The 218,086-nt window shown below is 44.2% G+C and overlaps 2 protein-coding genes across 6 annotated transcripts; one reads left to right on the top strand and one right to left on the bottom strand.

Moving 5' to 3' along the window:
• Positions 1-11,870: 11,870 nt before the first annotated feature.
• FAABTP (fatty acid amide binding transmembrane protein) lies at positions 11,871-30,154 on the bottom strand. 5 transcript variants are annotated; one of them, XM_088452532.1, is made up of 8 exons: positions 29,940-30,154; positions 28,849-28,949; positions 26,980-27,130; positions 25,033-25,146; positions 21,314-21,451; positions 20,842-21,096; positions 17,254-17,463; positions 11,871-13,953 (listed from the first exon to the last, which is right to left on the bottom strand). In XM_088452532.1, the coding sequence occupies exons 3-8, from the start codon at positions 27,107-27,109 to the stop codon at positions 13,790-13,792; spliced, it is 1,011 nt and encodes a 336-aa protein (XP_088308658.1). In that variant the 5' UTR covers positions 27,110-27,130; positions 28,849-28,949; positions 29,940-30,154; the 3' UTR covers positions 11,871-13,789. The 5 variants fall into 5 exon arrangements, with proteins under 5 accessions (XP_088308658.1, XP_088308657.1, XP_088308659.1 ...); XM_088452531.1 differs by having other exon boundaries at positions 29,949-30,154; XM_088452533.1 differs by having other exon boundaries at positions 28,879-28,949; positions 29,949-30,154.
• Positions 30,155-48,497: 18,343 nt separating this feature from the next.
• Positions 48,498-182,948, top strand: ZFC3H1 (zinc finger C3H1-type containing). The gene is made up of 35 exons (XM_088452529.1): positions 48,498-49,029; positions 56,422-56,826; positions 65,507-65,574; positions 67,132-67,417; positions 67,518-67,738; positions 89,890-90,010; positions 96,261-96,358; positions 96,957-97,160; positions 103,320-103,478; positions 103,815-103,952; positions 104,411-104,529; positions 104,614-104,754; positions 105,786-105,960; positions 106,235-106,366; positions 106,756-107,304; positions 109,130-109,239; positions 117,674-117,805; positions 117,916-118,037; positions 126,348-126,449; positions 139,009-139,125; positions 142,447-142,630; positions 147,010-147,196; positions 154,987-155,178; positions 156,151-156,385; positions 158,280-158,385; positions 158,467-158,665; positions 158,986-159,080; positions 161,652-161,762; positions 176,805-176,909; positions 176,997-177,162; positions 177,938-178,038; positions 179,460-179,561; positions 180,788-180,830; positions 181,777-181,839; positions 181,958-182,948. The coding sequence occupies exons 1-35, from the start codon at positions 48,606-48,608 to the stop codon at positions 182,084-182,086; spliced, it is 5,841 nt and encodes a 1,946-aa protein (XP_088308655.1). The 5' UTR covers positions 48,498-48,605; the 3' UTR covers positions 182,087-182,948.
• Positions 182,949-218,086: the final 35,138 nt, after the last annotated feature.

Below are 218,086 nucleotides of genomic sequence, written 5' to 3'. Positions count from 1 at the left end.
ACGACCGCAAATAGCGAGCGGCTCTGAATGAGGTCCCGAATTAGTTACTTCCCATTACACCTACTGTATACATTAGACCATAGTCACTGTGCTGGCTACTGCTGCTACACTGCTCGCTGTCTCCCAGCTCCTTATCATCCTCTCTGACTGGGAGGTCAGAGGGTCACGCTGGGAAGAAGCAGGGACAGTGTACAAACTACTTGTCAGTATTCAAGTGTAATCAACAGTATTTGACTACACTTGTAAACTGGCAAATGTTTTGTAGACTGTCCCTGCCTGCTCCCAGCGTGACGATCTGTCAGACAGGGAGGGAGCTGACTCACTGAAGAGAGGAGGAGCAAGAGCTCAGCTGCCATGATCCACCCCGGCGGCTTCAGTCAGGCTGATCGTCTTTACACTGACAGTAGGTAATCAGCCCCGTGCCTCTAGCGCTCCTCCCCCCCCACATGAAGGGGACTGTATGAAGAGCACAGCCGCACTTGCCACTTACTGTACAGGAGGCTGCCGCTGGCTGTCTCAGTGTGACAGGCGCAGCGGCAGCCGGCAGAAGTAAAAGCTGTCTCAGCAGCTGCTGCAGGGAGAGCGCCTCTCCAGCCTGGCGTCTCCCTGCAGTGCAGGCTCTGCTGAGCAGGGGGGCGGGGATGAGTCGGATTTTGGTGTCACTCCCTTGGAGGGTGACACTTGGTGCGGCCCGCACCCACCGCACCCCCCTTGTGACGCCACTGGGGTTAGGGTTAGGCACCCTAAAGGAGGGTTAGGGTTAGGGGGTAGAATTAGGTTAGTTTATACTTACCTTTAGGACGATCAGGATTTCCTCCTCTGTCAGGCTGCCGCTGCTGGGATTTGTACCGAATGCCTGCAGTGGTACCCATCCAGCATACCTTATAATATAGGAATACAGTTACCTAAAAACATTCACAATTTATGTTCTTTAAACAATTTCTATATTAGATACATTTTTGCAGAAATGGAATGTTAGCAACATTTTTAACTTTCTCATGCAGCAATTTGCAGATATAGTGAACATTGGGTTTTGTACAGAAACCATTACACAAATGACACCTTAGAGACACAATTTCTCCCTACTCTGAATCTAGTTAGTATTTTGCACAAGCCCAAGAGTGACATACACTGACCTTTGCTTGACAACCCCCTCCTTATGTCAGCGTGGTCAACATGGCAAATTTGCAGTCCATGCTTCCTATTCCTTACATTTCCCTTTGCTGGGTAACAATAACTTTCAAAATGGCTCTGCCGCACATCCATGTAGAATGTGGGAATCTCATTGTTTATGTACGATCAGACATCTTTCCAACATTTCACTAAAGCGTCCCCTGACATTCGCACAAGCTCATACCTGTTATAATTTTCTTCAGACTTGAGATTTAGCCTTTTTATAGGCACAACATTATGCTAGTAAAGTGATATCTTTCCAGTCTCCCCTGAATTCGGACTACCAATTGGATGATGCTTTTCTGTTCATTGGGTATTCTAGTAAAACTATATCAAATTTTTACCATATATTGAGAATTCCTTATTTTACAGTAATGTTCAATACAGGTATTACTAAATGGCACACACTTTACGACTTTAACAGAGACAGATATCCTGCGCACTCTTCAATACTCTCTCCGTACCATTTCTGCTACTACTTATGGAAAGATGTTCTATAGGTTGTTTTATAGAGGCTCTTTTTCCCCTAATCGATGGCACCTGATTGGCATTCCTAATTCTAGCATGACTAATTTATCCAACGTGTGCCCAGGAGCAACACTATACAATTGCCTATGGGATTGCATTGTTACTCAGAAATTTTGGATCGCTATTAAACGTTTTGCATTGGCCGATTTAGTCAACTACCTTCCATTGACCCTGGAGTGGCCAATATTTGGACATCTCAAAGGCTGCAGCGAGCTGGCTAGCTAAACTAAGCAACAGAGCAGCAGCACAAACGCACAGCAGTTTAAAAGAATGTAGGACATCTATGAGGGTTAGTGTTAGGCACCACCAGTGGGGGTTAGGGTTATGCACCCCCCCGGGAGGGTTAGGCACCACCAGGGGGAAGTTAGGGTTAGGCACCACTAAGGGAGGGTTAAGCATACCTACCACCCCTGTAGGGATCTTGAAGTATCGGGTTGCCGCTGATGGTAATGAGAACTGGAGATAATATTGAATGAATGAGCAGAATCGGAATGGGACCGATGATACTGGATTGACAACTGGATCAGTTTGAGACAGATGTTTATGATTTGAAGAACTTGATGGATTTTAATTCAATGTTGATGAATTTGATCGGTTGGGACTGATGATGAAAAATGTAGGAACTTAATAGATATTAGTCCAATATTGTAAGCATCAGAAGAGACCGATGGTTGGAGGATCGGCTGGAACCAATGGAGACTCTAATTTTCTTCTTCAGGGTCCATAGATATCCCCAGGGATGTCCTAAAGCAGTTCCCCTATGGTGGGGGACGCTCCTGAACAGAAAGGAGAACTCGTTACTCAAAAGTAAGCATCCTGAGAGGCATCCTTCTATCAAACAAATAGAACCTAAGAAAAGTGTGGACAGAAGACCACATGGCTGCCTTGTACAACTGTTCAGCAGAAGCACCATGACTAAATGCCTGCAATGGCCTTACTGACAGAGTAGAATGTGTGGTCACCATGCTTGGGACAGGGAGATCAACCTGTGTGTACACCTGAGAGATAGTCATGTGTAGCCATCTCGACAGAGTCTGCTTATTAGTTGGCCATCTTCGTTTGTGAAAACCATATAATACAAACAGAGCATCTGATTTTCTAACAGAGTTTGTACGCTCCACATAAATTCAGAGAGAACAATCTACATCCAGGGAGGCTTCACATACGGAAAGATCTGGAGCCTGAAAAGCAGGAACTACAATTTCTTCATTCACAAGAAAATGGGACACTACCTTAGGAAGGTAACCCTCCCTTGTACGAAGAATAGCTTTATCCCGGTGAAAAATCAAACAAACAATGGGGAGCAACAAGAAAGCACTGCCAAATCAGAGACTCTGTGTGCAGAAGAGATAGCGAGGAGCAAAAGTGTCTTCAATATCAACCATTTCAAATCTACAGTCCAGAGGTTCAAATGGGGGGAGAGCTTGTAGCCCTTCAAGAACCAAGGACAAATCCCATGGTGCTACCAGTGAAACAAAAGGAGGCTGAACTCACTGAACTCCTTGGAAAAATATTCTAACATGGTAATGAGGCAATCTTCCTTTGGAACCAGACTGATAGGGCAGAAACCTGCACTCTCAAAGTGGCCAGTCAGAGACCACTGTCTAAACCCACCTGGAGAAAAGCCAGTAACCCTGGAAACCCTAAACACTTAAGATTATACTTCCTATAGAAACACCATTGACCAAAAAAATGCCAACCTCTGTAATATATGCGGGCAGAGGCAGGCTTCCGTGCCCTAAGCATCGTATGAATTACAGAACTGGAAAAACCTTTTGCTCTTAGGATGGAAGATTCAAGAGCCACACCGTTAAAGCCAGACGAGGCAAGTCTAGATGCCGGCAACTACCCTGCATTAGCAGATCCTGCCATATAGGAAGAGGATATGGACTGTCTATTGACATATTCTGTATGTCGGTGAACCAAAGACGTCTGGGCCAAGCTGGAGCCACCAGAATTACTGTTCCACCTTCCTGCTTGAATTTCCTGAGAACTCTTGGGAGAAGGGAGATCGAAGGAAAGAGATACACCAGCTTGAAGTTCCATCTTACTGCCAGTGCGTCAACGAAGGCTGCTGATGAGTCTCTGGACCTGGACCCGTACCTGGGGACCTTGTGGTTGTGAAGTGATGCCAGGAGATCTCTATCTGGTAGACCTCATTTGTTTACCAGGATCTGAAACACTCCTGGATGGAGCCCACTCTCCAGCGTGTAGGTCCTGGCGACTTAGGAAGTCTGCTTCCCAATTGAGTACTCCCAGTATGAATATTGCAGAGATGGCCGGAAGATGACATTCTGGCCAAATCAGAACCCTTGTCACTTCTTTCATGGCTGCGTAACTTCTTGTGCCTCCCTGATGATTGAGGTAGGCCACTGTTGTCGCATTGTCAGACTGTATCTGGACCGGTTTGCCCTGGAGCAGGTCCTGTGCCATGACAAGCGCTTTGTATACTGCTCGCAGTTCCAGAATGTTTATTGGCAGATGACTTTCCTGATTTGTCCATCTTCCCTGAATGGTGTGATGACCTGTCACTGCTCCCCATCTGCGAAGAATGGCGTCTGTAGTGAGAAGCACCCAATTTTGAATCCAGAATGAGCGCCCTTTGTTCGGATGATCCTTTCTCAGCCACACAGGAGGAAGTGACGAACCTCTGGAGTAAGAACGTTCCACTGGGACCTTATTAGATGATACTGTCCATTCCACTTTGAGAGAATCAATTTTTGCAGAGGCCTGGAATGAAACTGCGCATACCCCACCATGTCGAAGGTGGATACTATTGATCCCAGGACCTGCACTGCTAACAGAATGGATACCCTTCGCTCGCGTAGCAGCTTGCGTATTCGCAATGATAGGGCCACAATCTTGTCCTCCAGCAGAAACACAGTCTGTGCCTAAGAATCCAGAAGAGCTCCCAGATGTACCAACTACTGTGTTGGAGAAAGTGACGATTTCTTCCAATTGATGATCCAGCCGTGCTTTTGTATGTAGGCTATGGTAAGTTGAAGATGGTCTTGCAAAACAACAGGAGTCTGTGCCAATATTAGAAGGTTGTCCAGATATGGCAGAATTCTGACTCCCTGACGCCTGAAATAGGCAGTCATGACTGCCATTATTTTGGTAAATACCCGGGGAGCCATGGGCCAAATTGTAGAGCCTAAAATTTGTAATGTTGATGAAGGACAGCAAACCGTTAAAATTGCTGGTGGGATGGTATAATAGCAGCATCCAGATATGTATCTTCAATGTCCAGGGAAACCATGTAATCCCCCAGCTCCATAGCCAAAATAATTGATCAGAGAGTTTCCATATGAAACTTGGGTACATGGATAAACCTGTTGAGGCTTTTTAGATTTAGTATAGGGCAATAAGCCCCATTCGGCTTCTGAACCAGAAATAAATTGGAATAATAACCCCTTCCCTGTTGTGACACAGGAACTGGGATTATTATCCCTACCTGCAGCAGGGAGTGAATGGCTTCCTGAAGGGCCAAAACCTTGACCACATCTGATGGAGGATCTGTGAAAAGAAAAAACTTCTGGGGAGGATGCCTCCTGAAAGTGAGGGCATACCCCTGAGAGACCACTTCTCGGACCCAGGCATCCGTTGTTGTTTGACGCCAACAATCCGCAAACTGAAGAAGTCGACCTCCCACCCTGGAATCCCCGATAATGCCAGGGATTTGTCATCCAGTTTAGAAGCTGGACGTCTTGCCGGGCCAGACCTCTTAGTTGGTCATCTTGATATTTTGCGAAAACTAGACTTCTTAGAGGAAGGCTGTTCCCTTGCTCGTCCCTGAGGACAGAAGGACCAAAAAGAAACCTGCCTAGACTTTAAAGTGCCTGTAGATGGCAGACCTGCTGACTTTGAAGCTGCCAGAGTAGCTATCATTTTATCCAACTCTGCTCCAAAAAGTACTTTTCCATAGAAAGGTAAAAGACTTCCAGCGCCTTCTTTGATCCTGTATCAGCTTTCCAGGATCTTAACCAAAGGGCCCTGCGTGCCACTCTTGAAGCTGCTGATGCTTTAGAAGCTAAAATTCCAGCATCTACATCAGCTCTTCCCAGATAGGAAGCCGCTTCTCGTGGGAGATATACATCAGCTGTTCTCTGGTAGCATTTGGTAGAGAATCTTCCAATGCTCCCATCTATTCTTCAACAGCTTTGGCTACTCAGGCTCCAGCCACAACTGGACGAGTAACAGCTCCAGATGATGAAAATATGGTTTCAAGACATGCTTCAATTTTTCTAATCAGTGGAATCCTTCAGGGAAGATGCTGACGGATTAGGCAATATAGCATTTCTGATTAAATGCATCACATGAGCATCCACAGTAGGAGGTACCTCCAAGCTTAATACATACAAGCCGGGAAAGGATACAATGTTTTTCTCTTACATAAAAACGTTTGTCAGGGTTACCCCATGCCTCATCCATAAGGTCAGTGAGCTGTTCAGATACAGGGAACTCCGTTTTGACCATCTTCCGGTGATGATTAAACACTGGAACCTTCTAAAGCTGCATACACACACACAACGATTTAGTAAATGAATGATTTTAGTTAACGATTTTCGTTAATTTTTTCAAGGGAAAAATTAACAAAAATCGTTTACTAAATTCGTTCATTACATTTAGTAAATTAATGTTTTGTTTTGTTTTTTTAACTACAAACAATTTTTGCATATTCCCTTACTGAAAATAGTTGAGTTGGTCAGTCTGACTGAACTACAAACGTCAACACGCATGAACGATAATCGTTCATAGTTTTAACTCAGAAAGTGAACGATTTTTTTCAACGACTGAACGATAAACAATATCGTTATCGATAATCATTAAAAAAATCGTTGTGTGTATGCACCTTTACTCTGAGCTGGTTCCTGATTATCTAGGACTGATTTAACTGCCCTCACTAAAGGAGGAACATCCACTGTGGACGGTTGATCCTCCTCCCCAAAGGCTAGACCCTGGAGAGGAACCCTGCGCATCATCGGATTCCTCTGATGATGCATCTGAATCCATATGGTGGGCAGACTGATAAAAAGATAACTTGCGCTTAGGCACCTTAGTCACTACCGGTTTGTTATCAACATTAGATGGTGCCATACTCTGACTAGAATGGCCATAAACATCCTTCCATGAAGGATGCATAGGAGGTGCAAACATAGCATACTGTGGACAGCCCATCCAAGGAGGCATGGTGGGAGCAGCCATACAATCCACAACCTTCATCATAACCTGGGACAAAGAGGAAACCCAAGATGGCTCTTGTCCAGAGTCAGGTAAAGTGGACTGGTGAGGTGGCTCTTTACAACAGACAACACACAAACCATCCTTTACGTCCTGAGGGGAAACATAGGCCATACGCGATTTCCATGAAACCAGCACAGATGGCTCCCCCTCCAGTTTCCCTTTATCTTTTGATATGGTAAATAAAGGCAATGATTGCAATGTTATGTGACAGTCTTCACAAAATCTTAAATTAATGTCAAGTACTCAGAAGTAACCTCCACCCCAAGAGGATGGAGAGAAAAAACAGATAGTTATAATTTACAGACAAAAATAAAAGACTGTCAATACAGCAGGTAGCAAACAGTCACATACAATGCATATGTAATAGAATTACAATCAACGATCAACAATCAAATCAAACTACACAAACACCAGGAATGGTAGGATCTAGAGCACTATGGGCTGTATTCAGAGGCGGCCGTATGGTCTACGACCGCACGGCCGCCTCGATGTTTGTCAAGTGCGCATGCGCACGAGGGAGCCGGCTCCTTCGCGCGCATGCGTGAGACCCGCTACGACCGACAGCGCTGGTCGTAGCGAGTCTCTTTCCAAAGAGCCCCGATGGTCGCGATGGTCAATGAACATCGCGACCATCACCCTAGCGGTCGTTAGAGCTGTGGGTGTTAACCCACAGCCTAACGACCAAAACAGAGGCGGCCGGTCAGGATGCAAGCGGCCGCCCAGTTTCTGAGCGACCGCTTGCATCCTCCGACCGCCTCTGAATGAGGCCCTATATACCTTAACCAAGGGAGAGGTATACAGAAAGACTGACCCAAACCCTCCTGAGACCGCGAGCGCCTCATATACACGTGGAGTGTATGCAGAGCAAACCAGATGCACGAAACCCTTCGTAGGGACTGCATCTGGGTCGGAGCTGCCGAGGGAGCGCCTACCTCCCCTAAGCTGCGTTAACCACCCGGGGACACTGGCCTCACGGCAGAAGCGTCTGCTGCTGATCCCCGGTGTCAGACGATAAGGCCCCGGTGGTGTGAGGACGCGGAGAATCCCGGGCCCTAACAGCAGCGGCTTCTCGTACGTCACTGACACTAGAAGCATGGACTGCCACGCACTATTCCCTGTAAGCGAGAAATCGCATTGCCTGACATCTCCGTGCATCCGGTTGCAGTAAGGGTCGCAGCATTGCTGCTAGCAAGCTCAGCTGCAACCCACCCGAATCACCAGCCCAGTTACTGGTGTTGCGGCTCGGCAAAGGTAGATGGAGTCGCAGTACATGCGTCTTAATTCAGACGCTTAGTACTGCCAACCCAAAAACGTACAAAATAAAAGCTTAGGTCTGCCTGAGCAGTCCCGATACAAAGGTTAGTCTTGATCCTGCCGGTCCAAATGAACAACTGAAGTCCTATGGCTAGGGGCGGGGTATATATGGAGGGCCCAGGGCATCCTGGGAGCTGAAGCTTTAACTGTTTGGTGCCTGGTCTTTCCAACCATAATATCCCCATGGTATCCCTGTGGATCCCTATGGACCCTGAAGAACAAACACATTCTATTTATTCCACGATACAAGACAAATCTGCCCACACTTATCTCTCATCCATGATCCTCCTACCCTTCCCAGCACATCCCCCAGCCAGCAACGGGTGGGATTGTGGCGAGATGCAGGGGGCAGGAGTGTGAAGCAGGGGTGTTGTGGTGAGATGCAGAGGGCTGTAGTGAGATGCAGGGGGTAAGAGGCAGGAAGCTGTTGTGAGATGCAGGGGACTGTGGAGACATGGCGTAGGTTGTTAGGAGATGCAGGGGGCTGTGGGAAGATGAAATTGCTCCCGTGCGAATGCAGGGTGGGTCGCTAGTAACAAGAGAAAGAATTTGTTAAATGTGAAGCACTCGCCATGGAGTTTAAGCTTCTGCTGTGTACCTCCTTCCTTCCAGAAAGGGGCATATCAACACACAGTGTACCAACACATTCACAGCATCAACATCTCATAGCCATACTTCCATTTTTAATCACATCATTTATACTTCATAGCTATACCAGTACTGTTTATCTCATTCAAGTTAAAATACCAACACAAGATTCCCTTCAAAACAAAGGATATCTTCATTGTTCAATAAGATTTTTAATGTATTATCAGCATGCAATTTACAGTGTATAATTATGATATCATTGTAAAATTCCCAATGTTCCTTCCCTCATGTTACCTCCCTCACACTCCCACATATATCGTATAACAAAGATGATGGACAGCACTTTGTTAATATACTGGCAGGGGAACATTTTATATGGGGGGGGATATATTATTTAATTTTTGCACCCACCCTCCACCTTACCTGTTGCTGGTATAGGTGCCAGAGCAGCAGGAGGTGGGGACTGGAGCGGCATCCGGGGGTGGTTAGGGGCTATGCTTTATAGCAATAGGCTGCACAGCCCCTGCACTGCACAGAGGAGGTGGTGTTAAGTGCAGTCTTTTAACTTAAAGACCACATATTACACCTCCTCCGTGCAGTGCAGGGGCCATGCAGCCTATTGCTATAACGCATAGCCCCTGACCGGCCACAGACACTGCTCCACTAGCGCCTTTCAAATGTTTGGATGGGGGGGGGCAAGCCATCCCCTTGCCCCCCTCATCCCCATTCCGACTCCTATACATACTCGGACCATTCATTGCTTAGGACCAAGGACCCATGGGAGAAGCGAGACACTGACCAACTGTCATGTCTCAGCCATAACCAACACATTGCCACCAGTGGCTGCAGGAACGAGGTAAGCCCCGGATGTGTGCTGAAGTATGTGGGTGAGTGGGCAGTCCTCAAATGCCAATTGTTTACAGCGGTGTCCCCACTGTCCAAGTGGACATAAAATAAAGCCCTGGGTTCACAGTCCCACCCCCTCCCCTGCAGCCAAAATCTGAATGGGACAGCCAAATCAATACAGTGGAGCCTGTGATAGGCAGGCCACGGTGTGCTTACCTCAGTGCAGAGGATATCCAGTACACAGAATCTCACCATCAGAGGGAACTGGAGCTTCTACAAAGCGAACGATTGCTTGGACACCTGCAATTACCATCATCTGCTACTCTGTTCTAAGAGCAGATTTTATTCCAAAGAACACTACAATCTTATATATACACATTAATCTACTGAAAAAGACCACCTATTTGTAACCAGTTTTCCTCACTACCCCACCCCCAGTGTATTGTGTTCGCTCTGTTTACATATTATTCCCTATATGGTATACTATATAATATAAATAGATAAATATGATATCCAAATAAACCTGTTAATTGCCATTTTCATCATTATACCCATTTTTTTATATTTACAGTCAGCACTTTTATTAAACTCCATAAGGGGAGCGCTTCACATTTAACAAAGTCTTCTTTATACTGTAATAGGAGGTGGTGATCTCCTAAGCCAAGGATGGGGAACCTCAGGCCCGGGGGCCGTATAAGGCCCCCCGAATCATTTGGTCAGGCCCTCAGGGCTCTATTCTGCTAGCCTCATCTGGCTAGCAAGGTACCTAGAATGGCACCCTGCAGCCAGAATCAATGCAGCAATGCCGCCTGGAGCATCCTTAGGAATATTAAGATGGTAACACCGCTACCCTTACAGCTCCCCGGCGCATCCTCAGGATACTCCGGGCATTGCTGTAATCACCGGCGATTGTGGCCCCGCCCCCGTGTGACATAACACGAAGGGGTCATGGCCTGCACCGGCCCCGCAAATAAATATTTTATAAATCAAAATGGCCCTCAGAAGAAAAAAGGTTCCCCACCCCTATCCTAGGTTTTTGCAGCTCCCGAACCACTACTCCAACTTGACCGATCATGTGCAACGCCCACTTACCCAATATATTACAAGATACTTAATTAGCTTCATGTATTTACACATAATTTAGCAGAATACCAAAATAGAAAAATAAAAAGAAATAATTTTGTTGCAGTGTTTTCTCCGTACAAGATGTTTAAAAGCAAATATGAACTGCATATACAACAACAGTAGTTCAAACAATGGGGGCAATTTAATTCAATGAGATGATGAATAGCCCCGGGAGGAAGCTCCCTAACCCATTTAATTCAACGTGATGTTTGGGCAGATTAAAAGGATTTCTTCTTGCACCCTCCTGGGATGCGAGGAGATATACGACAAAAGTGCCTGCTGCACAGCCGTTTTCCGGCTTAGCGCGTCGCTAACAGTTGCGAGGCGGCCACTTTAGTCGGAGATTGACGGTTCTCACGACTAAACACCCAGATTAAGTCACGAGAACCGGCATTCTCTGACTTAACAGCCCGCTGAACTGAATAGCTCCCTCCCGGGGCTATTCAACATCGCATTGAATTGAATCATGCTCATTGTTGTATAATAAAATTTTGCACATAATGTTTTTACTATTTGTTATCTGCTCCCACCATTCCACAATCTGTATTTTTTTATGCCTATCCTCTACAAACCCTGCTGAATTGCATGTGTGGACATTAACGAGCAAATTTAATGTGCAGCTAGGGTCCAACAGCTAATATTACATGGTATATTAGGGCAGGAAATACTTGCTCCTCTATAGGGAGAAAGTAAATATAAGGTTGTCTTACCGTAAGAAATGGAGACGTGCGCAAATAGAACTTTGCGGCTAAATAAATCTGCCCTGACTGTGGTGATTGTTTGTATACCAGTGTGTGTGTCTCAGTTACCTGGGAGGTCACCAAAGCAACCTATCGGTTCCATCTGAAGACAAAGAAGCGAGGCACTATCGGACGTAGTGATTAAGTTCTAAACAGGATTCATATAAAAGGGCTTATGGAGAAAACAATAAAGAAGTGTATAAAACTAGTCTCAGTTGTATAACAGAACAGTGACTGCATATATATATATAAATATATATATATATATATATACATACATACACACACACACACACACAATAATTAAAACTATTATTAAACAGGTAAATTTTATTATTCTTACATAGCAACAAATATATAGACTCAAATAATAATGTCAACCCCACTTGAGCAGGTTGTATATGAATAAAACCTAGCTGAATTTAAAGTTACCAAACATTATTATTTAGCTACAGGATATGAAAGTTGTCAAACATAATACAGTGGGGTATGTATAGACTATTGTTTCCAACGCAGCCAGGAAAATACAGAATTTAAAAAGAAAACAAACACACACACAGAGACAGAGACAGACACAAAAAACCCTTGCACATTGTGGTTTGGTTCACCTCAGTGCAAAGTTATGAGCACCTGGAATTAAAATAACAGTCCATATTCAGACATGGTCCCAAACAAAAATAGCATTGTATATTGCAACAAAATTTATTTGAGTTGCCAGTCTTCTACTTTAATTAATGCTGTAAATTTACCATAACAATGCACAAATAACTTTACATATTTATTCATAACTGAACTTGAGTAGCTCATGGAATTTAAAAAGAAAACAAAATCCTTCTTCGTAGAACCTGAGTACGAACCTACTGTTGTAAACGTAACAAAATAAAATGTGCACCCTGGAAATTTATTTTTGCAGAACTGTACCTCTCCTGCCTTGGTGCCATATGTAAGCCATGGCAGGATTATTACTAGGTGTGCGTGTAGCACATCGAGAGGCAGTGGCATAAATTCAGTTGTTGCTGTCTTAGTGCTTGATTTAAGTGCTTGATTTAAGCAAAGTAAAGTTGCATATCAGCCATAGGGAAGCATTAGTGAAAGCTAGCAATGAAAAGTACTGTAACTCATCAATCTGATTTTAATGCTGGGTACACAATGAGACGACAGATCGGTCAGCAGACCGATTCGCCGTAAGAGTGGCTGATTGGTAAGCTTTACACACAGTCGGCTGGTCGATATGTCTGGGCTGACATCACAACTGGACGGGCATTTAAATTTGCACGCCCAGTTGAGATGTCAGTGTCGGCGGTCCCTGCAGCAAGTGTACGATGATCGTCGGGTCACCTGTACACAAAAGAGGCACCAATATTTCTTTCAGATAAACAGGCATCAATTGTGCTGCAGAGGTGACCCGATATGTCTGAATTACGCTGTTCACAGACATATTGGGTGTACACAACCACCAATGGACTCACGATATATTGCTCGTCGATTGAACGAATGATTAAAAAAAAAAAATAAAAAAAAAAAATCGACAAGTTTTTACCCAGCAGAACTGACACTAAGTACAGCTTAGAAAATAAAAGCATTATGTCCAGTTTAGTTGGCTTACAGCTCCTCCTTTTTGCAGTGACCCAGTGGTCCCTACTAGCAAAATTATATCATAGGGTGAACTAGTTTGTTCAATTATAAACCATATACATAGATCCTAATACTTATAGGAGGCTAACAAACTTCAATATACTAACAAGTTTTACAACATATGCTCCATCAAAAGAGTTGCTACTATAAATTATCACATTTGTTACAGAAGTCATAATTTTTATTTAGCATTTAACATGGGAAGTAATTGAAAGTCAAATTATAAAATTAAATCACCATTTATGTACACACCATGTTTCAGTGCAACACCAAACCATGGATCTCTAATTAGAGAAACCTGCTGTATTCTACATTATTAAAGGTGCATAAAACGAAGTGCTAAAACCTGAAATGCTTCAGTGGGAAATCATGTAAAGAAAGTGTGACTTGTTATTACAAATATTAAGTGCACAAACAATGAATAAGATCATTCATTTTTGAAATTCAATTTTAAAACTGATTTCTGCATATTGGTAATCAACTATAAAACAACAGGATGATTTGATCTATAGTACTGATGCACTATAAAGCCTAGGAATGTCTTAGACTAAACATCATGTCCAGTGTTTTTGGAGCACTTATAATTGTCCAAATGTTTATGTTCTTGGCCAAAAACCCCATGCAGCTCCTGGTAGCAACAGAGCTATGAGGATCGACGAAAAAAGGTTCACAGCATTATTATCCAGGATAGGCTTCCCAGAAACAAACTTTGCTTCAATTGTTGGGTGATTGACAACCTTCCCCGTACGTTCATCATACCCTGCAAGAATATCGTGGTTAGCAAAAATAAGAAAAAAAAATTTAAAAACCACTCTTCAAACTATAAATATAATTTAGCTATAATGCATAAAAGAAACAATTAATAAGATGATGAATCATAGTATACCCAGACATTTCTGGGAACATCATGCAAGTAAAAAAGATGACTTGAGATTGGTGGGAATAGAACATATACCCACTATATTCAGGGGAGGAGACGGGTATCAAAAATTGTGCCAACAAGAACGATTTTGTATTTATAAATGCAATATGGTTATTCCGGAAGGTTTAAATGACACGATTAAATGAAATTGCATTTTGTGATTGGGGAGTCTGCTTCCTCTGAGGGCATCTTAGTGACTGTCCGGTCACATCTTCCCCGTACAGGATCTTACGTGTGGATCACATAGCTACATAAGAGAAACATGTTCTCAATAGGGAATTAAAAACTGGGCCAGGTGTAAAGGGAAGGGTTTGGAACTTTACCGACCACAAAGAGACGGGTACATTTAAATATGCAAGATCTTTGAATTCCGTATTGAATTATATGTATGAGGTTAGGAGAATAGAGAATATATTATCGAAAAATCAAATATTTAAATACTAAATAAGAAATATGGAGACTATGGGTTTGTTTTATTTAACATGAATATAAACATTTGTTAATACTGCCCACTAGAAATTATAAATATGATTAGAACCTAGAGCTAGTCGATAGTTGTATTTTAATAATTGTACAGCATACAGTATGATTCTCTAAGATAAAATAGGTGATATTGTAGGACAAACATATGGAATATGGTTTGAGAATACCTGACTTTTAGTTGCATTTATACATAAAATAATGAACTCCCAACTAAGAAGATTATGTATTATTTATACAAAAATGTATATATATTTTTTTTCTATGGCAACTGATGTATATAATGGTGAGGAACCAGCATTATGTAGTATCATATGGGTTTTTATACAAATGTTTATAATAACACTATCGAAACCAGGATGGAACACATACACACACACATATATATATATATATATATATATATATATATATATATATATATATATATATATATATATATATATATATATATATTTGTTATGGGATGACACTATGAGATATATATACCGGGTATCCATCCCCAATTACATGGTTACTATGGTAACCGATGAAAACAGCGATCCCCGTCTGTTTACTTCTGCATAAGTGATGAATGCGGAGACTAAACATGGTCTGATCGAATGCGGGCGGGATAGTGGAGAACACAGAGCGCTGTGGAAAGTCCTTGGTCATGGGTCTAATGTCACGTGAGCGAGTGACGTCCTGGAGCGTTTGGACTCCCGCTCACGTGACCCATCACGGGGAGACCGCAGTGCCCAAACATATATACAAATCGATAATAAAGAAGGTTTCTATATTTAGAAGTATAAATTATGTACTTTTGTCTTCGACTATATAAAGATTATTATTAGAATCGTGTAAATCCTTTTATATACCTATTTTATGCATTCTAAAGAGAAATGAGATTGCAAGCTTCAATCCAGGTGAAATTATTTCTCTAACTGAAATGGATATTTATGTGAGAGCAAGGATTACAACTCAAACTGCCTTGAGAAAGCTGTCTGTGGCAGGAAACCACATCAGTCTGATTACCAGAGGATCCCCATACTGGATATTACACTGGACTTTCTTTTGCTACAATCTTATAACCGGATGTTTCACGCTGAAGCCACTGTGGATCTATGTGCTTTTTGGGAGTGTTTATTGAAAGACCAAAAGGGACTGCACAGGCTGAAGAATATTACTTACCAGACTGGACTTTGCCATTTCCCATACACCCACCAAGCGGTACCGGTAAATAGACAGTGCATCCGGAAAGTATTATATATATATAAAAAAAAAAGTGAAGCATATATATATATATATATATATATATATATATATATATATATATATATATATATATATATATATATATATATATATATAAAAGCTTCACTTTTTCCACATTTAGTTATGTTACAGTCTTATTCCAAAATGGAATAAATTCACTTTTGTCCTCAAAATTCTACACACAATACCCCGTAATGACAACGTGTAAAGGTTTTTTTTGTGATTTTTGCAAATTTAATTTAAAAAAAAGAAAAAAGAAAACTAAGAAATCAGATGTACATAAAGTATTCACAGCCTTTGCCTTGAAGCTCAAAATTGAGCTCAGGTGCATCCTGTTTCCACTGATCATCCTTGAGATGTTCCTACAGCTTAATTGGAGTCTACCTGTGGTAAATTCAGTAGTTTGGACAGGATTTTGAAAGGCATACACCTGTCTATACAAGGTCCCACACTTGACAGTGCATGTCACAGCACAAACCAAGCATGAAGTCCAAGGAATTGTCTGTAGACCTCCGAGACAGGATTATCTTGAGGCACAAATCTGGAGAAGGGTACAAAAAATATGTGCTGCTTTGAAGGTCCCAATGAGCACAATGGCCTCCATCATCCGTAAATGGAAGAAGTTCGGAACCACCAGGACTCTTCCTAGAGTTAGCCGGCCGTCTAAACTGAGTGATCGTGGGAGAAGGGCCCTAGTGAGTGAGGTGACCAAGAACCCCATGGTCACTCTGTCAGAGCTACAGCATTCCTCTGTGGAGAGAGGATAACCTTCCAGAAGGACAACCATCTCTGCAGCAATCCACCAATCAGGCCTGTACGGTAGAGTGGCCAGACGGAAGAAGCACATAGCATCCCGACTGGAGTTTGCCAAAATGCACCTGACGGGACTCTCAGACCTTGAGAGGCAAAGATTGAACTCTTTGGCGTCAATGCCAGGCGTTATGTTTGGAGGAAACCAGGCACCGCTCATCACCAGGCCAATACCATCCCTACAGTGAAGCATGTGAATACTTTCCGGATGCACTGTACAGGTATGAGAACTTCACTTTTGAAATAAAAGGATTTAGAAAAGGTTGTATTTACAGGATACAGTCCTGCCATCATTTCCCTGCATTATTACAAGAACAAAATAGAAGGACTTTTACAAAAAAGGTTTCTGCTTACATCTATATTTCAGTATTTACATATTAAAACTGAACCACTAGGATAGTGTACATCCCCTTTTTTCCTTATTTATTTTATTACAACATCTGGGTTCTGGTAGCAGATATCACTGGGATTTATAAATTATCACACTTTACATAGATACAATACTTATTTGCAGTGCGTTTACCATGTGCTGTTTTCTGAGGGCAATAATATATAAATATGATTAACATGAATAGAAAGGAGGTATAAACTCACCTGTATACTGCATTATAGCTCCAATATAAGAGTCTAACACAGAGCCAAGTAAGCCAGCCACTGAACCATATAAAACGAGTGGCCACTGTGGGGCTGCAGTTTCTAATTCATTGACAAACAGCAGCTGGCTAAAATAATAAGCTGCACCAACACACAAGCCACCAAGAAGACTTGCAATAAGGCCTACAACTGTAATACCTCCATTTGTACCTAGACAAAAACACAAATACACAAGATTAATTTTAGATGCAAATTATTTTATTGCTTTTATTATTAACATTTATTCATAAAGTGCACACATATTCCACAGTGTTGTACAAATAATATTTGCCCCATTCACATCAGTCCCTGCCTCAGTAGAGTTTAGAATCCATATTCCCTACCATATGCACACACTAGGGTTAATTATTGTCAGAAGCAAATTAATCTACTAGTACATTTTTGGAATGTAGGAGGAAACCACCACAAGCACAGGGAGAACATACAGGCAGTGGTTGAACCCAAGACCTCAGTGCTGTGAGGCAGCAATTCTAACCATTACACCAACTGTGTGTAGCTTGCCAAACAAGCAATTAACAATATACCATTTATTCTTTGTGTATATTTAAAAAGCTTCAACTATTTTGGTAAAGAGACAATCTTATTTAAACATATAGAGACTGATGCAGAGTTAAATTCAAGTCTGCCGTAATTGTGCCCGCATTGTATGAACAGAACTAAATGTGTATATTCACCCCGTATACTGAATTGTACCCATTCTGCAACTGGACAGCCCCATTTCATGCTTGGCTTTCCAATCATTATCCTTATCAATGCGCTCTTGCGCCAGCACTAGCTTTGGTGCAAATAAACATTTCAAAATATACGTAAAGTAAAGCCACGTATCCACTAGCCGATAAAATGAACGACAACGATATCATTCATTATATCGGCCAGTGGATATGCCGTCAAAAGACCAGCGATGCGCGCTCCTGCTGGTCGTTGACGACGACGCTCATTGCCCGTACTTGCAGGGCAACCTGATGATATTGTCAAGTTCTGCAAGTACAGGGATGAGGGAGGGCGACATAACAGAACGATATATCGTTCAGTGTGGGTGCTCAATGTCGTTAATGACATTGAGCACACCACTGCCGGGGACAGACTACACGATATTACTCATGGAGCGTAGTGGATATGCACCTTAATTGTTCATGATCAACTCTGCATTCTGCTGACAAACCCTCTCTGAACTTGGCTTACGTTAAGAATCGGTTACGCCCTTTCAGACGCAAGTGGAGTACACTCAGCTCCGAGCATGTGCAGTACAAAGACATTCAAGAGATGTATGCAGAAATGACTTGCATTCCATTCTGCATCAGCCCCGTGTTCTTCATTAGTTTAATTCACACAAGCAGGTCAAATACCAAAATCCTAGTCCTAACATGAGAATTTATGTAAGCAAAAGGTAGGTGTGAAAAAAGCAAAATTCACAATGTGATATTATAGTAACTTAGAAAAATTACTATTTACAAACATAACTTGTTACATTGTCTTTCATCAATTTGGCCCACACCTCCTTATAACATTGCTACAGTTCACTTATATTGGAGGGCATTCATTTAAGCGCAGCTTTCTAAAGGAAGCATCATAGCAACTTAAGATCTTGACTTAGCCATTTATAGATTTGCTGCTTTGCTCAGGATGATAAGTTGGTAGAAGAGATGTCATCACAATTTTTTTTTTTATAGAATACTCTGGTTTAAAAAGAGTTTTTGGTGGACACAATTACTGCAAAACCATCCAGATCCTAAGGCTGAAACACAACTAGAGAGACTAGTGGCCTGATCAGAGATAGTAGCAAATAAAAAAAAAAAAAGAGAAAACAATGAGCAATATGCACCTAGAATAAACCATGTTGCAATGCGATGTAGTTGGCATCCCGGCAGTACACCAGTTAGAATCCCAGCACCAGCATCCGAAAGGTAAGTATTTGGGTTAGGCTACGAAGGAGGGCTGGGGTGAGGGGATTGTTAGGTTTACCGGCCGGTGTTGGTATTTTAACCCAGCCAGGATGCCGTCGCCGGGATTCTCAGTGCCGGGATCCTGAGCACCGGCATCCCGTACCCAACCCGTTGCAATTGCATTTGTTTTGCAGGGAAGATATTGGCTACTTTTGCATTTAGTGAACAATACTGGGCAAATTTGTTTTTACACTGAAATTTAGACTAGAGCTAGGATACACCCCTTGCCAAATTTAAATCTCTCTGCACATTTTAAATCTGCCCCTCCTGCTAACAATATGGTTTTGCCTAGGTGCAGATTGCTCCTTTTTCTGATCTGCTTCTAACTCAGAATAAGGCCCCTGCTCTTCACCCCTCCACCACTGTACATGACTGTTGGAATTGGTATGAGGTTTGTGCGTTTTCGTTAAACATGATGTGGTGCATGAAACTATCCTTTGATCTTATTCAGAGAGCATTTTTCCAGAACTTGTGTTTCATTTAGATGCAACTTTACCAATCTTAGCCATGCTCCTGTACTTTTTTGGGGGAGAGAAGAGTCTTTCACCCGGCTACACCTCCATGAAACTAATGAGCAATTAGCATTCATCTTCAATGTTCACCAGTTATTAATAACCTGTCACTGTAGAATGACAAGAATTAAATAATTTGGGACTGGATTACAATTCTTTAAAGACTGACAAGCAACAAAAATTGCCTCTCTGAGATTATTACAGATGTCTTCTCTCTGTGGCTCCATCTGAGAGTCCACTCCCAGCCAAAGCCCGATTGGCAGGCTGCGGTCTTTAGGGGCTAAAGAAACTGAGGCGTCACCCCCGTTTTTAGGGAGAGAAGAGGCCAGGGTAGCGTCAGTGGAGGCAGATTTCATGGCTTCACAAGTGGTCAGGAACTGGCCAGGCTGAGTAAGTCTCAGTTTACGCAAACTGGCAGCATATGCGGATGTTACACTCTGATCTCTCAGATGCAGCAAGGACGTGTCTATTTCCTCCAGACACCTCCTGCTGCATTTACATTTTGTTGGACAGTATTGCACAGCTGCTTCGGTGTGGCTCTGCAATACTGTCCATCTCTGAATCAGGCCACTAGTTGGTTAAGTAAGAAGTGTATTGCTAATCTCCCTGCTCCTATCTTATACATGATTTAACAAGTCTAGATTAAAATTCAGCTCTCTTGTATAGCACATTTAATAAAACCTCACCAGCCTAATACACTATAATGAGTACAGTGTATTGGGAGTGCTACATGGAAACACAGGTTTAAAAACCAGTAACATACTAAGCAGGCTGAGAACAGGGAGATTAGCATTGCACGTTCTACCAGTGATCGACTAAATTTTAAATAACCCATTACTGAGCAGTAATAAATGGGTGGGTGATCACTATTTAAAAATTATTGCCTGACTCAGTTTTATTATAATTTAGCCGTTCATAATCTAGCACTGCTCTTGCTAGTAGTAACACATTTAAACCTAGGCACACAGAAGGATATGAGAAAAAAAATGTAAATAAAAAAAAAATCGGTCCCGGAAACAACTCCTGCTTTTTAGAAAGAGCAACAAATGTAAAAAAAAAAAATCTGTTCTTACCCACAGGGACCTTTTTCCATGTTGTTATTAATCGAGGAGACTGATTACTGAGAACTGGAGCAATCTCTGAAGCCCATGTATCTCCAGCAGAACAAGCCAGAGCCCCCAGAAGTGACAAGCACATCCATGAAGCAGTGTACTCCTTGGAAAAGTCAACTGCAATTTCACCTGGGCCGTTTTCTACCATATAAAGCAGAGCTAACTCAGCTGGGACGCCACCATTACAGAATACCTGCACCCAATTCCTCTGTCCTCCTGAAAGTGATAAGAAGCAGATGTGTATTTATTATGACTATAAAACTTACTTACTGGTCACAATTTCTGGAACCGATTTGCAGTAAAACTAGGATGGCATTGGCTGTAAAATCATGAAAGGGTGACGATTATAAGCTACAATTCAGTATGATTCTTTGGAAGCATCAACAAATGAGAATGGTCACTTACATTTATTTAGCTGAAACAAAAAGTTTACCTTCTTTGTATTCAGAGTCAAATTGTTTCTTTATTTCCCCTTTCCACTTGGTGAGTTTAGAAGAAGTAAAAAAGAACACAAGAAGAGCGGAGAAAAAGCTGTAATTTGCAACGGCGAGGAGGAACCCGACCAGTAGTCCTGGAAGATACATGGCACATTCAGTTACAGTATTCATGTATTGCTTTCTGGTCACATTACAGTATTACAGAAACAATGCAATTCTGAACCAAACGCAACACCAGAGAAAATGTTACAAATCAGATTTAGCATTATTCCAAGTGCAATCAATATTAGAAAACTATAGAAGCGTTTTTTCATGAACATATGCAGTCCCCAATTAAAAAACAAAAGCATACGTACTGCCATAGGAACCTTAGTAGTACTCTCCTCTGAACGGTTCCAGCAACATGGTCTTTTCCCTCCCTCCATCTCTCTTCTACTGTAGCTGCTATGCATAAGCCAGCAAAATGCAGGGTAAACTGCAATTTGACATACCACCCACAATACAGCCCCTATATTGCATAGTTCCCGATAACTTCGCTTTGCCAATACGATTCAAAAATTATTTAGTAGAATATTGTTGAGGCCTGTATTTACATGTTTTGTCCCCCTATGCCATGTCAAATATATAGTAGGAGGAAGTCCACGACTGACAGGACGAAACGCGTTGAGGCTAACCTCTGGTTAGTTTGTTCCAGAATATGCTATACTTATCCTGATGTCCACAAATGCTCTACTATTTTATTCTTGATGTACTTTTTGTTGTGTATGTGTAATAAAATTTATTTTATACCGATTACACCATACTTAGTTATCTCTACTCCACATATCATTGGTATTCCCAAGACTATGGAACCCTTGATATGAAAATATACCTGAGAAAGCTCTTACAGGGAAAAAAAAATAAATAAAAAATTGCCAATTGTCATGGTTAGTTTGCATTTGGGAAATTTACTGTGGACCACCCTGAAAGTCTCTCTGATATAGTGCAGATTCACCACTTATGTGAACCAAAGGAATTTGACTATTAGCTGCCATCTGTTAAACAGGGAGCATCTTCACCTTCAGACAATACACTGTATGTTTATCATACACACGCACACGCTAATTGATTGAGAATATATATATATATATATATATATATATATATATATTAGTGTATGTATATATATCTCAATCTATCAAACAGGCCGCACTTATTTATCCGTATACAAAAACTACATTACCATATCAAAGTGATTTAAAAAGAACGTCTGCTAAAGAGACTTCCGTTTGCAACACAGCACACATAAAAAATTTCACATTTCAAACAAGATCCAAAGCCATTTCTCACAGCAATTCTGCCACTTTTTCATCAGAGCTGCACAATATATATTTAACATAATTGAGAAAAATGTGTGCCCCAAGCAAATTTCTACAAGCTGTTATGTACAATAAGGCCAATATACTTGCAGTCCCTTCATGATAAAGAAAGTTCTGTCAACGTTTGGGGCTTATTAAAACCCTTTTTCAAGACCACCACCATTATGATATGCTGTTGTCGCTGCCAAAATGTGAATATCAGTGAATAAACCTTCAATTTCCTTTATTCTCTCCTCATCCTGCTGATTGTTCCCACCTGTGTGCTGGAGTAGTGTGTGTTCCAACCTACTGCGCATGCTCTCAAGCAGAGGATTCCTACACTATCTTGTGACCGCTTGTGTCCAGAATGCCAGGGCATCAGGCTATGATACCATATATTCCAATACACTGCACATGCACTCCTGCAGCCAACCTAAAGTAACTGGAATCACAGCCGATCTCTGCAACTTAGTTGCCTAGCAACAACTGGCAACTTATGTATCAAGCCAACATCCTGCTTGTTACAAATATCTCCCTATCTTATAAATAGAACAATGATTCTTTGGATGCAGGATTCATATAATATATATTTTATTTTTAATGTGTTTAAGGTTAGACAGTAAAATATAAATACAGAGAGAAACAGTCAGACTAGGTTATATGTAACTGAAACCAGGTGATACTGTGAAATCCATTCTAATAAAATATAGAGAAAATAACATATGGGGAAGGGAGAGGGAGAGAAACAGAAAAGAAAACAAAAAAGGGGGAATGGATAAAAAGGGAGGTAGAGAAAGAGTTAAGTGAAAGGGGAACAAGCATTAAAAAAGGAAAACCATGGGCCCCAGACCTTATTAACGGACTTAGAAGAGTAATGAAGAGTGCTGGTCATAAATTCATACGTTGGACTAGCCAGTCTATTTATTACCGACTGCAGGGAGGGAGGGGATGCTTGCTTCCAGTCAGCAGCCAGTTGACAAGTAGCCGCTGAGGCAATGTGCCTGATTCATTTATTTTGAGGATAGGTGGCACAATTCTTAATACTGACATAGCATTGTACTCTCATTGGAAAGTCTGATGAGTAATAAGGTACTTAAAAAGGCAATGTTAAATATTATACACCCTCCAACTCTAAAAGATAAAATTGCTTTGTTACACGTAATCATCCTTCATATCACAACAAATTTTAATCACAGAAAACATTTGAAATTATTATTCTCGTTCAGACCCTTGGGAGAGATTGTGTTTAATCTAAAAAACATCTTGATTCCTTCTGCAACAATCTCTGTCTGTCACCACCCCTTTTTGAGGCACCAGGGAGGGAGGGTTAGGGGTAGGGAACGAACTTTCCAGTGTCGGGTTTGTGACTGTCGGGACGCCGCTGTCGGTATTCTGACAAACAAGATCCCATACCCAACCCACTGCTATCACATAATGAGTTTTGTGGTCATATAGTTAAATAAAACAGTTTTTAGCATTGCACTTAAATCGTTAAAGGACTATCATACAAAATCTTTCACCAAATATATTATTAGTTAATTAAGTTATTTTCTTTTCTAAAGTTCATGCATATTAGAATGTTTACTGTAATCTTGTACAACGGCATCTAAAGCATAGGTTAGCCATTGCCTGCAGTGATCTTTTTTTATATGGGGTGTGGAAATCAATTTCACATCACCACAAAAACTAATTCATCATAATAGAAGAAAAAAATACCAGCCGGACAAAACAGCACGCAGCAGTTGCACAATCCTTTGCATAAAATTTAACTAAACTTTAGCAAAGCCCATCCTATGAATAAAAAAGTGGTAAAAAGCTTTAAATTAGAAACCTAATATTTCGAAGTTGCTAACCAATTCCCAGTCCATCTTATAGCCCCTGGGGCTGCTCCATTCAGCGGTTTCTCCCAGTACTCCGCAGCATGACTTGACAGAGTTTAGGTCGTAATGTTCAAATATACTGAAATTTCTGCAGTTCCACAATATAAATACTCTTCAATTCCTAGTGGGTTTAGTCTATGTTCAGAAAATTAATGGCTTTCTGGAAAATGCGATCGTAAGAGGATTGCTCTCTGCCAGTGTGTGTAATCATCTTTCCCGTTGATGCCAGGAGTGATCAGGACGCTTTGTCAGAGGGGTTAACGTCTGGATCTTATTCAAGTTGGTCAAACTTGACAAGCCTGTCGTCTGCTGGTCTCTAAGAGCTGTAGGATTGGTTTCTATGGACAGATTTATAGTTGCTATGAAAAGCATTACAGAAAAGTGTACTGAGAAGTGGTATGGTATGGGGGAAAGGCAACTTTTACATGTATAAGACAGAAACACAAAATCATAAAAGGGCCATACATTATGCGGAACACACTGTATGTTATACCATACCTCCAAGAGCACCGCTGCTATCCAAGCTCTTCTTTTTTATGCCATTGTATACAATAATAATAGGAGTAATCACAGAAAACAGCCAACGCCACGGAGAGATTGGCCGCAGTGTACCTAGTAAAATAATTACAAAAAAAATAAAAAAAATCACTTATTAAAATAATACCTTTCATCCAAACTTTTTGCATTATAACTCTACACCTCAAGGCTGAATGCATATGTGACATTATCCTACATCATGTAGGACATTCCACCTTAAATAAACTGTGTTTTTTGTTTGTTTGTTTTTAAATGCTGCAATTGATTAAAATCACAGATTTTCTGCAATTTTTCCCACAAGATTTAGTGATTTTAATAAGAAAAATAACTGGCGTGATCTACCGGTTTTAAAAATTATGCTTTAAACCTCACTGTATAAATCACTAAAAATCTTCATTTTAACAAATTGCAGCTAGTTACATACTCCCCAAATCTCACAGTAGGTAAAATGGTAACTTTTTTGGTTTAAATCATATTCCCATTTTCATTAAGATTATCCATAAATTACTGTATTTTTTTTTTTTGTCAACTTATAGTTGGAACACACCAGTGTAGTTTCTCTGAAAGCGAAAGGTTTAGTAGACAGCTACAAAATCATTGCAATTAAGAAAAAACAAACAAACAAACAAAAGATTATTTATGGCACTTTTCCACCTGTCGTGATTTTGGAACTGAAGGGGAAAATGCAGGGCTAACTTTTCAAACTAAACAGATCCATGCCAACAAACCTCCAACACTGCACAAAAACAGGTCTCTAAATGGAAGGCAATAATTCCAATGACTCCATACCCAGATGCCACATAACTGACCTTTGGGAGTGTGGCATCGTTGTTTTCTGAATGCTAGCTTTACTTAATGCAAGTGAGGTGAAACACATGGGGGGTTAATCGAGTGATGTCCAATGACATCCCATACGGGAGTAAAACTGCAGGTTAACTACGGCATGTCAAAGTAGTTTGTACGGTTTCATTGGCATTTGAACTGTTCAAATGCCAGTGAGAACATAAACAACGTTATTTACCAAAAAAATATGTTTGTGGTAAACTTTTTAATTATTTTTTTGGTTACTACAGATTTGTGGGGAATATCACAGCACAGAAGTTCAGTGACACAGGCCTCATTATTGCATTAATATTATACTTTATCCATTTAAAATAAAATGCACAAGCTCACATTACTGCAAACCTACAGTAAATAACTGCATGCAACAGCTAGGACAACTAACAGCTGACCCACTATATAACTGGCTGGCAGTTACAGGGCAGTGAGTTGCCCTGCAATTATTTCCGATAGTTGCAGGACAGCACTATGGACCTCATTTAGGTCCTGCGCAAGCGCAGCGGCCGCACTGCGCATGCCCCGGAGCGAGAAATTCTCTCGCTCCAGAGCTCACTAAAAGGGGCGGCAGTCGATGGTGCTCGACAGCTCTACCCGTTTTGTAGGCGTGGCGGGGGGGGAGGGGGGTGGTTTCACAAACGGAGGCGTTCCTGCCGTTTTGTGGGCGGCCGCACTGACATCAGCAGTGATCAGTGGGGAGCTTCCTGCTCGATCAGAGCAGGAAGCTCCCTGGGGCTTGCGGTTGCCGAGGCCCAACCTTAGGGTCTCGTCACAAGGCCCGATGGTCTTGACCATCGTGACCATCAACCTGGTCGGTCGCTATAGCTGTGGGTGGTAACCCACAGCTTAGCTAGCGACCAGGAGGCCACACTTCAAAAACCAAGCGCTTCTGAATGAGAGCCTATATGTGTGTATATTTCCTAGCTTGATAGAGGTTACATTTTTAAAAGGTCACATTAAAGTGGGTTAAAACCACATATGCAGAGACTGAATGAGAATGGAAGGATAAGCACTTTAGTTCAATGGAGAAAGCACAATGTATGTTTTTTTTTCAGTGAACAGAAAGCTTACCATAATATGTACTTGCAGTTAGAGATATTATCCAGAACGACAAAGATATGCAGAGGATCATAGACAAGATAACAATGTTCATCATCATGTTTACATATTCTTTGTACACGTCGTCCTGAATAAATAGCATATGGGCAGCTCAAAAATTCACCTATGTAAAAATGAGACAAAAGTGCCTTTTATTTTGAAGAAGTAACTAGACAGGATATAGATACCATATTTGTGACTTTATGGTTTAGTATGCTTTACAGAACAAGACCAGGTATCAGGTCTGTGCCGCTTATGGTTTTTATGTAAGTTGTTTAACCCCTTCGCTGCTGAGGGTTCTCTCACCCTTGTGCTGAGGTTATTTTTTCACATTTGCACTCATCACATTAATATCATTGATTTTTTATGTGGTACCCATACAAATTATACTTTGTTTTTTTTTCCCCAAGACTTTGTATTTTTAGAAAATACCACTAGTCTTTTTACTCACTCTAACACATCCATAAGAATGTAACCCAAATGTGTACTTTCAGTTGTTGTCTAGTGATCACCTAGTAGTAATGACTACTAAGGGGACACATAGTTTGAAAGAGAAGTCTCCCCTCTTTCAAGGCGGGGTGCCCCTGTGTGTGTGCAGGCCAGTGAGGGGGAGATGGGGCACAATATGCCCTTTTCCCATCTATTAAAAATGTTTTTACTGTAGTGCTGGGTGATCACCAAACAATAGCTGATAAGAGGGCCATTTCACACCCTCTTTCATACATGAGTGACCCCACATTTATAAATGTCATTATGGGCATGATTGACACGTAGAGCCCTCCCACCTATATATGAAAAATGTCTGTCACACTGCACTATGGATGATATTGTCTGGTGATCACCACACAATAGAAACTAGTTGGCAACATAATTTGAAAGAGCAGACTTCCCTCTTCCAAATAGGTGTTCCCACAAAGTTGCCAGTGTCTTTATGGGGGTGAGGGGGAACTTTTCCATAGCACAGCGCAACATTGTCCGGTGATCATCAGACAATAAGTACTAAGGAGATCCATCATTTCAACGAGAGGACCCATTTCATGGATGCCAGGTTGGGTAGAGACCTTCCCCATCCCTGAACTCCATGATTTATTTCTGTAGTGCAGGTGATATGGGGAGATATAGCTTTACAGCGGGGACTCCCCTCTTTCAAACGAGGGTGTTCCAATCTAGGTGTCGGAGTTAGGGAGACAGAGGGACTTAAATACATTTAAAGTTGTTTTATTAATCTTTTTTAAATGACATCAGTGCGCATGCATCACTATTCCGGGTACAGCCCCAGTGATCCCCCAGACTCCCCACAGGCATTAATCACCTGGGGGCACTTTGCTGCGACAACGAGTAGACTAGTCATCCGCAGCTTTAAGGTATATGCAGATAACGAGCCCCACTCATTCTCTGCAATGAGGGGGTTGAAGTAAACTTTACTGATATGGCCCTAAACCATCCTGGACCCCCCAAAAAGAGGCAACTATGATAGCAGGACCATATAGAAGGCTGTTAGTGGCCATAAGGAAATTACTGGAGGTTCTTAAAAGGTGTCTAATGGCTGATTTTTGCATTTTTTATTCATGGTTAAAACATTATAGCAAGTGTTTTTTGTCAAATTAAAGTCATTCCAGCATTTTGGGGTGTCTGTATAGTAATTTTTCAGTGTTTTTATATAAGCTTGTAAAACATCATGCCTCCACGCACCTGCCCCACGTCATTTACGCCTCCACGCACCTGCCCCACGTCATTTACGCCTCCACGCACCTGCCCCACGTCATTTACGCCTCCACGCACCTGCCCCACGTCATTTACGCCTCCACGCACCTGCTCCACATCATTTATGCCTCCACGCACCTGCTCCACGTCATTTACGCCTCCACGCACCTGCCCCACGTCATTTACGCCTCCACATGTAGTGTTCACTCTAAGTCCGGCGCCGGACCTACAGAAAGAGCCTGAAAAAAGGGTGTGGACAATGAAAAGGGGGGCGTCTTTATGACACGTCAACTTTTTGTCACTCTTGGGGGCGTGCCCGGCACATGCAGCCCCCAAGCAATGCGGTCACTGTGAATGGACGCCGGTTGATCGGCAGTGACCGCTGCACCACCGTTTTCCCCACCCGTGGGACACTGCGGCCCACGGGAGGGGACAGAAATCTCAGGCTGTTTCAGTAGGGCGCCGCGCCGGAGGGCAGGGTGCTTTCTGCCCTTTAAAAATAGAGCAGGGCGCGGCGCCCCACTGAAAGAGCCTAGCGGGAACGCTACACATACCTGCCCCACATCATTTAACCTATTAAGCTTTTTAGAGATATTCACCTGAAAACTGACATGTCTTTCACAGCCAAATGATGCTATTTAAACCCCTCCAAGCACTTCTGCATTGTGCTCCCACATTTTTACTTTAAAGTAAAGATTGTCCCTACCTTTTCACCTACTCAGGTGTCTACAAATCAAAGCTAGTTTGGAATTGAATTGCAGAAGTAATTTGCAATGTAAGCTCACAATGAGAACACCTCGCACCTAGTTAAAATGACATTGTAACGTAATGTACCTTTGTTTGCAGGAGGCCAACTCATAAATCACAAACTTTGTAATACGTACTGCAGTGATTGCCCGTACAAATACAGTGCTGTTTTTCTGATATTTAGGGATAGTTTCAAACTATGTTTGCACATCACAATAAAACTCAAGTAACCACCCACCGTACCCATTGTTGCCCACTTCAGTAGGTTACTAAATAGAAGAGAAATTATAATCTAGCTGCAATTATGATGAGTAAAACAATGTCAGTAATAAGATGCAAATCACAAGCACCAGCCCTGGGCTGTAGGTGCCCCGCTATATCCTCCTGCTACACTCCCATTGCACATACACAATGCGAGAGAGCAGTAAGTGAGGGCAAGCGATGGGGTAACCAGAGCCCGGCTTCTACCCCGCCGGTACTACCTGACTAACCGAGCACAACAGGCCGATGCTTCCTCTTCCTCTGCGCTGCAGACACTGCCAGGCTGCGATGGATGGGGCCATCCCTGTTCCCGCCTCACACTATAACTGGCAGGGAGAGGGTGCCCACACTCGGCCGTTCAGCCTCACTAGCTCAGCTCGTCTGACCCGCTTCCGGGCACCCGGCAGAGGGCGCAGGTCAGACGGGCACTTCCGGGTGTCAGCAGTGCAGCACAGCTGCAGTTAGCAAAGTGTGTGTGACTGTGCGCCCCGGGCCCTGCTCTCAGCAGCGCAGCCGCATAGACGTACGTGGGCTGCTGCAGTCACTATGCACTATGACATTACTACTACAAGCTGTCTTTTACTGTACATGGTGTCACATATCACAATAATATCGTCTGTTGCATTTATGAATAAGAAAATGTTACAGGATTGCTCTGTGAAAGTAAATGTATTACGTTGTGTCACATTTTTTTTATTTATACATGTGCTGTGGTTCTCGCCTAGGAAGTAGGAGAGGTTCTGTGGATCTTCTACTTTTAAAGTATCCAGTAGGATCATATGCAAACTAATACAGCGAGATTAATTACAATTGTATCAATGTGGAAACGAATTCCGTTTTACCTCCAAACAAGTTAAGCTGGGTACACACTACTAGACGATGTGCCTACGCAGCAACGACAGATGTGGCTAGACAATATATCAGGCGGTCTGAACACACTGCACAATCTTTTCTATGATCGCCATAAAAATAAATAAGAAAATTTGGGGATGTTCTCTCCTGGAGATTAAGCCAGTCTCCTGGATTGTGTCCGATTGCCCAGTGAAATTGTCTTTCCTATGTCATACCACCTAACATTGGGGTGTTGTACTGTATGTTTGTTTCTTTCTCTTTTTTGCGTGTAAAGCTGGCCATACACTAAAACCAGTGCCGGATTAAGGGGGGGGGGCGACAGGGGCGGTCGTCCCTGGGCCCCCACACACAGAGGGGCCCGCACTAGCAGCGGTGCAGCCGGTGGCTTTGCCCGCTGCCAGTGTTCCTGCCACTAGTGTAGTGTAGACCACGCAGTGAGCGCGGCCACACTACACAGTGACATACACACAGCCACCGGCGGCAGCTGTGTATATGTTACAGCAGCCGATGAGAGTCACACAGACTCTCATTGGCTGCTGCTTCAACAGAGGGAGCCGGCTGGAGCTCACTTATGAGCTCCGTCTTCCGGCTCCCCCCCGGGTGATGATGGGAGTGATGTCATGACGCTGACGTCTCTCCCATACTGCAGGAGAAGAGGAGCCGGAGCAGACAGCGGCGGTCGCGTTAGGAGAGGGGTTTCAGGTAATTTGTGGGTTTTTTTGTGTGTGAAAGGTGTACTGCATAGGGGGGGGGCGCTTCATGGGGGCACTGGGGGCAATGCATAGGATAACTACTGACGGTACTGAATAGGGGTGGGCTACTACTGGGGGCAGTGCATAAGGGGGGGCTACTGGGGGCACTATATAAGGGGCACTGCATGGGGGGAACTACTACTGGGTCTGGGGGCACTATATAAGGGGCACTACTGAGGGCACTGTATAGGGGGACCACTACTGGGGAGTTATATAATGGGCACTGCATAGGGGGACCACTATTGGGCCTGGGGGGCACTACTTGGGGCACTGTATAGGGGGACCACTACTGGGGCATTATATAAGAGGCACTGCATAGGGGGGACACTACTGGGACTGGGGGCACTATATAAGGTGCACTAATGGGGGCACTGTATAGGGGGACCACTACTGGGGCATTATATAAGGGGCACTGCATAGGGGGGACCACTACTGGGTCTGGGGACACTATATAAGGGGCACTGCAGAGGGGGGACCACTACTGGGGGTACTGCATAAGGGGCATTACTACAGTGGATGGTGGTATATAGTGGCCCCCACAAGTTTGTTGCCCAGGGGCCCCCACAGACCTTAATCTGGCCCTAACTAAAATGATATCGTTCCCACCAGCGAACTAGGGGCTTGATTCAGCAAGGATCACAATTGCAAAGCTGGAAGCATGCAGCTTTGCAATGCGGTCTTTGCAATAATGCAAATGCAGCAGGAGGTGCATGACATGCCCTACTCCCTACTACGGAGGTTGCAGGCTGGGATCACCATCGTGACCGTCGATGGTCATGATGGTGGACGGCGCCGGGTGGCCGACTAGCTGAGTAAACATCAGCTTACTCAGGCTGGCTCACTTGTGAGCCCAGCAGACTGCGTACGTCCACGCAGTCTCTGGGCTGGCCACTCCAGGAAAACAAGGTGGACACGCCCCGTTTCCGGGAACAACAGCACCCCTGCCCTGCTCCTTAAATGCCTCTGCTTGTCAATCAGGCAGAGGCATTCAAGGGATTGCATGCGATAAAGCAAGACCCATTCTGCAGAATGGGTCCTGCACACTCGTTGGCCAGTCAGAGAGCCCGCCCACACTGCCCATACCTGTCAATCTGGCGCCTCATTTAGTGTACATGTTTAGTATAAAAATGGCAAGAGAAAGTACTGGCTAAATGGCTATCCAGCTTATATGACCTCTGAATAACTCAATGCCAATCAATGATATAGCAGTTTACATATTATCAAGTGATACATATATGCACTCTTGCAACAATGTTGTAAAATTAAAAATGTTGGCAGGGGTGTAACGTGTCAATGGATGACTGATGAATACTTCAGACCACTGGTTGCTATTACAAAACACTGCAACTCATGCTGCGTAGGTCATCGCAATGGCTAATTTATGCACGCCCATGTAACGGCATTTTAACAGTAAGACACATCTGCGTTTTTCTGACCACCCCCCGTTATCTCCCCAAAACGCTGACTACCTGTCACTCATTTTGCAAATGGGTTCTCTGTGCGTGCAGAATCGCAAGACAATTTCAGCGTATGCGCAGTGCGACTTATATGCGTAATGGCAAACAATCGCTCAATCTGCGTAAAAATTGTCATTGTCCACAGTACCTCTATCCTTTCTCTTATTTGTCCAAGACGAGGCTGAGGTGGAGTAACTACTATCCACTATTTAAAATTCAAAATGTTTATGCACCTTCACCTCAATGGATACCAGACTAGGGATGGAGGTGGCACGACAGTGCTAAGGAAGGTTGGGTACAGAATGCCGGCGCACACAATACCGGTGTTCAGAATCCCGACTGGTTTGAAATACAGACACCTGTAGGTAAGTACTCTAACCCTACTCCTAACCCTCCCCCTGCAACCTAAACCTCCCCTCGCAACCAAGACCTAACCCTCCCCTCCCATAGCCTAAACTTAACCCTCCTCTCCCAAAGCCTAACCCTCCCTCCCCACAGCCTAACCCTACACCTAACCCTAATACCTGTGAGGTGGAGAATGAATCGCCGACCAAGCCAATTGAAAAAGCATGAGGCGAAATGCGCATCTTGGACAAGGGAACTCCCACTGTGTACAAGCGGAACCCCACGGCCCACTTGGGGCTTAGCCGACAACTCAGTATAGCTTAGCCGACAACTCAGCCTCCACCTCACAGATACTTCCTATTCTGCTGTGTGTCTATAGGCCATATTAGTGGAGATGTAATCCTGCGCTGCAATTTGCATCAGGGTCCACTCTTAGGAGCCCATTTATTAATACTCGCATTTGCAATGTAGTCTGGACATGGTATTACCGCCCATGATCGCATTGCAAGATGCAGTCATAGTGCCAGAATGTATCATATGGCACATGCAGTGATAGGGGCATCGAAAGAAGCGCGTCCCTGCATTGTGCCCAGAGTGCTGTCGAGGCTACTGTGCATGCACAGTCCCACTGCCTGCACATGTGCGGCTGCCATTGCCAGGGGAGGGGAACATTTTGCAATGTGTAGCTGTGACCGGACGCCTTTTGTCTAGGCCGTCCCTGGTCACGGGTTAGCGCTTTTGGACTCCCACTCACCGTCAGTGACCGCTTGGCACTGACTCCGCCCACTGCGCCGTGGGCGTTTAACGATGCTGCCACCACCAAACTCTACCATCGGCGTTTGGAACCGGTCATTAGGTACACTCATGCTCCTGCCTCGGAACCTGGAATCGCTTCTGCTGCGTATGCGTTTGACTATCTGTGGACACACCTCCTGTTTGGTGTTGGCTGTTCCCACCTGATCCCTCGCAATGGACCAGGTCTGCGCGGTAGCTTGGCAGAGAGCTTGAACTTGGAGACACGGAGCTCTTACCCAGAACAGCAGGAGAACGGAATAGCGTTTTGGCGCAATTCTGTTGGTCGCAGGATTGAGTCAACACAAACTGATTTATCATACATTATACTGTCTCCTAAAATGTTGATATAACATGTCACAGGAAATGGTAAATGACATTCATCCTTATCAGTTTGGCATTTCCAACCTTAACACATTCAGCTTTTAGAAGTGGCATCCACAAGGATCTTCTTACAAACAAATTAATTGTCTTTTCAAAAGGAAGTTCTGTATCTGAAGTGTTTGGCTATATGACACCATTCACACCTTCACACAGAGAACTTTCAGCCAGAGGTCACTGACCACAACAGGTCTTCCTATTCATCAGACCTCCTGCTAGTTTCTGCAGACAAAGAGGCTGGTCATGTCATATTCAGGCATATATTCAAGAAGTGCATTTTCTCTACAAAATATACATTTAAACCATATAGTGCATAGCCTATTAAACATATGTTGCTTCATGCACTAATGCATTGCAGATCAGCTGCAGTGCATTACAGCAATACATATATACTTTAATACAGTTTATTATAAACCATGTGCAGTGTGCTTTTACACTGTCCTTTTAAAAATGGCGCAACGGCATGAGGGTTAATCCCCTCAATGCCTTGACAGCCATTTTAATCACGTGTGGTCGGCCTCCGGCCACAGTTGCCCATTGGCTACATTAGGCTAATGCCATCTTCAGATGGCATTAGCTAGGAAGGCCAATCTCCAGAATGCATCGTACTCCGGATTTTGGTAAATCTGGCAGCATCGCATCCCCCATAGAAACCTAACGGCGGATGTGGCTGTCTGCAGGAATGGAGGGATCGCAGCAGGTATCAGATGAATCTGCTGCAGTCCATCCTTCATACATAGGGGCGATACTAAATATTTGCGGTTAAGCTGCAAATATTTAATGATCAATGGGCCCTTTATTCACTGCCCTTATATAAAACAATCGCTCAATCTGCGGGTGTGACCAGGGCTTAAAGTGATCCTGGACAGGTGGTGGGATTTAACTTGCCCGCCGCCTGCTCCCCACCCTCCTGCCATGCTAGTCTGGCAGGCCAAAACAAGTGTGAAAACTGTTACACACACACACACACCCATCACATGCTAATCCCAAAATCACATAGAAATAAAGCTGGGTACACACCTAAAAGATATATCTGCAGATGATTGGTTGTTCATACACACCGAACAACCATAATCTCCCTTCTGGCCATAGGTTCCGCTGTGCGGCCCCCTCTCCACGCCTCTACAGCAAGTGTACGGGCAGAGTTGGCCCTAGCCAAATTAGTGCCCTAGGCAAGATTTTTGGTGGTGCCCCCCTCCCCGTGGGATCCAGAAAAGGGGTGTGGCCAGCACAGCACAGTATCAGCACCCACCCTCACCCACCACCACTATCCCAGCAGACAACCCCTCTCCCAGCAGTGAGCACCACAGCACCCCAGCCCTCTCCCAGTTCCAAACTTACTTTACTTGAGCGCAGCCTAGACAGCTGTCCGACTCAAGATACAGCAAGCCATGGGCAGCGGACCCACTTTTTCCATCTCTGGCTGGCAGGCTGCAGCTGTGTGTGATGATTGCTGGAGGCGGAACCCAGAGCCGTGAGATGTGACTACTCCGAGCTCCGCAGAGCCCCATGGTGCAGCAGCCCTCCTGCAACAATTTACTTATAGTCCTGAATGAGCCTCTGCCCATGCGCAGAAGCTTCTTCTGATTGTGTGACGCCTCAGAGCTGGTCCGGCTCTAACCACTAGCCGCCGTCCAGGTGCTCTGCCCCCCGCAAACTGTTGCCGGCTATTCAGCGGCTGCCCTGCTCACTGTTTGCTGCTGCTAGGCCCAATCAGATCTGTGAACTGAGCTCTGATTGTGGACGCTACGCATCTGCAGTAGCAGCTGCCAGAGTCTCTGGCCAGCTGGCAGCAGGTACCCTGTCCGTGCCTGCACAAGACTCTACCGGTCCTAGGCAGGCTTGGATGCCCCTAGGCATTCCAAATGCCCTAGGCATTTGCTTAGTTTGTCTATGCCTAGGGCCGGCTCTGTGTACGGGCGGACGTCTGTCTGCACACATGGCACGATGTGCTGATATATCTGCCATCGGCTGAGCTGCATAGCCAACGCGATATGTCTGTGCATGACGTTGTTTACAGACATATCGTCTGTACACACTGGCCAACACACACACAATGATTCATCGGCAAAGAAAAATGGAGGTGATTCAGCCTCAGACGGTATTGTTATCGCAGCTGGTAACATTGTAGCAGCTGCGATAGCACTATTATAATAATGCAGCAGGAGGCATCACGCCTCCTGCATGCAATACCGATCCAAGCTGCACCCATGGACACAGCATCGGATCATCTCCGTGAGCCTCGGCCGGCTGAGTGCCCATGCAGGGCTGCCCCAAAGCATTGCTGTGTATGTGAATAGATGCCGGCGCATGTGCCCGGCATCCATTCATCGGCGGTGACAGCTATACTGCAGTTCTCCCAACCCGCGGGACACTGCGACCAGCAAGTGGGAACGGCATCCGCAGGCTATTTTAGCGGGGAGCCGCGCCGGAGGGCAGGGTGCTTTTTGTCCTTTAGAAATAGGGTAGGGCGTGGCGCCCCGCTAAAACAGCCTTGCGGGAACACTACCAGTAACTATATGTACACGTGACACATATGCAAAACAAAATCAAAAGATGAAATGTAAAAAATAGAAAATGAAGATTGAGAAATATATGGCCACATATATGGTAAAGGGCCAAAAAAGTCAACATACCACCTACATGCCCGTAAGTAAATTAAAAAATATAAGGCCCCATATATGGTGGAGGTATGAAGAATAACCATTCCCATAGGCACAAAAAAAAAATAATCCAAACCCAGGGGCGTATTTATAATGGGTGCAGGGTGTTACCTCTCCGGAGTCCCATGTCAACTCCGGTGTCTGCGCCTGTAAAAACTACTGGAAAATGGGCGCCAGACATTTTCCCGTCGTTTGCGCATGCGCTGTACAGGGAAAATGGCCGCCGCGGCCATTTTCCTGGTGACCTTTGTAAACCCTATAGACTCTGGGCACACTCTAATGCCCAGAGTCATAAGCGCTCAGTGCGCAGCCGGATGGAGAGGAGGGGACCTGTTTCGGAGACTGCACACGGACCCCCTGCTCTCTAGAAACGCCCGTCCAAACCAATATGCACTTATAAACTATCTATATACTGTATGTATACATATATCTATATATACACCGAGAGAGAGATATATATAGATAGATTTTGATAGACAGATAGATACATACATACAGTTTTGACTCACAATCATTCTTTTCACGATGACTTGGTTATGTTTTTATTACAGAAACAGCATATAGTCCAAAGGTTCTCCAGCTTTTTGGAACAACAAGTTCCAGCTTGCCCTGGGCAGAGCAGGCAAAGCCTAGCCATCCCCCAATGCTGGAGAGCCACAAAAACTGACAGAACGTTATATTACACACACAGTAACACTGACCTGTTTGTGCTACTTGCAGCAGTCTCCACTCTCCAGCAGACTCCTGTCCTGATTCCTCCATCTTGTTCCAAACTTCCAATGCTTTCCCCTGCAGTGTCTGTGCTCCAATTGGCTGAGTGACTGTGGGCCTGATTCAGAGCCGGACGCTATTTGCGAACGGTCGTTCAGAAAAGGGGGCCGGCTATTTAAATTGAGCGCTCGCTCTTTGCGGTCTGTTGACGCCTCTATGTCTGAGCGAGCGAACGAAACATGCGCTCGCTATTTTGTAAAGACGCCCCCTGGCCGTTCGCATCATACGTCATCTCCGCTATTTATTAGATTAATCGAGTACATCGAAAGGCGTCTGAACTACTCGCAGTGCTTGTGGTTGGATTTTCCTACCGCAATCATGCGAACACTTCAGGCTAAGAGACAACCAAATGACGTGGCCGATGACGCTGCTTTGTTAATTATGCACACCCTTAAAACGCCCGTTTTGACCGTTTGGCACGTCTGCGTTCGGATCTCCACTCCCCATTTTCAAGCACCTTCCCGTTACCACCCACAAATGCTTCATCCTGTCACTCAAATTAGCAGGCACTCGCTATTTTGCGAGCGCACAATTTCCGACCGCAATGACTGGTTGGCGCATGCGCATTACGACCCATACGTATGCGCAGATGTGCGAACATCACTCGGAGCAAACGAGCGGCCGCTTACGAGCGGCTCTGAATCAGGCCCTGTGTGTGATGTGTCACTTAGCCAATTGGAGCACAGCACATATAGCTGAGGAGATCCTGCTCTGATCAGTAGACTGCTCAGCGTTCCTACTTACAAAACAATTTTGCAGCAGCAAACGAAGACAGAATGAATCAGCTGGTCCTGCCAAAAAGAGTTCGATATGGACCAGCCAGCCTGCCCGCCCCCCAATGGGAGTGGGCATAGCTACGAAGCAGGAGGGCCCACCGCGGATTAACCCTGGGCCTCGGCAGCCCAGTCCGAGCCTGATTACACACATGATCTATCTATACATAGTAGTAGGCATCTGTCTGTTTGGGCAAACCTCGAGAACCACTGGATGGATTTTGATGCAGCTCTCACTATTCTATAGATCATTTATCTAGGAAGATTTAGGTGTATGAAACATTGATGTATGACAAAAGGGAGCTGAGCAGTGAGGATTTTAGTGAAGCAAGTCAATGAAAAAAACGAACGTCTGAGTGCTTTCTTGGCTTACGCTGATTAAACCATTAAAGATATATCACAACGATGAACTTTATTTTATACCATGTGGTGATTGATACGTATTATCTTGTTTCGCCAGAAAATTTGATGTAAACCCTGTTTACTGATACAAAATATTAGTTTTTCCATTTTTTTTACCTTTAATATTTAATTTATGTAAAAACAAATCTTTAATTTCAAATTAGTCCTATTCCCGGTAAGACTCTGCTTTGACATGACAATAAATAAAGCACAGGGACAGACACTTAACATGGCTGGAGATGACCTAAGTGGAGACAGTTTTTCTCTTGGACAACTTTACATGAGGAGCTCATTCAGACCCGCTTGCAAGATGTGGCCGTATGGAAATTCAGCTAAGTGACGTCAAGGCAGGCGATCGCACGGCAAGGCATAATCACGCTCACTATGTCTGGGCGAGCGATCACTTTGTGTTTATAGACGCCCACCAGCCTGTCTTTAGCTGCCCACTTGCGTACGTCATCTCCAGGAAGTATATACAACCATCGGTACATCGAGTTCCATCGAATCTGACCCCAGCACTTGCGGTTGACTGTATCCTACCGCAAGCACTGCGATCACTTCAGTGTATTATTCAACCAGGTGACGTGTACTATGACGCTGCCTGTTAATTATGCACACCCCAGAAACGGCGTGAAAACACTCTGGCACGCCTGCGTCCGCAACTCCACTCCCCCATCACTACTGCCCTGCCCCTGTTACCACCCACAAATGGCCTCTCCTGTCACTCATTCCACAGGGCTGTCTTTGCAGGGCGAGCGAGAACATTCCGATCACTCATACTAGTTTGTGCACGAGCACTGCGAACTACACGCATGCGCACATTAGTGAACATCGTCTGCAACGAGCGGGTCTGAATGAGCTCCCAAATCTTTTCATGTTAATGTCAGGAAGAAAAAACGACTAATTTAAACAAGGCAATCTTATAAGACCTCGGTTAAACCGACTATCGCCGTAAATTCAAAATTGCTGTGTGAAGCCAGGGCTGGTCGCTAGTTTTTAACATATGCGCATATATGTGTGTGTCTTTTTTTGTACATTTGTTTATTTTAATAGAAGTATAATAAAAGTTGCATTTTAAAAATAGGTTAGACTGCATGCAAGCTCCTTTTTCTTGTGGCCTTTTTTCAGTACATTATGAAAATGCAAAGTCTTCTGGCAAAAAGCAAAGTGACACCTGCTTATCTTTATGCCCGATATTTAAAAGGACAGTGCTTTTACTAGCAAGACATAGCTCCTTCTAAATATAGGGCATGAACATGAGCAGAAGTACTTAGTAAATAAACCCCATAGTTTGGGTACTGCACAGAAAAGTTACTGATATTGAAGTCAGAATGTGATGTGCACCATAATCACAGTAGCACAATGTCCACTAATTTAACATGATGCTACTTTGGTTTAAAGCTCTACAGATACTGGGTCTGAGTTAAGAAGATTAAATAGCGGAGACACATAGCAAAATCCTCTATGGATTTGGAGTCCATGTTAACTTGCACAAAGGCTCCTAGCGTTCTGCCAAAAGGACTAGATATAAGGAGAGGATGGTAGGAAACACAGTAATTTCCACTCGGCAGAGTAACATCTTTATTAGCACCCAGGGGCACCGAGAAGAGGGGGCGATACTAATTACCCGGGCTTGTTAGAGGGGCCCAGGTGTGATGCCGCCCCCTCTTACCTGTCAGCAGCCCAGCACATGTTGCTGTGTGCTGGGCTGAAGTGGGAAACTGCTTGCTGCTGCTAAGCAGCAGCAGATTAAGCCACACCCCCTTCCTTCCCCCAGGCCCAATGGTGAAAAATGTATATATTATATACAGTCAGGTCCATAAATATTGGGACATTGACAGAATTTTCAGATTTTGGCCTCTATTCACCACCACAATGGCTTTGAAATGAAACAAACAAGATGTGCTTTAACTGCAGACTTTCAGATTTAATTTGAGGGTAATTACATCCAAATCAGGTGTACGGTGTTGGAATTACAACAGTTTCTATATGTGCCTCCCACTTTTTAAGGGGCCAAAAGTAATGGGACAAACTAAACAATCCTAAATCTAACTTTCACTTTTTAATACTTTGTTGCAAATCCTTTGCAGGCAATTACAGCCTGAAGTCTGGAACGCATAGACATCACCAGACGCTGGGTTTCATCCCTGGTGATGCTCTGCCAGGCCTCTACTGCAAATGTCTTCAGTTCCTGCTTGTTCTTGGGGCATTTTCCCTTCAGTTTTGTCTTCATCAAGTGAAATGCATGCTCAATCTGATTCAGGTCAGGGGATTGACTTGGCCATTGCATAACATTCCACTTTTTAGCCTTAAATAACTCTTTGGTTGCTTTTGCAGTATGCTTCGGGTCATTGTCCATCTGCACTGTGAAGCGCCGTCCAATGAATTCTGAAGCATTTGACTGAATATGAGCATATAATATAGCCCGAAACACTTCAGAATTCATTCTGCTGCTTTTGTCAGCAGTCACATCATCAATAAATACAAGGGAACCAGTTCCATTGGCAGCCATACATGCCCACGCCATGACACTACCACCACCATGCTACACTGATGAGGTGGTATGTTTTGGATCATGAGCAGTTGCTTTCCTTCTCTTCCCATCACTCTGGTTCAAGTTGATCTTTATCTCATCTGTCCATAGGATGTTGTTCCAGAACTGTAATAGCTTTTTTAGAGGTTGTTTGGCCAACTCTAATCTGGTCTTCCTGTTTTTGTGGCTCACCAATGGTTTGCATCTTGTGGTGAACCCTCTATATTCACTCTTGTGAAGTCTTCTCTTGATTGTTGACTTTGACACATATACACCTACCTCCTGGAGAGTGTTCTTGATTTGGCCAACTGTTCTGAAGGGGTTTTTCTTCACCAGGGAAATAATTCTTTTGTCATCCACCACAGTTGTTTTCCGTGGTCTTCCGGGTCTTTTGGTGTTGCTGAGCTCTCCGATGCATTCTTTCTTTTTAAGAATGTTCCAAACAGTTGATTTGGCCACACCTAATTTTTTTGGTATCTCTCTGATGGGTTTGTTTTGATTTTTCAGCCTAATGATGGCTTGCTTCACTGATAGTGACAGCTCTTTGGATCTCATATTGAGAGTTGACAGCAACTGATTCCAAATGCAAATGTCACACCTAGAATCAACTCCAGACCTTTTACCTGCTTAATTGATAATGAAATAACGAGGGAATAGCCCACACCTGTAGATGAAATAGCTTTTGAGTTGATAGTCCCATTACTTTTGGCCCCTTAAAAAGTGGGAGGCACATATTGAAACTGTTGTAATTCCTACACCGTTCACCCGATTTGGATGTAATTACCCTCAAATTAAATCTGAAAGTCTGCAGTTAAAGCACATCTTGTTTGTTTCATTTCAAAACCATTGTGGTGGTGAATAGAGGCCACAATCTGAAAATTCTGTCAATGTCCCAATATTTATGGACCTGACTGTATGTAACTTTGTCAAGGAAGATGGGCCCCCCCAAAGCTCTGGGCCCCATAGCAGCTGCACCCCTTGCACTTATGGTAGTTACGCCCATGCTTGTACCATTTCCATAGGCAAACGCAAAGAGAGTTTCCAGTTGCCCGGAAACCCTTCTTTCCCTGAGTCAGCAGCTCAAATCATGGCCACAGTAGCAGTAGTACATAAGGCCTGATTCAGAGTTGTATGCTGTTAGCATCACCACAATATTTACATAAGTTAATGCCGCAGGAAGCATCTTGTGTTAAGAGACGCCTCCTGCCAGGTTCTGTGATCTGCTGTTGCATCCGAGGATGCAGCATTGGATCACCAATGGCCATCTGAGTCAGCCTAAGCTTACTCAGAATGGCTGCCAGTTGGTGCCAGGAAATCTGCAATGGCAGACGCAGACCCTAGCCTTGCCATACCCAGAAAACGGCCCCGTTTTCTGGGATGCAGGTTGTCTCAGCCCCGTCCCCAAACAGCTTCTCTGACACTGAGACCGGAGCCGCATCTGCATCGTCCCACATGTGCACTGCAGCTTAGATGCATGCCCAGTCAATTCAACATCGGACATGTACGCAAGCCTAAAGATTAGTGACAATGCAAGAAGTATCCATAGTTTCGTGCTGTTGTCTTCCTATTCTCACCCTACCATCTGCATGGTGTAATTGAAAATTTAATATGTCAGACCACATGGCCTGTTTCCAATAATTTTTTGTCAATCTCCTGTGTTCCTGAGTAAATTGAAGGCGTTTGCAGCAGATAGCAATGACGTATAGACAAGCCTTCCGCCACTGTAGCCCATACAATGTAATGTGCGGCGTACTGGTCATTGTGAGGCCATCTGATTTGGTCACTGATTCAAATTATCCATAATTTCATGCACTGTAGCCCATCTGTAGTGCTGAATAAGTCTGCCCACTCTTCATTCCACTCGAGAACCCAGTAGCTGTTTATGAACACAGGCCTTGCACTCGATCCCAGTTTTTTGGATGCCACGGTGCACTAGATCACTCTCCCAGGCTGTACAGAAGGATGGGATGTCTAATAATTGTCCCTGTATTAATATTTTGTAATTTGCTGACAAAGCATGTGTAGGCTCAGAGGGGTGGGAGCACATTTGTTCAAATGTTGTAAGGTCTCTGTTTATCAGAGGTAAGCCCCCTGTGATATGGCAAAATGTCAGACCTGTAAGAAGAACCAGTAATCTCTAGTTGGAATGTCTGTGAATGAACAAAGGTCACTGGATTGGTTACAATTGCGAGTAAGTCATCAGCAAACAAGGCCAACCGGTAATCCCTACCACCTACCTTCAGTCCCGTAATATTCTGACTTTTCCTGATGGCCCTTGCCAAGGCCTCAATACACAGTACAAATACCATTGGTGAAAGAGGGCAGCCCTGGTGTGTACCATTAGATATTTTTACAGGGTCCGATAAAATCCCATTTACTCTAATCTGTGCAGTGGGTGCTCGGTACAAGGCCAGGATCTTCTGTAAAAAGGTCTCACCTAGACCCAATATACGCAAAACCGCCTCCATGAAAGCCCAATCTACCCTGTCAAAAGCCTTTTTGGCATCAATGGAGAGAAGTAGTATTGGAGTTTTTGCGTTCTGAACATGAGCACTAAGATCAATGACTTTTGTGGTACTGTCCCTCGCCTTTCTACCTGGGACAAAACCTACTTGGTCAGAATTGATAACGCCCGAGAGCAATGGTCCTAGTGAGTTCGCTATGATTTTGGCGTAGAGTTTCATATCTACATTTAATAAACCGTGCTTACCGGCGACCTATAGCTCGCCGGTAAGCACGGGTCTTTCCCTTCTTTCGGGATAACAGTAATGTGGGCACTTAAAGATTGCCTGGACAGAGAAGTCTGCTTAGAGATCGCATTGCACGCTTTTAGTAGAAGAAGGATGAGTTTATCCCTGTATGCTTTGTAGTATGAAGTAGGGAAACCCATCAGGACCTGGGCTCTTACCAGTAGGTGAGGATTTAAGGGCCACTACTAATTCCTCTTCCGTAAAAGACTCATCTAAGGCTTGGGTCACTGTCTCGGGCAGAATGGGGTATTCTACCTCATCTAGCATGTCTCGAATTGCCTGTTTATGGGCCGCGAGTTCAGAAATTGAGCGTTTCGAAGTCAAATTGTATAGTGTCGTATAGTATGAGTGGAAAACACTGGCTATTGCGGTGTCTGTGACACAAACTGTTCCAGACGTCTCTTTGATTTTAGATATGTATGTGAGCAATCTTTGAGCTCGAAGTGCCCGTGCCAGCATTTTTCCAGGTTTGTTACCCCATATATGATGCCTGTGTCTACAATGTTGGAATGAACGCCGAGTCCCATCATTCAATAAACTATTAAGGGATGCCCTCGCGTTCTGAAGCTCTACATAGGTGACAGGGGCAAGCATATGTTTATGAGCCAATTCAAGAGTTTTTATTTGTGAAAGCAAAGAGTTTCTACACTCGATCCTTTGTTTCTTAAGGTGTGACCCATTGCCTCTTATGACACATTTATCACATTATACAGATTCAGACATCCTATGTCACCATTACAGTATTTGTGGAATAGTTTGATTTAAAACAAAATTGCCTGGTAGTCACAATAATTTGGCCTCTCGTTGTATTTTTTATAATGGGATGTTAAACCTTTTCCTGACTAGTTAGCGCTTCCCCCATTCTCTCCTATGACAGTGACTGGGAATGACCTTCCATTACACTCTAGTAATGTACTGAGTGTACGGTGTGGCTATTTGGGCTTGGGCGTTCCATTTTTTTTTGTTTTGTGAAGACCAGTGGACTATTAAATGGACCGAAGAGGAGCTGCTGATTTAAAAAAAAAAAAAGAACTAAAGGTGAGCATGTACTGTCATTATTTTAATATTTCCTTTATAGGCAGGCTAATGTCCGGGCATGCTGGTTCGTGTTGATCCACAAGTACCAGCATGCCGGGGGATCTGTAGTCCCACTGCAAAGAACAATATTATTATCTATTATTCACCATTAGCCCTTCACACATTGCCACCAGTGGGGTGGCAAATAATCCTTGGGTTTTAGCACTGGGCTGGTTGTTCCTCGGAAGGTGGGTACCCACTTTCCAAAGAATTCCATCCTTGGGCTGAAATGTTTGGGACTGGTTTACCTTAAGCGTATATCCCCTGGCTGATTCAGCCCAACGCTGGTTACTGGAAAATCGGGGGGGACCCCACGCCGTTTTTTCCTGATTTGCCAGTACTAGATAAGGCTGAGTGGTTCGGAGCTTCTTATAGTTTGTGTGTGTGTGGGGGGGACTGGCAGCCTTTTTTTGATCATTTTACAAACCCACCGTTAGTAAATCTCCGGGTTGTATAGTTGTCAATGTAAAAGTATTGATTGTTGGACCAATGTTCCAAAGTCAGGTCTTTAGTGGTTTTACTGTCATAAATCTCCGATTTGCAAAACTGATCGCCAAAAGCACTAAATCGACCAGAACTGACCTTCAGTAAATTTACCCCCTGGACTTGGTCCAATATTCCACGTAGCAGGATTGTGGAATGGTGCCCACATCCAGAAAACAAAAATTGCACTTGCACTTTGTATGAAGCAAACTATGGGGCCCATTTATCAATAATCGCATTTGCAATGCGGCCAGGGCGTAATATTAGCGTTCAAAATTGCATTGCAGGATCCGATTATACCACCCATATACAGTATATTAAATATTACGCGCAGGGACAGGTGCTCCAAAATGAACCCGTCCCTGCGATGTGCTCCTAGTGAAGAAACTGCATTAGCGGTATTTTCATTCCTTTGCCGAGACTCCTGTGCGGCCTACTGTAAATTTTACGAATCCAACAGCATTGCATCGCCCATAGAAACCAATGGGGGCTGTGGCTACTGTTGGAAATGGAGGGACCGCAGTGGTCCTTTCTTCATTCATTGGGGTGATACAAAATATTTGCGTGTATCCACCAAAAATGTGTGTTTTGGGGGAATATGCCGCAAATATCTGATGATAAATAGGCCTCTATAATATGTTAGGTGCCAATTATGCCTTCACTAAAATATAGCTTTTGAAAATCCCCCTCTAGAAGTCCTGCGTGTGCCCCTGGTTTCTGGAGATGAGATGTGACTTTACATTAAACACAGCGCCCATATTTACGTTCTTCTGCTTTGCAGAGGTATGTCTGCTTAGAATGATAGCAGCTGGGTGCAGTGTAATAAATGCCATTGCGCATAAACAGTATGCATATGACAGCTCACGCCATACATATCTACTCTCCCAGAAGTCGTGGGAGGCCCCCAATTTTTCGGGTAACCCCCCGCACACCCGGGAAAGTAGACACTTCTCCCACATTCTACCCACTTCCAAGTGGGCACATTTGGGAAAATTTTCTAGGGGGTGTGGACTAATGATGCGATTCTTTGATAATCACATCATTTTAGTCCTGTCCTCTATTCAAATATGCGGGAGTCGCAGCATTTTACTGCAAGGGGTGGGGGCTTAATTACGCTGATCGGCTGGTCTCTCCCCCAAATCCACCCACCTGCTTCTTCTCCCCGACTTTCTCCCGGGGAGGAAATGTCAGAAGTTGGCAAGTATGGCTCTCGCCTCACTCAGGCAGTTATACTGTATGTACGTCCGGTAGTGAATGTCCGGTAGTGAATACACTTGGACGTGACGTTGAGTGAGGACGGAAGTGCGGTTCCATGCCCTTAAAGTGCTGTTATTTTCTCCCAAATGTAGTATCTGGCCTCCAACAGTAGAAACTTGTACCCTTGCAGCTCACTTCGCTCGCTGCTCTTCGGGCATGGTGGCTCAGGTTACAGACCCTCCAACATGACCTGTTCCATCAGGTACAAAATTATCCATTCCTGAACTTCCCACCTAATTTATGATTACAGCCGTATTTGTTGAAACACCTGTCTCATCAATTAACTAGTTCAACACAGCTGACTGCAATCATAAATTAGGTGGAAAGTCCAGCCTCAGAGCATAATGTACCTGATGGAACGGGTCATGTTGGAGAGTAGGTTACTAATCCCAATAGATGTCCACGTGGATAGTAAATGTCGTCAGGATAACATTGCAGTGGTTCTCAAACTCGGTCCTCAGGACCAGGGCCGGATTATAGGAGGGGTGAGCGGGGCGATCGTCCAGGGGCCCCCACACTGACGACAATAATGATTGGAACCTGGCCACTCACCCTGGTCAGCTTCCGGTCTCGGCAGCATCACAGCCTCACTGCCACTGTTTCACCCGACAGTGGCTGTGTGGAAGTCCTGCCCCCTTGTTGACAATGCCGCGATTCGCGGGTGCACGAGTAGGGGGTGGGGCTTAATGCAGTGAAGTGCCTGCCCCATCAGAAGGTTCATGGGTTGCCTTGCTGCAGCTGCAAGAGGTTAGTGTGTGAGCTCCCTTCCTCCATCTCTCTCCCCCTCTGTCCCCTCCTCCCTCTCCCTTCCTCTATTTCCCTCTTTGTCTCCCACCCCATCCCTCTCTGTCTCACTTCCACCCCATCTCTCTCTCCCTCCTTGTCCCTTTCTCCCCCTCCCCCCCACTCTGTCTTTACTGTATCTATATCTCTCTTTATCTAAATATATATATTTAGATATCTCAATTTATTTATCTATCTATTTAATATATATACTGTGTGTGTATATATATATAAAATCCCCCTCACTCTAACTCCTGCAGTTTACTTTTTTTTTTCCTATGGGGCCCCCACAATTTAGTTGCTCCGGGGCCCCCACAATCCTTAATCCGGCGCTGCTCAGGACCCCACACAGTTCACGTTTTGCAGGTCACATAGCAGGTGCACAGGTATATTCATTACTCACTGACATAGGTGGAGCTATTTATTTCACTTACGATTCTGTGAGACCTGGAAAACATGTACTGTTTGGGGTCTTGAGGACCGAGTTTGAGAACCTGTGACTTATTGAAAGGGAACAATCCCTAACCAAGCACGTGCAGTCCACACAGTGAGAAGTGGCAGCAGCCAGCAACCCCCGGCTTCATTCAGAGCCGCCCCTTCCACAGCTGCAAAACTCATATCACATTCCCACGATGATGAGTCGCCGTCACCTGACGGGAAATTACCCTATTGCGGATCTCGGACACTGACGTCGGGTGCAATGGGCAGATCTCGCGAGAGTGCTGAGCGCTCCCGGTAGTAGCTGCAGCCAGGTCAGAATCTCGTAGCAGCTGACTCCTGATCGTACGCACGGGAGTCCCGGGGCCGCTCAGCACGATGTCCGAGCCCGGCCCGCGCCCCGCCTCACCGCGGGAGGAAGGCGAGCTGGAGGACGGAGAGATCAGCGATGACAGCGTCCGACCCGATAGCCCCCAGCTCGTCCGGCACCGGCACAGCTCCCGCACCCTTCCACAGCAATACCGCACCCGCTCTCACCGGCCCCCGCCGCCGCCTCCTCACGCCTACAGGCCGAAGATGCAGTACCGGCCGCCTCCCCGGATACAACAGCAGCCGCCGCCGTCCATGGGAGACTGCGGACCGAGGCCCTCGTTCTGGGAGCGCAGCTACGACACGCTGGGCCGGTTCCGCTCCCGGGGCAGAGGGAGGCGCCCCTGGGACCAAGGCTGGGGGGAGCGAGGAGTGAAGCCGGGAGGACAGAGACTAAGCAGCTCCTCCTGGGGGGATCCGTGTCCCAGGAAACGTATCCTTCTTCTGAGCGGGTGTGCCCTAGGGCCAGTGTTAGGTACACGGTGCGGGCACCTAGTCTGTGAGGCAGCCTCACTGTTACTCAGCACGTCTCTGGCCGCTGTCGCCTACATGGGCTCCCTGTACCCACTGTACCTAGTATTTATCAGCAAAGTAGATGTGACAGACAGGTTGGGTATGGGATGCCGGCGGTATTCAAAATACCAACATCAGCATCCTGATGCCTAATGGTAAGTACCCTAACCCTTCCTCCTCCCTCAGGATAAAGCCAGATACACACGCTCATGTGTACTGGCTGTGTCGCTGACTATGCGCGTTGCCAGTGACATCGTCTGTCGGACCTGCATGCAGGTCCGACGGGCTATACCGCCAGCGGGGGCCATGCTGCCGAATACAGCATGGCCGTCGCTCCCAACATCGGCAAGTGTGTATGCACTTGCTCATGCCAAGACCACCGTCATTGGCAAGATCGTGCTGGGTACACATCGTTTAGTGTACCCAGCATGACTAAACCTCCCTTCTCCCAGCCTAACCCTCCCTCCCCCTAGTGCCTAACCCCAAGCCTAAAGCTTGCCACACATCTAAACATTCTGTCCAACCAGCCAACTAGTTGATTGGTTGGAATGAAAATCTGGTAAGGTATGAAAGCAAATGACAATCAGCAATTTGCTCCCAAACGCCGGAAAATGGACAAAAACTGTTGTTGGAACAAATTGTTTAGATCAAACATTTAACAAACTTGTCATTTTCATCGGTTTTCTGGCATTTAGGAGCAAATTGCTGCTTATCAGTTACTCCCATATGTTACCAGATTTTCATTCCAACCAATCAACTAGTTGGCTGGTTGGACAGAAAACCTTTACGTGTGTATGCAGCTTTAGAGTTCTCGTCAGGATGCCGGCTTTCGGGATTGTGGAGCTGGGATCTCAACTGCTGTCGAGAATCTGGCACAGTTATTGTGACTGCTGGCATTCTGACCGCCGGGATCCCAACTACATCTCATGACAGAGTTGTCTTTTACATACTGTGATGTATCTTAAGTGTGTCTGCTTCTTATTTTACTTTTATGGCATTAAGGTGTTATAAGCTCAAGGGCTTTGTAGGAAGAGCAGTGTTTTATACCCTTCATAAAACTAGGGTTCATGTAGGGAATATATTGTCAAATCATTGGGAAGTAAAATCTCCATTTGGCAAACACTGTCAAGACAATATGGCTCTTATGTTTGAAATAGGTTAGATCAGTGGTTCCCAAACTGTCATGAATCACGGCGCTCTAGAGTATCAGCATTTTTCCTATAGCACAATCAGATAGTTATTGTGCTTATGTCATTCTTTGGTTAAGTGGTGGTGGACAGGGTTGTGCTTCTGTTTGTCCATATATAGTTAACATTTGACTGCAATCGGCACTGGTTCTGCCTGTCACATTGACCATAAATAAATGTATTTAATCCAGGATCATCAACCCATGGCACCCTTGCAAATGCCCTGCAACACTCAGTTTTGGAACTTCTGACTAATGCTGGGCATACACTCGCAGATAAAATGCCTGTCAGACTAACCAACAGTTTATTTGGCAGTCTGACACCCAGCAGATACCATGGACATACACTGTGAGATATCTCAGTGTGTTGGCACGAATATCTGTGCCCCTCCACAGAGGAGGAGACATTTCCTTGTTCCTTCCCTGTGAAGGAACAGGCAAAATGTATGTTGGCTGCAGCAGTGCATACACTGCCCCGTGCGGCCGATGTTTATCTTACGAAATATTGCATCGGATGGACATGCTGGACGATTCAGCATGCTCGATGGATCAGTATTTTTGGATCAGTCAGCCGCATGCATAGTACAATTATCTGGGCGATCCACTAATATCAGACGGCTTGCCCAGATAATTATTTCGTCTATATAGAGTCCCGTGCATCACGCAGAGTTTTCTGGAAGGAACTGTTTACTGTAGTGACCTTTTTTTTTTTTCCTGGTGTATATTTTCTACCAATGAAGTATTTAAGACCTAGGCCCGTATTCAATTGTTGGCGAAAAGTCCCGGACTTTTCGGCGTCTTCGCCAGTTTTGCTTCCAGAAAAGTATCGCGCTTGTCCCCGCGATTTGCCCTATTCAATTGCAAAGGACGCGAGAACGTGTCCCGTCGAAAAGTCCTGTCAGATTTGTGGAAATTAACCTAATGCCTCCCAAAAGATGCACTGACATGGGGGATCACTATGGATACCCCTGAATATCCCTGCTGAAGGTATTTGGGGTACTTAAATGGTCTCAATACTTGCTATTTAGTGTATTTGCATATGGGCTGAAGAATAGCATTTAGCAATATTTTTTCTTCCACTTAACTAGTCCCAGCAAATTTGGGTTACCTGAAAATGGGGGCTAGCATATTTAAAAGTTGCTAAAGTGAAGTTTTAAAAAAACATGGAAAAACCACCTGCCGCAAACCCTGCAAAGAAAAAACACCTGGGGCGTACTTGGGGACCCCCCTGGAGTCTAATTCAGTAGTTTTTATGTTTGTCCCCCAACTTGACTTTTTTGCCCCCAAAACAAAAGTACTTTTTGGGGGTGTTCTAATGTCTTTGGTTTTTTTTTTACTTTTTTTTTACGCAGTTTACATTTTGGGGGACTGTCCTAACACTGCACGGGGCTTCCCGCAACTTTGCACCCCAAAACTGCACTTTTTTCCGCCTCCTTTTAGAGGCAAAACTTTTCTGTCTATCTGAATGCATTGACTTTCCACTTGGGTTTCAGACAGGTGAAATGACGTCATCAGCGAAAACTTTTCGCAGAGAACGACTTTTCGCCAGCAATTGAATACGGCGCATGGGGGTCTATGTACTAATAATCGTCGGTACTGCCATGATTATTAAGTATTCATAAAGTGGAACTTCCAGGGACTGCGGTTGTGGTCCCTGTGAGTTATATCCCTGGCAAATTAGAGGCTACTTTCACAGAAGTGAATGACTTCTTCGGGGGAAGCTGACACTGCACGTGCGCACAGTGTCAGCTTCCGAAGCCAGCCGGGGGCTGTGAGAGATTGAAAGATCTCTCTCCTGCCTCTGGGGCCTCCAAAGGCTTACAGTAGTTTTTTACTATTTGAAAATGGTGTAAACTACTGGGGCTAAACTCTGAAAAGCTTCGCTTTTTGAAGTTTAGTACATAGAGCTCAGATCGTAGTCCCCATTGATAATAATGGGGACTACGATCTGAAGTGCTAATTAGCAGTATGCCAGAGATTTCTGTGAAATCTCCTGCATTGTGCTATTAGTATATAAGAACAATACATAAACTTATGCAAAAACTGTAGTTTCTAAATAATTTTATGTAATGAACAGCTTGATACATGGGCCCCTTGGACACCAGGAAAAAAAAGTGATATAGAAACAGTTCACATACTTGAATGTATGTAGATGTCCTGTGCATCACAGATGATCATCTCATTAATGGACAACTCCTGGATACTTATTGATTTAAACCCTTCTGTTCCCAACTAGTAGAGCTACTGGAGTCCCGTGCCTCGAGTTGGCCTGGGTGTTAAAATAAGTGCTTTTCTGTCTATCTGGAATTGAGTCAATTTACATATTTAGGGGCAAGTGCTCAGAGCTATTCAGTTACAAGCCAGCGAGCTCCACCGAGGTGACAATTATCTCTGTTTTCAGTTAGCTCCTCCTGGAGGCCTTTAGAATAGTCCCATAAGATATGTACATATTGCAAAATAAGTATGTGCTTTAAAAACGAACACCCAATACCCACTGGCGTTCGTTACATTCTTTTACTAGTGTTTTTACAATGTAAGTATATTGGTCTATAGCTCCATTGTTTGTAATGTCATCATACCCACCCATGTGTTTACTAGCGTTTCTAAACATACGGTTTATCATTCAAAAAAACAGATAGTGACCTCTTCATATTAGTAAAATTGCATGTAAATTGCTTTAACACTAAGGTCCAATAGTTCAGTGTCGCATAAAAAGCCAGTGTATACCTGACCTTAATAAAGTCTGATGTGTTTTTTTTTTTTTTTTTTTTAAGGTCTAAAGCTCAGCTGCAGGTCATTATCAATGGGAATGTATGATGACAGTATAGAGTAGTGTGTAAAGTAGTTTTTGCCGAGGAGAAAGAAAAGTATTCTAAATGGGAATGCTATAAAATCAAGATGTTTCACCGCGCTGATATGTGGTTAAAAGCAGCTCAATAATAACTGTTTGCGAAGAGAAATGAGCGCTATGAAAATAAAATAAGATTAGTGGCACCTGTAAAAGCAATAAATGATTATTAAAGTGGGTTCTGATATTAAAGCACTTGGCCCGTGATGTGAACTATCCCTATCTACCCCTAGCTTACCCTTCCTTGTTCCTCCAAAGCCAGTACCGATGTACATTGTTACTGGCTTTTGGGCTTTATAAAACAGGAGTTTAAAATAGAAAACTTCTTTAGTATATTTTGCTGCAAACATGACATCCGATTACATAGTGATTAATGACATAGGTTGGTTTTCTGTATTAATACTGCAAAAATCAAATTCTGAGTAACATTCTCATATAAAAGTTGTCCTGACTTTCAAGGAAAGGTGATAAATTATAGTTAATCAAATTCTACAACCTCAATATAATCTAGCACAAGGGTTTCTTACACTTAGGGGCCTGACTGGATAATAAAAAGTCCAGGGCATGGTTGAGCCTTTACCTTTATGTTACATTAGGATTGGCAGATTAATAGGATCATTGTACAAATGTGAATTTCCCTTTACGTAAAATAGGACAGTTTTTAATTCTTAGAATGCCTTATGTCACAGCAGATGACTGATGTCTGTTCCTTCGCCACCGTGAGGTAAGACAACTTGTAGAACCTGTTCTTGGTTCTTTCCCTGCGGCAGAAAGTAGAGTAATCTTGTTTGGCCTGTGAATGGGGATAGGACTTTCTTTTCTCTTGTATTTGTTTCTGGTTTTAGTTGGTAGCAATTGGCTGTGCCATTTTTCAGCATGGACTGTACATTCTTCCTGCTTTGTTCTATAATTTGGGACAGCTGACTTGGTCCTTTAACAGGAGAACTTGAGATTGTTCTTAAAGTGGTTTCCAAGTTTAATTTGCAGTTATACCCACTGGTGGCTAACCAAATTGGACCAAAATGGTTGTTTTGCACTCATGATTGCATTGAGTTCAATAAGCAAATGATAGCATACACATGAATGTCTCATCTGCCAACCGGACTCGTGAACATACTTAAAACTAATGGATTATTTTCAGGCAACTTGTTGTTTGAGGGTTTGCATATATGTTAGAATTGGGGCAATTTGTTTTGTGACAGACTTGGCTAACTGCCAACCCTTGGTGATCATACAGTTGGGTAGTGACACATGGGCACTTTGCGCATCAGCTATATTTTTCTTGTGTTTTCTGAATGCTGCCCTTAACATGGTTTTTAAAAAGAACAAACTTAATAAATGTGTGTGTGTGTGTAATATATATATACAGGTTGAGTCTCCCATATCCAAATATTCCGAAATACGGAATAATTTTGGCATGACTGAGATAATGAATCCTTTGATTTTTGATGGTTCAATGTACACAAACTTTGTCTAAGGCACAAATTATTAAAAATATTGTATAAAATTACCTTCAGGCTGTGTGTATAAGGTGTATATGAAACATAAATGAATTTCATGGATGTACCCAAACTTTGCTTGAGCCACAAAATTATTGAAAATATTGTATAAAATTACCTGCAGGCTGTGTGTATAAGGTGTATATAACACATAAATGCACTCTGTGTGTATATTGGGGTCCCATTCCCAAGATATTTCTTTATTATATGCAAATTTTCCAAAATACGGAATATTCCGTTATCCAAAATACCCCTGGTCCCAAGCATTTTGGATATGGGAGACTCAACGTGTGTGTGTGTGTGTGTGTGTGTGTATGTATGTATGTATGTATATATATATATATATATATATATATATATATATATATATATATATATATATATATATGAGATAGATAGAATACCCGATGTTGCCTGTGTTGAAGACTAAACCTTGAAGTGCATCTGCAGCCTTTGTTTGCATTGTCTTTGCCTATAAGCCCATTCCATTGAACTGAAAAGGGCCCCACTGCATGCAAACAGTGGCGTTACTACTATGGGTGCGGCTGCTATGGTGCCCAAGCTATCTCTGCGGCCCACCGCTCTTCCTGCACCCAGTTTCACACAAAAGGAGGGCCGGTCCAGTCAGGACTACCAAGGGGGGTCCAGGTGTCAGCAGTGTTGATTGGTGCCGGTCCGCCAACTGATTACAGCTCCCGCTGATAATATATAAATGTGTGTGTATATAATTATATATTTATTTAACCAATGTTGTGTTAAGCAGGATCTTGATACCTGCTGATGAACTTGACCTCTGCCTCTCACTTATGCTCAGTCAACCCTGGAACAAGTGGATGGCAGGGTATTTAAAATAGAAACTATGGGAGTGACGCAGTTTTGAATGCATGTCCATTGGTGGAGTGTATTTTTTGTTTAGCACTTGTTTCAGAGCCACGCATTTGCATTTCGGTTACGGTACATTTCTATTTGCAAGTCAAGGGCCATAACTGGAATGCAACTGGGCGTTCTCACTAGAAATTAGTCGATTTGAGTTCAACTGATACTTATGTCCCCTTGAAGAATATTAATGTTAAGGAGCATGAAGAGAAAGGAAAATTGGATATTTGAATCGAGTAGTAGTAGAATGTTAGCGTTGGTAATATACAGTTGGTTTAGTAACATCTCATTTTAATAATCTTTTGTATGTTGTCAAATGCAATGCTCCATTTCATTATTCTTACATTTTAAAGCTTTTCTTTTATGTGTGTCCTTGTTGTCACTGGTCAAGATAATTCATTGATACCCCTTTCAGACAGAGAACCACATTACCGGGTCATACATTTCTACTCTGTAATTTGCTGATTAACACAGGTTTTTTTTTTTTTCTGTCTGAAATGGTCAACCTGACCTCGACCCAGGAATTTACCAGGGTCGGAGACCTGGGAATTTAGACCCGGGTTGACCCTTTCATACATAAGAAATACCTGTGTTTATCAGCAAATAATCGGGTAGAAATGTATGACCTGGTAATTTGCGTTTCTGTCTGAAGGGGGGGGGGGGGTACAGGCAGGGACCGGCAAAACAACCCGGCACGTTAAACCCGGGTTTTTGCCTTTTTCTGTCTGAAAGTGGTATGAGTATCAGTTGTCCAGTATGTTAAATTTTAGTTTTTTTTGTTTTAATAGGAAGTGATAGCAATAGTATGGTGCATTTTGTACAAGTATTAGAATATTGATTTATTTTTTAATTGTTAGCAATAGTACTTCATTCATATTTATATTTTCTCAACAAGCCTTCCAGTTAAAAGTATTGTAAGGTCTCCACTTAGGAAATCTGCACGTCTACTGAAAAATGAAAGCTGTGAAGAGAGCTTTGAAGATCTGCTTTATAAATATAAGCAGATAAAACTTGAACTTGAGTCCATTAACAAGGATGAAAAATTAGCTCTCAAAGAAGAACACGTGAAAGAGGAAACTGTTGTGGAAAACACTGTAGAACCATCTATTCAAGTAGACAAATGTATTGCTGATGAGGTGGTGCCTGTGTTACTGGTTGAAGAGAAACCTCCTGTAAAATCATTTCAGGCTTTCGAGCTTAGACCTCTCAGGCAAAAGTTAAAACCTGTTACTGAGCAAAAAAAACAAAGCTCTGTGGAAGAAACCAACTTGATTGAAAATGTCAAGGAAGTCACTAAACCTGTGCAAGGTACTGTATCTATAAAATAATATTTTTGGTGTCAAGCAACCCAGCCTATTCTAACAAAACTCTTGAGGTTGCCAATAAAGTAATCTCACGGAAGCACCCTTTTCTGCAACCTCTACCCAAATCCTGGGTATTGATCAATTAGACAAGTTAGTGCTACTGAAAGGGAGGGGGAGGGAGGCAGGAAAAGGTGCTTCCCTGAGATTACTATTTTGGCAACCTCAAGAGTTTTGTGGGACTGGGAATCCTTAGAAATAGCAGTCTGGATACTGTGTGACCAGAGGACTCATATCTCAATAATATGACCTAAAAACTTAAAAAAAATGTTTTCCACTTCACCATCTTCCTACTTCATGGCAGCCACTTCTGAGATTACATCCCCTTCTCCTAGTATTAGACAGGAAGTTTTTTCCCTACAAGGTCCGACAATTTAGGGTGTATAGGTCTCGTCCTCCTAACCTTCCTCAGTCTTTTTCCTGTCTCCTAGTTAGAAGGGAGTGTAGGAAGTTTGCTGTTTTGTTCTAAAGGGCACTTGCCTCAATTTATTCCCAGTAAATGCGCCTCTGGTAGCTGCAAACTGGAAGAGGGTAGCACCCTGGGGAGAGGCTTAGGCTTATCTAAATGGATCCGGTGCATTCCGGTGAGAACTGCAGGTATCCAGCTGTTAGCTGTTCTCCCCCACGTGGAATGGTGGGCGAAAGTGCAGAGCAAGTGCTGAGGATGGCTAGTGGTGGGCGTAAGTCCCGATGACGCGGCTGTCCCAGCGGCAGCATGACGCCAGAGTTCACCCGAGGGGTGAGAGGATAAAGATGGTGCCGCGCATCGGACATAATGGAGCTGCTTTTGCCCTCCGATACTATTACTCGGCTGTTGCTGATACTAGCCTCTGACAAATATGGACAGAATAGTATATTCTCCCAGTATTTCACAGGTTTGGCCAAATGTTGTGCAGCAAACTTTAAACGAGCTTCAACATGCTTTTTCTTCAGCAATGGAGTCTTGCGTGGTGAGCATGCATACAGGCCATGCTGGTTGAGTGCATTACTTTTTGTTTTCTTTGAAACAATTGTACCTGCTAAATCCAGGTCTTTCTGAAGCTCTCCACAAGCGGTCCTTGGGTTTTGGACAACTCTTCTGATTATTTTCACTACTCTGTCAAAAATCTTGCGAGGAGCACCTGGTCGTGGGTGGTTTATGGTGAAATGTTATTTCCACTTCCAGATTATGGCCCCAACAGTGCTCACTGGAACATTCAGAAGTTTAGAAATTCTTCTGTAACCAATGCCATCAGTATGTTTTGCAACAATAAGGTTGCAAAGGTCTTGAGAGAGCTCTTTTCTTTTACCCATCATGAGATGTTTCTTGTATGACACCATTTTTTTTATAGGCCATCAGTTGGGACTGAACCAGCTTATGTTAATTTGCGCTGACAAGGGGCAGGATTGCTTTCGCAGTACTAATAGATTTCAACTGGTGTCTCTGCTGTCCATGACTTTTTTTGTACCTCCCTTTCTTCATGTGCAATACTCCTTTTTTTTTTTTTTTTTCTTTCCCCCCCCCCCCTGTGTAATTTCACATTATTACACAACTTCATTTATGGACATCTATGGTTTGATTTCTTTGCATGTGTGGATTGCATGGGTTGTTGCTGACATTTGGGAAAATTTCCTTACCATAGCCCCAATACAAATCTAGTTACTAAGAAAAGTATTGATGTGTTCAATACTTATTTTACCCGCGGTATATATTATGCTTTGGTATATCTCAGAGTAATGGCTGCCATGAAGTAGGAAAAAGAAAACTGCAAATTATAATTTACCGATAATTTAATTTCTTCGAAATACTTCATAACAACCTATAATTTATCCTCCCTAATGTAGGTTTTTGTTTTTTTCCTTAAGAGGTGAGGAGACTCTCAAAAGACTGAGGAGGGTTAGGAGAAGGGGACCTATATACCCAGTGGGCGGATCCGGTAGGGAAAAAACTTCCTTCCAGGGTTGCATAAATTTTTTTTATATAAAATCAAACCCATTTGTGATTTCTCCTTCATCCACTAGGGGACACTGGAGTTCAAGACAGTGGGGTATAGACGGTGGTAGAGCAGAGCCTGGCACTTTAAATAATCTAGTAGTGTGACTGGCTCCTCCCCCTCTATGCCACATCAGCCCCAGTTTTTAGAATGTGCCCGAGAGAGCCGGTCGCACATCAGGCTGTCTCCAGCCTTTCTCATATATATTTTTAGTTATTAGACAAGCACTGAGGACAGGCAGGCTGCTTACTGTGGCAGTCTGCCTGCTACGTGGGAGCCGCCGGGAAGGGCACCACACGGCTACTGCAGCCTGTGTCCGGTGACCCTAAGGAGGGGGCACACATAATGGAGTCATCTGACCCTGCGAGGACCCGCCACTGCTAACACCGGCATGTGTCCGGGTTCCACGCCGCCCCCTCAGCCCAGCATCCCGGCCGCAGCAGTCCGTAAGTATGACCACTGCTCCTGATTAGCATAGACGTTAGCTGGGCTCAGTGACATGCCGCTAGCGGTCACTGTTAAGCCCGCCATTTCAGCGGTGCCATTTGTAAAGCGTCTGTGGCTCAGCGTTAAGGCGGGCTCTGCCCCTCAGTGCTCTGCACTGCAGCAAGGTCAATGCAGCGCTGACAGGCCGCAGTCCGGGTCCTCCTCCCCAGAGGGGAGCAGGAGGGGGTAGCTGCGGTAGGCGCGCCACTAGCAGGAGCTTCCCTGTACTGCGCCGGGGCTTGTAATGTAGAAGCTCCGGCGACGGCATTGTCAGGGGCTCGTGGACACCGCTTCAGTGCATGCACCGCGCACCCTAACAGAGCCGTTCAGCGGCTGTCTGTAATCACCGCGCCAGTGCTTAAAAGAACACCGGCGCCGGGTTGATCTCCCGCGCGCCCGTTAGACGCCGCTACAGCGCGCCTGTCTACCTGCAATGTCCCTCCTCTTGTTACAGGAGGAGACGCTGCACCGCGGATTATAGAACCACGGCTTGCGAGTCAGGTCTCTGATTAGGGGAGTGGTGCGATGATAGCGGGAGAGTCTCTGTTGCACCGTGCACCCTCTTGCCCTGTATTTCCCAGTACAGTCTATGTGCCCCAGGCAGCAAGTGCAAAGAATCATCTTAAGCACCGCGTGGAGGCCCGACATTCTCCATAACAGGAGCGCTGTGTCTGCCTTTTCAAAGGGCGAGCTAGTATAGGCAGCTGAGGCACAGTCAAAGTTACAGACCTGCTGGACATAGAGCAGCGTGGTTCTGCTATCATTGTTCTATAACAGATAATGGTTGACATGACTGCCTTTCAGCGCTGACGTTGTAGGCTCAGATCCCTCCGCAGCCCTTTGCTGTGTGGAGTTTGTGTGTACTCCCTGTGCTTGCAGCACTACCTGAGGTTTCATAGTGTAGTGGTTATCACATCTGGATTACAGACAGCAGGTCCTGGGTTCAGTCCCCAGTGAAACCACCAAATAGCTATTAGCAGCTCTCATCTAAACTCAGGAGGAGACGCTGCTGAGCAGGCTTCCCTATTGGCTAGTCTATAGCATAGGGCTAATAGCCTTAACGTTATACCAAATGCAGCTCCCCAATGTAGCGATGTATGACCGGCACGCCCTGCCATAGCAGCCTACGACCGCCTGGGAATACCGGGAACTGTAGGCCTAGAACAACATCAGTGCTCCCATGAACCCTCTCCGGTCTAGCAGGAGAGAGGTTCAGTTAATGAGGGGTTTTGCATTAGGAGCCTTGAATGCTTCCGCTTTATGCAAAACCAGTCGGGGACAGCACGCTGCTAAAATATCCTGCCCCTACGCAGTAGCAGAATGACGGCCACATGCGGCACATGAGCAGTCTCCCTGAGTGGAGGTAAGCCACGTGTGTGTATGTGTGTACATATATGTGGGTGTATGTATGTGTAATATATATATATATATATATATATATATTTGTATGAGGTACGCGTATCCATATGTGGATATCGCTTCTTAGCCTTACCATAAGAGCAGAGGTAGGATCTGTTCTTATCAGTTTTATGTCGGATACCTAGCATATTGAAAGAAGGAGGCTGCGATTGGTTGCTGGCTCTCCTGATGCGCTAGTTGGTACAATAACTCCGCTTTACACTATCTCTCCTTGGGGTTTGAGTTGTGTGTGTGTGTATACATTCATATATATATTTATGTATATGTGTAGGTATGCCTATACTTCCTCTATCATTAGGTTTACCTATAATTCCACGCATGCGAAAGCCGCCTGGGCTTACCAGAAGCTGTAGGCTAGTTCCATACATATTATATGGTGCTCTATAAACTAGTCATGTGATGCGGCTTACATAGTGATACTCTTAGGCATTGCTTCCAGTATGGACCCTATACATGTCCTGGGGCCTTCTTGTATGTCCACAAATGTATATAAAGATACGTACTTACACCCTCCTGGGGTTATAGTTCGGTTTCCGTCAGTCTATATCTACAGCGCCCTGTTCAGAGGACCTATTATTACTTGGTAGCAAACTTATTAGACACCCATTCCTTGTATGAATACTTGGGATGACAAACGCGTTATATGTCTAAGTACAGGTACCCTTCTCAATATCAATTCTGGTACTCCATATTATTGTCGCATATCTCAATAAAATTAGTCTCTAAGGGGCCCTTGTGTACACTTCATATCATGAAGGCCTAGAGCCACCTGCCGATATAAGTAGTGTCAGTTCTATTAATGGGGTTAGCAGCGCTGTGCTGACTGGAGTGTGACACTTCGCACACTCAGAGCGGTATTCCAGCGCCCCCTGCTTCCCTTCTAAGGACAGTAGTTATAGAACATACACAGGCTGGGGTGAATTTTGTCCTTGGGCTCCGTTCATTTCATGGCTCTTAATTCTTGCTCATGTTCTTATTTAGAAATATTACTGTCATCTCCTGCACGCAGGTAGTATAGCTTAGGCACTACCTGCAGCAGGGAGTGCTTTAGCGTGGTCTCCTATCCCCTCCACATCCCACGCTGGGAGTCCTTCAGCGCAAACGGTAGGGATGCCTGTCACTGGATGACAGGAGTATAGTGATGGCTGGTTTGCTAGCAGAATGGGAACTAGCCCAATCCCCTTTAATTTTTGAACTATAACACCACGTTATGAGGTTCTGAGAGGGGCCAGTTATTCAGCTGGTGCACATCCCGGCTAGTAGCGCTGTGCTGACGAGACACAGTCCTGCCAATTGCAGCGCCTGCTATTACCCCCTGTCAGACTTCCCCTTGGAACTGCCTCACCGCATCTATCACAAAGGGTGCCTAGCTTCATCTAAAGTCTGAGCTACCTCATGGTATACTAGCTACCTTGCCTAAATGTATAGTATTAGCCACTGTTCTGGTGCTGTGGCCAGAACTTATGGTTATAGCATACCCTTCACTCAGGGTTAGCTCTTTTTTTGGGTCCCTTCCCCAGGCTTATGCCTCACATTGGCTTACCTTTGAGAGGAGCAGTACTCTTCCCATGCATATATGTGAAAACCATATACTACATTATAGGCTGATCTTAAAACCTTTTTTCATTCTGTGCTCACGTTAGAGGCTATGCATATGTGCATCTATATAGATTTATATCTTCTGTGCTCCATTCGGTGGCTCATACAAGAGGAAGTTAGTGATGCGCGGCTAGTGCGGTGGTATTACTGCCTCACAGCATTGAGGTCGTCTTTTTGATTCCCACTTCAAAAACGGGTTCATCTGGAGATAAAATGGCTCACCTGATAAGGCGAGTACACCAGTAACAGAAGGGTCCCAGGATCGAATGCCTGGGTGGTATTAGATTGGTGGGCATAATACGCACTTCACCATTATACATATTTATGTAAGGACTTACACTAGCGGACCGTTTTAGGGGTATATGTATGGTCTAACACGACTATACAGATACACATCCCTTATGGAACAGGCTCAAGTATAGAGTCCTGTTCTACGACTTTCTTGTCTCCACTAACATTTTGCTAGTTTCCACAGTGTTTTATGCTGCACATCTCCAGATGGATGTCCGTGCTGTAGAGCATTGGTCTTGGCCCACTGAAGCTACTCTCTATTCCTAACGTGGCAGGTTGCTGTGTGTTGGTAAAGGTCAGTGACATTCTACATAGCGTCCAGAGGGATTCTGGTCGCTCAAAGGTAAGAGCATACCTCACTGATGCCTAGGAAGATGCTCATTTTTCATGCAACCTGACATACATAGTGTTATTCTCCCTAATGCACCCTAGCTGCTGTCCTAGCAGCCATCCACTCTTTTAATCAGTTGGCTCTACACTTTAGAGTTTTCCTGGTGTGTGGGTGCATCGTTACAACATTGGATTAGTGACACTATCTACTAGAATCTGTTGGGGTTATGGACCGAAGCGCACCTATGGGCTAGTGCACATCTTTACATAGATGTGTAACAGTCACTATGTTCCACGCAGGGGGCCTGGTTGGGCTTTCTGTTCTATATCTGTTGATATTTGATCACACTGACAGGTACCTGACGGGTACTTTCATGGTTGTCCTAGTGCTCTAGCCTTGCTGACTGGATGCTTCCCTATATTGGTAGCTCTCCCTGGTTGACTGTTGCATTCGTGCTCTTTTACGGGTAGGGTTCGGGCCAGCAGTTGGTACTGACTAGGCACTTCCATCATGTTGGAAGTTGTTTTCTTTTTAGCGGCAGCGTTTCAGTTGCTGTTTTATCCCTGTTTTCAGTATGGGATGTACTGCTGTCTGACCCTCTGAAGGGTCTTGTAGTCTCAATAATCTCTATTTCGTCTCAGGCCCAGTGGGATCTCCACTCTTTGGAGACTTCTATGGCCTAACCCTTCCGCTGGTTAACAACTTTGTTGTAGTTGGACCTCAAGGAGGGTTCAGGGCGACTGTTCGGTCTAGTCTTTTGACTCCCTGCATACTCTGTTTGGAGTCTGTGGACAAGTTTAGCTCTGTATATTGATATTGTTATACTTCTGTATATACGATTTATGTCCAGCTGTGCTGGGATTCTGCTGTCTGCACCTGTTGCAGCTTCCTGTATAGCCTCTAGTACGGTTTCTCGAGTTTGTTCTTGTTTACGGCCCTTCTATGGATTCTTGTTGGGGCTCTCGGCTGCCAACGGTCTGGTTTGGTCTATTTCAGTTGAGATAACTGGTTCTGACGTTTCTCAACTGTCTTTGTTCTCTCGCCAGCCGTTCTGTTCCTTTTGACTTAACCTGTACGTTATGGAAGTTTCTATGACTGTTTAGCAAGGAGTGGTGTTTGTCTCCTGTGCTCTACGACACTTAATCCTCAGCTTCCGCTGGGCCTATGGTTCTTTGCGGTCCCTGTTTTGGTTTGGCCAAGGGGTCAGCAAGTTCTCCGCGCTTCCCACCCAGGAGGTTGGCTTTGGGACGTCCCCACTGTCTTGAACTCCAGTGTCCCCTAGTGGATGAAGGAGAAAATAGGATTTTGGTACTTACCGATAAATCCCTTTCTCCGATTCCACAGGGGACACTGGCCGCCCGCCCAGCGCTGCGCACTTGCTGTTTTGTTTGGTTCCTTCTATGGTTGTGTGACTGCATGGTTTCCCTGCAATGGGTTCCTTTGTTCTCCTTCAGTCGGTCTTGTTCCGTTCTGTGGTCTTCTCCTTTTCCTAATTTTTCTGTTGTCCTCCGTCTCCTCTCGGGCTCAGTTCTTAAACTGGGGCTGATGGGACATAGAGGGGGAGGAGCCAGTCACACTTCTAGATTATTTAAAGTGCCAGGCTCTGCTCTACCACCGTCTATACCCCACTGTCTTGAACTCCAGTGTCCCCTGTGGAATCGGAGAAAGGGATTTATCGGTAAGAACCAAAATCCTATTTTTTTTCTTTTTTTTTTTTTTATCAGATTTTTGGGACTTAAATAGGATTTTGTTAATTTTTTTTTTTTAAGTAAATGTTTTAAATTTGTAAATGTTTATTTAATTTTTTTTTTTTTAATAAAAAATCCTATTTTAAATCCAATCCATTTTTGATTTTTAATAAAAATCCAATTTTATGTATCAATATTCCTTTCTAATACTAGAAGGGGTTGTAATGGCTGCCATGAAGTATTTAGAAGAAATTGAATTATCGGTAAGTTATAATTTGCTGTTTTTTTTTTTTTTTTTCTACATAAGACTTGTAGGATTATGTATAGCCCTACAAGTAACATATAGCATCAAATGAGGGGTCACTTATTATTCTAATCTGACAAAGAATTAAAGAAGGTGGCACACTAGTGGCAAATAACAATATTTTCCTATATTTATTAAGTTTATATAGCACACATATTCCACAGTGCTTTACAGATAATATATGGCCCTTCACATCAGTCCATGCTTAAGTGCAGTTTACAATCCTATATTCCGTACCGCAAGTATACAAACACATACACTGACGTTTCTTGTTAGAATCCAATTAAACTACCAATATGTTTTTGGACTGTGGGAAGAAACCCTTGCAAACACTGAGAACATACAAACTCCACACAGTTGGGGCCTTGGTGTAAATTGAACCAAAGACCTCTGTGCTCTGAGGCAGTAATGCTAACAATTACACCAGTTACAAAAATAAACATTTGGGGAAGTTTGGGATTTTTATATGAATGGTGAAAGGCCTCTGGACATCAATAAGTTAAACCTCACCAAAATCTATCTGTGCTCTCTTCCAGAACCTGATGAAATTGAGCAGACTGTTTCTTGTGATGGCAACACTGCAGATGAAACAACTGTGATAAAGGTTTTTATCAGTCCTATATAACAAATGTTTGTCCTTTCAAGGGTTTTAATCAAATAACTATTTTTGTAATAATTTATAAACATTTTGTTATTTAAATAGGGAGACTTGCTTGAATAAAGTTTTAGCATCCCACATTCAAATATGTGCAGGGTACAAAATAACAACCTGCTACCTTTCAGTGGCTTTAATCCTTTTATTGCATCACGGGAATGTCCAGACAAATGAAAAAGTAAAAATCCCCTGTTTGCATCAAGGGTTCCACCTAGGTATACCATGGTCCACTGCTTCTTTCTTCCAGCAGCTGATATAGAAGGGGATTTTTGCTTGGTGTCACTGATTGTCTGTGCACAGGTTGGTCTGGTGACTTTATTATCTTGGTGTGTATGTGTGTTCCCACCTTATTACTGACCTGGGGCAGCAGCATAATGTGTAATATCAAACTGTAACATCCCATCTGCTTGAATACACCATAGAGTGGCAAGGCAAGGGGGTTATAATGAATTACCGGGGAGGGCTGTGGGGGACAATTTTAAGTTGGTATAGACAGTCTAATATCACCAGTACTTGTTTTTTACATTAAGGGGGGTATTCAGTTTTTATAAACTCCCCCTGCTGGGCCTCTATTCGAATAGGCCCCCAGCGGAGCAATTCAATTGTTGCTCCATTCGGACGTCTAAAGCTGCGGGGGAACACATTCCTCCTTGCAGCCTGCTGAGATGCGAGAAGAACTATGTCCAAAGCCCGTTTTTTGGGGCACCCTAACGTTAGACAGGTTTAGCAGCTGTGCACAGTGGCTAAACCTGGTGCTTGTGGCCACAATAACTACTAATGGGTGCCCGAACGGAGAATCAATTGAATTGCTCCGTTGGGCGCCTATTAGAATACATGCCCAGCAATGAACATCTATAACAGTTGAATTGTGGACTGTGCACAGAGGTAATGTAAAGAACTTGCATACAATGGAAAAATAGTTTACAATATTTTTAGACCAAAATGTAAGCCTACTTGACATTTTGGGGGCTATAATAAAAATGTATTGATAGAATTCTTTTAGTAGAAAAACAAATCTGATATACCATTAAAATCATGAACGCAAAAGTGTTGCTAGATCTTGCACTGCCCCCTATTCACATAAAAATTGTCATGGCTTCTGAATGCTATTGTGTCTTCAGAAGTTCTAAAGTTAATCTGTCCTTGCTGAATAGTTTTACCTTCCTAATGCTTGAGTAACATGTAAAAATTGTCAAAGCGTTTTTCATTTGTTGCTGAATTAGTGGTCTTAATGTTTGTCATAATGTATGAAAAGAGTCTTATAGTGGGTACACACCTGTCCGACTTGTCTGCCGACCAAGAGGCCGATTATTAAGCCAATACACACTTGTCAATCTACCACTCTGTGTCTGGGCTGACAGCACAACTGGGCGGGTATTAAAGTTTGCCCACCTAGTTGAGATGTTAGTGTCTGTGGTCCACTGCAACAAGTGTATGGGTGATTGACTGATTTCCCTTACAAACAGCCAGGCCCTTCTCTAACCATTGTTTCACTCACTCTTTCAGAAACCTGTTGGCGAGGAAGAGGAATTATCAGAACTCCATTTGCGCCTCTTGGCTTTGCAATCTGCAAGTAAAAAATGGCATCAGAAAGAACAATTGGTGATGAAAGAAGGCAAAGAGAAACTGTCAAAGGGCAAGGTGGAGCCTCAGAAGGAGAAGGGCAAGGTGGAGCCTCAGAAGGAGAAGGGCAAGGTGGAGCCTCAGAAGGAGAAGGGCAAGGTGGAGCCTCAGAAGGAGAAGGGCAGCACAAACTGTCTTTTGTCACGCAAAATTAATGCAGCTTATGCAGGTATGTTACAAACTCAATTGGACTGACAGAACGCTTAGGGAATGCTTTAAAAGTCTCTCTAATTATGATATAACGTCATAATGTATGTTATATTTTAAAGCCAAACAGGCATTGAGAAGACAACAAACAAAAGCATGGAAAAAGCTGCAACAACAGAAAGCTGAAGAAAAGAGCCAAGCAGAAGAGAAAAATAATCAAGCAGAGGAGGAGGAGAGAAGAAAAAGAGAAGAGGAAATACGAAAGATTAGAGATCTCTCAAATCAAGAAGAGCAGTATAACAGATTTATGAAACTTGTAGGGGAGAAGACCAAGCGGAGCAAGGTGCGTTTTTCATACACTATAGAGAAGGTTTAATGGAGTTTAAAATAGGTTCAGAAACCGTAGCCAAAACTTGCTTAATATTGATTCAGGTGAACTTGACTGTCAAAGATTCTAATGTAAAAGTGGTGTTCTAGTGTTCACTGTAGGATTTTTTTAGGGCAGGACATTGATCACTGAGGGCACATTTTAATTTTGAAGGGCAAACATTTGACAACGCTATATGTTGCTAAAGCTACACTGGCTGGGAAGCACACAATGTACAATGAGGGTTAAATTAGATCAATAGTTCCCAACTTTTAGGCAAGGGAAAACCAAAGTCACTAGGATTCTTTGTGCAAAAGTCTGTTCTTCTGTTGAGGGACATAAACAATTAATGCTCGCTGCTTACCCTGTTCTTTTGCTCTGAGTGCTACAGGGAGCTGCGGCAGTGATGTGATTGGCTGTCCCTCCTATGGGATACTGTTGGGTCAGGGCTGCATCTCATCGAAATTGAGTGACCATGTCAGGAGACAGGGTGTGTAGATGGCTACATAATAACATGCTGTGCTGATCTCCTCTGCCTTCTGGACAGGTATTCCCCCATCTTGTAGCTCTGTGCTTACTACAAGAGAACACTTAGAGCAGAAGGACATGTAATGGAATTCTGCATAGTGCTCCGAGTAAGGCCCTGGTACATATTTTACATTTCAGAAATGGGCAGGGCACAGCGCCCTGCTAAATTAGCCTAGCGTGAACACTAGTAGTTGATGTCTATTTTGCCTTTCCTCATACAGACGATCTAGGGGACACTGCATTGTGGACTCTGGGTTAGAGTGACTAGCACAGGAGTAGGGCACTAAACCGTTAACTCCCTACCCCAAACCCTTTTGCTTCCCCCTAATTCCAGTTTTCCTTCAGTGCCTTAGGAGTAAGGCATGGATTATAGAGCTTAGTTTGTTTACTTTTATTTCTTGGTTTGTCTTAATTGCACCTTAGTCCCTGTTGACAGGGTTCAGGCAGCCTCAGAGCTGGACTCTTAGCTTTAGCTTAAGACAGTGCTCCCTCTCTTCCCCCCCCCATTCCCCAAGCCCCCTTTACCACAGTGCGAGGTATTGGTCCCGATGAGATCAGAGTGTCACCGGAGCTCGGTCAGAGGCCAATTTCAAGCCAAAGTGAGCTGAGGGGAAATCTCTTTAAGGTAAAGCAGTCACTGCATACTTATAGATAGTGCTGGGCTGCAGTACTGAAGTCCCGACAGCACCACCTAAGAGCGGATCCTGTGTCCGGTATGGCATTAGCGCTAACAGACAACACAAGTCAGAGACTGTTTACACAGCATTCCCCACTTTTCCTCCAAGTACTGCTTTGCAATTAACTACTGGGTTTTCCATAGCCAGGAAACATTCAAGTCCACATCAAGCTAGTTTTCCTGAAGAATCTGATTCTGTGGATTATTCCCAAGAGGGGGGGGGAAATAGTGGACTCTGTCTGGGAGGATCAGACTGGTTGAGAGGGCGACTCTCCAGCAAGCTTGGGTGTTGCTGCAGTTGTCAGAACTTGAATATTCAGGAAGTGGAGTTTTCTGGGGTGGTAGCCTCCTCTTCCTTACTTAAACGTAAATGGAAACCGGTTCTAACTTTTCCGGTTCTCACATTTTTCAGATATTTTGAAAGAGGCTTGGCTTAAACCTGAAAGAACATTTCAGGTTCTCCTATACTTTAAATCTTCTTACCCCTATTTGTAGGAAGACACCTCAATCTGAGAGGTTCCACCTCGAGTAGATGCTCCTATTACCAGACTGGCTGAGGCACAAGAAGCGCCCTTACTGGATCAAATGGCTAGGAAGAGTGAGTCTTAAGTTCTGTACACACGGAGCGACTTAACGATCAGAAAATCGTTGTCTGATCGTCCTGCATGTGATGGATTGAACATCCAGCACATGCAGCAACTCCCCAACTACTATAACATTGATCGCGGATCCCTATAGTAAACGGGCTAACATGGTCGATATCGACCATGTTGGCCTGCATGCACGGGCGATGGTTGATATCTATATCGACCATTTCTACTTCAGGGTCCATAGGGGGTCCACAGGGTTGACCTTGGGGTATAGCTGGATCTGGATCCACGGGCACCACGCAGTTAAAGCTTTGCTGCTCCCAGGATGCACTTGGGTCCGTCCTCCTCTATACCCCGCCCCGGCCACAGGCACCTCAGTTTTAGTTGGTGCCCGGCCGGAGTCGGGTCACCCTGTCGCAGTGGGGCTGCAGGAGCAGCCCCTAAGCTTTATTTTAAAAGAGAAATTTTTTATTTTTTTCTTCTTTTTTTACACTGTTAGAGCAGCAGCATCAGACTGTCCTTTAGGACGTCCACGCTGCCGCTCCTTCTCCCCGCTGGCGCATACAGTACAGCTCTGGGGATCGCGGCGGGACCCCAGAGCCTGTACTAGCCGGGCTCTGGGGACTCCCTTGACTGCTGCCGGACGCGACGGGGATCAGGTAAGCCGCGGGTCGCCGCGTGCGGCGGCCCGCGGATACTTCAATGCAGTCAGGAGCCTCCGGTCTCTGGGGACAGACCGGAGGCGCTAGCGGCGGCGGCGGGCTCCCCCTCAATTGAGGAATACCCCGCGTGTCCGCTAGACCACCAGGGTATCAGGCTGGTAGCGGGACCGGCAACCCGGGGGTTAATTGCTAGCCAGGGGAGGCAGCCTTCCCTGTCTAGCGGCTCCTCCCCTCAGCTCAGCGCGCCTTTCAACAAGCAGTCTGGCGTCGCTGAGCTGCTCTTATCTCTCGGCCACTCCTCCTCTGAGGTCTCCGGTGGCCATCTTTACTGGCACATCGCAGACTCCCAGGCGGTATCAAGTGGACCGGTCCCCCTGTGTACCTCTCCCCTGCTAAAGGACAGTGTACACAGCGCTATAGCCCTCCCAGACACTGAATCTGGGCGGTTGATTGTAGCGGAAGGTGCAGTGAGTACTAACTTTTCTGCATTGTATGTGACTATTGCTAGTGCTGCCTGTCTGTGACTTATTCTCCTTGCTGTCAGCTTATAACTATCCCTTTCCTTCTCCTACGGCCCGGCAGGTGTGTGGGGGAAGGGCGTTTTTCTGAGACCCTCACTTATATAAAACACGTATTTGTGGGGTCAGTCACATACTGTTGTGTGCTACACAGTACCATATCTGGGCTGTTGTGTCGCATACTGGTGAGTGCGCGGGTGTTAAAACCGTAATTCCTCTGGTGATACCTATTTCTTGTGTATTTACGGTATCATGTCGGATGAGGAGACTGAGCGCTCTGTGGCTCCTGTGCTATTTTCCTGCAGACGCTGTGCTGCTGGAGTTGATGGGGAGGACTTATCTCAGGATGGTCTGTGCGGGCGGTGCCAGCTGGTACCGGGCCCCTCCAACCCCCCTGTATCACAGGACCCTCCTTGGGCGATGTTTTCACAGGTGCTGGCGTCTATTGCGGACCGGTTATCGGTCCCATCAGCGGTCCCTTCTAGGGCGTTACCGCAGCCCACCATCCCCCATTCCCCGAGGGTTCCACAAATGTTGCGGTCTTCCCCCGGGGCCCAGACTGTGGGTCCTTACTCGGGACTGCCTGTGTATGTGCAGTCTTCCCCAGGGACGTGTCAGTCTGTAGTGCCTTTGCAGAGTGTTGCTCCGACGGCTCCTCCGCCTTGGGTGGATGTTCTATCCAGCTCCGTACAGAGTCTGGCGGCTTCATCCTCGGCGTTTCAGTCTATGTTGCAAGGTGATGTGCCACCAAGGGTGTCTAAACGTCCGGTTGTGAGTTCACTAGCTGCGCAGTTGTCGGACTCGGAAGTGTCCTCAGATGATGGAGAAATCCATGAGGACTCTGACTCTGATGTCATGGGGCAGGAGGTGGAAGCTAAGTCCTCCATTAATGTTCCAGCCTTAGTTAGGGCGGTGCGGGCTATCCTACATGTTGAGGATGATGCGCCGGCTCCTAGGTCGAAGTTTCCTAATTTTAAAAAAGGCCAAGGTGACCTCAACTGTGTTCCCCCTGTCTGATCAATTATCGGATCATATGGCGGCGGCCTGGCAATTACCTAGTAAGAGGTTCCATCCACAGAAGAGGTTGGCGGCGAACTATCCTTTTCCTGAAGCTCATTGCAGGAAATAGGAAACTCCGCCGGCGGTGGATTCCCACGTTACCCGCTTGATCAAAAGCGCGACGTTGCCATTGCCGTCTATCTCCTCTTTGAAGGATCCCACGGACAGGAAGGTGGAGACTTGTTTAAAGTCCATTTATTCTCTTTCCGGGGCGGTGGCTCGCCCGTCCATGGCTATCTCCTGGGTGGCTAAAGCCATTGAGGCATGGGCCAATGCCTTGGAGGATACCTTTCCTGATGAGGCTCCGGATATCCAGAGAGCGTTAGTGGGACAGATGCGGGATGCAGCTTCCTATATTGGGGAAGCGTCTTTGGATGCCAGCCTGCTCACTTCTAGGGTGTCGGCTGCAGCGGTATCTGCTCGGCGCTCCCTGTGGCTGAGGTCCTGGAGGGCTGATGCAGATTCAAAAAAGGGTCTGGAGGCCTTGCCTTTTAATGGTGATTTACTATTTGGTCCGGATTTGGACAGAATAGTGGATACTTTGGCTAAGTCCAAGTCGGCTTTTCTCCCTTCGGCCTCTGCGCCGGCTAAAGTGAGGAGCTCTGCCTTTCGGTCCTTTCGGGTTCAGGGTAAGGCCAAGGGCCAGTCCTTCCCGAGACATTCGGCGACCAAGGCCGCACCCAAGCCCAAGAAGCAGGCATGGAGTGCTCGGCGCCCTTCTTCCAAGCAGGAGGATAAGCCTGCTGCCTGATGGGACGGGCCTCTCTCTGGGGGACCCCAGAGTGGGAGGCCGACTTCTCCAATTCGCCCAGTGTTGGCACAATACCACCACGGATGCCTGGGTTCGAGAAGTAGTCTCTCAGGGGTACGCCCTGTCTTTTCGGTTCAGGCCGCCCCACCAGTTTTTCTGTACGAGTCCTTCTCTGGACAAGACCAAAGCTGGTCAGATTCAGGTAGCTATAGAACCCTTGCTACAAGCAGGGGTCATTGTTCCCGTTCCGCAGTCTCAGCGCGGGACGGGGTACTATTCTACTCTGTTTCTGGTACAGAAACCCAATGGTTCTCATCGCCCTATCCTGAATTTGAAGTCTCTGAACAGATACCTCAGAGTTCCCAGGTTCAGGATGGAAACGTTACGTTCCATCATTCTGGCGATGGAACCCGGGGATTATATGGTCTCCCTCGATATCCAGGATGCCTATCTCCATGTGCCCATAGCACCGGCACATCAGCGGTATCTGAGGTTTGCTATCCTGAACCATCACTACCAATTTCGGGCGTTGCCTTTTGGCCTTTCCACGGCTCCGAGGGTGTTCACCAAGGTGATGGCGGTTATGGCTGCCCACCTTCGGGGTCAGGGTCTACGTCTGTTGCCGTACCTGGACGATCTTCTGCTGCTGGCGAGCTCCCCGGAGGTGCTTCTTCGACATCTCCACCTGACCATTGCTTGTCTTCAAGCACACGGGTGGTTGATAAACTGGAAGAAGTCCTCCCTGATTCCATCACAGCGGATGGTTCATTTGGGAGCCCTGCTGGATTCTCGTCAGCAGCGGATTTTCCTGACTCCAGAGAAGGTCTCCTCCCTGCAGCTGCGGATACACAGTTGCCTGAGCAGTTGCCGCCTGTCGGTCCATTCAGCTATGAGAGTTCTGGGGTCCATGGTGTCGACATTCGACATGGTGGAATTTGCCCAGTTCCATTCCCGGCCCCTGCAGGGGCTGATTCTATCGGAATGGAACGGGTTACCTCACCGGATCCGCTCTCAGATGCTGGTGTTGTCCGCGGAGGTTCGGCAGTCTTTGGCTTGGTGGCTTCAGACGGCGCATCTGGTCGAGGGGCGCCCCTTTTGGATCCCGGACTGGGTCCTACTCACGACGGATGCCAGTCTTCGGGGTTGGGGGGCAGTGACCGGCTCATTATCGCTTCAGGGTCGTTGGTCCGCGGAAGAAGCACTTCTCCCCATCAACATCCTGGAACTGCGGGCTGTGTACAGGGCCCTGCAGTCGTCCGGCCCCGCTCTTCACGGAAGGGCGGTTCAGGTGCAGTCCGACAACGCCACCACGGTGGCGTACATCAACCACCAAGGGGGAACTCGCAGTCGGGCAGCAATGTCGGAGGTGTCTCGCATTCTTGCTTGGGCGGAGTGTCACGTTCCAGCGATCTCGGCAGTCTTCATTCCCGGAGTCCTCAATTGGGAGGCGGACTTCCTCAGCCGTCACGATGTGCATCCCGGGGAATGGTCGCTTCACCCAGAGGTGTTTCAGCTACTCGTGGACAGGTGGGGGCTGCCGGAGCTGGACTTGATGGCCTCCCGTCACAATCACAAGTTGCCCGTTTACGGGTCAAGGACAAGAGACGCAGGCGCCTGTCTGGTAGACGCTCTGTCGGTGAAATGGACGTTTCACCTGGCGTATCTGTTTCCTCCGATATCCTTACTTCCTCGGGTTCTGCGGAAATTCAAGCAGGACGGCGGCACGCTCGTGCTGGTGGCTCCGGCGTGGCCCAGACGTCCTTGGTACTCCGATCTGAGGTGCCTCTCCATCGACGCTCCGTACCTTCTTCCTCAGCGTCGGGACCTGTTGTCTCAGGGGCCCTGCCTTTACCCGGATCTGGGTCGGCTGTCTTTGACGGCGTGGCTCTTGAGACAGCCGTCTTGAGGTCTAGGGGTTTCTCCAGTTCAGTGATTGGTACCATGCTTAGGGCACGCAAGCCTGCCTCCGCGCGGATTTACCACAGGGTGTGGCGCACTTATTTTCAATGGTGTGAATCCAGAAACTATGATCCGCAGGTGTTCCGGGTTTCCAGAATCTTGGAATTTCTTCAATCGGGTTTGGACCTCGGCTTACGCCTGGCCTCTCTGAAGGTTCATGTGTCTGCTTTGTCCGTGTGGTTTCAGCGACGGATTGCTACACTGCCAGATGTTTACACCTTTTTCCAAGGTGTTCTCAGGATCCAGCCTCCCTTCGTGCCTCCGGTGGCTCCGTGGGACTTGACGGTGGTACTGAGGGTCTTGCAGGGTCCTCCTTTTGAGCCGCTTGAGTCGGTGGAGCTCAAGTGGCTGACGTTTAAGACCATTTTTCTCCCGGCAATTGCTTCGGCCAGGAGGGTTTCAGAATTGGGGGCGCTTTCCTGTCGCCCTCCTTTTCTGATTTTTCACCAGGACAGGGCAGTGCTCCGCACGCGTCCTGAGTTTCTGCCCAAAGTGGTTTCAAAGTTCCACATTAATCAGGAACTTGTTGTGCCAGCTTTTCAGTCACCTGATCTTTCGGCTGGTGAGGCTTCCTTGGATGTGGTCCTGGCACTTAGAATCTATGTGGACTGGACTGCTTCAGTTAGGAAGTCGGATTCTTTGTTTGTCCTCTTCGGTTTTCACAAGAGGGGTTGGCCTGCCAACAAGCAAACGTTAGCCCGTTGGCTTCGTTCAGTTATTTGTGAGGCTTATGCGCAGGAGGGTTTACCTGTGCCAGCCTCTGTTAAGGCTCATTCCACTCGTTCTGTGGGTCCCTCTTGGGCTGCTAGACGTGGCGCCTCCGCTGTTCAGCTGTGTAAGGCGGCTACTTGGTCTTCAATTCAGACGTTTTTGAGGTTTTATGCGTTTGACACCTTCGCCTCTCAGGATGCATCCTTTGGGCGCCGGGTACTCCTTTCAGCACAGGAGCGTCCCCGCCCTTAGTTGAACTGCTTTGGGACATCCCCAAGGTCAACCCTGTGGACCCCCTATGGACCCTGAAGTAGAAAACAAGAGATATGGTAAGAACTTACCTTTGTTATCTCTGTTTCTACGAAGTCCATAGGGTCCACAGGGCGCCCGCCCTGACGCACCTGGCTTCAAATGGGCTGTGTGGCTGGTCACCGGTTTTCCGTCTCCCATTTCTGTGAGTATGGTTTCTTGTGTGTTCCAGTCTTCCTTCTCTCTGTTTAGTCTCCTCCTCCGGCCTTAGCTGCTTACCAACTGAGGTGCCTGTGGCCGGGGCGGGGTATAGAGGAGGACGGACCCAAGTGCATCCTGGGAGCAGCAAAGCTTTAACTGCGTGGTGCCCGTGGATCCAGATCCAGCTATACCCCAAGGTCAACCCTGTGGACCCTATGGACTTCGTAGAAACAGAGATAACAAAGGTAAGTTCTTACCATATCTCTTGTTTTGTGCCCACACATTGAACATCGTTTGGCCGTTTGAGGGAACCAGAAACAGGAAGATATGAACGCTATAACGATATCGTTAACGTTCATATCGTCCTGTAAATCGTACTGTGTATACGCAGCATTAGCATACGTCAATATTTTTGCTTTGCAGGGTTCTCCCTTGTTAGCGATGACCTGGGTCAACAAAGCTCTAGAATCTTGGACAGAGCGTTTGGTGTCTGGTTTACAGACAGAAGGGGATTCTACTGAAATGCTTGCTGTAGTTGACCAAATCCGGTAAGCTTCCATTTACATGGGCGATGCTGCACTGGATGTAGCTTCGCTGCAATCAAGAATAGGGTTGGGTACGGAATCCCGACTGTCAGAATACCAACAGCGGCACTCTGACAGTCAGGGTCCCGACAGATTTGTGTAAGGCTCGGTATACACTGGAGCGACAGGCGTTCTTTCCAACATTAGAACGAATGCCTGTGAACAGTGAGTGTGCGTTCACACTGGACAACTTCAATGAATGACCGAACGATCACCGTTGCATGATTAATTAACAATGCACTGCTCGCTAGCAATATCGCTAGGTTTGATGTGCAGCCCAACAAACCTGGTGGAGTGCGCAATCATGCATACACATTGAGCGATGTAGGCGATATGTCTTAATAAAATGGCATATCGGCCCGACATCGCTCCAGTGTGTGCCCAGCTTAAGTATTGTCATCCTTATCCTGACTCGTCCGTCTTGCAGCCTAACCCTCACATCCCGCAGCCTAACACTCCCCCTAGTGCCTAACCCTAACCCCAAGTATCCCCCTGACTCTAATACTTATGTCCGCAATCCGTTTGGAATTCTGACAGTCGGGATGCTGACTACATCCCCAAGAATAATCCACTCTGGCAGTTTTCAGCTGTCTTGTTCATTCTGTTTTTCCATTTTTCTTGCCTTTTGCTTTGGTTCGCTTCCTTCATGCTTTGTTAGTGCAATATACTGAGGTTGGGGGGGCGGAGCTAGTTTAGTTAACAGTTTAGTGCCCTACTCCTGTGCCAGTCCCCCTAACCCAGTCTGCAAAAAATAAACAATACATTTATTTAAGACTACTTGTCGTCATTAGCAGACCGTTTACAAAATAGGCATGTATAAAAGCTTCACTACACACATTCTATATGCAGATACGTTTCTTGAAGATTGCCTTATAATTACAGTTTTCATATAAAATTTGATATGTGAATTGGGGATAAGAGCGCTGGTAAACAGATTGCATTATTTTAACAAATATATAAAACCTTTTTTGCAAAATTGTGGGCTAAAGTGAGATCCTGGCAACAGTTGAAACTTCTGCTTTGTTTACACGCTCCAATTTTCTAGACTAAAGCGTAAAATTATTCTCTGGAAAGTCCCCAGAGCTTTTCAATTTGTGATCAGCCCATAGGTGTGAACAGAAATCGATGTTAACTGCTTCCTCTGGGCTGCTCATGGGTATACTCTGCCCAACTGTCAAGAACGTCAGTTTTTTTTTTTTTTTGTGCATGGTGTAGCTGGGCACAGTCTTTGAGGTTTGCTATGGCAGCCTATTTATTTACATTTTTATTTTTTTTTAAGATTCATTTTTATTAGCCATTCCTGAGACCTCCTGCAGCAGTGCTGGGTTTGTTTGAAACAACTTTGTGATAATCTTGATAGCTCACCAGTCGTTAGTTTCCAACACTGGACGTCTCAATCGGGACCAGGCCAGTGCCATTGTAAGCAGATGCTTAGATTATCCAAGCCCTGCTAGTCTGCAGAAGGCCCCGGACTGTACACCAGGTGCAATGGTAGGTGAGCAGCTAGTATCAGTCACCTGTTGGTCTGTTTTATCTACACATACATTACAGCCATGGCCAAAAGTTTTGACAATGACACAAGTATTGATTTTCATAAAGATTGCGGCTTCAGTGTTTTTAGACCTTTTTGTCAGATGTTACTATGGTATACTGAAGTAATGTTACAAGCATTTCATAAGTGCCAAAGGCTTTTATTAACAATTACATTAAGTTTATGCAGAGTGTCAATTTTGCAGTGTTGACCCTTCTTTTTCAAGACCCCTGCAATTTGCCCTGGCATGCTGTCAAATTCTGGGCCACTTACTGACTACTGGCTGCACATTCTTGCCTAATCAATCCTTGGAGTTTGTCAGAATTTGTGGGTTTTTGTTTGTCCATCCGCCTTTTGAGGATTGACCACATTCTCAATGGGATTTGGGAGTTTCCTGGCCATGGACCCAAAATGTCTGTTTCTACTTCAGGGTCCATAGGGGGTCCACAGGGTTGACCTTGGGGGTATAGCTGGATCTGGATCCACTGGCACCACGCAGTTAAAGCTTTTGCTGCTCCCAGGATGCACTTGGGTCCATCCTCCTCTATACCCCGCCCCCGAGCCACAGGCACCTCAGTTTTTAGTTGGTGCCCGGCTGGAGTCGGGTCACCCTGGCGCAGTGGGGCTGCATAAGCATTATTTTTTTTTAAAAGAAGATGTTTGTTTATTTTTACTCTTCAGAGCGGCAGCAGCAGACTGTCCATCTGGACGTCCACGCTGCCGCTCCAACAACCCCGCTGGCGCTGCGATGCCAGTACTGATCTGGGGATTGCAGCGGGACCCCGGAGTCAGTACTAGCAGGCCTCCGAGACCTCCCACAGACTGCTGACTGATTCGCCGGGGTCAGGTAAGTCGTGGGCAGCGCATTGCATTGCCCGCGGGGAAAATGCGGTATTTAGCTGCCGGTCTCTGGGGACAGACTGGTGGCGCTAGTTAGCGGCGGCGGGCTCCCCTTATCAGGCTTACCCTGCGTGTCCGCTAGACCACCAGGGAGTAAAGGCTGGAGCGGGAACCAGCGTCCCTGGGGTTCATTATTGGCCAGGGGAGTGTGCCTTTCCCTGACGTGCGGCTCCTCCCCTCAGCTCGGCACGCCTTCTCTTGTGTGCTGGCTTCGCTGAGCTGTTCCTCCTGCGGCCACGCCTCCTCTGAGCTCTCTGGCAGCAACGCAGATCTCCCTGGCGGTGCATGGACCGGTCCCCCTGCGTACCTCTCCCCTGCTAAAGGACAGTGTACACAGTGCTATAGCCCTCCCAGACACTGAATCTGGGAGGTTGATTGTAGCGAAAGGTGCAGTGAGTATTATCTTTCTGCATGGTATGTGACTTTTGCTAGAGCTGCCTGTCTGTGCTGATTTCTACTAACTGTCAGCTTATACCTATCCCTTTCCTTCTCCTATGGCCCGTCAGGTTTGTGGGGGAAGGGTGTTTTTCTGTGAACCTCACTTTTATAGAACAAGTATTTGTAAGGTCAGTCACATACAGTTGTGTGCTACACAGTACCATATTGTGGGCTGTTTGCGTTGCATACTTGTGAGTGCACAGGGGTTATACGCCACACCTCTTCTTTGCGATACATATTTAAAATTTATTGTGTCATGGAGATTGAGCACTCTGTGGCTCCTGTGTTGTGGTGTTTTCCTGCAGACTCTGTTCTGCAGGGGTTAATAGGGAGGATTTATCACAGGATGGTCTGTGTGGGTGGTGCCAGCTAGTGCCTGGTCCCTCTAAACCCCCTACGTCGCAGGATCCTCCTCGGGCAATGTTTTCACAGGTGCTGGCGTCAATCGCTTACCGTTTAGCGGTCCCGACTGCAGTCCCTACTAGGGCGTTGCCCCAGCATACCATCCCCCGTTCCCCGGGTATTCCGCAGTTATTGCAGTCTCCCCCCCGGGTCTCAGACTGTGGGTCCTTGGGGTTGCCTGTGTATGTTCAGTCTCTCCCAGTGACGCAGCAGTCCGTGGTGCCCTTTCAGTGGTATCCTCAGGCGATTCCTTCACCCTGGGTGGATGTACTCTCCAGCTCTGTTCAGAGTCTGGCGGCCTCATCTTCGGCTTTTTAGTCGATGTTACAAAGTGACATGCCCCCGAAGGCGTCCAAACGCCCCGTTACAGCTTCACTGGCTGCGCAGTTAAAGGACACGGACGTGTCTTCAGATGACTGAGAAGTACATGAGGACACTGACTCGGATACCATGGCCCAGGAGGTGGAGACTCCTCCATTAATGTGCCGGCATTGGGTAGTGCAGTGCGGGCCATCCTTCACATAGAGGATGATGCACCGGCTCCTAGGTCAGAGTATCCTAATTTTAAAAAGTCTAAGGTAACTTTGAATGTTTTTCCCCTGTCTGACCAATTGACGGATCATATGGCGGGGGCCTGGCAGTCGCCCAGTAAGAGATTCCAACCACAGAAACGGTTGGCATCCAATTATCCTTTTCCTGAGACTCATTGCAGGAAATGGGAAACCCCACCTGCGGTGGATTCCCATGTCACCCGCTTAATTAAAAGCACTACATTGCCAGTACCGTCTATCTCCTCTCTGAAGGATCCCACGGACAGGAAAGTGGAGACTTGTTTAAAGTATCTACTCTCTCAGGGGCAGTGGCCCGTCAGTCCATGGCTATCTCTTGGGTGGCTAAAGCCGTTGAGAGCTGGTCCAACGCATTAGAGGATACTTTTCCAGACGATGCTCCAGATATCTAGGGAGCAATAATGGGACGGATGAGAGATGCGGCTTCCTATATTGGGGAAGCATCGTTAGATGCCAGCCTGCTGACTTCTAGGGTTTCGGCTGCAGCTGTGTTTGCTCGTCGGTCCTTGTGGCTGAGGTCCTGGAGAGCAGACGCAGACTCTAAAAACGGCCTGGAGGCCTTACCTTTTAATGAGGAGTTGCTATTTGGTCCAGACTTGGATTTAGCCAGAGTATCCACTATTTTGTCCAAGTCAGCCTTCCTCCCTTCGACTTCAGCACCTGCTAAGCTGAGGACCTCTGCCTTTCGGTCCTTTCTGGTTCAGGGTAAGGCCGAAGGTCAGTCCTTCCCGAGGCAGTCGGCGACCAAGGCTGCCTCTAAGCCCAAGAAGCAGGCCTGGAGTGTTTGGCGCCCTTCTTCCAAGCAGGAAGATAAACCTTCTGCCTGATGGACTGGCCTCCCTCTGGGGGACCCCAGAGTGGGAAGCCGACTTCTTCAATTTGCCCAGTGCTGGCACAATACCACCACGGATGCATTGGTTCGAGAAGTGGTCTCCCAGGGGTACGCCCTGTCTTTTCGGGACAGACTGCCCCACCACTTTTTCTGCACAAGTCCTCCTCTGGACAAAACCAAAGATTTGCAGATTCAGGGAGGTATAGAGTCCTTGCTGAAAGCAGGGGTCATTGTTCCCGTTCCTCAGTCACAACGAGCGACGGGGTACTACTCTACTCTGTTTCTGGTGCAGAAACCAAATGGTTCTCATTGCCCTATCCTCAATTTGAAGTCTTTGAACAAATTCAGGATGGAAACATTACGTTCCATCATTCTGGCGATGGAACCTGGGGATTACATTGTCTCCCTGGATATCCAGGACGCCTACCTCCATGTTCCGATAGCACCTTCGCACCGGCGGTATCTGAGGTACGCTATCCTACAACATCACTACCAGTTTCGGGCGCTGCCCTTTGGGCCTCTCCATGGCACCAAGTGTATTCACCAAAGTGATGGCGATCATGGCCGCCCATCTTCGGAGCCAGAATGTACGGCTGCTGCAATATCTAGACTACCTCCTTTTTGCTGGCGAGCACTGCGGAGGTACTACTTCAACATCTCCACCTGACAATCGCTTGTCTGCAAGCGCATGGGTGGTTGATAATTGGAGAGAGTCCTCCCTGATTCCATCACAGCGGATGGTTCATTTGGGAGTCTTGCTAGATTCTTGTCAGCAAAGGATCTTCCTGACTCCGGAAAAGGTCTCCTCTTCCCTACAGCTACAGATACACAGGTGCCTGAGCAGTTGCCGACTGTCGGTCCATTCGGCAATGAGAGTTCTGGGGTCCATGGTGTCGGCATTCGACATGGTGGAATTTGCCCAGTTCCATTCCAGGCCCCTGCAGGGGCTGATTCTATCTGAACGGAACGGGTTACCTCCCCGGATCCGGTCTCGGATGTTGGTGTTGTCCCCGGAGGTTCGGCAGTCCTTAGCTTGGTGGCTTCAGACAGCTCATCTAGTGGAGGGGCGCCCCTTTTGGATCCCGGACTGGGTCCTGCTCACAACAGATACCAGTCTCCATGGTTGGGGGGGCAGTGACTGGCTCGTTGTCACTTCATCAACGTTGGACTGCGAAGGAAGCACTTCTCCCCATCAATTTTCTGGAACTGAGGGCCGTGTACAGGGCCCTGCAGTCGTCCGGCACCGCTCTTCAAGGAAGGGCGGTTCAAGTACAATCCGACAACGTAACCGCGGTGGCGTACATCAACCACCAGGGAGAATGCAAGCCTCCGCGGGTGGTGAACAGTGACCAGCCAGCACTCCTTTCAGCTGCGCTGGACTTCAGCCGAGGCGGTCTTACCAATTAACGTACTGGAACTCCTAGCCATTTATAAAGCCCTCACTCTGGCTCAGGATATTATTCAGGGCAAGCCTGTACAAGTACAGTCTGATAACGCCACGGCAGTGGCCTACCTCAATCACCAAGGAGGCACACCAAGTCGGTCAGCAATGGCAGAAGTGTTACGCATTCTCACATGGGCCGAACGCCATCTCCCAGCCGAAGCTCTCTGCAGTGTTCATCCCGGGGATTCTCAATTGGGAGGCGGATTTCCTCAGCTGTCACTACGTGCATGCAGGGCAGTGGTGTCTAAATCCAGAAGTTTTTCATCTCCTAGTCGACGGGCTCTACTGGACGTGGACATCATGGCCTCACGACACAATTACAAGCTGTACGGGGCCAAAACAAGGTGGTCCCCGACGCAACCTTCATGGACGCATTATCTGTGATGTGGACCTTACATTTGGCATACCTCTTTCCTACAATATCCCTACTGCCTTGAGTTCTTCGAAAGTTCAAGCAGGAAGGGGACACAGTCCTGTTGGTAGCTCGGGCCCGGCTGCCATTGATACTCCGATTTTCAAAGCCTCTCCAGAGACGTTCCTCTCCAACTTCCTCTATGACCAGACCTGTTGTCTCGGGGTCCCTGTCTACACCCGGACCTGGCCAGTCTGTCTTTAACTGCTTTGCTCTTGAGACATCTCTCCTAAGGTCTAAAGGGTTTTCTAGTTCTGTGGTCCAGACCATGTTCAGGGCGCATAAACCGGCCTCTGCCAGGATTTATCACAGAGTATGGCATACATATTTCCAGTGTTGTGCTACTAGAAACTGTGACCCTCCAGGTTTTTAGGGTTTCTAGAATCCTTGCTTTTCTTCAAGTTGGATTTGACCTGGGACTCCGCCTAGCCTCTCTGAAGGTGTACGTCTCTGCTCTATCTGGTTCCAGCGCAGAATTGCTCCTCTACCGGATGCTCACACCTTCCTGCAAGGTGTTCTACGTATACAACCTCCCTTTGTCCCTCCTGTGGCTCCGCGGGATTTGTCAGTGGTGCTCTATGCACTTCAGGCACCTCCATTCGAACCCTGGATTCAGTAGATGTGAAATGGCTCACTGTGAAGACTGTTTGTTCTGGCTTTAGCAGCTGCCCGTAGGGTATCGGATTTATGGGCGCTTTCCGGTCGCTGCCCATTTATAATCTTTCATCCGGACAGGGCTGTTCTTCGAACGTTTCCTGGCTTTCTTCCCAAGGTGGTCTCGTTTCCACCTCCCAATGAGGAAATTTTGGTTCCGACCTTTCAATCACCAGATCTCTCATCAGGTGAGGCCTCTTTGGATGTGGTCTGTGTTCTGAAGAGCTATGTGGACCGTACTAGTTCCATCAGGAATTTCTATTCCCTCTTAATCCTATATGGATTCCATAAACAAGGATGGCCATTTAACAAGCACTCTGGCCAGATGGCTTTGTATGACTGTCTCACAGGCTTACACTCAGACTGGCCTTTCTGTGCCAGCTACAGTTTCCGCTCATTCTACTTGCTCTGTGGGTCCCTCGTGGGAAGCCCGCTGTGGTGCGTCTGCCGAACTACTATGTAAGGAGATGGTGCGTGGCGGGTTGTGCACCTTGGGAGGCATTTGATGTCGGGGGTTTGGCAGAGGGGACGGAGGAGTGACGAATAGGATAGGTAGCGGGACAGAACTGGTGTAGGTGCCGAGGTGTGGCATGTAGGGTGATAGAGGGACACATGTCCCTCCATCTCCCTACATGCCACACCTCGGCACCTACACAATCTCCTTACTCTCTCCAATCTCTCGGAGACTGCCGTAGTAGTAGTATTTATTTACTTTCCACTCAGCCTCTCCCCCATTGGTCCTAGCACACAGACTACCCACACGCCCCAGGCCTCTCCCACCTACGTCACACCCTCCACTACACAGACGCCGCTAGCCAAATGGATTCTCACTGGCTGCGGTGGGTCACGTGACTGCAACCTAACCCAGAACTGCGGGTTAAATACCCGCACTCTCAGCACATTGACATACCTCCTGGAAGGCGGCTTACATAGCCGAAATGTGTTGGAGACGACACCACTCGCCTAACCACTAGTCCACCCTCATCCCCCATCAGGACGCACCAGTATCCGGAACCAGTGTCGTACATTACCAGCCCGTTCTACCTCCCTCTTGCCTGCAGCCACCCACCCTGCTCCATGCAACTCCAGACATTACCTGTGTCACGGGACACTCACTGGTCCAGGCAGCCATGAGCACCAGGAGCAATCGGCACCCCGTCCTGGACAAGCTCGAGCACACCCCCGTTTAGCACACCTCATCACCAGTGCCATTGCACACGTAGCAGAGAGAAAACACTGGTACTCTGAGAGGAAGGGCACCCACCAGCCCAGCCAACAGTACCTCAGCCAATGGCATATACCATCGGGCCCACGTGTACCTCTGACCTCACCAGCAGGCTTGTGGGGCACAACCACACACCAGGGAAGCCCACTCTCCCCCACCAAGATGCATACTGCACCACCAGAATTCCTGCAACCGAACCAGCAGCTAATGCCAGGAAGAGGTGTACCCTCAACTCACCAAAAAGTAATCTTGGCCGCATCGATCCAATACACAAGCACCTACCGGTAGGTAAGAATCCTAAGAACTGGGTTACACCACTGTGCGCGACGACGCCCACAGCAGACCTCTTTACGTATGTTACATTGATTCTTACTGCAACTTAACACATTGAGACAGCTCGCAAGACTGTAGATCAAAGGTCCAGCAGGGAAGATGTGCTGGTCCAGAACCGCACGGTATGAAGCCCCTTGAAAGAGTCCACCTACCCCCCCCCCCCCCCTTTTTGAGGCCATATCTGAGCAGCACTGTGCCTTTTCAATGAATGATTCGACCCCACATTTTGTTGCCTGTCATTCTTCACACAACATAAAATTTCACCAGCACAATCCTACATCTACCCCTCCCTCACAGGAAGGGCACACCTGACCCCCATTCTCATTTGGTAACGAACAGGACCAGGTACTCCTGTAGACGGTGCAGCACTCCCAGTCCCCTACCGCTCCCTCCGAAAACCAATCATTCCCCACATACTCTCAATCACCCCACACATACTGTCCCTCCCGGCACACCACACTGGATGAGCGCAGTTCACCACAATACCTCCATATTCAAGATGGCTAGTCTGTTCTTGCTATTGACCCTGGCCTCGGCAGTCCCATAAAACTGAGACAACATGCCGCTTGTTTTGTGGATTGGAACAGTTTGCCGCCCGCCATCACCAAATGGCAGGCTGCGCCTTAGGGGGCACTGAACGATCACGCAGAACCTGTTCTGCACATGCCCAGAAAGGGTCCTGCACAGACGCCCCACGATTTGTATGAAAACCATCGATGTTGCATGCAAATCCGAATCCGTCCCTCAGCCCCTTCTTTGTTGATCTGTGGCGTGGAGGTCCAAAGTGTTTGGACTCCATAGACCTAAAGTATGCACATCTCCATGTCCCAATCAGAGAGGGGCACCAGTCGCTCCTCAGATAGCCATAGGAAGAGCCCACTATCAGTTTAGGATGCTTCCCTCCAGTTTGGCCACAGCCCCACGAGTTTTTAGAAAACTCATGGTTGTGATGGCATCTTTGTTGCGGAAGAAGGGTATAACAGTACTCCCTACTTGGACGGTCTCCTTGTCAAGGCGGCTTTATCTTGAACGCTCTTTCAAGAAGTTCCTATTGGTGCCCTTTCAATCCATGATGGGGTTAATTTTTGACACCAGCCTTCAGAGGGTGTACCTTCTGGAAGACCAGACCTGCTCCCATTTGGGGTTTGATCAGGAAGGTCTTGTCCTTTGTATTGAAATCCAGTCCTGTTGTGCTTGAAATTCAAGGCCATCCAGTATGCTCTGTATCACTCTCAGGAATTACTGAGGGATCAGGGTACACAGACCATCTGGTCTTTCAGTTGCTCACTCTAGGTCCCTGCAGTGGTGGCTGGTCAGGGGGAATCTCTGTAAGGGTCTGTCTTGGGTCTTTGTGACCATGGATGTCAGCATCCCGGGTTTGAGAGCAGTGGCTTTACACCTCTGCCTGCAAGGTCCCTGCAGAAGTCATCCTCTTCCATAAATGTTCTGGAACCCTGGGCCATTTTATTGCCCTTGTGCTCAGTCTGTCCTGACGGGCAGGCTGGTCAGGATCCTATTAGACATTGCCATGGCATATGTCAACCATCAGGGGGGGGGGAGGCACTCTGAGTGCAAGGGCGATGGATGCTTCCCTTATTCTGACTCTGGGCAGAGACGTTTGTTCTTGTAATCTCCACTCTGTTCATCCCTTGGGCGGACAATTGGGATATGGATTTTCATAGCAGAAACCCTATCCTGCTGGCGTGTGGTCTCTTAACCTGGAGAGATTTGTACAGCTAATTCTTAAATGGGCTCTTCCAGAAGTGAACCTCCATGAAATCCTGGCACAGCTGCAAGGTTCCCTGGTTTTGTGCTTAAAAAAAAAAAAAGCAGTATGATCGCTTAGATCAGGGATGGCCAACCCGTGGCTTTCGAGCTGCATGGGGCTCTTTAAGTTTTGTGATGCGGCTCCCCCCACTGGAACAGTAGCCTCTGACCAAATAATACAAGAAGTGACTAGCATTATGGCGCTAATCCCACTAATGAAGCATTTACTATTTGTCACAAAAGATAAAATAAACAAACACTTCCCTTAATGCGATGATCTCTTTCTTGGTTCAATGGGAAGTATCAAGTTCTAAGCATATGGAAAACATTTATGTAAAACACAGCATGATAATGCAACATAGTGCAATGAAATACAGTTTAATAGACTGAAAAATTCACCATAAATTCAGCATTTACACTGATAAAAATTCCTGATGGATAAAATCATTATAACACAGGTAATGAGTGGAGATGTTATCAGAGAGTAGCGATAGTGTAGCGTATAGATGATTTAGAGTTGGAGGCTCCGGAACCTGAAGCTTGGCTATCTGTCACTGCTGTCCAGTCTTTTTTTTTTTTTTTTTTCTCTCCAACCCACAATTTAAAAGGTCCTTCTGTCACCGACCAATGCGTAATGAGCAAACGCTCTTCCTCAAGGCATGTGACAGAAGGGGATAATTGGTCTTATGTCCTGGCTGCATACCCCTTTTGTGTTAAGTTGCACATGTGCTTAACATTCACAAAATAGAAAAAAACGATAATATATCGATCAAAACAGATCCTCATACCACACAATAGTAGCACTTATCCGTATGAACGTTTCTCATTCATAGTCAAGCCAAGTCCGTCTGTGGAGAGATCTTCCTATATTGTGCTGACACCGCATTCGCTTCCTGCACCTGGAACGCATGCGTTGCATATTAATGACGTAGCTGGAATGTATTCACCCAACGTCATTCCACGTGCTTGTTAACTGGTCCATGGTTACCCGACAGCGTCTCCCATTAGAAGTACAGGATGAGAGGTGCAAAATCTCTTCCTTCCTGTCTGTGGGCCGCGTCGATGTCCTGTATGTGGACCGCAGTATTTTCGGTCTAATCCTTCTGTGGATAATGAATATGCAATGAATGTAATATACACATACTAAAATATAATATCTCTAAAAAAATAACCAGTCTATATTATGGAAATAAATACTCTAAAGAGATTTTTTTTCGATAAAAGATCCCACAGGTAAGTAAAATTAAAATGTCTGAATCAAATTCTTAATGTCTCCATTATAACGGAAGATGGTCCAAAAGTCATGGCATCTCATTTATAGTCCAAATAAAAAAGTTATCCATATTTATGTCTAAAATCACTTTTATGATGGGTTTTAAAAGTCCTAATGGGTTTTAAAACTGCATATGACCGCTTCAGAGGCCAGTGTTCCCAGTGATGCAGTGCGCGGGTGACGTCACCCGCCATGTGAGGCGTGGCCTTGACAGCTAGGCCATGCTACTTGTGGGCATTAGGAAGGTACTGAAGGTTTTTAAATGGTGTCAAATGGCTGATTTTGTGTTTTAAAAAAAAAAATTTAATAAAAAAAAATGCAAGAAAACTATAAAAAAAACTTTTTGTTTAATCTCAAATTGAATTAAACGAAAATTAAAAAGTAGGAAAAAAGGTGATTTTGGGGTACTTTGAGGGCACCCCGAAAAATGAAAAAATAAAAACACAGATGCAATATTTTTTTAATTGAAAAATACTGGTTTAATTAAATTTGGGGTGCCTAAATTAACGGAAAAGTTGATTTTGGGGTAATTTGAGGTAATTATTTATATTTTATCCCCCAAAATTTACATATTAAACTAAGCTAATTGGAAACTTCAGATTGCCTAATTAGTCATTTGGGGGTGGGGGTGGGGGGGTCCAAGGGGTTCAGCACAGTGTCCCAACATTTTAATCTTGGAAATAGAATTTAAAGATTTTCATCTGTCACCCTCGGGTAGGTGCGAATAAAAATGAGAATTCAGTCTGACTGATTCAGTGTGAGTTGCTAATTGGATTACAAAATGAATTCGCTATGCGAATTCAAAGAGAAAATGGCTATTTGTACCTAATTGGATTGACCCCAAAGTATTGTAATTTTCCCTAAAGTACATCAGCTATTACTGAGTACTCATAGTCTTCTGTAAGTCACATCTAACTAAAAAGATAAAGGATTGCAAATAATTATGACAGATTATTGAACTGATTATATAAACAACTTGTGGTCTTTTTAAATCACATTTACTCCATGTTGGTCGTCACATTTCTTTACACTCCCCTGCTTTTTTAATATTTTGCACTTGTCTGTGTAACAAATCATTTTTAACATAGATCAATAAAGATTTATATTTTAAAAAGCTCTTCCTAAGTGCACTGTCAGAAGTATACTACTTTCTTTTCTTCTCCTGATTAATACAGTATTTTTTAAATTTAGGAGTTCTCCTTCACCATAAACTAAATTCTGTTTTTAACACCATGAAAAAGCTATTTCATACTGAATACAAGGCCACAATTAGGTTTCATATGACATCATTTGTCAATATAGTGATATTTAAATGTAACACAATTTCAGGGCTCTCAAGTCATCCATAGTGCCTATATTAAAATAAAGATATAGTGGTATACTGAATTATAACACTCCAAATATTAAATCAATTACAATGGAATTATCCTTTTTAATTGGGATTTTCAAAAGAGCAGAGCACTAGCTTGACTCTGGCAGGAAAAACATATTGGATGACCACTGCTTAAGTATTTTTTCTTAAATCATAAACCTTTAAATAACCTTAATCATTTAATCTTTGCATTAACTTCTTTTAAATGCTAGCCTTTTAAAGTGAAAGTGTACACTAGTTACCATGAATCATGGTTTTCTGATAAAATCAAGTAGTTTCACAATCCTTTAGTTCCTTTAAAAGGATTTTTTCTATATCGAGCAGTAAATTAACCACAATTGTCTATTTTAACGGGAAAAAACTATCCCAGCACTACTTTTAACTTAATAAAATTAATGGAAAAAGGTTTTGTATTGTTTCCATGTTTTTTGTTTCTAATTTACATTTTATTCATTTATTTGGACAAACAACTTTTTTTGTTTTCCAGTCTTTTGACGCAGATCAAAAACGATCTGATAAGCATAGTTTGGAAAGTTCTGGAACTATCTACCAGTATGATAACTATGAAGAGGTGGCGATGGACACGGACAGTGAAACAAATTCTCCAGGTAAATTTTTATTTCTGAACAAGACTCTCACAGCATTACAGAAGATGCAAAACAATGGGGAATCAGCAACCTCCCCTCTTGGAACTCTACTTCTCGATAACCTCTTTAATGGAGATTCATTGGTTTGACTCTGCTAATGCGAGGAGATGGATTAAGGTCTGCCTGTTCCTTCTGTAGTCCCTCACAGCTGCCTCAACTATGAGGTTTAACTTATGTTATGCAGTCCTTCCTCACTGCTGACTGTGAGGAGTGACTGAATTCCACCCTGTGCCCTTGACTCTTAAGGTGCATATCCACTTACCGACAATGAAGGACTGAACGATATAGTTGGCCTGCATGTTCAGGTGATGATAGATGTTGAAATGACTAGCGGGAGCGCACATCGCTGGTAGTTTCCGACATTTTAGTGCACTGTTGTTATCTTTCAATCGCTCATTTTAATCGTGTAGTGGGATATGTGCCATTAGTCTTATGATTCTCATGATTATCTGTTCATAAGAGAAGGTGACATGGCCTAGTGTGTCCTTGATTTTCCTCCTCATCCTGGGTATTTGGCTTTTGGTGTTTGTTAAAGCAGCAGACTTTGCCATGTTGCTTGATATTGCCGCTACCATTGAAGGGGTTGCTGTTCCTCTGATCCAGGTTTTATAGACCATGCACTTCACTGAGAAGGTTAAGTGACTTTGAATCCTCCAATTCTATCACTTGATAAGCTACTTCCTCTTTATTTCTTGTGGTAAGCTGGTAGCAGCCTTTCCAGGCATGAATAGTAGCGTCTAATTTGAGGTATAGACCTGACTGATATAGTGGCTGTCTGAGCGACCGATTTGGTAAGCATACATCTTAACAATCAGCCGCTTGATATGTCTGGCTAGACATCACAACTGGGCGGGCAATTAAATTTGCCTGTCCAGTTGTAATGTCATTGTAGCTGGTTCCTATGGCCAGCATAACAGATCAGACGTTTGTACACATGCAGATCTGCACAATATATCTTTTAGATACATCATATCATGCAGTGTGTAACCCTCCAGGGCACATCAATTACCTGCAGTGGCTATGCTTCCATAGGGGTTTTTTTTTTCTCTTGGGTCTGTCATTCCTTCTGGTAGACAGGATGCATTGGCTAAAGAAGCACAATATGTTGACCTAGGTCATAACAAAGCCACTCACTCACACAGACTATCACTGTCCTATCCAGTATTCTTGGATTGATGGTTTGAATCCGGGGATTTCAACTTCATTCCATTACCCAAGATACATTAAGATTGACGAGAAACTTTTTTTTTTTTTATGATTAGAAAAAGTCTTTGCCTGCTACTTGCTGTATCCATCCTGTTAAATTAAACTATTGCCTTATGGAACGAAGATTATATTAAGAAGGATGTTTTAGGGCACAGGTTCTCAAACTCTGTATTCAGGACCCCAAACAGTGCATGTTTTCTAGGTCTCCTCACAGAATCATAACAGGTGGAGCTAATTATTTCACTTCTGATTCTGTGAGGAGACCTGGAAACATGCACTGTTTGGGGTCCTGAGGACCGAGTTTGAGAATCACTGTTTTAGTGCACTGCTTCCTCTCGTTTGCTTTAAGGGATTAGATTTTGCTGTACTTTTAAAATATTTTCTTAAATCTAAAAACTATATTGATTTGTGTATTTTCTCCTTCATTCACTAAGGACACTGCAGTTCAAGACACTGGGTATAGACCAATGGTTGAGTTGAGCCTGGCACTTTATTCTAAAAGTGTGACTGGCTCCTCCCCCTCTATTCCCCATCAGTCACGATTTTAGAAATGTAGCAGAGAGAGAGCCGGTGCACATTAGGCTGTCTCCAGCCTTCCTTTTTTATTTTATTTTTACTTCATGAGGACAGGCAGACTGCTTATTGTGGCAGTCTGTCTCCTACGAGGGAACTGCTGGGAAGGAGCACCACCACGGCTACTGCAACCTGTGTCCGGTGACCCTGAGGGGTGGCTGGCCCTACACTGCGAGTCATCGGACTCAGTGAGGACTCGCCACAGCTGAAGGAGGCTTGTCTGGGCTTTCCTAGTCTGCCCCTCCCAGCCCAGCATCCTAGCCGCAGCAGTATTGTAAGTATGACCACCACTCCTGATTAGCGGGAGCAGTGGGTATTTACGCTGGACAGAGTGACAGTGCTGCTGTGGCTGTCACTTAGAAGCGCCTCGAGTCTTTGCCAAAGTCATGGCGGTAATGGCAGCCCACCTGTGGATGCATGGGGTCTGCTTGTTGCCTTATCTGGACGACCTGTTAGCAGGGTCTCCAGAGGTCCTCCAGCTCCATCTGCAACTGACAATCTCTGTGTTGTAGAATCACGGCTAGTTAATAAACTGGAAGAAATCCACTCTGGGTCCCTCGCAGAGGATGCTCCATCTCAGGGCCCTGTTGGACTCTCAACAACAAAGGATCTTTGTGACAGAGGAAAAGATCTCTGCATTACAGGCAAGGGTACGCAGTTGCCTTCAGAGCCGCCGAGTGTCTATTCACTTAGCGATGAGGTTACTGGGCTCCATGATGTCACTGTTCGACATGGTGAAATATGCCCAGTTTCACTCCCAGACCTCTGCAGCAGTTGATCCTCTCCAGATGGAATGGGTTGCCCCATCGGATAAAGAGACAGACCATGGTGCTTTCTCCGGAGGCACGTCTGTCTCTGGCCTGGTGGTTGTAGACGTCTCACCTGAGCAGGGGACGTCCCTTTTGGGTGGCAAACTGGGTCCTTCTGATGACTGACGACAGTCTACGAGGCTGAGGAGCAGTTACTGGTCCACACTTGTTCCAGGGCAGGTGGACCCCGGCAGAATCTGCACTTCCAATAAACATCTTGGAGCTTCGCGCGGTAATCAAAGCTCTCCAGCAAGCAAGACATGTTCTCCGCGGAAAACCCGTGCAGGTACAATCTGACAACGCCACCACGGTGGCTTACATAAACCACCAAGAAGGAACCCGAAGTCGGGCGGCACTGACAGGTGTCCTGCATCCTGACTTGGGTGGAGGGCAATCTCCTTGCCATCTCGGCGGTGTTCGTCCCGGGAGTCCTCAACTGGGAAGCAGACTTTCTCAGTCTTCAAGACTTGCATCCAGGAGAATGGTCTCTTCACCAGGAGGTGTTTCAACTCCTGGTGGACAAGTTGGACCTTCCAGAGATAGACCTTATGGCCTCCCGACACAACAACAAGCTGCCTGTGTACGGGTCAAGAAGAAGAGACACGGAGACACTTCTGGTGGATGCTCTGTCGGTCCGGTGGACCTTCCGGTTTGCTTACCTCTTCCCTCCGTCCTTCCTCGAGTGATTCGAAAATTCAAGCAAGAAGGCGGTACACTCCTGTTGATAGCTCCGGCATGGCCCAGACGTCACTGGTACTCAGTTCTTCTGAGTCTCTCCGTAGACACTCCAATGCAGTTGCCTCTATGCCCGGACCTGTTGTCATATGGTCCTTGTCATTACCCAGACCTGAGTGGTCTGTCTTTGACTGCGTGGCTGTTGAGACAGTCCTCTTAAGGTCCAGGGGTTTTTCCAGCTCTGTTGTTAACACTATGCTCAGAGCTCGGAAGCCTGTGTCTGCAAGAATTTACCACCGAGTATGGCATACTTTCTTTGAATGGTGTTGCCCTAGAGGCTATGATCCTCAGGTGTTCAGGATATCCAAGGTGTTGGCTTTCCTACAGGTGGGCTTAGATCAGGGTCTTCGCCTTGCTTCTCTGAAGGTGCAGGTTTGAGTGTGGTGTCAGCGCAGGATTGCTACTCTTCCTGATGTCCGCACCTTTCTGCAGCAAGGTGTACTTCGTATTCGGCCTCCCTTTGTTCCACCAGTGGCTCCTTGGGATCTGGCTGTGGTTCTGAGGGCTCTCAAAGGACCACCATTTGAACCACTGGGCTCAGCTAAGACTGTATTTCTTCTGGCCATTGCTTCGGCCAGAAGGGTCTCTGAATTGGTAGCTCTCATGTTGGCCTCCCTTTCTAATTTTTTATAGAGAGTTTCCTCCCTAAGGTGGTATCTAGTTTCCACATTAACTAAGAAATCATAGTGCTGGCCTTTTTATTCTCCAGACCTCTTGGTTGGTGAGGCCACCTTGGATGTGGTACGGGCTCTAAGGATTTGTTGACCGTACTAATTCATTTAGGAAGTCTGACTCCTTGTTTTGTTCTCTGTGGCTTTAGGAAGAAGGGTTGGCCTGCCTCTAAGCAAACTTTGGCAGGATGGATATGCATGGCAATTTCTGAGGCTTATGTCCATGAAGGCCATCCTCTGTTAGGGCTCATTCCACTAGGTCTGTGGGTCCTTCGTGGGCAGCTCGATGTGGTGCCTCTGCTGTTCAGCTTTGCAAGGCTGCCACGTGGTCTTCTGTCCATACTTTCGTGAGGTATTATGCATTTGACACCTTCGCGCCTCAGGATGCTTCCTTCAGGCAGCGGATTCTCCTTTCAGCACAGGAGCGTCCCCACCCTTAAAGGATACTATACTGCTTTGGGACATCCCCAAGGTATCCTGTGGATACCCTATGGACCCTGAACTAGAAAATGAGATATGGTAAGAACTTACCCTTGTTATTTCTATTTCTACGAAGTCCATAGGGTTCCACAGGACTCCAGCCCTGTCGCACCTGTACTGCAGATGGGCTTTGCTCTGGTAACCGGTTTTTCTGTCTCCTTCTGGTGAGAATGTGATTCTTGTGTGTTCCAGAACTTTCTTCTTTCTTCTCCTCCGGCCTATGGCTTGGTATGTAACTGATTTGCCTTGGGGCGGGGTATAGGAGGGAGACCCAGTGCATCCTGGGAGGCTGAAAACTTTAACTCTGAGGTGCCCGATGACTGCAACTATTGCCTATACCTCAAGGTATCCTGTGGAACCCTATGGACTTCGTAGAAATAGAGATAACAAGGGTAAGTTCTTACCATATCTCATAATTTTGCTGTCTCTGGCTTCGACTAGGCGTGTTTCAGAGCTGGAGGCTTTATCCTGTCACTATCCCCATCTTCTTTTTCATGAGGACCGTGCTGAACTTCGTACACAACCTTTTTGCCGAAGGTGGTCTAACCCTTCCATATCAATCAGCCGATCGTTGTCCCTGCTCTGTTGGATTCGTCTGGGGCTTTGCTTTCCTTAGCTGTGAGGGCCCTCCGTATTAATGTGGCCCGTACAGCAGGTTTATGCATGTCTGATGCTCTTTTTGTACTATATGATGCTGCCCGTTGGGGTGGGGGTGGCCTGCGTCTAAATAGAGCTTAGCCAAATTAATCCTTCTGGCTATTCGGCAGGCTTACCTGGCCAATGTATCCATTTCAGCGCATTCTACGCTCTGTGGGTGGTACTTAGTTTGCGCGCAGAGGTGAATCTGCATCTCAGCTATGCCGTGCCACTACATGGACTTCTCTGCACACTTTTTTTGGTTCGGTTTTACCAGTTCGATTCCTTTGCGGCTTCTGATTCCAGTTTTGGCCGTAGGGTGCTACAAGATTATCAGCACTGTCCCATCCGTGAGGGAGGCTTTAGGACGTCCCCAGTTTCATGAGCTCCAGTGTCCCCTAGTGGACAATTACCGGTAAATCCATTTCTCCTATTTCCACAGGGGAGACTGGACACCCGTTCAGCGCTGCTTACCTGCTTCAAGGTTTTTCCGTTAGACTAGTTCTGCTTCAGTTCTGTTGCAGTTATGTCTTATTTGTTTGTGTGCTTGATTGCGTGGCCTGCAGTGTGGTGTTCATCCGGTGTGTGTTTTCCCATTCTGGGGAGTTCTCCTTCTCCTTATTTCTTCTGTCTGTTCTCAGTCTCCTCTCTGGCTCAGTTCCCTTAACTGCAGCTGATGGGGCATAGAGTGGAAGGAGCCAGTCACACTTTTAGATTATTTAAAGTGCCAGGCTCTACTTAACCACCGCCTATACCCCAGTGTCTTGAGCTCCAGTGTCCCCTGTGGAATCTGAAAAATGCATTTACTGTTAAGTACCAAAATCCTGTTTTTATGATTCATCTAATTATAGTTAGAGTACCTAATATTACTACATTGTCTTGGATGTTGCAGGTCTAGTAGCCAATGAGATAATTGGAAAATTGACATGAGCAGAAAGTGTATGGAGGAGAGACCTTTTTAATCATTACTCAAAATTTGACATTCAGTGCATCAGAGAACTTGTGTTTTCTATTAACTTTCTATTGTTTAAATTAGATAAATGACTCTTTTGTACCGTTACATTATATTTAAGTTTCAATGTATTATTTTTTAATGTTTAGGGGCATCGCCCACAAGATTGCCTTATCCCACTGGCACAACAGTAGGAAATGTCCCATCAGGTTTTTGTGTAGCTGATGAATTTCATTCGGAAGTATGGGTAAATATTTGAGCTAATCTGAAGTTTTATTAACTCTGTTTTGCTGAGTCTGTGCCTATTCTGTTACTATATACTATATTAAGGTGGCAAACCATCTGTTCAGCAGGGTGTCCTGTATGTTCAGGAACAGGAGAATGTGGGAGGTTTGGGTGAAAGCAAGTTTGCGGTAGTTTTTTAAAATACTTTGTCTGTAACGCCAGAATAAACTATACAGCTGTACAGGATCGTGTGTGTGTGTGTAGAATATGTATGTATATATGTATATATATATATATATATATATATATATATATATATATATATATATATATATATATATATAATATATATATATATATATATATAATTAGTGCAGATCAGTGAATTTTAAAGGCTTCACTGATATTAACTTTTGAAAAGGTGGGTTTGATAAAGGTTTGTAAGTGACCAAATGTGGATTTGTTGTAAATGACTGAGTAAAACTTCACTTGTGCTCTCTAGTGGCACACACTGGGGAATGATCGTAAAATGAGGGCTTAAAACAAATAAAAAATATGGGAAAGTTCTACTATATTAAGTTCATTCTGTTATGCAAACTGATGTTTTATTGTGTTTCCAGCCTCTTCGTTGCGAGGGCCATATAAATGATTCAGTGATTTCCAGAAATTCTCCTGAAGTGCCTCTCCCGCTTCCTCCTCTTCCACCCGAAGAGCCAGAGCAACCTCCTAAACCTCCTTTTGCAGATGAAGAGGAGGAAGAAGAAATGTTGCTACGTGAAGAACTTTTGAAGTCTTTGGCTAACAAAAGGACTCACAAACCAGAGGTAGTGTTCAGTAGATGAAGGGCTGCATGTGTAACGCATTTTCATATAAAGCATCCTTATAGTGACGATAAATAGTTGGTTTAGCAATTATGGTCCTGATTCAGAGATGGACGGATTTACACAGCTGCAAACAAGCGACTGTGCAAATCCGTCCATCTCACATACAAATGCAGAAGGAGCTGTCGGACACCACCCTGCTGTTTTTGCGATATGAGCACTGTGACAGACGTCGCAGGCTGGGTTCATAATCCTGACGATTGCGATGGATAGTCATTGCTCTTTAGGTCATGCTGCGGGAGCAGAAGCTTCCTGCAGCCTGGCTGGTGCTTGGTCACGCAAGATGCCTGGAATCTGCATCCACCGATGCAGACTCTTGCCTCAAAACTGAGGTGACAAGCTTCCGTTTCCAGGAAAGGCACTCAGGCACGCCCCCGCTCTGCTTCCCAAACGCAGCAGCATGTCAATCATGCTGCTGCTTGGTGGGTCTGAGAGTGAAATCGCACAAATTCTCCACATGTGCAGAACGGGTCCTACGTAGGCGCAGACCCTTCAACATCAGAGATGTGCGTTCATCCCTGAATCAGGCCTTATGTGTCTAGATATTCTAAACCGAAAGTAGAAGAGGTAAATATTTTGGTTATTCCCATTGCAAACCTTTTTATATTTCAACTGCCTGTGTGTGATTTGTGTTTTAGTATCCTACAGGGATACCATGGGGGAAACTGTGTGGTTGGAGTGATCTAGGCATCAAACAGTTAAGCTCTCAGCTCCCAGGATGCCTCAGGTCCTCCTCCACATATACCTCGCCCCCAGCCAAAGGCACTCAGTTTTTGAGTTTGGTGTGGCAGGATTCTGACGCACCTTTTATAACTGGGACTGCTCAGGCAGTCCCAAGCTTTTTATTTTATGATTTGTTCTTTTTTACGATTAGAGCAAGCAGTGCTGGGCGTCCTAAAGGACAACCTTTGCTGCTACTCCAACTACACCTGCTGGCGCCGCAACACCAGTAATCGGACTGGTGAATTCGGTGGGCACCAACTGAGCTTGGCTAGCGGCGATGCTGGGACCCGGGACTGCAGCCGTAAGCACGGGGACGCAGGTAAGGTAAGGTAGTTCCCTGCTCGCGGGGAACCACGTGGCAGTCCGTGCTTACGGCGGTTGGAGACCTGCCGGAGGCTGCTGTAGCGGGGCGACCGCTGTGTCTCCACTAGACCAGCGGGGCAAGGCAGTCTGGCGTCTGGAACGGTGGCAGCGGCCATGTATAAGGCTAACGCACCCAGGTGTTGTTACAGCATAGGGGAGAGAGGCTTTCCCCGGCAGCCCCTGCCCATACGCTGATTCAGCTGAGATTTCCCGCATCTGTGTTGCTCCTCCTACCCTCTTCTGTTTTGAGGCGAACAGCGACCACCATCATTGTTGTGCTGAAGATGCTGGTCTCAGGAGGTTTGGGCCTGGTCTCCCTGTATACCTCTCCCAGAGGCCAGGTTATACAGTGCTCAAAATCCTACCAAGCCTTGTGCTTTGAGTAGTTGTTTCAGGGGCCATTTTATATGCATTGTATGTGACTTGCTAGCTCTGCTGTGTTACTGCCTTTATTTTTCTGTACCGTCAGGTATAACTACCACTACTACAGCCGTGGCCAAAAGTTTTGAGAATGACACAAGTATTGGTTTTCACAAAGTTTGCTGCTTCAGTGTTTTTAGACCTTTTGTCAGATGTTACTATGGTATACTGAAGTAATATTACAAGCATTTCATAAGTGTCAAAGGCTTTTATTGACAATTACATTAAGTTTATGCAAAGAGTCAATATTTGCAGTGTTGACCCTTCTTTTTCAAGACCTGCAATTCACCCTGGCATGCTGTCAATCAACTTCTGGGACTGATGGCTGCCCATTTTTGCCTAATCAGTGCTTAGTTTGTCAGAATTTGGGTTTTTGTTTGTGTACCCGCCTCTTGAGGATTGACCACAAGTTCTCAATGGGATTAAGGTCTGGGGAGTTTCCTGGCCATGGTCCCAAAATGTTGATGTTTTGTTACCCAAGCCACTTGGAGCACCTTGCCATAAGGCAAAAGTGATAACTATCATGCTGGAAAAGGCATTGTTCGTCACCAAACTGTTCTTCGATGGTTGGCAGAAGTGGCTCTTAGAGTCTCTATGGGACAAATGATGTGGTAGTTCTGCATATGCCGATGTCACAATCCTCTAACATTGATTTTTATACACATTGTATAGACTTGCATGCATTATAATACACGGTATGCAATGAGAATTACCCACAGAAACATTGCATCAATTGCTGTTATACAAACACTCCATTAAAGAGATTATTAGCAAACTGGGTCTCACATTGACTAATGAAAAACACAGGGAATATTTATCGACTAGTTACTTTAGTCTGTAGTCCTACAATCATTGCAGACCCACGAAGGGGAGAGCGCAGTTCGCAACCGTTTTTTCATAAAGGTGTTTTTACTCTTATCTCCATTTTGTTCAAGTGGGATTGTTCTGTCTGTTCTGTGTTTTTTAGATCTAAAAGGCCTCAACAAGTTCTTTCCTCCTGAAAGATTCAAGATTAAGTTGTTTCAATCGGGATAGAGGCCATAGGGCAATTGGGTGTTTGTAATCACAGGATATTAAAGAAATACTTTACATTTTCTCACTTTCAGTGAGCTTGCTTCCAGTTTTGCGACCTACTGTTTGGGCTGTTATTAGTCCTATTGGCCTTGTTCAATATCTTGGCAAATATTGAGGCGCTAGGGGGTAATGATCTGTATCTTGAAGAAATGCTGGTGAAGGCAAAATGATGAGCATGTGACTCACATCTGCGGCTTATGATCTGAATTTGTAGAGTAGCATGACTTGTTTGTTAGCAGGCTCAAATAGTTCATGTTCCTGGATTAGTGGTTTGCCCTCTGCTGAGTGTATCTCCCAACTTTAAACCGTCTGCTTCAATGCCATCCCATATTGTGTGAGTGGGGACTAAAGAAAACTAGAAGGACCGTTCTATGCAGGGATTAACCATTTCCCCTGGGTTTGAGAGCAGAAGCGATCAGTGCTGTTGATTTCTACATGGGCCGGTAATGTAAGGGTGTAATAGGTTTGCAGTGCTGCCATTTGACTTGTCATAAAATTTTAATGTGGTCTATAGTTAAGTCCTACCAGCGCACCATTCTTTGGATAACTCTGCTTCTATTGAGGGTAGATTCTGCATATCCCAGAGTCTGATCTTCTACTGCTTAGTGATTGTGCTGAGCGACAAAATATATAATGTATAAAAAAAAAATGGGGTTCTACCTGACCATTTCTGGGTCCCATCATAATTTGCTTTAGAGCTCCACACGTGGCCTTTAGACCCTTCCCACATTTCACCACACATCCCTACATACCCCTGGAATGCCCTTCTGAGATCGGTTTTGTATATAAAGGCCAGACTGCAGACCCCATTGACAATAATGGGGACTGCAGTCTGCTTTGATAGTTCGCCTTCAGTAGGAGATTTCTGTAAAAGACTGTTCTTGCATAGCAGTCATACATAAAATTATGCAGAAACTGGAACATATAACAAAATAATTTTTGTTCAAAGGTAGGAAAAAAATGGAAGGAATTCTCTGCTTCTAGCTGTGCATTCTTCTATCCTTTCTTTTATTCTGTGGGACCTGGATGGGTGTGGCAGCGCTCATGCAGCAGGTCCTTAGAACTCCTCTACTAAATGATGTGTGGGTGGTGGGGAGCCAGGGACAGGAGTAGGTGGTGGGGAGCCGGGGACAGGAGGATTCAAGGGACGGTATTCAATTGTTATAGCGTGCCCGATCTCCCCAGGCACTATTCAATTGTTGTTTTTTTGTGCTGAGCGCGCCCAAAGTGGTTTAGTTTAGCTGCGTGAAAGAGCTACCACCGACCAAAGTGCTGGGCATGATCACGAAGAGTGATGTTTGGGTGCCCAAACATGTCACTTTTCACCCATTTCAGCTCCCCCTCCGGCTGCGAGCTGAAAGGGTGCGCCGCCAGCTGATCGCGCCCGACAGGAGAAACAATGGAATAGCTCCTGTCGGGCGCGTACAGGAGCACAACAATTGAATACCGCCCAAGGAGTCAGATCATAGGTGGAAGGGAGCTGGGCACAGGAGAAATAGGCAAAGATAGGAGAAGGGGCTGGGTGCCGGGTATTAGATGTGGATGGGAGTCACATAAAGGAGGTGGTGGAGTGTGACTGGGGACAGGAGAAGGGGATGGGTGCTGGCAAATATTAGAGGTGGAGAGGAGCCACAGACGGGAGGAGCAAGTGGGGATAGGAGAAGGAGGTAGCTGGGTACTGGGTATTAGAGGTGGAGGGGAAATGGGGATTAGAGGTAGAAAGCCGGGGACTGCTGGGGCCAGGCGCGCCGATGTACTCTCCTTGTTCATTTGCAGCAGACACCTGGCTGGCTATTCAATAACTGAAGCTGACACTGGTGACTGAGATGGGGAGGAGATACAGAGAGGCACTGTACTTCTGGATTTATTTGTCGGACATTGCCTCTAGCAATAGACAGACAGAGCCGTGCAGCCCATGCAGATAACAGTGGCTGACCCATGGTGCTAAAAATGGGTCTGGCCTTGTGGGAAATCTGTCACCCTGGCCTAACCTGCCCCTGCATTCTGCTCCTCCCTGTGAGTTGGTCTCAAATCAGCAGGCAGGGTGACAGCGGATTACATTTCTGACAGCTTTTGAAGCGGTATACAAGGCCACAGCGAACAGCATCTCCGGAATCGAGCATACATATTCACAAACAGTGTTCTTTCACCAGCATTTATACAAAATCTTTAACACTGCTGTTCTCATAGAGACACTATTCCTACTTCCAGTTTTCTTCCCCCTTCTTACCTCATCCACACCACAACCATGTTTTCTTCAAATTCTCCCTTTACTCAGTGCCTACCTAATCCTTTATTCTGCTCCCTGTTCCCACCTCTATCCTTCCCCCTAGTCTCCTCCACTTCTTTCTCCCCTTGTCTCCTTTCCTCTGTATTCCTCCCCTCTGCTTCCCTCCCCATCCCTCTCCTGTTCCTCCTTTCATTCTTTTCTCCCCCACAATGGTCCTATTACCCCATCGCTAAGCTCTGCACCCACCCTCCTCTCCCTATCATCTCACTACACTTTCATCTGCATCACACTAAACTCCCTCCCTTTCCTACAAATGCATGCCACCTCTCTTGCCTACTGATTACTTCCATCCACTCCTTCCTCCAAGATCTCACCTGTGCTGCTCCCTTCCTCTGGAACTCTCCCTCTCCCTTTCAGATTCTCCACCTCTCTACAAATCTTCAAACGAGCTCTCAAGACCCACTGCTTCAAAGCCTTTCAGCTCTCATTCTAACCTGCTGCTTACATGCTTCTTCCTCACTGTCTACCCTATCTGTGTCACTCCTGTCTGTATGCCCCTCCCCTTTAGAATGTAAGCTCTGAGCAGTACCCTCTTTCCTTATGTGCTTCTCCTTTCCTCACTCATACGATCAGCTACTCCAAACTCCCCACAAGGGCACCAAATACTTGGTGGCTGACGCCCTACTGCTTATTCTGGGTGTTATGATAGCTATTGCGGCAATGTTTATAAACTATGTTCTTAGCCTATATTTTGTACTGTAAGTTGCTGTTTTCGTGTGTGCTCATTTGTTTATGTACTTTGTGAGGCGCTGCGAGCCCTTTTGGCGCCATATAAATAAAGGATAATAATCTCGGCCGACTCGGGAGCCAGGGATTGGCCACAGCAGAGCGCATCCCCGTGGACCAACCCCTTCTAAAATAGTGAGTCCCCGAATCCAATACTGGGTAAAATACACGCTATAGTGTGTATTTGCGATCGCTGCTGCTGAAGGAATAAAAGGGATTTTTGTACTAAGTTAAAAGTTTTAGGGAACATGGACCAACCCACCCATGAAAGCATGTGTTTTTTTTTTTCCCCCCCCCCTCTCATCATTGCCTTCTGGCTGCTCTGAATTTAAATAGTGAGCAGCCATGTTATATTACTGAGCTGTAATATAACATATAAGAAGTGTTTACTTTCCTAATGAAGCATAATTGGCAATATTTACCTGATTTATTTATTTATTTTTTTCTTTAAGTTTTATCTTTTATTAGTTTGTCACCAATTTTACACTTTTTTTTTTATTTAATAGGAACCTACTAGTAACAGCCAATCTCCATCGCCACCTCTTATCACGAATATTATGCCAGTACCAAGGATCAACCTAACATCCAGTGTTAACTCTTCATCACATCGCAAGACCACCACTCAGATAGTAAGAGTTCTGAGACCTATCAGACGTGTGATAAAGGTATGTTAAGTACAGAGCACACACAAGTGGTTATAGTCAGTCAATTAGCTGGAAAGTGACACCAACTAAGTCCCAAACACACGGGTAAATCACTACTTCAATCGAAACACAATTCTTAACTATGTCTGAATAATCAAATGGGATAAGCCTCTTCGCCCAGAGTGTTGGCAGTGCACCACTGTAACATTACACGTTACATCTCCCATCTTGCACCAATACTCTCTTTATATAGTGATCCTTTCTCCTACATACTTTTGGTAATTGCTTGATGTGCATTATTTACTATTTGTTGGTCTGTATATTTAATGATTAAGTTTTGTTTTTATGTCACTTCAGCTCCCAAAGCATAAGTCAGTAGTTGTAACCCTGAATGCATCGGATGACAGTGAATCTGATGGAGAGGCAGCTAGTCCAGCCCTTGGGGTATTTGGAGGACTGGAATCTATGATCAGAGAGGCCAGAAGAACAGCAGAAGTGAGATCATCTTCTGTATATTTTGTGCATAGTGAATGTAACACAAAGATGGAGTACTATGGTCATTAAGTTTCTATACATATTATAGAAGGACAGGAAAAAACATTTCTGACTATCAGCAAGCCGCTTAGGTAGCCAAAATGTGTATTGGGAGGGGGTGAACTAGTTCCCCATTCAAAATATTAGTTTAATAAGGATTTTATTTTTTTAAATTCCTTCTTTGTTACCAATTTCAAGCTTTGAACTTCATAGGTATAGTTAGATATTTCATTCACTAATATATTGTATAATTCCATATCATCACAGATAACCTCTTTTCTTCAAACACCTGCCTTGAAAGTTGTAGCTTTTATAGTTTGACACTTGTGTAACTATATGATCTTACTGAAAATGATTTGAATTCTTGTACTATCTCGGCCATGTGCTTTGGAATTTACACTGTACCACTGTTGGTCAAGGCATCCAAACCAAAAGCACCTAGTAAGTCTGAAAAAGAAAATGACCCAATGAGGACTCCCGAAGCATTACCAGATGACAAGAAAATGGAATACCGTCTCTTGAAGGAAGAGATTGCCAGGTAACCCCCAATCGTTTCCCATTTAGTTGCTAGTAGCGGTCTAATTTACTATTTATTTATTACTGTTATTGCTGCCCTGAACAGTCGAGAAAAACAAATGCTCCTCAAACCAGACCAGTCAAGAGCAAGCTCATCACCAGCAAATTCTGATCTAGAAGTTGACGGAACAAGATCTGTAAGAGATCCAAACATGATAGAAGCTGAGTCAAGGCACATGAAACAAAAGTAAGTTAATAGCACAAAAACAATCAGAAACTTTTTGGGTGAGAGGTTGGGAAAGCTGGCAGTTTTGCCAAGTTCTAAGAAAATGTGAATACCAGTTAATTATAGAGACCTTTTTAAAGTGCATTAGCTCAATTCTGGATGGGTATAAACAGGCAATTAACCCCCCCTTCCCCCTTAGATGGTGCATAATAGAGCGCCAGCTTTTCCCTGTTTTCTTTTGAGTAACTAATAGCTGTCTCAACATAACGTCTGATACAATGATGGGGAAACCGTGGCCTGCCATGGAGAATTTTGAAGAAAAGAAATTATCTGGGAGTAGCATCCACTGTTTTATCCTCCAATACTCCATAGCAGCTCTTACAATGGGAGGTACCTAATCAAAACAGAGGATGGATGTTGATTAATACAGTGGTTCCCAATCTTTCTTAAATAAGGGCGCCCTAGAGTATCAGAATTTTTTTTTATCACGTCACCACTAGGCCATAAATTTCTGATTTGAGATTCAATAAAAAATATTAAAGTAAGTAAATTTGTGCCTACCAGTCATCCTTAGGGTCAGTTATGTGGTGTAAGACTAGGCTTCTGTTTGTCCACATATTTCGTGATTGGCAGCCACCAGCATTGATTTTTTTTACTCTGACATTAATTTAATTTGGTTCTGCTTCACCAACGCATGGCACCCCTGAAAGTGCCCTGAAGTTTTGAACCACTGATCAAATACTAAGCCACATATGATGCAAAATTGAACATTTATACAACAGGCTCTGCGGAGAACATGTCTTCCAAGGGTAGAGTCCATAGAAGATAAAATAAGCCAACTCATAATGACTATAGTGAAATGTATGAATAAACTATTCAGCCCTGCAAAACCCTCTGATTAAGCCCCTCATAGGATCTATGCTTTTACACACAAACATTTCACACTGCTTTAATAGTTTTAACCCTTTCTCTGCAGCTAGTAAGCTATTAAACATGTAATTGTCTTCCGAAAGAGAATCTAAAAATCAATTTTTTTTTATGTATTTAAACAGCATGCTCCTTTTAAAGGATGAGTCTCTCCTAAAAAATCTTTTGCAACAAGAGGAAAAGAAGAGAGAATCTATCAAAACCGCAGAGTTAAAGATCACCAGACTTACTGAGCAGCTACATGCAACTGAGAAGTTCCTGAATGCAAATCAGATGTTCCTGGAGAGGCTGCAAGAACAGGTGTGAATTTTTTAATTCGAAACACATTTTGTTTAGCTCCAAACACAAAACACTTGGCTTATCTGTAATGCTTTAACGTTCTTTGACCATGCTTGTGGTATTACTCGAATGTGCTAATGTCTGACTTATAAACTCCTCCTCTCTAAAGTTGGTGCGTTAATTATACTTAGGGTTATATTTTCAATCGTACGTCATAACATTTTGCGTGTTTGCTTTTGTTACCTTTTTTGAAATTTTGGAACATCTTGTGCCTAAACAATTTTTTTCTTTTTAGATTGTTAAAGTACAGCACAGAGTTAAAGTAAAAAAAAGCCTTGCTCTAAAATATGGAGAAGAAATTGCACGGGCAAAAGCACTGGCTAGTCAGGAGCTGGGGAAGCGAAAACTGGAGCCTAGCAGTATTGTTGTATGTTGAAACAGTATTTATTCATTCTTTGGTACATAATTTTGAGATGACTATTAAAATGAGTGAGACTGAACAAAAGTGTGAACCCTACATAAAAAGGCTCATTCTACAGTACAGTCTACAAGTTGTAACGCTGCTCTAGGACCCATTGCATATTTTTTTCACAAAAAGCACATGTCCTTTGTGATTTATGGCTCTAGACATTATTTAAAATTAATATAGTTTCGTTTTTTGGGTGTTTGTGGTTTAATTTTCCCACCCTGTTACACTTTTTTGTTTTTATTCAACAAATCTTGGTTATATATTCATAAACCAGTAACACTGTGTATATATTTTTTCTGAACTATAATTAAATGTACATCAGGATAAAAATTTATATTTATTTTTAGGCAAATAAAATATTTAAACCGGATACTGGCCTGGTGGGCAGCCCCAAAAGGCAATCTGCGGAAGCTATTGCGCTGGAGAAAAAACGACTGCAGGAACTGGAACAGGAATACGCTCTTAAAATTCAAAAACTTAAAGAAATGCAAGCGAAAAAAGAGCAGGCTGTACACCCTCCCATTGTGGTAGAAGAGCAGCCAGAATTTGTACTCCCACAGCCTTCTCTTCATGACCTCTCTCAGGACAAAATAACCATAGACACGGAGGAAAATGAGCTTGAAGATGAAGTTTTGGCAATATCTGTTAAAGAACGGAGGAGGTCATTCCGGGACTCAAACTCTCTTACTAAACCTAACCTAAAGCACGCAGAACTTACTCCTTCTAAAGAGAGTTCTAGCATGCCTTCCAAGGTGGCAGAAGAGGGAGCAGAACTTTTTTTGGGATTAAATATTGATGAGTTTAGGAGACTGGATTCCAGCACTCGTAATTTAACAGAGCTACTTTCAAAGGGTGATGCACTACTAGTGTCTCAGGACAAACTCTCGTCAGGGAAGGTGATTATTTTTGAAACAGCGCTATGCTTCATTTTAAACTGTCCTAGTCGCTTTTCATATTATAGTAAATCTCACACTAAATATGTTGCATAGAACTATGGTCACACATAGGACTCTTTTCTATTAGGTGAGATGTTCTCATGGTGAACTCGCTCTGCGAATTCCATTGCAATCCAACTCTTTCCATTTTCAGAGGAAATTCATGTTTTTTAGTGCGTAGCCCCCTGAGTAGGTGAGAAGGTAGGAAAACTTTATTTTAAGGTAAAAATATGGGAACACAGTGAATAACCTTTGTGGCTTTTCTCCCAATGAATAATCATGTACTTGGTGGGGTTTAAATAGCATAATTTGGTCAATAAAGACTTGTCAGTTTTCAGGTAAATTTCTTTAAAAAGCTCAGTAATGGGTTAAATGATGTGGGACAGGTATGTGGAGGTGTGTAAATGATGTGGAACAGGGATATGGAGGTATAAATTATGTGGGACAGGCATATGGAAGTGTAAATGATGTATTACAGGTATGTGGATGTGTAAATTATGTGGGACAGGTATATGGAAATGTATTGATGAGAGAGGGGTTTTTGAACTTGCAGATTAGAGGTGTGTTTATTCCAACTTTCTACTTACAAGACCTTTCACTGTACCCCAAAATGCTAGAAAGACTTTAGTTTGTGGAAAAATAACAAGCATTTTTTTTTTTTAATTAATAAGAAGTGCAAAAATAAACATTTGACACCTTTTAAAAACCTCTAGTACTTTCCTTATGGTCAGTAATAGCCTCTTATATGGTCCTGCTATCTGTTTTCACTTTTTAGGGTCCAGGGTGGTCTTTCCCACTTCTATGCTCTTCACCGTGGTCTCATTTGGTAGAAAAGTTGCGCAACCTCGCTGCAGCTACTGCAAATTGGTATTTCTAATTGGAGCTATCATTTCTCGGGTGCGCACATTCATGCAATGTCTGCGAGTTTCATGAACAAAAAACTTGCACTTGCAAACTCTGACCTAATTGGACTAAGCCCATAATGTTGGGCTTTTGATATGATTGTCAGTTTGTTTTAGAGTGCATTAATTCCTGGCCTTGTTGTTTGTAATTGGAACTGGGTTATTTAGCACATATATGGCATATCCTAGTTTAGGGATAAAACACGGGTCATCAGGTGATAAACTATTAAACAATACAGAAACTAACTTTTAAAAGTACTTAGCTACCTGCCTGTGATTAGAGTCAACACAAATGTTTCCTTGTTGATCAGTAGTAACCCTCTCCTAGGAATGCTTCATTTTCAGATTTCCATTTAAGAACTTATTGAATTCTATGAGCATTTACAAACATTTGGCAGAATTTTAGGGTTTTGGCCAACCGATTTTAAATTAATTTTTTGTTGTGTTTGTGTGTGCATTTCCCATGCATTTCAGTGGTCCATCTGCACCCTTTGTAAATGGAGTACCTATTCAAATGAATGGAGGAATAAAACAAATTATTTTGCTCACCCAAAATTGCCTGAATTTAAAAGCTATTTTAAAAGACTTTGTTTGGGCTCAATTTAATAATTTTTAAATTTCTGAACAAATTTAATCTCTGACTTGATTAGGGTATTTGGCATACATTATCTTAAATACATCTTGGTGTTGCAGTACTACTTACCGTTTGTTATTCCTTTCATAAGTGTTTACAGTGCTTATTTTGCATGTGTACACTTTTTACATTAGGACTCCAAAGTGGTGTTAATGAGCTTCACAGTACGTTTTTGTTATAATTTTTAGTAGTTGTTGAGGAATTATTTTGATATTTCAGTAATGACAGTTGATTCTGTTTTTTTTTCCAGGAAATACCAGTGGAGGTGGATTTATTTACAACACAGACAAAACAGATTGATGCAAAACCATTGCCTTTTGGTCACTATCGCAGTCCACTTCTTGCTTTTAAATCTTACAGGTAAGAAAAATAATACTGTGTATATATGGGATAATCCAGTCCCTAATGTCCTTGTGCATTTTTTTATAGGGCATGTACTCTATGGTGGCTTCCTAAAAAAAAAAAAAAAAAAAAGTCCATAATATTTCACAGGCATTTATTCTTTTTATTTCATTCAATGGAGGGGAGGGCACTGGGACTGTTGGTATAGGTGGAGCTGCAAGACCCTGGACACCGCAGCCCCTTTTAACTTATTGTTTTTCCTCCCTTCTGGGCTGTCAGCTGTAAGCGCTACACGCTGCCGCTTCATCACCCCCCTCTAGTGGTTGGCACGCTGACAACAGAGTCAGTGCCATCGGCCGCCTCCTCAGCACAAGGGAGGGCCGCGGCTGGAAGAAAGGGCAGGTAAGCGGCTCCTTACACTTTGGGGGGGTCTTACTAGCAGCTGATGCTGCCGGCGGGATGGGCAGCCGGCGGTGGTACCTAGCAGGAGTGCACAGGTCTTTCTGTGCTACCACTAGACCACCAGGGATACAGCTGCAACAGGGGTGCCATTATTAGGTGGTAGGTCCCTGGGGTAGGCCAGAAGGAGGTGGAGCCTTACCCTGTTCTCTCCACCCCCACCCTTTGGTTCCTGTACTGGGCTCCCCGCCAATGGCTCCTCTCTCCTCCCACTCCCAGACGCTGAGCATCCAAATTACCTCACAGCACTGCCTGCACAAAGAGAGGACCTCCTGCTTCCCCTATACCTCAATCTGGAGTTCAAGACAGTGGGGTATAGACGGTGGTAGAGTAGAGCCTGGCACTGTAAATAATTTAGAAGTGTGACTGGCTCCTCCCCCTCTATGCCCCATCAGCCCCAGTTTTTAGAATGTGCCCGAGAGAGCTGGTCGCACATCAGGCTGTCTCCAGCCTTTCTCATATAATTTTTTATTTAATAAGACGCCCATAATGCATACTTCACCATTCTAAATAGTTATGTAAATATACTTAAACTAGTAGACCGTTTTTGGGGTATAACTATAGTCTACCACGGCTATGCAAATACACGTCTCTAATGGAACAGGCTCAGGTATAGAGTCCTGTTTTATGACCTTCTTGTCTCCACTGACATTTGGTTAGTTTCCACAGTATTTTCTACTGCACATGTCCAGACTGAAGTACGTGCTGTAGGGCATTGGTCTTAGCCCACTGAAGCTACTCTCTATTCCTAATGTGGCGGGTTGCTGTGCGCTGGAACAGGTCAGTGACATTCTACATTTCGGCCAGAGGGCTTCTGGTCGCTCACAGGTGAGAGCTTACCCACTAATGCCTCGGTAGAGGCTCCTATTTCATGTAACCTGACATACATAGAGTTCTTCTCCCTTACTGCCTCCTAGCAGCCATCTGCTCTTTTAATCAGTTGGCTCTACACTTTAGAATTTTCCTGGAGTGTGGGTGCATCGTTACAACATTGAGATTAGTGACCCAATTCTGCTAGAATCTGTTGGCGTTATGGACCAAAGCACATCTCTGGGCTACTGCACATCTTTACATAGAAGTGTGACAGTCACTATGTTCCACTCAGGGGGCCTGGTGGGTTTCCTGTTCAGTAACTGTTAATATTTTTATCATACTGACAGGTACCTAACGGGTATCTTCCTGGTTGTTTTCATACTATGTTCAGGCCAGCAGTTGCTACTACCTAGACATCTTCCAACATGATGGAAGTGCATGTTTTCTTTTTAGCGGCAGGGTTTCAGTTGCTGGTTTATTCCTGTTCTCAGAATGGGTTGTACTGCGGTCTGACCCTCTGAAAGGTATTGTAATCTCAATCCTCTCGAAGCCGCCTCGGCCTCATGCCCAGGGTGATCTCCACTCGTTGGAGATTTCTATGGTCTCATCCTTCTGCTGGTTAACAACTTTGTAGTAGTTGGACTTCCAGAATGGTTCAGGGCGACTGTTCGGCCTTGACTTTTACCTCCCTGTATACTCTTTGTTAGGAGTCTGTGGACAGGATCAGCTCTGTTTTTGTAGATTGGTATCGTTATACTTGTATCTATATGAGTTATGTCCAGCAGTGCTAGTATTCTGCTATCTGCAAAATGTGGCAACTTCCTGAATCTGGTACAGTTTTCTCGAGTTTTCTTTTCGGGTTACTGCCCTTCTTCTATGGATTCGGGTAGGAGTTCTCTGCTCCCAACAGTCTGGCTTGGTCTGTTTTCAGCTGAGTGTACAGTGTTCTGATGCTTCTCATCTGAGGGTGTTTTCTCACTAGCCGCTTATTCCATTCGATTACTGTACGTTGTGGTATTCTGTGTCTGTTCTGCAAGGAGTTCTGTTTGTCTCCTGGCTCACGACACTTGATTCTCAACTCTTGCCTTCCGTTGAACCTCCAGTTCTACGCGGTCCCTGTTCGGTTGGCCGAAGGGTCGGCATGTTCTCCGCGCTTCCCACCCGGGAGGTTGGCTTTGGGACGTCCCCACTGTCTTGAACTCCAGTGTCCCCTGTGGAATCGGAGAAAGGAATTTATCGGTAAGTACCAAAATCCTGTTTTTTCTAATACCCTTCCTCACCTATTGGTGTTTGGTTGTTAGGCCTATTGTGCCTGTTATATTTATATCTAATTATTTCTGAGCATCTGAACTGTTGCTAGTTTAGTTAGTCCAGCTTCACATTTCAGCTATTTTTTATTTTTCTTATTCGAAGTTCAGGTGGTTATTGCTATTTGCTATTGATCATTTGTCCTCCACTGAATTGTTAGCTTAAGGAGTGCCTTATAACACATTACTGCCTGCACTATATCGGCAGATTAGGAGTTAAATTTTCTTACACTACCTACTTATTTATTTACTTTGGGTTTACAGTAATTTAGTTCCACTAGACCACTTATCCTTTTTTTCATGGTATTCTCAGTTCATTACACACACACACACACACACACACACACACACACACACACACACACACACACACACACACACACACACACACGCACCACTTTGTCACTGTAAATGAAATAGCACACAGTAACTTCTTCGCTTCCCAGACGAGGGGGCTTCTTTGCTCTTATACCTGCAAGGAATGTAAAGAATACTTCACATGCTCTGCTCAGGATCGCACTGGCCTTTGTGACCTGTGTTCTGCAGAGGTGGTGACCCCACTGGAACCTGCATGGGCAGCCTTCTTGTCGCTTGCCATGCGGGAGCAGGCGTCTCGGGTAGCAGCTTACCGGACAGCCCTGTCCTCATCAGCCGCTTCCGGTGGATCTTCTCACCCTTCTCTCGGGGACCAGCAACCGACCCCCTCGGGAACCAGCTTGAGTTCAGGGCTTGGCACAATCAGTCCAGGGTTAGGTGAGCCCCCAGCTAAACACAAGGCACCTCACAGAGAGAGTTCTACGGCTCTCCATTCTGGCTATGACTCCCAGTTTGACAACTCCTTGGAAGAGAATGAGTTATCCCAGAGGTGGATTGCGCCTCGGCTAATGACGAGCACCTAGCTCAAGTTTAATGATGCATTGGTAGAAACAGTTAGGTCTGCTTTACTTATTAAGGATTCGGATGCCTCTCTGGCTTCGGAAAAGCGCCCCTCTTCAAATGAAAAAAGGAGCCGGTGGTTTTTACCTCTGCTTTGCTGGAGGATATTTTGGTGGAAGCCTGGTTGCATCCTAATCCGAAATATAGTGTCTAAACTGTTCTCGTCCTTTTATCCACTTCCTCGGAAAGATTGGAGTCTCCTCCTCCAGTGGATGCCCACATTGCTCAGTTAGTGAAGTCAACCACACTTCCCATTCCCAATGAGGCCTCTTAAGGACCCCACGGACAGAAAGTTAGAAAACATCCTTTAAATCCATTTTTAGTCATTCCAGCGGTGCCTTATTCCCAGCTCTTGCTTCGGACTGGGTTGCCAAAACTCTCGGTCTGTGGGCAGATTCCGTGGAGAATGGACTCTGCTCCGGAGCTCACCAGTTGTACCTCCTCTCCCTAGTGGATACTATCAGGGAGGCTGGATTTTACTTTGGTGAGGCTGGTATTGATTTTGGAATCTTATCCTCAAAGGTGTCTGCCTTCTCTGTGGAAGCTAGACAGGCGCTCTGGATTTGCTCCTAGAGAGCGGACAGTGAGTCCAAGAAGGCTTTGGAGGCTCTCCCCTTCTCAGGTCATGTCAGTCTCTCTAGCTGGATAAGATATTGCCATAGTAGCTGCTTCTAAAACTGCTTTCCTTGGTGGCTTCAAGGTCCAAAGGAAAGGCGAGAGGTCAGCTCTCTTGTAGAGTTCAGTGCTCTTCCTCAAAAAGTCCCAAATCCAGAGGCCATTGTCTGCTGCCAAGCTCCTAAACTAGCTGATAAGTCTATGACATGATGGGGTGGTTCCCCACCTGGGATTTCCCAGTGTGGACGGCACTCTGTGCCTCATTGATATCTGGCGCTGGAAACAACCTGGGACGCCTGGGTAAGGGACACCCACCAATTCTTTTCCACCTGGCTACCAGTCAATGTCGGAAAGGCAGCCCACCCTCTGGCCTTCCATAAGGACTCTCTGGCCTCCGATGTGAAAAACCCAGTTCCCCTTCCACAGAGGAGGTTAGGTTTTTATTTAAACCAATTCCTTGTTCCAAAACCCATATGGTTCCTTTTGGCCCTTCCTCAACCAGAAGACGTTTTAGTGCCCCCAGTAGTAATCTCCCCCTGGTAGTACCCCCCAGTGGTAATCCTCCCTTTTAGTGCCCCCGATGAGAGTCTGACAGACTCTCAGCGGCTGCGGATTACAGCAAACACACAGCTGCCAGCTCCGGCGGCTGTGTGTATGTGCTGTGTAGCGCTGATCGAACTCCGTCCGGTCAGCGCTACACTTCACTCGAGCCGAGGGGGTACCGGCTCATACTCGAGTATATACGGTAATTATTTTAGTGCTTTGCTTTTTTGTACTTTGTGGTTTGGGTCACCTGTATCATATTTGTCTGTACAGAAATCAAACATTCAAGCTGTCTTGTCGACATAGGTTTATAGTAGCATTCATCACTAGAGTGAAGAGCACCGCAGTACACATTCACCTGTAAATGTTTTGTTTTCTTAGCCTTGTAAGGCGCATAGGGATTAAGTATTATAGTTTCAGTGCTAGTGTAGCATTTGTCTAATGCTGGGCAGTAGTTATACCGTCTGTACACACAAGGTGGCTCCCTTCTACCAGTGTTAATTTTGTTGAGGAAAAATTTGGACTAAAAGCAATCGTTGATCACCTTTAATTTGAGCACAAATTATAATGATATAAATGTTTAATAACGAAAAATTACGGCAAAATCTGTTTTCAATTTTAAATAAGTGACTAAGCTGGATGGCTTTTTGTCCAATTCTAAATGTGAAATCCTATAAAGTCCTTTTTGAGGGTGTATAGGTTCAAGGTAGAGTCCTTACGATCAACATGTTCAATCACTTCACTTTCAGTCACAGTTAGTGTCTTTGGGCTCCAGAGGAGTACTGCAGCTTAAAGTGAATTTCAACACTCCTGTCGAGAGTTGCCAATTCTTGTGGAGAATGCCCATAAAGTTCTAATCCAACAACCACCACAGCAATGCCTTGCGTAACTCTGAGGGGGGCACCAAATATGCACTGGCTATGAAAGAGACCATTTGTAAGCATTGTGTGGTGCTAAATGTTCCAGCTATCGTAAGTGTTTTCATTGCTTGAGTGGAAAACTGGGAAGCTGATTTCTTCAGCAGACAAACCCTTCACTCAAGGCAGTGGCCCCTCCATCTAGAACTGGTAGACTGATGGGGCAGTCAATATGAAAGCTCTGGAACTGCAAGGTGGAGGACATTTTCGTGTCGTGCTGGACTGTCAGACTGTCTTCATACAATGATTGTCTCAGCATGGCAGAGAGCCCAGCATGTGGTGTCTGCCTCTACCACTCGATCTCTTACAGAGATGTCCACATACATCTAGCGTCAATAAGCCATGCAGCGCGACTTGCCTACCGCGAGTGAACTGCCAGGACTCGTGCTACTCTGCTAGCGTCGGGTGTCTTTTTTTTTTTTTTTTTTTTTTATTTTGCCGGAAGCACCAGCTGATATGTTACACTTGTATATCTGTGTGCACCTGAGTCTGTATATGAACCATAAAGAAATTGGAATGATAAAAGCAGAGGCACTTTTTACACAGATTCAGAGACTGTCGCACACAGATATATACAAGTGTCACATATCAAACTAATTGGCAGAGTCTGCTAGTGCGTCCTAGTCGCATCACATTGAAACTTAAGCATATTTTTGACAAAAACACTAGCAGCGTCTCAAGGGACCTGGCGTGCCGACAGCGGCATTTTAGCGTGACTGCAGGAAATATGTAGGAGGACACATCTAAGTTATGGCCCCTTTCATCACCTGAGTTGCCTCGGAAAGCTTTAACACGGTGGCCATCCTTCAAGCTAATGGTTTTTCTGCCATTTTAGTTCAGAAAATAGGCTCTCAAAAAATTATTTTAGTCAAGAATTACCACAGCATTTAGAAAATTTAGACCACTTGGTGTGAAGCGGTTTCTTCCTTTTTAGCTGCATGCAAGATGGCCTGGAACAGTCCTGGCCAACCTGTCTCTCCTCAGCATGCTTTACCAGCTGATCCATGGAAGGGTATGTTGGGACTTTTAGTTTCAAAACATCTGGAGAGCCACAGGTTGGCTAGGCATGGACTTGAAAGTGGTTTTAATTGCATAACTTTGAAGGTTAATTTCCCAGCTCTTTCAGTCTTCTTTCATTGGGGGGATTTCAGTGCGATGTTTAATAGCGACAGGAGGGAGCTCCCGAAGCTATTCAATACACCGCGCTGTTTGGGCAGGCTAAGGATTTCTCTTCGGACCCCCCCCCCCCCCGGGAATGCTAGGGAACATCTGACCAAAGTGCCGGGCGCGGGGCTGTTAGCACCGTGCTCGCGCTATATAGATAAACAGCTGAGCGCCCGGCACTTTGGTCGGATTTCTCCTCGCATCCCCAGGGGGGTGCAAGAAGAAATCCTTAGCATGCCCACATAGCGCGTTGTATTAAATAGCTTCATACACACTGAACGACCATCTGCCAGGCAGCCGCAGGTCCCGCTGCTGCCGCTGTATGTGATCGCCCGTACACACTTGTCGATGGATAAATATATCTGCAGATATATCTGTCCACTGGCTGTGCTACACAGCCGACGCGATATGTCTGTGAACGACTACGTTCAGACACTGGCCGACGGGCACTTGATATATTGGCCAATCGATTGGCTAATATATCTGTCAGTGTGTACCCAGCTTAAACCTGTACTTGTAGATTAGCTTTGTGCTGAAACAGACCCCAGGAGCAAAGTCCTGGGAGTGCACAGTCAGAATTCATTTAAATCTCTTCAATCTACAGTAAAAGGATCTTTCACAGAAGTAGTGTTGTGCCCCCACAGATGTATTGCACCAATTCCAAAATAACTACAAAAAAACACCTTTGAATATGTGGTTTGTATTACTAAAATTACTTTCTCGTGTCTGTTTATGTTGCCCAGTAATAAAACACATCTTTGATACAATTGTAATCAGAAAGAAGCTGTGACTTTTTAAAAACCTTGCAGAAAAAGAAACAAAAATGCAGGTGCACACTCTAAGCACTAAGAATACGGATAAGAGTGTATTATAAATGTATTGTTTATTAACAATTAACATGCAGTTGAAATAGGTTTTTAGTGCTTGTTTGGCTAAAAATGTCTGCCCATCTACCATGTCATAGTGAATCTCATTAGGTGGGTGCCTAACATCCTTAATACTAACACATTATTTAAATGAATCCTGGACTTGCCTATAATAGTGCTATTCCAATGTGTATACTGCAATGCAAAGACCTACACTAATTTAAAATCGCCTAGTGACAAGTTAGAGGGATGCAAATCCACACCGGAGTCATCTCACCTTCAAGTGTACATTAAATACATGCATACAGAGTAAAGGATGGCTGGACTGCACAACCTGATTTTATAAAAAAAAAAAATTCTACCCCTAGGTAATTCGTGTAGGTCCTTGTATTGCAGTCTACACATTGGAATGGGCACTATTATCGGTAAGTCCTGGATACATGTATATAATGTGTTAGGGACACATCTGATGAGGTTCACCTTTACTTAGTTGGGCATACATTTTTGGCCAAACCTGCACTAAGAACCTATTTTAAGCTCCATGTTAATTGCGAGCGTTTATGCAGGAGCTGTCCCTGCCTTCATGCAGGAGTAGATGTCAGTGACTGCATATGTTCAATAATGCTACTTATGAAAAATATGTGGGCCTCAGGTTGTTTTACATTATCTATTTGTTGTTTTTGGTTTTTTTTTGTCCAGATTGGTTTTGGTTCTACATTTATAAATAAGAGACCTATGTTAGTAAGATAAAAGCCTGACTGTGTATGCCTTTTCACTGTTGTGAATGGACTATATTTCAAACATTTAGTTATTAATGCTATGTATTTTGCAGGTTCAGTCCATATTTTCGTACAAAGGAGAAATTACTACTAAGCTCTGTGTCTTACAGCAACATGATAGAACCCAAAACCTTTTTCTGTCGCTTTGATCTTACTGGCACTTGTAACGATGATGACTGTCAGTGGTAAGCAATGACCATCTAGCAGCTTTTCACTTTGTGCATTGTTTGATTTTGCACCATTAGCTGTAAACCTATTAAAACTGCTGTTGACAATTCATTCCTTTTTTTTCTAGGCAGCACATGCGTGATTGCACATTAAGCAGGAAACAACTGTTTCAAGATATTTTGTCTTACAACTTGGACCTGATTGGATGTTCTGAGAAGAGCACAGATGAGGAAATTATAGCTGCAACTGGTAAACTAAGCTTGTGTCGCCCTAGTACATAGACCTTTAACATGCAAGACTGGGGGGGAGGGGAGGGGAATTCAATTAGCCGCAATAATGCGAACATTTTTTGCACATTAAGTTTTCGCACCCTTCGTGTGCGAATGTCGCTTGTCACGTCTATGCACGCACACGTTTTTCTCACAATTCAATTGCGAAAGTCGTGATGTGGCATTCACATGAAAATTCTGCCCTGGGTTTACCTGCAATAAGTTTTGGTGAAAATGGGGAAATCTGCCTGTACTTCAAAAAAAAGCAGTGATATAGGATAACATTATAGAAGTGTATTAGTGGCCCTAATGAAAGTATTTGGGATACTTATTGTGTCAAATGGCTGTTTTATGCATATTTCTCAAACCATGAAATGATGGAAAGCAGTTGTTCGATGCCAGTAATCCACAAATTTTATGCATCCCCAAAGAACAACAACAGAAGCCTGGGTCTGAGAAGTGGTCTCTCAGGAGTATGCCCTCACTTTCCGTAGGCATCCTCCCCAGAAGTTTTTTTGCACAGATCCTCCATCAGGTGCAGTTAAGGCCTTCGCTTCAATAGGCCATTCACTCCCTGCTGCAGGCAGAGGTAATAATCCTGGTTCCTTTGTTGCAATAAGGAAGGGTGGTTGTTCCAATCTATTTTTGGTTCAGAAATTGAATGGGTCTCATCGCCCTATTGTAAATCTAAAACCTTCAACAGGTTTATCCATGTACCCAAGTTCCGTATTGAAACTCTCCGGTCAATTATTTTGGCAATGGAGCCGGGGGAATTTATGGTTTCCCTGGACATTCAGGATGCGTTTCTGCATGTTCCTATTACGCCATCCCACCAACAATTTCTACGGTTTGCTGTTCTACAACAACATTACCAATTTTAGGCACTGCCTTTTGGCCTATCAACGGCCACCTGAATAATGGCAGTCATAATTGGCCTATCTCAGGAGTCAGGGGATCAGAATACTACCATTTATGGACGATCTTCTGATATTGGCACAAACTCCAGTTGTTTTACAACACCATCTTCAACTCACCATAGCCTGCCTACAAAAGCATGGCTGGATCATCAATAGGAAGAAATCTCCAATCTCCAACACCGCAGATTGTACATCTGGGAGCACTTCTGGATTCTCAGGTACAAAGGGGGTTTCTACCAGAGGACAAGATTGTGGCCCTATCATTGCGAGTACGCAAACTGCTCAAGCGAAGGGTATCCATTCTATCAGCGATGCAGGTCCTGCGATCAATGGTATCCACTTTCGACATTATGCTCAGTTTCATTCCAGGCCTCTGCAGAGATTGATTCTCTCCAGGTGGAACGGACAATATCCGCTAATAAGATCCCAGGGGATCCTTACCTCTCCAGAGGTTTGTCTCTCTCTCCTTTGGTAGCTGTAAAAGTATCATCTAGACAAAGGGCTCCCATTCTGGATTCCAAATTGGGTGCTTGTCATCACGGACGCCAGTCTTTGCAGATGGGGGGCAGTGGCGGGCCAATAAACATTCTGGAGCTGCGAGCAGTATACAAAGCACTTATGGCACAGGACCTGCTCCACGGCAGGCCGGTCCAGATCCAGTCCGACAACGTGACTACAGTGGCCGCTCTCAATCATCGGGGAGGCACGCAAAGTCATGCAGTCATGAAGGAAGTGACACAGGTTCTGATTTGGGCAGACGGTCATCTTCCGGCCATCTTGGCAATATTCATACCAGGAGTCCTTAATTGGGAAGCAGACTTTCTAAGCAGTCAGGACATGCATGCCGGAGAGTGGTCTCTCCACCCAGGAGTGTTTCAGCTCTTGGTGAACAAATGGGGTCTGCCAGACATAGACCTCATGGCATCACCTCACAACCACAAGGTCCCCAGGTATGGGTCTAGGTCCAGAGACCCATCAGCAGAATTTGTGGATCCACTGGCAGTAAGATGGGACTTCAAGCTAGTGTCTCTTTCTTCCAATTTCCCTCCTCCCAAGAGTCCTCAGGAGATTCAAGCAGGAGGGTGGAACAGTAATTCTAGTGGCTCCGGCTTGGCCCAGACGTCATTGGTTCACTGACATACAGAATCTATCCATACAGTCCGTATCCTCTTCCTCTATGGCAGGATCTGTTAACTCAGGGTCCCTGCCGGCATCCGGACTTACCTAGTCTGGCTTTGACGGCGTGGCTCTTGAATCTTTCATCTTACGAGCCAAAGGTTTCTCCAGATCGGTGATTCAAACGATGCTTAGAGTATGAAAGCCTACCTCTGCCCATATCTATTGCAGGGTTTGGCATTCTTTTTGTCAATGGTGTTCCCATAGGAAGTATGATCCTAAGGTGTTTAGGGTTTCCCAGGTACTGTCTTTTCTCCTGGCTGCTTTAGACCTTGGTCTTCGCCTGGCCACTTTGGAACCAAACAGACAATGCAGAAGCCTGCACTCTCAGAGAAAGATTGCTTCATTACCAGATGTTAGAATTTTTTTTTTTTTTTAAGTGAGTTCTGCGAGTTCAGCCTCCTTTTTGATACAAGCTCTCCCATTTGTACCTCTGGACTCTGTAGATTTGAATTGGTTGACGGTGAAGACCCTTTTTCTCCTCGCTAGCTCCTCTGCCTGCAGAGTCTCTGATTTGGCGTCTGACGCAGTGATCGCGCTGAGCCGAAAAAATTGTGGGTCCCAGGGACCCCTCTCTTTGGGTAAGTGGGGTCCTACTCCACTGTTTTTGGGTCCCATCGCATATTATGTGGGGTGAAGGCAGGCATCAGTTGGGACAGTGCTGGGGGCAGGTAGCAGTTGAAGTAGTGGGGGTTAAGTGCAAGCAGCAGTTGGGATATAGCTGGGGGTAAAGGCAGGGAGAAGTGAAGCTTGGGCTAGAGGGGAGTTAGGGCAGGCAGAGCTGGGGGTAGGGAGAGGTAAGTGCAGAGAGCAGTTATGACAGTGCCGAGGGCAAGGAAGGGGCCAGGGGCAGGTAGTGCTGGGGGTAGGAAGGGGGCAAGGGTGGATAGCAGCTTGGGCAGTACTGGGGGCAAGGAAGAGGTTAGGGGCCAGACAGTACTGAGGGGATAAGGATAGATAACAGCTGGGGCAGTACTGGAGGCAATGAGTAGGTTAGGGACAGGCAGTCCTGGGGGTAGGGAGGGGGCAAGGGTAGATAGCTAGGGTAGTATTGAGGGCAAGCGGGAGGTTAGGGACAGGTAGTGCCGTGGTGAGGTGGGGGATGCACCCAGCTAACAGTCAGGGTAAATGGGAAATGCACAGAGCTACACAATCGGGGCTTGTGAAGGAATGCACAGTTAGTCAGGGAGGATAAACACAGTTACACAGTCATGATTAGGGGTGGGGGGGTCGCACCGCTGGTCAGTGACTAGATAAAGAGCCAGCCAGTAACATCAGGGACAGGGCCACACTGATGGCCAGTTACACCAGCACACACAGATGGCCAACAACACTAGGGACAGGGGGCCACAGCAGGCCAGTGACATTAGCGACGGGGACCACACAGCCGGCCAGGACGGGACCCTCACCTTTCAGGATGCTCCACTCCACCAGTGCCACAAAAGGTCATCGTTCTTCACCTCCAGACAGAGCTGCCTCCAGGGAGGCTGGAGCGCCACCGTCCAGCAACGGCAGCAGCTTTCGGATGTGTTTCTGTAGGACAGACGGGCCTGCAACGTTCTGCAGCAAGGCCTTCACCTCCAAGCCGGTGCTGCCGTCATCTCCCCCCCCATCCGGGTCTGATATCACCACAGAGGCAGGAGCAGAGTTTAAGGGAGAGGGGCGTGAGTGAGCCGGGAGCGCGGGGAGAGTGACTGAAGTCGGAGGGAGCGGCTGCTGTAAAAGTCGGACCCAGGGATTCTGGGAGATGTAGTACTACTCTCGTCCATCTCCGGCCGGTCTGTGCCCTCTGGGGGAGGAGACATTGCCAGCAGCTACACGTTGAGGAGAATCCGCCGGCGGAGATTGGTTGAGAAGATGCTGCTGGCAGTGATGATTGGCTGCTGCAGCGTTACACGCGTCCTAGAGGACCCACTCTGTTCTAAAATCTGGGTCCCCAACTTCCTGTAGCGTGTAAAAACGCGCTATAGCGCATATTTTGCAAACACTGTGAGGTCACAATTCAGCGCTGCCACAATATACCGTCGGGCTAGTGGCGATTCCCAGTCTGCAGAGGACGGCAGACTCGGAGGTAGGGAATGATGGGGCTAGTAGCGTTGGGAACACCAGCCCGCACTTTCAGGACAATAGTGTGAATATATGCAAACTGACAGCACTGTTCCTTTCAACCTGCTCCCATCACATTTACCCAAAAGGGCTAAAAACATTAATTTACATTTTGTGTATATGTTCTCTTATCCTATTAGCGCTCGTTATTAATCTATTCAATTGTGCAAGGCAGCCACGTGGTCTTGTCAACTTTTTTCTTGGGTTCTACGCCTTAGATACTTTTGCCTTTCAGGATGCTTCCTTTGGGTGACTAGTTCTCCTTTCTGCTCAGGAGCGTCCCCCACCCTTAGGGGAACTGCTTTAGGACATCCCCATGGTATCTATGTGGATCCCTATGGACCTTGAAGAATGAGTTATGGTAGATTTACCATTGATTACTTTTTTTTTCTTCGAGGTCCACATGGCACCCACCCTGATGCACCTGACTGCATTGGGTATTTTTTCTTTTGGTCATGGATTAACACATCTTGTGTGAGTGCTTCTGGTGTACGATTGTTCTTCTTTCTCCTCTTTCCTTCTCCTGCCTTGAGGCTTGTTTACAAAACTGGAGGCCTGTGGCTAGGGGTGGGGTATATATGGGGGAGATCCCGAGGCATCCTGGGAGCTGAAAGCTTTAACTCTTTGGTGTCTGAATCTCTCAAAGCACATTATCCAATGGTATCCCCGTGGACCCTATAGACCTCTAAGAAAGTTATCAATGGTAAGTCTATCGTAACTCTTAATTTTTTTATGAATAACAATGCCTGCAGTTACGGGGTTTGTGTAACATTGATTGTTACTTTACATTGGGTGTTCCCGCTATCGCTTCGGGGATTAAGCCTCCATTATGCAATTCAGTCTGGGGGCGGGACTGGCAAAGGAGACACAATGTCCTGAGATCCGGCTTATTAGGGCTCTCTCATGCTGGGCACGCATTCTGAATGTCTTGTCCCTCTTGTTTGTGCTACAACACAATAGCAAAGCTAGTGCTCCCTATTGCAGTAGCACTCTGTAGCTGTGACCTTGAACTGGGGCATGCACAGGGACATGTACTTGGCACAGTAATGTTTAAAGAACAAAGCTACTTTGGTCGCTAGTGTACCAGCTTCTACAGCTTCAGGGTAAAATTGATAAATAGCTGCTATTTGTATTTACATGGCAGGGATTCGTTTCTCAGTTACTTTAGCATTCTAGCTCTCGTCCATTTTGCAATAGACTACAGTCTATGTAACTAAATTCCTGCTACATAGGTTGTATCCTACAGAGAAGCAGTGTTGGTGTAATGGTTAGCACTACTGCCTCACAGGGCATCTGTATCTACTTGATTAAGCAGATAGCATAAAGATTAATAGTCTACCGGACCTTTTCAGTAAGCCTCCTTATATTCGAGGGCTTATTAAGATGTTAATAACCATAAGGAATATATAATGTATAGCTTTGCACGGTAGCAGTAGTCTTGCCGCTGCGATGGTTTAGGCTGCGGGTTCGATTCCCCTCCCCAGCCTGCTTATCCATATAATTGAGCGGTGCTCCAAGGATGAAGGCATGGTCTTTGGTCAGCACAAGAGTTAGCTGTAATTCTCACATGGGGTCAGTTGCTTCCAATTGACCTAGACTTTGTGGTGTTGGTCTATTCTCCCTGGGCTTGTTTGAGTTTATCCGGATTCTCACGTTAGAACGCTGTACCTAGGCTTACGCTATGCGTCTTTGCACTAGTGCTTTTGCTCTTCAATTTCAGATTGTGAGAAACATTATTGTATTGTACCTCATTTGGCTAGTAGTTAGGTCAAAATAAGTACACCTTTAGGTGTATTGATCATTGCTGCTTCACAGCACTGACTCCTAGCTGTGTGGAGTTTGTATGTTGTCTCGGTGCTTGCATGTGGTCCTTTGGGTGATTCGTATCCACCCACATTCATAATATATATGTACAGCATGTGTGTGAAAATAAATATATGTGTGTATGTATATGTGTGTATGTATGTATGTATGTATATATACATATATATATATATATATATATATATATATATATATATATAACACACACACACACACACTCTCTCTGAGTTGTTTCCTTTTCGTCTAGTAGGATGACTTAGGTGGGAGTGACTTTTTTTTTTGCGTACTTTGGTTTTCAAATACTAAAAAAAACCACAAACAAAATCAGGAGTATGCTTCATGGATTCTTTCTGGGTCCTGTTACAGTCTGAACTGCTACGCTGGTGGAGTTATTTAGGTTTTGCAGTACACTAGCGGCTTCCATGACATCCTTGCGGTTTATTTGCTCTGTGACCTTTTGTTGGTTCGGGCCTTTTAAAGTTGTCTGTTTTCTTCTTGATTCCCCTTGGGGATAGGCAACCTGGGTCGTCTTATAGTCTGGTTCTTACTACTTCGTAATTATCGATGGCGACTTTTCATTGTTGCTGTGATGGCTGGTTCTGTGTGTGCAGAGCTCATTCTGCTCTGCCGCATCCGGGTTGCCAGTGGTTTGTTATTCCTACTAAGGCTGGACAACTGTCATTGCCATGCTTCCATCTCCTTGGAAGTCTTCTGCTGCTCGGTGTGGCAAGCTGTGGTTTTCTTGTACTTCCTTCCGACTGTCCTGGTTTTATCAATCCTCCAGGCGCCATTGGTTACTGTTTTTTTTTCGCCTGGACTCGTGGAGGTATATACTGCTGCCCTCTCCATTTTTCGGTATCTGTTGTCCTGCCACCTGATCTGCTAACCAGCAGGGAGTTCTTGAGTCCAATCACTTTGGTGCTTCCTACCTTTGGTATCATCCTAACCCTCTGATTCCTCCAAAATTGCACTGCGTGGAACTGCTGTATGATGCTGGTACAGTTCTGAGGTTGACTTTTGTCTTCGCTTCATGGAGTCAGAGTTGGTAACTTGGTCTTTTCACTCTCCCTACTTCAATTTTTCCCTTCCGATACGGCTGTGCTCTGCACATTGCCGAACTTTTTGTTCTAACTTTTGGTTTTTGGCCTTCCAAGTTGATTTACCCTTGGGGTTATTCTTTGGTTGGCTGCAGCTGCATCTTCACTGTCTCTGGATGTGGTTCAGGTTTTTTCTTGAATCTTGTTCTCATATGCTGCAACAAATTCTTGTTGATCTCTGATACACTCTCGGCGTTCTTGGGGGGGTTCCCAAGGGCGGTCCAGGGTTTTGCTCTGCTTACCATGCAGTGGTTCGGTCCACATTTCATACCTTGTTCTGGTTATCTGTTGTTCTCTGGAGCCCCTTTTGATGTTGGTCGCAGGGTTCTGCAAGTTTTCAGCGATTTCCTGTCCTTAAGGGTTAGCTTTGGGACGTCCCCATTGTATATTCTCCAGTGTTCCCTAGTTTATAAAGGAGAAAATAGGATTTTGGTACTTACTGATAACTCCCTTTCTCCGGTTCCATTAGGGACACTGGACGCCCTCCTAGTGCTATTCCTCACTGCAGTGTTTGACGAGTTTGTACTGCGTCTTGGTTGTCTACAGCGTATGGTTCTGTTGTCACTTTGTTCGCTGGTAGGGGTCTTGGACCTTCTTAGTTGGTTCCTCCTTGTCTTTCCTTCCTTTTGCTGGCTATGCTCCGTGTCTACACTTGGGCCTGATTCATCTTAACTGAGGTTGGGTGGGGTATAGAGAGGGAGGAGCCAACTACACTTCTGAAGAAATTTAAAGTGCCAGGCTCCACTCTCACCAGTCTATACCCCGTTGTATATGCTCCAGTGTCCCCTATGGAGTTGGAGAAAGGTATTTATTGCTAAGTACCAGAATCCTATATATTTTTTATTTATTTATTTTTTAGCTCCACAGAGAGAATATTGTAGTTTGGTTAAACATTATGGAAAAGTTGTGCTGCAACTGCCATGAACTGTAATTAAAACTGGCTATAATTTATTTTGGAGTCTGGGTATATTGTCTCCAGCTGTTTCTAATGGTTGGGGCTAGCCAATAGTGCTGGGGTGTCTCATACTCTGATATATTGCTGTGTTTAGAAACCTCATTATTATATACATGTGGGTCCCATTCTTGAAGTTGTTTGATCGTAATAATTGGGATGCTCTATATTTCTGTGATGACGTTAAAATTACATATTTGTGTTTTATCTATTTTCAGAAAAATATGTTGATAAACTCTTTGGAGTTAATCGAGATCGCATGTCGATGGATCTGATGTCTGTTCTGCTTGTTAGTTATGTCAATGAAAGTCGAAATCACAGTAAGTCTACTGAGAAAACCTGGAGGATAATGGTTGGTAGAAATGAGAACTGGGTCAACAGCCAGGAACTCCATATATTAAACAGTGGGATTGGTCTATGCCCAGAAGGGAAGATTTCCTAGTGCATACTATAATATTAGCATGTATCCACATTTGTTTCTGGCTCTCATTTTCCATAATTACATGGTATTTTGTATTTAGGTTTGTTAGTACAGTTTTCAGACAGTGCAGTTATAACTAGGACTCTGTGTCTTTGATCACAATGCCATCAAAGCCAGAACTGTTAATAACCGTGCAACACTGCAAGAGATTATCACTTAAAACGCCACAGATGTCATTTTTTTGGCAATCAACTTGGAAAGCATGTGATTGAGCTGGTGGTAATCTTAAGGTCCCCATACATCTGCGACGGCCATCGATGTTCCGCGATCCGTCGCAGGATCGGTGAAATTTTAAGTGTTAAATTTTACCAATGTGCCAATCACGATCATTTTTTTTTTTTATCGCGATAGGCATATCTGTGAAATCCAACATGTTTCACAGCATGTTGGATTTCACCGACCCTGGGATGCCGGGTTGCAGGATCGCTTCATTACGGCGATCCATTGCAGATGTATAGGGGCCTTTAGCCAAGCATTACCAGCAGAAGGGAGTTTTGGTGGTAAATTTGCTAAGCAGTCATTTGCATAATCCACCACTTCTCTGTGTGTTAAGCAGGAAATGTAAACCTACAACACTATTCAAACATGCTGCAGTGTATTGCTGTATTGAATTTCTTTCTTATAGTGCTATTTATTCTTAGGTTTACACTTTTAAATACTCTAAGCTGTTCCCTGGAGTGTAGGAAGAAGGACCACTTCTCCATCCTCGTTATCCCAGCCTGGGCCTTCTGTGCGAATGGGGTGCTTTTCCACCTGTAGAGTATTTTGCCTTTTTTTTCCTTAAGGTGACTGGGTGTGAGACCACTCCACTCCTGCACACAATTTAGGTTCTGTGGGGGTAAATGTAATAGACAGCAAATTTCAGGCATCTGCGATTTCCTAGCAAGTCTGGTCGATGTTTGAAAATAACTAGCTAGAAGGCAAAACCAGGTTCATTTTGGGACCTATGTATCAAAGCTGGGAGAGGTAAAATCTTGAGAGATAAAGTACTAACCAATCGGCTTCCAATTTACTTTTTGCAGGCTGTTTATAAAATTATAGTTAGGAGCTGATTGGTTGGTAATTTATTTTTTACAATTTTATCTCCCAGCTTTGATACATAGGCCCCTTTTGTCCTTTAAATGATTTGCTGCTTGTTCAAACTTGTATGATTACTAGTGCATTTCTTCACTTCAGCTGATCCTTGTTAGCAATTGCATCAAACAAGCTCACCAGTGCAGCTTGTAGAGATATTCGTTTATCTGTAGCTGCTTTAATCTGTTGAAACTCAAATCCTAAAACACTGCTTTGGCATGTAAAAACCAGAGATGGACAAGCCTTCCCCTTTCACCTCTTGTCACCATTAGGCAGTTAAACACCGAAAATATGATCTTATCTAACTTGGTGAAATTCAACTGAGGTATCTGCATATGGGCAGCTTTCGGTAATCTGCGCATAAAAATATACTTATGTGGCTAACCAAGAACAAAGTTTGTCCGTCAATGAATAGCATCTTATTATAACAACAAATGATTAGCAGAGTCCAAAGGAAATAGGATTTAGAGCAGTTGACTTTACATTTCTAAATCCAGAAAATTTCATCCTACAATTCTGAAACCAAACCTGAACCTTATGTCCATTGACTTAATCTCAAGCTAAGACCAATAGGGACTGTGAGCGTTTTGTATACACTTGAACACCCCAAGTAATATACAATAGTTAGTCCCAGACCAGGAAAATGCCAAAAAGTTAAATTTTCTATAAATCCACAAATACTCAAAACTTAAAATGTGTTGCAATACTAAAGCTTTATAGTGAATGTTAATATGTGGGGATGTTAAGGTAAGTAAGTGAATAGCTGTCAAGTTTCCATTTTGATAGGCATATACTTGGAAAGGTCAGGACCTTTCAGTGAACTTTTATTATAATATGAAGTTAATGACCAATATGGTACTGGCACAAGAATGAATAATGCTGGTCACTGGAATAGATAACTGTAGAAGATTACAACTTTTTACGAAAAGACGCACGTTAGACTTTAATGCAGTTTCCTAAATTACAGATACCTGTACAATATACATTTCTGGAAGTAGGAGAAGCAGACCACTGAGTTTTGTTTTGTATTCCAGTGGATATAACCAAAACTGGTCCCTCCATAGTGCTCTACAAAAGAGGAATAAACCAAAACTTTGTTCAGCTTTAGCCAACTTGCATAGTAACTCAAAACTAAACTTTCTGTAACTAGATTGGAAATCATCTGGTCTTTATGATTCCCACACTCATCCGGCCACTAGGGCCCTCATTTTCAACCTGCTCCTCTTCCTTTTTAAATATGTTTCAAGTGTTTTTAATTGATATACAGAGAAGAGCTTTAACAGTTTTTTAGATTACAATTTTGTGTAAATTTTTGACAACTACAAGAGGCTGCAGGTGGGGAGAGAGTTTCTGAAATTCAGCTTATGATGTCCAGAGGAAGTTTGTCTATCTGGTTTAGGATCAAAAATTACATTAAGGGCCATATTCAGTTAGGTGCGAAAAGTCCCGGACTTTTCGCCTGGCGAGGTTTTCGCCATCATCGCTGGTTTTCCATTTGGAAAAGTATTGTGCTCGTCCTCGCTTATCCCTGTATTTAATTACAATTCGGCGAGAACGGGACCCGGCGAATTCGGACCTGGCAAAGTGCTGTCAGATTTGGGGAAATCCACCTGACACCCAACAAAAGATGAACTGACATTGGGGATCACTATAGATACCCCTGAATAGGCCTGCTGAAGGTATTGGGGGTACTTAAATGCTCTCAATAGCTGCTAATTAGCGTCTTTGCAGAAGTGGTGAAGAATAGCATTTTGCATTTTTTTTGGTGAAAATAAGTAGTCCCAGTAAATTTGGGGTTCATGAAAATGGGTGCTAGCATATTTTAAAGATGCTAAAGTGAAGTTTTTAAAAAAAAAAAATCTATCTGCCGCAACCACCTGCAAACTTAAACACCTGGGGCATACTTGGGGACCCCACTGGAGTCTTTCATTAGTTTTTCAGTTTGTCCCCCAACTTTGTACTTTTTCGCCTCCTTTCTTTTGTCACTGAAATACTTCCTTTTTCAAAGTCATTTTTTGTGGTGTTTAAGTTTTTTAAAACTTTTTGACAGTTTACCTTTGGGGGGCTATCCCAATGGTGCAGGGTGGTTCCCACAAGTTTGCACCCCAAAACCCCAATTCTGCACTTTTTTTTTCGACAGCTTTCATAGGCAAATCTTTTTCACCTATTCCAATGCATTGACTTTTCGCACCGGCGAAAACGTCTTTGGAATTGAATACAGGGATAAGTATTCGTCTGGCAAAATTGTCACGGGCGATACTTTTCATCAGAAACTACCGTTTCGCACCTAATTAAATATGACCCTATATGTCTTCCATAACAGAGGAGCCATGGGGAAAAATTAAACTGTATTAATTTACATCTTTACGCCTACTGACAGAATAGAGAAGAAACATCCACTTTTAGGTATAACAACATTCATTGGTAATACAATAAAACCTTTACCATTTAAGATGTGGACCTTGTGTAGGTGATTATATGAAGTGGTGGAAAAGGTTAACGAGTAGAACCAACAGGAGCTCCTTAAAAAAATAAAAAAAAAAAAAGTGTATAGATCAACTAGAAAAAATGTTCTACATTACATTTGTGCCTTTTTTTTATGTATTTCAGTGACAAAAGAAAGGAAGTATTCCCAAGCCCTATTTCTTATCCCATACCCTAAAAGGTCAAAAAAGCATAGGTTTATGTAGTTAATGGTTTTGATCCTACCGTCAACTATCTAACTTGCTGTTTGTACAGTTGGTGGATTGTTGTGTACAAATTTGTCATCTACTTTACCAACTTGTTTAGCTTTTATGTACCTGCAGGTGATTATATTTAACGGTGAGGATCATTTTTGCAGTGGTGACTGACATAATTGCTTCTGTGGCAGGGTGTAGTAGTAGTGGAAGTTATGTATGTCTCAAACAATAGAGATAATTTCTGAGACTTCAAATATTATTAACCTGCATGGTTTACACAATGGATGTTTTGAATGCATCTGCCTATAGCAGCATAAAAGCTATTGGAAAAGAAACAATGGGTGTTTTTTTTGCAGTGATATGGCCTTATAATGTGATCTACAGTGGGGAAAATTGCACCACATTGTTCACCTAATCTGATCAAAACAATTAAATATGCAAAATAAATTATTCATTTGACCACAATCGGGTTATTCTCAGATTTTTTTTGTTCTAAGAATTTGACCCCTCTTTAGCAATTATTAACAAATCTAGAAAAGCACTCTACTAGCATGTTTCTCAGACTCCAGATTCTTAATTTCTGGCCTTGTTAGTTCTCTTCCAGAGTAAGGATAGGGGTATACACTGTATGGCATGTAGTTGGCATCCTGACAGTCAAAATGCCGGTGCCATAATTCCGGCTCCAGGATCCTGACTGCTGACCTCTCGGCGGTAAGTGTTAGGTTTAGGGTTAGTAGTTATTGGTTAGGCACTAGGGGGAGGGTTAGGGTTAAGCTGCTTTGGTTGGTTTAGGTTGTAGGAGTAAAGGTTTAGTTTAGGCTGCAGGGGGGTGGCGGCTGTAGGGGTAGGGCTAGCGTTCTTGACTACAGGTTTCAAGCTAGTTGGGATTGCGTGCCTCAGGATCCCGTACCAAACCCCACTGTATGTATTTTTTCTGACAATATTTCCGGTGGGCGCAGTCTTTATGTATGACAGGTAAATTGGGACCACCTACTAACCGTAATGGGCAACCCTTCAATCTGTCAACCTTGTAGCAATGCCAACACTAGGATCCTTCACACACACTTGAAACCGCTTCCTTTTGTGTAGCTGCTACAGTACCTCTTTGCTGGTATCTGTGGCTGCATTCTCTTGACTGCGTACTGAAGGTGGGTACACACCAGGCAGATCTCTCTGCCGACCCATTGTCTCTGCCGACCCATTGTCTCTGCCGACCCATTGTCGCCACAAGTTTGTATAGATCAGGTAATCTATACAAACTTACCGATTGGCTGTTTGTGTTGGCGCTGACATTCCTGGGCGGCATTTGAATTTGCCTGTCCAGCTGATATGTGAATCACTGGCAGTCCCAGCAGATATATCGGCCATCTTTTGTGCTGCAGAGCAGATGCAATATGTCTGTCGACCTAGTTAAGTCATATTGGGGGTACACAGCTGCGGATCTGCTCTTGACATATCGGCTGTTCGATTGAACAGCCGATATATCGCCCAGTGTGTATCCAGCTTTAGAATCAGGGCTGCGCAGATATCAGGCAGGCTCAATGCAGAAAATCTGGGTTATGTATTAGTTAGATTTTTTCTTCAGAATTTCTGTGCCTACAGATAATAGGCATCCTGTATGGTCTTTAGGAAGAGCAGTATTGTTTAATAAAGCTTTTTTACACATCACTATTGGGTAGTGATGATACACAGATGTTCACATAAAATTATCTCTATGGTTTATAGGCCTGATTCTGAGTTGGGAGCAAAGCAAAAAGAAGCAAGTAACTTTGCACATGCGCAAAATGTTGCAATGCAAAGGCTGCAAATGCATTTTAATGTTTTTGCATGCAGAGTAATTACTGACTGCGTTTTCATGTCGCCAAATATCCTGAATAGCTTTATTTTTACACTCTGCTTAGATTTCAGTTTGGACTCCTCACATCTAAATCTCGCTCCTCCAGTGCCACATGGTTTTGCCAAGGTGCAAAATTACTCGCGTTTTTTTTTTAAATTTTTTTGCTTTGCCCTCTTTCGGGCTCTGCTACACAGATTGGTAGGGGTAATTCAGCCCACTGTTCCCTTAAACAACCCAGGTTTATTCTCAAATTTTTAACATTGATGTATAGTCTTATGTATGCGATGTAAATTGGGACCACCTACTAACCCTAATGGGCAACTCCATCCTTTCTGACAAAACACTGACAGAATCAGGGAGTCTCGACACCCTCCCCACCCTGGGCTGAAAGATTTAAATTGTAAATCTCCCTCACATATGTCCAGGAGACCTGCTACAAGGTCTAGTTACCCCTCAAAGCCATAATCTGCTTCAGATACTAGGTGACAAGAACTTCAGGAACATTCTACCTGCAGCTGCTGCTGGAGCCCTTACAGCTCCAGTTTGACCCTTTCTCCTTCATCTACTAGGGGACACTGGAGCTTCATGACAGTGGGGTATAGACGGTGGGTTGAGTTAAGCCCGGCACTCTAAAAATCTAAGTGTGACTGGCTCCTCCCCCTCTATGCCCCATCAACCCCAGTTTTTAGAATGTGCCCAAGTAGAGCTGGTGCACAGGGGGCTGTCTCCAGCCCTTATATTCATTTATATAATGAAAAAAGAAAGAATTCAAGCAAGAGGATAGGCAGACTGTTAGCTGTTAGTCTGCCTGCAACGTGGGAGCCGCCAGAGAGGGTACCGCCACGGCTCCTGCAGCCTGTGTCCGGTCACCCTATGAAGGGGAGGCTGCTCTTCTGCAGTTAAAGGAGTCGTCAGACTCAGCGGGGCCTGCCACAGCTGACACCGGATTGTGTCCGGGTGCCCGCTCTCCCCTCACTGCCCAGCGCTCTGGCCGCAGCAGCTCCATGAGTATGCACACCTCTCCTGGCTAGCAGGAGAGGTAGAAATAATTGCTGGGCTTTTGACAGCACGCGGCTGTCAGTGCCACGCTGGTGTTTGCTGAAAAACATCGGCGCTGGCTTTTAGGTAGGCGCACTCTGCTTCAGCGGCGGTCCTACCTCTGCGTGCCGGTGCTTGTGTGACGGCACCGGCGCGTACATCAGAGCGGCTTGCGGCGGTCATGTCACTGGCCCCCGCAACTGTAAAGAGTATTAGCCGCGCGCATATAATAGTGGCGGCCATTATAGAAAGGGGGAGGAGCTTATATAGCGAGTGTCCCTCCTCCTCTTCCTCCTTCACTACCTGGGCTAGCTTGGCGCGCTCTGACAAAGGGAGTGACGCCTCAGTATAGCCAGACCGTGTCCTTATAACGGGGGCTCCCTGGAGGCACTGAGAGACTTGACAGCTTCTACTGCAAGGGGTCTATAATTACCGTAGGGTAGCTTTGACTACCCTATCTTTTCTAATTGAGTAGCATTATTATTGAAATTCTGCTCCTCCCTATATTGCTCTGTCTGCTTCCAATACTTGAGTAGCATTATTATTGAAATTCTGCTCCTCCCTATACTCCTTCTGCATTACTGAGTTGTATGTGGTGTCTGTCTGTGAGTAAATGATGACTTCCAGAACAGACCAAGCTGCTTCACAAAAACTGTTTGCCTGCACTAAGTGCAAGCAAAAATTTACCCATGCTCGCTCCGAAGGGTCTTCCCTGTGTGAGACGTGTGAAGCAGAGAGTGCTAACACGCAGTCTGTCACTGCCTCCTTCATAAATAGTTTGGCAGGGGTCATGGTGGATCTTTCTTCTGAATTAGCCGCTTCCCGTAGGGAATGGGAGGCCGCCAGAGATCTACCTAGCACATCTCACCCTTCTTTTCTAGCACCAGAACCAGAGTGGGCTCAGAATTTAGTCCGCTCGGTGAATAGCCTTGCTCAGGTTATGGGTTCTGCGTCTAAAGCTCCTGAGGCTACGGTAAGTCGCCCATCTAAGAAGAGGGCTCTTCCGGCGGTTCTCCAGTCAGATGAGGAATCTGCAGCGGATCACTCGTCTCAGGAGGAGGAAGGGGAGATGCTGGACGAATCAGATGTAGAGACTTACTCACAGGAACCTGAGGCAATGCAAGGTATTGATGCACTCATCCTAGCGGTGAGGGAAGTTCTTAAGATTTCTGGCCCGGGAGCTCCAGAATTGTTAGACTCCTTATTTGCCAGGTCACAGAAGATTGCTGTCACATTCCCTGTTTCTCTCCAGTTGGATGAACAGATGACGGCAGCCTGGCAGAATCCAGACCGTAAATTCCAGATTCCTAGGCGCTTTTTCTCCCTTTACCCCTTTCCAGTGGAAAATAGAAATAGGTGGGAGACCCCGCCTCCTGTGGATTCTTCGGTATCTCGGTTGTCAAAGACCACGTTACCTGTTCCAGGAGCTACTACGTTGAAGGAAACCTCAGAGCGGAGATTAGAAACCACTTTGAAATCCATTTATACTACTGCAGCTGCACTTCTCCAGCCGGCCTTGGTAGGCTCTTGGGTCAACAAGGCAGTGGAAAAATGGGCGGAGCAATTGACTGAGGGTCTTAAATCCAACACTCCGTGGGCAGATCTGATTACCTTGGCAGAGCATATTCAGGAATCTGCAGTATACATAGACGCCTCCAGAGATATCGCCAAGGTAGGTGCTAGGATTTCTGCTTCGGCGGTCTCTGTTCATCGAGCACTTTGGCTTCGTGCCTGGCAAGGGGATGCTGAGTCAAAAAGAGTGGTTGAAGCTCTTCCTTTCACAGGCGATATTTTATTTGGTCCGGAGCTGGACAAGTGGATCTCGCTGGCCACTGGAGGTAAGAGTACTTTTCTACCTTCACCAGCACCTCCTCCGCATCGATCGTTTAGGGGACCTTCCTTTCGAGCTTCTGCGAGATTTCAGGGACGACCGCGAGGTTCGTCTTGAGTGGGGCGAGGGGGCTGTGCTAGAGGATGTCAAGCGACTAATGCCCGCTGTCCAGCAGACAAGCCTGTGGCATGACGGGCTCCCATCCCATCTTGGAAATCCGAAGGTGGGGGCTCGTCTCCAGCGTTTCTCAGATGTTTGGAGACTGACTTCTCCAGACACTTGGGTTCGGAATCTGGTATCTCAGGGATACAGGATAGAGTTCGCCTTCACTCCTCCTGTGTATTATTTTACAACAGGTTTTCCCGTCGATCCTTTGAAGCAACTAATTTTGTGTCAAGCGATCGACAAACTTTTGCTGGCTGAGGTTCTTGTTGCGGTTCCCACTGCACAAAGACTACAAGGGTTTTACTCAAACCTTTTTGTGGTTCCGAAACCGGATGGGTCCATCAGACCCATTCTGAATCTGAAATCCTTGAACCAGTATCTTTCATTTCACAGGTTCAAGATGGAGTCCCTCCATTCAGTAATTGCGGGACTAGAGGCAGGAGAGTTTCTGGTGTCGATAGACATCAAAGACTCCTATCTGCATGTTCCGATTTGGGTTCCTCACCAGGCTTTTCTCAGATTTGCCATCAAGGAAGCTCATTACCAGTTCCAGGCCCTGCCGTTCGGTCTCTCGTCAGCTCCCAGGGTATTCACCAAAGTGATGGCCGTCATGGTGTCTCACTTGCGCTCTCGGGGGGTGACTATAGTTCCGTACCTGGACGACTTACTCATCAAGGCTCCAACGGCAGAAGTCCTTTTACACCAAGTGTCCCTTGCACATCAGATTCTAATTCAACACTGATGGATTGTGAACTTTAAGAAGTGTCAGTTGATGCCGTTGCAGAGACTTCAGTTCCTAGGAATGATTCTAGACACTGTTCTGCTTCGTATATTCCTGCCAAGGGACAAGGCCATAGCCATACAGGAGCTGGTTCGTTTGGTGCTCAGACCCAGGAAAGTGTCTGTGCATCTTTGCATCCGTCTCCTGGGAAAAATGGTGGCTTCCTTCGAGGCCATCCAATTCAGCAGATTTCACACAAGAACTTTTCAACTGGATCTTCTGTCTCAATGGTCCGGGTCCCACCTACAGATGCATCGGCTGGTGCGTCTGTCTCCCCGGACCCGCATATCCTTGCTCCGGTGGCTTCGGACAGAGCATCTGTTAGCGGGTCGGCGCTTCGGAATTTGGAATTGGACCTTGGTCACCACGGACGCCAGCCTCCGCGGATGGGGAGCTGTGGTTCTGAACAATCACTTCCAGGGTCATTGGTCGCAGCAGGAATCCCTCTTACCAATCAACATTCTCGAACTGCGGGCAGTCTACAGAGCCTTGATACAGTCTGCTCCTCTGTTACGAGGACTTCCGGTCCGGATACAATCCAACAACGCCACGTCAGTGGCATACATCGACAAGGAGGAACCCGGAGTCGTCTGGCAATGAGAGAAGCCAGTTGCATCCTTCCGTGGGCAGAAAAACACGTCTAGGTCATTTCCGCAGTATTTATTCCGGAAGTCGACAACTGGGAAGCGGACTACCTCAGTCGTCAGGATCTTCATCCCGGGGAGTGGTCCCTTCATCCCAAGGTCTTCCTTCAACTTGTTTGCAGATGGGGAAACCACAGATAGATCTGATGGCATCACGGATAAATCATCAACTACCCCTTTACTGCTCCAGGACCAGGGATCCGGCAGCGGTGGGAGCGGATGCTTTACTGATCCCTTGGCCGTACAGCCTTGTGTACCTGTTCCCACCGTTTCCGCTTCTCCCTCGGATTCTCAAGTGGATCAAACGAGAGTCGTCACTGTCATTCTAGTGGCCTATTATTCCTTCTGGCAGACGAACCTTGGCCTCTTCCGCTACGATCGGACCTTCTACAGCAGGGTCCATGTGTGTACCCGGATTTACGGCGGCTTCGTTTGACGGCGTGGCTATTGAGACCGCCATCCTAAGAAGCCATGGGGTTCCTAGGTCGGTCATTCCTACCATGCTAAGGGCTAGAAAACTGGTAACATCAGCGCATTATCATCTCTTTTGGAGGGCTTATATCTCCTGGTGTGAAGGTCGTGGGTCTTCCACTTCCTCTTTTCATTTACCGCGTCTTCTTTTTCTTCAAAAAGGCCTTGATGCGGGCCTCCGCTTGGGTTCGTTTTCTATTTTTTTCCAGCGTCGCCTAGCTTTGATTCCGGCGGTTCAGACCTTTTTTCAAGGGGTATTTAGAATTCAGCCCCCCTTTGTGCCACCCAGGGCTCCTTGGGACCTGAATCTTGTTTTATCTTTTCTTCAGTCATCCACCTTTGGGCCTTTGCAGTATGTGGAATTGAAGTATTTGACTTGGAAGATGATCCTTTTATTGGCCCTGGCTTCGGCTAGACGAGTGTCTGAACTTGGAGCTTTGTCCTGCCGTTCCCCTTACTTGATTTTTCACAAGGATCAGGCGGAACTTCGTACCCGCCCTTCCTTTTTGCCCAAGGTGGTCTCGGAGTTTCATCTGAACCAGCCGATTGTAGTGCCATCGTTGTCGGACTCTTCCGGGGATTCTCACTCCTTGGATGTGGTTCGGGCACCTCGCATTTATGTGGCCCGTACTGAAGGACTACGTAAATCAGAGGCGCTGTTCGTCCTTTATGATGCCAATCGGCGTGGCTGGCCTGCGTATAAGCAGACTTTGGCCAGGTGGATTCGTCTGACTATTCGTCAGGCATATGTTGCTTCTGCTCGACCACCGCCGGTATCCATTTCTGCGCATTCTACGCGCTCTGTGGGTACTTCTTGGGGGGCACGTAGAGGTGTCTCAGCTTCACAGCTTTGTAGAGCAGCTACGTGTTCTTCAGTGTATACTTTTGTACATTTCTACAGATTTGACACTTTTGTGGCTTCTGCTTCAAGTTTTGGTCGCAGTGTCTTGCAGGGCCTTCAGCACTCTCCCCCCCACCCCTCCAGGAGGGTAGCTTTGGGACGTCCCCACTGTCATGAAGCTCCAGTGTCCCCTAGTGGATGAAGGAGAAAACGGGATTTTGTTATTTACCGGTAAATCCATTTCTCCGATTCCACAGGGGACACTGGACGCCCACCCAGTGCTTCTTGCCTGTTGATCAGTTATTTGTTCTGCTTCAGTTCTGTTGCAGTTTGGTCTGTTATGGTTGTGTGACCCCTTCATCCCTGCAGCCTGCTGTGTTCTTGCAGTGTGTCAGTATGTTGGATTGTGTTTCTTTTCCTGTTCTCCTTCTCTGTTCTTCAGTCTGTTCTCAGTCTCCTCTTGGGCTCAGCTCTTTAAAACTGGCGCTGGTGGGGCATAGAGGGGGAGGAGCCAATCACACTTTTAGATTTTTAAAGTGCCGGGCCCAACTCAACCCACCGTCTATACCCCACTGTCATGAAGCTCCAGTGTCCCCTGTGGAATCGGAGAAATGGATTTAACAGTAAGTACCAAAATCCTGTTTTTGACTCCCAAGAGAAATTGCATTCCCTAAATTAATTTCAATCCAGGAGGCCCCACTGCAAGCCCTTCTGCCACCGCCGTTTTGCCTCTGCTGGACTCTGGCTACTGCTCTGACTCCTTCAGTTATCTGCCATCTGGGACAGCAGCACAGAGAGCTCTCATCACCACTGACCACCAGGCTAATTTTAACATGCACATATTTTATAATATTTTAAATTGTATAAGTGTTTAAAATGTATTTGTTAATAACCAGTTATCACCCTGTACATAGTTTTAACCCCTCCATCACTGGACAGTATTTGGGCAAGATTGGACTTGCCCACAGTTACACTTGCCTATTTTGTTGTATGTGGGTCTATTTAGTCAGTCACTGAGCTTTTTATTTCCCACAGCACCACCGCACACAACTTGTAAAGAGAAAAGAATATGGAAGCCCATGTATTGGAAAAAGCCCATGGCCGATAGTAGCAGCAGTGATGAAGATGATGCTTCGAAAATGGTTAACTCTGGTAAGACCAGTAACAAACCTGTTTTAGCAGAAAATATTTGCTAGGTTGCCTATTTGGGATTAATTGGCCAACAAAAGTAAATGTTCCTTTTGCGCCTTCGGTTTGTATACTTACACACCGCATAGATTTGCCTTTGCAGTAATGAGTATGATGGGTTATGTCCCAACCTTAGGAGGCAGGGCTCTGAGCAAAAAACAGATACTGAAGCTAATTGCATAAAACACTTGTCAGGCAGTAAGGGTTGATCTGCTGCCACGATTAAACCCAGCCGGCCAGTGATCCTGAAGCCTTTTACTTTGTAAGTGCTTGAGAAGCAAGGTACAGTGAATGGATACAGTGTACTGTGTTTTGTACCAGTAGGAGAGCCGAGTAGTCTGCGTGACTTTTGGACTGCTTTTCCCGTAGATTCATTCTGAAGAATTTTGGAACAATGAATCAGCCTTGAGCAGCAACATCCATAGGGAGATCTTTCAGGCAGTGTCTGAACTAGAGTAGACTGATTCTTTCCCCACTTCTAATACTTGCAGTGGGCTCAATGGGTGCAGCAAATGCAGCTGGTTGTTAATGAAACTCCATCAAGCAGGCAGGTAATGTTTTTTTAGCCTGTGTAGATAATCGTGAGCGGCTTAGCTGGGTGGTCACACTGCCAGGCTGTTTGAATGCAGTGTCCGACTCATGGAGCAGTGTGGAGCCATGGATGTTAAAGCAGAGTTCCTGGGCAGCAATGTGAGTACTGGGCATCATCACACTGGAGTTTCTCAAAGCATTGGATAAATACAGGCAAACTATATTTTATATATTCTCTCATGGTGTTTGGGAAAACTACCCAGCATTGGGCTCACCGGTCTCACCATTATCTAAGCATGATGATTCCTCTCCGAGATGTAGCTATCTCCCAGGATACTTGGGGCAAGAGGTTGGAGGGTCTTCTGAAGATTTTATTTTGCCTCTGCTCTTGTCCATTTTATTTTTAATTTTTTTGGTCACAGATGTAAGGATTGCAATATGGCACATTCAGAGCAGAGTTGATGCAGCTGACTATCTAGATTTTGTTTTACTCAGACACAGCTTTGTACTCTGGTTCACAGCAAAGGCCTTGACTATCGTTGCGGTGGTTTTGTTGGTTAATAGGTCCTACACTAAACTCTTTGGCTTCAAATATGCTTTTTGATTTCCAGCTGAGCCTGATGACCTTGCATACATTTACAAGGTGGATGTTACTACAAGTAACTGCTGCCTCTTAGCCATTTCTCCTGTCACATTGTCACTTTTATTTTGGTAATTAACATTCATTTCTCTCAGAAAACTGTCCACCTAGCACGGTGGGTTTTCTGTACTTTACAGCCTTTCCTTTTGTTTGTGTTTAGTGGTCTTCATAGTCTACTAGAAAGGTGCAGATGCTTATGGGAGAGGAAGAATTGTATACAAAGATTATCTTGAAATAACAATGCGCTTCAATATAGGATGCAGCTAGAACAATAAATAGAGGTCACAAAACTCTATAATTCAAAGACATAAAAACAATAAAGTCCCAGCGCTTCCTTCTAGGTCAATGTAAAATGTTATTCCCTCCTGTAGGTCCTTTAGAATAAAAGTACTGTATAAATGATTCTTCTTCCTTGTTCCACAATAGTTGCCACCAGGCATATATTTTGGATGTATATAAAAGAGAAAAAAAAAAAAAAATTTCCACATATAGTGAAGTACAATCTATTTATTTGAAAAACAAATTTAAAACATATCATCCTCCAGCACTTAGGGGTTTGGGTAACGTACCAGATGGAGAGGTGTATATGTACACCAGCAAACACAAGTGAGTCAAGAAGCAATCCCGGACAAAGCCCCTGTCTTCACAATCCCTGATGTAGACAATCCACTCCTCACATCTGCATCTGTTCCTTCCCCATAAACACCAACGCGTTTCAACAATTCAAGTCTTTATCAAGGTGTGCTGGTATGGTGGTTATCCCACCCTAATATACCCCACCTTACCCTCTCATTGGTTAACAACACAAGTAAGCAGCATCTCGTGAGTCATGTGATAAGTCAGGTGACTATACCCGGAAGTCATACATGCGTTCCAAATGGATATTATATATTTTATGGATTATAGAAGCATTATTTCAGAGGACTTTGAATAAAACTGATATTATATATGAAAGTAGAAGGTGCTTATGAAAGAGAATAATGTTTATGTATGAAATGCACAAAGTTTTTCCCACTTCCTGTTGTTAACCAATGAGAGGGTAAGGTGGGGTATATTAGGGTGGGATAACCACCATACCAGCACACCTTGATAAAGACTTGAATTGTTGAAACGCGTTGGTGTTTATGGGAAAGGAACAGATGCAGATGTGAGGAGTGGATTGTCTACATCAGGGATCGTGAAGACAGGGGCTTTGTCCGGGATTGCTTCTTGACTCACTTGTGTTTGCCGGTGTACATATACACCTCTCCATCTGGTACGTTACCCAAACCCCTAAGTGCTGGAGGATAATATGTTTTAAATTTGTTTTTCAAATAAATAGATTGTACTTCACTATATGTGGAAATTTTTTTTTTTTTCACTTTTATATACATCCGAAATATATGCCTGGTGGCAACTATTGTGGAACAAGGAAGAAGAATCATTTATACAGTACTTTTATTCTAAAGGACCTACAGGAGGGAATAACATTTTACATTGACCTAGAAGGAAGCGCTGGGACTTTATTGTTTTTGTTTATGTAAGAGGAAGAATTGTTTTTTCTTTGTCTTGTCTGCTACGGGTGAAACATGAAGAATGCTCTGGAACAGTGGTTCCTAAATTGTGTGCAGTGGCACCCTGGGGTGCCTCGGGACACTTGCAGGGGTGCCTCAGGTTGGTGGTCCAACACCATATTTAATTATTTATTGTCAATGTAATGTAAATATGTGGACAAACAGAAGGTCAAACCTGTCCACAACCACATTACTGAACCTATGGATGACAGGTAAACACAATTTACTTCACTTAACTACTTTTACTAAAAAAAAATTCTGAATTTCTCAATAGCAAACGTTTGGCTTAGGGATGCCATGAAAACAATGCAGATACTCTAGGTTGCCATGTTCAAAAAAGTTTGGGACCCTCTGCTCTAGAAGTACAAATTTTATTTACTTTTTTCCCCCACTATTTATGCATTTAAGTTTTTAAATAAGCTTTTGATTTTTACATAATGAAATATTAATGGTATGGTGTAGTGAAATGCTGTATAGAACTTCCATGCAGTCACAATAGCCAACCTCTTCATTGTTAAACCTGGTCAGTCTGAAATGGATTTATTATTTTTTAATTTATAGCACGTCTCCCACAGCCCAAAACAAAAGTTCCTATTCATGATGCTGTTGTCACGCAAGACGATGTCAGGTACTTTACAAATGAGACAGATGACCTTTCCAACCTGGAGGCAAGTGTGCTTGAAAACCCTCAAGATATACAACTATGGCTCAAATTGGCATACAAGTGCTTAAATCAGAATGAGGGGTAGGTAGCTTTTGTTTCGTTTTTCTTTGACTGTGCCATACTAATTTGGCAATAATTGCATAAGATTTATTTTCGTTACTAAATCTAATTTTCTCTCCCACTATTAGAATCTATTCATTGAGAACGCCACAATCCCATCATTGTTTTAGTGAAGTTAGCAGTAGCTGACTATTGTATACCTTTTGATGTAGTTCTTGTGTGTTTGAGGGTAATAAATAACACTGTGGTACTTAACAGCAAAATGTACCCGATATGCTTAGAACAAAGTATATATCAGAAATTTGTTGTCTTTGCTATTTAATTGATGGATACAGTACAGTTTGTTCAGTTAAACTAAGACACTTGCTAAAACTTTACAATAAACCATTCACAACTCTTATGTTTAGGGCCAGATCATAAGTATGTTTTTGTTGTTGGACATACTTGTATATTTGACTTCAAGCACTGTGGTTAAACTGAACCAATTTGTGTCTTCATGCACTGGTATGTACAGTAAAATGTTCTTGTATTTTTAAGTATTCCTTCATTTGCAAAAGTAGAAAATGCCCATGTGAATAGAGCCATGTTGTAAGGTTTATATTGAAATCTAGAAGAAAGGACCACACGCTGGTGTAATCCATATGTGTACTATGAGCTGAGTAGTCTGTAGATCTTACCCCTCATCTTGCTAAATATGGATCACTTGTGGGCCTTTGATTCTCTGCAATGGTTATGGTAGCTATAGCCAAACTATTGACTATTGCTGAAAGTATTGTGCAGTGATGCTCAAAAATATGTATGTAGTGATGGGGACCCCATTTCCAAAATGGCTATTCATATCTGCATATGGATCCATTTACCTCCTTTCTCCCATGTGAATTTGGCCAGGGGGCACATCTTAGTTCTGGTTCCACGAAAGGCAAAGGTACCAGTCTGGTCCTGTACTATGAGCATTTGTCTTCCTTTGCACTGAGCCTGGGTTGTAGGAACACCCCTGCTAATGTCTTCGCCTCCTTGGTAATTTTTTCTTCAGGGTAAAGACACCCAAAAAGAGCTGCAACTGAGAGGCTGCACAGAGGATGCTGTCCATGTGAATGAGAATAGGTAATCTTCTAGTCTTGGGCTGAAGCTACTCTTCTGAGATTTGTCTCTGTAGGCTTCTGCTGTCAAGAAGCCTGAGATGGCGAAGTACTTCATTGACTGGCTTTAAAAATGTAGCTGCTTTTGAGCAATGGGATTGACCAAAAATTATTTATAGCCTGTCAGTAGTTCCCAAACTATGCGCCGTGGCACCCTGGGGTGCCTCTGTACACTTGCAGGGGTGCCTCAGGTTGGTGGTCCAGCACCAAATCACATTATTTATGGTTAGTGTAATGTAAATATGTGGACATACAAAAGTGCAAACCTGTCCACCATCACATAACTGAACCTAAAGATGACAGATCAGCACAAATTACTTCACTTTACTACATTTCTGAAATTCTCAATAACAAACTTTTGGCTTAGGGGTGTCATGAAAACAATGCTGATACTCTAGTGCGCAGTTTCTCAAAGTTTGGGAACCACTGGACTACAGTGCATCGGGAAAGTATTAACGCTTCACTTCCACATTTTGTTATGTCACAGCCTTATTCCAAAATGGAATAATTCATTTTTGTCCTCAAAATTCGACACACAATACCCCATAATGACAACATGTAAAAAGTATTTTTGAGATTTCTGCAAATTTAATTAAAAAAACCAACTAAGAAATCACATGTACATAAGTATTCACAGCCTTTGCTCAGTACTTTTGTTGATGCACCTTTGGCAGCAATTATAGCCTCAAGTCTTTTTGAATATGATGCCACAAGCTTGGCACACCTATCTTTGGGCAGTTTCGCCCATTCCTCTTTGCAGCACCTCTCAAGCTCCATCAGGTTGGATGGGAAGCGTTGGTGCAAAGCCATTTTCAGATCTCTACAGAGGTGTACAATCTGATTCAAGTCTGGGCTATGGCTGGGCCACTCAAGGACATTCATAGATTTGTCCTGAAGCCACTCCTTTGATATCTTGGCTGTGTGCTTAGGGTTGTTGTCCTGCTGAAAGATGAACAGTCACCCCAGTCTGAGATCAAGAGCGCTCTGGAGCAGGTTTTCATCCAGGATATCTCTGTACATTGCTGCATTGATCTTTCCCTCTATCCTGACTAGTCTCCCAGTTCCTGCCGCTGAAAAACATCCCCACAGCATGATGCTGCCACCACCATGCTTCACTGTAGAGATTGTATTGGCCTGGTTTCCTCTAAACATAACGCCTGGCATTCACGCCAGAGTTCAATCTTTGTCTCTCATGGTCTGAGAGTCCATCAGTTGCATTTTGGCAAACTCCAGGTGGGCTGCCATGTGCTTTTTACTAAGGAGTGGCTTCCATCTGGCCACTCTACCATACAGGCCTGATTGGTGGATTGCTGCAGAGATGGTTGTCCTTCTGGAAGGTTCTCTCTCCACAGATGAATGCTGTAGCTTTGACAGATTGACCATCGGGTCAAAGCAGCACGTGTTTTTCTGTACCCTTTCCCCAGATTTGTGCCTCGAGACAATCCTGCCTCGGAGGTCTACAGACAATTGCTTGGTTTGTGCTTTGACATGCACTGTCAAGTGTGGGACCTTATATAGACAGGTGTATGCCTTTCAAAATCTTGTCCAATCAACTGAATTTACCACAGGTGGACTCGAATTAAGCTGTAGGAACATCTCAAGGAATATCAGTGGAAACAGGATGCACCTGAGCTCAATTTTGAGCTTCATGGCAAAGGCTTTGAATACTTGCGTACATGTGATTTCTTAGTGTTTTTTTTTTATTATTAAATTTGCAAAAATCTAAAAAACAAACAAACTGTTTACACATTGTCATTCTGGGGTATTGTGTGTAGAATTTTGAGGACAAAAATTTATTTATTCCATTTTGGAATAAGGCTCTAACATAACAATGTGGAAAAAGTGAAGCGTTGTGAAAACTTTCCGGATGCACTGTATGTTAAAAGCTACAAAGCCAGTTTCTTCATGGAACTATCATAGTTTATACAAGACTTTATTGCAAGGGTTTTCAGTACTCAAGTACCCCCAGCCGGTTGTATATTCGTTATTTTTGTTTTGGAAACAGGTGGGATGATTACTGACCCATCAAAATAGATTCAATGACCTGTGAATGATTTAAGAAATCCTAAAAAAAAAACCTGTTGTGAGTACTAGAGGGCTGGAGTTCTGACTTATGTAGTTTAGGTCAGTGGTTCTCAAACTCTGTCCTCAGACCCCCAAACAGTTCACGTTTTCCAGGTTACTCAGCAGGTACACAGGTGTATTCATTACTCACTGACACATTTTAAAAGATCCTACGGTGGAGCTAATTATTTAACTTGTAATTCTGTCAGGAGACCTGGAAAACATGAACTGATGCTGGCGCACTGAAGTATTTTGCCAGAATCAAAACAGACTATAGCCAGGTGGGTTAGTTCCTCCATTTAGCAGGTTTGTTCTGGGTAGCTGGCATCAGAATATATATCCACTCACTCTTCTGTATCAGTGGGTGCTCCATCCAGCAAAGACATGGTCTACTGGCCACACGTTTACAAAATTTTACCAGTTTCATGTTTTGCATCCAGGGATGCTAACTGTAGGCACAAACGTTTTATGTTAAGCTGTGCTTGAACATGCCTCCTTCTAGGGGCATCTGTGGAATGTTCTCATGGAAGCAGTGTTGCCCATATTGCACAGTACTGTTCCTTGTTTGGGATGCTTGTTTAGTGTTACTTTGTTTACTCGATCCTTTGAAGCTTTGCATTGTGTAAACTGGAAAGAGGGTGGGACCACTTTAAGTAGAACATAACTTAGGGTAATATGGCTTCTCGCATAATTACATTTTGGTACTTTCTAATAAATTCCTTATGGTCATGCTCATTTTGCACTGTAACCTAAAAACATTTATGTTCATAATTTCTTTCCAATAAAGCTAGTTTCTTTTGACCATACTTTTAAGATTTCCTTTGTATTGTATTGGTCAGTCTGAATCTACCCAATTTGTGCACGTCACAAAAAGTATTCTATCCAAGCTGTGACAAATATGTATACCTTTTGTTGGTTCCCTTCTGTACAGGTATGTTCAAACATACGAAGTCATCGCTGTTCTCCAGGGGATTGTTTCTGACATCGCTGTAGGAATTATTTCAGCATTCGCAATAGGTTCCTGTTTGGTTCTGAAAGAGCTGATTTAATTAAAGGGCATACATTTATGGTATTTTTCAGCAAGACATGTTTGCTAATTATTTGACATTGCTTGTAGAATTTGTGTTTTGTTATTGATGCTAAATATTTGACACAGCATAACCCTTTAAGTTGCATTGTGAATTTATTTATTTGTAGGACTTTCTCAGAGTGTTTGGATTCATCATTAAATGTGTTATCCCGGGCACTGGAGCATAATAGAGATAATCCAGAGATCTGGAGCCACTACCTCAAACTATTCTCCAAAAGAGGATCTAGAGAAGAAATTGAAGAAATGTGTGAGACAGCTGTAGAATATGCCCCTTCCTATAGGATTTGGTGGATGGTGAGTATTTGGACTTTTTTAAACAAGAGTATATTCGTTCCATGTCCCCTTGCATGGGAATTGTTACTCCTGCTATCCCTTACTGCCTAATTCCTCAGCAAAATTATCTCACCCCTTTCCATTGATTCTAGTGGACCCTTTACTGCCTGGGAGGTGTGGGGATAGCGTGTTGGACATGTATCCATCTGCACAGTTCATGTCCCTCCCATTGGCGTCCCATTTTAACACTGAATAGCAAGGACTTTCTTCTTCCTCCACTACGAGGGCACGTGAATGACACTGGGGTAAAGCCTGAAGAGGAGAGTCTGGGCACCAAATAGTTAATGAAATTACCCAGGTTCCTCTCCTCTATACCCTGCCCCAGTCACAGGCCATCAGTTTGAGTTTGGTGCCGGCAGGAGCTGGGCACCATCTTATAGGAAGGCTGCTTTAGGATGTCCCTCGCAGTTTATTTACTTTATTGCACTGTAGTTTTTACTGAGTGGGCAGTGTAAGGCGCACTGGTGACTGGGTCATTAACTTCTGCCACAAGCTCCGACACATCCGCAGCCATCACTCACCAGGGACAAGGTAAGACTTTCCCCCTGCATGCCGTGAGTCGCGGGTTCAAGGCTTTCACTGCCGGAGCAGGAGACCTCCTGCGGTGCTGGCAGTAGGCTCCCCGTCTACCGCGCTTCCCACTAGTCCACCAGGGATTAATATATGGAGCCAGGGGCTGCCATGTACACTAGGGTTATGCCAGACGGGGGAGGTGGGTGCTTCCCTGTTAGTCCCTCCTCTAACCCTGGGGCACGGTTTCCCTCTGCAGGAGTAAGCCCCAGGCAGATCCTCCCTTCTCTTCTCCTCCCCCAAGATGCTGAGCACCCATTTTACAGCATTGCCAGCCTCAGTGTTGGAGAGAGAAGCTGAACTCCGGTCTCCTCTCATAGCCTGCTCCCAGCAGCTGCACTAGACTGCTCCTTACTGCACTCTGGGTTTTAAGAAATGCTTCATATATAATCACCAACGTTTCAGAGCTCACCAGGCTCTTTTGTCAAGGTACAAAGAGTAAAAACGCATTACTCACCTAAATGGACGAACCCACCTACCAACAGCGCGTCCGAGCAACAGAGCACCGGAAAAGACCACACCCGGAAGTGACATCACCTAGTCTGCTGACCTGAAAGTTTACATTGCTCCTATCAACCCAAACATAATCACCGGAATAAGTGCTCAAAGTAAGAATAAAGAAAACACACAATAAAAAAAAAAGGAATATATACAAAGTGCTGTAGAGGTATGATTACTAAATGAAAAAACGTGCATGCAATTACAAATGGCATCCGAAAATTAACACTACAGCTGCCACATAGTAGAGATGTTAGGACCATTGTTGTAGATAACTGGCAGCATATAGAACCAAACACCGGGGACAATTAACTAACCCCTGGTATGCAAAAAATAACACATAAAAAAAATGCAAAAGAAGTTGCAAGAAAATGCAGGTGCAACAGACTCATGTTATTTCAAAGGAACAGTACGATGTGATACATCTTAATACATCGTATCGTATGGTCATTTGTACAATCGTACCTTTTCTAAATACAAATCGTGCAGAATGTCAAGGGAAGAATTTTCAAGGGAATCGTATGCGAGATCGGATCTGATAAAATCGCCCCGTGAAGGCCTGTAATGTCTGTTTTGATGACCAACGGGTTTATTTACTAAGCAGTGTTAGGAGACGATGAAAAGTAATAAGGTGCCAGCCATTCGGCTCCCAACTGTCGTTTTTCAAACAGCCTGTTAGGAGTGGATTGGCTGGCACCTTATCTCTTTCACTCTGTCTCCTAACACTGCTTAATAAATAGACCCCTAAATCTTATATTTCTACCTCGCCTATAAGCCATGAGGGGTTTCTTTGTCTTTAGAAGAATGTAGATCCTTATCTGATGTAACTATTGTCCATAGGGCTTTAGATGCCCTCCTTACCCTGAACTAGCAGCAGTGTACTCAGTGGTCCAAATGAGTTGTTCATCACATTTTTTACGATTAGTTGGACCAAGCAGTGTTTGCCTGGACATGGATAGAACCTCCTGTTTCTAATTTCTTAACAATTTCAATAAAGTATTGCGGTCAGTGGGTTTTTATATATATATATATATATATATATATATATATATATATATATATATATATATATATATATATATATAACTTCTGTAGCGATATTACCCTCACTCAACCTCACTTTAACATCCAAGAAATCAATTTCAGAGTGGTGACACTTGAATTTGAACTTGATTGGTGTACCTGCAAATTGATATCATCCATCCAGGTGACAGTCAATAACAAACAAGGTTGTCTATATACAACACATTACCTTGTGCCATAGGGAGTTGTAGAAGTAATTGCTCTTCAAAATTCAACATAAAAATATTTGCGTATGATGGGGTCACATTGGACCCCATCGCACACCCGGTCAGTTGAAGAAAAAAATTACCATCATGGATAAAGTAGTTCTGAGTCAAAACAAGATCCCACGCCTGTACAAATAGAGGTACACTGATATAGACCTGTTGTGGCATAGATTTAAGAAACTTCTGGTTGGCATTAATGCCATCAGCGTGTGGAATAGCAGTATACAGACTGCTGACATCCATGGTACATAAAAGCACATTATCTGGAATAGGCCCAAGTTGTTGCAGAGCCAGCAAAAAAACAAACACACACATATACATAGAGTGTTTGTGTGTGTGTGTATATATAATATATTTATTTTTTTACAATATTTGGGTGTGTGGGGGGATTTCTGTGACTTTCAGGATGTCCAGAAATAAGACTACCAAGGAGGTAGGCGCTACAGCATTGCACACATGTAAGAAGTGTCTCACTGTAATTTCACCTCAGGATACAGAGCACAATGGCCTGTGTGCCAGTTGCTTTTGGGGCCCTGCAACAGGTGGTTGCGGCCATGAATTCTAGTCAAGAAACGGCTGACTCAGGTATTGTCACAGTTTACACAGTCAGTCCAGAGGTTAGCTCAGGTGTCCACATCCTTTCAGTAAATGCTAGAAAAGGATAGGGCTCCTAGACGTAGGTCTGCTCCATGCGATGGCTCCGCTCCTTTATCAGGCAGAGGTTCGGATTCAGAGATTTCGTCAGATGGTGAGACTAGTGCTTCCATTAACTTAGATGTGGAGATGTCTTCTGTCCCAGAGGAAACTATGTCCCCAGTAGACATAGAGCATCTTATTAGGGCAGTAAAATCTATTCTTCTAGTGGAAGACTCTGAGAAACCTCTTAGATCCAAGGCACCCGCTTTTAAGAGGCAGAAAAAGACGGTGACGGAATTTCTGCCCTCTTCACAGCTAGAAGACCACCTGGTAGAGGAATTAACTCACCCTAGTAGTTGCTTTCAGGTTTCCAGGAGGATTGCTACCTACTACCCTCTCCCAGCAGCGGATAGAGCCAAGTGGGAGTCAACTCCCCCGGTAGATTCCCACATTACTCGTCTTATTAGGTCATCCCTCCTACCTATCCCTAACACTGCATCTCTTAAAAATCCTACAGATGGTAAACTGGAAAATTTCTTGTGACCGCAAGGGCTCTAGCTCGTCCAGCCCATCAGCTTGGGTGGTTAAAGCTTCGGCCGCTGGGTAGATGCTTTGGAGGAAGGACTTACCTTTGGTGCACACAGAGGTGACTTGGTCACTATGGTTACACACGTTAGAGAGTTGGCTTCTTACCTCTCTGAAGCTACTATAGATTCAGGAATTTTAACTTCTAAAATTTCAGGCTTGGCAGTTGCAGCCAGAAGAGAACTCTGGGTGCGCACGTGGAAGGTGGATATGGAATCCAAGAGGGTCCTGGAAACCCTTCCCTATTTGGTCCAGTGTTGGACAAGATGGTGATTACGTTGGCAGCATCTAAATCTACCTTCTTGCCATCTGTTGTCACTGCGGGACCTAGGACTTCAGCATCTCTCTCCTTTCGGGCAGAGCCATTTCCCAGGAGCCAGGGTTCGGCCTCTAAAAGCTCCAAGCCCAGAGGTAAGCAACCCTGGTCCACTAGACATCCAGCGGACAAGCTTGCCGCATGATGGGGCAGGCCTCCCCCCGGGGGATCTCATAGTGGGAGGCCGGTTTCTTGGGTCAGAGACGTCGTGTCTCAGGGCTACGTTCTCCTCTTTCGACAGCGTCCGCCTTCCCAGTTCATTTCCATCGCCCTTCCTACACAGCCAGAAAAGGCATAAGCTCTCCAGGAGTCTGTTCACTTTCTCGTGGCCTCAGGGGTCGTTAGTCCTGATCCCCTGACCCAGAGAGGGTTAGGCTTTTACACCAATCTATTTTTGGTTCAGAAGGCGAATGGCTCCTTTCGACCCATTCTCAATTTGAAACACCTGAATAAATTTCTTCAGATTCCCAAATTCCGCTTGGAGTCTCTTCGGTCCATCTAGCATGGGAACCGGGGGACTTTATGGCACCGTTGTATATACAGGATGCCTACTTGCATATCTCTCTATTTTCCAACATTTCCTCAGGTTTGCTATACAAACCATCCATTATCAGTTTCAGGCATTACCCTTTGGTCTGTCTACGAGCCCTCGTGTGTTCACTAAGGTCATGGCGGCAATGGCAGCACATCTGCACCGCAAGGGCGTCAGAATTTTACCGTACCTAGATTACTTGCTTCTCCCGACAATTCCCAGATCACATCCATCTGACTGTAGAGATTCTACATTCACATGGATTAATAATCAATTGGAAGTAATCCAGCTCTCTGTCCCAGGAGATGCTCCACCTGCGACCCTTGCTGGAATCCAGAGCTCAGTTTTCCTTCCTCCGGACAAGATCTTGACCTTGACCTTACAAACCAGAATTCGCTCCTTTCTCAGAGTCAGGTGTCAATACACTCGTGCATGCAGATTCCTGGGGTCCTTGGTCTCAACGTTCGACATGGTGGAGTATGGTCAATTCCATTCCCTGCCTCTGCAAAGGGTCAGCCTACAGCAATGGATCAAGTCTCGCCCAAACCTCAAGGTTCTGACTTTCTTCCCCAGGAGGTGCGTCTTCCCTACCGTGGTGGCTCAAACGCTTCCATCTGGACAAGGGCTGCCCCTTTTGGTTCCAGGACTGGGTCCTTCTTACCACCGATGCAAGCCTTCAGGTTGTCACCTAACCTTTCAGGGCCATTCGGCACGTCAGGAAAGCCAGCTTTCCATCAACATTCTGGAACTTAGGGCCCTGTATACTGCACGGTGTCAGGCACAGCACCTCCTGCGGGGGGACGTCCGGTAAAGGTACAGTCAGACAATGCCAGAGTGGTGGCCTACAACCACCACCAGGGAGGCACTCAGTCAGGGAGCCCTGCAGGAAGTTGGCCGCATTCTTCGCTGGGCAGAACATTATCTTCCAACACTGTCTGCGGTCTCTATCACGGGAGTGCGGAATTGGGAAGCGGACTTCCTAAGTAGTCAGGATGTTCATGCAGACCAGTGAACGCTGCATCCAGATGTCTTCAAGCAACTGGTCCGCCGTTGGGGCCTACCGTTCATCGACATGGCATTTCGTCACAATCAGCTGCCAAGATACTGCTCCTGCACCAGGGTTACGGAAGCTCTCCTGGTGTGGCATTTCGTCACAATCAGCTGCCAAGATACTGCTCCTGCACCAGGGTTATGGAAGCTCTCCTGGTGTATGCTCTAGCAGGTACTTGGACCTCCCCTCTGATTCATGTCTTCCCTCCGATTTCAATGATTCCTCGGGTTCTCCGCACGTTCAAGCTGGAGGGAGGCACTTTGATCCTGGTGGCACCAGATTGGCCTCTGCGCGTGTGGCACACAGATAATCTTCTGGGCCTCTCCGTCAACTCCCCACTGCGTCTTTCCCTGCAGTCGGAACTTCTGTCCCAGGGCCCATATCTCCATCTGGATCTGGCACGTCTCACTTTGATGGGGTGGCTCTTGAGACATCCATCCTAAGAGCAAAAGGATTTTCCAGGATGGTCGTTTGGACCATGCTGCAGGCTAGGAAGCTTTCTTCAGCACGTGTTTATCACTGGGTTTGGCGTACCTATTCTTCTTGGTGTTCGACTAGAGATCTTAACCCCAGGTATCTCTGCCTTTCCCGTATCCTTTCTTTTCTGCAGTCAGGCCGGCTCTCGTCCCTGAAGGTCCAGGTTTCAGCCTTGTCTGTTCTCTTCCAGAGAAAGATAGCTCTGCTCCCTGAAGCGTGAACCTTTTTCCAGGGAGTCCTCCTTGTTCAGCCACTGTTTGTGGCTCCCTGGGACTTGTCTTTTAGTTCTCCAAGCTCTCCAGTCTGCTCCATTTGAGCTGACTCACGTGGAAGACTGTTTTTCTGCTAGCTATCGCGTATCGAATTTGAGCGCCTTATCTTGTCGCTCTCTGTTCCTTGTTTTCCATTCATACAGGGCTGTGCTGCTGACTCGCCTGGGCTTCCTTCCCAAGGTGGTAGCCCACTTCCACATCAATCAGGAGATTGTTACCTGCGTTCCACACTGTGGATTCTTCTCAGCCAGAAGCTTACTTGGTTGTGGTAAGGGCTCTCCGGCTTTACGTTAAGAGGACCAGGGAGATTCGCAAGTGGGATTCTCTATTCATCTTATGACGTTCATAAGAGGGGCTGGCCAGCTACTAAGCAGACCTTGGCCCACTGGCTCCGCTTCACCATTCGCCGAACTTATTTGCGAACCTTTCTACCCCATTCCTGGTCAGTGGGGACTTCTTGGGCGGCACACTGTGGGGCTTCTGCAGAACAGCTCTGTAAGGATGCCACATGGTGATCTGCACAAACCTTCATCAGGTTGTATGCCTTCGAATCTTTTGCGTCCTCGGGCACCGGTTTTGTGCGTTCTGTGCTCACTGCAGCTCAGGAGCGTCCCCGCCAATGGGGACTGTTTTGGGACATCCCCGTGTCATCCCTGTGCCCCCTAGTGGCAGAAGAAAAGGAGACTCTTCTTACCTGTAAGTCTTTTTCTTAGATTCCATAGGGGGCACAGGGTAACCCACCCTGACGCACCTGTCTGCCCGGGGATGTTTCCTTGGTGACCTGGCCGGCTGTACTTTCCATGGTATGTGGTGTTCTGTGTGTGCTTGTGCTGGCCTTCTTTCTTTTCTCATCTGCCTCGCTCCTGCCGTGGGCTTGCAAAGTATACTGGAGGCCTGTGGCTGAGTATAGAGGACAGGAGCCTAGGCTTGTGGGTAGTTTTATTAACTATTTGGTGCCCAGACTCTCCTCTCCAGGCTATACCCCAGTGTCATCCCTGTGCCCCCCTATGGAGTCGAAGAAAAAGACTTAACAGGTAAGACCTAAGTGCAGCTGCTCAGTTCCAAAGAAAGAAATCCTGGTATTCTTTGTCTCAGAATAAGTACAGTAATATGACTGAAAACAATATTTTCATACATTGGGGTCAATTCATTTAGGAGTCAGGAGGGCACGTTGCAACAACGGAATAACGGCAGCTGATCTCGTGGCATGATCTTACTCCTATGGGGCTGCATGCAAAGATCCATGAGTCAAGCGATACCAGAAGTGCAGCATATAACCTTACTTGCATGTGTGTCTCAGTGGAATTGACCCCATAGTTCAAAATTCAGACTAATCACAGTTGTGTTAACAAGCATGGTAGCAAGAAACTATAAAGTAGGATTACCTCAGAAGAAGTATAAAGAAATATGCAAAGTACATCTGAAACACTTTCTTCAGACCCGTTGTAGTGAAAGTCCAACACTCCAGTCCAACACTTTCTTCAGCATATTCTTCTATAATTTTTTATTTTTCTTTGCACTGTAGTTCCTGACCTTGGAGAATTCCTTTGATGGGAAGGATAAAGTGTGCAGTCGAACATTGCAGTACCTGATGCAGAAAATAGAGGAAGATGAAAGATCCGACCAGATTTCACTGCAATGTCTAGAAATGTTACTATACCGAGTACATCTGCACCTGTTTACAGGAAGACTGCAAAGTGCGCTTGCCATTTTACAGGTAAGTAAGTTGCTACATAGTGACAATGATTAAGAGTAAAAAAAAAAAAAAAAAAATTTGGGAGGGGGGACTTATTGAACATTTTATTTTTTTGTTCTTGTCCTGTTTAGTAACCAAGCAGAAACCAATTTCTCTTGTGTTTTCGTGTGTCCCTTCAGCAAATAGTCTGTAAAGCTGATGACACTCCTCTGTGCTATAGTGTTGCTTTGATGCTTATATGCAGAATCACCCTGATGGAATTAAATGTAATTTGTTACGTTGTGACAGCTGAAAGTAAATGATTCATTGTTTAAAATAAGTTAAATAAGGAGTTTATTTTTCTCCTTTAGGTAATCTGGGTACACATTAGACGATGTGTACCCAGCACTATCTCGTGAGCGACGGGACTCTGCATGGGTGCCGGCATCGGCAAGTGCATACACTTGCCGGTGCTGGCAGTGATGGAGCGACGGCGGGGGGGTAGCGGGCGTCCTGCTGCATTCAGTAGCATGGCACTGCTAGCTACATCTTCAGATCTTTCTGCATGTACAAAAGATCTGAGTATGTGGCAGACCTGCGGCATCGTGTGTACACACTGGACGATATGAACGGTTTGTTGTTCCGATGCGTCGGTATCAGCCAAAACGCTCAAGATATTGTCTAGTGTGTAGGGGCCTTTAGGCTTGTCTGACACGGCCACAACGTTACTTTGCAGCACTTTGTGAAATGAGCCCTTCAGAATGTAGGAGACAATAGTGTTAACCACATTTGCATAATATTTGAATTTTAAAATGGTAAAGATCTTTTACATTACTATAGAGAAATATTATGGTCTGTTTTGACACTGGCATTGTGTTCATGCCAGAAATGATGGTACATCCAATCTTTTTAATGAATGGAGAGTTGATTCACGTTTTAACCATTGTATAAATATACAGCATTTATTAAGCACGTTTTACAAAGCTTTAACTTTGTTTTTAATGTGCTTCACAGAATGCTTTAAAGTCTCCTTGTGCGAAGAGTATGGCAGATCACCTTACTCCCAAGGATCGCTGCTTAGCATGGCTTTCTTACATTCACCTCATGGAGTTCAGTAGTCTACCTAATTTCTATGACTCAACAATTTCAAACCACTCCAGGATAGTTAACAAGGAGCCATCTCTAATACCTTGGCTGAGTCCCCAAAGTATAACGACTGATCCTGTCATGTTGCTTGCTCTATTTGAAGGTGTGTCCTATCGTTGCTGTTTTGCATGTGTACTTATTTGTGTTTTTTTGCTTTGTCTACAGTATTGCAGCAACATTTGTTTTACTGGACAGCAGGATTGTTTTAAGGCCTCATATCTGAGGTCGTGTTTATTTGTTTTCCTATTTTTTTTGTTGTTACTGGCTTACAGCAATATATTTGAATGATCCTAACTACTAGCAGAGATGCAATATACAAATGTAGTGACTGAAATGGTGATCCCACCCCTTCCTCTCTGATTTATGGAACATGTTGGATTTACTAAAGTTAATGTTTCTTTCCTCGATGCCAATCTCATTGGCTCATCAAAATGTTAAATCAGTATAATGTAAAGAATTCAGACTAATGGGGGAAGCGTCAAAAATACATAAATACAACAGCAGCAATTATAGCACCTTTAGGAAAGGCGTAACAGTGATACTGCATTGAATGTAACCGTAGCACATAAGATCTAAATGTGCAGCACTTTTGCCTATCATTGCCCACCATTGGTTATATGATCTGGACTTGATTCTCTGCTGCAGAGACAGTTGCGGTAGCAGTTATCCTTCACTGTTACCCTACTGAAATGTGTCTACTGAGATGTCCAGAAGACATGCTGATCCTTGCAGTACTTAAAAAATTAATAAATACAACAACAGCGAACCCCACTGTGACAAGGTTTAAGAACATTGAAGCCCTAATCCTAAAAATATCAATTGAATATTAAACATTACTCGGGAGAGGGAATGTGAAGCAAGTTTAACCTTTTAGTTTTATGATGTCTTTTTCTCACCACACCTGCATTGAGCCAAGTGTTTCTGAAATTCTGCACAGCAGTAATGATCTCCAGATTACACTGGTGTTCATCCCATTGGCTGGCTTGTCCATGTGACGTCAATATTAGTAGTCCATAACAACCACCAAAAAACCAATCAAGGTAGAATAAGTGCCAGTCACATATCCCCTAATCCACACAGAAACAAGTTAGGAGAGCTACACATTGCTATTAAACAGCTTCAGTAATTTTTATTGTAACTTGCATGCACATTACAAAGATGCACTCCGAAACAGGCTCACAGCCTCACAAAAGTTGTCACCCCCTTGTAGCACTGAGTGAAAGTGAGGGGCCTGGAAGGGTGGTGTGCTAGAGCAGAGGTGCTGTCCTGCTGCTCCCGGTTATAAAAGAATCGCATAATAACTGATGTTGCTACTGTTCTAATTGCTTAGCCCAAAAAAGAAGCATGTTATATTCAAGGGAAACAGGTGGACAGCCATGTGAGCGGATGACTAATAATTTTGATTTGAAAACAAGAAAGCTGCTCATAGGCAATAATGGAGATGTTGCAATATCTCAAGATTTAAGGTGCCCACACACATAGCGATTTTTTTTTTTTTTTCCCCCGATCTGGCCGATTCCGAAACGTTGGAATGACAGATCGGGTAAAAAATGGCCAGATCGTGAGTCCCCGATCACGATGCGCGCCCCCGCAGGTCGCACATCGCATCTTCAGATCTGCCGTGCAGTACGACAGATCTGACAATCTAGGACACAATGCACTATAAAGTCTGGCTGCAGGAGATCGGATGAAGATTGGACAGCGTATCGTGTGCATATTGTGTGCTGAGCTGCCGGGGAGAATTTCAAGGGACATCTGACACATCGTCAGATCGTAAGTATATCAGTATGTGTCTGGGCACCTTAAGATGTCTGAAATAGAGATCCCTTGAACATTATGTAAGAAATGGTCAATGTGATATATTAAATCTCACATAATGGATCATAAATTATTATTTGATTACTATTTAGTGATAGCCGCCTTTAAGTTTTTTTTCAAGTCATAACCTTATAGAAGATTAGTATTGACATGCGATCTTATTTCTTCCAATTTAATAGCTGCTGTATTTTCTTGCTCGGATGAAGACCTGAATGCCAAGGAAAGAATAGAAGTTTGTCTACCCCTTTATAAAAATATGATCTCATTACAGCTTATGCTTAAAAGGTAAGAACTTAGAAAGCACTGGCATTGGAAAGCTAATTTTCTTCTGTGTAAATTTATATACCTTGCATGTTTTTGGTTAAGGCATTTTGCAGCCGTGAATCTTTGTAAGCAGCTGCTGGACAATTCTAATGCTAACTGTGATATACTGGAGGCTATAAGTTCTGTGTACGTCAAGATTGGACAGCCAGAAAATGGAATAGATGTCTGGATCGCTGCATTCAGAAGTAATCCTGGGAATGCACAAATTTTCTATAATGTCTGCAAGTTTTTAGGAGAACAGGTAAAGCAATTTTGTGTTGTGTTTTGTCTAGTCCTTAAGTGTGTCATCCCTCTTTCCAATTCTAAATGTCCTCTTAATTCAGGTTCTGTTTAGTGGGTTTTTTTTTAAATGTATTTACAATGTAATCACTGTACTGTTAGAGCACAACCTCCTGCAGGATCACTTGCAGTTAAAAAGTTAGTAGTTTAGTTTTGGGTGGCGTTGTAGCTCCCTGTATTTCTCTATACAGTAAATTTTGCTATTTTAGATTTGATTTTTTTCTTTTTATTTATCGGAGTTGAGATGATTAGGTTTGTTTCTCAATTTTATTCTGTTTGCAGGGACTTAGAGAGAAGATATCATTTTTAATGGAAGAGTTTTTAAATTCGTTTTTTGAAAACTCGGATGAGAAATATAGTCCAACCGATCTTTTGAGGTAAAGTGGTGTTTTTTTATTTTTTTTTATTTGGAGGGGTGTGGTGGAAGGTTTTGTGTTTTTCCTTACATATATGCCATGCCACTCTTACATTACATTCATTTGCAGTGCTACTACAGTTTTTGAGAGTCTCTAGTACAGTTCATTGTCTGTACAGTTCACTCTGTGTTAAGCAGACAGTATACATTTACCTAAAATGTATTTAAATTCTGGACCCCACGAGAAATATTGTAAAGATGTGAACTACACCTCCACTCATTTATTTGTGAATATAAATTGTACAATATTGATTAGATAGACGTATCATTGGTGTAAAAAGATCTGTTCAAAAGGAATACTTTTATTTTACGGGTTATGTGCTTATCTGTGATTTTCCAATCGAGCATGTGGAAATAGGAGTATAGAAAATCATCAATACAGTGGTTAGTCATTTTTGATGGTGGTTTGCAAGGTAAAGGTACTGCAAACCTAATACTTGAAATCAAGTTTTGTACACATACAATGAAGCCAGATACAAATAGAATATGATCTGTGGAGTAACCTGTAGTAACATAATATTTCAGAGAAGCATCTAGTACTTCTTGCAAGTCATCCAGTAATAAGTGAAGCTGCCCTTTGCCCTTATAGAGTAAATTACTTCTAATGCTGGGCATACACTATACAATTATCTGTCCAATCTGGCTGGTTGGAATGAAAACCTGGTAATGTATGGGAGCAAATGACAATTGACCATATGTTCCCAAACATTGGAAAACAGACAAAAATGGTTGTTCAGACATATTGGTTAAAACGCACAAATTTAACCAATATAATTGATCTTTTTGTCCGTTTTCCAGTGTTTAAAACCATGTGATCGACTGTCATTTGCTCCCATACATTACCAGGTCTTCATTCCAACCAGCCAGATTGGACAGATAATTGTATAGTGTATGCCCAGCATAACTTTGAAGAATAGCTGATAAAATGTATATATTTACATAAAAAATGTATATCAGAAGTCAGAGGCAGGTGTGATTCCTGTACTGCTGATGATATACTGTTATCACACAGAAATATACATGCAAAGAAAACCAGTCGGAAAATTGGCATCTCACAATGCATTAAAATTTGAAACGTTCCACAGACATAATATTCAATGGTGAGGCCTCTTTAAAGTGTATCTAAGGAAAAGAAAGAATAGTGTTTAAAACATATGGAGGATGGGGTTGGTCTCTAAAATAGCAATATTCATAATACTTCACAATCAACTTTTGATCTTTTATTCATTAAACAGGTCATCTACAATTGTACCACAATATGTATTACTGTGCAGAAGCATATTGAGAGGAGGGGGCCCATGTTCGCTCTCAGTCCGGGGCCCCCTCCTCTCTCCCCTGCTGCAGTCAGCGAAAGCAGCAGTAGATTCCGGGCACTAGTGTGATTTCCTACTGCGCATGCGCATAATGCCTTGAATATGGCCACGGCGGCCATTTCCCAGGCATTTTGTGTAGCGCTACACTGTGGGACTTCGGAGAGGTAGGTATAAAAAAAAGAAAAAAAGGTGTGGCTGCAGGTTTTACGGTGCGGGCCCCCCCTGGACCTAGGGGCCCATGTGCCCCCGCACCCATTATAAATACGCCCCTGTTACTGTGTCTAGTGACTAGGACCACCTTTTATGGGTTTATTTGACTCACTTGTGTTAGATTTGTTGTGGGTGCTTGTAAAGTCAGGGGAAACTAAATCCCTAACCTATAAACTATAGAAAACTATTTGTTGGAAGATAGCTGTATATAAACAGTTATGGGGTTGTATCTTTTTAAAGTTAATACAGCGTAATTGGTTAATGATTGGCTATGTTAAGAGGGAAACTGTTTACATCCTGGTGGCTCTGAATCCCCAGGAGCTGAAAAGCTTTGGATATGTTAATGTGGGTTAGGGAAACTGTAAGCAAATCTCCCATAGATTCCCTGGGGAATATATTTAAGACCTGGCCCAGAGACCAGAGGGAGTGGCTGATGGTCACGTGTTTGGTTGTCCAATAAATCAGGAAATCTTACTCTTCAGTAGGAGAAATCAGAACAGTCAATGGTAATCTAGAAATAACAGAGAAAGAGATTGGGTGCAAACCAATTCTCTGTCCAGGACTACTGAAAATCAGCTGAATCCTTCTAATAAAATTGTTGCTAAAGCTAAATTTGTTATGTTAAGCAAATGCTTTGCAGAAATCCAATGTAAACAAGTAACCCTACAGTATGTCATAAAATTGAGTCTAATTTATTTGTAGAGTGAGAACATAAACTCCAATGTTTGTCTTTTCGCTAAGACAGTAGACTTGAATGGAATACGTGTCCATTTTGTACTGTAAGAAGGCTTTTATCATTTTTATTAAATGCTGAAGGAACAGAATAATTTTTTTTTATTTGTGCTATAAACCTATATTGCTCTATGACTACATAAGCAAGTGATCCCCATGTTAACCCCTTAACTTCTCTCCATCTACTGAGGGAAGAGGGGAAATAACTAATATGGGGTGATACAAGATGCACATGAACACAGCATATGACAGGCTTTTTTTTTTTCTTCCCATTTCAGATATCTTTTGAATTTCACTGTGCCACTGGATTTCAAAGCACCAACATGCAAAGTAGATGGACCTATTAATATTTCAAATATGCAAACCCCATACCTCTGGCTTGTTTTCTGGTGAGCTTTTGGAGTGCCATTTTAACATAACTTTAAAGTGTGAAACTATAACAATGATATATCACTTTGGTTTAGTTTGAGTCACGTTTGCTGGTTTTATGTGTTGCCATCCTCTAAAATGCTAGATTTCTATTTTTCCTGGTTGCCTTACTCTAGGGATAGATAAAATACCTCTCTCAATTTGTGCAGTAAAATGGGAAATGCTGCCAAGATAACACTTACAAAGACTTCTCATTACATCCTATAAATAGACAAACCTAAAGTGGAAAACCAGGCACTTTAAACCATAAACATGTTAAGTCATAATAAAATGATTATAACACCACGTAGACAAGGAAACTGTGGATATTCCAACCATAATAAGGGTGATTACAATTCAGTGTCACAAGGAAAAAAGTTGGCTTTAATTTCTCAGTTAGATATGGTTCCTCTTTTATTTATTGTAGGAACTACCTTGGGGATATGTGGTTTGGAGGAAACCCGACACCAAACGGTCAACTCTTATCGGTCCCAGGATGCACTGGGTCCTCTGCCATATATACCCCACCTCACGTACTCAGTTTTTCGTTTGGTGCTGCAGGAGGCGCACAGTTATAACAAAACACGGGACTGTTTTCAATCCCATACTGTTTTTTTTTTTTTTTTTGGTTTAACTCTTGAGTTTAGCAACAGGGCGTATAAGATGTCCATGCTGCAACTCCATCTACCCCCAACGGTGCCGCAACACCAATAACCTGTGTGGTCTGGTGATTTCGGCAGGGTCGCAGCGGAACCTACTAAATTGCGATGCCGTGAGCAGTACTGCAACCGGAGGACATGGAGAAGTCTGGTAAGAGCGAGTCAGTCTGGGCTTCCAGCATGGGAGATGTGTGGAGGCTGCTGCAGTGAGTGCCCGGTTCGCCACTCCCAAACTAGGCCAACGGGACAATATCGCTTGGCACGGGCTTCAGGCGCATTCTGTTGCTGAGAGGCCAACGTTCCCGATTTGGTTTGTGCAGCATAGGGGAAGTAAGCTCTCACCCCGGCAGCCCCTCCCCTGGGCCAGGCTATGGACGTTTTGTGCTTTTGGGTCGCTTCGCCCACCACGTTTCTGTGCTCTGAAAGCGGTTTGGTCTCAGGAGGTGTTGGGAACTCCCTGTATATAACTCTCCCCCATGGGACAGGTATATAACGCTCTATATCCCATCAGTCAACTCTGTTAGGGTTTTGGATAGTTGATACAGAGCCCATGTGCAACTAAAGGTTGTATCTGCATTGATTAGCGCTGCTGTGTTTATATACTGCTTTTTATTTTTAAACTGTCAGTTATAACTATCACTGCTATTTCTCCTCATTCCTCTGGAGGGTATAGAGGTTTTCTTTGTACTTCACATTTACTAGATATTTGTGAAGGTGCTAAGCGTAAAAGGAAACAGGAGTTCATATAGGTTTTAATTGTGACTGTCCGTTCTAACTATCACCGCTATTGCTCCATTTAACCCTCAACTACCAGGTGTGTAGGGGTTAAATTGTACTTCACATTTAGTTGTGAAGACTAAGCTGCCCATCCCCCTCTCTCCTACTAATTAATGGAGATGTTCAGCTGCAATTGAGTATTGCTGAGGGGGAGATTTGGGCTCACTCTCTGAGTATACCTTTCTCTTAGGACCAAGGTATATAGTACTGGAACCCTAACAGCTTTTTCTGCTTGTATAAAGTTGATTCAGTGCCGATTTGTAAGTATATTTACACATGGGCATTAAATCATAGTCACATTGGTTGGATATATTTAAATGCATGTAGATCCTACCAAACTTACATTTGCAAAAGGGCATTAACATCAACTACCCAAACACATAACATATGCTAACTCTGCTGTTGAAAAAAATGTTTGTTTTCTTTGTTTTTTCCAAAACCCCAATTACCTGGTGAATGGGGGTTAGAGTGCTTCAGATTTAATTTTTTCTGTGAAGGGGGTCACATTGCATTGTTAACCCTACACTTGTGGTAGGTTACTTGCATATATTTCCCATGTCTTGGCACAAAGGAAACAGGAAACTGTTGTCCCTGTGCTGGTTTCATGTAAGGCTGTGCTGTAGGCCTCTCAGGATTTCATACAGGGTGGACTGTGAGTTGATTGCTATCCACCACAACAGTCCACCTCGCCAGCACCCGTTCAGGGGTCACCTTGAATGTCCTCCTGGTCTCAGGTTATGACACAGTTAGTGGGCAGCCCCCACATTGCCTCCCACTTTAGATTTCCCACAGTGATTATAGCTACCTTCTCTTCCTATACATCTTTCCTGGATGGAGGGTTACGTCCACTCAGTTCAGAATCTGGCTTTTTAGCATCTACCTATCTGCAGATACAGGCGAATAACGCATCAGCCATCTAAGCATATAAATGGACTGGACCATCCTCTCAGTCCACCCTGCTTTCAGATTCTCGTACATTATCTGAAGGGGCAGAGGATACACTTGTCTCTTGGCCTATCTCGGAGAGGAGGAGGCATCAGTGGATGTTCCTCTCTAGCAGGGGTGCTTAATTCAATCCTCATTATAGAAGATAAAGTACTGGCTCCTAAAGCCTAACAAACCTGGTGTTCAGACACCAGAAGGTGATTTAGGCTGGATTACCTCAATCTGAACAGCTCACTGAATTTAAGGGGGAAGCATGGAATACTCTAGATAAATTGTTCCAGATTCCAAAAAGGCTAGTGTCTTTTTACCCTCTCCCACAGGGAGAGTGCATTAGGTGGGAAATCCCACTCCTTACTATGATTTTTTTTACGTGATGCCTTCCTAGGGGTTACTCCCCAGAAGACTGTTTGCACAACTCCCCTGTCAGATTCTATCTAGGCCCTTGCCCTCTAGTAGAACCTACATCCAAATCACACTGGACAGATATGGGCCCAAGGCAAGAGACCCCTCAGCCGCCTTCGTAGATGCGCAGGAAGTGGGGTGGAGTCTCAGGTTGGCTTACCTGTTTCCTCCATTCTCTCTTCTACCAAGAGTTCTCTGTAAATTCAAGCCAGAGTGCGGCAGTGTGATTCTAATAACTCCGGCTTGGCCCAGGCGCCATTAGTTCACCGAATAAAGAAATACACAAAAAAAGTAGGCGGCCTCTAAGAACACATATCAGGGAGTGTGTAGACTTTCAAAAATATCAATAAAACTCCCGGGAGTATAAGAAATTTCTATACACACAGTATGTATTTAAATTAAATAACATGTCTTCAAATGAAGCTATCAGTTCACCAACCTGATGTATCTCCATAGATACTCCGCTCAAACTCCCTCTTCGGCCGGGTCTGCTAGTGCAGGGTCCCTGCCTACATCCAGACCTACCTCGTTTATCTTTGACTGCTTGGCTCCTGAGTCTTCCGTTTTAACAGCAAACTCGATCTGTAGGACCTTTGTGGGCGGTTAGGCATGGCGCTTCGGCTGAACAGCTGTGCAAGACAGCCACTTGGTCTTCCGTCCATACCGTTATCAAATTCTATGCATTTGATACTTTTTCCTCCCAGGATGCTTCCTTTGAGCGGCGGATCCTCCTGTCTGCTCAGGAGCATCCCCACCCTTAAGGGAACTGTTTTAAGACATCCCCAAGGTATTTCCTATGGACCCTGAAGAAGAAAATAAGAGTTATGGTATAACATACCTTTTTGTTAACTTTTTCTTCGAGGTCCATAGGGTTGACAGGGCACCCACCCTGACGCAACTGGCTTCAGTGGGATCTGTTCCTTCTGGTCACTGATTCCCTCTCTTATTGTATTAGTGTTTCTAGTGTAATGTTTACTTCTCAACTTTCATTCTCCCGCCAATGGGCTTGTTTACAAAACTGAGTACAGAAGGAGGGGTACATATGGGGAGGACCCTGTGCATCCTGGGACCGTAAAGATTTGGCTGTTTAGTGCCGGGTTTCCTCCAAACCACATATCCCCAAGGTAGTTCCTCTGGACCCTATGGATCTTGATGAAAGAGTTTAACAAAGGTATGTTATACCATAACTCTTATTTTTAAGAGGACAAACAGGCTTTACATGAAACCAGCACAGGGTCCTCTCCCTCCTGATTCCTTTTACTTTTTGACATATCCATTATAATGGTAACAATGCAATGTAATGTGACAACCTTCACAAATAAATGTGAAGTATAAAGAAAAACCCCGCACATCTGCAACAGAGGGATGAGGAGAAAAACAGTGATATTTATAACTGACCACTTCAGATATAAAAGGCATTAACACAGTAGCTAGCAAACTGTCATATACAATGCATATGTAAATTTAGTTGCACTGGCCTCTGAATCAACTACTCAAAACACGATGTTTGGTAGGATACAGAGCACTATATATACCTGGCCCATGGGAGAGGTATATAGGGAGACTGCCGCAAAACCTCCTAAGACCAACAGCTACAGCAGCTCACAGATAGTGGACTGTGAGCATCTCGTATACACGAGGCGGGTAGGAGGAGCGACCCAGACGCGCAAAAACATTTGAAGGGTCGGGGGAGCAGCTGCCGGGGGAGCACCTACCACCCCTAAGCTGCATCAACCGGCCGGGCACGCTGGCCTTGTGGCAGCAGAAGCGTCTGCTGCCAATCCCCGGCGTCAGATAAGGCCCCGATGGTCTAGTGAGGACGCGGATGCCTCGAGACCGGACTGCAGCGGCTTCCGGTGCTTCTACTGTGCCGGAAGCAAGGACTGCTGCGCGCGATTCCCCGTAAGCAAGGAATCTCTTTACCTTCTAAATCAAACTCCTGGAGGTTTTCATACTGACATCTGACTCACTGTAACTAGTACTATTGTACTGTTTACACCAGCGCCTGGGTACCCTGAGTAAAAAAGCTTAAATTGCATTTGTTTGATTAATTAAGAAAAGTTAGATTTACTCTTGCAATTTGTTTCAAAACACTGTTGGGGCATTTTGCAGCTGTCCACTACATCCTCCAATAGAACAGGTTAAACTGGTCTATAGTTTGAAGGTAAATGGCGCCTTTCCCTACAGGTAGTGGAACACTGATATACAAAGATTATTAAAATTCATTGATTGACAAAGGTTAAAGGACAGAAGTACAAACCACAATAAGAGAAAACAAAAACATTTAGCAATGATTAAAATCCATCCATAGACTGTAATTTCAAGTATATAAATTCATCTTAAAAGAAAATGCTCTTTAATTGAATATATTTAACTGGGCGATCAAACAAATCCAAAAGCTGCATGGTAACACTGATCAAAAGTTGCATTGCACTTGAATGTCGGCAGAACTGCTAATCCGTAGATATGTTGAAAATAAACAACATGAAAAAGATGGGCAGAAAAAAAATGTAGTCAACACAGACACCAAGAATGATAACTTTGGTTATAGTTTTATTGTTAGTTATAATAAACACATACAAATAGAAAAACTTGTTAAAAAGAACTGGAAAATTCTACAGATGTACCCCATCCTACAAATATCAGTAGGAGACTAACCAAAATGTATTTATACCACGGCCAATAATCTGATGAATAAATTGGCTTCTTCAGTCCCTATAAAAATAAAATAACATACATTAAAAGAATGGAACATTTGTAATTCTTGCAATATGTGCAATTGTGGTGCAATAAAAATGATGAAATTCACATAGCAGTCAAAAAAATGTGAACTACAGTACATGTGTGTGCATGGTTTTGCATGTGTCGTTGTCCCTGTGGAAAAACAAAATGTGGGCCAAGTAATGGGATCATAAGACAACACATTAACATTAGTGTCTTATTAATGCAAATTCCAAAGCCTATTCAATCTGTTTTATCTGCACACAGTTAATAGTCAAGTGTATCAAAATGTCTTAAATGTTAAGGTGTAGAAACCCTGCAGATAAATAGGAGGTCCTTGTTTAGCTGACCTGTGCAAAAGGGAGATTGAATTATCAGTAAGTCACATAGATTCCGTCAGAATCCATATGATTTGAATACATTTTTTAAAGGATCTTCTCTTAATAAAACGTTACTTATTAACATTTTTTAAGTGAATGTCTTGTCTAAATGCATCCAATCTTTTCTAATCTTGTAAAGTAACATAGGTTGGGCTTTGTTAGTATTTGGGTGGGAGTTCTGAGAATACCAGGTTATGTAAAGCATTTTTGAATTTCAGTAATTGTTAGTCTTACACTAAATAAACTGCCCCCATCTTAATTACACTAGTGCCAGAAAAATTCAGACTGTCTCTTCCATTCCCAGTATATGCCGCCACACCTCTGCATTAAATGATATATTTTGCAATTGAAGTGCTATATCTAGGCAGATTATCTCTGCAATCTGCTGTATAATTTGCAGTGAAAACCTTCAGTGTACCACAATTTCTGCAACTTTTAACAAGGCTTGTTAGTAGGTACCAGAGAAGATGGGTCGCTAATCTCCAAAATCAACACATTTTTCTATTTTTTTTTTTTTTTTTTTTTTACGTGCAACAATTTCAAGGGTGTACTGCGACTACACAACCTCAAAGAACACGTGACCTCTCTGTGACCAATGGAAAAACTCTAGACAGTCATAAACAGTCACCATGCAACATTGCAGAAAACATTTATTGCTGGGGCCACAAGTAAGATCAGCATCTGAACAGTGCAACATTCCCATTTTTCTATGGGGTACCGGAGCTGACAGCCCACTCTGATCCCGTTGCTGACCCCATGGTACAAGACTCTGCTCATGACTGGAAACATATAGCCTTACCTGATGAATCCGAAGTTCCAACTGTTTCGGGCATTTGCTGGATTTAAACCCAATAGAACATGTGGGATGCAGTTCAATCTGCCATCAATGGCAGGGTTCCAGCACTGGCGAATAATAGGAAACTGTGGACAATTTAGAGTGTACACCAGAGGTTCCTAAACGGTTCAGGTTTTAGAGATATCCATGGTTGAGCACAGGTGATTAAATCAAATTGACTGAGGTACCACTTGTGCTTAGCCATGAACTAAAACCTGAACTGTTGGGGAGCCTTGAGGGCCATGTTTGGGAGCCTCTGGTATACACTATCTATACAGTACTACAGAGAGCTTGTGGAGCTGTCGTGTTGCCGCTGTATTTCCGATCAAAAGGAGGACCACCGTGTTACAAGATGGTGGTCTCAGTTTTTCTGGCACCTGGGTGTATATCAGTGTTTCATTGAATGATGGATTTATTTCCTTTCAAAACATGTACAGATGTGTCCACCTATACCCTTTTGCACTATATGACGCAAGACATCTGGCACGATTGCTGTGCTGCATACTTTTTCCTCAACTTTGCTACAATTTCTCCTTCATCCACTAGGGGACACTGGAGTTCAAGACAGTGGGGTATAGACGGTGGTAGAGTAGAGCCTGGCACTTTAAATAATTTAGAAGTGTGACTGGCTCCTCCCCCTCTATGCCCCATCAGCCCCAGTTTTTAGAATGTGCCCGAGAGAGCCGGTCACATAGGGCTGAGCTCCAGCCCACACTTAGTATTATTATCTTTATTTTCACTTTATTTTATTTTCTAGCTTTCACAAAGCATTGAGGACAGGCTGACAGAGAACTGCGTCTGTCAGCCTGCTACATGGAGGCATCAGGAGACCCGCCACCACTAAAAAAGAGTGCGTGTCGGAGTCCCAGGCACCCTGGCAATGGCTCAGGGAGGACACGCCACAGCTTAATATAGAGGCTGTGTCCGTGCTTCCGAATGCCTAGCCGCAGCCCTGATGCCAGCAGTGGTAAGTATAATCTCTTCCCCTGACTAGCGGGGGACTAGATCTGCGGCCCCTCCGCCACCATATAGCTGAACTACTGAGCTCAGCAAACTACCAACCTGGGTCCTTATTTTAGAAGGTCCCCGGTTCTATGCCCGGCATAGAAAATATTCCTTATGCCGGTTAACAAGGGGGCGGAGCCACCGCACATAAAGTCGAGCTTCCCAGTCAAAATCTCCCTCAGGGAAGGACTGTAATAGCATCCCTGCACTCTCCATGCAGGGACACCGCTATCCTGCATCTGTGACAGCGCGGTGCCTTGCTGCGGCTGTCGTTTACAGTGAGACAACTCTCTCTGCAATAGAGGCGGTCTGTTGCTGCAACCCCCCCCCCCCCCCGCGCCTGCCGCACTACCTTCTCCCCGAACTAGAGAGACAATCCCGGTCAGTATACCGGAGTGAGCGGGGGCGGAGCTTATTAGGGCGCGTCTCGCATTCTAGCGGCGCCATCTGTAGGCGGGCTCTCCCTCTTCTGTGCGCTTCACTGTAAAACAGCGCTGCTGCTATATAGCGATCTCCGGTTCCAGTGGAGAGCTCCTAAGCAGCGGCGTTCTCAAGGAGGTGCTGGCTTCCGGTTAGGCGGGCTGCCGAAGTTGGGCTCGCTGTAGGAGGCATGGGGTGCGGCCCTGGTTGCGGCTCCTTACAGAGCAGCCAAAGGTAAGGACCCTAAGAGTCAACAGCTTTAGCCGGGGGGCTCCGTTCTCGGCGATGTAGGGGCGGGGCTTAGTCCATTGCTGCGCCCGGAAGTGCGCAGCTTAATTCTACACAGTCTCCCCTTGGGCTGCGCACTTCATGAGATCTCCCAGTAAGGAGTTTTATATCCAGCTTCCTCTTAAGGGCAGCATTGGGTACAGTATATTACCTGCGTAAACGCAGTTTAGTGCAGGGTGAATGCAGTGTGGACTGTGCCTGCTAGAGCAGCAAGAGGTCTGAGCCCCTGGAGTGACTGCACCGCGGGAAGTTCAGTTATAGAGTGCACTCCACCTTCATGTGGTTGCGCATGCTAGTATAACTCCACTTAGAATACGCTGTGCTGTGTAAGAAACTGTTACTACACCACCCTTAATAGGCCTGGTCAGTACTTGGAATATCTGGGCAGCTGCAGTATCTAGATAGAACCTAGTTTGGTAAATGCTGAGATAGATTATGCTGATGCATACTGAGCGCAGTGTAGCAGTCTTCCTGCTTACTGAGTTACGCAGCGACAAGGTCCATATTGAACTTGACTCATCTCGGTAGTTCCTATATGGTGGTCAGATTCCACAATGATCTTGTAGAGGGGAGAGCACCGCAAAACAGTCAGCCACAACTCTCCTAACTGCTGCCCTACGTCATTGTGATGTTACTGTTTAGAGGATAGTTATGTCTATTTTAAAATTGTCTATCAAAATGGCTGCACTGTTTGATTAAGTATTAATCAGTACTCATATTGAAGAGCAACACCTCTACATATCATGGGACCCGCCGCCACTATTATAGAGTGAGTGTACGGGCCCCTGACACTAGCTCAGGGAGGAACATGCCGCAGCCTAATACAGAGCCTGTGACCATGTCACTTGCCCTCCACATGATCTGCCGATTGATCTATGCCTGTGTCAGATGGGCCTATATACATCAAGTATACTGCAGTAATTTTCATTGCACTAAGGTCGTCTCCTTGATTCCCACTTTAAAAAAGCGGGTTCAACTGGAGCTCAAATGGCTCACTCGAAAAGGCGGGTACTCCAGTGACAGAAGGGTCCCAGGATCGAAACCAATCTGGGTCATCACGCTGTTCAAATATCCAGGCCCATACGCCGTAGCAGATTGACGGCCACACGCGACACATGAGCAGTCTCCCTGCGTGGAGGTAAGCCACATGTATGTAGATATTTGTATTTTATGCATATGAATTTTGTCCTGGGCTCAACCAAGGTCTTTGCTCAGTTCTTGGCTCTTACTGTTGCTCATGTTAAATATGTGTGGGTACGTGGTCCCTACGGCCACACCACCCTGAACACGCCCGATCTCGTCTGATCTTGGAAGCTAAGCAGGGTCAGGCCTGGTTAGTATTTGGTATATGTATATATATATGTGTGTGTGTGTGTATATATATATATATATATGTGTGTGTGTGTGTATGTATATATATATATATATATATATATATATATACATATACACACACACACACATATATATATATATATATATATATATATATATATATATATATGTGTGTGTGTATCGCTTCTTATCCTTACCGTAAGGACAGAGGGGGATCTGTTATCCGTCTTGTCTCATACCTACATATTTTAAAAGAAGCATCCTGCGATTGGAGGCTGGACTCTCCTGATGCGGTTGTTTGGTACAATAACTCCGCTTTACATGGGTGCCTGTGTAGGTATGTGTAATGTGTGTATGTGTATATATGTATATATATATATCTATGTATATGTATATTAATAAAATGTGTTGGGAATTGTATAGGTGTGTCTATACTTCCACAATCATTAGGTTTACCTATAAGTCCATGGATGGGAAGCCGCCTGGGATTACCAGAAACTGTAGGCGATATCCATATATGATGTCCACACATGTATATAATGGAGCAAACTTGTGGCATTCTAAGAATGCATCAGATATGCTGTATATATGCTAATCTCCTGGGCAGGAGTCTTGACAGGTAAGCTTCCTTGGTTGGTACTAACTCTTCCTTTCAAAGAGATTGCCTTCTCATGCAACTGTTTGTCCAGGTGTGCGTGTGTATATGTATAATATATATTCACATTCCTTGTATGAATATTTCCTAATAATGGGAAAACCTGTTTTAACCCTAACTGGGGGTATCACTATAGCCTAATGCACACTATGTCTATGTACAGGTACCTTCTCAGTATAGGTTCCAGTACTCAATATTATCTCAATAAAATGAGGCTATAAGTGTCCCTAGGTTCTCTTCCTATCAGTACATAGAGAATGCAGGTTCTATTCCATCCTCAGGACCTAATTGTTTAAATGACAACAGACTGCAGTTACTGCTCCTGTCCCTGAAGGCCTACGGCCACCCGCCGAAAAGGCAGGGTCAGGCCTGGCTTGATTAGATTGGTGAGTATCAGGTAAATCCTTGGCCCTGGGGTTCACTTTTGAATCCCTCTCGTTGTGAACACTATAACTTTCAAGGGTCACTGGTGGGGATCCATCATCAAATATTTAATATTCTGTGTGTATCTTGACCTATTCAAGGTCTTACTTAAATCCGCCTGTTAACTAATACGCACTTCACCATTATAAGTGATAATGTACTGATACACTAGCAGACTGTATTTGGAGTATATGTATAAACTCTAGATGTCTACTCATCCCTACTGTTACATGCTCAGGTATAGAGTCCTGTTGTACAACCTTCTTGTCTCCTAACAATTTGCTAGTTTTCTACAGTATTTTCCCAGACAACATCGCCAGACTGAAGTCTGTGCTGTAGAGCATTGGTTCTTAGCCCACTGAACTACTCTCTATACCTGACGTGACGGGTTGCTGTGAGATGGAAAAGGTTAGTGACCTACATCTCGTCTAGAGGGCTTCTGGTTGCTCACAGGTAAGCGGTACCTCACTAATGCCTCGGCAGATGCTCCAATTTCATGCAACCTGACATTACAAGTCTCCCTTCCGCACCCTAGCTGCCGTCCTAGCAGCCATCCGCTCTCGTAATTAGTTGGCTCTACTACACTTTAGAGCTTTCCTGGTGTGTGGGTGCATAGTTCCAACATTGAGAGTGCTCGCTTCTGCAGCACATATACTAAAAATTGAAACGCAAGGATGACACGCAAATTCGTGAAGCATTCCATATTTAATTATCACTTTCTTCTACTAGACTCTGTTGGGATGATAAAGGACTGTAGCGCATCTATGGGCTACGGCACATCTTTACATTAAAATGTGACAGTCATTATGTTCTGCGCAGGGAGCCTGATTCCTGTTCAGTATCTGTGGATATTTTCATCACACTGACAGGTTCCTGATGTGTACCTTTATGGTTGTCCTAGCCTTGTTGTACGGGATGCTTCCCTATATTGGTAGCTCTCCTTGGGTGGCTGTTGCATCCGTGCTCTTTAACTGCCAGGGTATCCGAGTTGTTTTCATACTATGTTCGGACCAGCAGTTTGTACTGACTACGCACTTCCATCATGATGGACATGTCTGTTGTTTGGGGTTATTGCTATGGTTTTCTTTTTAGGCCGGCACAGGGTGTGTGCCGTAAAGTCCCCGTATGGGGCGCCCAATACACGAGTTTGAGACCCGCCCCAAGCGGTAGTGACACACTGCCAGTAGTCTGCTATGGGGAATTATAGCTGCAGGGTTTCAGTTGCTGTTTGATCCCTCTGTTTCAGAGTGGTTGTACTGCGGTCTGACCCTCTGAAAGGAATTGTGGTTTCAATACTTTCACAGCCGCCTCTGCATCATACCCAGCGGGATCTCCATTGTTGAGAACTTCTATGGTTTAACCCTTCCGCTGGTTGTCAACCTGGTAGTACTTGGGCCTCGGCGATTGTTCGGTCTTGACTTTTGCCTCGTTGTATACTCCTTATTAGGAGTCTGTGGACAGGATCAGCTCTGTATCTGTAGATTGGTATTGTATACGTATATCTATATGAATTCTGTCCAGCAGTGCTGGGTTGCTGCTGTCTGCGAATTATACAGCTTCCTATGTTCGACTCTAGTTTGGCCTGGGTCTGTTTTCAGCTGAGCTTACATTAGCCGTTATTACTTTCGAATTACGCCGTAAGTTGTGGAATTCTTTCGCTGTTTAGCAGGGAGTTCTGCTTGTCTCCTCTGCGACACTTGATCCTCAGCTCTTGCCTTTCCATTGGGCCTACAGTTCTTGGCGCTCCTGGTTTTCGGGTTTGCCAAAGGGTCGGCGAGTTCTCCGCGCTTCCCACCCGGGAGGTTGGCTTTGGGACGTCCCCACTGTCTTGAACTCCAGTGTCCCCTAGTGGATGAAGGAGAAATCAGGATTTTGGTACTTACCGATAAATCCCTTTCTCCGATTCCACAGGGGACACTGGACGCCCGCCCAGCGCTGCGTACCTGCTGTGTTGTTTGGTTCGTTATATGGTTGTGTGACTGCATGTGTTCCCTGCAGTGAGTTCCTCTGTTCTCCTTCAGTCGGTATTGTTCCGTTCTGTGGTCCTCTCCTTCTCATTTTCCTATTGTCCTCCGTCTCCTCTCGGGCTCAGTTCTTAAACTGGGGCTGATGGGGCATAGAGGGGGAGGAGCCAGTCACACTTCTAAATTATTTAAAGTGCCAGGCTCTACTCTACCACCGTCTATACCCCACTGTCTTGAACTCCAGTGTCCCCTGTGGAATCGGAGAAAGGGATTTATCGGTAAGTACCAAAATCCTGATTTCCAGCTACTTTTTACTCCATTATGCTAATTGTTCCTCAATTTTGCGTCTTAGGGGCATATTCAATTAGGTGCAAAAAGTCCCATACTTTTCGCATGCCGGACTTTTAGCCATCATTGCTGGTTTTCCATGCGGAAAGTATCGCACGCGTCCCCACTTATCCCCGTATTCAATTACAAATCAGCGAAAACGGCACCCGGCGAAATGCAAACAGGCGAAAAGTGCTGTCAGATTTGGGGAAATCAGCCTGACACCCCCCAAAAGATGCACGAACATTGGGGATCAATGTAGATGTCCACCGTATAGACCTGCTGAAGCTATTTGGGCTGCTTAAATGCTCTCATTAGCTGCTAATTAGTGTCTTTGCACAAGTGGTGAAGAATAGCATTTAGGAGGTTTTTTTTGGTGAAAATAACTACTCCCAGTAAATTTGGGGTACATGAAAAATGGGTGCAAGCATGGTTAAAAATTGCAAAAGTGAGGTTTTGAAAAACGCACCTTCAACAAGCAACTGTAATCCCCCAAAAAAACAACCCATACTTGTAGACACCCCCAATGTCTATTTCGCTAGTTTTTAAGTTTGAAAAAGGGGGCAAAAGAGTTCAAAGTTGGGGTACAAAGTAATTTTTTCGGGGTGTACTTTACATTTTTTTTAGGATTTTTATTTACGCAGTTTACCTTTTGGGGACCTGTCCTAAGGGTGCAGGGTGGTTTCCCCACAGTTGCAGCCCAAGACCGCAATTCTGCACTTTTTTTTTCGGCTGACTTACGCACCAGTGAAAAATCGTCACAATTGAATACGGAGATAAGTTTCCGCAGGTGAAATGACATCACTGGCGAAACTTTCTCCGAAAGCGGCTTTTCGCTCCTAATAGAATACGGCCCATAGTACTCACATAGGGTACTAGGTTCTTAGGATTGTAATTTTTTTGTCACAATGGAATTGGTATAAAGATGCAGATTTGAGCATAATTGTTCATGGTGAAGGTCACTTGTATCAGACATTTTTGCCTATTTTGCCAGGATTGTGTACTATTTCCTCAATTTTGCTGCTTCTACCTGCTACTTTCTTCTTCAAGGTCCATATGGATGCCATGGGGGGGGGGGGGGTTGGAGATATCCGGGCACCAAGCAGTCAAAGCTTTAGCTCCCAGGATGCATCGGTCCTCCTCCACATATACTCCGCTCACAGGCAGTTTTTTGTTTGGTGTCAGCAGGTCACACCTTTTTTGGACTACTTTAGCATGCCCAAGCTTTAATTTTATTATTTTTTTTATTTATTTTGTTTATCTGAGAAAGCAGCAAGGCGTCCTAATGGGTGCCTGTGCTGCTGCTCAAACTACCGGTGCCGCAACACCAGTGAGTGGTCCGGTGATTACGGCGGGTGCCAGTGGGGCTCTGCTAGCCGCTCCACTGGGGACCCCAGGCTGCAGCTGTACAAACGGAGAAGAACAGGTTTAAGGCGATTGTCGTGGTCAAGTAGCAAAGCCTGTTTGCTTTGGGCTATTTGGCGTGATGTGAGGATAGGTGTATGTGGACACATCTGTAGCAGGTGCACCTAGTTAATCTGGTATATTGTTTGAGAGGTGGGGGCAGCTGTGGAATGTATAAAGAGCATTGGCTCCAAAAACTCAGTGCAATTTTGATTTAATTCAAGGCATTATATTGATTTACTGCAGTATCTCCTTTTTGTACAGCACATTCCTACTGGGATTTTACCATAGGGATAATAAACTGGCAAACATTTCATGGGGAAGAGGTGTCTGTATAGATTCAACCATCTTTTTCATGTTAGTTTATTATGACGTGTAAAACTGAATAGCCGGTCAGTACATGGGCTGTGTTGCAGAGGGCTAGAAGGGAAAGATGGCCACGAGAGGCAGCCACATCACTTCTTTGTAAATTCTCATTTGCAGTCTGTGGCAGTCTCTACAGGGAAGTACAGATGAGACGGCAGATGCATATGAAGCTGCTTTAGGGGCTGTTATGCAACAGGATGTACTGCAGAAGCTTTGGATGGAGTAAGTATTTAAATTGTTTGCATGTTTTAATGGGCAACATTTTACAGGTAGTAGTGCCGTAATATTTATTGGATCTTCTCTTTTCAGTTATCTTGTCTTTACTAACAGCAAAATTGTGGGATCCAGAAATAAAATTCAAGATAGTAAGCATTTTACCGATTTAGTTAACAGATGCCTAATGACTGTTCCCACACGGCACCTCACTCCTTTTAGCACAGCTGATTACTGGACCAACTACGAATTCCATAATTTGGTAAGGTGGTGCTGATGAGTGTTCCATTTGATTTGTTACTGTAGTGAAAGTTTGACAGGTTGTGTTACTATTGTGGCAAGTTCCATCAAAACAGTACACGTATGTATAAAACATGCACAGAACTACTTAAAAAATGACCTAAATGCCCACAGAAGAGCATAATTTTAACTTCCCTTCCAGTTATCACTTGTTAAAAACCAAAGTGTGTTTTGGCACATAACTAGCCGTAAACGTCAGTGTTCTTACATACTATGTTGTATCGATCATAGTTTTCATTCAAACAGAAATGTAATCATGAATATAAAGTAACAATGTCAGCCACATTTCATCTTTAAATAGTCATATATAAATGTACATTTTCTCTCTATCTGACTGTATAAGCAGTAAAGTGCAATTAACTAGAAGAGAAAAAGGATAAATAAATCAACATGTGAAGTAGTGTCTGCTTTGTGTATTAATACAGATAGAAGGGGATTTTATGCTGTGAATAATGAGGGAAGTCCTAACGTGGTATATTGTTAGTGTGTGATTGGGAAGTGCAGCCAAGTCACAGGGCTTTCTGGCATTGTTCTGCTCATATTTGTGTGATTACCATGGTTTTCGATCACCTCCCTCTTCTCCCATAAAACAGAAAGTCCTAAAGAAAATGTGAAGCTATAAACTGTGATCACTTGGCTTTCTTCATGAAAGAGTCTTTAACCATTTATTGTTCCCACTGAATCTCAAATTTATTCAATACTACATTCCCATTGTTATCTGTGATTTGCTTTTTCAGGTTATTTACTTCTATTTGAGCTGTGTGCCAAAGACACAGCATTCTAGGATACTGGAGCGCTATTCTTCCATGATGCCTACAAATCTTGGACTTGCACTTAGGTGAGCAGATTGTGTGTAAACTTGTCCCACATAAAATGAAAGTGTAGAAGTTTGATAGGAAAGATCTTTTGCTATAAAACAAGTATTCCAGCAAGCACTGACATTTGTGGGATATTTGATTTGCAATATAAAATAGACTTCTAGCCATTAAGTGGAGTGATGGCATTGCTGTCCATTTGAGAAAATCATTACCAGTCCGAAATGTTCGAGGCCACACACAGCTATTTGCTAGTGATGAAGAAGTGTTCGGTTTGCTTTCCTTTTTTTCATGATGCAGCTTCATGTGTCACTGGCAAAAACATTGCGAGAGCCTACAGAGGACTCCAGGAAATAGAGAGAGTGCTAGTGACAGAATTTAACATGAGTACCTGGCCTACTCCTTTACATGGCAGATACCAAGAATAATGCCTTGCTGTCAGCTGTGTTGCAATTGTAAATACTATGTCAAAATGTGTTGCGTATGAAATGTTTTATATGCAGTGAACATCTTCTAAGCAGCTCTAAAAATATATTGGTCTTGTTTCCATTTTGGGGTGGGGGGTGCTTTTGTTTAATGTTTCACTTAAAAACTAAGGTCAGTAATATGATTCATTTTACGAGTTATATTGTGAAATTCCATCATTGTAGTTCCCAACTTGTAGAGCAACACCTTCTTGCCAGTAGTAGATTGATAAACCATTACATAATAAGACTGGGGATGGTTCATAGAGAATACATTTGGTAACTTTTGTCTTATCCAATGGAGATGTGGACAATTTACTGTACATACCTAGTGCCCAAGGATTCCTTTTCAGTGCTATACGCTATTAAACTTCATGAGACATAAGTCTTCCAAGTCTTATACAGAGGTTGTTGGTGCTGTCTTTATGTTGTATAAATTATTATACATTTCTAAAAGGGATACAGTCAGTATCCCGATACAGGGGGTGCTGGCGCTTAGAATACCGGCGCCGGAATCCCGACACCTGTCAGAATACCGGCGCTGGTATCCTGAAGGTAAGTAGCAGGATTGGGGGGAGGATTAGGGTTAGGCACTAGGGAGCAGGATTAGGATTAGACAGTAGGTGGGGAGGTTTAGGGTGTGGGGAGGGGGAAGATAGGTTCAGGCATCGGGGAGGGTTAGGATAGGCAGAGGGGAGGGTTAGGATACCTACCGACAGGTGTCAGTATCCTAACCCTGTCGGGATGCTGGCGTCTGGATTTTGACCGCCGGGATCTCGACCCCTCCATCCTGTACCCATCCCTTCTTAAAAGCTTTGACTATTGTGTGCTTTGCTCCTTCTGATAGATTTCAGCTTTGTGAAATGAGGGATAATTACCACTTTGACTTGGTCAGGTTTACCAGTAGTGAATCAGCCACTTGGATGTGTTGCTGTCACATTTGCAATCACAGTATATTTGTTGTAATGATTTATTTCCAGGGTACTTAAACAAGAATTGGAAGACAACAATATACAAATTGTGAAAATGCAATCCAAGATGTTTACATATAACTTCCCACTGTGCCTGTCCATCTGGAAAATGTAATGTACAAAATGTTATTTTTGTATTTCTTTATAATGTAGTATGCAGGTAACGTTAATTTTACATGTGTCATGTAGGTTGGAGTACAAGTGCTAGCATTATATATTCTTGCATTAAATAACATCCATGGAAATGGACTGTAATGTGTGAAACTTATTACAATCCACACTGTCTAGTGTAGATACCCATTCAGTGTTCTCCCCAGAAATATTTTCCAGCAGGGTGGCATCAAGAAGTAGCCGGGTGGGGGCCTTCGCAATAATAAAATGTTTAAATCCTGACCTTATTATTTAAACTTGGGGCTCTCTCCCTGGCCCCTATACGCTGCAATGTGAAATGATGGGCACCCGCGCCCTACGGCACAAACCATTGAATCGTTCCTGGCCACTTTAGACTAATTGAATTCCCCCTCAAATAGTGTTTTTAGTAGAGTATCTTAACTATTTGAATGTCCTTTTGCATATCCTGTCCTAGCTAATTCAGTAGGTGGAATAGGCCAATCTGCAGGACCAGTCCTTGTGGGTCTGTGGAGTGACAGGCATAGAATGTGTCATCCATGTGATGATGCTTGTTTAGCACTTCACTTAGGAGCAGATAGTTGCTGCACCTCTTGGAAATGCACTAATGCATTGACTCCATTACTGGCTGCTCCTCCCATTATATGCAGATTACAGTATATATTGGGGGTGGAGAGGATTTAACAGATGTTCTATTACTGGAGAAAGAACTGTCTCAGTTATCTACCTGTTAATGAATCAATGCAACTCCCTCCCGTCCCAATGCGCCACGTCCCGTCATCCAGAACCCTCACTAACGTGTCCTTATTGCTGGAGGACACAGATGCCAGACCGACTGAGATGTGATGTCGGTGCAGCTCGGCGTCACATCTTTGTCCTTGGCAACAAGGACAAGTTGAGGGTGACCAGGCAGCAGGGACGCGGCGCATTGGGGCAAAGGGAAGTGCCGGGCGGTATGCTGTTTCTGCTGGGCGATGCGCCCGCAAAAACACAGCCTGGGGAGATCACTGCCATTTATATACTTCACTTTTATCTATGCCAACATCAGAATTCATAGAGATCATCTTCCATATGAAACTTCAGCTACTAATGAAATTTTAGGAATGCTACTTTGTTTTTTTTAACACTACAATTTCTTGCCAAGCTACTGTACAACATTTTCATTCAAGCAGTGCAAATATAACATGTCTCTTGTTTTTACCCCTTAGAGCCATCGCAGTAGAAACTTTCCTAAAGGGGGGACAGAAAGAGGTAAGCTTTTACTTCTGCTTTAACAGTGATTCTCTAGAGAGTTTTACCAGTAATTTTGCATATATTTAAGGGTATTCGTTGCCTTGTGCTGTTCATTGTTGCTGATGATTTGCTGTGATTGTGTAGCAACACTAACTCAAGGTTCACTAATGTCCAAGTTCTGGACAGAGCATTGGATAGTCATTAGCCCTGATATACTAGTTTGATATTACTGTCATATAATGTGGGTAATAACAATACATGGCAAAAAGGGTAGATATATTTTTTTACTAAAAACTATCTTGGCCATTGCTGAGACAAATTTTGTTACATTATGTCATGTGGATAATTAGTTTATTAAATTTTTCAGTTAATTTATTAAAAAATTATTTCTTTTACTAAAACAGCAAGTTAAATTGGAATATATTTTGATCAGCAAATATAGTAAAATTTGTATGTGAATGATCATTGTAGATTATAGATTAACATATTCCATAAATTCATATTACAATTTTCTCATTGATTCAGAAATAGTTTTAAAAAGAAAGCCCTTCCGATTGAATTCCCCCACAAGAATGCTAATATTGAACTGTATTTTTGGGTGCCTTAACTAACTTAGCTGACTTTTCTGCTCGCACCCTCCTGTAATAGAGAGCAGAAATGTGCGAAAAGTCTGTGGCTTGGCTGCCCTAACCTGTACTTTACTTTTGGGCACGACAAGCACAATAATTAATTGGGTGTCCAAAAAACAATTTAATTCCCCCCCCTTTGAGGAGCAAAATAGATCGTTTACAGGTCACTATTTTTCAGTTGTTAATGTTTTTGGAGGCTGTTAGTTAGAAAAAAACACACCAGTTTTAATGAACTGAATGTCTATGTAGACAAATTGTAGAAAAAGATGATGGTTAATTTAATGAGAATTGTAGCAAGTTCTGTAATTTTCCTTAAATTGCAACTTGTTTTGCAGGTCCAGCACCTGTACCAAAGAGCCCTTCAGAAGTTGCCTCTGTGTGCTGAGCTTTGGAAAGATGTAATGTGTTCTCCTCTTCTTTTTCTTTTGGCGTTTTTGAAGCTTTAATTTCTGTTTACCATATCTGCATGTGTGCAAGACCGTGTCCTTACCACATGCGCTTCCCCATCTTTTGCAGCAACTCTTGTTTGAAGCATCAGGAGGAGGTAAAACTGATAACCTGAGAAAACTAGTTTCCAAGTTTCAAGAGATTGGAGTCAGCCTAGATGAGCTCTTAAATTTAAACACAGAAAGCAAGAATCGCTGAACACTGGTTGCAGTCAGGCCCAAATCCTACTCTAAATTTGCCAAAATTGTCAAGAATAGTCTGATTCAGATTACCCTGTGAAAGTCCCACCTATTCTGAGTCGATGCTTTCAGTAACTGGGAAATCAAATATACTGCCCAACTTAAACTGGAGAAATGAATTCCAAACTCAGGCCTGCTACTGGGCCCAACAAGGTTCTCTTTACATCATGTACGTAAGTATAGTTAATTATAGTGATTTGCTGTTTTATTGTTTGTCTATTTATTTTTTGTGTTCATTCTCTTCCCTTACCCTCCATTTATTTAGCAATCCCCATTTTTTGTGTTTCCAACTTGTTTGACTCTCTCACTGATGCCTGAGAGACCCTGTCTCTGATAATTCGCTTCTGGGGCTGCTGTTTACAATCCAAAAGCAATCAGTCTCTCATTCTAAATCCTTTCCAATTTGATATTTTTTCATTTTGAAAACGGTGGGAGGATTTGGGGAATTATTGCAGTTAAAGCAGCAGGTCCTCGGCCAAACCAAGGCTGTCAGTCTGCTAAGTGCACTTGAGGGATTTTTTTTTTGTTTTCTTTCTTTTCCATTTCTGAATTTTGGACTCTAAGTTGAGACTGTTAAACTTGAAGACAAAATATACAATTGCAAAATGCCAGTGCATCAGAGCCGAAGAGTGGTCAATTATTATGTGCAATTTTTCTTTGTAAAGAAGTTTAATTTATAATAAAGTTTAACAGTTTAAAGTACAATATATATAATGGAAATAATGTTTTGTATTATGATACTACCTTGTGTAGTATTACAACTGTTTATACAAAGCTATTTTAAATATAATTAAACTTTTTTTAATAAAACATTTCCTGTCTGCTGGTTTTTTGTTTTTTTTTCCCCTCTAGCCATATTATTTAAAGTTTCTGCACAACATTATTATCATTTCTTATTTATATGGAGCAACCAAGTATCTATTGCAGTGCAGGGAGAATTCCGATTGTATAAATAAACAATGCAATGTAAAAAGGTTCAAACAGGACAGTACAGAGGCAAAATTCAAACGGGATAATTATACATGAGTGACCGCTATTTACAGTAACACTAACGTAGTGTACTGGGTAGGTTTTCAGAAAGGGTCAGAGTCACTGACGGAGCGTACTGGAGACAAAGATAGTGCAGGAGGAGCCCATCTCTTAGGCGCTAACAGTCTAAAAGGGTGGGGGTGGGGTTAAAATTGGGTGGTAAACTGGAAAGAGATGAGGTAGGACAGTGTGTGATTTAAGAGCATGAGGAGAGTTGGTATTCCTTAATGAACAGGTGTGTTTTCAGGGCCCATTTAAATCCATGTAGGGTGATGAGGAAAGTATGTTCCAGAGGGTGTGAGCAGCACAGGAGAAGTCTTAAGGTGGGTACACACCTGAAAGATATATCTGCAGATATATACACACTGAATGGCCATCATCTATCCGGCAGCCGTTGGACCTGCTGACAGCTCCCTGCAGCTGCCGCTGTGTCTGTACAAGCTTTCTGCAGACCGCCTGAACACACTTGCTGATGGACAGATGTCTGTGAACCGCGTCTGCAGACATATCGTCTGTACACACTGGACGACGGCCAGCAGATATATTGGCTGATCAATTGATCGGCCAGTGTGTACCCAGCGTTAGAATGTGGGAGTGGGTAACAGCGAGGAGGGTAAGGTGACAATCCGAAAGATGGCAGAGCGAGACTAGAGGAGAGGATGTACTGTAGGATGGAGAGGTGCGATTGAAGTTCATTGAATGGGAGTGTAAGCAATTAGCAATTTAAACACGATTTGTTTTCACTGCCTTACTAAATGCCTGTGGAAAGTAAGAATGGAATTTCTGCTGAATCTGTAAAGTTGAACAGGTTTATTTTTTAATCTGACTAGTGAAGTGGTCTTCACTGTAATGGTATCTTCAATTGTACATGGGTAAACGTAAACCATTTAGATTAATAAAATTTATACTTTTCAATATGTACTTGAATGTTTTTAGTGTATAATATAATCTACATGATTTCTGACAATATCCATGATTATCTACTAAACATTCTACAACTTTGTCATAAGCACACTTCCTCTTAGCCCTTCAACAAATACATTTATAAATTCAGCACTTTTCAAACGTGCAAACTTCAGTCTTAGTATTTCTTTTCTTATGTTCAAAAACATATTTAGACAATTACAAAATTAGCAATTTTTTTTTTCTCTGCACTGTTTTTAAACTGTTGTCATGTACCATCATACATTATGGGGGGGCTCAAACCAGGAGCTAAAATTCCACGGCTTATTAAGAACCCAGAGCTTTTCAATTATTGCCCGCAGTGAGCCCCAAGGGTACACTTAACTCAGATTTCTGTTCACACCTTCTTGATGGGCAAACGGAAATCCACGTTAAGTACACCCTCGGAGCTTACTGCACATGGTAATTTCATGGCTTCAGGCACTTACTCTTAATCTATGCCTTGCTGCAGGGTTTACCGAGGGATATAATTGAATAGCTTTGGGCACTTAATTGTGGCCTTTTAGCTCCCAGGGTAAGTCCTGCACAAGAACAAATATAAGTGCTTAAAGCAAAAAAAAAAAGGGAAAGACAAAACTGCGAAATAATCCCACACATGTCATAAATTCTTAATCTTTCATATGCACTCCTTCCAGATTTATAACCACTGCTCGAATTGAGGCCCTGCTAGTCTCACACCATATCTGGTAGGAGTGCATTATAGCACACACCTGCATTGTATATATCAAATAAAAGGTTTTACACTATATTATCCTCTTCTATTTTATACACTCCCTGGGAGCATGACTTCCTAACAGGAATATCTGGGAAAACATCACAACCGGACCCACGGGTAGACTAAAGGCATCGGATGGTTAAAAACTTTATGAAAGATTAAGAATTTAAGACAACAAGCGTTAAGCACTTGTATGATCACCTATATTTGTTTTTGTGTTTGTATATTGTTGAGTGCTAGTGCTCTATTTGCACAAAATTTGGGCACCAAAATTTACTGCTGCACGTTAAGTTCTGCAGCTAAGTTAATTACTCCTCCCGTCCCCCTCAATATGAATTCAAGGATTTTACAATGTGTTCCAGTAATGTCATGACAAGACCCAGCTGGGCATGTATGACCTGGATGTGAAAGGGTTAATAATAAACTATCCAGTCTGATAAAAAATTAATGAAAGCGGAAAAAAGTACCTAATTTATACCCCTTTTTGCACCAGAGCTAAAACCCAGGTTATTGCAGGGTTAACCCGGGTTATATCTGGGTGTAAAAGGGAAAAGGGTTGGATTCCCGGGTCGAGTGACCTGGTAATCTAGCCCAGGTAACTTGCAGGGTTTAACACAGGAACGACCCATGAGACCCTGCAGTGTAAACGGCGCGATCCGGGTCACAATGAACCAGATCGTGCCACATGTCTGCCTATTGGCTGGCTTCAGTGGCGCTTGGAGATGACGTCATCTCCAAGCGTCCACTTCAAGTGCAGACCCGGCTCTGGAATATCCTGGGTCGGCGCCGGGGAAGTTCCAGGTGTGATCTGGATTGGAACCCTGTTCCAACCTCTGGGTCAGACCCGGAATTTAGTTATAAAAGCGGTATTACTGTGTAACAGTCTTGCCACCACTAAGATTTACGTCCATAATGGACGCTAATATATTGTGACCAATTTACATATAGGAATATAAATGCACAACTGTTCTTTAAAGTAAAACAAAACATAGAAATGGTAGTAGCATAGTCTCATACTGGGAAGTACTAATGCTGTTGACAGCATTAGTTCAACTGGTTAATGCTGACATTATATTGTTTATTTTATTTTTTTAAAGCATTTTAACTGTCTGCATTATAACTTTAAATTAACTGTAAAGCATGTTTAAAGTTATATTGCTGACATAGTTGTAAATGTTATTTAAATCACTGTCAGCATTCTCCTGTCGAATATATTAACGGTCGACAGCTTTACTGTCGACCAGATAGGTGTCCCCTTTTGCATAACATGTCATCTGGGTCGGTATGGACAACTCATCTAGAAGGTTAAGCCCTAAAAACTGAACTTCTAAGATCATTTAGTTACTTTTTAAACCTTGTTCTTATCTCAACCTCTGACATCATGCACTTGTCCAAGAATCATTGTTATAATATGGCATTAATTACTCTAAACATGTATCTGCACATATGCATATGAAACATGATTGTTATGCATTTTTTGGGAATGTGCATTTTCCCTATAAGAGCCTTATGAGGCTGGTATGGCATTGACATATTTTTATCTGGCTAAATCCAGTGGTTACAAATTTATACAGATGTTTTAAACATGGATCATCAAAAGTGTTGCATTGAATTCATTATGTACAGATATGCCCAGCTATATTGTTGCCGCTGGCATGGCAAATCGTGCCACAGATAGCGAGAGACGCACACCCGGGAGTGGATATGCGCACTGCGTACGCAACCGCACGTTCTTAGGAATGCATGGTGTGATCGCAATGTGCGCCATAGTGTAGCATATACAGGTGCGGGGAATCGCATGGTGCAATGCATGCGCACATTTGTGGCGCAATCAGCCACAATGTAACTACTGGGCGCATCTGTATGTTGTAAGGATTACACTTGACTATATTTGGTTTACTCCACATGTAATTTCTAGACAAAGGAATTTAGTTTCTGGTGCTAAACAAAAGTATTTAATACATGTATGTGACACCAGGCATTTCTGTTATAAATTCGAGGTCTGCTTTTTTTTCCACCGTGTTTTGTTTATATCAAAATAGCTTAACCCTTTGTTTTCTTACATAGCAATTTACTGGATACCATGTTATCTAAAAGGCCTGAAGACCATATGCTTGATCACTACCACATTAATTTTTTTCTCAAATTATACTGATTAGGCTACAATCCAGTCAGTAGCTTACCTGTGTCTAAACAAACAGAAAAGCAATTTCCTTTCTCCAAGTTCAAAACAATATACAAGTCCCTCACCCAAATCATTTGATCTAGTATTAAGACCATTCTTATACCATTAGATTGTAGACAAAAGGCCCAAGCCAGTTAAATTTTAAGTTCTTGTTTTGTTCCACCACAATGTAGAGATTATTTATGAAATGAAAATCAAGCTTCCAAGCCTATTGCCTTTTCATTGTCATCAAACAAACATTTCTAGTACAAACAAAAATTATACACACAACCAGTTCAGAAGTTTTAGAATACCCCACTTTGTTCCATTTTAGGCTATTCCCTGCACTTGACTGACTTAAAGTTCAATAAAAATGGGATAAAGGTGAGCAGTAAACTTAGACGTTTAAAAAAAAAAAAAGTTAGCAAAAACTGAAAAATAAATGTTCTAAAAAAAAAAAACAAAAAAAAAAACAGCCTTTTTCAGATGGCACGTAATGGGTTTACTTACAGCTGTTCTGCAGCAAAAGTAGTAGATTAAGGGGGAGACTTGGCAAAGCTGGTACAGAGATAAAGGGAATGGGATTGAAATGCCGGTGGTTCAAATCCCAACAGCAGGAAATCCTAACAGTGGCAGGTAAGTGATCTAACCCTCCCCTCCCCACCCCCCTAGCCCTCCCTTAGGGATAACTAACATCCCCAACACAAAAAAAAGAAAACCTAATGCCAACCCCACTAACTGCCCTAAACCTAACCCCCCCCCCCCCCCTGCGGCTAACAGGACCGGCGCCCCGACTTACTTTGTTCAGGCATGTGTCATCCTGGATTCCGGCACTGGGATTTCGACGCCCATCATAAATCCTTTGCCGGCATTCTGCAGTTGGGGTTGTCCCATAACTACATCCCAGATAAAGTATCTGCGAATCAGCTTCATTTTTTTCAAACACAGCCTGTAAAATGGCAGAAGCTGACTGGTCAGTACTTTCTCTATCCACCTCATATCCAAGCTTTGACAAATCTCTCCCTTGGCCTTTAAAGTTGTTGCAAACCATTTCTATAGGTGTCCCAACTTGTGTTCATTTCAAAGCCCCTGTCCGTTATAACAGTCTGCCTTCCTTTGTTCAAACACTGTTTTTATTCACTTAAAAGTATAGGTCTTCCCTTTGAGAAAATGCAAAGAGAACCTAGGTCTCCATGAATCATTTCCTGGACCATTGCGAAGATGGTTAAATAAAAGTCTTGCCTGGGCCATGAAGCTCTGCCATTGGTTTACCTAAGGTCTAATGGACCGATTAATTTAAAATTTTAAATCCAAGTTCATCATGCAATTTGTTTTGCCATCAAGAAGGTGAAAATATGGTCCCTCAGTGCGCGACATGGAGGAATAAGTGATGATCTGGGACCTTTTGCTGGATCCCGAGTTTGTAATTTACAGAATGGCTGACACCCTAAAGCAAAAGTTGCCACAGCATCATGTAGTACCCTCCAATCATGGATTCATCCTACAGCAAGATAATGACTCAAACCAATCCCTCCAGGCTGTGTCAGTACTCTGTGGTTAAAGTCTGAAGACTGTACTGGCCATTCCATGATTTGACGCCTATTGCCATATGCTTTTCCTCAAAGCTTGTTTGGGGATGAACTTGACAGAAGGAAAAAAGCCAAAAGCAATTTCTGCAACGTATTGGAAAGATCTTCCTGAACAAAATTATTTCCATTGTAGAAAGGCCACAAGTGTGTTCAGCGGTTAGATCTGTAAGAGGTGGCTACTGTGATGAGTCAGTTTCACAAACTTATGTAAATATTTGATTGTTTTTATCAATAATTGTTTTTGTTCTATGCTTCAATTTCAGAGTTCATTGAGATCTTAAATTGCATACATTAGAAAGAAAACACGGCATAAATGGTGGTTATAAAAGTTGACCAGTAAAGTATAAAATATATATATATATATATATGTGTGTGTGTGTGTCCACCTTTGTCCATCTTTAAAGGAAGCAAGTAAAAGAAAGCAATGTGTTTTAGTTTACAGTATATTGCAGCAGAAAATTTACAAACCCATTAACTTAAAACTTGCTGAAGATTGAGAACTCCTTTAATCGGTTAATTTGGTCTATTTATAAAAACATTCAGGTGATTGCATATTCTTAAATGCCCACTCAAAAACATCCATTAAAATTACTTGTGCTTTCAAGTATATTGCCATTGCCGAAGCCTGACTGTCAAACATCCTAGAGAAACATTCTTTTGATCAGGAATCAAATGGTAAGAAGTAATAATGCTATCAATGGGTCACAGAAAGCTTTTTAATTCTTATTTGGAGCGCACTGATTTTGAAAGAAAAATCCTGCAGTGTCTAATCTTTATGGTAGGCTAATGCTGGGTACACACTGACAGATATATTGGCCAATTAATTGATCGGACAATATATCTTGTGTATGTTGGCCCAGTGTGTATAGACTAGATGTCTGTGAAGACATAGTTCACAGACATATTGCGTCGGCTCTGCTGCACAGATGATGCCTAATAGATCTGCAGATATATTGGGGTCATCGTGCTGTGTGTACAGGCGGGTAGCAGGGACTGCAGGCAAATCACAGATGATGGTTGGTCAGTGTGTATGAACAACCATCATCTGCAGATCACTGAATCTGCAGATATCTCTTAGGTGTGTACCCAGCTTTAGAAAAGGCAGAAGAGAACTTTCTGTTTATCCTTTGATAGATGAACAAACTTTATGCCAATAGGATAGACCAGAGGTTCCCAAACACTGACATTACAGTCCACGTCTTAAGGTAATCCATGCTTGAGCACAGTTGACTAAATTAGTACCTCAGTCAATTTGATTTAACCATCTGGATTCAAGCATGGATATCCTTAAAACCTGCACTGTAATGGTAGAGTTTGGGAACCTCTGGGATAGACTAAATACACATGATTCTTGCTTTGGGAGCAGACACCCTAGAGCACAGGTTCTCTAACTCTGTCCTCAGGACCCCAAACAGTGCATATTTTCCATTTCTCCTAACAGAATCACATGTAAATTACTTACTGCACTTATGGTTTTTTTAAAATGTGTTAGTGAGTAGTGAATACACCTGGTGGTGGTGACCTGGAAAACGTGAACTGTGTGGGGTCCTGAGGACCGAGTTTGAGAACCACTGCCCTAGAGCAGTGTTTCCCAACCTCTGTCCTCAAGGCACACTAACAGTCCAGGTTTTAGTGATATCCATGCCTGAGCACAGATAATTAGTACCTCAGTTATTTTGATTTAATCAAGACACCTGTGCTGAAGTATGGCTATCCTTAAAAGCTGGACTGTTAGTGTACGTTGAGGACCGTGTTTGGGTTCCTGAGGACTGAGTTTGAGAACCTGTGCTCTAGGGCAGGTGTTCCCAAACAGTGCATGTTTAACATGTCTCCTTACAGAATCACAAGTGAGATTATTAGATCCACCTGTGGATCTTTTAAAATGTTAGTGAGTAATAAACACACTTGTGTACCTGCTGGGTGACCTGGAAAATATGAACTGTGTGGGGTCCTGAGGCCTGAGTTTGAGAATCACTGCCCTAGACTTTCTCGATTGTTTGACAGCTCTGTCTATGACTGTGTTCCATACAAACCGTTGTTTGGTATGCAGGCATGAAACTTTAAAGTAGCAGTCACCAGGTGCAGCGTTTCTGGCCAGGAACATCTTTCCCTATTCAGAGGGGAGAAGGATACCCTGCAAGAATTAAGGCTCCAGCACATGGATTTGCACAAACAGAGGCACACCAATGCAGGGGTTAAGGCCACAGTTTTGTGTGGAAAATATATTCTAGGGCTTTAACTGGAGGGGTTAATGCCCAGGTTCAGGACCCCAATATGTGCATGTTTTCCATGTCTCCTCACAGATTCACAAAATAAATTAGCTCCACCTGTGGATCTTTTAAAATATGTCAGTGAGTAATGAATACACCTGTACACCTGCTGGGTGACCTGGAAAATGTGAATTGTGTGGGGTCCAGAGGACAGAGTTGAGAACCACTGGGTTAATGTGTTCTTGGGGCAAGTGCAAATTACCCAATGGACAAATACTGTAAGTCCTGTTGATATGCTTTTTGAATCTCACCCAGCTGAAGCTCCAGCTAAGGTTGTGCAGGAACCAGTTTGGCTCATAACCATTACTTTAACAATGGAAGTGGCATTCCCTAAGATTTTAATTGGAAATTACATACTCTTTAGTGAAATTATTAGGGGTGCAGGGGGCCCTTATGCTGGAAACAGATGGCATCACAAGGAGCAGGTCCATTTGTCCAGTGTTCCTATATAGATCTGTCCTCTTGAGGGATGGAAATCACAGGGGGATTCTGACCTTTTGGACAGAAATATCAACTGGCAACCAGGGTATTAACCTGGTATAGGCAGTTTGTCAGATTCTAGAGCTGATACTCATAAATCCTCTGAGGATATCTTCTGAAAAGAAAAAAGGATAGTTTATTATTTTTCTCCCACAACTATCAGCTGATTGAAGAACCGTGGTTAAGACCAGATAAATACTTTACAAAACCATGGCAGTTTTCCATAGTTTACCCTATTACCCTGGGTAAATTTCTGTCTTAGCCCACTACTCTTCAGTTCCAGGCCCACAAATGTAATAGCATTCTAATGTATGTTTATGTAGCCACAGGGAGGTATAGCAGTCCCCTGCTGCTCTAACAATGAAGGGTGTTCCCTGAAAAATCCATCTGATTAGATACAGCAGCTATCAGATTCATATATAGATATAAACATGTTTTTTTCCATTACCACATCTATAGTTTTCATTTCACTTACCCACAGGTGGAGCGCTGGCACATTAACCCCCTATTATTTAATATCTGGAGGGTTTCAGGAACAATATTTTATTCAAAGCTTTTTAAAGACCATGGCACCTAGGCAAGAGGTTCCTAGGTGCAGAGGGCCTAGCCCAGGGGTGGGCAATAAGCAACCCTCCAGCTGTTGAACTATATGTCCCAGCATGCCTTGCAACAGTTTTAGCATGGCCAGATTGCAAAACTGGCAAAACATGTGGGGATGTATAGTTCTACAACAGCTTGGGGGGCACTTATTGCCCACTCCTAGCCTAGACCCTCAGACAAGCAGAACACATGACAGAGAAGCTACCCAGCCAGACCTGGCAGCTTACTCCAGGAAAAATGAAAGGTATTTACTTTATACAAGTTAGTTATGGGAATCATAGAGAAGAGTTTATATACTCAATTTGCTGGGACTTCCACTCATAAGATTATTTTCATCAGATCTTCCAAAGGACAAGGGAAAGAGTGCCTTTTTACATGTCATATCTTCTCTAGTTTCATGTGGAGTTCTTACTCCAGTTCCTTTGGAGCAGAGAAATCATGGGTTTTACGCCATTCTTTTTCTAGTACCAAAACCAGACAAATTGTTTTGACCAATCTTAAATCTAAAGTCCTTGAATGTAAACACGCAAGTAGGTTTAAGATGGAATCTTTAAGATCAACTCTATGGAAAGGAGAGAGTTTTTAGCATCTTTGGACATAAAAACCACTTACCCCCATGGTCCTGTTTGAGATGGGATCAGTCTTCTCAGATTTGCCATCAATTACTTCTTTTTCATTTCAGGCTCTGCAATTTGTCACAACTTCAAGAATCTTTAAAAAGATAACCGCTTTCTTGAGGTCTCAAATGATCACTTTTATTACTTAGATCTTCTCAAAGCCAGTTCAACAGCTGTATTGCAAGCTGATCTTTTTTAAAAAAAAGGAAGATGCAATATTGTTGTCTAATGGTTGGATTTTAAGTCTTCACAAATCAAATCTGCTATCAAGTCAGCAAATTACCTGGGGGTAGTTTTCAATACAACAGTGCAGAGTTTTTACACCAGAAGAAAAAAAAAGTATTTCTTCAGAGGTTGGTGAAGAGAGCGCTGAACACCCAGACTCTGTTTTGCTTTGTATAAAGCCTTTAGGAAAAAGGTTTTCCCTTCAAAACTTTCCAGTATGGCAGTCTTTGTTCAAAAAATTGTAGACTGTACTATCAATATTTGGATGCTCAGATTTTCAGACTGTCTCAACCAATGCAATATTTTCTGAGATGGGAGTTAAGTAGGTAACACTGGAACAAATGCAGGTCATTATCTATCATACACTGGACAGTGGTTATTACAGATGAGATTGTTCAGAGATGGGGGCACTCCCTCTGCATCTTTGGTTACAGAGTGTGTAGTTCTGGGCCATGTACCAGCTTTCTATAAATGCTCAGGGCAATTTTGAACAACCTAAAAGGTGCTCAGTTCCTGATTCAGAGTCTACCCATACAGATTCAGTCAGACAATGCTACAGCTATAGCATATATAGATCATCATTGGGGCACAAGGATTGCCTTTGAGGTGAAAGTCCTTTAGAATCTTGGCACAGCCATATAGTTCCAGCAATTTCAGCTGTATTCATTCCAGGAGTGTAGAATTGGTTTGCAAACTCTTCTAATACCACTCAATTCTCCCAGGAGAGTGGTCTCTTCATCCAGAAATATACTGTTTCCCGGTGGAAGATTGGGGATAACCACAAATAGATTTGATGACCTCCAGACACAGCAACAAGATAGACAGGTTTTGTACAAGATCCTGGAACGAATATAACTTCCTAGTGGATGCAATGTTGGTCCCATGAACTTTTCAGCTTGGGGTATCTTTGCCCTTCTCTTCTGATGCTCCCTCATGTTCTAAAATGAAAAGCAAAGTGAGTTCCATTTAGTCTCATTGCCCCAGATTGGTCAATGAGAGACTAGTACTCCCATCTAATAAACATGTACAAAAATCCAGAGTAGTAACTTCCGCAGCTAAAATGTCAAAAGGGGATCCAGGGAAAATAGATATAAGTGTCTTCATTGGCTAGCTTTGATGACATGACTGTTGAATCCAGGATCTGCAGGGTTATTGTAGAAAATAATCTCTTGGTTTTCTAGTTCCCCACCTCTTTCTCAATATTCTAAAATCTTACAATGGTCCTGTAACATTATTTACCTTTTGTGTTTACAGAACTTTACACCGTCCTATTCATTAACTCACAAACAGGCATGCTAGGGGACACAGAATCCTAAATGGGGGCATGGCCAGGGGAGTAGGCAAAACCACCATAGGGTTGCAGCCATTTGTTTGTGAGATTTCAGCCCATTATTTTACCATCCTAATAAAGATCCACCCCCATGTCCCTTTATATGCCAGCCAGAGCCTCCTCATGCTCATATGTTATAGCCCAGAACCTCCTCTTGCCTCTTTATATGCCTCAGTGCCACTCATGCCCCTAAACATGCCAGAGCCATTTCATGCCCTTATGTCTGCTTAGAGCTCCTCACTCCATTATGTATGCCAAGCCCCCCGTCATGCCCTTAAGTGGGCCCATAGCCCCCTCAAGTCCTTATATGGGCACAGAGCACCTTATGTCTGCTCAGAGCCGCTCATGACCTTATGTACCTACAGCTGTCCGAATAGGAACTGTTTCTGCCACTGGTGATGTGCTGACAGTGATATCACTGTCACCGCATCGTGGGATTCCACAGACAGTCCATCCAGGACTAGCAAGCCTAGGAATGGGGATTGGATGGTTTTGCCTGATGTACAGGGTGTTCAGCGAGTTTGACAAGCCTGATTTAAGCTATTCCCAAACAATTTTAAGTGCTAACATTAAAAAAAAAAAAAAAACTTTCTTCAGAGTCCATAGGGCTCCACAGAGGAGACAACGGGGTGTAGGTGGGACTTGGAGGACCAGAGACCAATAGCAAAGCTTTTAAATCCCAGGATGCTCCAGTCCTTCCCCCTATACCCTGCCCACAGCATGAGGGCAACTCAGTCTTGTTGGTGTCCGGCAGGAGCTGGATCACCGTTTTAACAGTGGAGCTGCTATTACGCTGCCCAAGCTTATTTTTATTATTTAATTTTATTTTCATTTATTCTACTGAGCAGCAGCGCGAGACAGTCCTTTGGACATCTGCACTGCTGCTCCATCACCCCTCTGCGGCACCGTGACACCAGCCCTCGGACCCTAGACTACAGCCAGGACTCAAGGGGACAGGTAAGGTGGATCCCCACTAGTGGTGACCCACGTCTATGCGCAGTCTTGCTTCCGGTCTCAGGAGACAGACCAGAGGCGCTGATGTGGACACCGGTTCATCCAGGACTCCACTAGAACACCAGAGCATTATAAGCATTGGCGCAGGGCACAATTGAAGCCAGGGGACCTGGTGGTTAATATCCACATAGGGGAGAAGGCACTCTCCCTGTGGCCCTCTCCCTCAGCTCAGGGAGTTATTCCAATACGGTCTTGCTCCCTGAGCAGCTCCTCCCTCCACCCCTTCTGAGACTCACAGGAGCTATTTTCTGCATTCAGGTCTCCGGGAACGCTGGATCCAGTTTCCTTGTATACTTCTCCCAAGGGCCAGGTTTATACAGCGCTATATCCTACCAGCCACTGCGGCCTGTGTAGTTTTAATTTTAGTGCCCACTGCAGTTATATTGTATGTTCTGCATTTATATGTGACTTGAGGTAGCGCTGCTGTCTGCGTTCTTATTCTATTACTGTCAGCTTATACCTTTCCCTTTATTCTACTATAACCCTGGCATACTAAGGTATAGGGTTGTTCATTGTACCTCACATCTCCCTATATTTGCTAGGGCTATCACATACTATATATCACTGTTGCACACTACCCTGTGTCATATTACACATACATCTGGGTTGCTCACTGCAGTGTGTCAGATTGTGTGTTACATTATTATTGCAGCTATGTCTGGCAGAGGCAAGAATAACAAGCAGCCTAGTGCTCCCACTCTGGTGTCTTGTAGGTCCAGCTCAGCAGACTTAGCTTCAGAGGACCTCATTCAGAATGGTTGATGTGCATCTTGTTATGCTGCCCTGGGCCCATCAGCCCCGGTGTCCTCTCCTCAGGACCCACCCTGGGCCACTTTTTCACAGGTGCTGGCAAAAATTGTGGACCACCTAGCGGTCCCTGTGGTAGCTCCCCCTATGGGATGGCCACAGCAGGTACTCCCTGCAAATACTTTTTACCTCAGTGCAAAGGATGTCTACTCATGGGGGAGGCAGAGTCTGGCGGATATCTCTACAGCCTTTCAACAAATGCTGCAAAAGGAGAGACCCTTACCTAGTAAACCTACTAAGCATGCTGTGTTCTCTTCCTAGTCCACCCAGCTATCAGATTCTGAATTATCTGGGGTGGCAGGAGATGCAGACCTCTCTCACTCTGACTCTCCCTCGGGAGACGAGAAACCCCCCTCTAAATTGAATATACCTGCACTTGTAAAATCTATTCTTCAAGTAGAAGAGACAGAACCCACTCCTAAGGAAAAAGAGCCACACTTTAATTGACAAAAGGTAGCTTTACCAGAGTTTCCTCACTCTGATCAGCTATCTGATCATATGAGTGAGGCATGGCATATGCCCAGTGCAAGATTTCAGCTGCCTAAATGTTTAAGTTCCTTATACCCTCTTTCCACTACTGATTGCACTATATGGGAAGTTTCCCCAGCAGTGGATTCCCACGTGACACGTCTGGTCAAGAAAGCTACCTTACCTATCCATACTGCAACCTCCTTGATGGAGACTACAGATAGAAGGATGGAAGCTTGTCTAAAATCTATATACTCTCTTACAGGAGCTATTACTCTTCCTGCTAGGGCTACGGCCTGGGTGGCAAAAGCCATTGAGAGTTGGGCATAGTCCCTAGAAGAGACATTTCTCTCTGATGCTTTGAGGGAACAGCTGTCCTACAGATCTCACATTAGAGATGCAGCCTCCGATATGGATGAAGCAGTTCTGGATACGGTTCTCCTAGCTTCCAAGGCATCTGCCACTTCTGTAGTAGCCCACCGTATTGTTTGGCTCCACTCATGAAAGCAGATTCTGACTCTAAAAAGGCACTGGAGTCTCTACCTTATTCTGGGGCTATCCTGTTTGGCCCAGAATTGGACAAACTTGTGACTACCTTGGCAGCTTCCAAGACTGCGTTCCTGTCCTCTGCATATAATACGAAGCCTTGGATGTCATCCTTTCATCCTCAAGGAAAACTTAAAGGTCAGTCCTTTCCAAGACATCAGGCATCAACTAAGGCCTCCAAGCCTAGGACCAAACAGACCTGGGCTTTTAAACGTCCACCTTACCTAGCAAGCCTTCAGCCTGACGGGGAGGGCCTCTCCCTGGGGGCTCCCAGGGTGGGAGGCCGACTTCTTCAACGCACCCAGTTCTGATGTCAGACCACATCAGACGCCTGGGTAAGAGAAGTGGTCTCCCACGGATATGACCTCCTTCCTGAGGCAACCCCCCCAGCAGTTCTTTTGCACAGGACCTCCATCGGAACCAAGCAAGGCCCTGCTGCTCCAAAAGACCATTCAGTCCTTACTGCTCTCAAGAGTAATAATTTCGGTTCCCTCCTCACAGCGAGGGAAGGGCGTCTCATCGGCCTATCGTCAACCTCAAGTCTCTGAACAAGTTTATCAAGGTGCCCAGGTTTTGTATGAAAACCCTTCACTCTATTATCCTGGCTATGGAGCCTGGGGACTTCGATGTCTCTGGACATTCAGGACGCTTACCTAAATGTACCTATAGCACCTTCTCATCAACAATATCTCTGGTTTGGTATACTATAGCAACATTACCAATTTCAGGCTCTGCCTTTTGGGCTTTCAACAGCTCCTCGGGTCTTTACCAAGATCATGGCAGTTATGGCGGCCTATCTTTGTCGGCAAGGGATCAGACTACTCCCATACTTAGATGATCTCTTGCTGTTGGCCAGCTCCCCAGAATTTCTTCACTGCCATCTACAGGTAACAATTGCCTTTCTACAAATGTATGGTTGGCTGATCAACTGGAAAAAGTCTTCCTTGACACCTTCTCAAAGAATGGTACATCTGGGAGCCCTCCTGGACTCTCCCTAACAGCAGACAAAATCTTGGTATTACAGCACAGGGTGCGCAGACTACTACAAAGTCACAGAGTGTCAATTCATTCTGCAATGCAGACCCTGGGATCCATGGTGTCCAACTTTGACATAGTGGAGTTCGCTAAGTTTCACTCCAGGCCCTACAACACCTGATCCTCTCCAGGTGGAACGGGCTGCCCCATCTGTTCAGATCCAAGACGATGGGCCTCTCCCCGGAGGTTTGCCTAGCCCTAACCTGGTGGCTACAGATATCCCACGAAGACAAGGGACGCCCCTTTTGGATCTTGGACTGGGCAATCCTCACCATGGATGCAAGCCTCTGCGGGTGGTGCACAGTGTCCGGACAGCACTCCTTCCAAGGCCGCTGGACTCCAGCTGAGACGGTCTTACCAATCACGTCCTGGAACTCCTAGCCATCTACAGAACTCTCTGTCTGGCTCAGGATATTCTTAAGGGCAGGCCAGTTCAAGTACAGTCCGACAACGCCATGGCAGTGGCCTACCTCAATCACCAAGGGGGCACTCTAAGTCAGACAGCAATGGCAAAAGTGTCCCACATTCTCACATGGGCCGAACACCACCTCCCAGCCATCTCTGCAGTGTTCATCCCAGGAATTCTCAATTGGGAAGCGGATTTCCTAAGCCATCACGACATGCATGCAGGAGAGTGGTCTCTACATCCAGAAGTCTTTCAGCTCTTGGTAAACAAATGGGGTCTACTGGATGTGGACCTCATGGCGTCAAGACACAACCACAAACTTCCAGTGTATGGAGCCAGGACAAGGGACCCCAACGCAGCCTTCGTGGATGCATTATCTGTGAGGTGGACCTTCCATTTGACGTACCTCTTCCCTCCAATATCCCTTCTTCCTCGAGTTCTTCAGAAGTTCAAACAGGAAGGGGGCACAGTCCTGTTGGTAGCTCCGGCTTGGCCCAGACGCCAATGGTACTACAATCTTCAAAGTCTCTCCATTGACGTTCCTCTTCAACTTCCTCTATGACTTGGCCTTTTGTATGAGGGTCCCTGTCTAAATCCGGACCCGGCCTGCCTGTTTTTAATGGCTTGGCTCTTGAGACATCCTCCTAAGGGCTAAGGGATTTTCTATCTCTGCGGTCCAGACCATGCTCAGAGCATGTAAACCGGCCTTGGACAGAATTTATCACCGGATATGGCATACATATTTACAGTGGTGTGCTCCTAGAAACTATAACCCTTAAGTTTTTCTAGACTACTTGCCTTTCTTAAGGCCGGATTGGATCTTGGACTCCACCTAGCATCTCTGAAAGTGCACGTCTCTGCTCTGTCCATCTGGTTCCAGCGCAGAATTGCTCCTCTACCAGATGTTAACACTTACAAGGTGTTCTACGTATACAACCTCCCTTTGTCCCTCCTGTGGCTCCGTGGGATTTGTCAGTGATTCTCCATGCACTTCAGTAACTTCCATTCGAACCCCTGGAATCAGTGGATGTCAAGTGGCTCACTGCAACGGACTCTGGGCCTCATTCAGAGGCGGTCGGAGGATGCAAGCGGTCGCTCAGAAACTGGGCGGCCACTTGCATCCTGACCGCCCGCCTCTGTTGCGGTCATTAGGCTGTGGGTTTACACCCACAGCTCTAACGACCGCTCGGGTGATGGTCGCGATGGTCAGAGACCATCGCGACCATCGGGGCTTACGACGAGACCCTAGGGTAGGGACTCACTTGTCCTAAGCCCCGGAGAGCTTCTGGCTCTGTCAGAGCCGGAAGCTCTCCACTGATATGGGACATGGGAACGCCTCCGTTTGGGCTGCCACCCCCCCGGCCCGCCTTCAATCAACATCAACAGCTCACCCCCTTTGGAAAGAGACCTGCTATGACCAGCGCTGTTGGTCGTAGCGGGTCTCACGCATGCGCACTGGCCAAACATCGAGGCGGCCGTGCGGTCGTAGACCGTACGGCCGCTTCTGAATAAGGTCCTCTGTTTCTTCTGGCTATAGCATCTGCCCGTAAGGTATCGGATTTAGGGGTGCTTTCATGTTGCTCCCCTTTTTTAATCTTTCATCAACACAGGGCTGTTCTTAGAACACGCCCGGGCTTCCTTCCCATGGTGGTTTCTCATTTCCACCTTAATGAGGAAATTGTGATTCCGGCCTTTCAATCACCAGACCTCTCGGCAGGTGAGGCTTCTTTGGATGTGGTCCGTGCTCTGAAAATCTATGTGGACCATACAAGTTCCATCAGGAAATTGAATTCCCTCTTCATCTTATATGGATTCCATAAGAAGAGATGGTCAGCTAACAAACAGACTCTGGGCAGATGGCTTCGCATGACTATCTCACAGGTTTACACTCAGACGGGCCTTCCTAAGCCGGCTTCAGTATATCTCATTCTACTCGCTCTGTGGGTCCCTCGTGGACAGCCCAGCATGGCGCCTCTGCTGAACAGCTATGCAAGGCGGCCAGGTGGTTCTCTATTCACACCTATCTTAGGTTTTATGCCTTTGATACATTTGCCTCTCAGGATGCTTCCTTCAGGCGCAAGGGTCTCCTCTCAGCTTAGGAGCATCCCTGCCCTTGGGACATCCCCATTGTCTCCCCTGTGGAGCCCTATGGACCCTGAAGAAGAAAAGGAAAGTTATGGTAAACCTTACCCTTGTCAACTCTTTTTTTCTTTGAAGTCCATAGGGCACCCGCTCTGATGCTCCTAGCTTCTATGGGTTTCATCTCTTGGTCACTTGTTTCCTTCGCTGTGTGAGAGTGTGATTCTTCAGTGTACCAGTCATCCTTCTCTCCTATCCTGCTCCTGCCTTGGGCTTGTTAACAAAACTGAGTTCCCCTCAGGATGTGGGTGGGGTATAGGGGGAAGGACCAGAGCATCCTGCTATTGAAAAGCTTTGCTGTTGGTGTCCGGTCCTCCAAGTCCCACCTACACGCCATTGTCTACACTGTGGACTTTAAGAAAGAGAGTTAACAAGGGTAAGTTTTACCATAACTCCTTTTTACTCAAGGATTGACACGATCTTACTCAGCAAAATGGCAAAAGCTTCTTATCCTATGATAAGTTAATAATTTGAGATTCATTTAAATTTTTTTTTTTACATTTATATGATCTTCCACACAGCACTGAATCCCCTACATAACCAAGAACACAGTATTCAATACATTCTTGCAGATGTAAATCTCCCTAAACAATCTCACCAGGCTGCTGACCAACTCCTGTTGGCTTCTGTGATAAGCTGCTGCATCTGAGGACGCAGCCATTGGATCACTTGTGTGAACATTGGACATCTGAGTAATCCGCAGGCTACTGCCAGGGCCAGTGAAGCTGCTTCAGAAGATGCAGGCCCTGACCTTGACATGCCTAGAAAACAAGGCTTACATTCCTCTATTTTCTAGGTTGCTGACCGTTGCCACTGTATCCCCACCTCCAAATGGCTGCAGTATGTCAATCATGCTGCGACTTAGGGGGCATGTGACTGTCGTCGCAGACCCAGATCAGCACATGTACAGTACAGATCCTGTGCATACGCTGTTTGACAACTTTCAGAGTTGTATGGAAAACCTCAAAAGCCCATTGCCTTTCATCTTCCTACCCCTTTAGAATATAATCCTCCAGTGAAGCATGTTCCCTAAAATAGCACTGGAAGCCAAAATAGCAATAATACACAAACAAGTAAAAATACATTCACAATTATACCAGTTATATTCCAATATTGTTCTTGAGCATTTATATTATACTATGGGCCAAATGTAATAGTGTGTCTGTTTTGGTAAATTGCGAGTTTGGTGCTAAACTCGCAATTTTTCACAACTCTCCAATGTAATAGGGTGTCTGTTTACTAAAACTCGCATTTTTCAGAGTTACTAAAACTCTCCATTCTCAAACTCGCATCCAGATGTTTTCACATTGAAAACAATCAACTTGCCCAATGTAATAGAGTGTCTGTTTCAGACTCGCAAAAAAAAGATTACCAAAAGTCCCCAAATAATAGACCTGCTTCAGGCTAGCGAGTACATCCTGAGCAGGTCAGATTAACACAGAAACATGCACATATCCATGAGATATGTACATGTCTCTGTGTGTACTTATGTAAAATGTGTTTAAATAAAAAAAAAATGACGTGCACCCCCTCCCCAAAAGCATAACCAGCTCCGGGCTTTATAAAGCCTGTTCTGGTTCTAAAAATACAGGGGCCAAAATGCGTAGGGGGCCCCTGTATATTAAGAACCAGCACAGGGCTTTGTTGAGCTGGTCCTGGTTCTGGAAAATCAGGGGACAAAACGAGTAGGGGTCCCCTGAAAATTCCTGAACCAGCACCGAACTCTTTCTAGCGGGGGGATAATGCCACAGCCAGGGAAAACCTTTCACCGGTTTCCCCGGCCAAAGCATTATCTCTGACCGCTAGTCAGTTCAGGCCGGGGATGGCTGGGGAGTTGGGTACCCCCCCCAATAAAGGGGTACCCTTCTCCAGGGCACCCCAGGCCTAGACTGATAGCCCGGGGCTATCCCCGGCACCCTAGGGCGGTGGGTGCTGGGTTGATGGTGTAAAGTGTAAAAATAAGTTTTCCATATTGTCTTTAGTTGTAGAACCACAAGTACCAGCAAGCCTTCTCTGCATGCTGGTATTTGGAGAACCACAAATACCAGCATGCTGGGCATTACGGGCCCGCTGGCACTTGTAGTTCCACAACTAAAGAAATACGTAAATAAACAAACATACCCCGTGAAAGTAAAATTTTAATAAAACATACATGCACACTCACACTCACTCACCTAGTATCCGAAGTAATCCATAGGGGTGTACCTGAAAAAAAAATCCATACTCACCTCTCCTATGCGTAGATCACGTCCTCTTCTCCAAGTAGGCAATCCAGGGGTTAAAATAAAAAAATGAAAAAAACCCGATCCATGCCGGACACAGCAAAGGTATGTGTGTACACATACCTTTGCTCCGCGTAAATGACCGGGGCACACGTGTGCCCCGTCAGTGCAGGGGCCGCCAGCCAATCAGGGAGCATCTCTGTTGGAGCAGCTCCCTGATTGGCTGAATGCGGCCAGCCTGTGTCTCCCATAGACGTCTATGGTGAGAAATCCCCATGGCCGTCTATGCTGGGAGCCGCTAAATCGTAACCGCAAGATTAATTGAGGTTAATCTTGTGGTTACATCAATGATACAATGTCGCGATTGATACAACCCCTGGATTGCCTACTTGGAGAAGAGGACGTGATCTACGCATAGGAGAGGTGAGTGGATTTTTTTTTCAGGTACACCCCTATGGATTACTTCGGATACTAGGTGAGTATGTGTGAGTGTGAGTGTGCATGTATGTTTTATTAAAATTATACTTTCACGGTGTATGTTTGTTTATTGACGTATTTCTTTAGTTGTGGAACTAAAAGTGCCAGCGGGCCCGTAATGCCCTGCATGCTGGTATTTGTGGTTCTCCAAATACCAGCATGCAGGGGAGGCTTGCTGGTACTTGTGGTTCTACAAATAAAGACAATATGGTAAATTTAATTTTACACTTTCACTTTACACTATCAACCCGGCACCCACCGCCCTAGGGTGCCGGGGATAGCCCCGAGCTATCAGTCTAGGCCTGGGGTGCCCTGGAGAGGGGTACCCCTTTATTGGGGGGTACCCAACTCCCCAGGGATCCCCGGCCTGGACTGACTAGCAGTCAAGGATAATGCTTTGGCCGGGGAAACCGGTGAAAGGTTTTCCCTGGCTGTGGCATTATTCCCCTGCTAGAAAGAGTTCGGTGCTGGTTCAGGAATTTTCAGGGGACCCCTACTCGTTTTGTCCCCTGATTTTCCAGAACCAGGACCAGCTCAACAAAGCCCTGTGCTGGTTCTTAATATACAGGGGCCCCCTACGCATTTTGGCCCCTGTATTTTTAGAACCAGAACAGGCTTTATAAAGCCCGGGGCTGGTTATGCTTTTGGGGAGAGGGTGCACGTTTTTTTTTTTTTTTTAACACACACAGAAGCCATCACGGATCTCACTGATCTGTGATGGTTTCTCTAAAACTCGCACCTTTTAATGCTACTCGCATTAAAAGGTGTCAGTTTACATAGTCCTAAACTCGCCTGCACTCGCAAATGCAGTAGCCTCGAGCTGAAAAGTTCGCAGGCTATTGAATTTGCGAGTTTCAGTACAAACTCGCACTTTCTAAAAGTGCGAGAAAGTGCGAGTTTGTACTGTTACTAAAACTGACTATTACATTTGGCCCTATATGCTAACATAATTGCAACCATATTAATCACTGTCCTCCTGCCCTGTCTCTGATATAGCATGGCCAAAAATTATTTTTCTCAATAAGTCTGAGAAAAGGTAATAACCTGATTCACATTATCAATACCAGAAAGCCTTGGTCAAAATATACAGTAGATCCTCAATTCTGAAAAACAATATTTGCTCCAAATAAATTTTTAAACATTTTGTCATGACTATTTATTTTCTTACTGCCATTCAAACTTTATACTTTCAGCAAATAGCTAGAGTTATAATCAAGCACACTCCTTTGGATCCAATTATTATTACAAAAAAAATGGTACTAGACTGTCTTTAGCCCAGTGTTTCCCGTCTCTAGTCCTCAGTGACTCATAACAGTGCATGCTTTCCAGAACTCTTAGTTAATGCAACGGTGTAGTCATTGCTGACTGGCGCATTTTAAAAGATCCACAGTTGGTGCTAATTACTTCACTTGTGATTCTGAGAGGAAACCAGAAAAACAAGAACAGTTTTGGTCCCCTTAGGACTGAAGTTGGGAAACACTGCTGTAACTTATAAAGTCAAATACTGTATAAAGGTTTCTTAAAACATCCATAAGTTTGGGGTTTCTGACTATGACGTTCTTTGCTGGTGATGTCTTCTTGACTTTTCTGCAGCCTAGGTCAGGCCTGGTCAACCTGTGGCTCTCCAGCTGTTGTGACGCTACAAGTCCCAGAATATGCCCCCACTGGTCAGCTGGTAAAGCATGCTGGAACTTGTAGTTTCACAACAGCTGGAGAGCCATAGGTTAGCCAGGCCTGGTCCAGATTATCACTTTTGAATCTATATAAAAATAATGGACTTCCATAGCAATCTTTTCTGGATTTAAGATACAATTGTATTAAATCAGATGTTATGTTGCTTAATTTGACCCAATGGGACAAATAAAGCATTAAATAGTTGTTAGCATTGCCAACTCAAAGATCCTTGTGTGTGTGAGAATTTAGACTGTAATCTCCATTGGGGGCAGGGACTGAATGACTACATGACTGAACCTCTTATGCTTATTGCAAAAATCAAAGCTTATCTGTATTCATGGAGATCACTACTAATTTGCAATTGGACAAGATCATTGCAATTAAGATCAACGCCAAACTCTTCTAATACTTCCAAATGTTCCCAGTTTCAGTACCTTAATTGAGTTTGTGTTATCTAAAAACACTTAATTTATATGGTATAATATTTACAGGGAATGTGAATTACAGTACATAATAACCCCAAATTGAGGATGTTGAGGCTTCTCCAAAATTAAAATATACTGTTGTGATGTCTGCTTGAGCCAAATTACAGCTTTTGCCCCGTTCTTTAAATTGACATGGGTTGATGTTGAGGCCAAATACCTTACCAACATTCTCTAAATAATTGGGCATCTCTAGATCACATGGAATGAATCTCAGTAAGTCCTTATATATGCTAAAATTATCATCCAAATTAACAACAATATTCTTATGCTCACTTATTTTCCCCATTATATGATAACCTTTTTTTCACTCTGGTTCTCTCTTCTAGCTACTCTTGACTGAGCTAGGATACAGTCTTTTCTCTAGCCTCGATTAAAGAGAGACTTCAACCTATTTTACCTCATTACAACATACTTTTCCTACACTGTATACCAAATTATTTCAATCTGTACACATATTAAAGGATTTAACCTACTTTGAAAAAGGATTTCACTTGTTCAGCTCTAGGGACACTAAACAGCATGAATGAAACTCGATGGCACAGAGTATTGTTTTGCATATACGAGTTGTCGACATGCCCTAAAATAGTCCCCATAAGACACAAAGTACACTATATTTACATGCAATACTAAATTATTCTGTGCCTTAGTCCTACCTTCTCTGTTATGCTCCTCATAATGTAGATAAGCACTATATCAAATTTACATCCCATATACTGGCCATGGCCAAATATTTAATAACTAAAGCATGGAAACTTTCTGTTATGGAAACTTACTGTTATGTCCCCTTAAAACTCCAATATGGTTATGTGTGCACATGGGGAATCTTACTTACTGTTCTATCTACATAATAAAGAAAATAACTGCTTAACTTTGGACTCCTTGTATATATTTGTGGAGAGACAGATTCATCCTCAAGTCACCTCAATCTAAGAGCACTTGGAGTCTCTGTCTAGCAGTAGCCTCTTCTATAAGATGAAATCACCACATCATAGGGTATAAAATAGAAAAGCTGACAGGAATAATAATGCAGACAGTTACAAACCCTCACCCCCTTATTGCCTACTCCTTATTTCCTTTTACCCCACTGTATGAAGCAGTGTAGCTAGAAATACTACTGTATGTATATGTACTCTTTGTACTGTCACAGAAAATAAAAATCTGCAGATTTTCCATGTCATGTATTGTAGTATGTATTTTGACTGATTAATATGGTACCTTACTCAACAAAGTTATACAAAAAAGTCAAATTCAGATAGACTTTAATTCAGGTATTTCCTTTTTTCTGCAATTCTAAGCTTTACAAATTTATGCACTGAAAATGCTTACCCATTCCTCTTTTTTCCAGTCTAAGGGGTACATTTATTAAAACATCTTAAAAGAAAAAGTGTTGCCCATAGCAGTCAGTCAATTACTAGCTATCATTTATTTAGTATATTGTAGAAAATCATAGCCACAATCTAATTGGTTGCTAGTGCACCACTTAGGAGCTTAACCACCATATTGTCTCATGTATGTCATGCCTCTCCTGAATTGTTTTATCCAATCTGAACACCTTCACTAACTTAGCCATTATTGGTTGATCTACGATGTACACATTTTGTTTATTACTATTCCTCATGATCATGGTATGTAGATGTTTCTTGTCAAAAATTTGAAATAAATTGTGGATTTATTCTTTATATAATTAAATGCATTTTCTCACATAACAATTTTATTTTTATTCAGAAATTTTATTTGCAAACACAAAGCATGACCATGGGCACCAGCTCCATTCCAAGTATATCCAATTTATATATGGGAACATTTGAATAGGACAGAACAATTGGCTTGATAAAATGGATGAATTGGATATACTATGGCTAGATGATTTGATATTTTTTTAAGTAGTGTATTTGAGAAACAGTGACCCATTAACTTGATTTTTATTAACCTGATTATAATGTTAAAGGTTGTTTTAGTAAGTGATCAAATGGTCATGCAAATATGTTCAACAGAATTTTTTTTACATAGGTCTTTAGAAAAAAAAATAATAATCCAGTTTCATTTAATGGATTGGTATGTGCACAACTGTGTTTTTTTTCTTGTTTGTTTAAACTGCTGTCTTTAATAAAATAAGTTTGAACCTCACTAATTTTAGGCATATTTTATTTTCACATGATAGTCTGGGTTTATAAATACATTAGTATTATCCCACTGATACTGTATCAGGAAGAACCATTTTTCAATGGTATTGAAGTGTCAGAGATTAAGGTAAAATAGGATTATTACATTGATAAGGGTGATGACCAAGGGATATCTGTATGCACTATGTACCCCTAAGAGTTATTAAAAAAATATATACCTAAGCATGCTTTCTTCATATAGGATTAAATATTTGAATTATCATATGTTCCACTCTCTGTGATTTGATGTGTCATACTTATGGTGCTGTGATCTTGATAGAGACCCATAGCGAAGCATTTAGTGACCCATTTCATGTAGACAATATCTAATGTGGTGCAAGTGGAGGTGTCAGAGTAGCTGTAATCATGTCTGTAGGAAATGTATATTTTCCATGTATACAAGATGGGCAACTCTGACATCTCTGATTTTATAAGAAAATGTGTTTTTGATGTAAGTTGGAACTGTGTGGGACCCTGCCAATAATTAAAAGAATACACTGGAAGAGATGACTACACAAAGAAATTCTGGCTTTTTTAAATTTTATTTTTACAAGTGTTATCCTCAGAACCTACTTCAAATGGCTGTAGCTTTAACGTAAGCCAACACAGACAAAGTTTTGCTTCAAAGTATTCTAAGAAGTAAGGAAAATGTACCAATAAATCCACAGTTGTCCATCTAAATTCAGATAATGTGGCTTGGCGCATTACAACACCCTTTTTATTACAAATTAACCTATTTTTATATTAGCAAACTGAGCTCTAGAAGATGTTTCACAAATACTGTGTTAACACCAATTACAGGTATGGGACTTGGTTGCCTAGAGCTACATTAAGATATAATTACGATTTATGGTAATATTGTTGGTAGAGATTGTGCTTAATTAATATGAATGAAGACAAAATAGAGTGTGTGCCTACATTTTATTTTACCTGCATGGTACTACAAGTCTCAGCATGGTAGCACCTCTTATGTTTAAAATTAGTGTGTTGTCCAATTCTCCGCTTTTCCTTTATATTTGTGTATACAATGTAAATTGATAAATTGATATAATGTGTTAGTATTAGGGATGTTAGGCACCCATATGATGGGGTTCACCTTCATCCAGGTCTGCAACAATCGCATATGTGCAAGGCTGACATCAGGTTTACAAAAACACACTTGCATCTACCTCTATATATGCAACCAGCACAAGATATATCTGTGTGAAGTATCAGAGAATGGCGTATGCCGTATTTCTCAATGAAGATAGGTCATATAAGCTAGCTCAGGGCCAGATTCAGACCCGCTCGCAAGCACACATCGCTTGCAAATGGGTCGATGGTCCCCCACTGCGCATGCGCCGCCTCTGGCGTGTGCATACGCGAGACCTGTCCCGCGACGGCTGCTCCGTCGCTACGGGTCTCGCTACAAGACGGGCACCTGTCTATGTCGATTGACAGCTCGCCCCTGTTTTGTAGGCGGGGAGGGGGGGTGGCTGCACAAACGCAGGCGTTCCCTTAGGAACGCCTGTTTTTTGTGGGCGGCCCTACTGACATCACTAGTGATGTCAGTAGTGGACTTCCTGCTCTATTAGAGAAGGGGGCCCACTCGGGCTTGTGAGAGCTGAGACCCTACCACAGGGTCTCGTACAGGTCTCGCGCATGCGCACGCCGAAGGCGGCGCATTGCGCAGTCGGGGACCATCGACCCGCTTGCAAGCGCTGTGTGCTCACGAGCGGGTCTGAATCAGGCCCTGAGTACTGTGCGAAAGTCTCTTATAATGAATGAATGATCAAACACACTAGAATCAACAATTACATTATGCAGATCTTTATGGTGTACTGAAATTCAAATTCTTGAACATTACATTGTGTTCTAATGATACTAAATCAGTAAAAGATTTATATTTAATTTATAATATTTAAAAAAAAAACAAAAAAAAAAAACGCAAACTGTCCACACTCACGTTTAAGCCTGATTCCAATGCTGGGGTAGCTGACCCAAACAAGGTAAATACCTTGTCAAAAACAATCTCCAAACAAAATGAGGGTGCACTCACCAGACTTCATAGATATCAAAAAGATTTGTTTTATTTACGTCATCTTAAAAATACAGCCATAGTACAGCCATCCATCGACGTTTCGGTCCCATGCTTGGACCTTTGTCAAGATGACAAGAAGGTCCAAGCATGGGACCGAAACGTCGATGGATGGCTGTACTATGGCTGTATTTTTAAGATGACGTAAATAAAACAAATCTTTTTGATATCTATGAAGTCTGGTGAGTGCACCCTCATTTTGTTTGGAGATTAATTTATAATATATATATATATATATATATATATATATATATATATATAATAAAATCAAATATGTTGACTGATTCATCAACGCCCATCCCAAACCCCTGGACCTAAAAGCATGAAAACCGGAGAGTATATTCCTTCCATGACGTGGGTGCCCACCATGGGCGGTATTCAATTAGATTCGCACCCGCGATAAAGTTTTGCATGCCGTACTTTTTGCCTACATCGTGTATTTTAGCCGCAGAAACTTATTGTGCGCGTACCCACTATTCGCCCTATTCAATTCCAAAAGATGCAAAACCGGCAATGCGCAAAGTCAGAACAGGCGAAAAGTGGTGTCAGAATTGGGGAAATCTGCCTGAACCCTCCATAAAGATGCAGAAACGTTGGGGAACAATGTAGTAGTGCCCAATTAGCCCTATTAAAGCTGTTTGGGATTTTTAAGTTCGCACAATTGCCACTAATTAACGTCTTTGCACAAGTGGTGAAGAATGGCATAAAGCAGTTTATTTGGGGTGAAAATAAGTAGCCCTGTCAAATATGGGGTACCTGAAAATGGGTGCAAGCATCTTTTAATGTCTCTAAAGTGTAGTTTTATTGAAAGTGAAATTCCACCCTCATAAAAGCACCTGCAATCCCCAAAACACCTGACCTCTTCTTAGAGCACCCCCTGAACCTTATTTCGCTAGTTTGCGAACTTGCCCCCCCACTTTGTGCTTTTTCACCCTCAAATTCAAAGTACTTTTTGGGGTATGACTTTTTTTCCTGGGACTTTTTGACACAGTTGTCCCTTGAGGGGCTGCCCCAAGGGTTCTGAGTGGTTTCCCCACCTTTGCACCTTTAAAATAAAAATTTTGCACTTCTTGTCTCCTGCTATTCAGACGCGAATCTTTTTTGCCTATTACATTGAATTGACTTTCCGCATACGCAAAGAGCGGATGGAATGGAATACGGAGATAAGTTTCCGACAAGTGAAGAGTCGCAATCGGCGATGCTTTTTCTTGGATATCTGCTTTTTACTTCTAATTGAGTACGGCTCTAAGAAGGGATTTTTCGAAATTCAACACGTAAGGGGGTGAAATGTTTCCTCCCCCTGTGCAATGTCCTGCTTGACTGTCTCATTGTTGCTGTAACACAGTTAATTTTCAAACACCAACTGTCATCCCAAGTGCTGCCAAACATCACTGGCGGTTGGTGTGGCTCCCCTATTTGCATAGTGAGGAAAGCAAATGTGTTATTACAGGGTGAAGGAAGGGAATGTGTTACAACACGGATGAGGGAGGGAAATGTGTTACTACAGGGGTGAATGGGGGTAATGTGTTACTAAAGAAGTGAGGAAGGGGAATGTATTACTCTAGAGGTGAGGGAGTGGAATAGGTTACAACAGGTGTGAGTGAGGGTAATGTGTTACTACAGGTTTGAGGAAGGTATTGTATTTCTACACAGGTGAAGGAGGGGAATGTCGAATGTGTTACAACACGAGCGAGGGAGGGAAATGTGTTACTACAGAGGTGAGAGATGAAAATGTATTACTACAGAGGTGAGAGAGGAACATGTGTCACTATACAGGTGAGGGAGGGGAATGTCAAATGTGTGTGTTACTCCAGGGTGAAGGAAGGGAATGTGTTACAACATGGGTGAGGGAGGGGAATGTGTTACTACAGGGGTGAATGGGGTAATGTGTTACTATAGAGGTGAGGGAGGGGAATGTGTTACTACATGGGTGAGTGGGGGCAATGTGTTACTACAGAGGTGAGGGAGAGGAATGTGTTACTCCAGAGGTGAGGGAGTGGAATAAGTTACTGCAGGTGCGAGTGAGGGTAATGTGTTACTAAAGGTGTGAGGGAGGGATTGTATTTCTACACAGGTGAAGGAGAGGAATGTCGAATGTGTTACAACATGGGCGAGGGATGGAAATGTGTTACTACAGAGGTGAGAGAGTGAAATGTGTTAGTGCACAGGTGAGGGAGGGTAATGTCTTAATATAGCAGTGATGCATTACTATAGAGGTGAAGGATTAATGTGTTACTGGAGTGTTGAGATGGAAATGGAAACAGTAAATACCTAAGGTCTACCCGGGTGAAACCAGGCACATCAGCTAATGTAATTTATCTAATAAAATATTAATTATTTCTATAATAGCTTAAGCTATATAAAATAAAAATTGTGTCCAGCACTCTAGAAAAACTAAAATTTAGCTCCCGATCTAAGGAGGCAAAATATTTTTGTGCAGTAGTAAAGTGCTGCATAATGGGCTACTAAGGTGCTGCATAATGGGCCTTAGGGCTGCACATTGCCTGTTGCCCCATTGTATTGCACCAGTGTATGAGAGGATGGATAATGTCATACTATAGGTCATGAAATACAGGTGTGTACTTAAGGGGCAGGGGTCCATTTGTCCAGATACCCTGGGGTGCAGTAGAGTGGTTGGTTAATCAATATGGAGCCAGGAAGGGTAAGAGACTCCTTGGCATCCAAATGGCATTTTCCTCCAGCAGATGGATCACTGTCAATAACACTGAGCAGCATCTTCCTCAACAGGCCTGACACCACCTGAGACACCCTGGAATGGATGGCATATACAGAACCAATAACCCACAAGTAAGTAGAGGTTCCTTAATTGACTTATATCCATACAGTACCAATACAGAATTTTGCACATTTGATACTCCTAATCTAAAGTACATGCTTCTGTCCTTGCATGTGTTTTTTGTTATATCCTTGCAATACATCATTTCTTATTGCCACAATAAGCAGTGCTAAAAAGTTTTTGGGGCAATTAGCTGTATACATTTTTTGTTTGGACTTTGGGCCTTATTCAGCAAGGATCTCAGATGCGATTGCAATAGCGATTATGCACGCAGTCTCACTCCGATCATATGCTAATCCACTGTGAACGCTATACTGTTGCAGCACAACATAAGGACAGACCTTACAGAAATTGCTAACCTCCTGGTACACAGTGAGCAGGGCCGGCCTGCCCATTACGCGAGGTACGCTACCGCGTACGGCGCCTAGCTGTAAGGGTGCCATCTCCTCAGTCCCGCCGCTATCCCTCACAGCAGCCGGCAATACAATAAGTCACACTGACTTATTATACTGTGCCGCTGCGTTGCCCGCCGCCAGCGCCGCAGCCTGAACACTGTCAGTGATTGACAGTACAGGCACGACTGGAGGGGAAGAAGGGGCCATCCTCTCTTCTCCTCCCCTCCTCTCTCCTCAGCTCCTCCCCCCAAAGTGACAGCCTGGCTTATGCTGGAGTCCGTCCGTACAAGGCTGGAGAGGGAGGAGGGGCTGCTCTCTCTTCTCCTCCCCCCAGAGTGACAGCCTATGCTGGAGTCCATCCGCGCAAAGCTGGAGGGGGAGGAGGGGCCGCTTTCTCTACTCCCCTCTCCTCAGCTCCTCCCCACAGAGTGACAGCCTGGCTTATGCTCGTGTCCATCCAAACAAGGCTGGAGGGTGAGGAGGGGCCATGCTCTCTCTTCTCCTCCCCTCTCCTCAGCTCCTCCCCCCATAGGGACAGCCTGGCTTACTGGAGTCCGTCCTTGCAAAGCTGGAAGGGGAGGAGGGGCCATGCTCTTCCCTCTACTCAGCTCCTCTCCTTTTACCTTAAGTTCCCCGGCTTCCTCCCCTCTCTGAAGGCTGTGCTTGGGTGCCGGGCATGTGACGTGACGTAACGTGACCGTCCCCGGCGTTAAAAGGCCAAGGAGGAGCTGCCATCCACGAGCTACACTGCAGTTCTGGGCCCAGGTAAGAATATTGAAATGCTGTGTATTAATCATCCACTGGTTGTAACCCTCTCCCTGTCCCCACTGCTGTCTCCCTCTCTTGGCATCATCCTCTCCCTGTCACCCACTGCTGTCACCCTTTCTTGGTGTCACCCTCTCCCTGTTGTCATTCTCTCCCTGTCACCATCTCCATCACCCAGTGCTGTCACCCTCTCCATCACCCAGTGCTGTCATTATCACTCTGTCACCCAGTGCTGACACCCTCTCCTTGTCATCACCCTTTCCCCTTCACCCATTACTGTCACCCAGAGCTGTCATCCTCTCCGTCACCCATTGCTGTCATCCTCTCCATCACCCAGTGCTGTCATCCTCTTCCTGTCACCCAGTGCTGTCATCCTCTCCATCACCCAGTGCTGTTACCCTCTCCCTGTCACCAAGTGCTGTCACCCTCTCTCTGAATTTGGATCTTTGGGTATAATTGTAGCTTAGCACCCAGGTTGATCCTGCTGTTTAAGGGCGCTATAACACTTTTGTAATTGCAATTGTTTATTTTTTGTAATTGTTATCATTACATGTACTCCCGATATTTCATACACTGAAATATGAGGATTTATTTCACCAAGGGGCACCAAAATGTATAGCCGCTTACCAAAAAAATTAGGCTCAGGCCGGCCCTGACAGTGAGTACACAAGCTGCGTATGGCATCGCAGTGGATAAGTTATGCACACCCCTGCAACGGCGTTCAAACGCACTGGCACACCTGCGTTTCGCCGACCACCCCCCATCACCACCCCAAACGGTACTTCCTGTCAATCACTTGGTGATGGGTCTGCGTAGTCACTGTTATCACAGTCCCGATCACAGTGAATTGTTCGTGCACACGCACTGCGATGCATGCGCAGAACGCAACAATTTTACAGATTGCGTGCATAATCTCAGTTGCGATCCTTACTGAGTCAGGCCTTTTGTGCTGCCAACAGCTTATTTATGTAAACAGTGTGAATTTTCCGTTCACATCGTTCATAATTATCACTATTTACACAAGGGGGTAAGGATTCCTTGTTCCCCATACCATACTAGGCAGCATGCTGTTATTTCACACTACTAAGGGCAGCACAAAGAGTCTCCATTTCTGACGTACAGTAACTGCATGAGGCTACAAATATCCGTTATTCTCTTGCCTTGCTAACTGTATGTGCCTGCCCCTATTGTGGGTGGAGGGAGGGCTGGTAATGTAGAGGCTAAGTGCTAATCATTTAATAATGGGTGGGAGATATTAATTTATTTGTGGAGGCCAGTTATTTTAGTAGTGGGGTCATGGTACTGCCTATTTATGTTGTATTAGGATTATTAATTGGATGTGTACTGTTTATTAAATGTGAATACTGATCATTTAATGTCAGGGAAGTTTGGGGGGAATAGAATTATTTATTAAATATGAATACTGTACTAATTATTTAAAGTTGGGGCTGTTTGAGGAGGAAATAGGTGCATGCACTACATGTGATTGCTATTAATTTAATGTCTGGTGGGGGTACGGCTATGTATATTTATTAAATATGAACACTATACTTTGTCAAAGTCTATAGAGAGGAAATAAATGTATTAATTGTGAAAAATAATAATTTAATGTGGTGATGGGTAGGGTTACATATTAAATGTGAATGTTATTAATTTACTAATAGGGCTCATTGCAGGGAGGGTGTTATTAGTTTTGTTTAAACAGTGTGTGTATAATATATATATATATATATATATAAAATATTGTGATAGAAGTACTGGAAAAGTCTGGGATGGCATATATGTGTATGCCAGATTCCTTTCATATGTGTGTTAAAAAAACCAGGAAAAGTCTGTTATGCCAAACAGACCAGAAGTGTTGGCTTTTGGTAAAAGCCGGATAAAGGGTGCTGGGGGCGTGGGTGTGAAAACAGAGGGGGGGCTCCATCCACAGGCCATTCCAGGTGTTGGTACAAAGAGTAGTAGTGCTTGGTAATGATAGTTACATGTGTTACATTAATAAAATATGGTACTGGATAAAATCGAAATATTTAATGCATATAGTTAATAAAAATGTTTTCACTGTTTCCAATAGGATATACACAGTAAGCATAGAACATTAATAACATGTGATCTCACCCACAACCTCAAGTCTGTATTAGCCTGTTCATGTACAGCCCTTATAGGATACCATGGGGAATGCCAATATATTGCATGGAGACTGTCTGCTGGATACTAATCCTGAGTGCCGCTAGAGGAGTGTCCCTTTTTTTAGATGAATTGATCAAATTGCTGGGTCCTCAAATCATGCGGTGTCCATAGACAGCAAACAGCTGGCTGCGGCCAGTGGTATATGTCTCCTGAGTGGCTTGATCCTTATAATCCCAAGGGCTACTTGGGCAAAAGGTATATAGTCCAGATAGATGTATCCAGATAGAGGCAAGTATAGTGGGGTGATGATCCCAAAGGTCCTGATGCATTTCACTGCATCTAGGTGCAGCTTTTTCAAAGGTAACTAATAAATGTCCAGACTGGTTCTTATATACCCCTCTAATGGGGTTGTTAATTAGCACCTGATTTTGATTAAGAAGTACCATACATAAAAACCATAAGTATTTCTAACATGTATACATATAGAACATAAATATATAAATACATACATATGTAATTGAAAGGCAGACCTATTATTCTAAGAAAAACAATCATTTGATGTTATATAGAGACCATTAGCGAGACTTCCGCTTTCCCAGTACTCGGTCACATGATGTAAGCAAAAAGTACTATTTACAGTCTATCCTTTTTTGGATGCCAATCACGGCTATCCATTTCCGTATTCTCCCAGGGGAGGGTTAAAAGATAGCTAATATATCTAATTTACTTTCCTACTTGGATCAGTGTGTCTCCATGACCACGATCGGCAGGATAATTCTCTTTTTCTCATTCCAGGTGTTGGGCCTTTCAGTCTGAGAGCAGGCTGATTAGTAGTTGCACCTGGAAGTAGCTCAGATGAGCTGTGTTAGGTTTTGGTTGAGTGTCTCACATATCCTGGGGAGAACAGACACTGAGGTTTGTTCAGAGACACTGTGATATTTGAAAGTGCTGTGTTTGTTGTATGGCAGTAGCCCTGCCACTTGTAGAAAGGGAATAACCTGTCTAGTTAGTGCCCAGACGGGCTAGGATTTATTTTTATGTTTTGTTTATTTTGTGATTTACATTGCACAATAAAACCTGGTTCCGACAGCTTGCACAAAAACCCTGGACTGGTGTGCTGTTTCCTGGCTGCTGTGTGTAAAGAGGTGTCCATCTACCCCAGGAGAGGGACCCCCTAACCCCGACTATATTACTAGTGGTGGAGAATGCGGGCAAACACACGGAAAACTGCAGCAAGTGGAAAAGTTTTGCATTGAAAATTTAAAGACAGCCACCAATTTTTTGTTTGGATGTCAACCTGTTTTTTGTGAAATCCACAAAAGTGGCATTGGTAGATGCTTAGAGAAGCAAGTTCCACCTCCAACCTACACCTAAAGACAACATGGAGGATATTGTTAAGCCCTTGCTCCAAGCTAACAAAACTCAGCAGGAATCTAACAAAGCCTTGCAAGAAGCTACCAGAGCTCAGCAGGAAATTAACAGAGCTCAGCAGGAAGCTACCAGAACTCAGCAAGTTGCCATATAGGAAACCCACCAGGCCTTAAGATAGGTGGTACAATAGCTAGTAGTCCAGTCTGGAGATGCTTCCCCTGCTCTTCCAACTCACACTCACACCATACGGGCCAGTCATTTTCTGCAAAAGATGACCCAGAATGATGTGGAAGCGTATCTTACGGCCTTTGAAAGAATCGCAGAATGTCTTTCTTTGCAGAGTCAGCCTGTACTACTGACCGACAGGCTGAGATAGATAAGCAAATGTGTATAGTTACTGTAAAAGGCAACCGAGTAGAGGCTCTGTTAGATTCTGGTAGCCTGGTTACACTTGTGAAAGCTGAACTGGTGAACCCCTTGATGCATAAGGGAAAAACTGTTGGTGTGACCAGCATACATGGGGATACTCTCTATTATGTTACTGCAGAGGTGAACATAGAAACACAATGTGGTTTCGCGATAGTCTCTGTGGTTTTGGTGCATGGCTTGATGTATGATGCAATATTGGGGAGAGACTTTGCTCACTTCTGGAAGTTGTGGGAAAGCAGATTTGTTATAGAAGTAAATAACCCCGACCCATCTGAGGAGGCTACTGATGCAGTAGCAGAGGGAGTTTCTTCAGAGTCTGAGGTGTTCCCCTTTTCTAGCATGATTGACAAGCCAGAGAATGCTGAGAGTGATGGTGGCTCACCAAGTGATGTGCCTCCTACTGAGATGGGAAGTGTTATGGAGCCAGTTGATAGTCTGCCTGACCTTGAAGTCAGAAAAGAGATCTTTGCCGTGGAGCAGTTAAATGACCCTACTCTGGTAAAAGCCAGGGAAAATGTAAATGTTATTGATGGTAAATCCGTAGACCCTGATAGTCCATTGTTATATCCTCACATGGC

The sequence above is a fragment of the Taudactylus pleione genome, unplaced genomic scaffold (genome assembly GCF_031769625.1).
Source record: "Taudactylus pleione unplaced genomic scaffold, aTauple2 ptg000038l, whole genome shotgun sequence".
NCBI lineage: Eukaryota > Metazoa > Chordata > Amphibia > Anura > Myobatrachidae > Taudactylus > Taudactylus pleione.
This window is presented reverse-complemented; position numbering and strand designations above follow the sequence as displayed.

Excerpts from the sequence above, each read along its gene's own strand:
- FAABTP (XM_088452532.1), bottom strand. The coding sequence starts at position 27,109 with ATGCTATTTATTCAGGACGACGTGTACAAAGAATATGTAAACATGATG. Across the intron at positions 21,097-21,313 it reads TGACTCTGAATACAAAGAAG|GAGGACAGAGGAATTGGGTG; the intron begins GTAAACTTTTTG and ends TATCACTTTCAG. Across the intron at positions 13,954-17,253 it reads AGCTATAATGCAGTATACAG|GGTATGATGAACGTACGGGG; the intron begins GTGAGTTTATAC and ends ATATTCTTGCAG.
- ZFC3H1 (XM_088452529.1), top strand. The coding sequence starts at position 48,606 with ATGTCCGAGCCCGGCCCGCGCCCCGCCTCACCGCGGGAGGAAGGCGAG. Across the intron at positions 105,961-106,234 it reads TGGAGAGGCTGCAAGAACAG|ATTGTTAAAGTACAGCACAG; the intron begins GTGTGAATTTTT and ends TTTTCTTTTTAG. Across the intron at positions 176,910-176,996 it reads CTGCAGAAGCTTTGGATGGA|TTATCTTGTCTTTACTAACA; the intron begins GTAAGTATTTAA and ends TTCTCTTTTCAG.